General features: G+C 44.5%; 4 protein-coding genes and 2 long non-coding RNA genes across 9 annotated transcripts; 2 read left to right on the top strand and 4 right to left on the bottom strand.

The window, feature by feature from the left end:
- Positions 1-20,564: 20,564 nt before the first annotated feature.
- Positions 20,565-43,829, bottom strand: CALHM4 (calcium homeostasis modulator family member 4). Its single transcript, XM_040350277.1, has 2 exons — positions 43,201-43,829; positions 20,565-21,149 (listed from the first exon to the last, which is right to left on the bottom strand). Exons 1-2 carry the CDS (start codon positions 43,759-43,761, stop codon positions 20,712-20,714), a joined length of 999 nt encoding a protein of 332 aa, XP_040206211.1. The 5' UTR covers positions 43,762-43,829; the 3' UTR covers positions 20,565-20,711.
- Positions 43,830-76,680: 32,851 nt separating this feature from the next.
- Positions 76,681-79,045, bottom strand: LOC120937234. The gene is made up of 2 exons (XR_005748691.1): positions 79,006-79,045; positions 76,681-76,936 (listed from the first exon to the last, which is right to left on the bottom strand). It is a non-coding gene; the product is annotated as an uncharacterized LOC120937234 (long non-coding RNA).
- On the top strand, positions 76,860-190,105 carry TRAPPC3L (trafficking protein particle complex subunit 3L). Its single transcript, XM_040350276.1, has 6 exons — positions 76,860-77,105; positions 114,035-114,082; positions 115,218-115,315; positions 119,826-119,925; positions 185,003-185,188; positions 189,845-190,105. The coding sequence occupies exons 1-6, from the start codon at positions 77,064-77,066 to the stop codon at positions 189,962-189,964; spliced, it is 594 nt and encodes a 197-aa protein (XP_040206210.1). The 5' UTR covers positions 76,860-77,063; the 3' UTR covers positions 189,965-190,105.
- CALHM5 (calcium homeostasis modulator family member 5) lies at positions 133,815-184,480 on the bottom strand. Its single transcript, XM_040350275.1, is given in 3 exon segments — positions 133,815-135,302; positions 183,494-183,607; positions 183,610-184,480. Coding segments are annotated over 3 exon segments (918 nt in total). The 5' UTR covers positions 184,039-184,480; the 3' UTR covers positions 133,815-134,927.
- Positions 190,106-206,123: 16,018 nt separating the features above from the next.
- Positions 206,124-278,581, bottom strand: DSE (dermatan sulfate epimerase). Of its 4 annotated transcripts, XM_040350272.1 has the most exons (7): positions 278,260-278,392; positions 236,678-236,708; positions 228,894-229,362; positions 222,449-222,702; positions 220,390-220,629; positions 210,847-211,054; positions 206,124-208,135 (listed from the first exon to the last, which is right to left on the bottom strand). In XM_040350272.1, the coding sequence occupies exons 3-7, from the start codon at positions 229,307-229,309 to the stop codon at positions 206,386-206,388; spliced, it is 2,868 nt and encodes a 955-aa protein (XP_040206206.1). In that variant the 5' UTR covers positions 229,310-229,362; positions 236,678-236,708; positions 278,260-278,392; the 3' UTR covers positions 206,124-206,385. The 4 variants fall into 4 exon arrangements, with proteins under 4 accessions (XP_040206206.1, XP_040206205.1, XP_040206204.1 ...); XM_040350271.1 differs by lacking the exon at positions 236,678-236,708 and having other exon boundaries at positions 228,894-229,358; positions 278,260-278,581; XM_040350270.1 differs by lacking the exon at positions 236,678-236,708 and having other exon boundaries at positions 278,260-278,580.
- LOC120937231 lies at positions 226,571-227,780 on the top strand. The gene is made up of 3 exons (XR_005748690.1): positions 226,571-226,646; positions 226,964-227,345; positions 227,458-227,780. It is a non-coding gene; the product is annotated as an uncharacterized LOC120937231 (long non-coding RNA).
- Positions 278,582-279,811: the final 1,230 nt, after the last annotated feature.

The raw sequence follows: 279,811 nt of genomic DNA, 5'->3' as shown, positions 1-279,811 counted from the left end.
TCCTCTCTGAAAGTTTTAGCATTTCCATTCTAGCTAGTACCTGGGGCCATGGTAGGTTATTGAATCTCCAGTTAAAAGTGATCATCCAATGGATGGAGCTACATAATGAATGGAAAAGTCTCATGCAAGGTAATGGAACATTTAGTATGTTTGCATACAATAGACATTTCTGGGAGGTGGGGATAATTTTCTGTTTGGAAGAGTTTTACATTTTTTCTACTGCATTGCGCCAAATATGATTCAGATGTTTGCAGCTCCAAAATATGTGCAAGATAGTGCCGGGTTTCGGACAACCCCTAAAGCAATTTGGGGAGACTGAGGGATAATAAGTGTGACGTTTGGAAGGTGTAAGGTACCATCTAGAGAATAATTTTATAGGGGTTTCCCTAAAAGAGATGCCTTTGTTGCTTTTGCAAAGGTTGTCTGACATGGTGTGCCACATACAGTGATGAAAATAAGTATTTGAACACCCTGCTATTTTGCAAGTTCTCCCACTTGGAAATCATGGAGGGGTCTGAAATTGTTATCGTAGGTGCATGTCCACTGTGAGAGACATAATAAAAAAAAAAAAATCCAGAAATCACAATGTATGATTTTTTTAAACTATTTATTTGTATGATACAGCTGCAAATAAGTATTTGAACACCTGAGAAAATCAATGTTAATATTTGGTACAGTAGCCTTTGTTTGCAATTACAGAGGTCAAACGTTTCTTGTAGTTTTTCACCAGGTTTGCACACACTGGAGGAGGGATTTTGGCCCACTTCTCCACACAGATCTTCTCTAGATCAGTCAGGTTTCTGGGCTGTCGCTGAGAAACACGGAGTTTGAGCTCCCTCCAAAGATTCTCTATTGGGTTTAGGTCTGGAGACTGGCTAGGCCACGCCAGAACCTCGATATGCTTCTTACAGAGCCACTCCTTGGTTATCCTGGCTGTGTGCTTCGGGTCATTGTCATTGTCATGTTGGAAGACCCAGCCTCGACCCATCTTCAAAGCTCTAACTGAGGGAAGGAGGTTGTTGCCCAAAATCTCGCAATACATGGCCCCGGTCATCCTCTCCTTAATACAGTGCAGTCTCCCTGTCCCAAAACACCCCCAAAGCATGATGCTACCACCTCCATGCTTCACAGTAGGGATGGTGTTCTTGGGATGGTACTCATCATTCTTCTTCCTCCAAACACGGTTAGTGGAATTATGACCAAAAAGTTCTATTTTGGTCTCATCTGACCACATGACTTTCTCCCATGACTCCTCTAGATCATCCAAATGGTCATTGGCAAACTTAAGACGGGCCTTGACATGTGCTGGTTTAAGCAGGGGAACCTTCCGTGCCATGCATGATTTCAAACCATGACGTCTTAGGCCCCGTACTCACGACCAAACATGTCTGCTGAAACTGGTCCGCAGACCAGTTTCAGCAGACATGTTTGGCCGTGTGTTGGCCCGAGCGGACCATTTTCGGGCGGATCGGACAGGTTTCCAGCGGACAACTGTTTCCAGGACTTGCTTTAAAACAGTCAGCTGGAAACCTGTCCGCCCGGACATGTACGGTCGTCTGTACAGACCTACCGTACATGTCCTGCCGCCCGCCATCCCTCGCATGCGTCGAATGACTTCGACACATGCGTGGAAGCATTTTAAAGGCGGGCCGCCCACGTTGCCGCGTCATTGTCGCGGCGACACCGCGTCATCGACGCGGCGACACCGCGGACACGCCCCACGTATTGTTTACGCGCGGACCTCTGTTCGATGGTGTGTATAGCCATCGAACAGAAGTCCCCGGCCAGACATGTCCGATGGAAACGGTCTGCAGACCGTTTTCATCGGACATGTCCTGCCGTGAGTACAAGGCCTTAGTGTATTACCAACAGTAACCTTGGAAACGGTGGTCCCAGCTCTTTTCAGGTCATTGACCAGCTCCTCCGGTGTAGTCCTGGGCTGATTTCTCACCTTTCTTAGGATCATTGAGACCCCACAAGGTGAGATTTTGCATGGAGCCCCAGTCCGAGGGAGATTGACAGTCATGTTTAGCTTCTTCCATTTTCTAATGATTGCTCCAACAGTGGACCTTTTTTCACCAAGCTGCTTGGCAATTTCCCCGTAGCCCTTTCCAGCCTTGTGGAGGTGTACGATTTTGTCTCTAGTGTCTTTGGACAGCTCTTTGGTCTTGGCCATGTTAGTAGTTGGATTCTTACTGATTGTATGGGGTGGACAGGTGTCTTTATGCAGCTAATGACCTCAAACAGGTGCATCTAATTTAGGATAATAAATGGAGTGGAGGTGGACATTTTAAAGGCAGACTAACAGGTCTTTGAGGGTCAGAATTCTAGCTGATAGACAGGTGTTCAAATACTTATTTGCAGCTGTATCATACAAATAAATAGTTAAAAAATCATAAATTGTGATTTCTGGAAAAAAATTTTTTGATTATGTCTCTCACAGTGGACATGCACCTACGATGACAATTTCAGACCCCTCCATGATTTCCAAGTGGGAGAACTTGCAAAATAGCAGGGTGTTCAAATACTTATTTTCCTCACTGTATCTACTGTGAAGGAGAAATCCAAATCAGATTCCCAATGTAGTCTTGGTAAAGATTTATCTGGTAAACCCGAAATTATTAAGATAGCAGTATAGACGTGATATGAGGCCTTTATCTCTAGAAGAAGAGATGCAGATTTGTTCAAAGAAAGTGTTATGCCCTGCACACACGATCGGACAAAACGGACCGATGGATTTTTTCATCAGATATCCGATGAAGCTGACTTTCATCAGTCTTGCCTACACACCATCAGTTAAAAATCCGATCGTGTCCAACGCAGTGACATAAAACACAACGACGTGCAGAGAAAAATTAAGTTCAATGCTTCCGATCATGCGTCGACTTGATTCAGAGCATGCATGGATTTTTGACCGATGGATTTCCCCACAGACGATTTTTTTTTCTATCGTTTTTTTAACCATCAGAAAATTATAAAACAGGTTCTATTTTTTTTCACCGATGGGAAAAAAAACGATGGGGCCCACACAAAATCAGGTGCATTGGATAGAAGAAGATCCTGGACTGCCGCACTCCTTAAAACGATGTCTTTATTGTAAAAATAAAATCCAAAAAACAACCAAAGCAATGCAGTCAAAACGTGGTGAACTACAGGAAAAAGGTGGCTGACATGTTTCACATCATGTGATGCTTACTCATAGCTAGTGAACAATGACAAAAAAGTAATATGTGTATACCATGAATTAATAAAGTATTAAACAATACGTGAATGATTGAATGTGAAGAAAGGAAAACATTGTGTATCGGTATGTGTATAAACACACACGGACATATAAAAATGTCACAAAATTCACACACAATATTTGTGTACTGTGATACATTCGTCATGCTGTAACAGACTGAAAAGCATGAAGACTGAAAAGCGCGAATCGTCTCTCACCAAACTTTTACTAACACAAAAGCAGCCCAAAGGGTGGCGCCATAGAAATGGAACTTCCCCTTTATAGTGCCGTTGTACGTCACCGCACTTTGCTCAAGCATTTTTTTTTTCACGATCGTGTGTATGCAAGGCAGGCTTGATAAGAATCACTTCAAGTAAAACTTTGTTTTTTTCCTTGACATTAAAAACGGTTGTGTGTACACAGCAATAGCTGATAAAAGTGTGCTACAATTGTGTTATTTTTAATAAGTTTGCTATAGGAGGTAGAATTAGACCACAGAATCCCTTGTAAGTACAATGGGGAAATTGAGGTATCTTCAAATTGTTTCCATGGAGTTACCTGGGTAGGTATGAACCATTGAGTACGTTGTGCCAGTCTGGCAGCAAGGAAATAGTGCCAGAGGTTGGGAAGTCACAATCCCCCACTAGATTGTGATCTGTACATGAGAGCATAGCTGCATCTGGGTTTTTTCTCTGTCCATATGAATTTGTTGAGTTCTCTTTGTAGAGAAGCAAGTTTAGATTTCGAGATATTAATAGGGAGGGCACGGAAATAATATAGCAGTTTATGGCACAAATTCTACCCAGGAATGAGATGTGAAAAGTCGACCAAGGGCCAATATGTATTCTGCTGCATATTTTTGATAAAAAATCAGAATAAGCGTATATTGATTGTTTTTTTCAAAAGTTATAGCGTGTATAAAATAGGGGATAGATTTATGGCATTTTTATTATTTTTTACTAGTAATGGTGGTGATCAGTGATTTTTAGTGGGATTGCGACGGACAGATCATAACTCTGAATCTACGCCGTCGTAAATTTAAGCGTATTCTGGAAACCAGATACGCTTAAATTAGGCTAAGATACGAGCGGCGTAAGTCTCCTACGCCGTCGTATCTTAGGGTGCATATTTACACTGGCCGCTAGGTGGCGCTTCCGTTGAGTTTGGCGTAGAATATGCAAATGACTAGATACGCCGATTCAGAAACGTATGTGCGCCCGTCGCAATTAGTTACACCGTTTATGTTAGAGATACGCCGGCGTAAAGATAAAGCTGCTCCCTAGGTGGCGCAGCCCATGCAAGGTATGGACGGCGGAACAGGCCTATCTTTTTACGTTGTTTGCGCAAGTCGTACGCGACTCGGGCTGGACGTAATTTACGTTCACGTCGGAACGGCGTACTTTGGAGAAATGCACACTGGGATATGTCCACGGACGGCGCATGCGCCGTTCGTAAATAACGTCAATCACGTCGGGTCACGAGTAATTTACATAAAACACGCCCCCCTCATCCTCATTTGAATTAGACACGCTTACGCTTAACCATTTACGCTACGCCGCCGTAACTTAGGAGGCAAGTGCTTTGTGAATACAGCACTTGCCTCTCTGAATACAGCACTGCGGCCGTCTCCTGGCAGGTTTGCTGATGTTCTTTCCATTTGGTTATGTTAGATTTGATGGTGCTCCTAGGGATCATCAAAGACTTATTTATTTTTTTAAACCTAACCCTGACTTGTACTTCTCAACAACATTGTCCCTTACTTGTTTGGAGAGTTCCTTGGTCTTAATGGTAGTGTTTGGTTAGTGGTGCCTCTTGCTTAGGTGTTGCAGCCTCTGGGGCCTTTCAAAAAGGTGTGTATATGTAATAACGGATCATGTGACACTTAGATTGCACACAGGTGGACATAATTTCACTAATTATGTGACTTCTGAAGGTAATTGGTTGTACCAGAGCTTTTTATGGGCTTCATAACAAAGGGGGTGAATACATGCCAATTATAATTTTTTTATTTCTGAAAAATCGTTTTATGTATATATTTTTCTAATTTTACTTCACCAACTTAGACTATTGTGTTCTGATCCATCACATATAATTCAGATTTAAAAAAAAAACATTGAACTAAAGGTTGTAATGTAACAAAATAGGTAAAAAGCCAAGGGGGGGCGAATACTTTTGGCACTGTAACCAAAGAAGCAGAATTCAAGACTGGTAGAGGAATACTCCCGCGCTATCACTGGAAGTGGAAAAAACAGTGTATAGGACAACTGCTGCAAACACCGATAGGTGGATCTGTGACCAATATGTGTATGTGTATAATAAGTGATGCTGCGCTGTTGTTTGAACTGAAGTGTAACCAATGCGTCACAAAATAATAAATGTACTAAAAATAAAACAATAATAAAGGTGTGCACAAGGTGGCACCAAGTGTAAACCAAGTATGAAAATAAACTCTTTAAATAACAGATTCCTTAATATCAAGTGTCAGGCCGCGTACACACGACCGGTCCAAACCGATGAAAACGGACCGAAGCGCAGTGTGTACGGCCCATCAGACTTTTGTCCTTCAGACCAAAGTTTTAGAACTTGCTTTAAAATCGAACCGATGGACGGCTGACCATCGGTCAAAACCGATGGTTAGTACACAAAAGCATCAGTTCAAAACCCGCGCATGCTCAGAATCAAGTCGACGCATGCTTGGAAGCATTGAACTTCTTTTTTTTCAGCACGTTGTGTATTTTACGTCACCGCGTTCTGACCCGATCGGTTTTTGAACTGATGGTGTGTACGCACATCGGACCATCAGTCAGCTTCAGCAGTGAACCGATGAAAACGGTCCGTCGGACCATTCTCATCGGATGGACCAGTCGTGTGTACGCGGCCTCAGGGGTTCACTCCAATTGTAGATCTTTAAGGACTGCAACACTCTATTTTACTCCATTTCAGGGCTGGTTTTGCCCACTTTTATTCAAAAGAAACAAAATTCAAAAACAAACATCAGATTTCCTCACAGGGTTATTCAGCATTACAGTCCTGCTTCAGAACCAGCATTCAGCGCTTCCTGGCTAAATTACAGCACTCCTGCTCAGGCCTGAGGCCCCGTACACATGTCCGAGAAACTCAACGGGCAAAACACATTGTTTTGCTCGTCGAGTTCCTTGTGAAGCCGCCGAGGATCTCGGCGAGCCAAGTTTCCCCATTGACTAACGAGGAAATAGAGAACATGTTCTCTATTTGGCTCGACGAGTTCCTCGTCGGTTTCCTTGGCCAAAAGTGTACACACGACCGTAATAATAATAATAATAAAAATATAGACAGTGTAAGCATAGTCAAAACATAGCCAGAGTTCAGGAACCAGATCGGATAGTCAGCCAAATGTCATAGAGCCAGAGAAAACTGTAGTAGAACAGCAAGCAGGATAAGGAGCCAGAAGGGATGTCAGCCAAGCAAGTCTTTAACAGGCATGCAGATGATAGTCTCTGTCATGTGCACCAAAGTGAAGGCAGAGAGCTAGTGAGCTAGAAGGCTTAAGTAGGCAGGTCCGACGAGCCGGATCATCAGCAGATGAGTCACTGTGGAGAGATAGGAGCTGGCAATTAGTCGACAGCTGAGCGGCCAGCTCTGAGAAGGAAGGGCTGAGCTCAGCCCTGACACCTGTATAACAAACGTGGGTGATTAGTCAATTGGTGCTCATCAAGCTCTATAAGTATTTATTCCAATCCAATCCAATCCAATCCAAGCTGATCGACTTAACCACTTAACCCCCGGACCATATTGCTGGTCAAAGACCAGAGCACTTTTTGCGATTTGGCACTGCGTGGCTTTAACTGACAATTGCGCGGTCGTGCGACGTGGCTCCCAAACAAAATTGGCGTCCTTTTTTTCCCACAAATAGAGCTTTCTTTTGGTGGTATTTGATCACCTCTGCGGTTTTTAGTTTTTGCGCTATAAACAAAAATAGAGTGCCAATTTAGAAAAAAATGCAATATTTTTTACTTTTTACTATAATAAATATCCCCCAAAAATATATAAAAAAAAAATTTTTTCCTCAGTTTAGGCCAATACGTATTCTTCTACATATTTTCCGTAAAAAAAAAAATCGCAATAAACGTTTATTGATTGGTTTGCGCAAAAGTTATAGCGTTTACAAAATAGGGTGTAGTTTTATGGCATTTTTATTAATATTTTTTTTTACTAGTAATGGCGGCGATCAGCGATTTTTTTTCGGTACAGCGACATTATGGCGGACACTTTTGACACATTTTTGGGACCATTGGCATTTTTATAGCTATCAGTGCTATAAAAATGCATTGGATTACTATAAAAATGCCACTGGCAGGGAAGGGGTTAACACTAGGGGGAGAGGAAGGGGTTAAAGCGGGAGTTCACCCATAAGACAATTTTTTCAAACAATCCCCTTAGATGGATGCTCGTTTTGTCTAGGGAATCGGCTAGTTGTTTTAAAATATGAGCTGTACTTACCGTTTTCGAGATGCATCTTCTCCGTCGCTTCAGGGTATGGGTCTTCGGGAGCGGGCGTTGCTTCTTGATTGACAGTCTTCCGAGAGGCTTCCGACGGTCGCATCCATCGCGTCACGAGTAGCCGAAAGAAGCCGAACGTCGGTGCGGCTCTATACTGCGCACCGACGTTTGGCTTCTTTCGGAAAATCGTGACGCGATGGATGCGACCGTCGGAAGCCTCTCGGAAGACTGTCAATCAAAATAGGAACGCCCAGTCCCGCAGCCCATACCCGGAAGCGGCAGAGAAGATGCATCTCGTAAACGGTAAGTACGGATCATATTTTAAAACAACTAGCCGATTCCCCTAGACAAAACGAGCATCCATCTAAGGCTAAAAAGTGTTCTGTACGGGTGAACCCCCGCTTTAAGTGTGTTACCTGGGTGTGTTCTAACTGTAGGGGGGGTGGCCTCACTAGGGGAAATGACTGATCGCTGTTCATACATTGTATGAACAGACGGTCAGGCATTTCTCCCCCTAACAGGACCGGGAGCTGTGTGTTTGTGAGTGTGCCCGCTCTGTAACGAGCAATCGCGGGTGCCCGGAGGCGATCGCGCCCGCCGGGCACCCGCACAGGAGTCACGGACGAGCGCGGCGCGCACTCTGCCCTAGTGCCCGCAGAGAGAGCCACGGGCTCTCGCGCAGGGGAGCCGACCTGCTGCCGTAGAACTGCGGCGGGAAGTTCGGGAAGTAGTTAAACAGAACAGTGAAGGTGTGACAAGTAACAAGTCTATGAGGCAATCTTAAGATTAAGGTGAAAAACAGTGGAGTGTAGTGCTACAGACTTAACCGTGCAAACCAGTCGCCCAAAATTTTAGAGGTGCTGCAAACAAACTGAAAAATTTGAAAACTGAAAAATAATTTCCGCCACTGTGCCCATCAAATGCAGCCACTGGGCCTATCAAACTCAACCACTGTGCCCATCAAATGCTACCACTGTGCCATCAAATGCTGCCACTGTGCCATCAAATGCTGCCACTGTGCCATCAAATGCAGTCACTGTGCCCATCAAATGCAGTCACTGTGCCCATCAAATGCTGCCACTGTGCCCATCAAATGCTGTCACTGTGCCATCAAATGCTGCCACTGTGCCCATGGAATGCCGCCACTGTGCCATGGAATGCCGCCGCTGTGACCCCCTGCTTGCTGTCTGCCCCGGGCACTTAACCTGTCTCGGTGGGTCAGAGGGTGACGGTGACAAACGGTGTCCTCCATGTGTCTCCTCCCGTCCTTTCCTCCTGATAGGCGTCCAATCACAGCACCTGTCGTTTCAGCAAATAAGGTGACGGGTAACAGACCCGAGCACCTGATTGGTGGAGAGGCGGTTCAGTGTTAGGAAAGCGAATATTCATTCGCTTTCCTAACACACCCGGGTGGACTGGGAGCACCATGCATGGTGCTCGCAGGTCACCTTTTTTTGATGCCTATTAGAGCCTATGGCTCTAAGCAGGTGCTTCAAAACACCCCCGCTGTTGTACTTCAGGTGCCCAACTTTGCTGACAGGCACACCAGAAGTGATGTAGGAATGAGCTTGGCGCTCGTATTGTGTTCCATCTTGCTAAATGTGAGTGTTTTAGTGTTTATTTTTATCGAAGAAATATTTTATTTCATACTACACTATATGAGCATTCCCCTTCTTCCCTCCACATCCCCCCTCCCCCTCTGGGTGAGAGTGAGATCACTTCACATTATAGAGGAATCACCATCCACCACCCAACATTGATTCTAGGGACAATGAGAGGAGGACCATGAAAGGAAATCAAGATTTTTTTTAAACCACCAGCCATTTATGTAAAGTCCCCCAGAAGATATTGCAACCATTGGTTTTCTAATGCTGTTACCTTACATTTTGACCTTAAAGTGGAACTTTGGTAATTTTTTTAAACTCTCTATCTATTAAATCTTCTCTCAAAAAATAGGGGGCGGGGGGATTGGGACTTTGAATGAAGCAAGTAGGTATAAAAAAATTCAGTTTAATATATAAATTAACATACAAATGCATAATCATGGGTGTATATCCAATACAATTATAAAAAAAATGGTACAATTCATAAAGATGAATATACATACAATGTAGATGAGTGGCCACATGATTATAAACGGTCAATATCAAAAATCTATACATACTAAACGATATCAATTGAATCATAGGAACACGGCATATAGTAATTCTATGCATTTCATGGATTATCCCACTCTTCAGGAGCATGCGCGTGAGTTCAATGAAAAATATAATAGAAGGAGTTGCTGTATGGTCTGATCCTACCCAAGGAAAAAAAGAAAATTCATAAAAGATATAAAATAAAGTCAAACCAAATAAAAACCCCACTTACTTCCATACTTACAATGATGACTATATAATTGCTATTTGAACTGAAAGTGTGGCACTGTAGATCGGCGACCCCCAAAGGGGGCACTCCAACGGGAGCTGAGGTGGTGTGAGTTGCCTGCTGTCCAGGAAGAGAACCATCCAGGGGAGACAGATTGCAAGAAATTGAAGTAGTCAGAGTGACCATAGGTGCTGAAACCATCAATGCAGGACTTTCTGGAAAAAAAAAAATATATATACAATGAAACCTCGGATTGCGAGTAACGCGGTTAACGAGCGTTTCGCAATACAAGCATTTTTTTTCTTTTAAATCCTGACTCAGTTTTCAAAACGAGCAGGATTCAAGCCAATGCGGTGTTCAGTACCGCATTTGGCCAGATGTGCAGGGGCGCCGGAGCCATTTGGAAATACTCTGTTCCCGAGCCTTTCCAAGAGGTTTCCGAGTTAAGCCGAGCTGTCCTCGAGTATTTCCGAGGCTCTCCGACGCCCCCCACCTCTGGCCATATGCCTTATTGCATGCCATAGAAGTCAATGCGGAACAAATTAGTTTAGTTTCCATTGACTTCTATGGGGAAACTCGCTTTGACATGCGAGTGCTTTGGATTACAAGCATTCTCCTGGAACGGATTATGCTCGTAATGCAAGGTTCCACTGTATATATATATTTGTATTTATAGTATGAAACGTGCAAGGTGTCCTGTGCTCTGTAAAGAACAGAAGAATTGGAGTACTAGAAAGTATTGGTGGTAGCCAAGGTGTTAGAAGTAAAAAGGGATGAGGATATAAACGCCTCACCAAGAGAGATTGCGTAAGGAGGTGTAAGAAGAGAAGTGATAAGGATATAAACGCATCACCAAAGAAGTAAAAAGTTGAAAAGGTGGTAAGGATATAAATGCAACACCAGGAAAGGTTGAATAAAACAGTATAACAGTGCAGTGCAACTAGAGGTGAATTCTAATTACCAATTAAACAGTTCATGGGATTCAGGGTGATGTGAACCGAAGTGAGGACGACGCAGAGTAAATCTGACATCCCTGGGTGAAGCCTGTCCCTAGGGTGACCACATTTCCAAACTACCATTTAGGGACACCCTCCCTTCCCAAAAATCAGCTTGTGGTGTAGCGAATCACAGCACAGTGATTGGACACAAGAGGCGGGATTTATGATTTTTCCAATCGCAAGCAGGGGGCAGGGTTGTGCTCCTTCAGGCATTCCTGGCCACAACAAGTACTGTCAGTGAAAATTCGGTGATGAGCGCAAACTGAAATAATGAAAGAAAACAATGTAGCAATATTACAGTGATCACAATCTATAATAAGAGGTCATATATGTGATGGGATGTCACATATAGCCACAAGAAACAAACAGTGAAAAATTGTCATAATGAAAAACCAAAAATAAGGAAAAAAGTCCAAAATTTAGTAAGTGCACAAATTGGTGTAACAACTAATTGAGAAACTTCTGCCAATAGATGATACTGCAACAATCTGGGAAGGTCTTCACAGGTATTGAGCTCACAGAGCGCTTACCTCCAAACAGTAGAAAATGCGCCTGAACGAATTCCTTAGGCCACTGGAATGGGATTTGCGGCGTCCTCTGTAAATGGAAGCAGTCCCGGTCCTCAGTACGATAAGATCAGCTCACCACGACAACCATGAGTAAATCATAAATGGAGTGAAGAAATACAAACTCTCATCGTGAAACATGTAAAACTCAAATGGTTTAATGAAGCTAAAAACTTGCTTACATGAAAAACGGTTAAAAAACACCAAACATGGGCACTTTCGGTGGGACGGTCGGGGTAACACGTCACTTCCGGTCACGTCTAGAACCTTATGCGTTGCGTCACGTGACTTGACGCAACGCGTAAGGTTCTAGACGTGACCGGCAGCATTTTGTTTGTACACCAGTCATTTTTCACTGTTGGCTAGCACTTTAGTTTATCTTTATTTGCCAAGTACTGTCAGTGAGTAAAGCGATTGGCCCGGGGGGTTGCTGTGTCAGATTCATTCCGGGACACTGTATTGTCCTGGAATGAAGGTGCCCGGGACAGACCTGCAAAATGCGGGACTGTCCCGGGCAATCCGGGACACCCTAATATGGACACGGCCAACACATGCCCACCAACGTCACGTAGACATGCACTATAGGAGGGAGGCGCCCTTGGCTGGGCGGGGACCGCCCAGCGTTGGTACCATTAACTACTCTATTGAGCTGCCAGATGGTACTACCGTAGAAAGGAGGGGCGGTGCCACAACTGTGACACCGCACCTGCGATACGCAGGTGGTGACGTCGATGCATGGATGTCCACCCACCCTAAATCGAAGGGGGGGGGGGGTCCGCGGCATGAATCGCAGCTCCCAGGAGGGATCTTCTGCCCTTGTTGTTTTAACTTTGGATAGAGACATCCCCCCCCCCCCCAGTAAATACCCTATACAGCCCACTTCCTATTTATTGTCTGGAAAAAAGGCCCAGGCTTGTGACATCATGCACAGCTCTCACCCTCGTGAGAGTTTGCCAGGAAAGGGGGGGGGGGTGAGTCATAAGAGTGCCAATGAGAGCTGCAGCTGTACCTCTGTGTGTCTGTATAAAACGAAGAAGTGAACAGGCAGCAGCTTCAGCTGCCCACAGTTAAAATGGTTGCAGCCAGACTCAGTGGAGGGAGATTTCTGCAGCATATTTGACAAGTACAGAATTACAGTATATATATATATATATATATATATATATATATATATATATATATATATATAACACAATATGCAAAGTTGTTGGAGGGAAGCCTCAGAATGGCAAAGATGTTTTTATTACAAATTATGTGAGCAGACTGCAGTTCCTCTTTAATCTCAAGAAGATTCTCAGAGACTTGTTACTTGTCACACCTTCACTTCACTTAGTCGATCAGCTTCATAAGCACCAACTGACTAATCACCCACAGCTCTGAGTAAGCACCCGACCTTGGTGTGAAACATGTAAGCTGATGCCTGTAGTTCACCTTTGTATCTGGCACTTGAAGAAAGAAATTGCATAGGAGTGCAGCCATCCAGCCTTCGTTTCTTCTAAGTATCCGTTTGCATACAGGGCTCGCATCCTCCATGTGGGATAGAGGCTTTTTGGAGCAGCAGGGTAAGAGAAACTGCCTTAGAGCGATGTACATATATGACTAATCACCCACGTTTGTTATACACGTCATCCGGTTTGTTGTGCAAATCATTTGTTATGTGCTTGATTGTAAGGAATCTGTTATTTGAAACGTTTATTTTGCGCGTTTGGTTTACACTGCCACCTTGTGCACATCTTTATTATTGCTTTTTTTATTTTTAGTATGTTTATTATTTTGTGACACATTGGTTACACTTCAATAGAGCAGTGTCACTTATTATACACGAAGAAACAGATTTGTTTTTCCGGACAAACAAGGATTTCTTGTAATAAATTATTTTGGTTTCCATGTATTTTGTAGACAAAAACAGCAAAAAAAGCCTTAACCACTTCAATACTGGCCACTTTCACCTCCTTCCTGCCCAGGCCAAATTTCAGCTTTCAGTGCTGTCCAACTTTGAGTGACAATTGCGCCATCATGAAAAACTGTACCCATATGAATTTTTTTTCCAGACAGATAGAGCTTGCTTTTGGTTTTTCATTATCACTTTTCTTTTGATAGGCTGCACTGATGGTCAGTGTTAACAATGTGCTGATAGGCTCACCAGGTAACGGCTCTCCTTTCCTTACACAGCCACAGCATGGGAGTAAAGGACTGCTGGTAACCGGTTTACACGTGATCAGCTATAATTGAAGCTGATCATATTGTAATTAGCCCTTTACCCCGAACTGTGATCAGCTGTGTCCTAAAGCGGAGTTCCACCCTGAAAAAAAATCTTTCCAGCAAAAAATAAGTAAAAATAAAATAAAAAATAAAAATTTTACTTACCCTAAATAGCTGTTGCTATGCGGAAGTGCCGAATCTGCCTCTTCATCCACCGCGTCGATTCTCTTCCTCCTCCTACACTCTGTTTCTTCTTGTGAATGGGGCGCGCTGCATTCTGGGAACTGTGTGTATCCCAGAAAGCAGCCGACCCATTCACAAAGCGCCGCGCTGCTCGCGCATGCGCAGTAGGAAATGGGCAGTGAAGCCGCAACGGCTTCACTGCATGTTTCCCTTACTATGGATGACTGCGCCTGGAGCTGCCAGGATCGAGGATTGGCCTCGGCGGGGGGCTGACATCGCTGGCAACTAGGACGCGCAAGTGTCCTTATTTAAAGTCAGCAGCTACAGTGTTAGTAGCTGCTGACTTTTAATTTTTTATTTTTTGACCGGAGCTCCGCTTAAGGACACAGCGGTCATCAAACACGCTGGATGCACGCCTCAGGGGGGTGCGTGGGAGGCGACATTCTGGGAGGACATCCAAGGCCGCTCTCTTAGAACTGGAAGACCGCACTGTAACCATCTTTTGGCTATAATAGCACGGTCAGGAAGTAGTTAAAATCTATACTTTTAGAAAAAGTGTTTCATTTTGAAATTTGTAGGGAATGACTTATACATTACTGTACAGGACCTGTATTCTTAAATCATGGGTTATACGCAGCTTCCTTAAGTTGATTGGACACCGGCAAAAAAACAAAAAAATGTCTAGGGCTGCCCACAAAGTACATCATGTAACCTCGACCAGGGCTTGACAAACCCCAGGTGCCAAAAATATAGGGTACTGACATGTTTAAGGTTTGACATATTGGGTATCTATTTACTGCAACTTCGGCTTTTATATTTTACCAAAAAATTGGGTAATTTGTTGCATTTTTGTGCCCCTAAAATGTACTTTTAATGTGTTATTTTACTGAAACTTTGAGGTAATATTGTGAGACATAAAAACTACCACTTCTTCACCGATTCCTTTGCATTGGAACTCCCCAGGGGTCCCTTCCATCTCAGAATGGCTGAATAGGGTCAAAGACATCTGTGAAATGGAAGACACCTTGGCGCAAGACAAAGGGAATGTGGAGAGGTTCCATAAGACCTGGAGACCTTGGTTTGCCTTTACATATTCCCAGGATTTTGGGGACGCCCTGTCCCATCGTTCCTTCTAGTATCTTAATGTTGTCCAGTAGAGGTCCCTATCAAAGAAATTCACTGGTTAATTGAGACTGGCAGCTTACACTGTACCTAACCTCCCCTTTCCCTTCTTTCCTCTCCACCTACTGCTATAATTGTGACAGCAGATGACAACAAGCAGGCTAGAATATTATTGTAAATGTTTTTTTCTTTTCTACATACTTGACATTGTTGGACTGATGTTATCAGCAAATTTGTATTCTTCTATATTTGGATTTGATAAAACAGGTTTGGTTAAGATGACAGAATCCTCTCATGGAAAAAATACAATCACTGAAAGTTGCCAGACAACATCCCCAGAGGAACACACGCTTTATTAAGATGTATATGGGGGGGGGGGTGTATGGGAACTTGTGCAGTTGCATATTGTGCACTCTTATCTTCCTTTCAATAAAAATTTGAATGTTAAAAAAGTGGTAGTGTTTTTTTTATTCTCTAGGGTGTTTGCTTTCAGAAAAAGCATAATGTTTAGGGGGTTTTATGTAATCTTCAGGCCCAATTTTATTTATTTTTTTCAGAACAATTATAATTCAGATTGATCGAAAAATGATCAACCAATTTGAATTCTGTGTAAAGAAATTTATGGTTGTTAGGCAGTGGGTCAGGAAGTCTGCTGCCACGTCCCTAACAACTGATGACTCAGCTGTCAGCAGGCTTCCCCACTGAAATGTTAACAAAACCATGCGGGCAATACAAAAATCTTAAAACACTTTTTTTCGGGGGTGGATGGTCTTCAGTTCTAGTATGGATTTTAAGGGGGACCGCAGACCAATATAGATCCATTGTCAATCAAGCTGCCCGCCGCACTCAGAAAAAGAAAAAAAAAAAAAAGCGCTCTAACCGCGAGGAATGTTGACCGCAAAATGCCTGCTCCACCATTTGACAGTTCTTAAATAGGTAAGAGGCAGGGTCACCTTGTGACCCCCCCACCCCGTTGTGACATCACTGACCGATGCGTGCCGAGTGTGAATTTGATAAATATTATGGGCCAATTATAACGGAGTGATCTAAAAAAAAAAAAGAAGGAGTAGAGGCTTTTCACTTTGCATAAGTGAACTAATGTGAAGCGATGTTCATCTCAAACAACCAATAACATGCTAGCAAACATCCTGTTTTTTTTTTTATTTCACATGGGATATTAAAAAAGGAACACAGCTTTTCCTTGTTTACTTACCTTTAGCCCAGGTTCACACTGGGTTGCGGGAGTGAAGCCGTGCAAGTTCAGCTGAACTCGCACGATTTCACTCCCGCTGGCAGACCCGATTTCGGCCGCGATTTAAGAGACAACTGTGCAGGTTTCTGCACAGATGTCAATATAAATCGCAAAAAAGTAGTGCAGGAACTACTTTTTGAAATCGGCGTCGCACCGATTAGGACGGTGTCATTGCCAGCAAATGCAGCCGATTTGACATGTGAAATCGCATCTCAAATCGTACCCAGTGTGAACCTGAGCTTAGGCTCCTTTCACACTGACACGTTTTTCCAGGTGGTTTAGCGCTAAAAATAAAGCTGCTATACTGCTTGAAAAAATTGTGCCCTGAAGGCTTTCACACGGCTTCCAAAAGGCCTGCTAGCCACATCTTTGGAGCGGGATGTTTACCGCTCCTTCCCATTGAAAGGAATGAGAACCCGTGGTAATGCGCCTCTACAGAGGCGCATTGCGGGTGGTACCAAGCCTTTTTTGGCCGCTAGTGGGGGTTAAAACCGCACCGCTAGCAGCCGACTATCACTGTAAATACGACGGTATAGCGGCGCTAAAAATAACGCCGCTATACCGCCACCGCACCTCCCCTGCTTGAAAGGGGCCTTACTTTGCAAAGTAAACATTCATTAGGTGAACAGCCTCAGCTCCTTTGGTGAATCAACCCTGTCAATCATCTGGTATCATGCGTACTGTTTGCACTGAAATTGTCATCCATTCACACATCATACTCCATAATGGCGGACTATAAGGCACACATTCCAACTGACTTTAATGTGTTCTATGTGTATATATTTTACAGATATTGTGAAGGTCAGAACCGGTCTATAAAAAGGAACACAACATGCCCATTTTCTTTCCAGTAGCTTAAAGTGAAAAGTCCATGCAAAAAATAAAATCCCTGCATCTATAAACACCACCGATCCAACACTAATCTCTCTAGCCCTATAAATTAAACGGACACAGCCGACAAAGGTTGTGAAATGAATGGGAAGTGACGTCACCCATTAACTTACGATGAGGCTTCCGTTGTCATCTGTATCCTCTGCACCCACCTCCACAGCAAAGCATACGGTAGACAGCTCAGCACGGGATCCGGTTGGATCCGAGCGGCTTCAAAAAAGGTATGGATACTCCTTCCCCCCGCCCCCTTTACAGGGCTTGAGAGGTTAGTGTTAGATTGGTGGTGGCTATAGATGCAAAGATTTAAGTTTTTGCATGGAGTTCCACTTTAACGTTACATTGCTTGGACAAAAACGACTTCCTTTACTAATATATGTGCCAGCTGTTAGCCAACAGTAGCTGACTGTATGTAGCAAACAGATAATACCATGCTATGTACAGTATACAGCACTATGTTCTTGCAGTGGCGCAAGGAGTGTCCATCCCATTCCCATGGAGTGTCCATCCCATTCCCAACAGGACAGGAAGTCTCTGTACCACAGTCGGAACACATAGCTCTACACTGTATGTAACTTAGTAGTTTATACAGTGCTGACAGCTGGGGCATTCACTATTTAAGGGAATTATAACATTATATTAAAACAGGCTGTGTTCATCTAGTTCCTAATAAAAAGTACTCATGCCTTTGAATGTTTTCATGTTTTGTCAAAAAACATTTATGAATGCATTTTGACACTGATCAACAAAAATTATTTCATGTCAAGCTGGTTCTGCATGGCTTAAAAAACATGCTTTTATGAGTGGAGAAAAAAAAAATGCATACACAACCTTTTATAAATAAAACTTCCAGTGTTTATTAAATTCACATACTATAGAAGTAGAAAAACAGGTTAATACACTAAATGAATAGACAACTTTTACTTGGCAAGGTGAATAGATTTTTTTTAACAGTATTACTCAAAAGTTTAAGTGTTTATGGTCCATACAACAGGTGGGTTTTTAAAAACTAATAGCGCTTTACAAACTTACTTGGCATGTCACTGTATAAACTACTGAGATAAGAAAGGGGCAAGAGACTACCCGTAGTGCATTAAAAAAAACAAAAATTTGAATCGTAAAGTATGTGTATATATATATATATATATATATATATATATATATATATATATATATATATTTTTTTTTTAATAGAATGAAAATGTACCATTTAGTTTTGGAATCCCAAAACTAAATGGGATTATTTTATTCCAATACAATAACAGGTTTGTTTTCATGAACTAATAGCATTTTACAAAGTTACTTGACATGTCACTGTATAAAATGATGAGATAGGGGTAAAAGACTAGATTTAATAGAATGAACATATACCATTTCATTTTAGAATTCAAAACTGGTTATATCTTCAGCTCTTAAAAGTGGTTGCAAAGGCTTGTGGTTTTTTATTAAAATAAACATGTCATCTGTACCTGCTTTGTGCAATACCTGGCCCCGAAACCTCCTCTTCTGGGGTCCCCAGTCTTCGCTCTCAGCACCTAATCTTCTTGGTGCCCCCCATAGAAAACCACTTCCTATGGGGGCGCACCTATGGCTCAGCCCGCTCCCCACAGGCTTTGACAGCAGGAGTGAATGGCTCTTGTTGTCACTTCTGTGCCTGTGAATGCAGGGAGAGAGAACTGCTGCCGGGCACAGCACTGGGATTGATCCAGGAGTCAGGAAAGTATTTAGAGGAGGGGGGGGGGGGGGGGTGGAACAAGTGGAAAAACTTTTTTACTTTAATGCAGAGAAGGCATTAAGGAAAATAAGGTTTTAACTTTAGAACCACTTATAATATAATTTGTTTGCAGGCATTGCACTGGATTTAATAGATTTCCAAATATTTTCAGGATTTAGCAGCTGACAATCTTTGTTTTTCAAGCTTTGGTATGTATTGGTCAGTCCACCCAAAAGAGATATTTTGGTTTGTTGAAATTTGGAGTGGTATCTCTATTGCCAAGTTTGGGGTTCTGTTGCTACCCACCTTAGGGTAGCGATGTGCTCACTTTACTCTCCCTCTAATACTGTATAATGAGAATTCTTGCAGAAGAGCTGGCCCCTTATGTTCATGAAAGATGTGCAAATCTCAAAACTGTTTTGACCATGTAGGAAAAACACTAGATTGCCTTTAATCCTCTTTTCTGGCTGCACACTTGCATATAGTCACTCCCCTGCAAAAATCAGAAAAGAAAGGTTGGCCTGTGTAAAACAGGTTGCTCCAGACAGATCTCAGAGGGCTGGGGATATTTTCTCCCCCATGTGCCAATTAGCAAGCACCAGTATTGTGAGTCACAAGCTCCACCATACCTAAACACTACTGATGGCTAAAGAGAGCAGCAGCAGGGGAGCAAAAATTATTCTGGAATTCTGTGCTAGTGGCAAGGAGGGATTAACCACTTAAGACCCGGACCTTTAGGCAGGTAAAGGACCCAGACCCAGACAGTTTTTGCGATTCGGCACTGCGTCGCTGACAATTGCGCAGTCGTGCGAAGTGGCTCCCAAACAAAATTGGCGTCTTTTTTCCCCACAAATAGAGCTTTCTTTTGGTGGCATTTGATCACCTCTGCGGTTTTTATTTTTTGCGCTATAAACAAAAATAGACCAACAATTTTGAAAAAAAAGCAATATTAAATATCCCCCCAAAAATATATATATATAAAAAAAAAAAAAATGTTCCTCTCAGTTTAGGCCGATACGTATTCTTCTACCTATTTTTGGTAAAAATCGCAATAAGCGTTTATCGATTGGTTTGTGCAAAATTTATAGCGTTTACAAAATAGGGGATAGTTTTATTAAAAAAAAATGTATTACCAATTGCGGTGATCAGCGATTTTTTTCGTGACTGCGACATTATGGCAGACACATCGGACAATTTTGACACATTTTTAGGACCATTGTCATTTTCACAGCAAAAAATGCATTAAAAATGCATTGTTTACTGTGAAAATGACAATTGTAGTTTGGGAGTTAACCACTAGTGGGCGCTGAAGGGGATAAGTGTGACCTCATCTGTGTTTCTAACTGTAGGGGGCGGGGCTGGACATGTGACGTCATTGATCGTGTTTCCCTATAACAGGGAACACACGATCAATGACAGTGCCACAGTGAAGAACAGGGAAACTGTTTACACACAGCTCTCCCCGCTCTTCAGCTCCTGGGACCGATCGCGGGACTCCAGCGGCGATCGGGTCCGTGGGTCCCACGGCGCTTCGGACCGGGTCGTGGGCACGTACCTGTACGTGCCCAGCCGTGCCATTCTGCCAATGTATATATGCAGGAGGCGGTCCTTAAGTAAACCTGTTGCTTTGCCCTGTTGGGTGGTTTTGTATCATTAGTATCTACAAAACACAGCAGTATGCATTTTGGGTGGACTGGAAGAAGACGGAACTACATGTTTATGAAGTTATAGATATAGGCGGAACTTGAACTGGAGGAACCTCAATAGTGGTTTGTTCTAAATCAATAGGAATCATTTTTCCATCGTCTATATCTTCATCTGCCCATGCCTGAAGAAGACTGTAATGGCAATAGTCCTGATTGACTACTTTAAGGAGATCAAGTCCAGAAATGGCTTTCCAATCCAATCGTGATGGGATACGAATTTCAGAAATCTTTTTACTCCCAGGTGAAAAACCAAAAAACTTCTTGATATTTTCCAGAGCAAAAATCCTTGAATGCTGGTCCATTGCTTGCTCAAATAAAACCTGTTCGTTATTAATGTAGCTGGTCCAATACCTCAGATGAAGGTAGGTGAGCGGCGAACAACACCTGCCTACACACAGGACTATGAAGAATAAGAGCGTTACACATGCCACCAAAAGCCATCCGCTAACCTGAAAGAAAACGATAGAGAATGAGTAAAGCATAAAAAATTCTGAAAAAAATAAAAATCCTTATATTAATGATTTTTAAATATAGCCTTTGCACAAACATTTTAGTGCAAATGTACACAAAACGTAGAATGAGTAATTCCCCTTTTGGGTGATGAACGTAAATTGTGATTTTGCACAAACTTTGTTGCAGATTCCTACCCATCTCTGCTCTGAAAAAAATAGCAGTTTGAGCCTAGGTTCACACTGCTGCGAATTCAAAATCGCGGTAAAATGCGCGATTTTACCGAGATTTCGCGGCTGCGATTTTGGCCGCAATTTAATGTAAATCGCGGCCCGAAATCGCAAAAAGTAGTACAGGAACTACTTTTTGAAATCGCAGACGCGGCGTCGCACTGATTAGGACAGTGCCATTGCCGACAATTGCCGCAGATTTGAGATGCGATTTGACATGTCAAATCGCATCTCAAATCGTTCCAAATCGTACCCAGTGTGAACCAGGGCTCACAATGTTTTGGATACGGATTGTGAATGGGAACGACCAATTCATTTTAATCATATGATGCACACTCTACGTTCTGATGAGAAAAGGTGCAATGTCTGCATCCCTTTAGAAGTGATTAACTATTAGGGAGTATCTCACAAAAAAATAAAAAATTCTGTTGCAGGGGATGCCCAAGACCTGACTTTTGTGCAGAGTTCCTCACACAAGCAGGAAATGACATTTTTGGGGACGTTCTGTACACAGAACTCCTCCAGGTTGCCATCTGGCATTGGATGTTTTAAAATTTACAGTGCTGCAGTTTGAAAATCAAATCTTTATTTTTCTAACAACATTATGGGTCTATCCTGATCAGATGTGGTAGGACTGTGTTAGGCGGCCATTCCAGGGCAGTCCCATCCCAAGACAATGCAAAATGCCTGGTCTCCTACGTGCCTTGTTCATAGCACTGCATTCTCTGGGGAATGCAATATTCACCTCCCATTACAAAGTGAACAGACAATTTTCCTTTAGTGAAAGGAAAAACCTAAAAGCCGCGCACCCTGGACAATAATCAACGTAAATTAAAAAGTGTTAGATAACCATTTTTGGAGCAGCTGGTAGCAAGACCAAAAGTCTAATAATGTGTGAAACCAAATACATTTCCAAGCGCAGATACCAATGGAAGTGTGCCTATCGGGCTGTGGACCAGTCTCCTTTCAGAAGGCACATTTCCACTGGTATCTGCGCTTGGTTTGCCTGGTTCTCACCCAGATCGCAGGGATTGTCATCACTCACATTGATAGAAGATCCATGGTGGTGGTTCACAGCCATTTAGATTGTCCATATAATTTCCGAAGAAAGTTAAATCATTTTAGTGCTTCAGCATATGCGTTTCTTATGAATTTCAGTTAGGTTTTTTTTTGCTTTTCTTTGTATGTATATGTGAATAGAGCGCGGTATGAAATTTGGTTTCTTTAACAAATTTTCCTTTAGTAAATAAACCCCAATGGGTGTGCTCATACCGTTTGACCACTGTATGCCAACATGAGGAATGGTCAGGAAAGGAAAAGTATCTTCCAACAATTATCTTTATTCCTGGCCCTCCTCTTGTCAATATACAATGGTCAAGGGGGTGGTGCAGACCTATTGTATGCCGACTAGAGGTCGACCGATATGGGTTTCTCTGGCCGATGCCGATATTTAGATATGCTGCCGATTTTCTTTTCCTTCATCTCAGCAAATCTAGGGTGGAGAGGTGGTTATTGTTTAGGGTGGAGAGGTGGTGTTCAGCCTATTAGTGCCCACCAGTTCAGCCCGTCAGTGTCCATCAGTGCCCACCGGTGCAGCCCACCAGTGCCACCTCATTATTTCCCACCAGTGGAGCCTATCAGTGTCCATCTGTGCATCTCACTAGTGCCCACCAGTACAGCTCCTCAGTGCCCCACCAGTACAGCTCCTCAGTGCCCCACCAGTACAGCTCCTCAGTGCCCCACCAGTACAGCCCAATAATGTTATTAATGTCAGTGCCCACCAGCAGAGAGCTCTGCTCTGTTCCGTCCCCTCGCCTAGCCAAGGAGAGCTCCATTTGTCCCCCGACGTGCTGCGCGCCCCGCCTCTGCCTCCACACTACAGACCCCAGAATGCAGTGCGGCCAGTAACAGACAATCGGCGGCCACAGCTGCAGACTTCCTTCAATGGGGAAAAAATAAATACACAAACAGCGGCCGTGATAGCCGTTTAGAATAGACAGTGGGCGGCCGATTTCCACCCAGAACGCCCCTGCTTCTGATCCCTCACAAATCAGCCTGTTTTCACACAATAATCGGCCGATGACGATTTCTTTAAAAAAGCAAAATATTGGCCGATATATCGGCCGACCCCTAATGCTGACTTTTCACAAGTTGTTCAAAGTGTAGCGATCTTCACAGTGTAGCCCTGCAAACAAGCGGAGCTTCCCCTTTTGGGTGATGCTTCACTGTAAATAGTTTGTTACCATAAAACTTAATTTGCCTGCTGTACCATGTACGTGTATGAGAAAGTGTCCTGTATTGCTTCCTTTGTGTGAAATCCCTGGTGTTCCTGCCAGTCACTTTGCTTTCCTATTAAAACAACTGACCACACCAAGTAGGAGAGAACAGTGTGGTCAGTTTTCTAGCTATGTTCTCCTCCAATAAACAGACTTGTCCTGACATAGTTCCTGCTGCACAACCATTCAATGGGAAGCTCAGTGTACTGCTGCTTCTCCTCCCCCCAGCTCTTATGCAGTTGAGAACAGAGAAAATGCGATCACTTACTGTATCTTGCCTTCAGCCAACAACCAAATCTTTTACTCCTCCCATCAGCTCATCCCTCAAAAGGTATTACCTTTTGTTCCACCCCTCCCATTTAGATTGTAGGCTCTCAGGAGCATGGTTCTAACACTTTTATTAAATGTTATAGTCGCTGTACGGTCTCCATTCATAATGTAAAGTACTGTACAAACTGTTGGCACTATATAAATCCATTTTTTTTTTTTTTTTTTTTTTTTTTTTATTATTCAGAACAGGTACAGATGCAAATCAGCTAGAGGACAAAATTCTGCTTTTCCATTCCACCAGAGATCTTCTTCAAAGTGAACCTGCGCCCAAACTAATGCACACTGGTTTTACATATTCTTAAAAATGACAAGTACACCTTTTGTAACAGGTTAGACCTATATTCAGAGTGTTATATGTAACAAATGTACAAGGCTCTGTACCCCCTGATCCCCTGTTTTGGTGTTGAGCGGGGGGGAATCTTCTCCCCCGCTCACTGTCAAAATCTACAGAAAATGCAACCATGCAGGGCTCTGCCTGCCCAGCGCGTCATTCATTCAATGTTCTGCCTTTGGGGCTGTCTGCTTGTCATTTTACTACCATGGCACTGTGATAGTTCGCCTACTCTTCCTTTCAGTGTGAAAAGGCCTGTCGAGCTTAGGGTGAAAGTCTGCAGGAGACCTGGATGGCACCAACAATCTGATTGCGGGTGCAGTGCTTTCCAGGCTCCAAGAAAAAAAGTGAACGCTATCCTTTAACCACTTCCGGACCTTCTACAGCAGTACTTTGAGGAGGAATATCGTTTTTATGGCAGCAGCTAGCTACCATAACCCCGTTATCCTTCAGCTGGCGGTCCGCTTTCAGATAAAAATGGTCTCTGCAGCGGCAAAAAAAAAAACCCCACAACACCTCTAGCAATACACAGCAAACTGCGCATGTTCACAGTGCCCCCAAGGCTCTGTTCTATTAGCAGATGGATTGGGGACAGTAAAAGGGGAGGATCAGAGAAGACAGCCTTTTTCCACAGTGCAAAGGATTAATCCTTTAGGTTCCACAGCAAGTATAACAAGCATGCTTTACTGTATATACAGGCTGATTTTGTTGTTGTGGGTTTAGTAACACTTTAAGGTGATACTGGCGTTATTTTACACTTTTAGCCCGGGTTCACATTGGTGCGCTTGACATGTCAAATCGGCGTCAATATCACTGTCCTCATCAGTGTGATGCTGCATTTGCAGCGCCGCACCAATTTTAAAATGTACAAATTTTTGCGATTTCCATCGACATCTGTGCAGAAGTCTGTGAAATTGTCGCTGAAAGTGGGACTGACATACGGGAGTGAAATTGTGCGAGTTCAGCTGAACTCGCATGGCTTCATTCCTGCAACTGTATTTACCTGGGCTAAGGTGCACTTGGAGCTCCCATTCAATTAATGGTGCATGTTATGCACTGCTTTGACAGACAAATGGACTATGAATGTTTTGTGTTTTTGTATGTTTTAAGTGAGTCATTGTACCATACCACTTCCTTTGTTTTTTGTATGTAGTCAGCTCTGCCTTGCTGTAGTCACATAGGGCCGGATATTTCAAAGTCTCAACATAAATAACTTGTCACTGTTACAGTCAGACAGCTTAACCATTTGACGTTAAATAGCATACTGGTACGTCATGGTAGTTTGAGTGGTTATACCGGGCCATGGCTGCAGCTGTCCTGTACATTAAGGCTCCATTCACACCTTGGCGACAAAACGCCCGACGCCGGACGCTCGTGCCGCTGGAGGGGAGAATTCCCATTGCTGTCTATGAGATGGTTCACATCTCAGATGCCTGCCGCCTGAAAACAAGTCCCGGACCCTTTTTTTCAGGCGGCTTTGGCGTTCGGCCATAGAAAGCAATGGGAAAGATTTGTTAAAAAAAAAAAAAAGATACACGAATCGCGGCAAAATACGCCGCGTACGCGGCGTTACTTGTCGCGGAGGTGTGAATGCAGCCTTAAAGTGGTATTAAACCCACCAATTTAACTGTTCCAAAAACGGTTGCATTAAAGACATGCTGTAAAATTATAAAACGGTTAGGCTCCCATGTACACTGCTGCTGCTGAACGGACGTTCAGAGGCAGTTGTATACTTTTTTCAACTGCCCCTGAACTCCTTCAATGTTATGTTATGTGTACATGTACACAGGTCCGTTTACTGTCGTTTTTAGGCAGTTGCGTTTATAGGCCTTTTTTTTTTTTTTAAAGGAAGTTCATAGGCCGAAGTTTGCGACGTCAAACGTGGGTAAACGTGGTAACCCACGTTTAGGCACATTTCATTTATAGGCATAGAGGGGTGGGTGCTGTGTCCGTCCATGGACGACAGAGAAAAGGATTTTACGGCGAGTACAAAAAAAAATTCTCTTTTCGTCCATAGACGGACACAGCCTTCACATATGGGACATCCCCAATCAGTGTGAAAAAACAAAAAAAAACAAAAACAAAGCAGGAGGAGGTGCAACTTTAAACAGCCGTCTGCAAAACCTTGCTACCGAAGGAAGCATCTGAAGATGCACTCATATCAACCTTGTAAAATTTGGAAAAGTGAACGGACGACCAAGTTGCCGCTTTGCACACCTGTGAGGAAGACGGTTTATGTCAGGAAGCACCAATTGCCCTGGTTGAACGTGCCGTGACCGGAAAGGGGGGCGCCCGCCCCCTTAAGAACATAAGCCTGTATGACGTCTGCCTGATCCACCGAGAAATAGTGGCCGAAGAATCTCAAAAATAAAAAAAAATAATGTCTTCAGGGCACTGGGCCCAAAAGGGAGCCACGTCCTCTTCTAGGCAGGAAAAAAAAAAAAAAAAAAAAAAAAAAAAACACTGAGGCTGCTTGCTGCAGGGCGGAGGGTTATGTCCAGAGGGACCGCCCCCTGGGTGGGGCTGTTCAATTCTGTTAAAGTAACATGTATTTAAATATCCAACATGTTCTGCCTAGTCCTCTCCCATGAACAGGAACATAACCCATATGTCAAGACTTGTAAAGGCTGTGTCTGTCCATGGACAAAAAGAGAATAATATTTTTTTTGTAACTCTTCTAAAAAGGCAAACGCGGCAAAATAGACGTTTTAAACATGGATTACCATCTGTCAAGTTAAGTCGTTCAGGAGAGGTTATAAAAACGTCCTAAGTACATGAAGCCTTAGTTACTAGTGTGCTTATGTTAGCTCCCAATCGAACTGTCAAGCCATCCAATATCTAAATGCATGTGCAGAATCACAGCAACTGCAGATCAGAGGCCAAGATGACAGCTTCCATGGCTGTAAAGGACAGGAGGGTTTCATCCTGCTTTAAATCTGATAGGTGGCTTTTCCCAGGTTCACACTGGGCTGTGGGAGTAAAGCTGTGCGAGTTCAGCTGAAATCACACAATTTCACTCCTGCATGTCAGTCCCGATTACAGAGACATCTGTGCAGGTTTTTGCACAGATGCCAATGTAAATCAGGGCCCTGAAATCGCAAAAAGTAGTACAGAAACTACTTTTTGAAATCGGTGCGGCGTTGCATCGATTAGGATGGTGCCATTGCCGGCAAATGCCGCAGTTTTGACATGTCAAATCGCATGTCAAAACGCACTAGTGTGAACCAGGGCTTTGAGAAATACCTTACCTAATTTCAGTACAATGGCTCTCCCAATTTGCAACAGAAAAGTATGAAACTTGGTTTCATGCTCAATTTGAAACAGTTTCCTTCTATGCAATAATAGATATCAGCTGAGGGCTGAATGTCATACTACAAACTTTTTTTTTTTAACCACACAAAATCAATTAGTCATGTCTTTGTAATGGCCGTTAACAGCCACTGATTGAAAACTACCCTGAAAATCACATGCGTTTCAAACCACATTAAGGCTTAATGTGCACGGGACGTTTTACAAGCTCTCCTGAACAATTTACCTTGATAGATAGTAATGAACGTTTAAAAACTTCTGTTTAGCCACGTTTTTTCTTCTTCAAATAGTTAAAAAATGAAAATAAAAAAATGAAAAAAAAAAAAGAAGCGCCTGTAAACGAAATGCGAGTTACTGTGTTTATAAGCCGTTACAGGCACTTGGCCTCTGAACATCCATCCTGAACAAATTTTTTTTTGCTGCAAGCTTGACACTACCCATACGTCTTGGAGCTGTACCCATCAGAGCAGCCCAGTATTCAAGCTTGAACAGGAGGGTATGGGAGGATGCTGCAGGTAGAGGAGAAGGCACGTTATCTGTAGCAGTTTTCTTTCCATGACAACATCCCTTAAAAAGTACCTACAGACATCAGAAATGTTGATCATACATTTTTTATTTATACTGTATCTGAGAACATTTGTATACATGTAGGCCTATTCAAACTGTAACACACATCTGCTACATTATCTTCTTGCATATCACTAATGTTGTACACCAGTGGTCATCAACCTTGTTCTCAGGGCCCACTAACAGGGCAGGTTTGCAAGATACATGACAGGTGATATCATTTGCTGCTCAGTGATTGCAGTATTCTAGTCTGCATCTCCCCATGGTAATACATAAAACCTGGCCTGTTAGTGGGCCCTGAGGACAGGGTTGATGACCACTGTTGTACACCATGAAAGGATGATGCTGAATAAGCTGTATGCTCCCACTCTCTTCTACATAAGCATACAGTATATGCATATTAGTCAACATGCATGTTCTTACAAAGATCTTTTGTTAAGAATGGTGACTGCCCGACTCTAAAATGTCTGCGGGTAGATTAAAGTGGACCTTGCATAAAAATGCAAGGTCTACTTATCCTGCAACCTCCCTCCGTAAAAATATTTACACGCCACCTTCCAGTGAGCGTGACATTACAAGGCTTTCTTTCAGGATCTTGGGCAAGCTGGCAATTCACTCACAATCCTGGGGGCATCTTAAAGCGGAGGTTCACCCTAAAACATCTATGTACCATTACATGCAGCATACTTGCGTCAGCTACAGTATGCTGGTATTTTTATTTATCTTTTATCGCTGTACATACAGTTATATAGTTCATTTTCTTTTCTTCCTCCTGCGGGGAATAGGCAGGCGTTCCTATGAAGAGGCGTAGATGATTGACGTGCGGAAAAGGCGCGTCACACGTTCCGAAAATAGCCGATCTGAGACTCGGCTATATACGGCGCCTGCGCAGTCAGCTCCTAGTCTGTGCGCAGGCGCCCGTATAGCGCCGCGTCCCAGATCGGCTATTTTCGCGTGACGTGCCTTTTCCGCACGTCAATCATCTACGCCTCTTCCCCACGGGAGAACGAAAAGAAAATGAACTATATAACAGTATGTACAGCGATTAAAAAAAAACAGCATACTGTAGCCGACGCAAGTATGCTGCATAGAATGTTTTTTAGGGTGAACCTCCGCTTTAACAAGATTTAGTATCTTAATTATCCCAGAAGGCCCAGGGACATCAGCAGGTCCTGCCATCGGAATACAATGTCCTAGCAGAGGTGGATTCCTTCATTCACCCCATTTTTGTGGATGGACGAATCTCTAATTTTTTTGTTCAGTCTTCTGGCTGAATAATAAGGGGAGGGGGTATATGCCAGCTTTAGGGTCCCAACTTTCCCACAATCCAGCAGAGGTGGCCAGGAACATCCCTAGCACTTATGGGAATGGTTAACGGAGCGCCACGACTTTTATACAAGAAAATTATAATAAAATATAAGCTAGATGGTATAGATTAGGGTGACCAGACAGCCCCGGTTTTCGGAGACAGTCCCTGGAGCTAGTCTGTCCCCGGATTTCAGTGGCATGGGAAGGGCATCTGGTACTCTCGCCCAGGGTGCAACATTTGGGGGGGGGGGGGGAGATTCTATGTGCTATAAGTGGAATCTGTGTGTAAACACACACGGTTAACAAGCGTTTCGCAATAGGAACATTGTTTTGTTTTTTTAAATCCTAACTCTGTTTGAGAGTGTTGTCTGCAAAACTAGCAGGATTCAAGCCACAGCGGTGTGCAGTACCGCGTTTGGCCTGAGGTGGGGGGGGGGGCGTCGGAGCCATTTGGAAATGCTCGGAAAGACTCCATTCCCGAGGTCAGCCGAGCTGTCCTCTGGCCTTTTTGTGCGTTTCCGAGGATCTCCGGCGCCCCCCCCCCCCCAACCTCTGGCCACATGCGGTATTGCATGCCATTGAAGTCAATGCAGAACAAATTATTTCCGTTTCCATTGACTTCAATGGGGGAAACTCGCTTTGATATGCAAGTACTTTGGATTACGAGCATTCTCCTGGAACAGATTATGCTTGTAATCCGAGATTCTACTGTATTTGAAATCAAATCTTTATTATTTTGTCTAAATAACAGGGTGTGGGTGGATTTCCACCAGTCACAGGCTGTGACACGCTCCCCCCCCCCCACCTGTGTCTTAGAATAAGAGAGGTGAAGCCTCCAATAATCTGCATGCAATATTGTGTTTAGCTGGTTAGTAGGCATTACATTCTTTTTCTAGGTCTCAAATGTCTAACAAAGATCCATTTAAAATATAAATTTATACTAAACCTGTCACAAACCAGGGTAATCAAAACAGAGAATGTAATGAGACAATAAATAAGCAGAGGATGGCTTTAGTGAAAACCACATAACCAAATAACCATTAGATGCAGGAAAAACTCAAACTTCTCTTCCTGCTCCTGACATCTATTATTTCTTTACCCAGTTAGGTAGCCTCACCGGCCCATGAGGAGGCTTGAGAGGTGAAAAGTGGCTGAGCCAATCTCAACCCTTATGTCACGTACACACGACCGTTATTCATGTCGTGCAAAGAAAAAAAAAAAAAAAAAAAAAGTTTCATTAGTGATTTCTCTCAAGCCTGCCTTGCATACACACATTCATGAAAAAAAAAAAAAAAAAAAAAAAAAAAAAAACGCTCAAGCAAAGCGCGTGACGTACAGCACTATAAAGGGGAAGTTCCATTCGAATGGCACCACCCTTTGGGCTGCATTTGCTGAACCTCGTGTTAATAAAGTTTGGCGAGAGACGATTCGCGCTTTTCAGTCTTCATGCTTTTCAGTCTGTTACAGGGTGATGAATGTGCCATCTCCATTACGAACGCTAGTTTTACCAGAAAGGGCGCTTCCGTCTCATACTTGATTCTGAGCATGTGCGTTCCCCCCCCCCCCTCGTAAAAAGAACGACGTGACAAAAAAAAAAAAAACACACACCACAGGAGCAGGTTCTAAAAATGTTATGCCTATTTTTCACGTCGAGAAAAATGCTCTGGAGCATACACGACCAATTTAAAAAAATTTAATTTTTCGTCATGAAAAACGGTCGTGTGTACATAGCATTACAGACACAGTTGGGAACAAATAACTTTTGCCGAGTACACTTCAGGAACCAAAAATTGTTTTAACAAGCAATTTTCACTGAAGGTAGCAGGTATTTATTTTAGGTACTTATATAGTACCATCAATTTACATATACATTGTACACTCACACCGTTCCCTACCCTCAAGGAGCTTACAATCTAATGTCCCCAACACATTCATACATATACTAGGGCCAATTTAGACAGGAGCCAATTAACTTACCAGCATGTCTTTTATTGCCTCGTTTCCACTGAGCGGATCGGTTAGGTTCGCTATTTTGGGTGTTTCCATTATGAAAGCGTGCCATAAAAAGGGAACCGTACCGGACCATTCTGGGTCCTGCTTCAGATGTGGGGCCATAGAAATGGAACTGCTCCATTAGGGCGGACCTACAAATACATCTCACTGATTGGTGGACGCGCTAGGCATTTTTTCTAAATCCTGTATGGTCCCGACGTTTCGATTTGCAGTGGAAACACTCACGAGAATAGACCGGTCCATTCTAAACCGTTCCAAACATACTGACCCGAACCGTTCAGTGGAAACAAGGCATTAGAGTGTTGGAGGAAACCGGAGTAAACCCATGCAAGGCACAGGGAGAACATGCAAACTCCAGGCAGATGGTGTCGTGGTCGGGATTGTTGCATCATTTTTATCAGATGTTCAGTTTGAATTGTCCGGACTTGTGACAGGACTAGTTTTAAGACTGTTGTAGGATAGTGTCCAACTATCCCATTATTAACAAATTTTAGGCAAAAAAAAAAAAAAAAAATGTTATTTAGTAAAGTTATTTGCAAATGATTAAAGTGTGAAAAACGAAAAAAAAAAAAAAAATTGCTTGCCTTCACCCGTTCCAGTGGTGTCACCCTTATTTTTTTCCCGTATACTTTCCAGTGTCTATACATCCTGTACTAGGGTAACACTCCCTGAGCAGCTACCCAAGCAGAATTAGCTTTGTCACCCTATAATTCATGCTTCCTGGTGGACTGTCGAAGTACAGTGTACCAGCAAGTACAGTTTGGATGTCATGTCAGGGAGATATGCATCCATGTATACTGTGCAGGTGCACAAAGCAAAAAAAAAAAACCCACACACTCCCATGTTCATGGGAGGATTTATTTTGTACTACAACGGTTAATTTTGACCTTCTCATAGAACAAGAAAAGATAAAAACTAAAGTTACCATTGAAATAAAAATGGCAGAAAATTCCATTAGCCTATAGGATTGTTCAAGTGCATCTATGGTCAAAATGTAAAATCATATATATCAAAGTTGAAGTTTTTTTCTAGCCCATTCCTATCAGTCTCCGTTTACACTGATGCGTTGCGGGATTCACAGTAATTACTGTGCATTTTCCACATCATATCAGTCTTACTACGTTCATACGGAGTGCTGTGAGTGTCAATGTTAAGTCAGCGACACCCCAAAAGCAGGTCGCAAAACGCAGTGCGATTGGCTAAAGCAGATCGCATGGGTGTTCACACAACTGCTTCCACAGCAAGAGGCTTGCTATAGGGGCACTCAGTAAGTAGAGGAGGATCGGGGGTTGCTTTGTGCAAAACTATTGCACACAGCAGGTAAGTAAGACATGTTTGGGTCATTTTACAATCACTAATAAAAAGGTCTTTCATTTCAATAATTTGGCAAACATCCTAAATATAGTTAAACACAAACAAGACTTTACATGATGTACAAACCTGAAAAACAGCTACTAGTGACATGAAGAGATAAATGCAGTGCACATTAGTCACTCTTCTTACTGCCAAACCCAGCGTCCCCTATACAATGTGTACTGCCTAAAACTAACCATATATTGGACCGATATGTTCATAAAGTTTAACATGCAAGTTCAAAAAGCTGTAAACCTTCCTAAATCACTGTGCTTGGTTTTCTAAGCATTATGAAATTTATGAGAATCCTACCCAATACAACAGATCTGTCATGTAGAGAGACTTGTTCTTATTACTAGGAATGTATGTACTGAAAATGAAAAGCTACATTTACCCAAAATGTTAATGTTTGTTAAGTTTACATTTAGTAATGGATGTACAAGGATTATTTTGGAGAAAAGGTATTAAGTATATGGTTTGGTGTCACTATAATAGATCCTCTAAGGCTGCCCCTCTTTACCATGAAGCTTAAGTGCTTGTTCATACCAGCCCGCAAACTAGGGCCCAGTGCACACTGCCACGACCCGAAAGTCGTGTGCCTTACATTGTGACTTTGCCAGGCAACTTGAGTACTACTTTGATGCTACTTTAGAATGGGCTTTCGGGAATGCCTGGGTAATCTTCCTGTATTTTTCAGATCCAAATCACATCAATCTAGATGAGGATCCGACTTGAAGGTTACTGCCATTAGGCCCTGGTTCACACTGGAGCGATTGGACATGTCAAATTGGTGGCATTTGCCGGCAATGGCACGGTCCTAATCGTTGCGAAGCCGCAACTGGGGCGCTGCACCGATTTCAAAAAGTAGTTTCTGTACTACTTTTTGCGATTTCCCACAATGTACAGAAACCTGCACAGATGTCTCTAATCACGGCTGAAATCTGGACTGACAAGTGGGAGTGAAGCCGTGCGAGTTAAAGTGGAGGTTCACCCAAAAAATACATTTTTAACATTGCATTCAGCCAATCGGCAGTTTTTTTTTTTTTCCCCCCTACATACCGCCGCTTCCGGGTAGGTCTTCTGCAGGACTGGGCATTCCTATCTGATTGACAGGCTTCCGACCGTCGCATACTAGGCGTCACCCGTTGCCGAAAGAAGCCGAAAGTCGGTGCGCAGGCGCCGTATAGAGTCATACCGACGTTCGGCTTCTGTCGGCAACTCGTGACGCGCTGTATGCGATGGTCGGAAGCCAATCAGATAGGAACGCCCAGTCCCGCAGAAGACCCGGAAGCGGCGGTGAAAATACGGTATGTAAGAAAAAAAAAAGCCGATTGTCATTAGGACAACAACTCGGCTGAATGTAATGTTAACCACTTGCCGCCCGCCAATGACAAATTGACGTCAGCAAAGTGGTTGTAGAATCCTGAGTGGACGTCATATGACGTCCTCAGGATTTTGAGCCGCTGCACGTCCCCGGGGGGTCGCGCATCACGGCGATCATTGTTGCAGGGTGTCAGTCTGACACCCCGCAACACCGATCAAGGTAAAGAGTCTCTCACGGAGACTCTTTACCACGTGATCAGCCGTGTCCAATCACGGCTGATCACGATGTAAACAGGAAAAGCGGGTAATCGGCTTTCCTCACTCGCGTCTGTCAGACGCGAGTAGAGGAGAGACGATCGGCTGCTCCTGTGACAGGGGGGGTTGTGCTGATCGATTATCAGCACAGCCCCCCCAGACCACCAGGGATGACAATGACACAAAAAATTGATGCCAATCAGTGCCGCAATGGATGCCAATCAGTGCCCACAATGGGCATCACTGATTGGCAGGCATTGTTTGGCACCCATTAGTACAACGCATACGATAGTGCCCATCTATGCCCATCCGTGCCGCCTATCTGTGCCCATCCGTGCTGCCACATCAGTGAAGGAGAAAACATACTCATTTACAATGTTCTATAACAAACAAAAACAAACTTTTTTTCTAAATTTTCTGAATTTTTTTTTGCAGAAAATAAATATCCCAGAGGTGATCAAATACCACCAAAAGAAAGCTCTATTTGTGGGTACAAAATGATAAAAATTTAGTTTGGGTACAGTGTAGCATGACCGCGCAATTGTCATTCAAAGTGCAACAGCGCTGAAAGCTAAAAATTGGTCTGGGCGGGAAGGTGTATAAGTGCCCTGTATGGAAGTGGTTAAAAATGTATTTTTGGGTGAACCCCCGCTTTAAGCTGAACTCGCACGGCATCACTCCCGCAGCCCATTATGAACCTGGGCTTAGGCTGGATTCACACCTATGCAGTTTTAGTGCTTTTTGCACTATAGAACATTTTCCATAGGAAACAATGTTAAATGGACTGTAGTGCAAAACGCAAAAAAGCACTAAAACTGCATAGGTGCGAATCCAGCCCAAGCACGTTTGGCTGGGCGTCTCCTATGGGTCCCAGAAGTGCAATTCGTTTTGCACTCCTGTGACTCGTTTTGAGTAGTGTGGTCTGAAGTCCGCTCTCTGTTGACATCACACAGATCAGTCCAGGCACCGCGACAATAAAGTCTGGATTTGCCAGGTGCCTGGGCTGATACCCGTCTCGGCACAGATCAGCGCTCCAGTGAGCGTGGAGGAAGCAGAGCTGATAGCTGTGACTGTCAGTCTGCAGCTCTCTGCGAGAACCAAGCCATTGGCAGTATTAGATCACTTGGTTCTCAGTTTAGAGGCCCCAGGGGACGAATGCTGCATCCACCTAGGCAAGTATGATGGGGGGGGGACCCAAACCCATAATTCTCTTTTAAAGTCTATGGGCACAAGTTGATAGAAGTCACCTTGAAGTAGTACAGTACAGGAACCTTTTCTAAAGTTGGAGAGCGACTTCAGTAGTGGCAATTAAGACAGCTCTCATGCGACTTGGGGTCTCACAAGTCATATCCCAAGTTGCGACAGTGTGAAGTGAGCATTAATCAGTTGTATAGGGGCGGTTCTTAGCGTATTTAGACCACCCAGTATGTTTACCTTTTTATTTTTGCTTTTGAAGTGTCACAACAAATGACACTTCATTCATATCTATGGAGCACAGTGTGTTGTGTCACACTGCAGTGCCATGCAGTGGGCGAGTTGCTCTGCTATCCACATTTTTGCACACCACAGCCTACCTCAATTCAACACTATGGTTGTTACAGGAAAATAATTGCTTTCCATGTCTATTCTCTTGTGTTGAGCCTGTAGAAGGTGTCCTAACTATTCTTGCTGCAGCATAGCGTCTCGCCATAACAAACAATATTCAAAAATCAATGGGCAGATCTGGGAATGTAGGTGTAAACAATTACAAGAGGGACACTAGAAAGTGTGGTTTTGCTAGCTTGGCAATGTCATTTGATTGTCTGTTTGGCTGAGCAATGTCTTGTTATGCAACTTCTGCATTCTAGAACCAGACATTTCTTCATCAGAACCGCTGGCTGTCATAATCATTTCCAACTTGCATGCCATGATTGTTAGGCGCTTCTCCCTAATAAATATTTGTATGTATTATTGTGTAGCACAGATACAATACACAATGGAGTAGGGTCAAGTAGGGTCACATTCACACTCGTAGATGTAAATGGGCCTGTAAAGTTTCTAAACTGCAGCACACAAACGCAAACCAGACACATGGGAAAGAATCAGGTGTCTGCTTGGAATATATTTTCATGCAGCAAAATGCAAGAGTTTTACTGCATTAAAGAGGATAGAGATATTTTCTTTCCCTGCAAAGTAAAGGCATAATGTGCTGGTATGCATCACATACTAGCACATTATGTGACACTTACCTGCAAACGAAGCCCACGTCGTCCCTAATGGGGGCCGCATCCATCTTCACCCATCTTCCTTCTGGGGCCACGAACTCCGAAAATGTGACTGGCTGGAGCCGCATGACGTCATTCGTGTGGGAGCCACCTGTCACCGCACGGGTGGCCGTTCCTTCAGACTGCATGCGCCGACGACATCAAATCGGCACAGTATACAATATTTCCTAAGCGACATTCTAAGCTTACCTATAGGTACAAATAATATAGGGAGGTTTAGGCTGCATGCACACCTATGCAGTTTTAGTGCTTTTTGCACATTTGCACTACAGTCCATTTAACATAGTTTCCTATGGAACACGTTCTGTATTGCAAATCTGCAAAACACACTAAAAAATGTATGGTGTGAATCCAGCCTTACAACCTTTTTTTTTTAAAGTAAAACTAAAGACAAAACTTATTTTTTTTGTTGATTTGAATGGAGAGGAGCGAGATATGAATGATTGTCAGTTTTTATTATGGTCTGTGCCCCATTAGGGCAGTGTTTCTCAATTCCAGTCCTCAGGCCCCCCCCAACAGGTCAGGTTTTCAGGATTTCCCTCAGATGAAAAGGCTGTGGTGATTACTAAGGCAGTGAAACTGATGAAATCACCTGTGCAAAATAATGGAAATCCTGAAAACCTGACCTGTTGGGGGGGCCTGAGGACTGGAATTGAGAAACACTGCATTAGGGAGATTCATCCTCTAATTGTCCTGTTTATCATTAAAAATTTAAGTAAAAAGAATCTCAAAATTTTGGGTTGTCCCCGGAAATGTAATAGAAGTGAAGTCTTCCAATGGGGACCTGGGGGTCCCCACGAGATTTCCTTAATTCGCAGGGGTTTCCTCCTACTTCGTGTTTGGCTATAGGACAGGAAGTGAGGGGAAATCTCCCCAATGGGACACAGATAGTGTGAAAAAAAAAAAAAAAAAGTTTTGCCTATAGTTCTACTTTAAAATTTAAACAAGTGTGAATAGGCCCCTAAAATGCAGTCGAATACAATCTGAAACAATATAAAGCATCCCATCATCCCCACACCCCATATAAAAAGCACAGCATAGGGCGAGTACACGTATGAAAACATTTATCGCTGCACACATATGAGGTATTGTCATAAATGTCGGAGTGAGAGCAATAATTCTAGGGCCATAGTTCAGTTGATTCTAAACCAGGGGTCTCCAAACTTTTCAACAGGAGGCCACATTGTAGATTTTACATGTATTCGGGGGCCGAAAAAAAAAAAATCAGTTATGTATTAAATGTATATATTTTACATGGATCGTTTTTGTAATCAGCATATGACTGAGAACAAAAAGAAAAAAAAAAAAAAATTAGCAAAACAACGCAAAGACATTCAAAATAAACTTGGGCCTTTAATATGAGTCGAAGAAAAATAAAATCAGTCTGCAACTTTCAACACAGATCTGGCAATTTTGTGTAAACAGCAAAACAGGGCTGACCGCAGTGTCCCCAGCAATATCCCCATCACCACAGCCGTGTCCCCATCAGCAGTGTCCACAGCAATGTCCCCATCATCGCTGATGGGGAAGCCACTGTGCTAATGGGGACACCTATGTCACCGTCAGCAATGTCCCCATCAGAACAGCCATGTCCCCATCAGCAGTGTCCACAGCAATGTCCCCATCAAAACAGCAATGTCCCCATAATCGCTGATGGGGAAGCCACTGTGCTAATGGGGACACCCATGTCACCATCAGCAATGTCCCCATCAGAACAGCCATGTCCCCATCAGCAGTGTCCACAGCAATGTCCCCATCAAAACAGCAATGTCCCCATAATCGCTGATGGGGACATTGCTGTGCTGATGGGGACACTCGTGTCCATCAGAAAAACAGCGTCCCCATCATCGCTGATGGGGACACCACTGTTGAGGATGCCGCAGATGGGGACATTGCTGTGCTGATAGGGACACCGCTGATGGGGGTCACCCGTGTCCCCATCAGCGGTGTCCCATCAGAACAGCAATGTCCCCATCAGCAGTGTCCCCAGCAGCACAGCACAGCAATGTCCCCATCAGCGTTGTGCAACACTTGCCGCTGCTGTAGCCGGCTTCTGCTCTTCTACTTTTCTTCTTCTGCAGCTCTCTGCAACTCCTGAGTCCCGACTCCCGCCCCCTGCTACACACGTGGAAGGATCGTACTTTCAAACAGTGGGCGGGAAGAGGGGAGGTGCCATGCCTGTGACGTCACTGGTTGCCGGTGACTTGTCCTCAATGTTCTCATATGGGGGAAGTTCCTCCACTGACTGCGCAGGAGCAAACTTCCCGACGGAAATCCCCGAACCTCGCCCGGCATCCAGGCTCATTCTTTAACATCCCCTTGGATTGTAGGATGTTAAAAAAAAGAGCCAGGAGGCCGAGCGAGCGAAGCGAGCCGTCCGAGCGCAGCGAGGACGTGAGGCCGACTGGCCACTTTCCTCTAAGTCCACGTCGCCCTGGATGCCGGCCGCCGTTCAGGGATTTCCGTCAGCAAGTTTGCACCTGCGCAGTGCTTGAAGGAACTTTCCCGATGGCTGGAACCATCTCAGCGCATCAGTTCGCGCATGCGCTGGAACTTCCGTGATACCTGGAACCAGCACGGCAGATCACCGGGACATCGGCGGTCCCAGCAGCCAATCGGTGTGACAGCATGGGCGGGTGTGCGGCTTTGGTTGCAGGACCTGCCAGCTGCGGGCACCGGGCTGGATAAAACACACAAGCGGGCCAGATGTGGCCCGCGGGCTGGGGACCCCTGTTCTAAACTGACGACTGTAAGGCACCATGCACACTGGAAGCTAAATATATATATAAAAAAAACACGCTGGGAGCTTTTCAACGTTTAGCGTTTTTGCAATAGCTTTTATTAGCTTTTTTCAGTGTAGCCCCCCCCCCCCCCCTCCAATGGCTTTTTCTGCGTTTTGCGTTTTTTTTCACCGAAAAACAGCACTTTGAATGCAAATTTCTGGCGTCCAAAAAAAAGTCCACTGCTCATTAACACTAAAAAACTTCCATGTGTGCATGGACACAGGCTAACAGAGTGCAGTTTATGGGCTTTAAAAAAAATAAAAAAAAAGCCAAAATTGCCAATAAACTGCAGTTTATCAGCTTCTGTGTGCATGGAGCCCAATAGACCTTTCACACGGGGGGGGGGGGTCAGTAATGATCCGCTCCGTGTGTCCGCAAAAGCTCAGCGGGGATCCTCCGTAAAATCCCCACTGAGCTGGCAGCTGACAGGGCGATCCCCGCACACTGTGCAGGGACCGCCCTGTCTTTCCTCCACTCTCCCCTATGGGGGGGGATCGGATGAACACGGACCGTATGTCCGTGTTCATCCGATAGACAGAAGAAATAGGGTTTTCTCCCGTCCGCAAATGCGGATCTTTGGAGGCGGACAATTACAGGTGTCAGCGGATGGTCATCCGCTGACACCCGTAATCACATAGGGACCCATGTATGTTCCGTTTTCATCCGCAACGGACAGATGAAAATGCAGACATACGGTCCGTACGTGTGAAAGGGCCCTTAAACAGTGGTCATCAACCCTGTCCTGCAGGGCCCACTAACAGGCCAGATTTTATGTATTACCTTGGGGAGATGCAGACTAGAATACTGAAATCACTGAGCAGCAAATGATATCACCTGTGATGTATTTCAGTTATCTTGCAAACCTGGCCTGTCAGTGGGCCCTGAGGACAGGGTGGATGACCACTGCTGTAAAAGTATATGGTAGAGGGTAAAGGTATAGTATTTAAATTAAGACTACAAGGATTTGTATTACTTTTTAATCGGAAAAAGCTCCATAATCCTCTTTATTAACCTCTCTAATGGTCTGTCGCATTATGGAATTTGCTAGTTTATGCAAGCGTTAATCTCTGAAGAACAATCCGTGCTTAGACCACTCTTCAGAGAGCATTTAACAGGCTGTGAAGAGGCTTTGCATCATTAGCACGCTGCAACTGTGTGCATCACACATTGTTGCAAAGGGTTCCCTCTCAGTTGCATTTCTTGCATTTAGCAGGCGATCTTACCTGCTGAACGCAACAGCAGTAAAAATTTAGCCGTGGCATTTGTCTTCCCCCTTCCTTTACCGCATTATGCAGGATTTATAGAACGCCAACAGTTTGCGCAGGACTTTAAAATATGACAGACAGTACAGTTACAATGCAATTCAATATGGGAGGAATCCAGTGGCGTCCATAAGGGGTGAACAGTGGGCGCCATGCTGGGTGCTCGCAGTTCACTCAGCGTTCTGTTAGGAAAGCGAATGAATATTCGCTTTCCTAACACTGAACCGCCTCTCTGCCAATCAGGTTCTCGGGTCTGTTACCTGTTTGGCTGAAACGACAGGTGCTGTTGAACGCCTATCAGGCATCCAATCATAGCAGAGGACGCAAAGATAAGACATCGAGGAGCGTGGAGGACACCGCTGCCCTGACCCACCGAGACAGGTAAGTGCCGGGCGGGCGATGCACACTGGCAGCAGAGAGCCCTTCTCGTTAGAGCTTACAATCTAGAGGGAGGGTCGAGTGATAAAAATTGTGATTCACATTTTAGCCAAAAATCGTGCAGGTGGGGGCAGGATAGGCTTCTCCGGAGATAAGGGTTTTAAAGCGGGGGTTCACCCGTACAATATACTTTTTTCCCTTAGATGGATGCTCGTTTTGTCTAGGGGAATCGGCTAGTTGTTTTAAAATATGAGCTGTACTTACCGTTTACGAGATGCATCTTCTCCGTCGCTTCCGGGTATGGGTCTTCGGGAGCGGGCGTTCCTTCTTGATTGACGGGCTTCCGACGGTCGCATCCATCGCGTCACTAGTAGCCGAAAGTCGGTGCGGCTCTATACTGCGCACCGACGTTCGGCTTCTTTCGGAAAATCGTTACGCGATGGATGCGACCGTCGGAAGCATCTCGGAAGACTGTCAATCAAAATAGGAACGCCCAGTCCCGCAGCCCATACCCGGAAGCGGCGGAGAAGATGCATCTCGTAAACGGTAAGTACAGCTCATATTTTAAAACAACTAGCCGATTCCCCTAGACAAAACGAGCATCCATCTAAGGGAAAAAAGTATATTGTACGGGTGAACCCCCGCTTTAAAACCCTTATCTCCGGAGAAGCCTATCCTGCCCCCACCTGCACGATTTTTGGCTAAAATGTGAATCACAATTTTTATCACTCGACCCTCCCTCTAGATTGTAAGCTCTAACGAGAAGGGCTCTCTGCTGCCAGTGTGCATCGCCCGCCCGGCACTTACCTGTCTCGGTGGGTCAGGGCAGCGGTGTCCTCCACGCTCCTCGATGTCTTATCTTTGCGTCCTCTGCTATGATTGGATGCCTGATAGGCGTTTACGAGATGCATCTTCTCCGCCGCTTCTGGGTATGGGCGTTCCTATTTTGATTGACAGTCTTCCGAGATGCTTCCGACGGTCGCATCCATCGCGTCACGATTTTCCGAAAGAAGCCAAACGTCGGTGCGCAGGCGCAGTATAGAGCCGCACCGACGTTCGGCTTCTTTCGGCTACTAGTGACGCGATGGATGCGACCGTCGGAAGCCTGTCAATCAAGAAGGAACGCCCGCTCCCGAAGACCCATACCCGGAAGCGACGGAGAAGATGCATCTCGTAAACGGTAAGTACTGCTCATATTTTAAAACAACTAGCCGATTCCCCTAGACAAAAACGAGCATCCATCTAAGGGGAAACATTGTTTATGGGTGAACTCCCGCTTTAAGGGATCACCTAAAAGCAAGCAGAGTAGGAGATAGACAGATTGGCGTAAGGAGTACCAGAGGTTCGAGGGGGAAAGTCCTGGGAGGCGAGCATTGGAGGTGGTGGCAAGGGAGCTACGAAGCAAGAGGTCTAGGGAGAAATGAAAAGAACAATTAGGTTGGCATCTTGAGACTGGGTTAGTGATGTAGCTGGGGGGCAGTGTCCTGATCACAATAAAACACCAGAGCCAGCAATCAGTGGCCACTAGTCCCACACATCAGTGAAGGAGAAATGTGTATATATATATATATATATATATACACACACACATATACACATATATACACACACACACACACACACACACACACACACACACAGAAAAAAAAAAAAACACACACACACCCCACCAGCGATTAAATACCACCAAAAAGAAAGCTATAGTTGTGTGAAGAAAATTCTAAAAATGTCAGTGTAGCACGACCGCGCAATTGTCTTTTAAAGTGTGACAGCGCTGAAAGCTGAAAATTGGCCTGGGCAGGAAGGGGGGTGAATGTGCCTTGTGCTTAAATGAATGGGAAAAACGCATCAAAAACATGGCAAAAATGCATCAGAAACGCACCCGTGTTACGTTTTTGGTTCATTTTTTTGTTTGGATACACAAAAAAAAAAAGTTTTATCTTTCCAATGGCCTTAGTAGGATGGGGGAAAGGGGAAGTAATTGGCATGCACTTATCACTATACTGGATTGGATGCCATGGGCAGCAGCCATCCTTTCCCTAGATAGAGAGGTTTGATGAGGGAATACCTGAGACTGGTACTTGAGCTCCAGCACTATCTCCTCCCGGACTCTGGTGAAGTTGCTGAGTACTAGTTGCGGACACGGGAACTGAGCCAGGGTCCTCCTCCTGTCCTCCACACTCATGGCTTTGAGGATGTCGTATCTCTGTACATTGGCATACTCGCTGGCCGCACACGTATAGTAGACACCGTTCAGTAGGGTCACCGCCAGCCATGTGATTGGAGCCACCAGAGACCTGCCCAGGATGTTCCCCAGCACGAAGCACAGGAGCTTGTACTTTATCAGGAGGCTCTGGCGGCTGATCTCCTGGATGGACACGTCGTACGTGGTCCCCATGAACAACCTCCATGTATTGTCATTAAACACAATACCCACGATGAACAGGAGCAGAGCGGGCACCCCCAGGAATGCCAGTCCATACCTCAGGTTATCAGTGGGGCTGCACGGGCAGCTAAAGGCGAAGAAGGAGAACAATTGCTGGCCGCCCACTGTCAGCAGAGCTATTACAGCATTGAAGACGATGGACTCCTTACTTTTCAGGAAAGAAATGATAGAAGCTAGAGTCATGCTTCCTGCTTTCCTGTCCTCTCCTCCTTTGTGTCTCTCTTACAGGAAAGCTCCTAATGTTTTGTGAACTTTCTAGGTGTGCCCAATCAGCGCTGTCTTCCAAGCCACGCCCCCTCCCTGTACCCATCGTGAGAGGAATTCCTCCGTCGTCAATCAGAGGATGTTCCTCTATAATAGGACTCCGTGCGTGTAGTGGCTTATAAACAATGGCCTTCCTAATCTACACATAGGTGTGAGGGCTTTATATCCAGAGCTACATACACGAGAGCCCTGGGCAGGAGGAAGGCTCGGTTAGTCAGACAAGGGAGTCAGTGAAATACACTATATTACCAAAAGCATTAGGACACCTGCCTTTACACATGAACTTTAACCAATCGAGGACCAAGACTCTTTCTGAGATTTGGTGTTTACAAGTTAAAGCGGTTCTCCACCCTAAAGTGAAGTCCCGCTGATCGGAACCCTCCCCCCCTCCGGTGTCACAATTGACACCTTTCAGGAGGGTGCAGATACCTGTCTAAAGACAGGTATTTTCACCCACTTCCGGCCCGGCATTCATGGGCAAAAGACAGGCATTGCGTCACATCCCGTCGCCCCCCCCGTTGTGTGCTGGGAACACTCGGCTCCCAGCACACAGCGGGAGCCGATTGGCGGGCGCGGCACGACTCGCGCATGCACCGTAGGGAACCGGGCAGTGAAGCCGCAGCGCTTCACTTCCTGGTTCCCTCAGCGTGGATGGAGGGGGGAGCAGCAGGGTGACGAGCGATCGCTCGTCATCTGCTGTGGACGCCGCTGGACTCCAGGACAGGTAAGTGTCCTAATATTAAAAGTCAGCAGCTGCAGTATTTGTAATTGCTGGCTTTTAATATTTTTTTTGGGCGGAACATCCGCTTTAAAAACATTTTTTTTTTTTTTGCTAGAAGCCTCTTTCTGAAATTTGGTGTTTACAAGTTAAATCGGAGTTCCACCCAAATGTGGAACTTCTGCTTAATCCACTCCTTGCCCCCTTACATGCCACATTTGACATGTCATTTTTTTTGGGGGGGGGGTGGGGGCTTCAGGAGGAGTGGGACTTCCTCTCCCCCCTCCATTCCTGTCCCACTTCCTCCTTCCGCCCAGGGACCGCTTAGGCGATACGTCATATCGCCTACAGCGGCCTCTCCCTGTAGACGATCACCTGGGACACGTGACAGGTCCCAGGCGATCGTCTGACCAATCACAGTGCGCGGCCGGGTGCCCACACTAAGAATGAAGACGCCGGCCGGAGAGGAGCGGAGCTCCAGTCGGCGCGTCGCTGGACCGTGGAGCAGATAAGTGTCTGTTTATTAAAAGCCAGCAGCTACACTTTTTGTAGCTACTGACTTTTAATAAACATAAAAAAAGCCTGGAACTCCCTTTTAAAAACTGTTTTTTTTTTTGCTAGAAGCCTCTTTCTGAGATTTGGTGTTTACAAGTTAAAAAACGGTTCACAGACAAGATTTATATGTTTACGATATGATATCTACACTACAGGGTATATTAAAAACTACCCTTTTGACCACATTATGCGCAATTATACAACAGTTATGCTACGATTTATATTCTTTGTTAATGACTTTGTACTGTTATTACTACTTTAAAATATTGTATGCTGTTATGTTCTACAATTAAATGTATGGAACAAAAAAAAAAAGTTTTTTTTTTGCTAGAAGCCTCTTTCTGAGATTTGGTGTTTACAAGTTAGGCCCCTTTCAGACGTCCGCTCCGCCTGTCCGTTATTACAAGTCCGTTAACGGACTTGTAATACATCCCTATGGGATCGCGTCCGTTAGCGGATGGAGCATCCGCTAACGTCCGCGTCCGTCGGGATACGGTTTTCGGACGGAAGAAAACCCTATTTTTCTTCCGTCCGGCGGAACGGAACTGATGCAGACGGACAGACGGTTCGTCTGCATCCGGTTCCCCATAGGGCAGAGCGGAGCTGAGACAGGGCGTTCTCACCACTGTGTGCGGGGACCGCCCTATCCGCCGACAGCTCAGCGGGGATCCCTGCTGAGCCGACGGAGACACACGGAGCGGACCCAGAAACGGTCCGCTCCGTGTGAAAGAGCCCTAAAAAAAATTTTTTTTTTTTTTGCTAGAAAATTACTTAGAACCCCCAAACATTATATATATTTTGTAACACCCTAGAGAATAAAATGGCGGTCATTTCAATACTTTCTATCACACCGTATTTGCGCAACGGTCTTACAAGCGCACTTTTTTGGGAAAAAGAAATTTTTTTTTAATTAAAAAATAAGACAACAGTAAAGTTTGCCCATTTTTTTTTTATATATATTGTGAAAGATAATGTTACGCCGAGTAAATTGAAACCCAACATGTCACGCTTCAAAATTGCGCCCGCTCGTGGAATGGCGACAAACTTTTACCCTTAAAAATCCCCATAGGCGACATTTAAAACAATTCTACAGGTTGCATGTTTTGAGTTACAGAGGAGGGCTAGAATTATTGTTTTCGTTCTACTGATCACAGCGATATCTCACACGTGTTGTTTGAACACCGTTTTCATATGCGGGCGCTGCTCACGTGTGCGTTCATTCTGCACGCGAGCTCGGCAGGACGGGGCTCGTTTAATTTTATTTTTTTATTTTACCCTTTTATTTTTACATTGTTCTTCTTTAAAAAAAATGGTGCCACTTTTATTCCTATTACAAGCATGTAATACATGTAAACATCCATTGTAATAGAAAAAAAGCATGACAGGACCTCTTAAATATGAGATCTGGGGTCAAAAAGACCTCAGATCTCATATTTACACAAAAATTTCAACAAAAAAAAAATGTAATTTAAAAACAAAAGTCTCTTTAAAAGCTTCCGCCCTGCAATGGTATGGAGACGGGTGGGGGCCATCTTCCACTCACTCGTCTCCATACCAAGCCATTACCGACGGCTCCGTTAAGTGGTGGAGGGCACCGGAGCATGGCGGGAAAGGGGGCCCCCCTCTCCTGACAGCGATAAAAGTAATCTTGCAGCGAATCCGCCACAGAGACCACTTTTATCTGAATGCAGAACGCCTGCTGAAGAAGAGGATACCAGGGTTATGGCAGCTAGCTGTTGCCATCACAATGATTTTCCTCTTCAAAGTACCACCGTATAATGACGGTGGGCGGTTCATAAGTGGTTAATGGCATCCCAGTCTTAGTCCGAAGGGTTCAATATTGAGTTGGCCCACCCTTTGCAGCTATAACAGCTTCAACTCCTCTCGGAAGGCTGTCCACAAGGTTTAGGAATGTGTCTATGGGAATGTTTGACCCAATGGCGGCTGGTGGGGGGCGGCAAACAAACCACACCTCCCCGGTGGTGTGACACAGCACTGAAACAGCACCCCCCCCCCACTTACCTGCTCATGTGTAGCGGGGCTGTGGTGTCCTCTCCTTGAGCGCAGGCAGCAACGGCTCCAGGGTCTGCTCTTTCAGCTTCCTCCACCGTGTGTCCCCTCTTCCACCAAAGCGCTAGGCATCCAATAGGATCGCCCGACGCTTTGGCTAAGTGGGAAACAGGTGTACAGACCTGCCTCCCGATTGGCGGGGTGGCCCCATTGTGGAATTTTCCCCTCACACTATGGCTTAGTTACAACATGTCACCAGCATGGGAGGTGGGCAAGAACTCCTAAAGAAGGACAAAGACAGCAATAAAGTCAAGGGACATGTGGTGCCCCCCAGGACTGGTGCAAGTATTTTTGTCTTTTCAGGTGCATTTTACAGACCCCTCCATCCTAGCACTCTAAGGTGGCTGCCTTATATTGACATGTGTCAGTCTATCTATCTATAGTCGCTTACTTTTCGATCAGTTTTGTCTTCTTTTTCCTTGGTTTCTCTAAAGCGATACATCTAGATATGTTGAATAGTCAGTTCACAAAGTCAATATCCCAAGGGTAATACTTAGCTACTTTTAATGATGACTATAAAGAACATTTAGTCTATGTAAGGGTCCTGCTTAATAGAATCCATCCATTAGTCATAAGTTTCATGTTTTCTTTCCTCTCTTTTTCTGAAAACTTTTTAGTTTCACTAATCGATATATTTGAACTTGAAAGGAGCTCTTTAGTCCGGTTGTTTTTATATGGGACATTTTTTATACTATACAAAGCTTTTATAATACAACCAAGAGACTACACATGAGACGATGGATGTTTCTGAACACTTTTTTCTTTTATGTATGATGTATTTTATGTTTTATGTTATTGCAAGGTGGAACATGCTTTTATTAATATAAATATCGAACTAGATTGAATAACTCCACTACGAGGTTTTAGGAGTCTACGGGGGTTTTCCAGACATTATTATGCTACATCTACATATATAGGTGTGTGTCCTCGTCGCATGATTCCGATGTGGAGGGCCATATGTGTGTGTTCGACAACTTAAAATGAACACACATACACCAATGGATTACACCAATCATTGATAAAGGCCCCCATCCGTGATTATGTTAGGTGGACACATACCACTACAATAGGATACCCCGATTTGACTCTTTACCCACGGCACTAACATCAGAGTTACTCCGATTTACCATGTCGGTCTATTTTCTGATGCAGGATGACATATAGTTAATTGTGTCAATCATGGATATGAGGTCTAACTCTGGTTCATATATATTCACTATATATCATATAACATCCATCGGACTAGATTTGTATCCATACCTTCACAATTTATTAACATATATATACACACATGCTTCACTAATATATATTCATTTTAATTATAATATATATAGAATTATCTCTTTTCTTCTCTTGGTTTACTATTTACTACATTAGTTTATATATTGTTGCAGCTTGATCCTGCTATGTATGGATATACATTGTGTAGTTCCAGCAACTGCAGCAATTATATATATTGATCACTGCATTTTCATGCACATTTTTATACATATCCACCAACTTAAGTAAGGAGTTAATTTAATACATATATTTTTTGTTTATATTTTATGTTCATATTTTTGGTGTGTTTTTTGAGTGAGAGTATTGTCTTTAAGATACCCTCATGTGCACATGTGATAACAATCATTGACTGACTTCTGGGAGTTCCTTTCATTTATTGGTTCTCATTTGTTAGTGGTCTATATTGATCACATGTCTTTTGCATAGATCACATATATTTGAAGTGTTTTTACTTACATGTTAGCCATGATTAAGCACTAAGCGATAGTGTGAAACGCGTAGGCTGCCATCCCTATTTTTGCTGTGCTTTGTAGTGCATTTTCCATTTGTTTTACAATAAAGACAACCTTCAAGGTTTTTTGGAGTGCGGCTGTCCATTTCATAGCCTCTACCATTAGCAGCCTTAAGCCTCCTAAATATATCCCTGACCGGTGCAAACTGTCCCCACTTCAAAGAAAAGTCTGTGGTCTGGCGTGAGTTTGAGGCCCCTCGGACAATCCCCACGGCCGTATCCCTCCTGTAAAAAATAAAAAACTCTTCCACCTTCCTTTTGACTTGTGTTAAAGTTCCTATTGTGTAGGAATCTACTCCCTTGGGTCCAGAGTGGGGTTAGAAGAGGAGGGAGGAGCACTGGTGAGCCCCTCTCTGCTGCAATCCAGTAAAGTAATCTGTAAGGTCCCTTTCACTCGGGCAGAATCCTCTTGCTCAGCAGGTGATCTATTTGCTGATCCCCCGGAGAGCTGAGCAGAGCCGGTGGATGACCATTCACAGCCCGTTTTGCTCTATGGGCAGTTGGATGTGAATGAACTCCGCTGTCCATTTACACCCAACTGCCCTCCAATCTAATCCACCCAAATAGATGTAAACGGATCCCCTTCTGTTTGCTTTTAGTGGATCGGATAAGATTGAAAATAGGTGGATGTAAACGGACACATGTCTGTTTACATGCGCTACCCCATAGGAAAATGGAGGGTCAGATCGAGTCTGCCTGAAAAATGGAGAGGCGGACCAGATCACACCATATGTGTGAAAGGGGCCTAATGGGTTATTGATCATATATTGGTTATATATTTGATCTGCAGATGAATAAACAGAAAGATACAAAGGTAACAACATGTTACCTTTGTATCTTTGTATAATCTTCTGGAGCAATATTGTTTATAAACACTGATTTAAACTGGGTTGTTTTAACAGCAAGAGTCAACAAAACAAGTTTGGCGCCTAATGACTGGAAAAGTAATTATAAAAATAAAAGATTTAAAATAAATCAATGATTGGCTGCAATGAATAGAAGATTCTGCCAGACATAGATGAGCATCTGAATGGTGTGGCACATCAGGAGGGATGTGAAAAATGGTGAGCAGAACAAAAATCCATGTATAAAGCGCTAGATCAGTGAAACATTATTAGTCCAAGCAATGATGAATAAAAGTAATATTTATTGCCATGAACACTTAAAAAATTCCAGCAATCCTCCGTATAATAAGTGGTATAATGGCCAAACAAGATCTATGTGAGGATGGATTTAACATAGTCAATCAGCCTTGCAGTGTACAGCACATCTAACTCACAGGCACGGCTCCACTGGCAAAAAGAGGGGGCGTGTGGAACCCAGGAGCAGCACGTCTGTGCTGTGACTGTCTTACCCAGTCCAAGGGAGGCGGATGGCCAAGCGGTGACGGTGGAGTGCAAACACTGGAGCTGAAGAGGGCTCGGACTTCTCTGAGTATACAGTAATTCTGTGTACAATGATGACGTTTTTTGGGGCTTGATACTACAGTTATTTCAAGTGGTTGTAAACCCCAATTTAATAAAAAAAAAACTGTAAGACAAAGGCATAATGAGCTAGTGTGCATCGCATACTAGCTTGTTATGAAATACAGGGGGTCCCCTAGTTACAAACATCCGACTTACAAACGACTCCTACTTACAAACGGAGGGAGACAACAGGAAGTGATAGGAAATCTTCCCCTAGGAAGGGAAATTCTCTCCTGTAAGAGTTATTTTGGGAAAAAGGTGTCTCTACTGATGCTTTATCACCATGGCTTGTTTCTGCAAAACAAATGTTACAGGGGTGTTAACCCTTCCCTATGCTATCCAAAAAGGTTAAAAATATTTTTTTGGGCTGGAGCTACACTTTTAAAAGTGTACCTGTTCCGACTTACAAACCGATTCAAATTAAGAACAAACCTACAGACCCTACCTTGTTTGTAACCCAGGGACCCCCTGTACTTATCTTAGCATGAAGCCCTGCGGCAGTGACCGCACACCGTTGACACAGCCGATTTCTTTCCCGGTGTTTCTTCCGGGATCGCAGGTGATTGGCGCTGTGAGCCACAATGACATCACTCCTACACATGCACGCGGGAGCCGCCGGTCACGGCACGGGCCCTGAAGAGACAGTACGGGCGGCCGTTTCTTCAGAGTGCATGTGCCGATGATCTAATAGCCGGCGTATACAGTAAATGTCTCCTAAACGGTGCAAGTTTAGGAGATATTTACAGTACCTATAGGTAACCCTTATTTTAGGCTTACTTATAGGTAAAAATAAAATATGGGAGTTTACTTCCTCTTAAGTCATTGTCCCAGCATTGCAAGAAAGTCTTACCTGCCCTCAGTTGCAGGGGCCACAACCTGGATACCGTCTGCAGCACAATATCTCCACCACTGAAAGCTCTGGTGAAGACCAGGCAGTATCTTAGATTCTGCGCCTGAGCCCTTGTCAGGGCTTTCACCGCCATTCGCCCAGCTGCCAAGTTCTTACCAGTCACTCTGCCTATGGGGAGAGCACACCTCTCTGGTTTGAAAATGTGCAGTAGTGTTATTATTTTTTTATAACTAGTCAATCGACAATGTGGCTGTGATACTGCTACTTTTAAAATGAACCCCTTAGAGCAGCCTTTCTTTTTACCGCAGAGAAACCGCTAAAATAATTTTCAGGTCTCAGGGATCCCTTACTAAAATATAGTCATTGGTGGTCAGTGGGATAAAACACCACTTACATTAGTTATTAGTAGTGTTGCTCATGAATATTCGTATTGCAAATATTCGGCTCGAATATGGCATATTCGAGTATTCGCGATATATTTCGAATTTCGCGGTGAATATTCGCTATTGCGAATATTCGCATTTTTTCAATTTTATTTTTAAAACAGATCACATCCTATCGACGTCTAAAAGCATTGCTGGTATGATTAGAGACCCTGGGCCGAGTAGCTAAGCTGAGGCGATCCTTTTATGTTGCCGAATATAAAAAAAAAAAATTGCGAATTTTCGCTAATGCGAATGCGAAAATGATTGCGAATTTTCGATAACTGTGGTAGGAGAACTCTGATTGTCTCTGATGCAAAAGGGGGGGGCTTTGTGTATGTTTCTGTTATGAATATTTGTATGTTTGATATTATTTTTTTTTTGTAAGAAGGAAAAAATTGCGCATACCTTAAAAAAAGGGGAGAATACAGCAGCAACTCAAAAATGTTATACAACATAAATTAATACAAGACAGAAAATGGAGTCGCTCTACAAGAATAAAAAATATGTCTAGTGACAAGACATGTGGGCAAATTATAAAATAAGCAAGCGCAAATAACTTGTGAAATACACAGTGAAACAAATATATAAAGAAATATAGTCCCAATAATAGAAAAATAATCTTTCATAAAAATGTCTTTGATATGTGAAGTGAAAAAAAGTCCAAAGCATGCAGCATGAACGTGTTCAATCTTCAAGGTGTTTGATTGACAAATGGCTGTGACAGATGGATAGAGTAAAGAATCACCACCGGAGGCGCATGCGCGGAGGCACCCGTGATGGCTGCTTAAGCCGGGAGCTCCGCACTGACCCGGTCATCTAGCCGCCCTAGCCCGGAACGAGTGGCAGCCGACGGCCCGAATTTTGGCTACACACCTGGGGGAACCTAAGTACAGCTTGCCCATGTACAGCAGTGCGGTCCGGAGGGACCCGAAGACCCGTTATTCGCCGGTGGAGACACCGAGCGATTCCAAGATGGCGACCGCGCCTCAGGTAACAGACGCCAGCGCTGGGGGAAAGCAGGAGGACAAACAAAGTATGGCACAAAAACCCATCTCCTATGCAGACATGACTGCTCATGGCGCCCCCGCTCTCCTGTCTATCCCACCTACAGCCATAACTCCTAATATGGAGAACTCCTCACAGCAGCACTCAGCCTCTCCTGTCTCCCTCATAGGAGCTGCACTATCCCCCTCAGGCGCCATTTTCCCCTCAGGCATCCCTGACCCCATTATGCCTCAAAATGCAGGGGAACTTTTTCTAAAACTCTCTGAATTACTGGAGAAAGGCCTAGCCAACACTGCCAACAAAATAACTAATGACATTAGAAACGATTTCCAAAACCTTGGCTCCAGAATGGAGGTGATAGAACAGAAATTGGATATCACTGTTTCTAGGGCTAATCAGAACACTGACCATATACATGATTTGCAAGAACAACTTGACAATGCTTTGAACAGAATTGACGACCTCGAAAATCGTTCAAGGAGAGAGAATTTTAGGGTCAGGGGGATCCCAGAATCCATTTTGGACGTTTCTACAGCTGTGCAGGACCTTATAAAGCACCTGTTACCGTCAATAAACGCTCATAAATTAGAATTGGACAGGGCACACAGATCTCTTGGCCCTCTCAGAAAGGACGGTTCACCTAGAGACATTGTGGTAAAGCCACATTACTACACAGTTAAAGAGGAAGTAATGAAAGCCTCTCGTCAACATCCCTCCATCCTGTTCCAAGGAGTCAATGTACAAATATTTGCGGACATTTCACCTCTAACTATCCAAAGGCGCAGGGCCCTGAAACCTTTGCTATCCATTCTGATGCAGAAAGAAATTCGATACTGGTGGGCCTTCCCATTTGCCCTGAAGTTTTCACTTAAGGGAAAAACTTATTCCTTCACATCTCTACATGAGGGGGAAAAAATTCTACTTTCCCTGAAGCTTATTGCGCTGGATCCAGCAATGGACACCTCCACCCCACAAGCAGGATCATCCAAACGACCCACTCCTACCAGCCCTATCTCACCGCCATGGAAATCCAATAAGAGCAGACGTCTTAAGGACTCAGTCACAACCTGATTTTTTTTTTTTTTTTTTTTTTTCTTTTTGTGTTATTAGATAGGTTTTCTCTTTAGGGTTCCTGTAATGCCCGTGACGGGGCATTTTTTTCCCGGGGTTTTCCAACAACTTTGGGAGATCCCTGGTCCATTTGGTTCCCTACTTTTTCAACCACCTTGAGTTGTCCTTTTCTCCTTCATAGGATTGACTTTTGCGAGACTTATATTATATTTTATATGCTACTGATGCCACCGGTTTTGATCCGGGATCCTTCTCAGTTAGGCGGGAGGGACCGGGATCAAAGCTTCTTTGGGGTTTTATTACTGACACCCAAATTTATTTTTGAACCACTCAGGCTTCCATACATATAGCCAATGACTCACGGTCACTTGACCTAGTCTTAACCTTAGTAGTATTTTTGTTCTGTTACATTGCATTCTGATAGATATTAATCAGATCCCTTATTCTTTGATCTATGGGCGTCGGCTGCCCTTGTTCTACTTGTTCTAAAATGTTACAGTTTTTGGTATTATATATTACTAATAATTTTATGTGCCTTATTTCTCTCAGGGATGGCTATGACCGGGGCAGATGCCTTGTGCCCCCGTCCAACCCTCGACTGTGGATCACCCGCTGTCGGGAGTTGGACTGGTAACCCTTGACTTGGGTTACATGTATGTTTTGTTTGGCGGGAGGGGGGTGGGACTTCTTCCCCCCCACTCTTGCCGGTTTCATTTATTTAGCTTAATTTTATGCTCCTTTCTTCTTTTCTCCTGCTTTTCTAGTCTTTTCTCTAAGGTTGCCAAGCTACGGACAGAGCTCCTCATTAGCCCTTCTTCGGGTCCAGGCTCCACATATGCCGTCTGCTCTCGGATCCCACGCCTCCTATCCTCTGGGGTAAGTACACATAGCTACCATATGCTCCTACTATTTATTGGTCATGTCACGTAACTCCACTCCATCTCCAATTCTTCGAATGGTATCCCACAATGTCCAAGGTCTAAATTCCCCTGTCAAGAGGAGGAAAGTGTTCCAATCCTATCGCTCCCAAAAACTAGAGGTACTCCTCCTTCAAGAAACCCACTTTCCTACAAGTTATTCCCCTTCATTCATCCATACTCACTATCCTCAATTCTTCCTGGCAAATGCAGAGGACAAGACAAGAGGGGTTGCAGTGCTCTTCGCCAGATCTTGCAAATTTAAATCTTTATTAGTGCACAGGGACCCTGAAGGGAGATTTATTTTAGTGAAAGGGTGGATAGATGAGCAACTTTTTTCTTTTGTGTCTTATTACGCTCCTAATAGAGGGCAACTCAAATTTTTTCAATCAATGTTCAATGCCTTAGAAACACTCTTGGAAGGGATTGTCATATTGGGGGGGGATTCCAATGTGGCGTTCGACCAGAGCCTTGATAAATCCAGACCTTTGTCTTCACAATTGACCCGTCCTACTAGGACTAGTTCACAAATAGCTAAACTGATTTTTCAGCGAAATTTAGTGGATGTTTGGAGGGAATTTAACCCCTCCAAAAGGGATTATACCCATTTCTCCAACCCTCACCGCTCTTACTCGAGAATAGACCACATCCTTGTCTCCTCGAGACATGTCCCTCTGATCACAAAAGCACGCATAAAAGAGACAGCTCTTTCTGATCACTCAATGGTGATCTGTTCCCTTAAAGGAAGGACAGGTGTCTTCCGTCAGTTTCACTGGAAGCTTAACGAGACCCTCCTTAAAGACCCTATGGTTGTCTTGGAAATCGAGAAAGCACTGCAGGAATACTTTAGCTTAAACGATGTGGAAGGGATCTCGGCTGAAACTTTGTGGGCTGCGCATAAGGCTACGATCCGTGGTAAGATCATACAAATTGCTGCTAAAATAAAAAAGGACAAAGCTTTGGAAATTGAAAAATTAGATAGGGAATTTACAGATTTGTGCAAACAGCACAAGAAAGATCAAGCTATGATCCGGACCTCTCAGTTGGATGCCGCTAGACTAGCTCTTAACTTAGCACTTACTGTTAGGGCTGAGAGGTCTCTGGGATGGAGCGGAGCAAAATTTTACCAACATAAGGATCGAATGAGTACTATGCTTGCCACCAAACTTTCACCGACTTACCGCACATTCTCTCTCCCAAAAATCAAAACTCGCGAGGGGACTGCTACCCTTAACCCCGAAATCATTCTCAAAACTTTCCAAGGATTTTATTCTGAACTTTACCAAGCCGGCGACTCAGCTGAGATTCCTGAGATTCAATCCTATTTGGACAAACTGCCTATCCCTAACCTTCACACTGATCATGTGGAGCTTATGGAGGCCCCTATATCTGTGACGGAAACCTTTGAGGTGATTAAAAATTTGAAGGGAGGCTCAGCTCCGGGGCCAGATGGCTTTTCGACCCCTTATTATAAAAACTTTGCGGATATTCTTGCCCCTCACCTTACAAAATTTTTCAACTCTAAAAGAACGGGGGAGGACCTGCATCCCCAGCTGAATGAGGCATATATATCTGTTATCCCCAAACCTGATAAGGATCCGGAACAGGTAGAAAATTATAGGCCCATCTCGTTGATCAATAACGACATGAAAATTCTCACGAAAATCTTAGCTAACAGAATAAACTCATTTATTACTCATTATATACATAAAGATCAAGTAGGTTTCATACCAGGGAGACAGGGTCCGGACCAGATCAGGCGGGCGATAGATATTGTTTCGTTACTACAGTCGGGGTGGGATGGAGGTCCTCCCCAGGAAGGATTGCTTCTGTCTTTGGACCTTCAGAAGGCCTTCGATTCCATATCATGGCCTTACCTATTTGAGGTCCTGAAACGGTGGGGGTTTGGGGATAATTTCCTGGGAACATTGCGTTCCTTGTATTCAGGACCGCAGGCAAGGGTCAAATTGCAGGGATATTTCTCAGATCCTATACTGATCAAAAGAGGGACCAGACAGGGATGTCCCTTGTCTCCTATCATTTTTGCTGTGGCAATAGAAACCTTAGCTATTGTCATCAGGTCCAATCAAGATATTACTGGAGTTTCCTGTGGTCAGCAAACTCACAAATGCGCTTTGTTTGCGGACGACTGCCTCTTATTTGTTACCTCCCCGGGAACCTCATTGGCTGCTATCTGTGAAGTGCTTGATTCTTTTGGACATGTCTCAGGATTAAGGGTCAACATGAAAAAATCAATGGCATTGAACATTAATATTCAACCTGCTCTAGTAGAGCGACTGAAGACTTTGTTTAGATTTCAGTGGGGTGACTCCTCTATTCGTTACTTGGGGATAAATCTGACTAATAAGTTTGAAAACCTTTATCAGGCTAACTTCCCGCCTATGTTCCGTAAACTCGAAACTGATCTACAAACATGGGCCACTCACAAAATATCCTGGCTAGGAAGGATCAATTCGGTCAAAATGACTCTCCTACCTAGATTGCTATATTTATTCAGATCTCTCCCAATCGCAATTAGGAAAGATCAACTTAAAAAATTCCAGGGCAAAGTGTTGAAGTTTATTTGGAATGGTAGAGGATATAGGCTGCCCCAAAATGTCTTATATGGTCCCATGACTAAGGGAGGGTTGGGTTTACCACTCCTTTATCGTTACTATCAGGCAGCTAGATTGTCCCAACTGTCTTCCATCTACTCCAACCGAGAGAAACCAGATTGGATTGAGATGGAGGGTCAGGCAGTTCCTAATGATCCTCTGGACGATCTGCTCTGGTGCTCCCAAAAACTAAGACCGGCCTTAATGGCCCCAACTCTCTCTCAGGCATTTAAGCTTTGGGATGACTTAAGGAAATCTCCTGCGCTAATCTCCGATATGCGACCTTTAGCTAATCTGTTCCAGATTTCTCACTTTAACCCGAATAGAGACTCTACGATTTTTCGATGGTGGATGGATAAGGGACTTTATAGGATTGGACACTTTCTTTCCCCAGTGGGCTTAATCTCATTGGCACACTGTGTGGGATCCTTGGGTATGCCCGACTCTGAAAATGATAGATATTCCAGGATATCCCATTTTCTTACATCAATTTGGAAAAATAAACCAAATCCCCCTGAGTTCACCCTTTACGAAAGATGGTGCATTAGCAATAATGAACAGAGAGGTGGCATTTCTATTGTATATAACTCACTTTCGGAACCTACTTCCAAATTCTCTTACATGGAGGCGTGGGAGAAAGATCTACGGATATCCTGGACTCTGGAGAAGTGGCATGAGGTAGGATCGAGATCTTCTAAAGGTCTTATTAATATCTCTTTGATTGAAGCTAACCTTAAAGTATTAATGAGGTGGTACTTGGTCCCTTCCAGACTAGCAGCTATGTTTCCAACCACTTCTTCACTGTGTTTCCGAGGTTGTCAAGCCCAGGGTTCCATGTTGCACATCTGGTGGGATTGCCCTAAAATTAGGGGATTCTGGAACAAAATGTTTTATCTCATCAGGAAGGTAACCGGTATACCGGTTGAAAAATCTCCCCTAATAGCATTACTAGGGGTCGGCGTGCCCCAAACATCTAAATATACTCAAAGATTAGTAGCCTTCATGCTCACAGGTGCCAAAATTACGTTAGCGGGTGCTTGGAAACAACCTTCTGTCTCTGTCATGTTGGCCAAGAGGAAAATCTCTTGGATCATGCACCAGGAGAAGATGGTAAGTTCAATACTCAATTCTTCCAAAACCTTTGAGGCGGTTTGGGAACCCTGGGCTAGATATATAGGTTTACCTATGATATAAGGATAAGAGAGGGTGGAGATCCTCCATTTTATCCTTGGTCTTCCTACCTTATTATTTCCAGGGTCTGTGGCCCGGTCAGCATAGTCCGTAGCTGGCAACATCAATCTATTCTCTCTCTTTCTTTTTCTTTCTAGGTCTCTTTGACCCTTTATCTTTCTTTCCTTTTTCCTCCTTGCAGGTACATCTTCATATAGAGTTGAAGATAGAGTAGTCAGTTTAACTTTAATGATTACATCAGAGTGTTTTTGGCCTCCTTATGTACATTTTTTCTCTTTTTTCCTTTTTATTGCCATAAAGTACCACTGGAGATTATTACTCATTTACTATGCTTCCTTTTGTAATCTCCAGCCCTCACTGAAAAAGTGATTACACGATAGCATATTCCTTACTCTGGGATTTGCCCACGACTCCGGAAACTTCAGTTATTCCGGGACTGGGGGTTCCTTTTTACTTTTATTTAGTATATCTAATGTGTTTGACGTATTAACTGATTCTTAGGCACAGTGTGAACCCATTGAGGGTGCCAGGAATACAGTCATTCTCAGGAGCTATTTTCTTTTTATTTTATATATATTAACTTATTTCCTTATTTATTTATTGTCGTTTCCCGTTTCCCCTTTTTTCTTCCCTTTGAACATTGCAAGTTCGGGGGTGGGGGAAAGAGGAAAAAAGGAAAGGAGAAGATATGGGGTGGGGGAAAAGTCACTTTGCTCTACACATAGTGATGCCTTTGCTCTAAAATGTTTTGTAAATTTTACCTCTGTATTGTATGTATACCAATCGGCCCCAGGCTATTCTGGCGGCTCTTGCAATGTACTGCACTGCTTTCCAATAAATATCTTAAACTTGAAAAAAAAAAAAAAAAAAAAAAAAAAAAGAATCACCACCAATGCAAAACACCTTTTTTTTTCTATTGTAAAATATCAAGAATATTCTGAGCCAATCAGAGTGCTCCTTCCGCATTTGCCGAATATTCGCAATTATTTTGTATTGTAAAATATCACGAATATTCTGAGCCAATCAGAGTGCTCCTACAGCATTTGTCGAAATTGCGCAGTAAATATCACATTCGCATTTTGCGAAATTTCGAAAAAATATCAAGAATATTCTGAGCCAATCAGAGTGCTCCTACCGCAGTTATCGAAATTTCGCAATTATTTTCGCATTCGCAATAGCGAAAATTCGCAATCATTTCATTTTGATAAAATATCACGAATATTCGAATTTAGCAAATATATCTCGAATATTCGACTATATATTCGAGATATATCGCAAAATCGAATATGGCGTATTCTGCTCAACACTAGTTATTAGTAGAAAGAATGTAACCATAAAGCTGGCCATAGATAGGTAGAATTTTGCACGAAAATATGTGGGAAAAGAAGGTTCTAAGAAAGTTTGATAATTTTTCTAATCACTAGTGGGTCAAATCATTGTTTGTTTTCGACCACAGTGATGAGAGAATTTGAAGGAGCAAGATGGAAATTTTTTCTTCAATGAACAAATTTCTGTATGTGATTTTATTTCAGTAAAGTCAATTCATTACAAAACCACATGGTAAAAGCAAACAAAATCTTTTCAACGAAATTTGAATCTTAATCTTCTGACTTTTCTGTTCAAACTTCTAGCTATCTACGGCCAGCTTTACAGTGGTGGTCACAATACCACTCTTACAGACCGCTAAAAAAAATCATTGGTGTCATGTTGCTGGCTTTGTCAAGTGATGTTGGTTCTGGAGCAATGCAGGCACCATCAAACGGAACATCAATGATCCACAGCTCAAAGAACCCCTAGGTATCTCTAACCAAACCCTGATTGAGAATGGCCACCTTAAAGGGTCATTTATTTAGCAGTGGTAGCACTGAAGTGTGCTTTACAAATGTACTTATCCCCATTTATATAGAAGTAGAACCCTGATGTTTAGGCAGGGTTGCTCCTAAATTTACCTGCCAGATGTATTTGCGTTGGCCAATTGTTAGGGATCAATTGAGTTTATTCTAAGTTTGGAATTGCTGCACTTCTCTCTTCTGCCGCTGGGTACCCAGTGGCATTAGATAAGACAAGGGCAAAGCAAGGACAGATTGTCTCAGCCAATGGGCAGAGGTTTTCTTAACTACCTTGGCCTGCTGGGAGAACATATATATTTGGGTGGAGTCAGGTTATCTGGGTATTGTGCCACCTGGATAGCTGTCTGGGTGGACGTGTGTTGTGCTGCCCAGGCTGCTAGGTTGGAGTTTTGGCCTATCCCTGGCACATCTGTCTGCTAGGCTGTCTGAGGGCCTATCAGGAAGCAAGAGAACAGCGTAGGGTTCGGATTGCGGCTTGCAGTCCAACCAGAAGTGATGGTTCTGCTGGCCGGAGAACCTGTCATGGTCAGAGGTAGAGGGGAAGCTGTTGCCGCTAAGGAACCATCCACCTCATTACCAGGGACCACAGTGATTAGCTGAATCAAGTACCGGAGCAGTATTCTCACCAATCGGGGATGGTGAAGATTCGGGAAACTTCAGCAGGTGCCAAGCCAGGGACCCAGCCAGTGGGGTGACGCTTAAAGGAGTCTCTGGAGTGCCAAGCCATGGACCCAGCAGGGAAGCGGGGGTGGCACTTGAGGAAGATACTAAAGTAAGAAGATTAGAGAGCTCACGGGATTCATTGGCAGTGAATCAGCAAGTCTAGTGAGAGAGGTTGGGAGCTCAGTGGGCTGAGAATCTGCAAGAAGTGATTGTATAACACTAAAGGAGTTTGTTACAATGCGTGTTAGAAACTGTTCTAAGACTGTTGCCATAAGAGACAGTGCTTCTACACATGTAGATGTGGTGCCCTTTTGGGTGCCTTTCCCTGCATTTCTGTCCACTTGTAGAAGTCTCTGAGTCTGCCAATTGACATTGCAACTACCTAAGGGTGTTCTGGTCCTAAACCCTCTCTCCCACAGTTCTGTTCAAGAGAAAATAAATCTCTTTGCATTCAAGAAGTGTCTGGCGCCCATCAATCTACCTTATATCACACCCACTATGCCTTGCAACCCACTCTATACAGAAGGATGTCAGCTATTCTTGGCTCTGGAGGTTCTCATTAGACTGAAGGAGGCCTGGGACCTTGCTACATGAATAAAATACAAAACAAACAGGAGCATGGTATTGTCACGTGACCTTTCAAAGTCAAATGGCCTGCTTATTTTACAGTCCCATAGTGTTATGCAAAGAACGCTTTATGGGACATCCTAGATGACACACCGCAGCCTACATTTAAATATCAAGCTTAAAATGCATAAACTGTGCTTTGTCTGGGGGAGAGTGGTATTTCCATTAGTCATTTGATCCTTGCCCCACAGTACTAGTATTCCTATTTCCATCTCCATTCATCTGTATGGATTTTGTATATTCGGCTGTCTTTGCATAGATACTTGCCCTACTCTGTTTTTTATGATAGAAACTTTACACAGTAAGCTATTTTGGTGGCAGGGACAAACATTAACCACTTAAGCCCCGGACCAAAATGCTGCCTAAAGACCCAAGGGGTTTTTACAGTTCGGGACTGCGTCGCTTTAACAGACAATTGCGCGGTCGTGCGACGTGGCTCCCAAACAAAATTGGCGTCTTTTTTCCCCCCACAAATAGAGCTTTCTTTTGGTGGTATTTGATTACCTCTGCGGTTTTTATTTTTTGCGCTATAAACAAAAATAGAGCGACAATTTTGAAAAAAATGCAATATTTTTTACTTTTTGCTATAATAAATATCCCCCAAAAACATATATAAACATTTTTTTTCCTCAGTTTAGGCCGATACGTATTCTTCTACCTATTTTTGGTAAAAAAAATCGCAATAATCGTTTATCGGTTGGTTTGCGCAAAATTTATATTGTTTACAAAATAGGGGATAGTTTTTTTTTTTTTTTTTTTACTACTAATGGCGGCGATCAGCGATTTTTTTCGTGACTGCGACATTATGGCGGACACTTCGGACAATTTTGACACATTTTTGGGACAATTGTCATTTTCACAGCAAAAAATTTAAATTGCATTCTTTATTGTGAAAATGACAGTTGCAGTTTGGGAGTTAAACACAGGGGGAGCTGTAACATTTAGGGATCACTGTGTATGTGTTTACTAGTGTAGGGGGGTGTGGCTGTAGGAATGACGTCATCGATCGTGTCTTCCCTATAAAGGGAATGACGCGATCGATGCGCCGACACAGTGAAGCACGGGGAAGCCGTGTTTACACACGCTCTCCCCGTTCTTCAGCTCCGGGGAGCGATCGCGACGGAGCGGCTATAAACGAATAGCCGCGCCGCCGTCCCGGATTGCTCCTAAAACCACGGGGACCGCCGCATGTACCGGGGGGGGGGGTCCCGATCGGACCCCCGACCCACGTCAAGCAGAGGACGTATATATACGTTGATGTGCCTGCCTGTGCCATTCTGCTGACGTATATGTACATGAGGCGGTCCTTAAGTGGTTAAAGGTACACTGTTAGTGGGTGAGTGAGTGAGTGAGAAACGTATATAGCGCAGCACATGCAAACTGAATCGCCTCTGGGCGCTTAGTAACCTTTTGCCCTCAGAAGAGATAGGTTTTGATTTTTCTTCTGAAGGCCAGGTAGTTCACCTCCAATCCGATGGATGTTGGTAGCGCGTTTCAAAGTCTAGGTCCTTGGCCTACTAATCTCCATTCTCCTTTGGACTTGCATCTGGCTTTGGGTATCTGGAGTAGGTTTTGGTTGGTGTATCGCAGAATGCGATTGGGGTTGTGAGCTTTTAGTTTTTCGCATAGATATTGGGGGGAATTTCCTTGCACACACTTATGTGTTAGACAGAGTGCCTTGAAAGTGATTCTGTATTTTACTGGCAACCAATGAAGGGATCTCGGTGAAGGTAAGATTGATTCCCTTGTTTTTTTCCCAGTCACAAGTCGAGCGCCCGTTGATTTGGTATTTAGGGAGTCCGAGATAGAAGGCATTTGCATAGTCAAGTCTGGAGTTGATAATTGTTCCCACCACGACTGCTATGTCTTCTTTTTGAATAAAGGGAGTGAGTCTGCATAGTAGGCGCAGATGATGGTGCGATCCGCTGACTACTGACCCTATTAGTGCATCCATTGTCATATAGGAGTCAAGGATGACTCCGAGACTTTTGACTTTTGTCCTAGGGGTGATGGTTTTACCCAGAATGGGCGGGGGTGTCCATGTTGTTGCGGGATGATTCTTTCCGTTGGCGTGAAACAGGAGAAGTTCTGTTTTTGAGCCATTGAGTTTAAGGTAACTTTGTCATCCAATTTTCTATCAAAGTAAGGAATTTTTCTAGTCCGAGATAATGATCCTTTTTGTTGCAGATGCGAAAATACAGCTGTGTGTCATCTGCATAAGAATGGTAAAGTAAGTTCTGGTTACTGATGATTTCAAAAAGAGGGCGGAGATAGATATTGAACAGCACAGGCGACAAAGAGGAACCCCCCCTGAGGGACTCCGCATGACACCGTGCATTTTTCAGAAGTGAAAGGACCGAGTTTCACTGTTTGTGATCGGTTTTCCAAAAAGGAGGAGAACAAAGATAAATCACATTCCGTGACTCTGGCTACTTTAGCTAGCCGAGTCAGTAATAATTTGTGGTCAACAGTATCAAATGCTGCGCTTAGATCCAGCAGTACCAGAAGACAATATTCTCCTTCGTCTGCTGCCTCGAGGGTGTCATCCCATACTTTGACCAGTTCTGTTTCTGTCCCGTGACCAGGACGGAAACCCGATTGAAACGGGTCGAGTAATTTATGGGTGTCTAAATGATGTTGTAGCTGTTGTACAACTTCTTTCTCCATTAACTTGGAGAAGACATTTGTCAGGGAACCAACCGTGGAAGAACTGTCAGACCTGTCTTGTACGGACCAACGAGCACAGTGCGCATGCGTGCGCAAATGCGCGCAACACGCATGCGCGCGCATACGGGCAACAACACCGTAAGTTCTTTGTTCTTTACTACGCACGCGCCAGTATGCACGCCATGCGGGCGGGACTCCTGGCGTCAATGCCCTATTTAAAGACTTGCTGCAGCAGTTACCAACTGCTGCATTAACTTCAGCCTTTGTGTGATCCTGAGCTCTTGTTCCTTTTTTCCTGTGTACCTGTTGACAACCCGGCTTGCCTGACCAGACTTCTCCGTGCATGACCCCCGGCTTGTCTCTCGGCTTACCCTTTATCCTGTTCCTGTATGCTTGTTCCAGTGTATGACCTTGGCTTGCCTTCTGACCTGCTCCAATTACTTCCTGCTTCCTGTGTATGACTACCGGCTTGGCTCCTGACTCCGCCCCTGGGTTTCCCTGCCAGTCTACCTCATCTGGTACTTCCGTGGTACCCCTGCCTGACTACGTATCCTGGTATACAGCTGATCTCCAATATCTACTCAGCAAGTCGCAGCTGGCAACCCCTGCATCTCTGGGCATAGCACCCCCTGTGTCACCTCCAGGGGGCGTTCTGCACTTAGTCGCAAGGGAAGCCCTCTCAGCACTTCGGCCTCTGGTAAAGTACGTGACAGTATCATGTAGCCAGAAGTGTCAGAGGCTGACAGAGGTGCTTCCCCGCTCGAGACTTTGTGCCAGCAGGTCGCAGCCCTTACGCAAGCGGTGACGAGCCTACAGGATAGCTACTCTCAGCTAGGAAGCTACATTGCGAATCAGATGATGTTCCCTCCTCCGGAGCCCCGTGTACCCACTCCTGAACGTTTCTCAGGTGACCGAAAGAAAATCCGAGGGTTCAAAGTCTCCTGTATCCTGTACCAGACCCTGCAGCCAAGAACTTTTTCCTTAGAAACTGTTAAAGTGGGGTTCGTTATCACTCTGCTGTCTGGGGGACCTCAATACTGGGCCCATCAGTTGGACTTTGGACTCCTTTTTTGAAGCTATGGCCACCTTATACGATGATCCTCTACGTCCGGCCACCGCGGAGGCAGCCCTCCATGCCCTACGACAAGGACCACGCCCTGTAGAGGACTATACGGTGGACTTTTGTAATTGGGCTGCAGACATGGGATGGAACGAGACTGCCCTCAGGCATCAATTCCGCCTGGGCCTGTCTGAACCTATTAAGGATGAACTAGCACAAGTAGAGGCCCCTGCCACCTTGGAGGGGCTCATTCAACTGGCCATTCAACTTGACAGGCGCCTGCAGGAGCAACTGTCTGAACGTGCCTGCCGGCCTTCTCACTTTGTCTCACTTTCAGTCTATGGCTCCAGACGCTCACACGCCCTCCTCTTCGGTCACGTTCAACAGGTTGGCATGGTTCGCCCTGCCCTGACCCCCAATGAAAGACTTAATCGCCGGCAAGCGAACCTTTGTTTTTACTGCGGAGAGGCCGGACATCTTCGTTCCAACTGTCCAATCCGACCCTGAAGATCGTCTCCCCGCAACCTCGTGCATCTCCGAATCCCGAACCCCTCCTCAACTCACCTGGTTCTCCATGTCGCATTACAGTTGGCAAGAGGGGAGGTCAGATTCCCAGCAATCATTGATTCCGGAGCTTGTAGTTGCTTTTTGGACATTTCCATTGCTAAAGACTACCGAATTCCTCTGCGGATCAAGGAACATAAACTTGAGATTCATTTAGTTGATGGATCCACACCTTGTTCAGGGCCTGTTACCCAAGAGACTTTACCTATATTCACCTCAACTGATTCTGGTCATCAAGAGTTCCTCTGTCTTGATGTTATCTGTTCACCGATGTTTCCTGTGATCCTGGGACTCCCTTGGCTACGGGCACATAGCCCACAGATAGACTGGAGCACAGGGAGCATCTCCTTCAAATCAAGTTACTGCCGCCAGCACTGCATGAGTTTCTCCCAGTTGCCTCACCGTCCAGCCAGCCTCCACTTCCAACCCAGATGTTCCGTCAGTCTATCATGATTTTCTAGACGTCTTGGACAAAAAGAAGGCCGATACGTTGCCACCCCATCGGCCTTTACGACTGTCCTATTGAGTTGTTGCCTGGTGCAGAAATCCCCTTTGGGCGAATATTCTCACTTTCAGAGACTGAGCTCGAGACCTTGCGTCAATAAATTGACGAAAACCTAGAAAAGAAGTTCATCCGCCCATCTTCCTCTCCAGCCGGTGCCGGAATCTTCTTTGTGGAGAAAAAATATCACACCCTCAGGCCCTGTGTGGATTACAGGGAACTCAATAAGCAGGGCAGCCATCAGAAATTATGGGGCCCCTTACACAGCTTCAGGCATGGGGGGGGGGGTGCCGCCTGAAATTGAGAAGCGGGGGGGGGGGGGCTGCCACCTGGGCCCTGGGACCTCTGGGCCCTTTAATAATATATATATATATATATATATATATATATATATATATATATACACACATATTTTTTTTTTTTTTTTATAAAAATTAATTACAAAAAGGGGGGTTGCCATCCGGGACCTCTGGGCCCTTTAATAATAATAATAAAAAAGGAAACCTCTGGGCCCTTTAATAAAAAAATAAAAAAATTAAAAATAAACATTTTATAAAAAAAAAGGATGTTTGCCATCCAGGGGCCCTGAGGACCTCTGGGCCCTTTAATAAAATTTTTTAAAATAAATAAATATATATAAACAAAAAAAATAAAATAAACATTTATAAAAGAAAAGGGGGGTTTGCCACATGGGGCCCTGGGGACCTCTGAGCCCTTTAATAAATAAATATATAAAAAATAATAATATTTTTTTTTATAAAAAAAAGGGGGGTTGCCATCCGGGCCCCGGGGACCTCTGGGCCCTTTAATAATAATAAATATATATATATATATATATATATATATATATATATATATATATATATATATATATTAGGGTTGTCCAGATACCGATACTAGTATCGGTATCGGGACCGATACCGAGTATTTGCGGGAGTACTCGTACTCGCGCAAATGCTCCCGATACCTAAATAGAATACTTTTTTTGTATTTATCAACATGTTCTATGAAAATTCTTTGAGTTTTTTACTACTGCGTGACAAGCAAATAAAACATTTTTATTCATTTTTACTCATTTTTATTCTTTTATAATGTCTTGAGTTAGAGTTCTTCATAATTCTAAAGAAAATATCCTTAGTCTGTATTGTGGTTTGAAAACTGTCACATGACATTTAAAAAAAGTATCGGTATTCGGTATCGGCGACTACATGAAAAAAAGTATCGGTACTTGTACTCGGTCCTAAAAAAGTGGTATCGGGACAACCCTAATATATATATATATATATATATATATATATATATATATATATATATATATATACAAAATATATATAATAAAAAATATATATATATATATAATAAAAAATAAAAAATATATAATAAAAAATAAAATAAAAATATATTACATTTTTTTTTAATAAAAAATAAATAAAAAAAAGGGGAGTTGCCATCTGGGGCCCTGTGGGCCTCCGGGCCCCTGGGGACCTCCGGACCCCTAAAAAAAAAAAAAAAATCTTTAAAGGGGGTTGCCATCCGGGCCCCTGGGGACCTCCGGGCCCCTTACAGGTGTACTGCCTGTACCCCCCTGATGGTGGCCCTGTCAATAAGATCACCATCAAGAATCGTTACCCTCTCCCTGTCATTCCCAAACTTTTTCAAAAATTCCGTACTGCACGAGTCTTTACGAAACTGGATCTACGAGGTGCCTACAACCTCATGCGTATTTGGGAGGGGGACGAATGGAAGACTGCCTTTAGAACCCGTTTCGGACATTTCGAATATCTCGTTATGCCTTTCGGTCTATGCAACGCTCCGGCGACCTTCCAGCATTTTGTGAATAACATCTTCAGAGAGTTCCTGGATTACTTTGTAATCGTTTACTTAGATGACATTCTTATATTTTCTGCTACCTTGGAATTACACAGAACCCATGTCCGGAAGATACTAGCCACATTAAGGCTGCACGGGCTCTACGCAAAAGCGGAAAAGTGCGAATTTGAAAAATCTTGCATACAGTTCCTGGGTCTAATCATTTCCACGTCCGGAGTCTCCATGGATCCTCAAAAAGTGTCCGCTATTTTGGAATGGTCAGTCCCTACTGATAAGAAGGGCATCCAAAGGTTCATCGGGTTTGCAAACTTCTACAGGAGATTCATTAAAGACTTTTCTGGCATCATTGCCCCCATTACCCAGCAGACCCGCCAGCATACCCGTTTTCAGTGGACCCAGGAGGCCCAGGAGGCCTTTAGTAAACTAAAGACTCTGTTCACCTCAGCCCCCATTCTACGGCACCCGGATGCAACGTTACCTTATGTCCTCGAGGTCGACGCATCAGAAGTTGCCGTAGGGGCCATCTTGTCTCAACGACAAGGCCCTAAAGCTCTGTTACACCCAATAGCCTTTTTCTCCCGAAAATTGAGCCAGCCGGAAAAGAACTATGACGTGGGGGATCGGGAGTTACTGGCAATAAAAACTGCTTTAGAGGAATGGCGGTATCTCCTTGAAGGTGCTGCTCATCCCATCATGGTATTCACAGACCATAAGAATCTTGAATATCTCAGGTCTGCCAAAAGACTAAGACCACGGCAAGCCAGATGGGCTTTATTCTTTTCAAGATTTAATTTTCATCTTACCTACCGCCCAGGGTCCAAGAATGATATATAAGATGCCCTTTCACGCATGTTCTCAGAAACCCCAGAGACTGTCGTTCCCAGTACCATCCTGTCCCCCCAGAATTTTTTGTTGATTCAGCCCGACCTAAAGTCAGCCCTGGAACAAGCCTCTGCTCAATGTCCTGAATCCGAGAGGTCTGCATTCAGAAAACAAGAAGGGCTCCTGTGGCACGGAGATAAGATTTTTGTTCCAGAGGGAGCCAGACTTCAGCTTCTCAAGACCCTTCATGAACACCAGCTTGCCGGTCATTTTGGGGTCCATAAGACTTCTGAGCTGATTCAGCGATCCTACTGGTGGCCTGACCTAAGGAAGGATTGCAAGGACTTTGTGAGTTCCTGTACAGTTTGTGCCAGAAGTAAAGGAAGCCGCACACAAGCCTGGGGCCTGTTAAGACCATTACCTGTCCCGGACCACCCATGGAAAGCGATATCTATGGATTTCATAGTGGAATTACCCCCCTCTGAAGGGTTTACCACGATCCTGGTGGTGGTCGACCGGCTAACGAAGATGGCCCATTTTTTGCCTTTATTAGGGACCCCCTCGGCCATGGATATGGCACATACATTTATCAAGGAGATTGTGAGATTGCATGACCTGCCCAGTAGTATTGTATCCGACAGAGGGGTGCAATTTACTTCTAGATTTTGGAAAGCCCTCTGTAAAGCCTTGAACATCGAAATGGCCAAACGGAGAGAACCAATCAAACACTGGAGCAATATCTCCGCTGCTTTTCCACCTCCTCTCAGGACAATTGGGTAGCCCTACTTTCATGTGCCAAATTTGCATACAATAATTCAGTACACTTCACCACTAATCAGTCTCCGTTTTGGGCAAATTACGTTTGTCATCCGTCCTTCTTGCCCAATACCGTTCCTGAAGCAACGGTGCCTGCTGTACAAGACAGATTAACCTTTCTCCAAGAAAATTTACAGGTTCTTCAGGAAACTATGGAAAAATCCCAGGAGGACTATAAGAAATACTATGACAGGAGAAAGAAGGAGAGTCCGACTCTGGAAGTAGGAGAAAAGGTTTGGCTTTCTACTTTGAACCTTAAACTGTCCTGCCTGTCCCGGAAACTGGGTCCTAGGTTCGTTGGTCCTTTCTAAATTAAGAAAAAAATGAATCCTGTGGCCTTCGAATTATCCCTGCCGAACTCCTACAAGATTCATCCAGTCTTTCACGTCTCACTTCTCAAACCAGCCATTACCGGCCCCTTTCCTGGAAGAGAAGACCCACCTCCGCCTCCAGTTACAGTGGGGGAGGACACGTAATTTGAAGTGGAAGCCATTTTGGATAGTCGGAAGAGAGGTAGACAAATCCAATACCTAGTAAAATGGAAGGGCTACTCTCTCGAAGAAAGCTCTTGGGAACCTGCAAAAGATGTTCATGCCCCTAAACTGTTGGCTGAATTCTTCAGAAAGTATCCTGAGAAGCAAGTACGTTTGGGCATCCGGAGGCTGCCCCTGAGGGGGGGGCACTCTCAGGGAACCAACCGTGGAAGAACTGTCAGACCTGTCTTGCATGGACCAACGAGCACAGTGCGCATGCGCGGGCATACGGGCAACAACACGTAAGTTCTTTGTTCTTTACTGCGCACGCGTGTGCGCCAGTACGAACGCAATGCGGGCGGGACTCCTGGCGTCAGTGCCCTATTTAAAGACTTGCTGCAGCAGTTACCAACTGCTGCATTAACTTCAGCCTTTGTGTGATCCTGAGCTCTTGTTCCTGTTTTCCTGTGTACCTGTTGACGACCCGGCTTGCCTGACCAGACTTCTCTGTGCATGACCCCCGGCTTGTCTCTCGGCTTACCCTTTATCCTGTTCCTGTCTGCTTGTTCCAGTGTATGACCTCGGCTTGCCTTCTGACCTGCTCCAGTTACTTCCTGCTTCCTGTGTATGACTACCGGCTTGGCTCCTGACTCCGCCCCTGGGTTTCCCTGCCAGTCTACCTCATCTGGTACTTCTGTGGTACCCCTGCCTGACTACGTATCCTGGTATACAGCTGATCTCCAACATCTACTCAGCAAGTCACAGCTGGCAACCCCTGCATCTCTGGGCGTAGCACCCCCTGTGTCACCTCCAGGGGGCGTTCTGCACTTAGTTGCAAGGGAAGCCCTCTCAGCACTTCGGCCTCTGGTAAGGTACGTGACAACATTTAGGCCTGTTATGGGTTGATGGTGGTTTGGGTCTTTGGTGTCGAGGGTGTTTTTTTTTAAATTGGTTTGATTATGCCTTGTTTCAGCAGGGTTGGCACCATGCCCTCCTTGAATGACTGGTTAGGAGATGGGGAAGACATGTTAGCCTGATTTAGGTGAGATAAATACAGTTAATTGCCGAACAAAGCACAATGTAAATGAATAGCTGCTCGTGTGCTGGGAGAGAGGGTTGGGGCCAGGACACCCGTAAGTAGATGTTAATTGGCAGACTCTGATACTTCTATGGGCAGACAGCCATGCAGGGAACAGTCTTGTAACAGTTTTTAAAAAAGGTTGCAATGAATTCCTTCACTTCTCCTACAATCTCCTATTGTAGAACTTCTCTCCGCTGAGCTCCCAGTCTTTCACTAGACTTACCACTGGATCTTCTGAGCTCTTCCAATCTTCTTACTCTTCCTCAAGTGTCACCCCGTGTCCCTGCTTGGTCCCTAGCTTGGCACTCACAGATACTCCTCAAGCGTCACTCCACTGGCCTGCTTGGCCCCTGGCTTGGCGCACAATAATGCTCTGCAAGCATCATCTCCACTGGCTGGGTCCCTGGCTTGGCACCTGCTGAAGTTTTCCAACTCTTCACCGTCCCCGGCTGGTGAGAATACTGCTCAGGTACTTCAGCTACTCACAGTGTTCTCCGGTATCAAGGTAGATGGTCCCTTAGTGGCGATCTCCACTTCTCAAGAGGGAATAGATTCCTCTAATCTTTCCTCATTGTTGAGCTCCTCCATTCCGCTTATCGGCTTGATTGCCCTTCCCTGCACTCTCTCCAGTTCCCCGATATCCTTTTTGAGAACTGGTGCCCAAATCTGAACTGCATATTCCAGATGAGATCTTAATAATGATTTGAACCAGGGGCGTACCTAGAGCATTTGGCACCCGGGGCGGATCCAATATCTGGCACCCCCCCCACGTTAAAATGTAAAAACACCCCACTGTGCCCCCTGCATACCTCTGCATCCTTAAATATCTTTTTGTTACTACTGTGTACCCCTCTCCACAACTGCACCTCTGGACCACTTTACATTGCACAGCACCCCGCATTACTGGACCCCTTTACATTACACAGCACCCTGCACCTCTGGACCTCTTTACATTACACAGCCCCCTGCATCACTGGACCCCTTTAAAATTACACAGTACCCTGCATCACTGGACCCCTTTAAAATTACACAGCACCCTGCATCACTGGACCCCTTTACATCTCACAGCCCCCTCCACCTCTGGACCCTTTTACATTACACAGCACCATGCACCTCTGGGCCCCTTTACATTACACAACACCCTGCACCTCTTTACATTACACAACCCCTGCACCACTGGATCCCTTTACATCACATAGCCCCCTGCACCTCTGGACCCCTTTACATTACACAGCACCCTGCACCTCTGGACCCCTTTACATTACACAGCACCCTGCATCACTGGACCCCTTTACATTACACAGCACCCTGCATCACTGGACCCCTTTACATTACACAGCACCCTGCATCACTGGACCCCTTTACATCTCATAGCACCCTGCATCTCTGGACCCTTTTACATTACACAGCCGCCTGCACCTCTGCACCCCTTTACATCACATAGCCCCCTGCACCTCTGGACCCTTTTACACTACACAGCCCTCTGCACCCCTTTACATTACACAACACCCTGCATCACTGGACCCCTTTACATTACACAGCACCCTGCATCACTGGACCCCTTTACATCTCATAACACCCTGCATCTCTGAACCCTTTTACATTGCACAGCACCCTGCATCACTGCACCCCTTTTACATTACACAGCCGCCTGCACCTCTGCACCCCTTTACATCACATAGCCCCCTGCACCTCTGGACCCTTTTACACTACACAGCCCTCTGCACCCCTTTACATTACACAGCACCCTGCATCACTGGACCCCTTTACATTGCACAGCACCCTGCATCACTGCACCCCTTTTACATTACACAGCCGCCTGCACCTCTGCACCCCTTTACATCACATAGCCCCCTGCACCTCTGGACCCTTTTACACTACACAGCCCTCTGCACCCCTTTACATTACACAGCACCTTGCATCACTGCACCTCTTTTACATTACACAGCCACCTGCACCTCTGCCGCCCCCCCCCCCCCCCACATGTCAGCTAAAAAAAAATATATATATATATTTTTTTAAATCGGGATGGTGTCACCCCTCTAGCGGGTGTCACCCGGGGTGGACCGCACCCCCCGCACCCCCCTAGGAACGCCTCTGATTTGAACAGTGTCATATTTTTATCTCTCTGTGGAGTCCATACCTCTCTTAATACAAGAAAGGACTCGCTTTGGAAACCGCAGCTTGGCATTGCATGCTGTTATTGAGCTTATGATCTACCAAAACCCTCGATCCTTCTCCACTACAGATTCCCCCAGTTGTTATCCTCCTAGTATATATGATGCATGCATATTCATTAAACCTAATTTTCCACTTAGTTGCCAAATTAGACAGTGCATTGCTGTCAGCTTGTACATTGGAGACATCCTGTAAAGATGGTTTTCCACTGCATAGCTTGGTGTCATCTGTCATGCTGTCAAACGCTTTTGCAAAATCCAAGCACACAACGTCCACAGCCAACGCTCTGTTCAAGTTTTTATTTACCTCCTTTGTAAAAAGAAATCGGGTTTGTCTGACAACTTCTGTCTTTCATGAATCCATGCTGTCTGTTGCTTAATTTTTTTTTTTTTCCAGCAAAAACTTGTCTATGTGGTCTTTTATTAAACTCTCCAGTATCTTCACGACTATAGAAGTTAAACTAACAGGTCTATATTTACTTGGTAAAGACTTTAATCCCTTTTTAAATATGGACACCACATTGGCCCTACGCCAATCCAGTGGTACCATTCTAGTCATTAACGAGTCCCTAAAAATTAGAAACAATGGCTTTGAAATGACAGAGCTCCATTCTTTTAGGATCTGTGGTTGGATGCCATCTGGTCCAGGTGCTTTATCCACCTATATTCTGTTTAAAAAGTCAGTGCTGCATTTCAGTACCCATCAGTGCCGCCTGGAACAAAAGGTGTTTCTGGACAGCCGCACTCTGAACAAATTGTAGCCTTTATTAAAATAAGGAGAGCACTACAAGTCACAGCAAAAATGAAAATAAAACCTTATTTTCATTTTTGCTGTAACTTGTAGTGTTGTCCTTATTTTAATAAAGGCTGCCACTTGTTCAGAATGTGGCTGTCCAGAAACACCTTTTGTTCCTGCCTTGCTGAGTGCATTGCCTGCACCTGAGTTATCTGCCACGGTGGATTTTCATTTGGGTTCCCACCTGGAGCGGCTACTCCCTTTCTCATCAGTGCCGCCTGTCATTGCCCAAAAGTGCTACTTATCAGTGCCCATCAGCAGGGCCGGTGCTACCACTAGGCAAGCCAGGCAGCCGCCTAGGGCGCACCTCGCACCTAGGGCGCCCAGCCACTGGTGTTCCTACTCTCTTTTCTCTGCAGAAAACAACTAAGTCTCAGCATCAGCAGGCAGAGGACTGTGTCGGTATCCTGACTCCCCAATGAATGGAAGCAAGTTAACATTCATTGATGGACACTGGTAGGCTGCAGTTAATGGGTGCTGGTAGGCTGCAGTTGATGAGCGCTGGTAGGCTGCAGTTGATGGGCGCTGGTGAGCCTGCTTTTGATGGGCGCTGGAGAGGCTGCATTGATGGGTGCTGGTGAGGCTGCATTGATGGGCGCTGGTAGGCTGCATTGATGGGTTCTGGTGAGGCTGCATTTGATGGGCACTTCATTAACCACTTCCTTACTGGGCCATAGTAATATGACGCCGGCAGGAACCCTCCCTCCGGGTGGACGTCATATGACGTCCTTTTTCCCGGCTTCGCTCGTGACCCGATGCGCGTGCCTGGTGGCCGCAATGTCTGCCGGGCACCCGCGATCACGGCAGGAGTGTGAATCTGTATCTGTAAACACACAGATCCACCTCCTGTCAGAGGTGAGGAGACCGATGTATTTTCCCAGTGCAGAGGAACACAGATCGGTCTCCTCCCCTTGTGTGTCCCCTCCCCCTACAGTTAGAATCACTCAATAGAGAACATATTAACCCCTTCAGCGCCACTAGTGTTAACCCCTTCTCTGCCAGGCACATTTACACAGAAAACAGTGCAGTTTTATAGCACTAATCGCTGTATAAATGTGAATGGTCCCAAAAACGTGTCTGATATGTCCGCCGCAATGTTACGGTCACAATAAAATCACAGATCACCGCCATTACTAGTAAAAAAAAAATGCCATAAATCTATCCCCTATTTTGTAGACGCTATAACTTTTGCGCAAATCAATCAATATACGCTTATTGCGATTTTATTTTTTTTACCAAAAATATGTAGAAGAATACGTATCGGTCTAAACTGAGGAAATTTTTTTTTTTAAATTGGGATATTTATTAAATCAAAAAGTAAAAAATATTGCGTGTTATTCAAAATTGTCGATCTTCTTTTGTTTATAGCGCAAAAAATTAAAACCGCAGAGATGATCAAATACCACCAAAATAAATCTATTTTTGTGTAGGAAAAAAACATTTCAAAGATTTCATTTGGGTACAGTGTTGCAAGACCGCACAATTGTCATTCGAAGTGCAACAGCGCTGAAAACTAAAAATTGGTCTGGGCAGGAAGGGGGTGAAAATGCCCTGTATTGAAGTGGTTAAAAAGGTGGAGAATACATGGGCAGGGCAAAGAGGGTGGAGTCAGGGGTGGAGCCAAGGTGGGGTGGCAGCAAAATGAGGGTTTGTCTAGGGTGTCAAAAACCCTTGCACCAGCCCTGCCCATCAGTGACACCTATCAGTGCTCATCAGTGCCACATATCAGTGGCATCTATCAGTGCCCATCAGTGTGGCATATTAGTGCCTTCAGTGCCACCTCATCAGTGCCTTCTCATCAGTGCCCATCAGTGCCGCTTCATCAGTGCCCATCAGTGCATATCAGTGAAGGAGAAAAATTACTTATTTACAAAATTTTCGGACAGAAACTAGGAAAAACTTTTTTTTTTTTCAAAATTTCCGGTAATTTTTTTTTTTTTTTTTAGCAAAAAATAAAAAGCCCAGCGGTGATTAAATACCACAAAAAGAAAGCTATCTTTATATGGAAGAAATTATAAAAATGTAATTTGAGTACAGTGTTGCATGACTGTGCAATTGTCATTTAAAGTGTCACAGCGCTGAAAGCTGAAAATTGGCCTGGGCAGTAAGGGGGTAAGAGTGCCCAGTATTGAAGCGGTTAAGGAGATGCAGAAACAGGTCAGTGGTTCCATGGAACAATTTACAAGTAAAAGTGAGTAAACCATCTTTAACAAAGATATTTACAAAAATGATACATTTCTTGTATTTCAGCATTTATTCAATTGCCCTTGAGATTACAATAATAACATATCAGAAAACAACAACAGGAAACAAGAAGAAGCACAGAGGTAATTTAGATGTTCTTTTTCTTCCATTTGCGTAAATGGAACAGCCACATTATTTAATCTGAGTCAGGTTATTGTGCTTTCAAACGGTCCTGCTGGCAATCAATTTGCTTTCCGCTGCTAAATGCGTGCACATTGTGGGAGGAGCAGCCAAGAGTTCACCATCACTAGAGACAGAAGGAAACATAAGATCAATGCAATGTACAACAAACAAGCAAAGCCTCCAGACAAACAAAGTACCACTGGGACAAGCTGGGATAGCAGGAGTTATTTGCAGATTCCAGTATCTCTGAGATGGCAAGGTCATCAAACCGAAAGCAAGAAATCTTCAAAATTGTAAGTCCATTTATTTGTATAGCTTTAATGCTGAATGCTTAGGAAGGTGCAGATATGCTTTTACTATTAATGTCTAATAAGAAGGACGTGCAATTTATAAAACAGCTTTCCCATCATGAAACACAAACCAAATACATTTTGTTGTACTATTACAGGCTATGTGTTATATACAATTAATTATATTTCTGATAATTCAATATTAAGACAATATTACTTTGAGAATCTATTTGCTTTCATACTGAGTTTTTTACTGCCAGGTTTACACAGAGAAATGGAACATGACAGTTAAATTCAAACTGCAATGTCTATAAATTCCTTTTAATAAATAGGGGCAGTAGTTTTAATGCACAGCTTCATTTTAGTTAAGGTGGTATTAAACCCACAACCTAAAATGTAATCTATTGCATCCTACCAATTATTAGATGTGATAACAAAATTTGTGTTCTTTTGTGTTTCCTTTGTTTATGGGGGCACTTCTGCGGGCTCGATACTGAGCCAGGCTGTGTGCATCTATTGACACACACAGCACAACCCAGTCCCGCCCCCGACTCCCTCCTCACAAGATTTGATTGACAGCAGCAGGCACTAATGACTCACGCTGCTGCCTTCATGTCCTGTGAGGAGAGAGAGCAGTGCCACTGGATAGAGATCAGGCTCTGGTAAGTATTTAGAGGGGCTGGGGGAGCTGACCATGGAATGTTTTTTACCTTAATGCAGAGAAAAACCCTAAGCCTTTACAACCACTTTAAGGCCTTAAATTGAACCTGTGCTTTGATCTTGAATTTTAAAGCCCCAAACCCCAGCAGCCCATACACACATTTTTACTCCCCCACTGCCCTTGCAGCCATGAGGGAAGAAAGCTCAGTCTGAATGCTAGTTTGGCAAGGATTTCCTCCCTGCCCTATAAGACTGCAGGCAAAAGAAACAGGTCAAATATATATATATATATATATATATATTGTGACAGGAAGTCAGGTAAATCTGTGGGTGTTGTCACAGACGGAACATTCCTTTTTGCCTTGTTTAGACAATACACCAATCGTTATTAGGCGTGGGCTGGAAAATGTAGCCAGGAAGGCTAAGGGCCGTTGGAAGACTCCAGCTGTTTAGAGTGAGGCAATTAAGGCCTCTATAAAAAGTCCAAAGGATTACCACTAATTGGCTGCATCACTCCTAAGGCTGTGTGAGTAGGAGAGCAGTGCCAGAAGGTCTTCTGTGGAGGTGAGGAGAGGATTGATTTTTTCTGTGTGAAACAAAATCAAGACTATTGTTTTGTGCTGTATGACCAGCACTGTCTACCCAGCAGTAGGCTGTGTTAGACTTCATAGATAGGTTCATGTGTGGAAGGTAGACGCCCAAAGTGGCTAGGAGTTATTTTATGTTTGATTTTGTTTATGCTGTTTGGATGCTTGCAATTGTTTTCCAGCAAGATGGAAAAATAAACCAAAAACTTTGTTTTCAACCGTCTTCGACTGCCAGTCTGTATAAATTCAGTGTGTGGTGAACCCATCCAAGGGGTCACACACCCTGCTACTGAGCTAACCCCTCACAATATATATATATATTTGTTTGCACAGTTACCTGCTCCTACTTCCAACCGGATCGCCTGGGCGGTCCAAGTGGAAGCTTGGCCCACCTTTCTGCCCGCAGCATCTTGGGACACAGGTTCCAGAAGGCTGTGGTAGCATTTTTAATTTTATTGTAAAACCTTTTTTAGTATAGGATGACAAATGCAAACAAATGTAAAAATAAATAAATAAAAAGGACCATGATTTTATGTAAATATATATTGGAATTGCCTGATTTTGAACTTGAATCAATTTTTTTTCCAACTGATGTTTTATTCAACTTTTCAAGTGGTACAATTGAAAATCACTTTTCCTATTTTACAAATATTTACCAATGTAACAAGACCCTTGCTCGCTCGGTTCCACTCTCCCGACACTCCTCTGCTGCTATTGAATCAGATTGCAGATCGCAACGTCTGATGGTTCGGTCATCCAAGGCTCCGGGACTCGAACCACAGCTATGTGCCATTCGAAATCCATCAGAACAAACACCAGGCAGGCTGTATGTAAGTTCAAACAGGAAAACTCTTTTATTGGATGCACACAACACACTTTTATACAGCAGTTTGAACACCCCGCCCCCAACAACCGCTTTCCTATTGGTCAATTGTAAAGTACATTGCAGTTCTCAATTAGGTCCTCTTAGCCATGCAAATGAGGGCTTGAAACAGGGTCAGCAGGGATTGGTCTGATAGCTTGAATAGAAGGACTGCTATGTGTAATGAGACAGAAGCACCAGGGCGCAATAAATGTACACAAACAGCCAGACACAGAACAATGCTTTTCCTCCAGACCATGGAGATGTCTAGAGGGGGGGGGGGGTTAGCCTTAAGACAGGGCAGAAGACCCCCCACTGTGTAACAGATTTCAAGTAGAAACACTTCAGCATTCCAAGGTCCATGGCAACCAATATGTTCACAAGTGATTCACTGCTCACCTTAGGGCTTGTTCATACTTGACTAAATTTCTAACGCTCAACAAACGCTCCTATAGCATTAGTATGGGTATTTGACTGTCGTCAATGCGCTTTAGTATAACCTTTTTACAAGCGCTAATGACGAGTTAAAAGAGCCCCCCAAATGCCCTATGTGCAGTTTTGAAGCATTTTATGAGCGTTAAGGCACGTTAAAACTGCTCCACAATCGCCTATTCCATTACAGAAAATAAACTACTCTTAAAGCCCCACAACTGCGCCACAAACGCCTGCCAGAGCAGAACATTTAAATAATTTAGACCTTCCAGGCAGGTGTATTTTAATATTGTATAATTGGTAAATAGTTTTCCACATAGCTGTTGCAAAATGGCTAGGCACACTGTAGGATTGTGCCTTTTTCTCATCAATGGACTGGGCAAAGTGAATGACTGCATTGGTGAAAAAGCTTGGGCCTAGCATAGAGATTTTAGAAGATTTGCTTTAGGTAAGGTATCCAGTTAGTGTATCCATCTAACTGGTTTAAAACCCACTGTCTGGTTCTTGGTTCTCGCTCAACGATATTGTGAGCAAGTCCAAGTTTACATCACTGTCTGGGTTATACAGTTGGGAGTAAATCTGGGCCATAGAGTTAGAAGGGATTGGAGCTAATCACACTACATTGCACTATACCACAAAGCATTTGGTTTATTGAGGTGCATTGCAGCATTTTTCATGTCAACGTGCATTGTGTTGTGCTGTGGTGGGTTGAAACGTAAGTGCATTGCCGAGGTTCATTGGGGTGCCATTCAAGATAAATGGCACATCAACATACCAATGTATACATATAAAGCCTGAGGTTAATCTTGGCTGTGCACTGAAAGAGATGAGGTAAATCTGGGCTGCATAGTGGCAGGGGTGAGGTACATTTGGTACACATTGAATGGAGGGGTAAATACAGAATGTGAGTGGAGGAAGTGGGGTAACGCTAGGTCAGGTTCTAGGCAGGTGCAGTCTGCTTCCTCCACTCTAGGTGAAGCATGACCGGAGCAGCATCATAAGCTTGAAGAGGAAGTCAGGGGGAATCTTTGTTTCTCTGTGGTTTCCTAGTTCCTAAAGGCAGCTTTTTGGTTGGTTGCACTGCATCCAGGTGACCTGCAGAGTCTTTTTTGGTCCCTGCACCTCAGGTTTTGGTGCGCATTCACATGTGGGTAGTGTAGGGACAGGTCCGACATCTGTCAGGGACAGAATTGGCAGCAGGGAAAGGTTCCAGGTGAGAAGAGGAAGTTTAGAGCTTTCAAGTTCCTTGGACATTTTCCCGCTTGGGTACGAGATGGCCAGGCCGCTTTCTGCCCCTCCAGACAGACGTTGTCAGTTTGGCTGATACCTGCTCCACTACATGCTGTTGGCATTGGTAAGTGCTCCTGGTTGGGACCTCTCCCATCGGGGTAGTTGTAGACTGTTTTGCCTTTACTACAATATAAGTTCTGCCTTTACTGTGTAGCACTACCCCCTCAGGAGCCGCTGGTTAGATTTGGGATCGGCATAATTATGTTACCTCTGTGTTGTGTCTAGGGATGATGATGATGCGAAGCAGTAACAGAATATCCAGATAGCAGGGTGACGGTTTCAATGCTTTATTACTGGTCCAACATGACCAACAATTAACTTGAGGTAGATAGAATAGATTGGTGAAAAGGAGAGAACTTTGCAGATTCAGGCTATGGATAGAAGAAGCAGTCCTGCCTCCAACAATTAATCTTACTTCGTCGCCACTCTAGCCGGAGTGGGTGTAGTGCCCCTGGACAGGTCCCTCTCACAGGCCTGGCAGCCAGAGTGTCACTCGAAACTGCTGGGAAGGAACAAGTCTCTGCCACAGACTTGGCTCTAATAAGACTTAGATTTTGTAGTGAGACCTCTGCCACAGGCCCAATACTTGTGAATATGGATGATGGAGCGAATCCTCCCAGTAAACACAGTTTTACCTGAATCCTCCTCAGGTAGACTTGATAGCTTGGGGTCACCGACTAACAGTTTGCAGCATACAACCTGTCAGTGTCCGGTCACCCAGATCCCCGATGGATGGTCTAAGCCCTATTGGATCACCTGCCTCCGGGTTCTCCTCAGACCGACTCCCCACCGAACAGCACAACTCGCTTGGGATCTTCTTGATAAAGTTGGGGGACCCAGTAAGTCACTGGGGCCCCTTGGTAGCATCAGTTGCTCCGGGCCATGAGGGCCCAGAGTCAGGAACTCCGCGTAGCATGTGCGCCTCGGCCTGGTAGGCCATATCGCCGGGACCCGTGATATGCGCATACCCTAAAGGTGGGTGCCGCACCTGGAACCAAGAACCCGCGAAGACACCACAAAATGGCGTCAGCCACAGAAATACCCCTCCCCAGCATGCCCCGTGAGGGAAACACTCCTCTCATTGGCTGCTGGAGAAAGGCTCCTCCGCCTGGACCCCTCTGGTGCCACCTGCCATCCAGAGATGGAACTACATCTCTGGAGCACAGAATGACCCACAGGACAGTCCAGAACTGGCAATAGCTGAATTAAACAATCAATATGAATGAGAGCAAATAACTCTCTCATCCCCCAACTAAATTTGACTGAAAAGTACACAGGCGCTACAACTGCAACACAAGTTCTGCCTTTGCCACAATACAAGTTCTACTCATTGAACCCGGACAGTGTGTGAGTTACTATCACCAGACCCACCCACAAGGCTGTCCCTTATTTTATATAACTATAAATAAATATATTATTTGAGGCAAAGAGAACTGTGTGGACACAAGGATTTGTGGTTGGCCTGACAGATACGTTTTTCTAAGACGTGTCTTGCATACAAACGGCAAAGAATTGTCAGCCAACAAACACCAAACTATGTGGTTTTTCAGCTCTTTAGCAGACGTTGCCCAATGGGTGGCGCTAATGTTGTGTTATGGTTAGCATTGCTTTTGATCATGCATGTTTGTACTTTGGAGTTTTGTCCGATGGACTTGTGTACACACGATCAGATAATCTGACAACACACATTTGTTGTCAGAAAATTTTAAAGCATGCTATCCAATGGTTTGTTGGCGGAAAATGCCACAACAATTGTCCGATGGAGAATACAAATGGTCGGATTTTGCGACAAAAGCCTGCCATCACATAATTCCCGTCGAAAAATCCGATCGTGTGTATGAGGCTTAAGACACACCACACATGCAACATCTCTCTGAAGAGAAAAACAATTTATATATATATATATATATATATATATATATATATATATATATATATATATATATATATATATATATATATATATATATATATATATATATCTCTCTCTCTCTCTCTCTCTATAGATATATATAGATATACACACACCGGTCACTTTATTAGGTACACTTGTTCAATTGCTTGGTAACACAAATTACTAATCAGCCAATCTAATGGCAGCAACTCAATGCATTTTGGCACCTAGATGGTGAAGACAACGTGATAAAGTTCAAACCAAGCATCAGAATGGGGAAGAAAGGGGATGTAAGTTACTTTGAACGTGACGTGGTTGTTGGTGGCAGACTGACTGATCTAGTTATTTAAAAAACTGCTCATCTACTGGGATTTTCAAGCACAACCATCTCTAGGGTTTATGGAGAATGTTACGAAAAAGAGTAAATATCCAGTGATCGGCAGTTGTGTGGAGAAAAATGCCTTGTTAATGTCAGAGGTTAGAGGAGAATGAGAAGACTGGTTCCAGATGAAAGAAAGACAACCGTAACTCAAATAACCACTGGTTACCAAGGTATGCAGAATACCATCTCTGAATGCACAACACATTGAAACCTTAAGCAAATGGGCTACAGCAGCAGAAGACTTCACCGGGTGCCACTCCTGTCAGCTAAGAACAGGAAACTGAGGCTACAATTTGCACATGCTGACCAAAATTGGCCATTAGAATATTGGAAAAAACATTGCTTGGTCTCATGAGTCTCGATTTTCAGCTGGTAGGGTCACAATTTGGCATAAACAACATGAAAGCATGTATCCATCCTGCCTTGTATCAACGGTTCAAGCTGGTGGTGGAGGTGTAATGGTGTGTGGGATATTTTCTTGGCACACTGTGAGCCCCTTAGTACCAATTGAGCATTGTTTAAACTCCACAGCCTACCCAAGTATTGTTGCTGACCATGTCCATCCCTTTATGACTACAGTGTACCCATCTTCTGATGGCTTCTTCCAGCAGGATAATGCACCATATCACAAAGCTCTAATCACCTCAAACTGGTTTCTTAACCATGACAATGCGTTCACTGTACTTCAATGGACTCCACAGTCACCAGATATTGATCCATTAGAGCAATTTTTTGAGATGTGGTGGAATGGCAAATTCACATCATGGATGTGCAGCTGACAAATCTGCAGCAACTGTGTGATGCTATCATGTCAATATGGACCAATATCTCTGAGGAATGGTTCCAACACTTTGTTAAATCTAAGCCATGAAGAATTATGGCAGTTCTGAAGGCAAAAGGGGGTCCAATCCAGTACTAGCAAGGTGTACCTAATAAACTGGCCATTTGTGTGTGTATATATATATATATATATATATTGTGACAGGAAGTCAGGTAAATCTGTGGGTGTTGTCACAGACGGGACATGCATTTATGCCTTGTTTAGACAATACACAAATCGTTATTAGGCGTCGGCTGCAAAACTAGCCAGACAAGGTCTAAGGGCATTGAAAGACTCCAGCTGTTCAGAATGAGGCAATTAAGGCCTCTATAAGTAGCCCAGAGGATTACCACTTTGTTGCTGCATCATTCCTAAGGCTTTGTGAGTAGGAGAGCAGCGTACTGAAAGTCTCCTGAGGAGGTGAGGAGACCATTGATTTTTCTGTGTGATAAAAATCAAAAGACTATTGTGTTGTGCTGTATGACCAGCACTGTCTACCCAGCAGTAGGCTGTGTTAGACTTCATAGATAGGTTCCTGTGTGGAAGGTAGACGCCCAGAGTGGCTAGGGTTTATTTTATGTTTGATTTTGTTTATGCTGTTTGGATGCTTGCAATTGTTTTCCAGCAAGATGGAAAAATAAACCAAAAACGTTGTTTTCAACCGTCTTCGACTGCCAGTCTGTATAAATTCAGTGTGTGGTGAACTCATCCAAGGGGTCACACACCCCGCTACCGAGCTAACCCCTTACAATATATATATATAAATATACTCTGAAATATACTCTGATGGACTGGTAAATGGATGTAAATGTGAAGCATCTTCCAGCTGTACCTGCAGAAAAAAGCTAGCATGACAACAATAAATTTATGACTAGATTCCTTAATAGCCTTTTACAAAGGAAGTAAATTATATTCTGCTTAGCTGTTATTGTGTTTTGATTTTATAGTACCGTGGTGTTTTACATACTTAGCAAAAAATGCAGATTTATGTGTTTCTAATGATGTCAATAAAGGTGTAATTACAAGCTGATGTTTTGTTCGAAGACAAGCCTTTTATGTATTTCATAAGTGCAGTAATGTATGATCTTACAAATAAAATTACATTTTGATGATGATTTTTTTGAATGATGAATGATACAGATGCATTACTAATTTACAGAACGTTAAAAAAGTAGATGGGCAGTCTTATGCCGCGTACACACGATCATTTTTCGGCATGAAAAAAAACGTTGTTTTTAAAAAATGTCATTTAAAATGATCGTGTGTGGGCTTCACATCATTTTTCAGGCTCTGAAAAACGACAAAAAAAAAATCGAACATGCTGCATTTTTTTAACGTCATTTAAACAATTTCGTTTTTCGGGTTGTAAAAAATGATCGTGTGTGGGCTAAAACGACGTAAAAAACCCACGCATGCTCAGAAGCAAATTATGAGACGGGAGCGCTCGTTCTGGTAAAACTACCGTTCATAATGGAGTAAGCACATTCATCACGCTGTAACAGACAAAAAAGCGCAAATCGACTTTTACTAACACGGAATCAGGCGAATGGAACATCTCCTTTAAAGTGCCGTTGTACATGTTGTACGTCACCGCGCTTTGCTAGATCATTTTTTTTAACACGATGGTGTGTAGGCAACATCGTTTTAATGATGAAGTTGGGAAAACGTCGGTTTTTCGACATGCTGAAAAACAAAGTTTTTTTTTTATGCTCAAAAATGATTGTGTGTAAGCGGCATTACTCTCAAAACGTTCCCATGAAATGTGTAATATTGTTTCATTCGTTTTTAAAAAAGTCAGTTTTACTGTACCATGTTCTTTATTTTTAATGTGCAGTCATGTGATTGCATGTACTCAATTTTTGTCCCCTCTCTGTTGGCAGTGGGCATAGATTACACCCAAGCTGATGTCATGGCTGGGGCATTCCAAACTGAGCTCTCTGCTCAGTGTACTATAGATTTATAGCCCATCAGAGAAGAATTCCAACATGACCTATCAGTTCCTGGCATTAATAGATTATTAAAGTGGTATTCAACTCAAAACCAAAATTGAAATTTATTGCACCTTACCAATCATTAGATGTGGTGGCTGCAGTGGTTTTCTTTTGTTTGCAGTAACACGCCTCCTGCATTAAAATGCCTACACTTTAGTTGAATGAGCAACAGGGACAACTCTGGACAGCAGCATTGTTAATCTGAGGTGAGAGGAGTGTTAATTTAGATGCACTAGCAGATTTAAATACACAAAATAAATTGAAACCAAACTAACAATTTATAAGCAGTAACGGCTACAGTATGTTCCTTTTGAGATAAAGGTTTTACAAGAAAAGTAAAAGCTGACTGTTGTAACCCCTGTTAGTCATAAATTGTATGTCTCATCCCTCTAACTGCTACATCTGCAGCTTGTCCTATTAAAAAACAGACTTGCTGGCAGAATCAGCTTTTAAAAATAAAGGGAAAAAAAGAAAACAAATACAGCCATGTACTGTAGGTATTGCTAAGCTGCAAAATAATAAATGTTTGGTTCTGAGTTTAATACAGCTTTAAACCTCAGGGTGCCAACAACCCTAATACTGTTTACCCTCATGAACTTACTGTATTTATCGGCGTATAACACAATGCGTGCTTGTTATACGCCAATATTTGTTCCTTACCAACAGGTGGTGGGAATGGTAGGTCCGCCCTGGGTGCCACACATTGGGGGTAGTCAAGCTCCCTCCATCCTTGCCCTTGGACAGCACTGCCAGTAAAGTCTAAAATTAGGAAAAAATCATTGCCAGCCCCTTCTCCTACACCACTCCTCCTCCTGTATCACTCTCATTGTAAGCTGAAGCTTCTAACCTCAATAACTTTGTTCTCGTTGGCCACGTGAAAACCGGTCGTGTGTACAAAGCATCACGCCTCGTACACACGACCAGATTTCACAACGATAAAACTGCCATTTTATATATTGGTCGAGAAAACCAGTCGTGTGTATGCACCCTAGCAGTTTTCTCGATGAAAAAACTGCCTGCAAAAAAATTGAAACCAGCTCTATTTTTTCTCGTCATGTTTCACGTCAGTCGTTTTCTTGTATGCTTTTCCGAGGGGAAAAATAAACGCACTTGCTCAGAATCAAGTATGAGACAGAAGCGCTCGTTCTGGTAAAACTAGCGTTCACAATGGAGATAGCACATCCGCCCCGCTGTAACTGATTGAAAAGCACGAAGACTGAACAGCGCGAATCCTCTTTTACCAAACTTTTACTAACATGAGGATCAGCAAAAGCAGCCCAAAGGATGGCGCCATTTAAAAGAAACTTCCCCTTTATAGTCCCGTCGTACGTGTTGTATGTCACCGTGCTTTGGTGAAGTTTTTTTTGCATGAATGTGTGTATGCAAGTCAGGCTGGAGAGGAATCACGTCATGAAAAATGACCGGTTAATGAATGTCAGGAAAAACGATGGTGTGTACGCGGCATAAGACTAAAACTAAATCAAAATTTGCTGCTAAAATTAACACAATCTGAGAGGCAGAATTTGCTCATTGCTCAACCTTTGGAGGAACCCAGTGCTTTAACTGGGCCGGAACGCGGCGGTACTCAGTACCGCCACTTCCAAAAATGGCCCTGGAGAGTACCAGCACCTCTCCGTGCGCCCAGTACGTGGGTTTACAGTACCGGAACGCAGCCGGTGGGCTTGTCGAGTTGCGGGCCGGTAATGTGTGTCAGACAGGCAGCGCAGTCACAATAGAAACTGTATGCCGCCCCGCCGAAGCCGACTCACTGCTGCCGAGTGCGCTCCTGGCTCCCTTTCCTCTGTCCTGTCACTCCTGTCCTGTGCGTTTCCTCGACCCCCCCCCCATGAAGGAGAGTTGGTTCATTCCCCGGCGTGCGCCGCGTGACGTCACGCCGGAGGCGAGGTGAGAGGTGAGAGGACGACTCGCGCAGGGAGCTGTGTCGACGGCAAGGAAAGAAGCCCAAGTCACGAGGAGCCTCAGCTCAGCCTGCGTCTACAGTTCCTAGTGCTGCTACTGTCTGGATCCTGGACTCAGGACTGCAACAGAAGAAAGTAAGAAAATAATTGACTGTATTGGAGGGAGGGGGGGTTGGACTGAGGTGACCATCAGTTTTTTAATAAAAAAATGGCAGAATTTTTTTTTTTTAGTTATTTTGAGCTTGCCTTCTCTAACTAAAAAAAACCCCCATTAATTGCAGCCTCACTGTGCCACCAAACGCAGCCACTGTGCCCATCAAACGCAGCCACTGTGCCCATCAAACGCAGCCACTGTGCCATCAATTGTCACCACTCTGCCCATCACACGCAGCCACTGTGCCACCAAACGCAGCCACTGTGCCATCACATGCAGCCACTGTGCGAACACACGCAGCCACAGTGCCATCAATTGTCGCCACTGTGCCATCACATGCAGCCACTGTGCCAACTCACACTGCCACTGTGCCATCAATTGTCGCCACTGTGCCATCACATGCAGCCACTGTGCTCATCAAACGCAGCCACTGTGCCATCACACGCAGCCACTGTGCCATCACACGCAGCCACTGTGCCACCACACGCAGCCACTGTGCCACCATCAATTGTCGCCACTGTGCCCATCTAATGCAGCCACTGTGACCATCAAATGCAGCCACTGTGTCCATCACACGCAGCCAAGGGTATTTTCATGTTCAGTATTGGGGGGAGGGGGGAGCACCGGCGCCTAATAGAGTACCGGCACCTCTTTTGGCCCACTTAAAGCACTGGAGGAACCCAAGGGTTCCATGGAACCCTGGTTGAGAAACCTTCACCTAGAGTTTCCTCTGAACTTGGCTGTCAGGTCACCTGGTCACTCACATACAAATTGACTTTGTAGATTGTGCAAAAGTAGAAATAGTTGGACATTTTTGCAGACATAATTTGTGTTGACCAGGAGCTGATTCTGAAATGCTGCAGGGGTCAGGGCAGGTTCATGCTACACCTGCTCCCAAACTTTCATGGGCGAAGAGGTCCCAGGCCTCCTGCAAGCCTCAGTTCAGAGGTGACCCCTAGGGTCGGCCGTCGCACTAGGAGCCCCAGACAGGATCCTTCAGCCCCCAAAGCGAAGAAAATCCCACCTCATCATGCTGGCGGGGCTGGGAGAAATCCTCTACACAGGCGGGACCTGCCACCTACTCCCTGTCCCCTTCTCTGGGATGTCAGATGTCAGCCAGCTCTGTGGGGCCTTCTCCTGCTGTGAGCGTGGCCCAGGGGGGGAGCCAGTGGCCTGCGGGTACTGGCCTATCCCCAGGAGCGTCCAGGACTCCGTCTAGAAGAAGCGGAGGTCGCCGGCATCCCGTAGCTTTGTTGTCGCCCCCGGTTCCACAAAGGCGGGCGGCAGCTGTGGCCAGTGCTGCCAGGGAGCATGCTCAGCTTGGGTGGAATGCCCAGACGTGTGGCAGCGGCTGACGACGTCACCAGCGGGCACCTGTCGGGAGCCCGCACCATTACCCTTCCCTGGCTGCCGAGGCTCGTGGTGAGGAAAAGCGATCTGAGGGTGAGCTCTCCACTTTTGACGCTGGTGAGATGTCCCAGTGGGAGGAAGAGGCTGCTGTTGGATTGGGTGCTCAGCAGGGATCCGGATCACACCCCGGGTGAGCCTGGTAAGTCTGCTAGTCCGTCTGTCCCTTCTACTGTCCTTTCCTCTGTGGTGGGATCTGTGTTGCCCTCTGTTTCTGCCTCTGCGGGTGGTGGTTCGGGTGTTTGCTCTGTGTCTGTCTCTGTGGGTGGTGGTTTGGGTGTTGCTTCGGCAGCCGCAGCTACTGCGGGGCTGGCGGGACAGGAGGGGTTAATGGTGCAGGTGCTTCATACCTGGTTGGCGGGGTTCAGGGACCTATTGGTGTGTGGGGTTGCGGGGGTGTTCTCTCCTCAGGTAGGGTCGACTGTGTCGGCCTGGACTACTTCAGGGGACCAGAATACATCTGTCACGGAATTTCAGGGCCCACCCTGGGTCCTCCCGCCATGGTGTCAGGGGGCGCGGGCTTGGGCGTTGAAGCCCCTGCTGTGGCCTCGGATGGGGGACAAAGGACTGCGTTGGAATCTAAGAAGGCAGACAGGGCCTCTGATGGAGTGCGTTTGTCAGATACGGCAAAATGTGAAATTTACGTCTGTTACTGCTTGATTCCCAGGACTTTTGGTAACTGGCTTCAGGCATTCAATATCTTGGCCAGTGTGGTAGGGGAGAAGGCCCACGGAACATTGCTCAGCTCTTTTTGGTTACCTGGACGCTATTGGTGAGATCCAGCGCGTGTACGGGGGGTTGGCTGGCTGTGCGTGATGAGCAGTTTCGGCAGCACATGGTGGCTAGGCCTTCACTAAGGTGGAACCACAAGGACATAAGCTTGTGGATGAAACTGATGACCCAGGCCAGGGCTGTTAGCCATCCCTTTCAGGGGGGTGCCGGGGGTGCTTCTACCTCAGCAGCATTGGCCACACTCAAAAAGGGGTACTGCTGGCAGTTCAATGATGGGACCTGCAGATTCGGGGGATCCACGCTTGCTACGGATGCGGGGTCTCTCACCGCCTGTCCAAATGTTTTAAGCAAAGAAAGATTAAGTTGACCGACACTAGAAAGTGGGAGAACCCCCGGTGCGGGCAGAAAAAATGGCTCCCTTTCACTGTAGGTATCCAGACAGGGCCGCTGCACAGTTTTTGTTGCAGGGGTTTACTGCCGGTTTTACGATTCCCTGTGCGTTGTCTTGTGTCAACCCGATGGTGGATAATTTGCGGTCGGCTCGCTTGCATGCTGATGTGGTTTCTGCAAAATTGGCTAAGGAAGTGTCCGCGGTTCCACCCCTGGCTGACTTGGTGGTTTGCCCTCTCGGAGTGGTCCCCAAGATGGACCCTAATCAATTTAGCCTCATCCACCATTTATTTCACCCTCAGGGCGGGTCTGTTAATGAAGCGATTGATCCCACCCTGTGCGCAGTGTCCTATGCCTCTTTTGACGATGCCATTGCTTGGGTGCGCAGATTTGGCATGGACGCGCTGCTTGTCAAAACTGACATTGAATCGGCCTTCAGGTTACTGCCTGTTCACCCACAGAGTTTCCCCCTGTTGGGCTGCTAGTGGCAGTGTCAATATTTTGTTGACCGCTGTCTGCCAATGGGGTGTGCAATTTCTTGTTCATTTTTCTTTCAGTTCCTTTCTTGAATGGGTGGTGCAGGATTTGTCAGGTCTTCAGTCCGTGATCCATTATTTGGAAGACTTCTTGATCGGCCCTCTGGGGGCTTGGATTTGTCAGATCTTGTTGGCCACGATTCAGCACGTGTTTGAAGTTTTTGGGTACCCCTGGCACCCGATAAAATTGAAAGCCCTACTGAATAGCTGAAATTTTTGGGCATAATCATCGATACCTTGCAGATGGAATGTTGGCTTCCTATGGATAAGTTGGAGGATCTTCGGGAGTCAGTTGTTGGGGCACGTTGTGGCAGGAAACTGACCTTGCGCTCCCTTCAGTCTCTTCTGGGCAATGACGGCTGCCACTGCTGGGGTGCGCTCACCTCATCATTTTGTGAGACTGAACAAGCAACATCGGGAAGATCTGCTTGTCTGGGAGATGTTCCTTGATGACTATAATAGGCAGTCCTTGTGGATGGAGGTGGCGGTGTCCAAATCTGATTTGGATCTGTATATGGACACGGCAGGTTCGGTGGGCTATGCGGCATACTTTCAGGGTCAGTGGAGCGCGGGTCGATGGCCGGAGGCTTGGAGTGATTCTGAATTCATCCACAACCTGGTGCTATTGGAATTGTTTCCGATAGTGGTGGCTGTCGAGATATGGGGTGGGGCGTTCCGGAACAAGCGTGTTCAGTTTAACTGCGATAACATGGGGGTAGTCAATGCCAACACCATTTCCGCTCCTTCACCGCCTGTTGTGTGGTTGCTGAGGCATTTAGTGCTGCAATGTTTGAGTTTAAATGCTTTTGTGTATGCTGTTCATGTGCCAGGGGTGTGTAATACAGTGGCTGATGCCCTTTATCAAATACAGTGGGAAAGATTCCGTCAGTTGGCACCGGAGCCGGAAGCTGATTTGATCAGGCAGTCGGTTTGCCCTTCCATATGATTGGGTCTGGCGGGAATGGCATGAGTTGTTAAGTTCAGTGGGTGGGTACTTTCGGGAGGAAGACCGGGTGCACGTTCTGTTGTATTTCATTGGCAAGAATTTTGAGGAAGGTATCTCTGTTTCTTCTTTGAACTGCAAGCTGTCAGGCCTGGCATTTCTGTTTCATCTCTTGGGGTTGCCTGATGCCACAAAATCCTTTTTGGTTAGGAAGGCCCTGCAGGGTTACCAGAAGGGCAGGCATCTGCCAGATTCTCGTTGGCCTGTTTCATTCGAAATGCTGGGTGTGCTCTTGGAGCATTTGCCCAAGGTTTGCTCTTCTCCTTTCGAAGCGGTTCTTTTCTGGACCACTTTTGTCCTGGCCTTCTTCGGGGCCCTCCGCGTGGGTGAATTGGTTAGTCCTGCCGGGGGAGTCTTGGGGGCCTCAGATGTCACTGTTCATGGTGATAGAGTTTCCTTGTATATTCGGAGGTCAAAGACTGATCAACTGGACAGGGGGTCGAGAGTTGAGCTTGGCCGGGTTCCTCATTCCTCTTCCTGTCCGGTTAATGCGGTGAATAATTGGCTGAGGCCCCGGGGGCCTGAGCCTTTTCTAAATCATTCTGATGGTTCGGCGTTGTCAAGGTTTTAGTTTGTTTTTTAGTTTGTTTTTTGGAAGTGCTTATCGTCCACAGGGTTTACCCCTACGGACTTCGCTTTCCATTCCTTCAGGATTGGGGCTGCCATGGAAGCTGCCAGGTGGGGACTAGGTGACCGGGTTTTGCAGCGCATTGGGTGCTGGGAATCCTGGAATTTCCGTTTTATATGTTCTTCCTCATCTCTTGTAAGTTTTGTTTGATCCGTTTTTCCCCGTGCTATTGTCTGCTGTTATTCTGGTTGAGTATTTGTTTGTCTCTGTCTGTTGTGTTCTGGTTGTTATGATGCTTGTGAGCTGTACAATTTTATGTTTTTCAGGGGGAGAGTTTTTGGTGTGGATTCTCGGGCACTCCTGCGTTTTTGGGGGTGCCAAGAGGGCTGCAGTCAGACCAGAGGGCAGGCAGTTGGAGTTTCCTCTGAGTTCAGCCAATGTCAGGTGGATCGGTATCCCAGGTATGCTGTGGTCCCGAGTGCTGCCTGAAGTCCATTATTATGCCAGACTGTATCGGCCCCCGGATGTGTTGCTTTTGCATGTTAGGGGTACTGATCTCGGCCTACGGGCTACCCGTGAACTGATACGGGGCATTAAACTGGATTTCCTGCACCCTAGATCATTTTTTCCAGACACTACTTTGGTCTGGTCCGACATTGTGGCCAGATCTACATGGCGCCTGGCCCGCTCTGTTGAGAGGATCAATAAGGCCCATGTTAACCACATGCCGACCAGCCGGCGTCGTTTTACGGCGGCAGGTCGGCTCCCCTGCAAGAGAGCACGTAATAAACACACAGCTCCCGGTCCTGTCAGGGGGAGAAATGCTGATCTTCTGTTCATACAATGTATGAACAGAAGATCGGTCATTTCCCCTAGTGAGGCCACCCCCCCTACAGTTAGAACACACCCAGGGAACATACTTAACCCCTTCACTGCCAGTGGCATTTTTATAGTAATCTAATGCATTTATTTTTTTTTATTTTTTTTTTTACTCATCTTTTATTTTTATTTTCTCCAACGTATACCATACAGTTAACTTAAATTACTTCTTCCAATAATATTACATTTTCAAATACATAATTCACATAAACTATCCTACTCAAGATCCTTATCTATACAGTATTCATTCCTATTACTCCCTATCTCCCCACCCCCCCCCCTTCCCCCCAAAAAAAAAAAAAAGGGGGAAAAAGAAAGAGAGAAAACCCCCTCCCTCCTTCCCTCCCATCCTCTATGAATCCCCTCCATTCCCCTCCATAAGCCTCCTTCCCTCTTCAGATCTCGTGAACATATTCCATCCTGACCAAGTATCGTTATACTGTGTCCTCCTATTCTGCGCTGAAAGCACCAAATCTTCCATTGCTCCTACCTCTTGGATCCTATTGAGCCACCCTGAAATACAGGGTGTCCTTGTATCTCTCCACCTCAACGTGACTTCTGCCCTTGCTGCATTTATCATGTGGCACACCACTGATTTTCTATACTTTTTCCAAGATATTTGTGAACTATGCAGTAAAAAGAAAGCGGGATCATCTGGTATCGAATCTTCAATAAATTTTTGACTTATTCTTCGTACCTCCTCCCAATAATGCCTCATTTTATTACAGGACCAAAAAATATGTAAAAGTGTACCCTGTTCTCTACCACATCTCCAACAATTTCCATCTACCTGTTTGTCAAATTGGTGTAACCTTTCTGGAGTGTAGTACCATTGTGTTAAGAGCTTATAGTTCGCTTCTTGCGTCTTTGAACACACCAAGGAATTTACTGCCATAAAGATTATCTGCTTATATTGGGTTGGGGTGAAAATTCTCCCCAGATCCCTCTCCCATTTTCGAATACTTGGCATCACAAAATCTTCTGGAGGTGCGTTCAAAAACCCATACATTTTCGACAACACTCCAGATAATGGTTCCACTTCATTACAACATCTCTCCAGTAATGTCAATTGTCTTTGAAATTCCCCTATCCGTCCCAAAGATCTTAAGAAATGGCTTACCTGCAGTGCCTGCCACAGTGCAAGTTCATATGCACCTCCTATTTCTGTTAAGTCTCTAATTGAGGGCCACTCACTTGATTTTGTAAAGTCTAACACCTGACTAAGGCCCTTTCTTCTGAACTTTTCACCTATAGCCTGCTCCAACCCTGGAGTAAAATTAGGGTTTCCTATTACCGGTATCAATGGTGATTTGCCTGGTGTGTATTTCTTATCTCCACATATTTTAGCTGAGATTTGCAGTGTTGGACCTATTATAGGATGTCTCTTTAGATATCTAGGGAGTGCCGGATAGCACCATGCTGCTCTAGATAACGGGATCGGGCTTACATCTTGCTCTATATTTACCCACTTTTTGGACTCTCCATGTCTACACCAGTCTATCAATCTGGTCAGGTGAGATGCTCTGTAGTAATTTATTATATTTGGGATTGCCATCCCTCCCACCTTTTTAGGCATTCTCAATAGTTCCCTTTTAATTCTAGGTTTTTTCCCTGCCCATATAAAACTCATAAACAAAGTATTTACCTGTCTTAAGAAAGTTATCGGTATGGAAATTGGCAAGGCCTGGATCATGTACAGCATTTTTGGTAGAATGCACATCTTTACTATGCTTCCTCTCCCAAACCATGAATGCATTCCTTGTCCCCATTTATCTAACAGTAATTTCATTGCATTATATAGTGGAGAGAAATTCAGAGCAAAGATGTTCTTGATATTTGATGTTATATATGTGCCTAAGTATTTTAGTACTGACACCCATTTAAACCTAAAGTTCTGTTTTATTGTATCTCCTATTACTCCCCGACTCTCTACACTCATCGCTTCTGATTTGGTATTGTTAATCTTCATATTTGAGACTTTCCCATACTGCTCAATTTCTCGTAGAAGGTTGGGGAGTGACATATGGGGGTTAGTTACTGAGAAAAGCAGGTCATCCGCATATGCTGCGATTTTATGTACCTGTTTTCCCGTCTGTATTCCCTGAATGTCTACATTTTGTCGAATTCTGTTTAGTAAAGGCTCTACTGTGAGTACGAACAACAGGGGTGACAGTGGACATCCCTGTCTTGTACCATTTTTAATTTTAAAGGGAGATGAAAGTACTCCATTAACCCTTACTGAGGCCCGTGGGTTTGTATATACACTCATAATCCATCTGATCATGCAATTTCCCAGACCCACCTGTCTCAGTACTTCTTCCAAAAACCGCCAGCTCACCCGGTCAAAAGCTTTTTCTGCGTCGGTATTCAAAAATACACATGGAATTTTCTTTTCTCCTACATAATGTACCAGGTTAAGGATTTTGATCGTATTGTCTTTGGCCTCCCTCCCCAGCACAAATCCCACCTGATCCATATCTACCAGCTGCGCTATCCATGGTTGAAGCCTAGATGCTATTATTTTTGAAAAAAACTTTAAGTCTGCGTTTAACAGTGAAATAGGTCTGTAACTACCGCAGTCCGCCGGGTCCTTCCCCTCTTTTGGAATCACGGTAATAAGTGCCAGAAGGGCTTCCGGAGGGAATGCCGCCGTACCCCCCAGTGCATTAAAAAACTTTGCCATCTGTCCATTCAATAGCCCGGAGAATTCTCTGTAGTAACTCACCAAGAATCCATCCGGGCCTGGGGATTTCCCTAACTTAATTTTTTTTAAGATTTCCCCTACTTCTTGCGTAGATATAGGTAACTCTAATTTCTTTCGGGCCAGTGAAGGTAATCTGGGCATACCTGCTCCCTGCAGATATTCCTCTATCCCCGACTGTGTGTCCCCTTCTAATGACAGGTTATATAGGGCTGAATAATATTCCTCAAACGTCTGCGCTATTTCTCTTGTTTTTTTTAACAGTTTCCCCTCTTTCCCTTTAATTTGAGGGACATAAATTGTTCTACTCTTCTCTTTCAATTTCCCTGCCAACAACTTACTGCATTTGTCCCCCATCTCATATTTAGCCTTCCTCCCTCTCTGTATACTTGCTTTAGCTTTAAATCGCATAATCTCTGATATCTGCCTCCTCAATTGTCCCAATTCCCTCCCTACCTCCGCTGATAGTTTTTCCTTATGTTGAGTTTCTAATCTCTGAATTTCTTCCAGTATCTCCTTAATCTGTTTCTCGCGTTTTTTCTTCAGGTAGGACCCATGTTTTATCAGGATCCCCCTGATCACAGTTTTATGTGCTTCCCACACTATTCCTGGGTCACTACCTGGTATATCGTTGACCTGGAAGTATGCCGCAATCTCCCTAGTTACATCCTCCTTAACTTCTGGGTTTTGCAGCAAGCTCTCATTCAGCCTCCATCTTCTATCTTGAGCAAATACCATGTTAGATAGGGAGAGACTCATACTAATCGGGGCGTGGTCTGACCAAGTTATATTTCCAATTGTAATTTCAGATACTGAAGTAATCAGATAATGAGGGACAATAAACATGTCTATGCGTGTATATACCTGATGTGGAACCGAAAAAAAAGTATAGTCCTTTTCATCTGCATGAAAAGTCCTCCACACATCCACTAATTGTACCTCGCATAGTTTCTTTATTATCCCCCTTCTGACTCTTCCTGGAATCGACGAGACCCCTGAGGATGCGTCCATTTTGGGCTCTAAAGTAATATTGAAATCTCCTCCCAAAATTAATTTCCCCTCTGAAAATTCTACCAGATCTGTGAGCACTTTCTTAATGAATACGTCTTGTTTAATATTTGGTGCGTACAGCGTAGCCAGGGTTACCTTGACCCCTCCTATACTCCCCTTTAGGAAAAGGAACCTGCCATTAGGGTCTAAACGTTTTTCTTGTAGAGTCCACGCTATTCGATTTGAGATCAAAACTGATACTCCCTTAGACTTCGCCTCTTGATTCATCGCATGATATACGCATGGGAAGAATCTGTTCTGTAGGAATGGCAGGCTCCCTCCCCTAAAATGGGTTTCATGTACAAAAGCCACATCTGTCCCCCATCTACTTAGGTCCTTTAACATCATTTTCAGTTTTTCTGGAATATTAAGTCCCTTAGCATTCAGGGAGGTTACCTTTATTGTCCCCATCTCAATATTACTTTAGGAGACAGAATAGAGGCCAGGGAGGGAAGAGAGGGAGACCGCGAGGAAAGGAGAGAGAGGAAAAAGAAGAGAAAAAATAAATAAATAAATACATTTCCCCACTAAAAAAGGGGGAATAAAATTTAGCCCAAAAAAAAAAAAGAAAGAAAGGGGGGGAAAAAACTACCCTGGTACCTCTGTACCTGCCTCCACCCCCTTTTCTATGCCCCTAAGGGAAAAACCACCCAAGGCTGGATCCTTCTCCAGCGATCACCGTGGGTGTGTACTACTATAGGGGGACTTGACAGAATGGTCAAGTGGCTCCCACCCAGCTCCCCTCCGCCCCCCCCGACCTTCTTCGTCCTGTTTTTCTATCCCTTTTTCTTTCTTTCTTCCCCATTCCATTCTCCCCTTCCCTTTCCTTCCCTCCCCCGTCTCTCCCACCAGTTATTCTTCTTTTGCCTTATCTCTTACTTCATTACTTTCTTACTCAGTCGTTCACACTTTCCGGTCCATTTAACACCAAATTATCTTTATTTATTTATTTATTTTAGTACTACTACCCTCCAAAGGTCCTATGCCCTCTTCCTCGAGGGGATCCCCCCTCCATTCCTTACCTCCTTGACCAATAAAGCTGACCACTAAAACGTATTCCTACTGGTAAGGTGAGGCGGGGGCTCCCTTCAGGGAAAGCGGAAAAAAAAAAAAAAAAACCTGTACACATAAACGGCAATGGGGAAGAAAAATAAAAAATAAAAACCACCCTCCTCCTGCCGTCCTATCAACCGCTACGGCCTAGCTATCTTCACTATCTTCACTCCCCTACCCCTCACCCTGGTCACTTCTCCCTTTTTTTATTATCTTTGTTACCATGTACCCAACACATATCCAGCCTATATCAAACCGGGAACCCAGAAAAACCGCCTATCCCCCGGGCGTTGCCCCTCCCCTCTGTTCTCTCTCCACCCCCCTCCCTCCCTCGGCCCTCCATGTTTAGTGAGAGAGAAAAAAAAATTGTGCTTATCAATCTCTACTGTCCAATTTCCTATACACAAGTTCTCTTAACTCAAACCTATGCATTCCTGTGTTTACTGTGACTCAGTGGCATTTTGTGACATTTTGTGCAAAAAGAAAAAAAAAAACATAAACATACAAAAACAAAAAAACCTACTACATTTTACCCCATGGTTCTATTTCCCATGGGGCCTAAGAAAAACACTGCAACCTTTCCCCCAGAGGATCCCCGCTGCTCCCTCCCAAAGGGGCGCAGGGGGGAAAATATATACCCCCAAAATCTACTACCCCATAATATACACCCCTCCCCCCCAAAAAAAAAAAAAATATATAAATTTAAAAATTCAGTGTTCGTCTCGTGTCTCGTGTCTCGGACCCCTAGTTCTAATCTTCTTCTTATCTCAAATTTTGGCTTCATTTCTAGTCCTGTGACTTGTGCTATTGTGTCCCAAAAAAAAAAAAAAAACCTCCCTCCAGTGAGAGAGAGAATAATTAAAAATAAAAAAAAGCAATTTGGTGGGCCAACCGGTGGGTAGGGGACGCAACAACTTCCAAAACCTTGGAAAAAAAAAGGAGGTGTATTTCCTCCCTTCCCCTCCTCTCTTCTCCTTTGCAGGGGGCCCGCAAAAAAAAAAAAAAGCGCGGGGGTCTCTTCTTCTGATACTCCTCAGTCTTTATCTTCCCTTATTTTCTTAGTCTGGGTAACCCCGGTATTTGCTGTAGCCAATCTGGTACCTCCATAGGTTCCATTCCCAAAAACTTAAACAGGGCTGGGAGGTCCTTATGCTGCTGTAGAGGGAAAGACTCCGTCCCCTTTCTAATTGATACCGATATTGGGTACCCCCATCTGTAACTCCCCCCCAACCCTTTCACTTTGTCCAATAAAGGGCGCAACATGGCCCTTCGTTGCAACGTTGCCTTAGATAGATCAGGGAGGATTTTTATTTGCACCCCTTCACACACAATCTCGCCGGCTTCCCATGCTGCTCTGCTGACCATCTCTTTATGAGCGTATCTATGGAAGCACCCAATTATGTCCCTAGGCCTGTCCAGGTTCGCTGAACGAGGACCCAGTGCTCTATGGAGTCTTTCAAATTCAAACCCCTGGGGGGGAGGGGATCGCACCAACTGGTTACATAGGCCATTTATCATTGTCTGCAAAGTCTCCTTCTCCACCGTCTCAGGGACCCCTCTAAATCTTAAATTCCTTCGTCTGCTCCGGTCCTCCATTTCCTCCAACTTCAGCTGCATGTCGTCAACTTTTGACCTATATGTCTGTTCTATAACTGAGACCCGTGCATCTATGTTTGCCAACAACTGTTCATCTCTATCCAATTTATCTGATAACTGCATTACTTCCTCTCGGACCACCTCCATATCCTTTGGGTGGGCTTCCTCCATTCGCTTCACCAGGGTCTCCATATCTATCTTAGTCGGCATAGCCAATAACATAGCTTTCAGCTCTTTCAGCTCTGACCCCTGGTCTCCTAGTGATGAATTTGTGTTAACTGTCCCGCCCAGGTCTCTCTGAGCCTGCAGGTTTTCACCTCCTCCTCCGCTCCCCCTTACCTCTCCTCCTCCGGTCTGCAGCATCACCGTCCCCCCTGTCGGCTTCGTAGAAAGAACCGCCGCGGGCTTGAGCGTCTCCTCGCACGTCACGACTACACGTGACCCGGTCTCGCGATGTCTGTTTGCAGCCGACCTTGTCAGCGGGAAGTAGCGCTGGATCTCCGGCTGAGACAGGGGGATCTGCTTAGGCTGTCTACCCGATACGGACGGCTCAAGTGTCTGCGGCTCCAGGGACAGCTCCTTATGCCGCTCCTCTCCAGGTAATTCAATAGCCTCCTTTTTCCTCCTCATTACCCGATCGGAGGGTTTTGTGAGGTGCGATATTCACTGTCCGTACCGCCGTAGCATGCAGCAAATTTTCGAATATTTTTCAGGATTTCCAGGTGTTGTGGGATAGATACTTCATCTAGTCCTGGTCAGGGGTGGAGGAGCGTGGCTGTAGCTGTGGAGCGTGTCTGTCTCTACTCCACCATCTTCCGGTCACACCCCCACTGATCTCTATAAAAATGCCAATGGTCCCAAAAATGTGTCAAAAGTGTCCGAAGTGTCCGCCATAATGTCGCAGTACCGAAAAAAAAAAAAATCGCTGATCGCCGCCATTACTAGTAAAAAAAAAATATTAATAAAAATGCCATAAAAATACCCCCTATTTTGTAAACGCTATAACTTTTGCGAAAAATATGTAGAAGAATACGTATCGGCCTAAACTGAGGGAAAAAAAATGTTTTTTTATATATTTTTGGGGGATATTTATTCCAGCAAAAAGTAAAAAGTATTATTTTTTTTCAAAATTGTCGCTCTATTTTTGTTTATAGTGCAAAAACTAAAAACAGCAGAGGTGATCAAATACCACCAAAATAAAGCTCTATTTGTGGGGGAAAAAAGGACGCCAATTTTGTTTGGGAGCCACGTCGCATGACCGCGCAATTGTCAGTTAAAGCGACGCAGTGCCAAATCGCAAAATGTGCTCTGGTCTTTGACCAGCAATATGGTCCGGGGGTTAAGTGGTTAAAGTGAACAAAGAAGTGGCAAAAAAAATTGACAGGAACGGTGGCTTACCGGTTCGCCATGTTAAATTGGAGGGGATAACTGGATCTATTTGTGGGGGGATGGAGTTCACCTGAATACCATCGGTATAGATATGTGGTTCCTGGGTTTACAGGAGGGTGTTCAGAGGGCTTTTCGTCTGTGGCGGCCTTCCCAAGTGTGAGGTTTCAGGATTTTTTCCTTTGTCTGATGTTCTGCTTTGCAGACACAAGATGGCGCTAGTTAATTAGGCCCATGTTGGTGCTGCTATGGTAACCGCATGGTATATATTGTGCTGCGGGACGTTCACGTTGATCCCCGCCCCACGCTGATGAAGTCCCGCCCACACTGGGACGTAACGCGTACGAGGGGGAGGAGCTACGTTGACGTCACCCGCGTTTGCCTCACAGAGACCTCACACGCTGTTTATATCGATCCGGACGCTGAGCACCGGTATTTGCTGTTATCCCTGCACTCGGTTGTAGAGTGCAGGACAATGTGAGTTTTTTACCTTATGTTTTATTATCATTAACCACTTCCCGCCCGGCCTATGGCCGATTTACGTCCGGGAAGTGGTTATGAAATCCTGACAGGACGTTCTCGAACGTCCTGCAGGATTTCATGCCGCGCGCGCCCGTGGGGGCGGGCATCGCGGCGATCGGTGGTGCGGGGTGTCAGTCTGACACCCTGCATCTCCGATCTCGGTAAAGAGCCTCCGGCGGAGACTCTTTACCACGTGATCAGCCGTGTCCAACCACGGCTGATCACGATGTAAACAGGAAGAGCCGTCGATGGCTCTTCCTCACTCGCGTCTGACAGACGCGAGTAGAGGATAGCCGATCGGCGGCTCTCCTGACAGGGGGGGTTAGCGCTGATTGTTTATCAGCGCAGCCCCCCCTCGGATCGCCACACTGGACCACCAGGGATGCCCACCCTGGAGCACCAGGGTGGGCAAAAAAAAAAAAAATGTCAAAAAAAAAAAAAAAAGCATAAAGAAAAAAGATGCCAGTCAGTGCCCACAAATGGGCACTGACTGGCAACCTGGCAAAAATAAGTGCTGCCACCCCAGTGTCCATCAGCGCCACCCCAGTGTCCATCAGCGCCACCCCAGTGTCCATCAGTGCCACCCCACAGTGCCCATCCATGCCCAGTGCCCACCTATCAGTGCCCATCTGTGCCACCCATAAGTATCCATCAGTGCCGCCCATCTGTGCCGCTTATGAGTGCCCATCTGTGCCGCCCATGAGTGCCCAGTGCCGCCTATGTGTGCCCATCAGTGCCGCCTATGTGTGCCCATCAGTGCCGCCTATGTGTGCCCATCAGTGCCGCCTATGTGTGCCCATCAGTGCCGCCTATGTGTGCCCATCAGTGTCGCATACCAGCGCCGCCAATCAGTGCCACCTCATCTGTGCCCGTCAGTACTACCTCATCGATGTCCATCAGTGCCATCTCATCGGTGCCCATTAGTGCCGCCATATCAGTGCCCGTAATTGAAAGAGAAAACTTATTTACAAAAAAATTAACAGAAAAAAATAAAAACGTAATTTTTTTTCCAAATTTTCAGCCTTTTTTTAGTTGTTGCGCAAAAAAAAAAAATCGCAGAGGTGATCAAATACCACCAAAAGAAAGCTCTATTTGTGGGGAAAAAAGGACGCCAATTTTGTTTGGGTACAGTGTAGCATGACCGCGCAATTGCCATTCAAAGTGCGACAGTGCTGAAAGCTGAAAATTGGCTTGGGCGGGAAGCTGCGTAAGTACCTGGTATGGAAGTGGTTAAACGTTTTAAGCAGAGAGCACTTAGATTGTTTTCTTACTCCTTTCCGGTCCATTGAATGTTGTATGGGAGAGTGTTGCCTTGCTTACTGCTCGCTGGTTCCATCTGGTGGACGTTTTGGAGTTGAGCCCATTTAAGCTGATTACTATTCTTTGGAGGATTTGCTTTTTGCCCTTTGACCTAGCCACAGGTCGAAGTGTTGAGGTGAGAGGCCACCCATTAGCCTTGGTGGAGGATAATCCTGTCCTATGGGTCACAGATCTGATGAAGATTTCTGCACCATTTATCACTATTGTGTTTTTCGGAGCACCTTTATCACTTTGCACTTTATGGACTTTATTTAAATAGTTTGAACTATTGTGTTATATTTTGTATGTTTAGATTTATTCACTTGCGCTGCACTAATTATTTACCTATTCAAAATGAGCAACCTGGCAGAATGTACAACCCACGTCACATCCTGTGACGTGGAATCAGCTGGAGCTCCAAACCGTGTGCACTGTGCAGGTGCAACGCATCATACATCCCTTCAGTGGCTGATGTCAGTGCACGGAGGAATTTGCCCGACAAAATGCTTGACCGACTACTGCCCACAGCGGAAATCAACTAACACTTATGAAATTTACGTAGTTAAGACCATCTTGGTACACCTTACACTCGATTTCATTACACCTAAAGTAAGTAGGCGGGGCAGCGGACATCTTGCTACACCAAACCCTGTTTTGAATTAGCAAACTTTTTTCAGCAATCCTGCATTTTGACTTGCGTGATACCTCAATTGCTACATTTTCTTGTGACCCCTTGCTCTGTTAAAAACCCTCACAGTTAATTTTGTCTAAAACTGGATATTAGTAAGTAATCAGTACAAACCTGGGGCGATCTTAATTTCCATTAAATATCTAAGTATATAACCTCTCGAAATGAAAATTCCATTGTGACTCTTTAAAACTCCATGCAATGTATGTAGAAATACATAGAAAAAAAAACTTGCTAGGAACAGGGGTACATTTTTTAATCTGCTTTAAAACAACCTAGTACATCCGACTCTAAATGTGATTTATATTTAAACGTAATGTAATGCTTGGCAATATAACCGTCAGCTATACACGTAAAAATCTGATGGTGGTACACAACTATACAGGAATGGTACAATGGAAATCGGAATATATGTGGGCACTGGGCAGCTTTAAAACAAACTGATTGTCATATGTACTCTGCCAATACTTAGACATTACATCCATGTAATTGTAATTTGTAGTAAAAACCAGGAGATGTAAGTCACAGAATAATATAGCTCTGTAATGTGTTTTTTCAAGGTACAGTTGACATGCATTATTTATTAAGTGGCAGACCTCAAGTGCATTTATATTTAGATTTACACTCCGAACACTGCTTCACCATATTGTAACCTACTGTTAATAACTATTATAACAAGTTTAAAATGAACAGCTGACAATGGTCACAGACTGCTTGTCTTTTTATAATTGTAAATTAATGTAAAAAACAATTATTCAGGTTGATCAATAGCATACTGTATAAAACTGCAAATAAAAAATTATGAAAAAAAAAAGGAAAAAATAAAGCAGCGTTTGCTATAAAACTTACCTTGAATAGAGAGAGCTGCTCTGTTAAAGCAATGTGAGACGGCACCCTGTTCAAGCAATGTGAGAGAGCACCCTCTAAGAGCAGTGTAAAACAAAACCCCATTAGGCCCCTTTCACAAGGGTGGACTTGCTTTTTCATCCATCCGTATACGGATATAAAAGGGACATACATTGATCCCAATGAGATTGCAGGTGTCAGCGGATAAACACACTAATCTAATGGGGTGCTCTTTCACATTGCTCGTTCTAACAAGTAGCTCTCTTACACTAGTTTAATGGGGTGCTCTCTTACACTGCTCTGACAGGTTGCTCTCTCATATTGTTTAAACAGGGTGCTCTCTTGCACTACTCTCCCTAACAAAGTGCTGTCTTATGCCGCGTACACACCATCACTTTATGTGATGAAAACAAATGACGTTTTTAAAAACGTCACTTTAATTGACTGTGTGTGGGGGAAAACATCGTTTTATGTCTTGTAAAAAACGACCAAAAAAAATTGAAGCATGCTTCAATTTTATGTGTCGTTTTTCAAAAGTGCACTTTTTACTTCACAGAAATTGACCGTGTGTAGCAAAAAACGTCGTTTTCTAAGACGTTTTTTCATCCACGCATGCCCAGAAGCAAGCTTCAATGGTAAAACGTGGTGGAACGTAACCTCACTTTGCAAGATCATTGTGAGAAAACGATGGTGTGTAGGCAACTTCGTCTTTGAAAATTTAAGTTTCAAAAACTTCATTTTTTACTTCACAGAAAGTGTCGTTTTTTTTCATCACATAAAGTGATGGTGTGTAAGCGGCATAACATTGCTTTAGGCCGGGTTTCCACATATGCAAATTAAATGTGGGTTTCCCCGCATCCAATTCGCATGACAGGCAAGTGTGACCAGCTCTCAATGGAGCCAAAAAAGGGTCAGATGCGTGTTTGGGTCCGGTTCAGGTGCGAAATCAGGCAAGAATTCAGACCTGCATTGCACCTGAACCGGTGAACAGACACGCACCGGACCCCAGGCACGAACCTGCGTCCGCACATGTGTGAACCCAGCCTTAAAGGGGTTGTAAATCTTTGTGTTTTTTCACCTTAATGCATCCTATGCATTAAGGTGAAAAAACACCTTGGGGCGACTTCAAGTCGGATTCCCAAGTCGCCCCTGTGTGAATGGGCTCTAAAGGGACTACAATTAAAAGTAAATTGCTTACAATAAGGTGTTTTTTCACCTTAATGCATAGGATGCATTAAGGTGAAAAAACACAAAGATTTACAACCCCTTTAAGACTGGGTTCACACATGTGCGGTTATGTGCGGGTTATGCTTCTTCCTACCAGGAGATTTAGGCAGAATTCTACAGAACTTAAGGTGTTAAAACCTTTCCTTCATGCCGCTCCTCCCAGGGGGCGTGGCTCCCCAGGCATAACCCACACCCTGCTCTAGCAGCCTCAGTTCGTAACAAGCAGTACAAACAAAGGAGGGGTGGGTGCTGTGTCCGTCTATGAACTCAGAGAAGTGGATTTTACGGTGAGTACAAAAATCCTATTTTCTCTTTTGTTCATAGACAGACACAGCCTTCATTGACCTTAGGGACATCCCCAAGCAGTGTCAAAAAATTCGAGGGGTGGGAAAGTAACACAGCAAAAACAGGTTACACCCCAAACAAAAACCGGAGTTACTCAACGGAGGAACTCCAACCTTAAACTGCCGCTTGTAACACCCTGCGGCCGAAGGAGGCATAAGAAGATGCACTTACATCCACCTTATAAAACTTTGAAAAAGTGTGGACCGACGACCAGGTCGCAGCCTTACACACCTGTAACACAGAGGCTTGGTGTCGGAAAACCCAAGAGGCCCCGATCGCCCTGGTCGAATGCGCTGTGACCCGAAAAGGGGGCGCCCGCCCCGTCAGGGCATAGGCCTGAAGCACAACCTGTCGGATCCACCTGGAAATGGTGGCCGACGAGACTGCCAGGCCCTTACTGGGACCGGACACAGACACGAACAGCGAGTCCGACTTCCGGAACGGAGCTGTCGCCGACAAGTAAACTCGAAGGGCCCGAACCACATCCAGAGAATGTAAAGTGGCCTCCTTCTGGTTTTTCGGCTGAGGACATAAGGATGGAAGAACAAGAATGTCCTCGTTAATGTGAAAGGCCGAAACGACCTTCGGAAGAAAAGAGGGCTGCGGGCGCAGCACCGCCTTATCCTGATGGATGACCAAGTAGGGGGCCTTGCAAGACAAGGCCGCCAGTTCAGACACTCGTCTGATAGAGGTAATAGCTACCAGAAAGACCACCTTCTGCGACAGAGTCAGCAAAGGGATCTCCCGAATGTTCTCAAAGGGGGCATGCTGAAGCGCCGAGAGGACCAAATTCAAGTCCCATGAAGGCAGCGGAGGGTGCACCGGAGGGGCCACATGGCGGACCCCCTGCACAAACGTGCGAATCAAGGAGTGCGCCGCCAAGGGACGCTGAAAGTAAACAGCTAGAGCAGAAATCTGACTCTTGATAGTGCTCAAGGCAAGAGCCTGGTCCACTCCCCGTTGCAGGAACAGTAGGATCCGGGACACCACGTAAGTACGGGGGTGCCACTTCATCTCCTCACACATAGAGATGTATGCTTTCCATGTACGATGGTAAATTTTCCGAGAAGTGGACTTCCGTGCACGCAGCATGGTAGAGATCACCAGGCCCGACAGGCCCCGGTCCTTCAGCACCTGGCTCACAACAGCCACACCGTTAAAGCCAGTGACCGTAAAGCAGGATGGAAGATCGGACCCTGAGACAGGAGATCTTCCCTCAGGGGTAGACGCCAGGGAACGTCTGCCACCAGACGTACAAGGTCCGCGTACCAAGAGCGACGTGGCCAGTCTGGGGCGACCAGGATTGTTGGAATCCCTTCGGCATCCACCCTGCGCAGCAGGCGAGGGAGGAGCCTTAGAGGAGGGAAGGCGTAAATCAGGTGATAATGACCCCAGGGAGCCACCAACGCGTCTGACGCGTCCGCCCACGGGTCTTTTGACCTGGCCACGAACCGTGGCACCTTCCGATTGAGACGGGATGCCAGAAGGTCCACGTCTGGAGTGCCCCATTTTAGGCACAGGTTCTGAAACACCTCCGGGTGGAGAGACCACTCCCCCGGATCCAGAGTCGTGCGACTTAGGAAGTCGGCTTGCCAATTCTGAACCCCCGGAATGTATACGGCCGACAGAGCCGGAACGGACCCTTCGGCCCACCGAAAGGATGTGCGCGACCCCCGTCGCTGCAACAGAACTCTGTGTGCCTCCCTGATGATCAACCTACGGCCGTGGCGTCATCGGACAGGATCCTGACCTGTCGGCCCCGTAGATCCAGGAACCACCTGGCAAGGCAAAGCTTGAATGCTCGGAGCTCCAGAACGTTGATCAGTAGGCAGGACTCCACCTGAGTCCAGTGCCCCTGGGCTGGCTGGGTGTCCCAAGCGCCCCTCCCCCAACCGGAGAGGCTGGCATCCGTCGTGACCACTGTCCAGTGGCCTGCAGAAAAAAACGACTTCCCGGCCCGAAGCACCGGAAACGCCAGCCACCACACCAGGGGAGACATGATCAGATGACTCAATTGAATCTGGTAATCCATAGATGATGGAAGCCAGTCCCATCGTGACAGCAATTACCTCCAAAGTACTATGGCGTGGAATTGGACATACGGAACCGCCTCGAAAGAGGCCACCAACAGACCCAGAACATTCCCAAACAGTTTGCACAAGTCCGCCATCACCTTTGACATAAAAGGGGTACCCTGATCCGTCAGTATCTCTTTGGGGAACCCAGTTCATGAGAACATTTGAAACAATTCCCTGGCAATGGCCTTAGAGGAGACTTTCCTCAAAGGGATGGCTTCTGGATACCTAGTTGCATAATCTAGGATTACCAATATGTATTGGTGCCCCCGGGCCGACTTTACCAGGGGTCCTACCAGATCCATAGCGATCCGCTCAAACAGGACCTCAATAATTGGCAAGGGTACCAGAGGGTTTCTATAGTGGGACACTGGGGCGGTTAACTGGCAAATGGGACAAGACGCACAATACCTTTTAACCTCGGCCTTCAGCCCTGGCCAGTAAAACCGGTCGGTTATCCTGGCCTCTGTTTTCTCCGCCCCCAGGTGTCCTCCCAGTGCATCGTTGTGGGCCAGATCAAGGAGCATCCGCCTATACGGTTGGGGAACCAGCAACTGCTCTACAGTTTCCCCTCGGCTCTCAGCCACTCGATACACCAAGTCCCCCTTCAATGCAAAGTGAGGAAACCTCTGATCTGCACCTGGCATTTGTGAGACCCCATCAATAACAGAAACCTGCTCTCGAGCATTGACCAAGGTAGGGTCCTGTAATTGGGCGGTGCCAAACGCACCCCTGGATACATCCAGGTCTGGATGTACTGGCCTTGAGGATGTTTCCCCTTCCCCCTCCTCAACCTGGGAGAGCTCCTCATCATCCTCCCCCAGCATAACTTGCAATGGGAAGACTTCCCCCCCTCAGAGATCAACTCGGTTTCTAGACCTGGGACAGGGGCATTATCCTCCACATTAGCATTCTCTGCAGTTTCATTATTGGTGACAGGTATCTCCATATCAGAGGGGTGTGTTGGGGAGGTTTCAGGTTCGGACCCCTCAGACCCTGTCCCTTCCAGGTCCAGTGTCCCCAGTTCTCCTGGCAGCCCCATCTGTACCTGGGTCCATAGTTCCAGAAATAGTGGACAGTCCCGCCCCACTATGATGTCATGGATTAAACTTTTTACCACCCCAACCTCCTGTGTAACTGAGGCATGGCCATAGGAAACAGTCACCGGGACCAAGGGGTACTCCTTGGTGTCCCCATGGATGCATACTACCCGTAGCGTCTTGGTTACTGGCTCAAGCCTCCCAAGTACCCTGGCATGTACTAGTGTTACCATGCTACCGGAGTCCAGTAGAGCCCTGGCAGGAAGGTGGTTCACCCACACTTCACACTCAAACCGTCCTGCAGCCAGATCAAGATGAGTGGCACACACACTTTGCACATAGAAGGAGCTTCTCAGACCAGTCCCGCAGTCCATAGGCTCCTCCTGCAGTGGGCATTGTGCCCGGGTATGCCCCCAGGACCGACACCGCCAACACTGTAGGTCCCCTGTCCTTGGGGCTGGCGCCAACCTTCGTGCTTCTGCGGAAGCTGATGCAGGTCTGCGAGTTCCCATGTCTGGTAGGGCTTCTCTCCTAGGTGTTGTGGTCGGTCTGGTTGGCCTTAGCGTGGGTTCCTCTACAACGGTATACCTTTCAACCAACTCAACCAGCTGGTCAGCAGTTGCAGGGTCTCCATGGCTTACCCAGCGCTGTAGGTCCTCTGGCAGGGACTGCAGGTACCAGTCCATCACCACCCGGTCCACCATTTGTGAACCGGACAACTTTTCGGGCTGCAGCCATTTTTTGACCAACTGTATCAGTTCATGCATTTTGTGACCTGGGTTGTCTGTCAGGTTTGTACCGCCAGCGATGCACCCTCTGAGCCCGGACGGCTGTGGTTACCCCCAGGTGGGCCAGGATCTCTGCCTTCATTTGCTCATAGTCGCTGATGTGCTCAGACGGGAGATCAAAGTAGGCCTTTTGCGGGTCACCGGTGAGGAAAGGGGAGATAATGCCAGCCCATTGGTTACAGGGCCACCCCTCTCTCTCTGCTATCCTTTCGAAGGTGGTAAGAAAGGCCTCTACATCATCGCTGGGTGTTAACTTTTGTAAAAAATGACTGGCTCTCACAGACACTGGGTTGCTAGCGGCAACGACCGCTTGCTCTCGTCCCTGAACCAGCCGCTGTACTGCCTCCTGCAAGGCAGCCACCTGAGCTTGAGAGGACTCCTGCTGAGCCGTAAACTGGGCGACTAGCAGTCGTGTGTTTTCTTGCTGCTGAGCTATCGCTTCCTCATGGCGATGGTTTGCCTCTGCCAACGCTTGCTGCTGGGTCACAGTAGCTTGGTGCTGGGTCACGGTGGCTTGTGCCAGAGCCTTGATGACCTCCTCCATGCCTTTTCCTGTTGTTTGCAATTTCTGGGCTGACTTCACCCAAGACACGCCATACGCATACTGTCTCTTTAAATGTCGTTTTTTGCGCCTGCAAATGCACTTTGCCCGCATTCGACACCAGTTGTAACGTTCGGGGGCTATTGCTCGGTGGGATTAAGTGCACAAACCGTTTGGGGGAACATAAAAAGGCTTTTATTCATAGATCAACCAAAAATAAGGCTTTTCTCAGCACACAAGGAAAAACTTATAACAGAAAAGTCCGCTTAGCTTTAGCATCAAATAAAGTCTGCTCATCTTCAGCACCAAAAATGAGTCAAAACAAAACACATACAGTTCGTTGGTAGACGGGTCTTCACCCCCTGTATTCCAAACAGTCCTCACTGTATTCTGAACAGCAGCTATCAGACTCCCAGCTTGTCTTCACAGGTGCAATCTCCACACTCCTTCACACACCTCCAGCACCACTTCCTGTCTTATGGGTGGTTCTCTGGGAGTGTTAACACCTTGTGTGCTGGCTCCCAGTGTTTAGGAGTGGAGGCTCTTTCCCACCAAAATAGCACTTTAGAGCCTCCAGAATTCCAAGCCCCAAATTACTCTATCAAGACAGAGAGAACTGTGAGCCAGTCCTCTCTGGATTAACTCTTACCTGGAATCCTTCACCCACTTTGGGTGATCCCCTGAACACTCTTCCCGCTACTTAAAGGGACCATATCCCAAATAGTGGTGCTGTATAGCACCCGTCCAGGACCCAACCCTGGCGTCCTGTACAGCACTAATGGCCTAAGGAGCCTACTGGTAATTCTGTTTACTATAGGATCCCAGGGGATTGTAATCCAGTGGAAAGGAAAAACAAGAAGAGCACAAATAATTTATTTTAATGCATACAACTTAAAGGGGTTGTATGTTTTTTTTTTTTAAATAACAAACATGTTATACTTACCTCCACTGTGCAGCTCGTTTTGCACAGAGTGGCCCCAATCCTCGTCTTCTGGGGTCCCTCGGAGCCTGTCTCTGCCTATGTGGAGGGAGGGTCTGTGACTTTCCTCCAAACAGCTTTCTTGGCTGTATGCCCAGACTTTCCTTTCAGTGGTGAAGAGGAAGAGAAAATCTCCTAACATGATCTGAACATTCTAAAGAATATATAAAGATGAAGACAGCAGATATACATGTAAAACTTATGTAGGGAGATTTGTTTCACTCTGTGTATCATCTGAGGCTGTTCACTTCACTGGGTACATGTGAGGGTTTACAACCACTTTAAAGTGTATATGCAATGAGAAAAGATTTAGGCTGCCATTGACAAACCTTAATTTTGAAAATGGTAGCTGTCTCGCTGTTAATTGGCTCCAGAATCTGTAATGCTTTGCTTTACTGACCCAGAACAAGTACGGTATGTATTTCAGGAATTACACATTTTCTACTGACTTCTAACTGCATGCTGGTTTAGGCCAGGGACAATCAGACTTCTAGCATTTTTAGTTGGACATTGGAAGTGGCAGCCTCATATTTATTTTATTGCAGATTTCCATAATAGTTAAAAAACATATAATTGGATTAATGGGTGTTTTTTGGAATTCAACTTTAAATGATCAAGTCACTACAGGCCACTTTCAAACAAAGTCCAGTATGCATACCTTTTCAATAGCCTATGCCTTCAGACTCCGTTGCTTTGCTTCTCCCCAGCCACTGCACATTTTCCACACTTCCTGCTGTGTGCTTAATTTACTTATCCAGCTCATATGTCACTATGGGATACAAGCCAACGTAAAGAACAACAGCCCACAAAGAGGGGGCAGGTATTCAACTCATCCAATAGTGTGGTATACCCACAGCAGCTGAGAACAGCAAAGCGGTGGCATTTGAAGTAATGGGGTACCGGAAAGGTAAGTATGGATGTTCTTCTCTTACAGACTGGTCTTAGGTTAGAAGTGATCTCATGGTGACAGGGCTACTTTAACCACTCCAGCCCCGGAAGATTTGGCTGCCCAATGACCGCGCCATTTTTTGCGATTCGACACTGCAACGCTTTAACTGACAATTGTGCGGTCGTACAACGCTGTACCCAAACAAAATTGACATCCTTTTTTTCCCACAAGTAGCGCTTTCTTTTGGTGGTATTTGATCATCTCTGCGATTTTAATTTTTTGCACTATAAACAAAAAAAAAAGCGACAATTTTGAAAAACACATTATTTTGTACTTTTCTCTATAATAAATATCCCCAATTTTTTTTAAAAAGGTTAATTTCTTCTCAGGTTAGGCCGATATGTATTCTTATAGATTTATAGCATTCTTCTTCTTATTTTTTTACTAGTAATGGATCAGCTATTTTTATCAGGACTGCGACATTATGGCGGACACTTTTGACACATTTTTGGGACCATTTATACAGTGATCAGTGCTATAAAAATGCACTGATTACTGTAAAAATGTCACTGGCAGGAAAGGGGTCAACACTAGGGGACGATCAAGGGGTAATTGTGTTCCCTAATGTGTGTTCTAACTGAAGGGGAGTGGACTGACCTAGAGGAAATATCATGGTTCCTAGCTATTAGGAACTCACAATCTGCATTTCCTCAGCTCAAACAACAGGAACGTGTGTGTTTACACACACACGTCCCTGTTCTGCCTCTTGTGCCCGCGATCGCTTGTGGCTGGCGGTGCCTGCTAACACCGCTTAAAGCGACCGACGTACAGCTACGACGGTTCGCCCAGCAGAGCCAACCTGCCGCAAAACCAGCCGAGATTCGACCCATGTATGGCCGGCCTAATAATGATTGAAGACGTGCAGTCAAGGAAATATTGTTCTGGCTCTATAGTGGTTAATCTTGTACATTTTTATGGTCCTGTAAGTATGTAGCTATTTAGATACGCTTAATGATAAACAAAGGAAGACTCACAACTCAAACACACAGACCAACATCCTCACTCTGAGCCTAAAAAGGTCTTTAAAGCATGCATTTTAAAATAATTAAACCATAGACATCTCACGCCAGTCATGTGAGACCTCTGTTTTATTACTAATACAGCATGCACACATGAATTCCAATACAAGTATATATAACTCTAAAACTGGTTTATTCAACAACCTTTACAGAAGGGTAGAGAACTGCAATATCAACAATATTTGAGAGATACTTCATGAGAGTAAAATTTGTTAGAAAGTTTTAGTTAGTGGTCATCATAAAATCTACATAATGGAGAATGCAAAACATTTGTATGAAGCCAGATTCCCCTTGCTAACTGTGGTTTATTTAATTATTTTAGGACTGGCAATTACCAGCTGTCTCTTCCTCTGCCTCAGCACATCATATAGTAAGTATGATGCTAACAGCCAGAACATATGAAGTAAATAAAGGCAATGAGTGGTATTTAATACAGCTTACTTTACTACAAAGTGCCAGGACAGTGCTAAGAGTCAGTATGTGTGTAATGTCTAGTACACATGATAAATAATACTGCTTTCGGAGTGATTGTCTGATAATCTGTTATCAAGCTTTCAAGAGCCAATCATGACAGTTCATGCAAAAATATCCGAAGGCACAAGCACGAAAATGTTTCTCATAAGATACCAGAACAAACGATGTTCATGTAATTAATATAGTATTTGTAAAAAAAAAAAAAAATTGTGTGACCAAGACCACGCATGCTCAGAAACTAAAGATTACATTACAATAAAATACAATACATTACATAACATCCGAAGTTGTATTCTGTCATATGAGAATTTTCACAATGAAACTAGCATACAAAAAAAAGCCGTAAATAATTGAAAGAACTGATTGATCAACTTGACTGACAGAATAATATAAATAAAAAATCCATAAAAGTAGATGTATTTTTTATATATATATATATATATATATATATATATATATATATATATATATATATCTGTATATTAGTGGTTACAATTTTTATTATGGCAGTTTGAAAGTTTAAAGCCACCCTAAGGGCCCTTTCACACGGGCGGATCAGTAATGATCCGCTCTGTGTGTCCGCAAAAGCTCAGCGGGGATCCTCCGTAAAATCCCCGCTGAGCTGGCAGCTGACAGGGCGGTCCCCGCACACTGTGCAGGGACCGCCCTGTCTTTCCTCCGCTCTCCCCTATGGGGGATCGGATGAACACGGACCGTATGTCCGTGTTCATCCGATCCGATCCGGCAGACGGAAGAAAAAAAGGATTACTGCGGACGGATTTTCTTCCGTCTGCAAATGCGGATCTTTGCGGAGGCGGATGATTACGGGTGTCAGCGGATGGTCATCCGCTGACACCCGTAATCACATAGGGACCAATGTATGTCCCCTTTTCATCCGCAACGGATGAATGAAAATGCGGACATACGGTGCGCACCTGTGAAAGGGCCCTAATTCTTGTAAGTGTTTTTTTACGTGTTTGGCTAAGTTAAAATCCATAAATTGTAACATTGTTATATTTTTCTATTTACAGAGCAGAGATCTTTTTGTTCTCACATATGGTGCACTAGTGGCACAGATGTGTAAAGATCATGAAAATGATGAGGAAATTAACAAATATTTGGATACAATGTAAGTATTTTTTCCACAATCCTTTTTTTGCCTGATGCAACAATTTAAAATGTAAAAGTAAATATATATTGAAAATAGTAAAATATTATTTATTGCGTTTCTCTGCATAGAGACAAAACAATTTAGATGTGTTTCACACAGCACAAACGTATTCATTGAGCATAGTTGAGCTTTTATGCCCTGTACATACGATCGGTTCGTTTGATGAAAACGGTCCGATGGACCGTTTTCATCGGACGAACCGATCGTGTGGGGGCCCCATCGTTTTTTTTCCCATCGGTGAAAAAAAATAGAACCTGTTTTAAAAATTTGTGATGGTTAAAAAACTGATAGAAAAAAACGATCGTCTGTGGGGAAATCCATCGGTCAAAAATCCACGCATGCTCAGAATCATGCTCGGAAGCATTGAACTTCATTTTTCTCTGCACGTCGTTGTGTTTCACGTCACCGCGTTGGACACGATCAGATTTTTAACTGATGGTGTGTAGGCAAGACTGATGAAAGTCAGCTTCATCGGATATCTGATGAAAAAATCCATCGGTCCGTTTTCATCGGATGAACCAATCGTGTGTACGTGGCATTAGACAGTGCTGATCATCTGCTACTATTAGCTGCTGGTTGTCCCAAACCTGATGGAATACTCAAGTTGCTATAAGTGAATGATGGCACCATCTTTTACAGTTTTCACCAGATTTGTTTCATATGTAGAAATATAATTAATCTTCAAAGTTTATCAAGCATGGTTGTACATTGCAGACATGTGCAATTCGTTTCAGCCCGAATATAACTTCAGACAAATGTTTGGTTATTCGGAGATTCGGATGTATCCAAATCCACACATAAAATTGTTGAAATTGAAAATAATAATTTTTATTTTGTATATTAGTTTTCAAACTAATTCCAAATATTCAGAACAATTTGAATTCGGAACGGTCAAAAAATGATCGACCGATTTGAATTCTGTGTGGAGAATAGCTGGTTGTTAAAAAGCGGGCCAGGAAGCAGGCCACCACATCCTTACCAAGCGATGACCCATCAGTTGTCAGCGGGCTTCCCCCGCTGTTAGTTATTTAAAAACTGTTAGGTGGCGGAGCTGACGGGAGCCTTCATCAGTGCAGTGTTTTTTTTTTTGGGGGGGGGGGGTTGGCAGTAGCAGCGGACATTGTGATTGAGGATCTACAGTGCCTTGAAAATGTATTCATACCCCTTGAAGTTATCCACATTTTTTCATGTTACAATCAAAAACGTAAATGTATTTTATTGGGATTTTATGTGATAGACCAACACAAAATGGCATATAATTGTGAAGTGGAAGGAAAATGATAAAAGGTTTTCAATTTTTTTTACCAATAAATATCTGAAAAGTTTGGTGTGCGTTTGTATCCAGCCCCCTTTACTCTGATACCCCTAACTAAAAATCTAGTGGAACCAATTACTTTTAGAAGTCACCTAATTAGTAAATAGAGTTCACCTGTGTGTAATTTAATCTCAGTATAAATACAGCTGTTCTGTGAAGCCCTCAGAGATTTGTTAGAGAACATTAGTGAACAAACAGCATTATGAAGGCCAAGGAACACACCAGAGAGGTGAGGGATAAAGTTGTGGAAAAGTTTAAATCAAGGTTAGGTTATAAGAAAATATCCCAAGCTTTAAACATTTCACGGAGCACTGTTCAATCCATCATCCAAAAATGGAAAGAGTGTAGCACAACTGCAAACCTACCAAGACATGGCCATCCACCTAAACTGACAGGCCGGGCAAGGAAAGCATTAATCACAGGAGCACCCAAGAGGCCCAAGGTCACTCTGGAGGAGCTGCAGAGATCCACAGCTCAGGTGGGAGAATCTGTCCACAGGACAACTATTAGTCGTGCACTCCACAAATCTGGCCTTTATGGAAGAGTGGCAAGAAGAAAGCTATTGTTGAAAGAAAGCCATAATAAGTCCCATTAGCAGTTTGCGAGAAGCCATGTGGGGGACACAGCAAACATGTGGAAGAAGGTGCTCTGGTCAGATGAGGCCAAAATTAAACTTTTTGGCTTAAAAGCAAAACGCTATGTGTGGCAGAACACTAAAGCCTCGTACACACGCACGGTTTGCTCGGCAAGAACCAGCAAGAAAACTGCTGGCAGAGATTTCTTGCCAAGTACACCGTGCGTGTGTACGAGGCTTTGAGGTTTCGTGTCAAGAAAACTGCCCAGAATCTCGACGAGAAAAATAGAGAACCTGCTCTCTCTTTTCTCGTCATGAGATTGTCGGCAGTGTTTTCCTGCCAAGAAACCCGAGCGTGTGTATACTTACCTCTCCATGGAAATCCGAGAATGCTTGAAATGACTTTGACGCATGCGCGGTAGCTTCCAAGGTATAGGTAGGGTGAAGCAAGATGGCGGCGACGGCATCGAATGAGACAAGCGCATTCTCGTCATAGTCAATGACATCACCGCGTTCGTGCTATTCAAAAGAACAGCGGTTCTTTTGAATGGAGTGTGTGTACACTTGGCCCGACTAGAGATTCTTGCCAAGAATCTCGTCCGGAAAAACAACGTTTTTTTACTGATGAGATTCTGGGCCGTGTGTACAGGGCTTAACACTGCACATCACCCTGAACACATCCTCCTCACCGTGAAACATGGTGGTGGCAGCATTATGTTGTGGGGATGCCTTTCTTCAGCAGGGACAGGGAAGCCGGTCAGAGTTAATGGTAAGATGGATGGAGCCAAATACAGGGCAACCTTATGCCTAGTACACACATACAGGATTCCCGGAGGTAAAAAGTCTGCCGGGAATCCTGAGGGGAAAACCGAGAACCTGCTTGGTAAGTTTTTCCCCCCTACACACAAGAGGTTTTCCCGACAGGAAAACTGCGATGGAGCTTTGGTCAGGAATTCTTCTTTTCACATAGGAAAACTGCCAGGAAAAAGACCGCCGGAAATCCTGGCGGGAAAAAAGAGAGCTGATTCTCTTTTTTTCCTGGCAGTTTTCCTGTCGGGAAAACTGCGGTGGAGCATACACATGGCCGGTTTTCCCAGCCAAAAGTTCTCATGGCAGTTTTCCAGATGTGAAAACCGGTCGTGTGTACGAGGCAAAAGCCTTGAGACTGGGGCGGAGGTTCACCTTCCAGTAGGACAATGACCCTAAACACACAGCCAGAGCTACAATGGAATGGTTTAGATAAAAGCATATTCATTAGGGATGGGCTCCACCCAATCCCCTCCCCCCCCCCTGTTTCGGTTTGCACCAGAACATGCAATCAGGCAAAAAAGTTGTGCCAACATGCAAACCCTAGTAAAGCCTTTGGGACACGAACATGAAAAATCAAAAGTGCTAATTTTTAAGGCTTATATGCAAGTTATTGCCATAAAATGTGTATGGGGACCCGGGTACTGCCCCAGGGGACATGCATCAATGCAAAAATACGTTTTTAAAACAGGAGCAGTGATTACATGAGTTTTTTTCAGGAGCAGTGATTTTAATAATGCTTAAAGTGAAACAATAAAAATGAAATATTCCTTTAAATATTGTGCCTGGGGGTCCCTTACTTTTCCTGTAAATTGGCGCATCTGTGTGATGTGTTTTACAGTGCCACAGCAAAATTATATTTCTAAAGGAAATAATTTAATGTATTGCAGACTCCTGGCAATATAGATAAATAGAAAAAAAACAGCGCCAGTTTATTTTTTAAATCGCCATGGGGTCCCTCCAAAAACCGTAAAAGAAAACAAAGTGTTGGTATATGATGTCAGAAGGGGCAGGGTCACTCGGTTACGCCTTTGCCTATATAACAGCTGTCACAGCCAAGAGACAGCAGACAGTGGGATGCCTCCCATCGGGGCCGAGCTGTTTTTTTTAATTATTATTATGGATGGACATCGCAGGCCGAAAGGCCTGGTATATATTGGTGGGGGGTGGGGGGCACACTGTTTTTTTTGTTTGTTTACATTTCGGCTGTCAGCGGGGATGCCCTACTATGACAGCTGATAAATCATGTTAAGGACGTGGCAACCGGTCTCCCGCTCTTCAACAGCCAGCAATTCTTCACACAGAATTCAAATCGATCAAATAAATTTCAACTGAAAATGTGGAAGTCGTTCGAAAATTAATAAACAAATCACAATTAAACTAAACTAAAGGAATTTTAAAACGAATCAACAAAGCAAAATTAGTAATTGGTAATGTATCTATTCAAAACTAAACAAAACACATTTTTCTGTTCTGCACATGTCTAATACATTGCCTCGTTTACAAGGGAGCATTGTGACTCTTTTTATTTAATAGCCCCTAAAGCTATATGCTGCTGAGAAATTATCTAAAAAGGCCAATATGTGGCTGGACAATGAAAAAGAGTAAGAAAGAAGTACTATAATATGTCAATTGAGTATCTTGTAGCTGCTTTGCAATACAAGGTTTTAGTACAAATGTGCCTAATGATAAAGGTATCCTAGATCCAGTATTCCATTTTACAGATCCCATAACTAAATTTAATATCTTTAAATTTGTTTTGCCATTTACAGGGGATACAGCATTGGAGTTAGGCTAATTGAAGACTTTTTGGCCAACTCTGGTATAAAGAAATGTCGAAGTTACAGTGAAACAGTGGACATTATAGCAAAGGTACTACAAACTGATTCTGATACCATACCACACATAACCTCAGTTAGATGTTTTTAATCAATTTTTCTCCTGTACAATACACATGTTTTTAAAAGATAAGTGCACTGTTCCCTTCTCTGTTCTGAGATTTAGGCATAGAATATGCCCAACTATATTATGTGCTTCTGGTGATTCTGATTTTCTCATAGTTACTCGTGGTTAAAATGTTCTGCTTGCACGCAATCACTATGTCATAGCTAACATAGTGATCAGATGATCAGAAACCACTCAAATTAGCAGGGACATAATCTGTCAGTTATGGCTGGCAGGGTTTAATAGAAGAGCGTTGAATTATGTATCCTCAGAGACAGGCATCATGCTGAGGAATGTTAAAGTTTATGTCCAGCTAAAATAATATAGAGATAGAGTAGGAAAATGTATTTATTTGCTGTGTCCCATTCATGATATTTCCCTCAACTTCCTCTCTCAGAGATGCAACAGGACATTAGAGGAGTTCCCCTTTTACACAGGTAAACCCATTGGAAGATTTCCCATTGCCTCTTATTCTGGGGACAGCTCTATAATTTTGGATGTCCCCTCACCTTCACTTTCTGTGACAATGGTCAACAGTAAAACTAAATGAGTGAATCTTCTTAACTGAGACATAGACTAAAATAACAACTTGACACAGGGTCTACCCTTCAGGCCTCAAGTCCTGCGGGAACGCGTGGGAACGGAGTTCCTTCACTTTTTTCACAGCAGGAACGCAGTTCCCTTTGCAGGACGAGAGCAGCCGAGCCGCCCGAGCCAATCCTTCACTAAGCGGCGATGCCCAGCTCAAGTCACTGTCAGGGGCAGGCGAACCTTAGTAATCCTTTATGTTACTGGCCGCTTCCTGTATATGGATTCATCGGGTAGTGTGCGGGTATTCCGTCACTTGCTCGATGCCGCAATGTCTCCTGGGAGCAAGTTCTTTCTAAATCCTGCGATAACTCACAGCAGACCTCCGCAATGTCTCCTGGGAACAATGACAAAAGCTCCCAGGAGACATTGCGGCATTGAGGAAGTGAGGGAATACCCGCACACTACCCGATGAATCCATATACAGGAAGCGGGCAGTTACCTAAAGGATTACTAAGGTACAGTGGATCGAAAAAACATAAAACAAATGCGGTTTAGTAATTAGGCATATGAGCGTATAATTTTTTATTTTTTTTGGTGGGGGAGTGGATCTTGGGTGGGAGTTCCCACACTTTTTCCCTCAGGACTTGACCCCTGCTACCCTTCCCTATTCTGTCGGAAACTAAAGCAAAACGTTTTGCCTAGAGATATACTTTAATTTAGGGATCATGTGTGTGTGTAAAGGGATCTATTGTCTTTGTCTTATGTGGGGTGCTATTCACACTCTAATGCCGCGTAAACACACCTGTTTTTCATGACTCGAAAAATGCAATTTTTTAAATTGGTCGTGAAAAACGGTTGTGTGTATGCTCCAGAGCATTTTTCTCGACGAGAAAAATTGACGCTTTTTTTTTAGAACCTGCTCTATGTTTTCGCATCATTTTTCACATCGTTCTTTTTCACGTTGTGAAAAACAGTTGTGTGTACGCGCCATTACACTTGTTTACTTTTGGCAGATGTGGGGTATTCGGTCTTGTATGGTATTTTTATGGCTATTTGCTAATTTCTCGGTTGTTGCTATGTTTGTTGTCCTAGTACATCACTTGTTTTTTACTAATATTTCATGTAACTATATTAATGGTGGTTCCTGTGGCTGCCTGGTGCTTGCCAAGTTCAATGACAACCATCTTGTGAGTGTTTATAATATGCTTTGTTTTACCTTATTTTTCGGCATTTTGACAGTTTTATGCAGGAGCTATTTCTGGATAGTCTTAGTTAAGCTAGGATTTTGTATATTTTGCTTTTTTGATGGACTGCTGTGATTTGTTCTTTGTGTGATGTCATCAATAGGGGGTGTTGTTGGTGTGTGGGACTTTTGGTATATCGGTCTGTTCACTTCCATTTGATAGTGTCTTGAGAAAGATGGACTGAGGATCATCAAAATGTTGAAAAAAAACAAACTATTCTGTTTTGATCTACCTCCTCTGCAAGACCCATTAGTGTCTCTATACTAGCTTTGCATAACTAACTATATATATATATATATATATATATATATATATATATATATATATATATATATATATATATATATATATATACACTCAGCTCTCATAATATACAACTTCTAATGACACTTACAGGACCCTCTGGGCATACCAAGGTATTGTGTAAAGATGTGGGTCTGACATCTGAGCAGGTGGGGGTTAAGCAGTGGGAGGTAAGTGGGTTGGATATTTGCAGTTCTTCTAGGGAAGGAGATGGAGATGGAGGAACCATCGTCATTTCACAGTTTCCCAATATGTTTATGTCTGATGCCGAAATGCAGTTTACCCTTTAAACAAAGATGCATGTTAGGTTATTCTTGGGTATATCTGGCTACTTTATGAAATTTGTGTGCGCCTACAGTACCCTGGTTAAACCCTGACTGACCTAACCAAGAAGAAACTGCCTAAGGTGATGTCTTGGATACCATTGTGTAAGAAGACTAGGTCTTGAAGGAGGAGGCTACAAGCTCCAGATTTTAGCCATCTGGTGCAATCTGATGTCTTTGCAGTCCTAAGCCAGGTGCATCAGTCAGGGAAGGAATCTCAATCCATACTTCATAATTCCTGTTGTTATGGATTAACCTTCATAACAATGACATGATATGAATGTGTAAGAAAATACCAATCACTGAGACACCACACATGCTTACACTACAACAGGGGTTCTCAACCACACCAGTGCCGTGACCCCTTGATAAAATTTCCCAAGTTGTGGGGACCCCTAACAGTAAAGGTATTTTCGTAGCCTGGGTTGTTAGCACCCAAGGCAAGACAAGTAATTTGAACCCTTAACCCATGGACATTTAGCGCTCCCTGAGTCCCTTCCACTCGTACAGTATTAAAACCCCTTATGGTTTATTTTAGGATGTACCACTCTTTCTCTTGGTTCTCCTTTCTATTCCTTTTATCTCTCTCTATCCTAATTTCTTCCCCCCCCCCTATCTCTCTAGCCGTCTTTCTTATGCTTTCTCTTATTCTTTCCCTCCCTTTTTATTTGTTCATCCCCCTCTTTTTCTCTCCCTTCCACGTATTCTCAATTTTTATTCCTTCTCTTACTCCTTGGTGGGGGGAATGGGATGAGTGGCAGGGCCTGGGGTGAGTTTTGATTAGCCAACTTAGGTGCTCTGATTAAGATCATCTGCTGATCCGAGAACTGTAGTGGGGACATTCAATGGCAACTATAATCACAAGTAATGTTACTCACTGTGTCTCTGGCTTCACTGTGTCTCCGACTTTGTGGTGTCTCGCAGCAGTGACACCTATGCCAAAATCAGGAGATAGGGTCTCCTCTAGCCCCTCCCACTTCACATTTCTCACCTGTCAGCTGACCTCTAGTATCTGCCCCCCAGCCATGATGTGAACTGAATGGGCAGCTGCAAAGAGGCTGAGTGGGTGGCCGCGGGCTCCAGGAACAGCCCAGGATTTGGTGACCCCTGGCAAATTGTCATTTGACCCCCGAGGGGGTCCCGACCCCCAGGATGAGAACCACTGCTCTACAAGGTCATGCAGGCTAATAAAACACCTTAAACTAGAGACATACATAAGGTCATGTTTGGTCTCGAATAGAGTTCAGCGGACACCTGGATGTTCGTGTTCGGACCCGAACCCGGACTTTGAAAAAAAAGTTCGGGTTCGGGACCGAACCCGACCCGAACTTTGACCTGAACCCGAACCCCATTGAAGTCAATAGAGACCCGGACTTTTGACTACTAAAATGTCTCTAAAAAACTAAGGGAAAGGGCTGGAGGGCTGCAAATGGCAGCAAAATGTCGGGAAGAGCATGGCAAGTACTCTGGAAATAAATGTGGATAGGGAAATAACTTAAAATAACATAAAAAAAATAAAAATAAAATCATTTTGACCTAGAAGGACGAGGTCCATATGTAGTAGGAGGTTGAGGTGGATGTGGCGGTGTAGGTGGAAGCGGCGGTGGAGGTAGCCAACACAGCAGGTTTTGGTTTTTAATTGATTTATTTTTTAAATTAGGGTAAACCCCAAAAGAGTGAGAAAGATCTAGGGTTGCTACCTCATCCCTTTAAACCTGAACACAGAGTATTTACACAGGTTCGGGGGCTAATTTAATGTCGATAAGGCACCAAGTGTGTTTAATTAGCAGCACCTTAATCAGCCAGAGAACCTGTGTAATTAATATGTTTTTGCTTTTAAAGGGATGAGATGGCAACCCTAGAAAGATCAGAAAAAAAACAATGGCTGGGTAAGGCCGGCCCGGTGTCTATTCTGCACAAGGTACGGACAAGTTCTCTGGGATCCATGCCTGGTTCATTTTAATGAACCACATTGGCTCTGGACAGGCGGCTGCGCTTGTCTGTGATAACGCCCCCTGCCTTGCTAAATACACGTTCAGACAATACACTGGCCGCAGGGCAGGCCAGCACCTCCAAGGTGTAAAGGGCAAGCTCAGGCCATGTGCCCAATTTGGAGACCCAGAAGTTTAAGGGGGCATAGTCGTCATTCAGTACGTGTAGGCGTGTGCACACATACTGCTCCACCATGTTGCTGAAATGCTGCCTCCTGCTAAAACATTCCATATCAGCTGGTAGTGCTGTTTGTTGTGGCGTGCTGACAAAGCTTTTCCACATTTCGGCCATGCTAACCCTGCCTTCTGAGGTGCTGGCGGTGCCCCTGCTGCGTTGGCGACCTCTACCTCCTCCTCTGCCTTCTGCTTCCACTGCGCCCCCGCTGCCAGGTGGGAATTGCACCAGCAGCACGTCTAACAGCGTGCGCTTGTACTCGCGCATCTTGCGTTCACGCTCCAGTGAGGGAATTAAGGATGGTACATTGTCCTTGTAACGGGGATCCAGCAGCGTGGCCACCCAGTAATCAGCACCTGTTAAAATGTGCGAAACACACCGGTCGTTGCGGAGACACTGCAGCATGTAATCGCTCATGTGTGCCAGGCTGCCCAGAGGCAACGAAAAGCTGTCCTCTGTGGGAGGTGTATCTGTGTCCTCTGTATCCCCCCAGCCACGCACCAGTGTTGGCCATGAGCTGGTCTGGATGCCATCCTGCTGTGAACATGGTTCCTCCTCCTCCTCCTCCATGTCTTCCTCCTCCTCATCCTCCACCGTGTCATTCTCCAGAACTGTGCCCTTGCTGGACAATTGTGTACCTGGCCTTTGTTGGTGCACGAACCCACCCTCTGAGCCACTTGTGAATGACTGCCCTGAAAGCCTTGGAAATGATCCCGATTCCTCCTCCTCCTCCTCCTGTGCCACATCCTCTTCCATCATCGCCCGTAGCGTTTTTCAAGGAGGCATAGAACTGGGATAGTCACGCTGAGAGCGGCGTCATCGGCACTGGCCATGTTGGTGGAGTACTCGAAACAGCGCAACAAGGCACACAGGTCTCGCATGGAGGCCCAGTTATTGGTGGTGAAGTGGTTCTGTTCCGCAGAGCGACTCATGCGTGCATGCTGCAGCTGAAACTCCACTATCGCCTGCTGCTGCTCGCACAGTCTGGCCAGCATGTGCAAGGTGGAGTTCCACCTTGTGGGCACATCACATATGAGGCGGTGAGCGGGAAGGCCGAAGTTACGCTGCAGCGCTGACAGGCGAGCAGTAGCAGGGTGAGAATGCCAAAAATGCGCACAGACGGCCCGCACTTTCTGCAGCAGCTGTGGCATATCGGGGTAAGTTTTCAGGAAACTCTGCACCACCATATTCAGCACATGTGCCAGGCAAGGGATTGCGTCAAGCCGGCTAGGCCCAGAGCTGCTACGAGATTTCGCCCATTGTCACACACCACCAGGCCCGGCTTGAGGCTCACTGACGCCAACCACTCATCAGTCTGTTGTTCCATGTCCCTCCACAACTCCTGCGCGGTGTGTGGTTTTTCCCCCAAACAGGAAAGTTTTAAAACTGTCTGCTGGCGTTTACCCATGGCTGTTCTGAAGTTGGTGGTGAATTTGTTACGCTGACTGGATGAGGAGGCGGTAGAGGATGAGGAAGCTGAGTAGGAGGAGTTAGGAACAGAAGGCAAACTGAAGCGCCCTGCAATCCTCGGTGGTGGAAGGACATGCGCCAAACTGCTATCCGCCTCAGGCCCAGTCGCCACTGCATTTACCCAGTGCGCTGTTAGGGAGATATAGCGTCCCTGACCGTGCTTACTGGTCCACGTATCCGTAGTTAGGTGGACCTTGGCACAGATGGCGTTGCGCAGTGCACACCTGATTCTGTCCCCCACTTGGTTGTGCAGGGAAGGGATGGCTCGCCTGGAAAAGTAGTGGCGGCTGGGCATGACGTACTGTGGGACAGCCAATGCCATCAGGCTTTTAAAACTCTGCGTCTCCACAAGACGGAATGACAGCATTTCAAAGGCCAGTAATTTTGAAATGCTGGCATTCAGGGCCAGGGGTGGGTAGGGGGGTACTTCCTCTTCCGCTCCAGTGTTTGGGAGATAGAGAGCTGAATGCTTCCATGGGACATTGTGGAGATGTTTGGGGACCCAGGTGGTAGTGTTGCTTGCCGGTCCTCTAATTGAGGGGTGGCTGGTGGCACTGTCACTACAGAGGTGGATGAAGAGGCTGAGAGGCCCGAGACTGATGCAGAAGAGGAAGCAGGAGGAGCCAGAGACCTTTCTTGGTTTTTGAGGTGTCTACTCCACTGCAGCTCGTGCTTTGCACTTGGATGCCTGGTCATGCAGGTTGTGCTCAGGTTGAGAACGTTTATGCCTCGCTTCAGGCTCTGATTGCACAACGTGCAAACCACTCGTGTCTTGTCATCAGCACATTGTGTGAAGAACTGCCACGCTAGGGAACTCCTTGGACCTGGCTTTGGTGTGCTCAGTCCCTTGCTGCGTTGGGCAGTAGCAGGTGTACTGTCTAGGGGACGGACGCTCTGCTTTGGCACCCTGCTCCCTCTTCTGCTGTGCTTGTGGCTCTGTGCGACCACCGCCTCTTCCTCTGAACTACATGGGTCACCTGCATGAGGTTGATTCCATGTCGGGTCGAGGACCTCATCGTCCTCCACATCATCTTCCACCCAGTCTTCACCACTTCCCTCCTTGTCGGTCTGCACAATTGCAAAAGCACCATGTTTCATCATCATCCAAGACGTGCTGTGATGGTCCCCCCATGTACTAATCTTGAAATATAAGTGGTTGGGCATCGGTGCACTCAATCTCTTCCACTTCTGGGGCTGGGCTAGGTGGATGGCCCTGGGAACACATGCTAACAGACTTATCAAAAAGAAGACAAGACTGCTGCATGATTTGGGGCTCAGACTGCTTGGCTGATTTGCAAGGGGGTGAGGTGAAAGACTGATGGTGGACATCGGCTGCAGGCGCCAACTCTGAACTTTCAGCACAAGACTGGTTGGAAAACAATGTGAAGGAACTGGAGGCACTGTCAGTAACCCAATCTACTACCGCCTGTTCTGCTCCTGGCCTCAAAATTCGTAGAGCTGGATTAGGCCAGACCAAATACCGCTGCAGGCTCTGTCGGCTACTCGCACCTGAGAAAGGTGTTTCACTTGTGCGTGTAGTTGGCACAGATCGACTACGTCCTCTCCCTGTAACAGGAGCTCCACCAGCAGCACCACGACCGCGGCCACGTCCCTTATTTTCCTCATATTTCTCAAATGTAGGATCGTGCCCTAAATGGTTTTTTTTTAAATACAACAATAGTGTAATATGGTGTAATATGCAGAGATTCACCTATATATTTATTTCCCTATAGCAAGAAGCAGGAACCTAGCCCTAAACAATGTACTGCACAGACAGTATATCACAGGGGACAGGTGGAGTGCTGGTGAAATAGGCAGAGATTCACCTATATATTTCTCTCCCTATAGCAAGATGCAGGAACCTAGCCCTAAACAATGTACTGCACAGACAGTATATCACAGGAGACAGGTGGAGTGCTGGAGAAATATGCAGAGATTCACCTATATATTTCTCTCCCTATAGCAAGAAGCAGGAACCTAGCCCTAAACAATGTACTGCACAGACAGTATATCACAGGGGACAGGTGGAGTTCTGGTGAAATATGCAGAGATTCACCTATATATTTCTCTCCCTATAGCAAGAAGCAGGAACCTAGCCCTAAACAATGTACTGCACAGACAGTATATCACAGGGGACAGGTGCAGTGCTGATGAAATATGCAGAGAGTCACCTATATATTTCTGTCCCTATAGCAAATAGCTGGAACCTCTCCCTAAACTATGTACTGGACACACACAGTATATCACAGGTGACAGGTGCAGTGCTGGTGAAATATACAAAGAGTCACCTATATATTTCTGTCCCTATAGGAAATAGCTGGAACCTCTCCCTAAACTATGTACTGGACACACACAGTATATCACAGGTGACAGGTGCAGTGCTGGTGAAATATACAGAGAGTCACCTATATATTGCTGTCCCTATAAGAAATAGCTGGAACCTCTCCCTAAACTATGTACTGGACACACACAGTATATCACAGGTGACAGATGCAGTGCTGGTGAAATATACAGAGAGTCACCTATATATTTCTGTCCCTATAGGAAATAGCTGGAACCTCTCCCTAAACTATGTACTGGACACACACAGTATATCAAAGGTGACAGGTGCAGTGCTGGTGAAATATACAGAGAGTCACCTATATATTTCTGTCCCTATAGCAAATAGCTGGAACCTCTCCCTAAACTATGTACTGGACACACACAGTATATCACAGGTGACAGGTGCAGTGCTGGTGAAATATACAGAGAGTCACCTATATATTTATGTCCCTATAGGAAATAGCTGGAACCTCTCCCTAAACTATGTACTGGACACACACAGTATATCACAGGTGACAGGTGCAGTACTGGTGAAATATACAGAGAGTCACCTATATATTGCTGTCCCTATAGGAAATAGCAGGAACCTCTCCATAAACTATGTACTGGACACACACAATATATCACAGGTGACAGGTGCAGTGCTGGTGAAATATACAGAGAGTCACCTATATATTGCTGTCCCTATAGGAAATAGCTGGAACCTCTCCCTAAACTATGTACTGGACACACACACAGTATATCACAGGTGACAGGTGCAGTGCTGGTGAAATATACAGAAAGTCACATATATATTTCTGTCCCTATAGGAAATAGCTGGAACCTCTCCCTAAACTATGTACTGGACACACAAACAGTATATCACAGGTGACAGGTGCAGTGCTGGTGAAATATACAGAGAGTCACCTATATATTTCTGTCCCTATAGGAAATAGCTGGAACCTCTCCCTAAACTATGTACTGGACACACGCAGTATATCACAGGTGACAGGTGCAGTGCTGGTGAAATATACAGAGAGTCACCTATATATTGCTGTCCCTATAGCAAATAGCTGGAACCTCTCCCTAAACTATAAGATGCAGATCTCACAGAAATAAACAGTGCTTGTGTAGACTTTTTCCAATTATTCGGGTTCGGGAGCAAAAAAAAAACAAAGTCCGTACCGAACCCGAACTTTACAGTTCGGGTTCGCACAACCCTAGTCTCGAATAAATTGTAATTTCATTATGCACAGTAATATGTTGGTTGCTGGACTGTAATGCCTTGTCAGATAGAAATATAGGTGTATTTAAAAAAGTTGCAACTAAGGCTGTGTCTGATAACTAATAGATAAGAACGATAATAAAATACTCCAGGACTCCAGCAATGGTGATCTAGGTCGGTATGCAGCAGCCCTGGCATTCTGGTCTCTAGTTGAGGGATCTCAGAGATAAATTGTCATACCTATCACTGTCATTTTTGCCTTTTATTTATAGCCCCCTTTTTCGGATGTCATCAGGCCAGTCAAGTGACACACAGGGCCCTCTTCTTCCTCATATCTTTTCCCTTATAGCTCAAAACTGCCCCCCAGATATGCTTAAAGTGGCACCAACATGGTGATGTAACTGCTCCTGTCTGTGCTATTTCACTGTGAGTGCTAGGAGCCATGGTTATTTCCTGGTCTCACAGTATGTTCCTGGTAGTCCCAGTTAAATAATGTCCAACAAGTGAGAACTGAGGCACCACCACCCTTCCCAGAATCCAATGGAGTGGGAAGCTTATGGAATAGAGCCTCCAAGGAAAGGGGATAGGTTAACCCACAGTGCAGACAGTTTGCAGCTACATGTTAATATTATATTATGTTACACCAATACACAATACAGTAATATGCTTAACATAAAGAAGGCCTACAGTCAGTGCTGGGACAAGATTATCCAGTTCTCAGGGCAAAGCCTGGCCACCTCACCCAGGTGGTGTAGGGTACAGGGCTAATAGCGGTGTTCACAGCTCTGATCTGAAACATATGTAATGGTTGTGGCATTTGTTAAAACAGTGTTCCTGTGTTGGTGGTGTCTCTGGAAGGAAAAAATGCCCCTGCATCAGTGGTGTCATCGAAAGGAAAAAATGCCACTCCGTCAGTGTCATAGGGAAAAATACTGCTGCATCAGCATTGTCTCTCCCACCCCGCCTTGTCCCGACCTTGTCTCCAATTATCTGTTACACATGACAGAAAAGGATTAATAAAGCCTGCACTATTTTAAAAGGGAGCATTTACCAAGATAGTAGACTAAATTTACATAACTTTACACAGGATCTCTTTCAGTCATGTGACTGTACTGTTCAAATTTTATTCTACTTAAAAACATCTGTCACTTTTTTTGAGAATAAAGTTCATTGTCCTGGTGATTTAGCTTTGTGAATTGAGTCTGTGGTGTTTGAAAAAAATTGTTGGGAAGAGTAAAGAATAAAACAGTGTTAATACAAAATGATAATGCAATTAATAAAACAGACGCTAAAAAGTAATTTGGTTTAAAGAATTCACACACCTGTACATCTGATCTCGCCTAGTAAATGTGAATGTTACTGTAATCCAAAATGTAATCCATAATGAGCTTCAATGTTTGTACCCACTGTAATTATTGTTTTCATTTTGTCATTCATTTTTGTTACACCTAACCCATAAACTGCACTCCGCCAGTTTGCAGCTGCCCTGTCTATACGTTTCTTTCATCTTAATTGTAATGTGGGATATTCCCCTTTGATATGGTACAATGTCGTTTTCAGCTAAATACTCTTAATTGCATAATAAAATGTTTATAAGCTGCTCACTCATATTTAGAGTAATTAGTATGATTTTGTATGATAACAGAACACCTTTCTGTTTGATGCCGAAATGAATAGATTAAACAAAGTTAAAATTACATGCACATTTTTTTTTATATATAAACAAGGGTATGCTATAATACTTACCGGTAATTAACTCTTACTGTGGTTGGGTTTAGGGTACTCTTACATTGCTCATGAATAGACAGAACTAAATATACTTACTCATATGATGATTTTTGCCTAGTTCCACTTATTCCAGTATGGTTGGTCTGGCATATGATTGAATATTAGAAGGCATCTTGTGACCTCTACATACTATGCATACATAGCTTAACTAATTTTAACATGTGACCTTATCCCGTTTGTAACTTTACTTAACACCCCCTCTAGCACTACTGTCATACTAACAACTACTAACTGAAACGTTCTTTTCTGTTATTCAAACCTGACTTTTCCTTTCATGAATGAGGTCTCCTTTGCTAGATTAAATAGTACTTATTTACATTCTGGACAAGGTTAGATTGGCATGTACATATGGTCTAATTTATTTATTTATTATTGGTACCTATAAAGCACCGTCAATTTATACAGCGCTTTACAAAAATATTGTACATTCACATCAGTCCCTGCCCTCAAGGAGCTTACATTCTAAGGTCCCCAACTCACATTAATACATATGCATACTAGGGCCAATTTAGACAGGAGCCAATTAACCTTCCAGTATGACTTTGAAGGGTTGGAGGAAACCGGAGTTCCCAGAGGAAATCCATGTAGTAATTGTAATATGTAATTGTCACTGCTATATAAATAATAATAATAATCATCATTATCATATAGCAGACAGTGGCATCACTAGGGTTGGTGTCATCCTGTGCGGAAAAAAATGGTGTCACCCCCCTCCACCAACTATAGTCCCCCCTCAGTACAGACCCCCCTCCCTCAGTACAGATCCCCCTCCACTAACTACAGACCCCCGCTCTCTCAGTATAGACCCCCCCACTAAGTACAGACCCCCCTTCCGCAGTATAGATCCCCCTCCCTCAGTACAGACCTCCCTCAAACAGTATAGACCCCTTTCAGTGCAGACTCTGCCTCAGTGCAGACCCCCTCCATCAGTGCAGATCCCCATCAGTGCAGACCCCCATCCATCAGTGCAGACCCCCCTCAGTGCAGACCGCTATCAGTACAGACCTCCCTCAGTGCAGACCCCCCTTCATCAGTGCAGATTCCCCCCTCTCCATCAGTGCAGACCCCCTCTCCCCTCCCCCCTCCCGTAGCACCCCCCCAGGGCATGACCATTTGCATTACATTAAACTTTACAGACCTCAGAACAGTGCAGGATACAGCAGTGTGTCTCTTGGACTCCCTTCTCCCTCTCATGCAGCGGAGCGGACCGAAGTTGCCTCCCCCTCCTGTAGATGTACACAGAGAGGAGGGGAGGCGGCTTCACTCTGCTCCGCTGTGTGAGATAGCCGGTAGAGACGCGAGAGATCAGTGTAGGGGTGAGGACCGTGCGGCGTTAACAGTACCGCTGCTCACAGGTGTCACCCCTCTGGCGGGTGTCAGCCGGTGTGACCCGCACCCCCCCTAGTGATTCCCCTGATAGCATAAGTACTCTAAAGCTACGTACACACGATCAGTCCATCCAATGAGAACAGTCGGATGGACCGTTGTTATCGGTTAACCGATGAAGCTGACTGATGGTCAGTCATGCCTACACACCATCGGTTAAAAAAACGATCGTGTCAGAACGCTGTGACGTAAAACACAACAACGTGCTGAAAAAAACGAAGTTCAATGCTTCCAAGCATGCGTCGACTTGATTCTGAGCATGCGTGGATTTTTAACCGATGGACGTGCCTACAAACGATCGTTTTTTTTTCTATCGGTTAGGTATCCATCGGTTAAATTTAAAACAAGATTGCTTTTTTTTAACCTATGGATAAATAACCGATGGGGCCCACACACGATCGGTTTTGACCGATGAAAACGGTCCATCAGACGGTTGTCCTCTGTTTAACCTATCGTGTGTACGAGGCCTTAAATTACTTGATAAACATTGTCTGTGATAGCCCCAAAAATCAATGTGACGTGCAGTAATCTTAATTCCTGCTCCAGGATCCTACATTTTCTAACTACACAGTATTATCATCAGTACATTTCAAAATTTGACCATGAAACTTAAAGGGTCACTAAAGGAATTTTTTTTTTTTGCTAAATAGCTTCCTTTACCTTACTGCAGTCCTGGTTTCATGTCCTCATTGTTCGTTTTTGCTTTCATGTTGCTGTAAATCTCTCTCTGTTCTGGACACTTCCTGGTTGCCTGTTTCCTGATAACCACAGTACTGGGAGATTTCTCACGGTGGTCACTAATCAAGGAGCTGTGTGTAAAACGAAACTGGATTGGTGCTGAGGAGTTTTAGACAAAGTATCACTGCTCTCTATTGGCTGACTGCCCTCTAGTGGCTCTCTGTACATCAGAGAACCAGCAAACAACAGCAAAAACGAAACTACACTGCAGGCACATTATATGATTGTTTTTTTATCTATTTTTAATCATTTTTAAAAGGAATCAGTTAACTATTATGTCTCTATGTCCTGTAAACAGTCATTTCAGCTAAAAAAATGTTTTCCTTTAGTGACCCTTTAATAAAGTGTTCCATCTCACAAGTAATACAATTCTACCTTACACCATTATTGAGTACCAGTTAGATATAATCTCAGTAGGTGATATCCTTTAGCAGTGTTTCAAAGCAAATGTATAATTTTGCTTTGAAAAATTCACCATGCATCATTTTTTTTAATTTTGCAGATCAGGACGACATCAAATATTTATGTTACTTGTCTTACAAAGCAGTCATTGTGAAGTTTACTTACCGAATAGATTTTGAGACAGCCTTGAAGGTCAGATTCATAGACCACACAACATTTGGCAAAGCACAATACAGATGGTTTATAAACATCAGCTGGCATTATTTATACATTTTCTGGATTTCCTAGTTCATAATTAATGTACAAAATCAAATTAATTACAAGTGGAATATATATTGCATATATACAGCACATTGCACAATTATTATGCAGATTAGGCAGATTTAGGTATAATTTCCTATTATTCAGGCTAAGTATAGAATGCATCTGAATTCAGCAGCTGATCAATATCAATTCAGATAATGAATAGGCAGAACAGTGGAAGTAGCTGGATGATGTATGTGTTTATATATGTAGTCATTTGTCCTCTGTACATTATTAAAGTTTGGCGTTATATTTTACTCTATACAGATGCATGGTCAAATTTATTTTAGATGAGGTCAATCATATTCAAGCTGGGCCACCATTTGCTTAATAATGTAGTACAGGGTTTCTCGACAAGAGGTTCATGGAACCCAAGGGTTCCTTCAGCGGTTGCCAGGGATTCTCTTAGCAAGTCCCCATGACTGAGACCATTGATCCTTTTGGCTATCTGTAAGGGGGTAATTCTTCCCAATGACCACAAGTGTAAGGATAATTCTTTCTACTGAACATCTCACTAATGTATCATGAGTTGTGTATATATAATAATTTTTAGCAGGGGTTCTCTGAAGCCAAAAAGTTATTTCAAGGGTTCCTCTGTGTTGAAAAGGTTGAGAAAGGCTGATGTAGTACATAAGCTCTTGTAGAGGAGAATGAAGCTGTATATAATGCTGCTAGCTCAATTTGTGGAAATTAAATAACAATTTATTCATCTTTCACTCTTCATAAAAAAAAAAAAAAAAAATTGCTTAATTATGTTTGTCCATCTGCAAAATCCATTATGACTTCTTTTACTTCATTGTCTTCGTGCTCAACAAATCTGTGAAGAGTGCTATAGTACTGGTAGTCTGGATGGAATGTATACAATGCTGAAATCTTCTCCCAAGCTTTGTTATTTGGCAGTTTAAAGTCACCTGGATCTTTGTTTTCAAAGAAACTTCTCAGATTCCTTTCAGCAAGTTTGGTGGCATATTCCTGAGCCAGTTCATCAAATTTCTCTTTTTCCTTGTTAACATACATTTTCCAGAAAACTGTCTGAACAGAACTTACATTTGATCGACACCTAGACCAACAAGCACATAGAAGTGCTAGTGAAGAAAGCATAGCTATAAGGCACCATCCAATAACCTGTAAATATAAAGGATATAAAACATAGTCATAGGTCCAAAGATAAACATTTTATAGCCTTATGTCTCTTCACTGGCACTTAATTTTTTTTTCATAGCATACTTTAAAGAGACCTTTAGCTGGATTCAGGTAGGCGGGTGCATCCTTGCGGCGGCGTAGCGTATCGTATTTACACTACGCCGCCGTAAGTTAGCAAGGCAAGTACTGTATTCACAAAGGGCCAGATTCACAAAAGAGATACGACGGCGTATCTCCTGATACGCCGTCGTATCTCTGTTTTAGGGCCGTTCTAACTATGCGACTGATTCATAGAATCAGTTACGCATAGCTAGCCCTAAGATTCGACAAGTGTAATTGAATTACACCGTCGGATCCTAGGATGCAATACTTTGGCCGCCGCTGGGGGGAGTTTGCGTCGTAAACCAGCGTCGGGTATGCAAATTAGCAGTTACGGCGATCCACAAAGGTTTTTCCCGTTGTTACGTCGGCGCAAGTCTTAGTTTCCCGTCGCAAAGTTAGGGGTACTTTAACATGGTGTAAAATTACTCCACCATGTTAAAGTATGCCCGTCTTTCCCGCGTTGCTTTTGAATTTTTTTGTTTTCCCGGAGTAAGTACGTTACGCACGTCGCGATTCTCAACACGCCGGCGCGTCGTAATTTCGCGCAAAGCACATAGGGAAATTTGCGAACGAAGCATGCGCAATACGTCCGGCGCGGGAGCGCGCCTAATTTAAATGGTACCCGCCCCATTTGAATTGGGCCGCCTTGCGCCGAACGTGTTTACGATACACCGCCGCAAGTTTACAGGTAAGTGCTTTGTGGATCGGGCACTTAGACTGAAAACTTGCGGCGGTGTAACGTAAACGGGTTACGTTACGCTGCGCCGCAGGTACGAGAATCTGGCCCCTAGTACTTGCCTGCTAAGTTACGGCGGCGTAGTGTAAATGGGGCCGGCGTAAGCGCGCCTAATTCAAATGAGGATGTGGGGGGCGTGTTGTATGTAAATTAACTGTGACCTGACGTGATTGATGTTTTTTACGAACAGCGCATGAGGGGATGATGATGATGTAATGATGATGGTGAGGTGGGGGGGGGGCTTGCAATGATCATGATCGGTTTGCAATTAATGATTGTGAGGGAGGGCTTGCAATGAGGGGCTTATAATGATGAAGGGGGAGGGTTGCAATGATCGTGAGGGGCTTGCAATGGTGAGGGGGGGGGCTTAAAAATGATGGCTTGAATTCGAAATGGTGGTGAGAGGGGGGCTTGCAATGATGGTCTGAAATGACGGTGAGGGTGGGCTTGCAATGATGGTCTGAAATGACGGTGAGGTGGGGCTTGCAATGATGGTCTGAAATGACGGTGAGGTGGGGCTTGCAATGATGGTCTGAAATGACGGTGAGGGTGGGCTTGCAGTGATGGCTTGTTCTTCATTTTAAATATTGTATTTGTTCCCATTTTGTTTTTTCACTTCAAAATAACATATGTGCAGTGTGCATAGGAAATTGTTCATAGTTTTTTTTATAGTCCGGCCCTCTAACGGTTTGAGGGACAGTGAACCGGTCCCCTGTTTAAAAAATTTTGAGGACCCCTGCTACAGGGTGTCACATGAGTGGCACCTCTGAGTCTGCTGGGGCTGCTGACATCACATCCAAAATGGTGGCACAGCTTCAGGGCTTTTGGATGTCCACACAAGAGAGGATTTTAGAAGAAAAAGAACATAAATAAAATGCATTATATGAACATAAAATCTTTTTGAATTTTTGCTAAAATGAATGGCCTGGTGGCTTTAAACATTAGGAAGAGTTGAGAAATATCCTTGGTTTAATACAAATACGGGGCCGGATTCAGAAAGAGATACGTCGTATCTCTGAGTTCCGATGGTCGTATCTATGCGACAGATTCAGAGAATAAGTTACGCATAGATATCCCTAAGATCCGCCAGGTGTAAGTGTTTTACACCGTCGGATCTTAGGCTGCAATTCCAGGCTGGCCGCTAGGTGGCGCTTCCGTATATTTATACGCAAGGAATATGCAAATGAGGATTTACGCCGATTTAGAAAAGAACGACCGCCCGGCGCTTCTTTTTTACGTCGTTTGCGTTCGGCTTTTTCCGGCGTATAGTTATCCCTGCTATATGAGGGGTAGCTAATGTTAAGTATGGTCGTCGTTCCCGCGCCGAGTTTTGAAATTTTACGTTGTTTGCGTAAGTCGTTCACGAATACGGCTGGACGTAATTTACGTTCACGTAGAAACCAATGACGTCCTTGCGACGTCATTTAGAGCAATGCACACTGGTATGTGTACACGGACGGCGCATGCGCCGTCCGTAAAAAACGTCAATCACATCAGGTCAACACACATTAACATTAATTGAATGAATTACGCGGCCTTACGCCACAACACATACGTTACGCTGCCGTAACTAAGGGCGCAAGTTATTTCTGAATAAAGAACTTGCGCCCAAAGTTAGAGCGCCGTAACTTATCGGAGATACGTTACGCGGGCCGGACAGATACGCCATTGTATCTGAATCCGGCCCACAGTTTATAACTTTGATAATTATAAACAATTAGCTTAGAACTATCATGAACATCACTGTACTGTTAAAACCATAACATTAATGTATTCATTAGTATAGTCTTTAGGTAATTTGTAGTATACTAATGTTACTGAGCTTCAGGCTAAAAAAGAAAGAAAAGTCTTTGCAACTTTCACTGTAGCATGTGTATTTAAGCCTGTTTCACACTGGTTTCCGTTTGTAGAAGAATAATGTGAAAAGCACCATTGACAAAGCATTTGCAGAGAGCTTTCAGCAAACTTTGTTGACGCTTCTGAAGTACCATTTAGCTCCAGTTTGTCAATGTTGAACACAGAACCTAATGGGAGTGTTAATTGTCACTTTAAACAAGCTGCTAGTAGGCTTTAGCACTTGTTGAAGTTTGTTGAAAGCCTGCTGAAGCCTGCTAGCAGCTTGTTTAAAGTGGCCATCAAAACTCCCATTAGAATCTATGTTCAATATTTACGAACTGGAGTTGAATGGCACTTTAAAAGCTTTAACAAAGCTTGTTGAAAGCTCTACAAATGCTTTATAAAAAGCTTTTTGTTCACCTTGCTCTCATACAAGCTGAAGCCCATGTTAAACAGGCCTAAATGTAGAAAATGTAAACAGAGAAAAAAAAAGTTGTTCTCAGTAAGCTTTTTGAAGCAAGTCATTCTAGGACAATAGAGTTGGTTGGGAGTGTGTCAGTAGTACTGTGGTCAACAAAACTTCATACATATTCCCTGCAACCTTCATAGAGGTGGTCTGCAGACTGTGAATGTGGTATTTCCACTGAACCAAAGTCCATAGAGGAGACTTATATTTGGCATAGTACACCAAATAAAAGTGTGGGATTATACCAACTGCACTGGAGAATGGGTGCTGAGCGGCAATGCGCATGGAATTGGCATGGAAGGGTAACTACACATGTGCTGGGTCCTGGCAACTGAGCACATAAGCACATAAGCAGAAGAATTTGCTGTGAGAGTTTAAAATCCATACATTGGGTACTGTGATGGGTTAAACTACATAAGCTGGCACTGGGTGCTGAGGAGTTAACATGTGTGGGTGTGTGTGTTCATGTCCAAAATCATATCCCATATCCCTGTATATTGTGCTCTCTAAGATGCCTATCTAAGAGATTTTTTTTAAACTATCAATACTTCCCGCTGACACTACGGATTGTGGAAGTGAGTTCGATAGCCTTACCGCCTTACAGTGAAAACCCCCTACGCAGTTTAAGGTTAAACCACATCTCCTCCAAATTAAAGTGGATGTAAACCCTCACATATACCCAGTGAAGTGAACAGCCTCAGATGATACACAGAGATGAACCAAATCTCCCTACATAAGTTTTATATGTATATCTCCTGTCTTCACCTTTATATACTGTTAAAGTGCACATCGTGTTAGAATGTTCTCTTCCTCATTCACCTGTGGGTGTGGATACATAGGCCCATAGTCACAGAGAGCAAGGCACACATTACGCCACCGTACGCCACGCCAAGGTAGCGCGGAGAGGCAAGCATTGCATTCAGCAAGCCAGTGCTCCAAACGTTGCGCCAGCGTGGCGTGGGTTTCAAAGGCGCACGCCAGCGTAGGTGGAAGTGGGCGTGACCCCGTGCAAATGATGTGCCGAGCGCCAGACTGGTATGTCGGCGTGGCGCAGTGTTTTACACCCGGCGTATCACGAACTGCGCATGCGCCGTGACGTGGACGCATGTACAGCACCCCCCTGCGCCTGCTCACAACCACACCGGCACAACCGCCTAAGCTACGCCGGATCACCGCGTACATAACATACGCCCAGCCAGACGCACATCCAACGCAAAAGTATGCCAGCTTGTGTTCCCTGGTGCAGACGTGTTCCCTGGTGCAGACGTGCTTTTTGAATCTGGGCCGACATGTCAGACAGTGACATTGACAAGGAGAAGCGTAAGAAGAACTTCTCCGTGGATGAGAGGGCGATCCTGACCACGGCTATTGCCAAGTATGACACCTACCTCCACGGAGCACAGAGCGGGAGGACGAGCAAGGCCAGGAAACTGGAAATGTTGCAGAAGGTGACCCTCGAGCTGAACACCCTCGGCCACGAAACCAGGACATGGAAGGAGGTCCAGAAAAAAATAAATGACGTGTCGGGGTGTCAGGGAAAAGTTGGCAAAGATGAAGAGGCACCTCAGGGCCACGGGAGGCGGATCAGCTAGTACTTTCAAGCTGACTGATGAAGAGGAGGTCATAGCCTGCTGCCTGGAGCAGGAGCAGGTGGAGAGCCTGGAGGGATTTGACTCCAGCGAACAGGACTTGAGGAGAGGTAAGTATGTTTCATCCCCCATCCGGTGTGGAGAATGTGAGAGGGTGCAAGGGAACATGTGACAAGTGTGTGGGTCCACCAACATGTGAATGCTGTGTGTCATCCACAGATGTGCTGGAGGGAGCTGGGTCATCATCTGCCTCTGGACGACCCACGCCAGGCAAGCAACATGTTCCTCGGTCTGACCCCCTGGGAAGCCACAAAGCTGGTCAACATGCTTTAGCTGCAGCAATGGTGGAGAGGAGTGCACACACATGTGCATTGGAGGTCGTTGTGGAGGAGCCTGTGGACATCCAACAGGAGGACTGGCTGTACCTCGATGATGAGGATACCATCTGCGCCGGACCCTCCGAGACGGTGGAAGTCGCAGACCTCCTAACAACATCGACGCACATCAGGGGAACCCCCCAAGGGCCACCCCGGCCAGAGGAACGCCTTCAAGGGCCACCCCGGCCAGAGGAACGCCTTCAAGGGCCACCCCGGCCAGAGGAACGCCTTCAAGGGCCACCCCGGCCAGAGGAACGCAACCGACTGCAACTCCCAGGAAGGCCCTGAGCAAGACCAGGGGTGCAGCTGGATCCATCCAAGAAGGGCTCGAGAGGGAACAGGCCCGCCAGACACGGCACATGGCAGACATTCCCATCAACCTCCACCGTGTGGCTAACAGTATAGCCTCCTTCGTCGGGTGCTCGGCGAAGGCACAGGCTGAGTGCACACTGGCTGTGCAGGGCACCACAGCCACAATGCAGCAGTGCCTCAACCAGCAGGCAGAACACACCAAGGCCATCTGTGACTGCATGCAGGAGGTCAATGCCAATTGTGCAGCCATGGCCACATGCCTGTGTGACCAGTCACAGACCCTGGATGGCCAGAGGCGTATCTAGTGAAAATGGCGCCTATGGCAAGCACTGAAACTGCACCCCTGTCAAAACATTTGAAACCTGTCTTTCAGATAATACTGTCAGTATATACAGGTATATAGAGAGAACAGTAGGGTAGTTGTTGGGGCCTCTCTTGGTTTGAATCTGGGCCAGGAAGCTATCTGTATGTTCTCTTGGTGTGGGCACACTCCAAAGCCATGTTGGTAGGTGATGGTCCCCTGTCTGTATGAAGTGGCAATGTACATGGGTGATCACATTCTGCATGCCACCCCCCCATGCCTGAAAAATGATCCAAAATGAGCGCTGGCCCAAAATCTGGCAAGAGCTGGCTGGACAGGACTGAATGGAAGTATACATAGATATGTGTAGGGTCCTCTATGATTGTAGGGTCAGTGTAGAATATGATTAGCCATGTACACTGCCAGTCTGTACACAGGGTACAATTCACCTAGCTGCATGTGTTTGGAGTGGAAGAGGAACCCAACTGGGAGAACATGCTAACTCCATGTAGCTAGTGTCCTGGGCAAGAGTGGAGCCCAGTATATATATATATATATATATATATATATATATATATATATATATATATATATATATATATATATATATATATATATATATATATATATATAATGAGGTAGACATTGGAGGGGTACCTGCCAGGTTAGGTGATATAGTGCCAGGTTAGGTGGTATAGTGCCAGGTTAGGTGGTATGGTGCCAGGTTAGGTTACAGTGCCAGGTTATGGTATAGTGCCAGGTTAGGTGGTATAGTGCCAGGCTAACCTGGCATAGTGCCAGGTTAGGGGGTATAGTGCCAGGTTAGGTGTTATAGTGCCAGATTAGATGGTATAATGCCAGGTTAGGTGGTATGGTGCTAGGTTAGGTGGTATAGTGCCATGTTAGGGCATATTATGCCAGGTTAGGTGGTATATTATGCCAGGTTAGGGGGTGTAGTTGCCAGGTTAGGTGGTATATTATGTCAGTTTAGGGGGTGTAGTTGCCAGGTTAGGTGGGATATTATGCCAGGTTAGGGGGTGTAGTTGCCAGGTTAGGTGGTATATTATGCCATAGGAGAGGTAACTGTCAGCGCAGATACAAAGTACATATATGGGTAGGAGTATGGTGATTAGTCCATTGGAAATAGTAGTAACAGGCAGTTCAATGGTTAAAAATGCAGGTGATGTGGCTTTGTTCAGCCTTTGTTCTCCCTGTTTGACCCTCCTCCCGGAAGTGTTCCTGGGAAGTAATCACGTGACCTGTCACGTGACCTGTGAGGCTGGAACAGACTACATCCTGAAGGCCACAGGACAGGCCTGAAGACTCCACACAATCTGCTTTCTTCACTTCTAAAGCAGCCCATGGATCCGGGACGAGGACTACAGGATGTTACAGATGAGCCTTCTTTCCTTACCTTCTTGTAAGTGTGTTTTTTACAATGTGTCATTAAAAGAACCTCTTTAATACTGCACTTAGGTGGCACTTCCTTTCTCTACCCCTTTTTTGGTATATTATGCCAGGTTAGGTGGTATAATGCCAGGTTAGGGTATATTATGCCAGGTTAGTTGGTATATTATGCCAGGTTAGGGAGTGTAGTTGCCAGGTTAGGTGGTATATTATACCAGGTTAGGTGGTATAGTGCCTGGTTAGGTGGTATATTATGCCAGGTTAGGTGGTATAGTGCCAGGTTAGGTTATATTATGCCAGGTTAGTTGGTATATTATGCCAGGTTAGGGAGTGTAGTTGCCAGGTTAGGTGGTATATTATACCAGGTTAGGTGGTATAGTGCCAGGTTAGGTGGTATATTATGCCAGGTTAGGGGGTGTAGTTGCCAGGTTAGGTGGTATATTATGCCAGGTTAGGGGGTGTAGTTGCCAGGTTAGGTGGTATTTTATGCCAGGTTAGGTGGTATAGTGCCAGGTTAGGGTATATTATGCCAGGTTAGGTGGTATAATGCCAGAGTAAATACATGACAACATAAATAGATAAGAGAATGCTGGTCCTGGTCCCCTCTTCCTCTGTCACCTGCACTAAAAGTCTAAATGAACACATGGCTATCTCTGCTGCTGCAGAACCTCCTTCTCCCCCCTCTCTGAAGTAAACAAAGAAAGAAAAAAAACTCACATGGGTGCTGACATGCTGAGGTCTGATTATGGCTTCCTCTTCTTCCTGGAACTGAAGTCAAAATGTGGCGGGTGGAATGGGAAGAGGGAGAGGCTGCAACATGGGCAAAGTATTATTGGCTAACAGTGAGATGAGATGCAAATATCTCCCTGCCTCCCTGTGATGGTCGGCAGTCGGGACACTGAAATTATAATCATGCAGCTCTGAATCTTACTGGTGTGCTGTGAGTCCTTCTCCACACAGTACATGTTGGAGATCTTCTGCTGGACCTGGCTCTGCCTTTTGTCATTATGACAAGCAGGAGCCCGGACACTGAGGAATGGATGATCGGCAATTGTAGAGAGATTCTCTGTGTTTCTATCCCTCTATCAGCTTGAGAGCTTACAGGAGGGAGGAAGGGAGATAAAACGAGTGATTCTCTGTAATTTTTTTTTGGGGGGGGGGGCACAGCTGTTCAGCAACTCCGCTCTTTCTCCTACATGCAGCCACTTCCTCCCACTCACCTGTATACACTGCACGGCCGCGGACTGAATAGTGAGCGCCCACCCTGCAGGGAAAACATTGTGGTGTGCCGAAGGGGGGAGTCACCTCACCCACACACTAAACACACTTTACCAGCCTTTCCCGAGAGAGGAGCTTGCCGACTGTGTGTTCTGCTGGGAGTCATCTGAGCAGCGTGTAGCCTGACCGCTACTCACCAGCGCCCCCTTCATGTGTGCACCCATGGCACTAGCCATGTCTGCCATACCGTGGATACGCCACTGTGGATGGCATGTACCAGCACAGGTAGCAGGGGGTCCGGCAACATCTGGGGACCAGGGATTGGACATGCAGGCGACCCAGGAACGTAACAACACGACGATAGAAAAACTGCAAGCAACAGCAGCAGGGATCGTGGCGGAGGTTAGGAGCCTGGGTGGGATCGTGCAGGCCAACACTGTCGCCATACAGTTCGAGGGATGCCAGAACAGGCGCCTGCAGCGCCAACACAATGCCAGTCAGAGGCAGTTGCAGGTAGAAACAAATGGCATGCTGACCCGCATTGCCATTGCCTTGGAGGGGATGCAGGCAATATCTCAATCCATCTCCAGGAGCATCAGCCCAGGGGATGAACCGCCACGAGATGCCCCACCCGAGGCATCGCCACAACACCTGCGGAGCAGAACCCTGGGCACGAGGCATGGACCGCGGAAGGGCAAGTGACTGTCCTGAGGACAATGGCACCACGAGTGCAGCTCAGAGTCTGTTTTTTTTGGGGTGATGTGCCGTGCACCTGTAAGGGCTTGCCATGGCGGACAATGGCATGGTCCAAATTTTTATTTTCCTTTTCACGGACCCAGACCGTGGGACATGTGAGTCACCCTCACTGATGTCACAGCACCATCGGACTGCACACGGTCAGGAGTGCAGAATTGTCTATGGTGACTGGACACCGGTTTGCAGGGTTTGCCCGGTGATGTCAGTGCTACGGTGTGACTACGGAGTGACTGGTGTGTGAGTGTGTGTGCGTGTATGTATGTGTGTGTGGCCAATGTGTCCAGACAGGCACAAGGACATTTCTGCCAGCACTGCATGTCAACTGGCAGGGGTCACCTTGGATTGTTGGGGAGAGGTTATCCCCACGACCGTGTGGATGTGGTATGAATGGACAGCAACATCATTGGTGCCTTGGCGTGGCGTTGCTGCTCCCAAGTCCTGCACAGTGGACTTGGGACAAACCAATGTGGGGTGGATGTGGTGTGTGTGAGTTAAAGACCACAGTGGTGTGCATGCGTGCATTGTCCGTGTGCCATGATGAATGTGTGTGTTTAACGTGCAAAGATGCGTTCCATGAGGCAACTCCTGACTGCTGTTCCTTCAGCAGACGGGGTGGCCTCGGGCAGGGGTGGACTGTGTGGCTCGGGGGTCAGTTCATCACATATGTCAATCTCCAGGCCCTTTCTCATGGCGTAGTTGTGCAGCACGCAACATGCACCGATGATCTGGCACACAAAGTTTGGGGAATACAAATAGGCCCCCCCGGACTTATCCAGGCATCGGAAACGGGACTTCAGGATGCCAAATGTGCGCTCCACCACTGCACGGGTATGTGTGCAGCATTGTATCTTCTCTCGCCTCTGGTTTGGGGATTCCGGTATGGAGTCAGGAGATGGGGCCCAAGTGCATATGCCGAGTCACCTGGAAGGGAAAAGACAGGAGGATGTTAGCCGTGCATGTGCCCCTCGTGATGTCTGCATCATGGGGTCGGACAGTCATGCCTGACACCCATGTCACTCACCAAGCAGCCAGCTGTCCCTGTACATGTTCTGTTCGAATTCCGTTGGGATGGTGCTTTGACGGTATATGTAGCTGTCGTGGCTGGCCCCGGGGTGTTTGGCACGGACGTACCATATGAGGCATTGGGCATCAGCTATCACCTGTATGTTGATGGAATGCCACTGCTTACGATTGCTTATATGTGCTCGGTGGCACGGGGGGGCCGTAGTGCCACATGTGTGCAATCAATGGCCCCAACGGGGCGTGGGAATCCGGCAATGCTGTAGAAATCCTGCATTGCCTTCTACCGCAGGTGCTCATGGGTGGGTTTGATGATGTGGTGGGACATGCGTGTGAGGATTGCGGGGACAACCTGGTGCACGCATTTGCTCATGGTGGATTGTGACATCCCAGACACGACTCCACTTGTATGTTGGAAAGATCCACTGGCGAGGAAATGGAGTGTTGCCAGTACCTTGACCAGTGGCTCCACTGCATGTGAGCGTCCCGTCTGGCTGGTGATTTCATCATGCAGGGCTGTGGCTAATTCCAGGATGGCATCAGGGCTGAATCTGAAGATGCGGTACACCTCCGATTCCCCCATGCCGAAGACGTTCATGCTCGTTCGGTATATCCTCTCCTGTGCCCTCCTCCGTGCCTGTTGACGCAGTAGTGCTATGACCATGGCTGCCCCAGGCATGTTGGCATACGGATGTGTTGTCCTGCATGTGTGGTTGCTCTGCTCGTCCATAACGGTGCTGCTGCAGCTGCTCTCCAGCTGACCGGTGCATGTCTGTTGCCAGGTTGCACCTCATTTATGGGGAATAACTTTACGCCGGACGTACAACTTACGCGCATCTCACATAGCATGCGCCGGGCGCACGCACGTTCATGAATCGCCGTATTTCCCTCATTTGAATGTTCGAATGGCTAATCAATGGGAGCAGCCCCATGCGTCCAGCCCATATGTGTGCCCACCCTACGCCGGCGTGTGCAAGCTACGTCGGCGGGGTGTAGCCTGTTTTTAGGCGCATGTTGGTTCGTGGGTCTGCTGCACACATACGCCGGCGCACATTTGCACTTACGTTGGCGCAATGTGCTATATGTCGGCGTAAGTGCTTGGTGAATCTGGGCCTTACTATACACTGTGAGAGACTGTGAGACAGCTGAATGGAGGAAAGGCACACATGCGGAACTTGCCTGTGAATAGGTAAGCTTTGCGCTAATCTATTTATTGCAACCTCCCTAACCCCAACCCTTAGGCTCCCGTCTTGGAGAACTTATTAGAAGTTATCATGCTCCTAACAGAAGAACCTAGCAGGAAAAAGCCACAGGACTTAGTGCTTTGAAGAGAGATAACAAAACACTGCTCAGCTCAAATTTCATGAATCGGGTTTACATCCATTTTAATTGAGTGACCACGTGTCTTCTTATACTCCTTTCAGAGTGAATAGATTATTCCCTATGCTAGAATGACCATGAAGTATTTCTATATTGCAATCATATCTCATCTCAAGCATCTCTTCTCCATATTACTTTGTTGTCCTTCTCTGGACTCGCTCTCCAGCTCCTTTCTGAGGACTGGTGACCAGAACTGGATAGAATACCCCAGATGTGGCCCAAGTAGAGTTTTATAAAGTGGCAGAATTATAGTTTTATCTTCTGAGTAAATAATCTTTGTTATGCATGCTAATATTCTGCTAGCTTGTTGTCATCTACTAGGACCAGGGCCGATCCTAGGCAGGGTGCACAGGGTGCATTGCACCCAGGCGCCTGCAGAGGTGGGGGCGCCAAACATCTAACAGACTCTCTCACAGAAGCCCTCTCTGTGTCCTCTTCCTGTATTTTTGTTTATTGTTAAGAGATCATGTAAGGACCCCAGGTTAATGAAGACTTTGTGGGGGAGCATCTTTGCGGTTGAGTCGTTGCCATAGAAACATTTGTAAAGGGGAGGAATTAGTAACATAACGACGCCCATGTGGCGGCGCCAGAAATATTTATGCACCCAGGTGCCAGTGACCCTAGGATCGGCCCTGACTAGGACCCCAGATCTTTTTCCATCCTGGATTCCCCCCTAGCGAGTAACTTGCGTTCATACTTTTAGCCCCCAAGTGCATTACTTTACCTTTTTCAACATTAACCACTTGCCTAGTGGCCACTTTTACCCCCTTCCTGCCCAGGCCAATTTTCAGCTTTCAACGCTGTCACACTTTGAATGACACTGTGCCCATATGAATTTTTTTTTTTTACACAAATAGAGCTTTATTTTGGTAGTATTTAATCACTACTGTTTTTTTTTTTTGCTAAAGACTGAACATTTTGAAAAAAAAAAAACGTTTTCATAGTTCGCAAACAGGTCAATCTTCTTCAGTAATGTGCACTGATGAGGCTGCACTGATGAGGATGTACTGATAGGCGGCACTTATGGGCATTGATAGGCAGGACTGATGGGCACTAATAGGTGGCACTGATAGGTGACACTGATGAGGAGGCACTGATGGGCACTGATCAGGCGACACTGGTGGGCACTGACGAGGAGGCACTGATGAGGCTGTACTGATAGGTGGCACTGGGCATTGATAGATGGCACTGATTGGCACTGATAGGTGGCACTGATAAGTGACACTGATGGGCACTGATGGGCAGCACTGATAGGCACTGATTGACAGCACTGGTGGGCACTGATTGGCAGCAGTAGTGGGCACCGATTGGCAACACCAGTGGTCACTGTTGGAACTGCACTGATAATCAGTACACTGATAATTAGTGCCCTGATTATCAGTGTACATTTTACACAAATAAAATATTGGCCAGCGGAAGAGGCGGGGTGCACTGTAACGTGTAGAGGTGACTCGCAGGAGTGACAGGAGTCAGGCTAAGTGCGATCTGCGGACATGGCCTTCTGTATCCCGCGCCCGGCGCTGAGCGGTAATGTGAACATAAAGGGGAAAGCTAGATTGCTAACTAAGAAGTGAGGACCCTTTGCTTGCTGGATCGATTGATTGCCATCTGGGCTGTAAAGCCACAAGCGCATTTGATTCCTCATTATAGGGATCCATCCCATCCGGTAAGCAGGATATAGATAGGAGGTGGTGGCTTTCTCATCTATCCTGCTACTTGGACACTACTTTCAGCACCTTTCTTTCTGGCATTCATGTCCGCACAGAATTTGGAGTTTTGTTGAAATTTCTTTGGGACTTTTGTTCAATACTGATTGCACTTTATTGTGTGCACTAAGTCACTTTATTTTCATTGTTTGTATATATATACGGTTATATCTCTAATTTTGTGTTACAATTGGGATAGAAACTGTATTTAAGTCATACTACAGCAGCGCAGCATAATTTTATTTTATTTGCACTTGATGTTTATCCAACATTTTTTTGCTGCAGCAGCAATTATATTTATTCGTTTATTTACATTGTGTTACTATTTAAATCAATTTAATTTCCACAACATTTTTTAGACCAGCGCAGTATCACTTGAACACAAATTTACATTTTACACAAGCCCGTTATCGGCTCTCCTCTCCTCAAGCTATTAGCGTGAGGAAAGGAATGCCGATAACCGGCTTCTGTTTACATCGTGATCAGCTGTGATTGGACATAGCTGATCACCTGGTAAAGACATGGCGATCACAGAGCATGCCACCCGCACGCTGCAGCGGGTGCAATCACAGGGGATCCCAGAACTGGACGACCGCGCTGTAGCCGTCATTCAGCTTTAGCACGGTTGGAAAGTGGTTAATCCTCATTTGCCATGTAATTACAGAGGTGATGATCAAATACCACCAAAAGAAAGCTCTATTTGTGGGAATAAAAGGACATCAATTTTGTTTAGGTACAACGTTGCAAAAATGGCCTGGTCATTAAGAGGGTAAATCCTTCCAGGCTAAAATTATTTTTAAAATTATATTGACACAAGTTTATATAATATTTTAGTGATTGGGTTTAGATCTTCTGTAAAGTTAAACATGCTGGGGTAGATTCAGATAGATTAGCGGATCTTTAGATCCGCGTAATCTATCTGATTTACGATCCGCCGGCGCAATTTTGCGAGGCTAGTGCAGTATTCAGAAAGCACTTACCTCCAAACTTGCGCCGGCCGATCGTAACTCCCCCGGCGGAATTCAAATTCCGCAGCTAGGGGGAGTGTACAATTTAAATCAGGCGCGTCCCCGCGCCAATTTAACTGTGCATGCGCTGCCGGCGAAATTTCCCAGTGCGCATGCTCCAAATGACGTCGCTAGGACGTCATTGGTTTCGGCGTCAACGTAAATTATGGCCATCCGTATTCGCGACCGACTTACGCAAACGTCGTAAAAATTCAAAACTTGGCGCGGGAACGACGGCCATACTTAACATTGGACACGCCGCATATAGCAGGGGTAAATATACGCCGGAAAAAGCCGAACGCAAACGACGTAAAAAAAAGCGACGGGCGGGCGTTCGTTTCTGAATCGGCGGAAATAGGAATTTGCATATTCGTCGCGTAAAAAACCGAAGCGCCACCTAGCGGCCGGCGGGATATTGCAGCCTAAGATCCGACGGTGTAAGTCACTTAAGCCCCATACACACTATCAGTTTTCCTGCTGGTTTTCTCTTCAGGTTTACCAAAACCATCTAATATGAGGTCAAACCTTAAGCGTTTCAATTTGAATGCAATCAGGCAGGTCCTTGTACTACATGGTTTTGGTAAACCTGAAGAGAAAACCAGCAGGAAAACTGATAGTGTGTATGGGGCTTTACACCTGTCGGATCGAAGGGAGATCTATGCGTAACTGATTCTTATGAATCAGTCGCATAGATCCAACCGTCGGATCTCAGAGATACGACGGCGTATCAGGAGATACGCCGTCGTATCTCTTTCTGAATCTCCCCCACAGTATGTTAGAAGAAAACATGTAGTAAGACTTTATAACAAAGGTCAAGCGTTGATGACTTTTAAAAATGATTGCAGTGACCCCTTGTGGTAAGAGCACATTTCAATACCAGACACAAGCTTAGTGCTTTTACTGTTTTGACTACTCAATGCTTTATGCCCTGAAAATCACACAGATGTCCTTTTTTCATCTGTCATTATGGGGATCTGTCATTATGCTAAATTCTTGTCTGCTGCTAGCTGCCATTGTCTGATATATATCTGTTTAGCTGTATACTAGTTTTCACAGTAATCCTTCTTCCAGCGTTGCGTTGCCCTAGATTTGGCATTTTGATAACCTCCAATAGAATTTTTATAGCTCAACATCTAATTTTAAGGGGATAACACAGTATATCCATTTTTTCTGTTAACATTCGTTTCTTGTTATGTATTTAAAGTGAACCTGTAACCAAGATAAGGACATCTAATAATTGACATATTTGTAACAAGCAGTAAATGAGCTTTAGCCCCCGGTCACCCCAATTGCGACATTGAAATCGTGCTACTTCACTTGCTACTTGGAAGACATCTGTGACTTCATGCACAGATGTCAATGCAAGTCGCACCGGAACTTGCAAAAAGTAGCGCAGGAACTACTTTCAAAATCTGTGCCACTCCCACAGAATTGGAGTCGCGCTCATTTGACCGCTTTCAATGCAGACAATAGGGTGTGACTTGTCATGCGATTTAAAACTGTCAAATCGCATGACAAGTCACTGTTAAAATGTATTTTAACGGAATACAACGTATTTACCTTCTTGCATGTAGATCAGGTACAGTACACACCAAAAGTTTGGACACACCTTCTCATTCAAAGAGTTTTCTTTATTTTCATGACTATGAAAATTGTAGATTCACACTGAAGGCATCAAAACTATGAATTAACACATATGGAATTATACATAACAAAAAGTGTGAAACAACTGAAAATATATTTCATATTCTAGGTTCTTCAAAGAAGCCACCATTTGCAGCAGACACATCTCTAGAACTGTTAAGAGGAGACTGTGTAAATCAGGCCTTCATGGTAGAATATCTGCTAGGAAACCACTGCTAAAGAAAGGCAACAAGCAGAAGAGACTTGTTTTGGGCTAAAGAACACAAGGAATGGACATTAGACCAGTGGAAATCTGTGCTTTGGTCTGATGAGTCCAAACTTGAGATCTTTGGTTCCAACCCCCATGTCTTTGTGCGACGCAGAAAAGGTGAACGGATGGACTCTACATGCCTGGTTCCCACCGTGAAGCATGGAGGAGGAGGTGTGATGGTGTGGGGGTGCTTTGCTGGTGACACTGTTGGGGATTTAATCAAAATTGAAGGCATACTCAACCAGCATGGCTACCACAGCATCTTGCAGCGGCATTCTATTCCATCCGGTTTGCGTTTAGTTGGACCATCATTTATTTTTCAACAGGACAATGACCCCAAACACACCTCCAGGCTGTGTAAGGGCTATTTGACCAAGAGGGAGAGTGATGGGGTGCTGCGCCAGGTGACTACCTCTTGAAGCTCATCAAGAGAATGCCAAGAGTGTGCAAAGCAGTAATCAAAGCAAAAGGTGGCTACTTTGAAGAACCTAGAATATGAAATATATTTTCAGTTGTTTCACACTTATTTGTTATGTATAATTCCACATGTGTTAATTCATAGTTTTGATGCCTTCAGTGTGAATCTACAATTTTCATAGTCATGAATAGGGATGAGCTTTGTGTTCGACTTGAACGTATGTTCGACTCGAACATCGTCTGTTCGTACGGGCCGTTCGCGCCAAATTCGAGTGATGCGCGTCGGCCCATAATTCACTGCGGCATTGCGCGCTGATGATTGGTTAAGCATGCACCATGACCCTGCATGCTTGGCCAATCACAGCGCGCAAAAAACGAAGAACCATAATTGGCCAAAGCCAGGGTGGGGTCGTAAATCAGATAGATTACGCGGATCTAAAGATCCGCTAATCTATCTGAATCCCCCCCACAGTGTCTTTTCTACCAGATAGATAAATAGATAGATAGATAGATAGAGCAGGAAGGCTAGTCAGTTTAGTTAAATTTACAGTGTGTAGAGGAAATATATACATCCTAGCGTTGTACATATATTTATACACTGTATAGCTTAGCTAGATCAGCTATTCCTATTGTTAGGCAGTAGGTTGTGCTAGATGCAGTGCTCTAACTTGTTGTATTGCCTCCATAGTGTTTAGTTTACACCTAAACATAGTACTCAGTGTTAGTGGACGTGTGCTATTTAATTGCACATACACGCAGTTGCTGTTACTGCACGTGTGCTATATAATTGCACATAAATGCATTAGCTGTTACTGCACGTGTGCTATTTATTTGCACATAAACGCAGTCACTGTTAATGCACGTGGGCTATTTAATTGCACATAAACGCAGTCGCTCTTACTGCACGTGTGCTGTTTTTTAGCCCATAAACGCAGTTGCTGTCAGTGCACGTTTGCTGTGTTTTTGCCCATAAACGCAGTCGATCTTACTGCACGTTTGCTGTGTTTTTGCCCATAAACGCAGTCGATCTTACTGCACGTTTGCTGTGTTTTAGCCCATAATCGCAGTCGATCTTACTGCACGTTTGCTGTGTTTTTGCCCATAAACGCAGTCGATCTTGCACAGTACGCAATTGAGCTACTGGCTTGCCCTGCATCCAGCGTTCTTTCAGAACGCACATTCAGTGCTGCTGGAGGCTTTGTGACCGATCACAGGGTGCGCCTCTCCACCGACTCCGTCGATCGACTGACCTTCATAAAAATGAATCAGGCTTGGATCAACACCAGCTACCAAGCACCTGATGCAGATGTAACTGAATAATTTTTTTTAAATGACAGATCCCTTGGAGACTGCCTATGCTGATGCTGAGTGACTGTCCTGTTATGCTGCTGACTGAATATCCTTTTCCTCCTCACTGATCTTGCTGATAGCTAGTAAGAAAGTTTTTGTTTCTGGGCTCCGCCACCAGTGCCTAAGGCCCAATTTTTCTGCCCCTGTTTAACAGGGGCATCTAATAACAATTTTTGATGCAATACTTTGCATGTGGCTCTTTGCTGCGCTCCAATTACAGTATCTGTGAGGGGTTGCAGTGTTGTGTTGTGCCTAAGGCCCAAGTTTTCTGCCCCTGTTTAACAGGGACGTCTAATAACAATTATTGATGCAATACTTTGCATGTGGCTCTTTGCTGCGCTCCAATTACAGTATCTGAGGGGATGCAGTGTTGTGTTGTGCCTAAGGCCCAATTTTTATGTCCCTGTTTAACCACTTAAGCCCCGGACCAAAATGCTGCCTAAAGACCCAAGGGGTTTTTACAGTTCGGGACTGCGTCGCTTTAACAGACAATTGCGCGGTCGTGCGATGTGGCTCCCAAACAAAATTGGCGTCTTTTTTTCCCCACAAATAGAGCTTTCTTTTGGTGGTATTTGATCACCTCTGCAGTTTTTATTTTTTGCGCTATAAACAAAAATAGAGCGACAATTTTGAAAAAAATGCAATATTTTTTACTTTTTGCTGTAATAAATATCCCCAAAAAACATATATAAAAAATGTTTTTTTCCTCAGTTTAGGCCGATACGTATTCTTCTACCTATTTTTGGTAAAAAAAATCGCAATAATCGTTTATCGGTTGGTTTGCGCAAAATTTATAGCGTTTACAAAATAGGGGATAGTTTTTTTGCATTTTTATTTATTATTTTTTTTTTACTACTAATGGCGGCGATCAGCGATTTTTTTCGTGACTGCGACATTATGGCGGACACTTCGGACAATTTTGACACATTTTTGGGACAATTGTCATTTTTACAGCAAAAAATGCATTTAAATTGCATTGTTTATTGTGAAAATGACAGTTGCAGTTTGGGAGTTAAACACAGGGGGCGCTGTAGGAGTTAAGGATCACTGTGTATGTGTTTACTAGTGTAGGGGGGTGTGGCTGTCATCGTCATCGATCGTGTCTCCCCTATAAAGGGGATGACGCGATCGATGCGCCGCCACAGTGAAGCACGGGGAAGCCGTGTTTACACACGGCTCTCCCCGTTCTTCAGCTCCGGGGAGCGATCGCGACGGAGCGGCTATAAACAAATAGCCGCGCCGTCGTCCCGGATCGCTCCCCGAGCGGACCCGACCTCCGCATGTACCGGGGGGGTCCCGATCGGACCCCCCACCCACGTCTAGCAGAGGACGTACAGGTACGTGATTGTGCCTGTCCGTGCCATTCTGCCGACGTAAATGTACATGAGGAGGTCGGGAAGTGGTTAACAGGGGCGTCTAAAACCAATTTTTGATGCAATACTTTGCATGTGGCTCTTTGCTGCGCTTCAATTACAGTATTTGAGGGGTTGCATTGTTGTGTTGTGCCTAAGGCCCAAGTTTTCTGCCCCTGTTTAAAAGGGGCGTCTAATAACAATTTTTGATGCAATACTTTGCATGTGGCTTTTTGCTGCGCTTCAATTACAGTATCTGTGAGGGGTTGCAGTGTTGTGTTGTGCCTAAGGCCCAAGTTTTCTGCCCCTGTTTAAAAGGGGCGTCTAATAACAATTTTTGATGCAATACTTTGCATGTGGCTCTTTGCTGCGCTCCAATTACAGTATCTGAGGGGTTGCAGTGTTGTGTTGTGCCTAAGGCCCAAGTTTTCTGCCCCTGTTCTAGTACTTTTCTTTGATTCTTTTCTAATTTGAGTTCATTCTAGCTTTCTCCTACGTTATCATAGTGTCATGTTTATTTTCCTGTACTAAATAGTCATCATTGTCAATGTAAACACCACAAATCTAGATTTGTTCTTTTAGGCAGCATTGATATAATAAGAAGACACACATTGTTGAGTATCCAAAAATATTTATTGTATCACACTTAAAATGTGTAATTTTCATTTTTCAAAAAATTCTTAATAGAATTTGTTTAATTTTTTTTGTCAATAAATATATTTTTGCTTTTAAATACTTGTCTACATCTATATTTTTTTTAATTTTTTTTTAATTTTTTTTTAAACCCTCCCCAGCACATCAATAAGATTCTTGAGGTTTTGGTCCACCTTTCGGTTGTTCTTTATGATCTTCTCGAGGGCGATGTTTGTGTCCTCTATTTCTGCCCTGCAGGACATGATCTCCCCAATTAGCACCTGGGCACTGTAGGTGTCTAATCCGCCCCCACTAGCTCGAACACCTCCTGAAATTTGGGAAAAAAATGTATTAAAATTATGCAGGCCTACATGTATTACTTGAAGCTGTGCTGTATGACACTGACCTGATGTGGTGGCATTTTCCACTTCCTGCACATCCGGCGAGGGTGGGGCTTGGCTTTGTGTGGGGTTGGTCGGCTCCACTGCTGCAGCTTGATTGCGGCCTATGAGATTGTAAAAAAAGGGATAGATGAATCAAAAAGATTAGAGGCCTGAAAGATGAATATCAATCATTCTTTTTAACCACTAGCCGACCAGCCACCGTCATTATACAGCGGCAGGCCGGCTCTCCTGGGCGAGAGCCCGTAGCTACACATCCTCTCTTCGAGCGGGCTCTAGGGGCGCGTGTGCGCCGCCGGAGGCGCGTGCGCGCGCCCCCCGCTCGCCCCCGACTCCCGTGCGTGTGCCCGGCGGGCTCGATTGCCGCAGGGCACCCGCGATTGCTCGTTACAGAGCGGGGATCGGGAGCTGTGTGTGTAAACACACAGCTCTCGGTCCTGTTAGCAGGGGAAATGCTGATCTTCTGTTCATACAATGTATGAACAGAGGATCAGTGTTTCCCCTAGTGAGGCCACCCCCCCCCACAGTAAGATAACACACAGGGACATACTTAACCCCTTCCCCGCCCCCTAGTGTTAACCCCTTCACTGCCAGTGGCATTTTTATAGTAATCCAATGCATTTTTATAGCACTGATCGCTATAAAAATGCCAATGGTCCCAAAAATGTGTCAAAAGTGTCCGCCATAATGTCACAGTACCGAAAAAAAAACGCTGATCACCGCCATTACTAGTAAAAAAAATATATTAATAAAAATGCCATAAAAATACCCCCTATTTTGTAAACGCTATAACTTTTGCGCAAACCAATCAATAAACGCTTATTGCGATTTTTTTTTTACGAAAAATATGTAGAAGAATACCGAGCGGTCTTGTTGAATTTAAAGGAATCCTCAATTGGGTCGATTACAATCTCAGACCATGCCCCAGTCAGTTGTCTTATTGACTGGGGAGTAGCAGGACCTAGAGAATGGAATTGGAAGCTCGACAAGACCCTAATTAAGGACCCAGAATATGAGGAGAAGATAGGGCAGGAAATAGAGATATTTTTTGATACGAACAGGGACGATGGAACATCCCCACTTTGTAAGTGGGAAGCACATAAGTGCTACCTAAGGGGAATACTGATTTCATTGGGGGCCCAGAGGAAGAGAAAACTAGGAGTAAAGATAGATACCTTACTAAGAGAAATTAAAACAGTGCACATAAGAAAGTGCAGAAAATAGGAAAGGAGGAAAGACTGATGTCCCTTCGGGAGAAACTAAATTTATTATTGATGGACAATGCGAAAGCTCAGTTGAATAGATGTAGAAGGGCTTACTATGAATTCGGCAACAAACCTAGCAAGATGCTTGCGAATGCACTGAGAGAGTCTAGAGCTAGAAAACATATAGAGAAAATAAAAACACAGGGAGATAACTTAGTGTGCCCTTCACATTTAATAGCAAATGCATTCAGAGAGTACTACGGAGATCTGTACCAACTGACTAATCAACCTCAGGTAGAGAAAGTACACAACAGAGAAGTGAGAGTAAAAGAATATCTAATGAAGTCAGAAATGCCTAAAATACCAGATGAAAAGATAGAGAGCATGGAAGGTCCGATCACAGCAAAGGAATGTCAGGAAGTAATAAAGGAAATGAAACCAGGTAAATCACCAGGGCCAGATGGTTATACGCTCCGGTACTACAAAACTTTTCAAGATAAACTAATACCGAAATTCTTAGAGGCCTTTAATTCATTGAAAGAAGGATACCCGATGAGAAGAGAAACATTAGGGGCACACATAGCTGTCATCCCCAAGGAAGGGAAAGATCCAACAGTCTGTGCGAGCTATCGACCGATATCATTGTTGAACATAGACTTAAAAATATTCTCAAAGATAATTGCCAACAGACTAGCACCCAATATCCCATCCCTCGTACATCCAGATCAGGTGGGCTTTGTACCTGGAAGAGAAGGAAGGGAGAATACTCAAAGAGTGTTAATTACCATTCACTTGGCCCAAGTCCACCATAAACCAATAGCATTTATTTCGACTGACGCGGAGAAAGCCTTCGATAGGGTGGACTGGGGCTTCCTGAATGCTACACTAAAGTACATAGGGTTGGGTGTAGGCATGCAGAATTGGATTGCAAGCCTCTACTCTTGCCCGTCGGCAAGGGTAAAGGTAAATGAAGTACTATCTGACCCATTTCCAATCCAGAACGGGACTAGACAAGGCTGCCCGCTCTCCCCGATTATATTTATTTTAACACTGGAGCCACTATTGAGGACAATTCGATCAAATGCAGACATAAGGGGATATCAGGTTAAAGGAGCGGAATATAAAGTTGCTGCTTTCGCAGACGATCTCTTGTTCTCAATAGTGGCCCCAGAATTATCACTGCCACCTTTGATGAGAGAGATAAGGGAATACGGAGCCCTCTCTAATTTCAAAGTAAACTACACCAAGTCAGAGGCAATGGGGATAGAAGTAAACAAACAAGCAAAGGACCAGTTAACAGCAAACTTTCCCTTTAAATGGTCGGAATCGCACATACTCTATCTAGGGACAAAAATATAAAAAAATTTAAATAGAATCTTTAAATTGAATTTTGCCCCGCTGACGAGGCAAATCAAATCTGACTTCATTAGATGGGAAAAAGAGACGTACTCATGGTTCGGGAGAATCAGTATCTTAAAAATGAATGTGCTACCAAGACTACTCTATCTATTCCAAACCCTACCGGTAAAGATTCCCCCGAGTTACTTAAGGGATTTAAGATCTAGGTTCGTGCAGTTTGTATGGGCAGGGAAAAAGGCGAGAATACGTAGGGAAATATTAACGTTACCCAAGGAGAGGGGAGGAGTGGGCTTCCCTGACCCAGTGGGATACCACGAAGCAGCACATATGGCAAGAGTGGTCGAGTGGTGTACACGGGAGAAGCATAAACCCTGGATTCATATAGAGCAAATGATTACAAATAACCTATTGGAAGGTATGGTGTGGATACAAGAAGTAGATATACCAGGGGAAGTAAAGAAACATCCAACAATAGGGGCCACCTTGCGAGTAATGAAAAAATTATTCAGGAAAACGAAATTCTCAGTCCTCCCAAGTCCACTTACTCCGGTTTTGGGGAACCCGAAATTTCAGCTAGGGATAGAAGATACATACTTTAAGACGCTAAAACGGTTAGGCTGGAGTAGAGTAATACACTTTGAGGGGGAGACCCAAAGGGCTGGAAGGGATGAAAGGGAGGAACCACCAACAAATGAACTCGACCCGATGAGACAAAATCAACTAAAAACGGCTATCAGAGCAATGAACCCAAAAGGGAAACCGCTTAGAGATCTCTCAGGTTATGAGGAAATATGTGTATGTGAAAATATTGCGCAAGCTTGTAATGAAAAAAGGTGAAAAGGTGGGCAGCCAACACACAAAAAGTATTTGTAAAGATAATATGTAAAGAAAAGTGTAGCGCCAATATAACTCAGCTCCACTTAGGTAGGAACCCAAAAGGAGAGAGAAAATGTAAAATTGGAAATGATCCAAATGTGTACTTAACACCGTGAGGTGTGGTGACAATTATGTGTAATTGAGAATTTTATAAAATCCCAAAAATAAATAAATAAATTTATAAGATGGGAATAAACACCTAAGAGGCAAAATATATATATATATTGGCAGTGGATGGCATAGACCTCTGTATACACCCCAGTAGAAGTCCTTATAGCGACGAAACCGGTAGGGTACACAGGTCATACCGCCATCACCTGCATTATCTGTGGATATATTTTCTGTCTGTTCATTGGATTGGAAAGTTTTTTGGTTTGCTGCATGGTTTCTTTGGATTTTTGGATTTATTTGATTTTTTGTTGGATTTTTGATTTTTATTGCTGAACATTGTTTGAAAATCTTGTTCAAAGTGTTGTTTTTATCCAGAGTGCTCACCTTTTAAGTGACACAAGTTTGAAGTTTTCATTAAAACTGTAACTTTTTTACACTATGTGGAGCCCTTTTTTTGTTTTTTCACATACTCTGTTGTGATCAACTACTGATTCCATCACCTGCCTTTTTTGGAGAACACCTGCGTCCTTTTGTCTGTGAGTATAATCTTGCACCAACCACTATCCGGAGACTACATAAGGCTAGAGAGGCCTTGAGAGAACAACATCGCAAGGGTAACCAGAGAGGGCAATCGGCCCGTACAAGCTTTGGAGACCCACCCATCGTAAGATGAGCAGTGGGTCATCGTGTTCTGGTAAGAGTACCCAGTTATTTCTTCTCTCGCAAAAGTCTGATTGAAGTGTGTTGCTGAGGATATACATCGCATTTATACAATCAAAAGGACCATATATATGTATTATTCCCAACAGGGGATCGGACTATATATAATTTATGTGGATTTAATATCATCCCAAATGATTTAAGATGTTTCCCCAAAAGGACTTGTTTTGAACCTATAGCTCACCTGCCTTTGCAGGTTAATTGCTTTAGTGTGTGTTTATTTGAGTGTATTGATACCTCTCTCCAAAGTTCCTAACAGGACTTAACTGGCAACAGGTGTATGTTGATCCTCTGGGGTTCACACTAATATTCACACAGGAATACTTGTCTCACAGACATTTTTGCCTCTTAGGTGTTTATTCCCATCTTATAAGTTTATTTATTTATTTTTGGGATTTTATAAAATTCTCAATTACACATAATTGTCACCACACCTCACGGTGTTAAGTACACATTTGGATCATTTCCAATTTTACATTTTCTCTCTCCTTTTGGGTTCCTACCTAAGTGGAGCTGAGTTATATTGGCGGTACACTTTTCTTTACATATGAGGAAATCTGCCTAAAGGGGGAAGAGATAAGACATGGCCTCTCATTGATGTATAGCCTATGGGTGGACGAGGCAGCACCGAGTGACTTACCGTTCATAAGAGCTTGGGAAAGAGAGTTGGAGGTTGTCTTCTCGGAGAATCAGAGAACAAATTTTTTTAATTTCACACATAAAGCATCTCTGGCCACCAGATACCAAGAGGGAGGTTACAAAATCTTAATCAGATGGTACAAAACCCCAGTAGTGTTAAACCGGATATTCCCGGATGTGTCAGATAGATGTTGGCGATGCGGTAGGGAAAAGGGAAATATGTTACATATTTTCTGGACATGTGCAAAGTTGGGGGACTTCTGGAAAATGGTTAGAGACACGTTCAAGGATATTGTGGAGGTGGACTTGGGAGGCAATCCCGCCACGTATCTACTGTTGGACTTAACAGTCTCCGTGGTCAGGTTCAAAAAGTCTCTGTTAAGACATTTATTAGTTGCAGCTAGGGCGTGTATCCCAATCCTGTGGAAAAGTACAAATATCCCAAATAAACAGCAATGGCTAGGTAGAATCTCGGAAATTCAACAAATGGAAAAGCTCACCATGGGCATAAGAGAACAAGAAGATGGGTACAGATTGATATGGAATCCCTACATAAGATACAGAGAAGGAGAGCCTTGAGGGGGAGGAGTAGAGGGAGGAGACGGCGGAGATGGCGGGAGACCGCGGGAGTGACATGGATGTTTTTTTTTTTTTTTTGGGGTTCTGTTTTTTTTGGGGGGGGAGGTGAGGGAAGGGTGGAAGGGGGGTGTATAAGGGAAGATCTGGAAATGGGTAGGTGAGGTATAGGTTGGGGTTATCCATAACAGGTAGTGGTTAAGTGTAACAGTATAAAAATAGAAATTCTGTTGTAGTTATGAAGTCTGTATAAGCAGTGGTACGAGTATATGGATACCCGAAATGTATTTTTGTGTTGTAATAATAACAAGATAATGCTCATGGATTATTATGGAAAATGAAAAAACTTTAAAATAAAGAATTAAAAAAAAAAGAATACGTATCGGCCTAAACTAAGGAAAAAAATGTTTTTTTATATATTTTTGGGGGATATTTATTACAGCAAAAAGTAAAAAATATTCATTTTTTTCAAAATTGTCGCTCTATTTTTGTTTATAGCGCAAGAAATTAAAACCGCAGAGGTGATCAAATACCACCAAAAGAAAGCTCTATTTGTGGGAAAAAAAGGACGCCAATTTTGTTTTGGAGCCACGTCGCACGACCGCGCAATTGTCAGTTAAAGCGTCGCAGTCCCGAATCGCAAAAAGTGCTCTGGTCTTTGACCAGCAATATGGTCCGGGGGTTAAGTGGTTAAAAAGCGTTTTTTACAATCCTTCTAAGCTTAACACAGGATTTAATCCATTACCAAAGCTGCTGCATTTCTCTATCTTTGGCCAAGTTTCCTACATGGAAAAACAACAAGTATACACTGGATCACCTCTGTGTGACACCCTAACTAGGTTGTTCTTGTGACCAACACTCGGTGCCGATCCTGACCTCCCTGGGGCCGAAGCAAAATGACATGGCACATTAAAAATGAGAAGCGGGGGGCGCTGACGACAGTGACATGTCACATTAAAGAAAGTTGAGAAGTGGGGGGAAGGGGTGTTCTGCTGTCGGAAATGACATCTTACATTAAATTAAGAAGCAAGGGGTGCTGACTTCTTGCCTCTTCTCCCATGCAGCCAGCGAGTTGAGAAGCGGGGTGAGGGGGCAAAAATTACTTCTTACCAGACGGGCCTCTAGTTATTTGGGGGGCCCTTCGCAGCTTTGCGGGGCCCTAAGCAAATTGCATAGTGAGCCTATAGGGCGGATCGGCCATGCAAACCATTGTGCTACCGAGTCCATATGTGTAATCAACTGCTGTGCTGAGCATACTCTCCTTTTACTGTATATTGACTTAAGTTGGATTATTTAAATCTAGTTAATAACACATCTACATTAAATAAAAAAATGGTCTCACATAAAAAGATCTTAAATAGAATGACCAACCAATTATTATGCCCACAAACATGAACCTTGAGACATCTATTCTTGAACTGTATATATACACAACCTGCAATAAAAAGCACAAATGCCGCAAAATAATAAAAACAAATATTCAGAGTACACATGAAAATTACTTACGTCTTCTGAGGACTCTTCGAATTCTCTCCAGCTGCTCTGGCTCTCGGATTTTTAAATCGGACCATCTCTTGCGCAACTGCTCCCTGGACCTCTGCACCCCGAATTTTGCATGGATAGTCCTCCGTACCTTATCCATGATCTGGGCCTTGAGTTTATTGGGGTTCTTGTAAGGCCCTTTTTTGCCGTTGTAGTCCTCCTTTTTTAGAAAAGCCACCATCTTAACCATCTCGTCGAAGCTCATGTTGGTGGCTTTGTACCTCCTGCTCCTCCTGGTGTGTGCCTGGCCTCTCTCCTGCCTGGTTGCAGCTTGCTGTGTCTCCTCCATCATGTCTTCAGACTCTTCACCATCTTGCATTGACCAACTAAAAAGGGGTGTGGCAATCACTAGAACGATCGTCATGCAGAGCTTCTCACATGCGCAGTGTATAAAGGGATATTGCGTGAATGAGAACGTCGTTCACAGGTGGTAGAAAACGTCGGAAAACTGATCGTGCAATACGACGATACGAAACTTGATTTTTGGACTTTATGATCAGTGGATGAGTTTGTGGGTTAGATATGGGGAGAAAGCTAAAGCTTGGCTGACATTAGTTTTTTTTGCTAAATTTTTACTTGCAGAAATAATGGAGGCCTTCAGAGAACAGGAGTTCTTGACAGAATTTGTTCAAAGGGGGCCCCGGATGACATGGTTCAGATTCTACGTAACAAACCTACAGTCCTTGTCTTGTTTGCACTGCCTGTATACTGCTGTTCAAAGAATATAGGGCCAAAGGGTCTTGTCAGGGCCGATCCTCCCTATAGGCGCACTATGCAAGCCGCTTAGGGCCGCGCAAAGCTGCAACGGGCCCCCCAAATTACTAGAGGCCCCGCCTGGTGAGAAGTCATTTTCGCACCCTCACCCTGCTTCTAAACTCGCTGGCTGGCCTGAGTCATTTACGACAGCAGAACACCCCCTCCCCCCGCTTCTCAACTTTCTTTAATGTGACATGTCACTGTCATCAGAGCCCCCCCCCGATTCTCATTTTTAATGTGCCATGTCATTTTGCTTAGGGCCCCAGGGAGGTCAGGGTCGGCACTGGGTCTTGTAATGACCTGGGGGGAGTGGTGGCGGGGAAATTCATGCTATTTTTATACATATTGCAGGGACCAAACATTACATTAAAGCCGCAAGCAGTATTAAATTACTTTTTTCTGAGAGTAATCTCATGTTGTGCAGGGATATTTCTAAACACGTGCCACTACTATAGACACCCAGCAGGTACCATATTTAAAGGAATTTTTGATTTTTTTTCACTTTAAGTATCAATAAAATCGCTGCTCCAGAAAAAACTACAGTTTTTAAAAAAAATTTTTTCCATTGATACATGTTCTCTGGGGCAAGACCCGGGTTCTCAAAGACGTTTTCCAACAATAACTTGAATATTGGGCTTTAAACTGAGCACTTTTGAATTCGAACGTTCGAGTCCCATAGACTTCAATGGGGTTCTAAATGTTCGCGCGAACGGTCGGTCTGTTCGAACGTTCTGGTGCGAACCGAACGCGGGTATGTTCGGCTCATCCCTAGTCATGAAAATAAAGAAAACTCTTTGAATGAGAAGGTATGTCCAAACTTTTGGTCTGTACTGTATATTGAGTTTATTACAACTGCTAGTCCACTGCCATCAAATATTTCAAGTAATCATAAATAAAAGCAAATCTTGATGCATACTTTTATCATTGACATGCATATAACAAGAAATTGTAAGATGGCATTCACACGTGAGCGTCACATTTTTGACAGTTTTTTTCTGGCGTTTTTTCAGGTGTTTGTTTGGGAGTTTTTTAACCCTTTATGTACAGAGTTTTTAAAGCGGTTTTTAGCTTTGGTGTTTTTTTAGCCAATGGAAAAATATATTATCTGTTTCATAATTGGCTTTCAGCTTTTCATCCACTCTTATTTATTGTTTATTATTATTTATTTATTTATAATTTTTTAACTTTTTCTGTAAGGTTATGGTTGGGGGTTAATTTTTTTATTTTGTTAGGTTAGGATTAGGGGTTAATATTAGTGTTAGGGTTTAGTATTAGGATTAGGGGTTAATGTTAGGGATTATATTAGGGTTAGGAGTTAAAGTGGATTTCCACCCAAAAGTGGAAGCTCCGCTTATCTGCCTCCTCCCCCCTCTCCGTTTTCAAATCTGGCAGGTACCCATCCCTACTTCCGAGAGCGAGATCACTGGGATGTTCGCCCCTCTCTTCCGTCCCCCGCCACTGGGCCATTCATGAAGCGCAGTGCTATTCGCGCATGCGCAGCAGTGAACTATGAATGGCAGCAGCAGCACCCGAGAGTCAATGGAAACATCAGCTGGGGTGCCAAATTGCTGGTTTCCAGGACAGGTGTCCTAATATTAAAAATCAGCAGCTACAGTATGTGTAGCTGCTGACTTTTAATTCTTTGCTGGGGGGGGGGGGGGTGGGCAGAACTCTGCTTTAATATTAGGAGTCAATATTAGGTTTAGGGTTTGTTTTTTATTTATTTTTATTATTATTTTTATTTATTTATTTAATAATTGTTTTTAAGAAAAAAAACTATTGGAAACACGACAAAACACGTTTACAAGCGTTTACATCAAGGTCCATTGAGGTTGCACGGGCGCCACCCCCTCTCCACAGCCACCCCCTCTATGAATAATGAATAGATTCATGCATTGCATAAATCTATCCATGGCCGCCACCACCCCCTGTTCAGACATCCAGCCCCTTTTCTTATGCCAGCGCCTGAATTAGAGCGGCGGGGGTATATTTTTGAAGTACCTGATTAGAGCCATAGGCTCTAATAGTCTTCAAAAAAATTAAACTCTGAGCCTAAAGCATTGCGCTCGAAGTCCACCCAGGTGTGTTAGAAAAGCAAATGAATATTCGCTTTTCTAGCACTGAACCACCTCTCCACCAATCAGGAAGTGCGAGTCTGTTACCCATCACCTGATTGGCTGAAAGGACAGGCGCTGCTATTGGATGCCTATCAGGAGGAGAGGAGGAGACACAGGGAGGACACAGCTCGCCACTGTCTGACCCACTGCACGGTTCCACAGCTCACTGCCATCACCTTCTGCCTAACCCATCACCGAGATAGGGTAAGTGCCAGGCAGATGGCGAGCGGATGGGGGGGTCACAGTGGCAACTTTTTATGGGCACATTGGCGGCATTTGATGGGCACAGTGACAGCATTTGATGGCACAGTGGCTGCAATTGATGGGCACAGTGGCTGCATTTGATGGGCACAGTGAGGCTGCAATTGATGGGCACAGTGAGGCTGCAATTGATGGATTTTTTTTTCAGTATTTTTAAGAATTTTTCAGTTTGTTTTGTGTCCCCCAAAATTTTGAGCACCAGCCACCATTGGTTTACATGCATTTCTATGGAACAAAAAACACACCGATCTCCCGATTTGAGCTACAAAAAAAAGCTCCAGAACTTTTTTGAGCTTCATATCAGTTGTAGTGGAGATGTAAACCATCTCCATAGAGAATAATTGATTTTTTTTCTCCCCCAGCATTTTGGAGCTTTGAGCTTCAAGCTTCAAACCTCTGAGGTCTCAATAGGGCCTGACTCTTCCAGCACAAATACATACTGGATTCATTATAACAAGTCAGAAACCAGTTTATCAAGCTTTCTTCTATGAGGATCTCATGTCACTTTCTTGTAAACCCAATTTTAATATGTATCAAAACCATTTCACAGAATATATACTGTTCTTTATTGGTTGCGGTATTGTCATTCGTCACTAATTAGGCTGTATAATTTATTATGGCATAATTTTACAGTTGTTGGGACAGTGTTTCCAGATTCATGGAAATATCATACATATATGATTTTTAGGACACAGCATCTGATGATGTTGCTAATTTGACATTTATTATTGGATAATCCCATAATATCCTAACTGTTGAGACATCTCTGCCTTGTAACTGCATTGTTACCTGAAAGTTGATCTTAGATTTCCTGACTGGGGTGTGGGTTGTGTATCATTGGTTTTACACTCCCTTTCTTTGGGTGGGACACTTTAGGGCTCAGGATTTTTAAGCAGAACTGCCTTGTGGGAGAGAATAAACATACCGTATTTATCGGCGTATACCGCGCACTTTTTTGCCCTGAAAATCAGGGCAAAATCGTGGGTGCGCGGTATACGCCGATACCAGCTTTCCCACACCGAGTTTGAATACTGCGCCGACATATACTGAGCGCAGTACACTCGGGTATAGTTGGGCAGTCTCGGCTCCTTCCGCGCTCACGTCCTGGACGTACAGGACGTCAGCGCGAGAGTTGCCGAGCTTGCCCGACAATACACGAGTGTACTGCGCTCTGTATATGTCGGCGCAGTATTCAAACTCGGCGCGGGAAACGAGCGGGGAGTACGCGAGGACGCCGGACCCGACGAAGAGGACACCCGAAGTCGCAGACGGACGCCGGACCCGACGAAGAGGACACCCGAAGCCGCAGACGGACGCCGGACCCGATGAAGTGGACACCCGAAGCCGCAGAAGGACGCCGACCCAACGAGGCCGCCGATGGACGCCGCGCAAGACACCAAAACTGTAAGTACAAAAAAAAATTTTTCCACAGGATTCGGGGCAACTTTAGTGGTGCGCGGTATACACGGGAGCGCGCTATACCGCGATAAATACGGTAAGTCTAGTGGCAGATAACATGAAACACGATGAAAGAGTTTAGGTGTTCCATTAGTCATTGTGTAAAGATCAAACTCCTAACTAAATGCTATGATGGTAATTGGGTTGGTCATTTTAATAGTATATCTGACAGCATAGGCGTGCACACTGGGTGTGCCGGATGTGCCTGGGCACATCTTAATCACCCCATACTTTGTGCGCAAGGAAAATAAAAAACAGCATTTTAGCTTGCACATGATTGGATAATAAAATCATCAGAGCTTCCCCTCATTTCAGATCTACCCTTCGGATTTACAGCGACTGCACTTCCAAGTGCACTTTCAGTGCAATTTCAAGTGCACTTTGCACTTGTAGTTTGCACTTGTAGTGCAAAGTGGATTTGCCTTTTCGTAAATATTTATTCTTCTCTCCCTCTACTGAGATACTGATGTTATGCTGCACCATTCTCCTCCAGCCAGCATGGGTGGAGCCAAGTCTATAGACTTCTATATAGAGCACTGAGAATCCTGGGAGTTGCAGTTTGAGACGGTAGCCACATTAAGCAGCTTGTGGGTGTGGCAAAATTGTGTTAACAGTGGGAGCTGCTTAAAGCTTATCATAAGGGATCAGAAGTATTTTTTTATAGAGTGCCATATGTATGTAATGTACAGAATAAAGGGCTCATGAGTGGGTAATGCACAGAGCGCAGGGGAAAGAAATGTGTAATGTACAAAGTGCAGAGGCCAGGATTGCACAATGCACACGTGCAGATGTCAGGAATACACAATGTACGACATTTTGATATAGATGGATAGAAGATTCAACGTGACAGATACAATAGTGATCTGTGTCTATCGAACCTGCGGTTGAATGTGCCTAACCTAACTCTTTTAGTCCAAGATTATTCGACATTATAGAGAAATGAAGATTCGACGAAGCAGCTAAAAACATTTGATTGCAGCAAGCGGAAATTATGGTCAAATGCTCCGCCCATAGGCTATAGAAGAATTCTAATATTGTTTGACTAGTAATAATAATTAAAGCGTAGTGAAAAAAATTTATATATAATAATATATTAATGGGGGCTCTCAAAAAATTAATAATACAAAAACATTTGATTATTTAGTGATAAACACCAGCCTGCCCACACCATCTGAATTGCTAAAAATGGTGTGTGAACCTATAGAATTTTTTTTTTTTGAACGAATAGAATAAATGAATGAATGATAGAGTGCACTAATAACATGTAAACCACGGGTAATTGTTGTGAAACAAATGTGAACACAACTGTGTAAACCCAATTATTATATTGACTCTATACCCAACTGAATGGGACTAGAACCATAAAGTGATGCTGCTTGGAAAGCAATAGCCAAAACAAAACAGAACAGAACCAGTCCTAATAAAGTCCTTAAAAGGAAATTTGTGCATAAACACAATAATAGTGACAATCTTGGTGGTGGTTTTCTTGAAAAACATCCATTGAGGGAACCAATCCAAAACTTAAAGCGGGAGTTCACCCATTTGGAAAAAAAAAAAATTTCTCCCTTTAGCTTCCTGCTCTAGGGGAATCGGCTATTTGTATTAAAATATGATCCGTACTTACCCGTTTTCGAGATGCATCTTCTTCCGTCGCTTCCAGGTATGGGTCTTCGGGAGCGGGCGTTCCTTCTTGGTTGACAGTCTTCCGAGAGGCTTCCGACGGTCTCATCCATCGCGTCACTCGTAGCCGAAAGAAGCCGAACGTCGGTGCGGCTCTATACTGCGCCTGCGCACCGACGTTCGGCTTCTTTCGGAAAATCGTGACGCGATGGATGCGACCGTCGGAAGCCTGTCAATCAAGAAGGAACGCCCATTCCCGAAGCCCATACCCGGAAGCAACGGAGAGGATGCATCTCGTAAACGGGTAAGTACTGCACATATTTTAAAATAAATAGCCGATTCCCCTAGTAAAAACGAGCAGGAATCTAAGGGGGAAAAGTGCCCTCTAAGGGTGAACCCCCGCTTTAAAGTGACTTGCTACATTCACCTTCACCACAGTTGCAAACAATAAACGACACCCAAAAAGTGCTCAAGGTAAGGATGGCAGCTTACCAGAACACATTGACCCTTTTAATTAAAAAAAGAGGTGTAATGTGCTTGTTGTTATAATGGATGATGGCAGATAGAGGGAATTGATGCAGACGAGATCAGAAATTCTCATACACTGGCCTCTTTTTTAATTAAAAGGGTCAATGTGTTCTGGTAAGCTGCCATCCTTACCTTGAGCACTTTTTGGGTGTCGTTTATTGTTTGCAACTGTGGTGAAGGTGAATGTAGCAAGTCACTTTAAGTTTTGGATTGGTTCCCTCAATGGATGTTTTTCAAGAAAACCACCACCAAGATTGTCACTATTATTGTGTTTATGCACAAATTTCCTTTTAAGGACTTTATTAGGACTGGTTCAGTTCTGTTTTGTTTTGGCTAGCGTAGCTTCACCCTAAAGTGGAACTTCTGCTCATCAGAACCCTCCCCCCCTCCGGTGTCACATTTGGCACCTTTCAGGGGGGGAGGGGGGTGCAGATACCTGTCTAAGACAGGTATTTGCACCCACTTCCGGGAACACTCTGCGGGGACATGCGGGTAGTGCGTCACTCCCCCCCCCCCCCCCATTGTGTTCTGGGAAACACACAGCTCCCAGAACACAGCAGGGGACCAGTCAGAATGGCGCAGCGTGTCTTACGCATGCGCAGTAGGGGATCAGGCAGTGAAGTCGCAATGCTTCACTTCCTGATTCCCTCACCAAGGATGGTGGTGGGGGGCAGCAGAGAGACGAGTAATTGCTCGTCTTCTGCTGCCGACATCGCTGGACTCCAGGACAAGTAAGCGTCCATTTATTAAAAGTCAGCAGCTGCAGTATTTGTAGCTGCTGGCTTTTAATATTTTTTTTATGGTGGAGCTCCGCTTTAAATATTATTATTAGTCAAACAACATTAGAATTATACTATAGATTGTACGATCATGGCATCGTACAGTTTAGCTGCTTCGTCAAAACTTTTTAGAACACCTGACATACACCTTAAGCCTTCAATTGACAGATTCAATCTTAATTAATTCGGATTTTAGGACGAATTAATTTTTAATAAAACAAAATAATTAAAAATGAATTTCGGGAGTAACTAAATTAATAAATTTTTCGGACGAAACCAAAATTCCGAAACAAAATATTTCATTGTGCACATGTCTAGTTAGGTGCACCAATGCTCTTAAAGGGCCCCAACAATAGCCCTCGGAAGAACACCTCAAATTGTCTAGAACGAGCATTACCACCATAAATGTACTCTAGCAATAAAGCTCCAGCTCTCAGCAGATTAAACTTCAATACTGCTCACTGCTGCACTTGAGGTGGCCTTTCTACTGTATATGCTGATCTGGATGCCAAATGTCAACTTATGCCTAGTCCTAATGCTGGGTACACATGGAATTTTTTTTGTCAACCCAGCGGGATGAACGAAAAGAAACGTACAGGGCACCGTACTAACACATCCAATGTTAGTGCTGCCATCTCTGAGTATTTGTGTTCTGACAGGGAAACTGCCCAGAACACAGTGATCAGCGTTTGGCTGCGAGTGCTGATTGAATGCTGGAATTTAAGCATGCTCGTTCGACAGAAGCAGGTCATGAGACTGACTTCTGTCAGATGAGGAGGAGCTGTACACTGCCAAACCAACCGTTTTCGGCCTGTGAGTACCCAGCATTACTGATAATCACTTTGTATGCTAAATTGTGTTATTATCATTTTTAATCCATTATGCTTGTCTAGTTACCAACCATACTGGTTGACAATATATTGAATTTGCCTTTACTGCCTGGTTTGGTGCCTGTTGATATAGCACTACTACTGTGTACTATTGCTTTCAGTAATTTCCTGTGTTAATGTATGTTTGTACACTCAGCCTGGTGTGTCAGAGGGGCTGAGGTTCTTTAGAAGGTGGAGGCAAAGAACAGAGGACCCATCCTATGGCTTTAGACATCTAGATATTTACTCAATTGTCCAATCAAAACAAATATATATATATAATGGTGGTAGGTAAATATCTGCTAAAAGTTCATAGTAGAGAACCTCAAAACATGCATTTTCCTCTGGAAAATCTGAAGACCTTTCTAGATATGAGTTCAGGGCAAAACTGGGTGGGATGTGTGCGGGAAGTAAATAGGGGGTCATTCTTTCCTAACACAAACTTATTTTAAAACATTTACACCTAAAAAGCAAAGTTTTGTTGTGGTTTTGGAAGTCCAACAACATTAGAGTTAATGAGATTTTGCAAAAAGACAAAACAATAGTATTTATTTGTTACCATGAAAATAATGTTAGTTTTTTTTTAATGCTTTATTTTTTATTGAGTGACATTATTAATGCAGGCTGTAAAGCAATATAACCTCTAGACACTGTCATAGCTATGACTATTCTAAAGTATTTTCCCTTAGGCCATTGAAAGATAAGAGCAGCTACGGTACTCCATAACTCAGGTGTAATCATAATAAAATATTAGCATCTCTAATTATAGTTTAATAATTGGTCTATTACATGTTTAACCCTTTTGCTGCAACTGACGTAATGACAATATGTTGGTAGCAGGGTTTTACACACACTCCCAGTGGCCAGTGTGTGTATACAGAGCTTTTTTTCTCAGAAAATAGGTGCAGGAACTCAACCACGACCCCATTCAGACTTCCCAAACAGTAGAAGGGTCTTAAAGGGGCATTAAATACCAGGATTACATTACATACACAGTGCAGAGTTCAGGGGGTTACACACAGAGTGCAGAGCTGTCACTTGTAAACACAGAAACCAGACTTCTGTGTTTACAAGTGATTGTGGTGAGCAGGCACCAAAGGGTCTGAGCCAGAGGTGGTGGAACTCAGTTCCACCAAGTTCCCCCTGAAAAAAAGCCCTGTGTGTATATCTGGCAAACCGATTGCTAACTGGATGGAAGTTTCTACACAACCCCTGTAACCCCCATCCCAAAAGCCATGGGTGTGTTTTGGACTGCTGTGGCAGGTTCTGCCAGGTAAAAGGTAGGGAGCCCAAAGAATGTCCGTCCGCTCTCCTCCCCTTCTTGCTGATTCAAAAGCAATATGCAAAACGTTAATCTTTCGGGTCTCCCTTTCTTTGGCTTGGAAATAATCAAATGCACTGTGATCTGCACTGCATTAGATTCATTGGAGGGCAATGACCCCTGGTGTATCATTAAAGTGAGCATGTCACCAAAACATTATCACACTTTTTGTCCTTTATGTGATGAAAAGAAAAGAAAGCATAGTTAAAAAAAGCTAAAAAATAATTACAATTCAAAAGCACTTAAAATCCCCCCCCCCCCCCAAAAAAAAATCCACCTCCACCCCCACATACTGTACATGCACATACATATGATACATATGTAAGTTCATGCATCAGGGGTGCCTATGCACAAAAACTTCCACTGCGCTACACGTTACATATCACCACGCAAGCAAAAGTGAGAGCCTTTACAACAATACAATACAATAATACAACACAATAATACAATACAACAATATTAATGCAATGGTTTAGGAAATCCTAAACCATTGCATTAATATTGTTTTATTGTATTGTATTGTTGTATTGTATTATTGCATTGTTTTGAAATACCACTGTTTTATTCTCTAGGGCAGCCTTTCTCAACTAGGGTGCCACGTACTGTGGCATCCTGGTAGAGAAAAGCTATCAGATGAGACCAAACTCCCGATTCCCAGCCAAACTGTATTTCATCAGTGAAGGAGCTTGGTCAGCCAGCGAATGCACTCAGCAAAGTGAAAGCAAAGGGAGAAGTGTGTGCTATGCTCTCTGCCTCCCCCTACAGTACCCAGCTGTGAGTGAAGGTACTGTACTGCAACTTTTTAAGTGTATACAGTAAAACCTTGGTTTGCGAGCATAGTTTGTTTCAGAAACATGCTTGTAATCCAAAGCACTTGTATATCAAAGCATTTTTTTACAGGGTATAAAAGAGGCACCTCTAAGTGTAGCAATAAGTTGCTAAATGTTGTACCTTCATTAAATGTAACCATATTGCTACACTTAGAGGCTCCTCTCTTCTTTTTTATACTCAGTTATAACATTACACTACTCTTATATCAAGACATCGCTTGTATAGCAAGGCAAAAATGTATTAAAACATTTTGCTTGTCTTGCAAAACGCTCTTAAACCAAGTTACTTTTAAACCAAGGTTTTACTGTATATAGTTTAGGCTGTGTATATTCGTGTGTGTACATGTACATGTGTTTGCATGTGTATGTTTGTGTGTATACATGTGTTTGTATGTGTGTGTGTGTACATGTGTTTGTGTGTGCTTTATTTTGTGTATATGTGTGTGTGTTTGTTTTTATATGTTTCTATGTGTGTGTTTTTTATGTCTGTGTGTATGCATGTATGTATATTACATTAAATACTGACCCCTATTCCTGTACTATCAGAACTGCTTTTTTTAGGGCTTGTTCGTAATAGTAGAAATGACTGCCATTCCTCTGAAAAGCAATCCAGGCTCGGATCGCTTTTTCAGAGGCATAAAGAGGCAATATGTTGCTTCCTCACCACCTGTTTTAACTCTCTAAATGCAGCATCACCACACTGCAACCTCATGCAATACACAGTTGGGGGGGTGGTTGCAGTGCAGCCCCATTCATCTGGGGGTATATTTCCAGCCGTGGCCACTGCATGTGTACACCCCCAGTTGTTGCCTCTGCAGCTAAAGGTGGAGCAGTTGGGGGTGGTAAAAAACGGCTCAACCACCCCCCTCCCCCCCAAAACCTCACATGTGACCAAACCCTTGGTAAAAAAAAACAAAAAAACAACAGCTCAATCACATGCTTTTACCGCCCTTGGATCACATGTGTACGGCTGCGTGTAGAGCAGTCCATTTATTTTAATGCAGGTAAAGAAGTCCCCATCCGTTTTTTTAAAAATTGTGCCACACCAAAAACACCCTGAGTTTACCAATGTGTGGGGTACCATTAAGAATTAATGGCACCCCTAATGAATGAATGAATGGATGAAAAATGTATATAGCGCAACAAATGCGAACCGAATCGCCTCAGGGTGCTTGGTATCCATTTCCTCCTATACGTTGCCTTCAGAATAGATGGGTTTTGATTTTTTTTCTGAAGGCCTGGTGATTCACTTCCGTTCGGATGCTGGTTGGTAAAGCGTTCCATAGTCTAGGTCCTTGCACGGCAAATCTTCGTTCTCTTTTGGACTTGTATCAGGCCTTAGGTATCTGGAGTAGATTTTGGTTGGTAGAACGGAGAACGCAATCGGGGTTGTGGGATTTTAATTTTTCACATAGATATTGGGGGGCACTGCCTTGTACACATTTGTGTGTTAGGCATAGTGCCTTAAACGTGATTCTGTCTTTTACTGGTAACCAGTGAAGGGATCTCAGGGAGGGAGATATTGATTCCCAGGTTTTTTTTACCTGTACAAGACGTGCCGCCATATTCTGGACAACTTGTAGACGAGCGATTTGGTACTTTGGGAGACCTAGGTAAAGTGCGTTTGCATAGTCGGGTCTGGAGTTGATTATTGTTCCCACCACGACTGCTATGTCTTTTTTTGGGATGAAGGGAGTGAGTCTGCGTAGAAGGCGCAGCAGATGGTGGGATCCGCTGACTACTGAACTTATTTGTGCATCCATTGTCATTTGGGAGTCAAAAGTGACTCTACTAAAGAGTAGAGCATTTGACTGCATGTCAGGAAAGAGCAAAATTTTCCGTGCGCTCTGGGAGGCGCAGTAATGTGAATCAGGCCTTAGACTGGAGTGCCTCAAGACTGATAATACTTTTCAAGTTGCTTATATAGCTGAGCGGAGAGCATCTCAAGTGATTGGGCGGCACTCTACCCCAAATTAAATTACTATGGGCCAAATTCTCAAAAGAGATACGCAGACTTAACTCCATTTTTCTAAATTTACACGGCGCGTATATTTGCGCACGATCGTCAAAACGACTTAAGCAAACATTTCCGTATTTTCAGCCGTACTTAAATTAGTTACACCTGCGCATTCCCGGGCGCAAATTACGCTAGGCTCGCCGCTGTTTTTGATAGGCAAAGATGCAAATGAGGGAGTTAGGGCGATTCTCAGAATTAAGTGTGTGTGCCGTATTTTCCGCCCTGTGCGCACCTGTTAGTTTTTCTGACTAAATTTCCACATTATAAAACCAGCCCTAATTTTACACATGCTGTGGAAGGGTTTGCTGAAGGTAGTGACTAGAGGTTAGAGCTCTAGTTGTGAAGGTTATTTGTTTAAAAATGCCAGGACCAGCGATGATTTTGACGGCACTTGCTGCCTTACAGGCACAAAGGAGGAGGAGGGCACAGAGGAGGAGGATGAGGGCACAGGCGCGAGTTTATCGTCCACGGCGTGATATTTGGCAAATGCCAGCTTATGAGGTGATTGGCAACTACCGTTTTGATAGGGAGGCCATCCTGGAGATCACCCAACTCCTTCATGAGGATCTAATCGCCCCAACCCTACGCCCTGACACCTCTTGAAAAAGTGATGGCAACCCTCCATTTTTTAGCGAGTGGCTCATTCCAGCGAGCATCTGGAGGTGTGGCTGGGATGGTGCAGTCAACCATGAGCAAATGTCTCCATCAGGTGGTCCCTGCCATACTGCGGCGCATGAGCAACCAGTTTGTCATGCCCACCCAGGAGGACCAGCGTGTGCAAGCCATGACAGACTTTTATAATATTGCTGGCTTTCCTAAGACCATCGGGGCGATAGACTGCACCCATGTGGCACTACAGCCCCCCCATGATACTGAGCACCTGTTCAGAAATAGGAAAGGCTGGCATTCGATAAATGTACAGGTTATCGTAGATGCACATGGCCTCATCTGGCACGTTTGTGCCAAGTTTCCCGGCTCGTGCCATGATAGTTACATCCTAAGGCAGACCAAGATCTACAGAGACTTTGAGATGAACGTTTATGGAGACAGCTGGCTGATTGGTGAGTGACATTGGTGTCAGGTATGCCCCCCCCATGATGCAGACATCACAAGGGGCACATGCATGACTAATATCCTCCTGTCTTTTCCCTTACAGGTGACTCAGGATATGCGTTGGGACCCCACCTGATGACCCCCTTTAGGAACCCCCAAACACCCGGAGAACGGAAATTCAATGAGGTGCACATCCAGACCCGGGCTATAGTAGAGCGGACTTTTGGCCTTCTAAAGTCAAGATTTAGATGCCTTGACAAGACTGGGGGTACACTATTGTATTCCCCAGACTTTGTATGCCAAATTATTGGGGCATGTTGCATCCTGCACAATTTTGCTTTAAGAAGGGGCATGCATGTGGAGATATGTCCTGACCTAACCCCCCACCCAGGCAATCCCCCCCCCCCCCCAAACCCCTCTACCCGGTCTGCTGAGGGCCAGGCAATAAGGAGACAACTGTCTGAAGGCATCTTTGCCCAGTAAATGGATCCTAATTATCTTTTTGTTTTTGCTTTGCCCAGAACAAATCACAGAGATTATGTGACCTTTAAATCTTTACTTTGCAAAATAAATGCACATTACTTATATGCCAATGAGAATGTTTTTTTTTTTGTTACAAAACGCACATTAATTATCTCACAATGAGAATGCATGAATGCACGTCACTGTGGTCCCTAGCACAGACACATCACATGCACATCGAATTGGATTAGATCCAAGTACCCCCCCCCCCCTTTGGTACTTGGGAGCAGTAACGCCCCGCCACGGCTCCAATTATGTCACTGTGCATTCATACACCATTCAGGAACCTAGGATGACTTCTCCCTGGTCCTGGGGATCCCTACTCCACCAAAACTGAGGGTGACACCCTTATGTTTTCAGGAATGCCACCCCCCACATTCACACATCATTCACACACATAAACCAAATCATAAGTACAGTGTAAAAAAAAATTAAAACAAAAAAAAAAAAGTACCCCTGCAAATTAAGGATGTTGCCGAGTGCTCCTTCTGGGCTGCCCACGGCCACGGGCACGGGCACGGGCACGGCCACGGCCGACTGGGGGATCTTCACGGGGGGGGGGGTCTGTGCAGGGGAGGGAGTATTTTCAGGGGGGGACTGTGCAGGGGAGGGAGTATTTTCAGGGGTGGGGGACTGTACAGGGGAGGAAGCAGCCTCCCCTGGTGTCTGTCCTCCTGCTGGCCTTCCCTCCAAGGCAACGGCTATCCTTGTCAGACAGGAAGTAATGTCAGCCGTATTGGCCTGCACAGCCCGGGTATTGGCCTGCACAGCCTGGGTGAGGGCAGTCACCTCCTGGGCCACACCTGTTGTGGCGTTCCTCAGGTCCCACAAACAGGTGATGACCCCCACGGAGTTGGTGGCCACGTCACCCAGTGACTCCCTCATTGCACCCAGGCTGCGCTCCACCTTGGTCATTGTTTTTTGTATTGCAGACAGACTGCGGGTCTGCCGGACATTGTCCCTCAACAGACTGACCGGCAGACGCACCAACCCCCCCCTGTTTTCCGGGGTCGGCCTCCTACTTGCCCCTGAGGCTTGTGGCCTTGGAGGAGGAGTTGGAGTGAGCCATGGGTGCTGCTGCATGTTGGAGGAAGGTTGGAAGGGGCGACCCATGATGGTGGCCTGACTGCTGGGCGCCTGTGGGGTTCCCTCAGGGGATGATTCAAAGGTCATATCTTGGCCCATCATTATTTCCTGCCCAATCAGAATATTGTCATCTTCCTCCCCCTCATCCTCCTCCCACTCAACATCCAAATTAGGGGAGTTGTGGGCACTCCCCTCCCATGGCGAATCCTGCCCTTCTTGGGACTCTGCATGAGCCTGTCTTGGGGGTGGTGCAGCAGCCTGCCCTGATGGGCCAGCAACCTCCTGACCTGATGGGCCAGCAACCTCCTGACCTGATGGGCCAGCCACCTCCTGGGCTGATTGGGCTGGCACCTCCTGGGCTGATGGGGCTGCCACCTCCTGGGCTGATGGGGCTGCCACCTCCTGGGCTGATGGGGCTGCCACCTCCTGGGCTGATGGGGCTGCCACCTCCTGGGCTGATGGGGCTGCAACCTCCTGGCCATCTGGGGAGGACACAAAACAATCACAGGTTGTTGGATCCACACACTTGGCACATCTTCCCTTCCCCCACCCACACATGCTAATCACCAGATAGAAATTCTAAAAAATTACCTGTCCTCATAAGAGGATCATTGTCAAAGCCAGGCAGGCCCACCACCTGCTGTGGGTGGAAACACTGGGCCACTGCCCATTCCTCCTCACTCATCCTGACTGGGCAGGGTCCCCCTCCTCCAGTGCCCCTGGTATGGGCATGCAGCGTTGCCAGCTTGTTCCGGGACACGCTCCTCAAGTCATTAATTTTTTTTTGAACTCCAGCGATGGTCCTGGTCTCCCCCCCCCCCGCCGCATTGATCCGATCGGTGATCTTTTGAAGGATCTCCTTCCTCCTGGCCGGGGTGGTGTTGTGGCTCTCAGGGCCATGGAGAAATCGCCCAAATTTAATGACGCCCTGAGCAAGTATATGCTTCTCTGCCGGTGTAAAATTTAGCTTCCTGCGCTTGGGAGCCATGACAGACAACACCCAGCAACAGGGAACTCACCCAAAAAACAAACAACAATACACACACACACCAAAGAAAATACAAACAAGCCAAAATAAAAAATAGACAGACAGCTACTATTAATTCGAAAACAAAAAGGAAAACAAAAAATATAAACACACCAAAAAAAAAACACTTATCAAAAACAAACAGGCAAACAATCAAAACAAAGAACAAATTAGCAAAAACAAACACCAACTATACCCTCCAACTCCACAAACACTTTTCTCACAAACAAATCTTACCAACAAACACTGACAAACGTTCAAAGCAGAAGCAACTTGCTTTAGGAAGGGAACACAGGGAAATACTTTTGCAATTGAAGTCTGTTTGACTGGCGCTATTTAGACACAGGGCGATCTTCAAACTAAGTACGCTTGGCCTTTTACCTATCTCACTGATTGCGCTGACCAAAGTTCTGCACATGCGCAGGGGGTCACGGCTCATTACAATGAAGCACGCCCACTTCATTCCCACTTGCCATAACCACGCCTTACGCATTGAAACTTAAGTTAAGGATGGCGCAGTTTTGTGCGCAAATGCACTGAGAATACGGTACTTACGACACCAACTTAGGGCGCCGTAACTTAAATGACATAAGTTAGATAATCCTAAATTTACACATGTTTTTGAGAATTTGGCCCTATATGTATTGCTCTACTATATGTATTTATTTTTTTATAAAATACATTCATAGAAATGTAATTTATTGCTCTCTAATTTTGGGGAAGTAAAGGGCTAGAAATGAGTCTAAAGGCAGTGAACAATATGGTATGTGCATGATAACATCATACTGGCCAGTGGCCACAATAACACAGGGCCTGTGTCAATGGAATTTTGTTCTTATCAGAACTTGCTTTTCACTCCATGTAAGTCAATAGGAATGCAAAATTGACTTGACGCACGTTGATGTTGATGAATTTGGATTCAGAAGAGACATGCTTTGTCTCTTCTGCATTAAAATTACCTACATGCCTGTTCGCCTCCGTACAATGAACTGTGCAGCTCGTTGTAGAAATTCGGCAAAGCTGAAAGCGAGAGAACTCCTGCGCATGCACTGAAGTAACATCGTTCCCAATTAACTAATGAAACTGGCTGGTGAACGATATTTTGGCCGCTTGAAGATATCAGCGCCCGGCGGGGAGCTCCAAGACATCACATCACTGGAACCAAGGTGAGTAGTATAGTTCTGATTTAAACAGAGGTCAAATGCGGTTCAGAAGTAGGTCAAATGCATGTCAATGCACCGGTCAATGAGCTCTAAATGATCTCAGAGGCATCTCAAACTGCTCTAAAACTCCAACAAAATTCCTGCATCTAGTGACTCTGAAAGGCATTTTACTGTGTGACACAACAAGCCTATCACAACTATCTCAGTGGATATAATATGGATAACAGATTGGCCTTCTAGGCTATGTAACACTGGACAATGTTACTGAATTGCAGAACTTTATTTGTCCAGATGGCACTGCCAATTAATATTGCCTAACTGTCACTGGATTACAGTTGCCAGGAGCAGTTTGGGAGATGTAGTCTTGAAGAAGGATCCTAACTACAGCCATTCATGTGCCCCAACTATAAGGCCCATAAGCACCTGGGAGTAGGAGAGAAGCTCAGGAAGGAGCCAGGCAGTTGGGAGAAGCACACCAACCTGGAAGTAGTGAGAGAGCCGAGCTGTGTCAAACTGAGCTGTGCCAGGCTAAACTGTGCTAAGCTGTGTCACGCTGTGTAGTGCCAGAGAGAAACTGCTGTGTCAGATTCTGGAACCAGGAGCCTCATCTGAAAGCTGGCATGTGCAATAAAGATTTGCTGTCCAAGCCACCATCACATCTGCTGTGCCACTGCTTGAAGCTGCCCCACCATACAGACCACTTGCTGTCATTGGAGGACTGCAGCAGAAGAATCCAGTAAGAGGGTCTCTGACCTGCATTACATTTGTCACTAGCTGTTAACACTTCCTTCAGTCTAGACTGAGCCACTTCAACCCATTGACACTTGCTACAAGAGGTCTGTCTCACTTACTACTGCATCCATCAGTAAGCAGCTGTCATCAAAGCCAAATACAGAGCTTCAAGCCATAAGTATCCCAGAACGCTAAATTTGCTTTGCTTTCCATTTGCCCCCCCTTGCTACATTATATACTGGTCCTTATACCCCATCTACCCTTTGTACATGCCCTACCTTCTGCATTGTTGCACTAAGGGGTTTACATACTTACTGGGCCTAAATGTTCACTAGACTGCTGTTGAACGCCACCTCCTTGAAACATTTTCACCTTTTTGCGCGCCAATGTTTTAAAGGGCCCCAACTTTGCCAGAAGAAGCTCGCCATAAAGACTGTCTAGGTCAGGGGTCTCAAACTGGTGGCCCTCCAGCTGTTGCAAAACTACAAGTCCCATCATGCCTCTGCCTGTGGGAGTCATGCTTGTAACTGTCAGCCTTGCAATGCCTCATGGGACTTGTAGTTATGCAACAACAGGAGGGCCGCCAGTTTGAGACCCCTGGTCTAGGTCAGTGTTTCTCAACTCCAGTCCTCAAGGCACCCCAACAGGTCATGTTTTCAGGATTTCCCTCAAATTAAACAGCTGTGGTAATTACTAAGGCAGTGAAACTGATCAAATCACCTGTACAAAATAATGGAAATCCTGAAAACATGACCTGTTGGGGCGCCTTGAGGACTGGAGTTGAGAAACCCTGGTCTAGGTCATTACATTTCCTGAGGGTAGAACTAGGTTGCTAATATTGAGTTCAAATTTCAAGGCCTAAGCTTAACCCCTTTGTTTAAAGGGGTTGTAAAGATTTGTTTTTTATTTTCTAAATAGGTTCCTTTAAGCTAGTACATTGTTGGTTCACCTGCCTTTTCCTTTGATTTCCCTTCTAAATGTTTGTTTTCTTTGTCTGAATTTCTCACTTTCTGTTCCTCCTCAGTAAGCTGTTCAGTAAGCTGTTCTGGCTGACTAACCCCCATGGATGATGGTGGCAAGCTTACTGAGGAGAAACAGGAAGTGAAAAATTCAGACAAAGAAGAAAAAACATTTAGAAGGGAAATCAACAATTCACTAGCTTACAGAAACCTATTTAGAAAATAAAAAACAAACCTTTACCACCACTTTTAGAGCCCTCAAGTCACATCTCTTTATACAACTTTTTGGGAGCTTGAGAGGTATTGTTTTACACTCCTAGTACTGCAGTATATGCTGGGTTTGACTTTAGAGGTACCTCTGTTGGGTGCATTGTACTGTATCTGTTTTGTTGTGTTTATGTACATTGATTTTGATGTACAAATCTACCTTTTTATATTTGTGATTTTAATCTGTCAGTCTGCTTATCTTTTTAACCACTTCCCGACTGGCTCCAGTACATATATACAGCGGCAGGTTAGCTCTCATGCTCGAATCGCCGTATATGTACAGCGGCTCCTTTTTTATGTATGGCGGGGGATCTGACAGGGGAGGAGAAACAGATCGTCTGTTCCTACTAAGCAGGAACAACGATTTAACTCCTCCTCTAGTCAGTCACATCCCCTCACAGTTAGAAAAGTTATAAACACACCTAGGGAACACATTTAACCCCTTGATCGCCCCTAGTGTTAAACCCTTGCCTGCCAGTGATATTTATACAGTAATCGATGCATTTTGATAGCACTGATCGCTGTATGGTCCCAAAAAAGTGTCCGATCTGTCCAGGCACTGCAATGTCGCAGGCCCGATAAAAATCGCAAATCGCTGCCATTACTAGTAAAAAAAATGATGAAAATGCCATAAATCTATCCCCTATTTTGTAGACGCTATAAATATTGCGCAAACCAATCAATATACATTTATTGCGATTTTTTTTTTTTTTTAACTGATGATGATGCATGCACATGGGAACCCCCAGCACGGAGATTTGAAGGTACGGCAATGGTATGCCATCCCTTCAGAATGCATGCGCCGGTGACGTCACTGGCTGCATCCCGTGTGAATATCTCCTAAAAAGTGCAAGTTAAGGAGATATTCACTGTACCTACAGTTAAAGCGGAGGTTCACCGCTAAAATGCTGTTTTTACCCTTAGAGTGATGCTCGTTGTGTCTAGGGGAATCAGCTAGTTGTTTTAAAATCGAACCTGTACTTACCTTTTTAGAGAGCGATCTTCTCCGCCACTTCAGGGTATGGGCTGCGGGACTGGGCGTTCCCTCTTGAGTGACAGTCTTCCGACAAGCTTCCGACGGTCACATCCATCACGTCACGATTTTCCGAAAGTAGCCGAACGTCGGTGCGCAGGCGCAGTATAGAGCCGCACCAACGTTCGGCTTCTTTCGGCTACTCGTGACGAGATGGATGCGACCGTCGGAAGCCTGTCGGAAGACTGTCAATCAAGAAGGAACGCCCAGTCCCGAAGACCCATACCCGGGAAGTGGCGGAGAAGATCGCCCTCTACTACGGTAAGTACTGCTCGAGTTTTAAAACAACTAGCCGATTCCCCTAGACACAACGAGCATCAATCTAAGGGAATCGAAGTTAAAAAAACATTTATGGGAGAACTCCCGCTTTAAGCGCTATTATATGCTTACCTGTAGGTACAAGTTAAAAAAGTGGACTTTACCTCCACTTTAAAAAGTAATTAATAAATGCAATTTTAATAGAGACCTAGATTTTTGTTGTACATACCTGAGATTGAGCTTGAAGAAGCAGAACAACCTCTTGTGTTTCATTGCCAGGCATCGCTGTTTTGTTACAGGTCACTTTGTAGAGCTGCTTCTGGCAGTGTTCAGATTTGTACAGTACTTACACAGATACTGGATATAGTTTGGGTTCTGCCAGCCACTCATGGCACATGCATAGAAAGATCCATGTAGTAAGGCCATAGAAATCCACATGCCAGGAACTATGAGAGCATTCCGTGTCAGCTGTACAAAGACATGAAGACCTTGACATCGGTTTCCATTGGGGCACATCTTCACTGGGTTAAGACAGCAGCCTGTAAAAAATTTCCAAGTCCTGCTACTCAAGAAGTAACCTATGATGGTGAGTATAATTGCTGGAGCTAAGAGAAAAATAAAACCATACATAAGATTGTGCTCATTGCATGGACACTGGAACACAATCGGTGAAAACAACTGCTGGCTGCCCACTGTTAGAAGTGTCAGAAAGCCACAACCGATAGCAGATTTCTTTTCTGCACATAGTTTTAGGAGTTTGTGCAAGGCTTCCATGATAGAGATGTTAGAGACGTGAATGCAGTCAGACAAAAGTCAATCTCAACACACAAATATATGCTTGAGTTACCATGAAAATTTCAAAGGAACAAACCAGTTTGTCAGGTTTTTCCCATACGGATCTGATGTCACTTTCTAATAAAGCTGTTTTTAAAGCATCTAACTAAAGCCTTTGCAGAATATGAATATTGTACTTCATTTTGTTTAAGGTATTGTCATCAATTACTAATTAAGCCATTTAATTCTTTATGGATAGCTTTGCAGCCATGTGGATAATAATTGTAACATTACGGGATTCATGGAGCACATCATGGACAAATTACACTGGTGCAAGAGGCACATAGATCACAATGTCTAATGAGGACACTTATTGGTTTATCCCTGTTATACTCTTATCCAGCCTTAAAAAGTAAGGTAAAACATCACTAGGAAGACCACACAGTGACCACCTGGTATGTCATCCTTATATACATACTTTACATTCATAGAAACCCCCTCCACCTTTTATCTCCCCTAGGATAAAATAATCTTTAGCACTGGCTGCGCCTGCAGAGTAAGCACTCTTAGACATTAATGGGGCTATATTATAAAACTGGTGACACTTATTTTGTATGACAGTATGTTTTTAGCAGTTATGCCTCAAGGTCTAATACTTCACACTTTAAATTTTACTTTTAGCGGCCAGTACCATTTACAATAAATGTATTCTTTAAATTAAACAGATCCTTCACCACAGCTAGTAGTGTAAGTTTAAAAGTTAATCCAATACAGAAATGCTTATGGTTACCAAAGTAACTTTTGAGCAATGATTTTTTTATTATCTGCAAAATTTTATGCAGCAGTAAAAATTTTGAAGAATCTGACACATTCATGTGTGTCAGATTCTTCTCTTTTCTGGCATCCTACTTCTGCAATATTCACCTTTTCAGCAGGTATTAACTGACAATTTTTCTAATTATAGGTGGCCTTTAAAATGTACCTTGGGATCACCCCTTCTACGATAGGCGGTAATGATGGTGGAAATGAATTCTCTCTCATACTGGATAAAAATCCACTTGTAGACTTTGTGGAAGAGCTTCCATCTGGCAGACCAACACTCAGCTACTGCAACCTCCTCTCTGGGGTATTGAGAGGAGCTCTGGAAATGGTAGGTTGTGCTGTTACTATTATTATTAATATTATTATTCAAGACGGGTGCTGGAACCCCTGTAGTAGTCACACAAAATCCCCTGCATCCCTATGTTCAGGATACTACCCTGTTTCCTCTCCTGTACAGTATTGTGTTATTGAGGCTTAAATGAACACTATTAGGTGGATTCAGAAAGAGTTAGGCCGGCGTATCTACAGATACGCGGCGTAGGTGTAAATATGCGCCGGGGCATTTATGTTCCGTACCCACAGAACAAGATACGCCTGAAAATAGGCTTCCTCCGACCAACGTAACTTTTCTGCACCGGCGTATCGTGGGCGCATATTTACACTCGACGCATCTTGCGCTTACATTGATTTCCTATTCAAATAGCACTACTAATGGATCCACCGACTCGTAGGAGGGCACGGGAGAGGATATACCGCACGCGCATGAACATCTTTGGCATGGGTGCTTCCGAGGTGTATCGCATCTTCAGATTCAGCCCTGAAGCCATCCTGGAATTAGCCAGAACCCTGCATGATGACATCACCAGCAAGACACACCGTGCACATGCAGTGCAGCCACTGGTCAAGGTACTGGCAACACTGCATTTTCTTGCCAGTGGATCTTTTCAGCGTACAAGTGGAGTCGTGGCTGGGATGTCACAATCCTCCATGAGCAGATGTGTGCACTAGGTTGTCCCCGCAATCCTCAAACGCATGTCCCACCACTTCATCAGACCCACCCAGGAGCATCTGCAGCAGAAGGCAATGGCGGATTTCTACAGTATTGCAAGATTCCCACGCACCGTGGGGGCCATTGATTGCACCCATGTGGCACTACAGCCCCCCTGTGACACAGAGCACATATACCGTAATCGTAAGCATTGGCATTCCATCAACGTACAGGTGATAGCCGATGCCCAATGCCTCATATGGCACGTCCGTGCCAAACACCCAGGGTCCAGCCACGACAGCTACATATACCGTCAAAGCACCATCCCAATGGAATTTGAACAGAACGTGTACGGGGACAGCTGGCTGGTTAGTGAGTGACATGGGAGTCAGGCATGTCTGTCCGACCCCATGATGCAGACATCACAAGGGGCACATGCACGACTAACATCCTCCTGTCTTTTCCCTTCCAGGTGACTCGGCATATGCACTTGAGGCCCCATCTCATGACTCCATTCCGGACTCCCCAAACCCCAGGAGAACAAAACTACAATGCTGCACACATACGTACCCGTGGAGTTGTGGAACGCACATTTGGCCTCCTGAAGTCCCGTTTCCGATGCCTGGATATGTCCGGGGGGACCCTGTTGTATTCCCCAAACTTTGTGTGCCAGATCATCGGTGCATGTTGCATTCTGCACAACTACGCCATGAGAAAGGGCCTGGAGATTGACCTACGTGATGACCTGACCCCCGAACCACACAATCCCCCCCTAACCGAGGCTACCCCGTCTGCTGAGGGAGCAGCAGTCAGAAGACGCCTCACAGAAGACATGTTTGCACGTTAAACACACACATTCATCATGACACAAGGAGAATGCACGCATGCACACCACTGTGGTCCCTAGCACACACCCCACATCCACATCACATTGGATTACCCAAGTCCACCAATCAGGACTTTGGAGCAGCAACGCCGCGCCAAGGCCCCAATTATGTTGCTGTACATTCATACACCATTCACACAGGTCGTGGGGATAACTTCTCCCCAAAGACTGAGGGTGACACCCCTTTGCTGGCAGGAGTGTCACCCCCCACATTCACACACCAGTCACACTGTAGCAGCACTCCTCACTGTGTCCTTTCCAAAAAAAAAAACTCATGACCTGAGCATATAAAAAAAAAAAAAACTCATGACCTGAGCATATAAAAATAAAAACACTCATCACCTGAGCATATAAATAAAAGTCCGGGAAAAAAAAGGCAGTTATTTTGCCTGACGGCGCCTGCACCTGCTGGCACCTCTCTGGCTCCTCAGCTGCCTGGGGGGAGCCTGGGGTGGGGGGTGGGACATCTGGAGGTGGCTCATCCCCGGGTGGGCCACTCCTGGCAGGTGATGGCTGCCTGCCCTCCAAGGCCACCGCAATCCGCCTCAGAAATCGGTTGGTCGGGGCCTGCATCCTCAGCTGCCGGGTCATGTTATGCCGCTGAGTGCGTTGCTGCCGTCTCCCCTCCTCCTGGATGGCAGCCGTGTTGGCGTTTACGGCCTCAATAAGGTTATCTACCTTGTCCACCAGGTTGACAGTGGTGGCCTGCAGGTCCACCACACAGGTGGCCACTGCAGAGCTGTTACAACTGCCATCCAGCACTGCCTTATGGATTTGGCCAGCCTTATGAGCCATCTGCTGCAGGTGCCCGGCTATCTCCCCCATATGCCGGGTCTGCTGGCTCTGGTCCAGGGCTATTTGGTCCTGGACACTAATGGGTACACCCCTCGTCTTCCGCGTCGCCTTTCTTGGGGCAGAAGACTCAAAGGAGCGGGTGTATGGGGAGCCCCTTGAGGTGGTTCCCCTGCTGGTGGGAGACGCAGAGGGGCTTCCCCTGATGGGGGTGGAGGTATGAGAGGGCCCAGCCATAAAACTGGACTCCTCTATAATGAGCCTGATCTGCCCAAGGTCCACGACTCCTCCACCACCTCCTCGAGAGGAGAAGTGTGGACACTCCCCCACCACCGCAGCATCTTGGGGGTCTTCCTAAGGCTGCTCCGGGAGAGATGTGGTGGGACGGCCACCGCCACCAGATGGGCCCGCTCCCTCCTGCACATCTGTGGATGACACAAAGCAGTCACATGTTGGGGGACCCACACACTTGTTACATGTTCCCTTCCACCCCCTCACATGCTACACACCAAATAGGGGATATTACCTTGCTCAGGGGGGAAAAGCAGGATGTAATTTTGCGTCGGACGGACGCATGTCTGAGCGTATTTATGTGCTCGGCGCAAGCCGGTAGGCCGGCGTACAACGGGAAGTTTGGCCGGCCTAGTTGTGAGCATGCGCACAAGGAAGCGATCATACTTCGACATCACTGCGCATGCTCCGTTGAAGATAGGCCGGGCATAATCCACTGCACCACGCTCAGACAATCATTTGCATAAGTTCACACCCACTTACACTTACACCGGCTTACGCCTTTAAATTTAGGTTCGGCCGGCGCAAATTGGAGAGCAAGTGCTTTGTAAATCATCTATTTTGCTCTCTGACTTATGCCGGCGTAGCGCATATACGTTACGTTACGCCGGCACAAAGATGCGCCCATCTACCTGAATCTAGCTATATGGGTCAATTTTATTTCAGTTATTTTATTTAAGTTTATAAGTCATTAAACTGTTGACTAACATCTATAGATTATTTTCAGTGGAACTTTGGGAAAAATAAATACATATTGGTAGCCCCTCTTTTTAAGTAAAGAAATATATTGCTTGTTTGTTCTATGAAATCCTAATAGATTACAATGTTAACTCCACAGAGCCATAGCCCCCCTCCTTGCTAAAATCCCGGTTCCACCTGTGGTGCTCTATTTGACCAAGAAAAAAGAAAACAGGGCCCACCGGCCTAGTGTGTTACCGTTTAGAAAGGATTTATTAGATATATTAAAACAATGGTTATGCTCACAAAATTAGTTATAAAAAGCACTTAACAGATGAAATATCAGGTACACAGCATCACCACCGAACACGATAACAGCATGGATCAGATGGTATTAGACCGGCGTATGGCTGACGCGTTTCAGAGGCGAACCCCTTTCATCAGAGCCTTGGTGGTCAGTAGTAGCTCCCTCCTTAAAAATCCTTAAGAATCCTAAACGATAACACACTAGGTTGGTGCGCCCTCTTTTCTCTTTTCTTTTTCTAGTTTTATGAATTCCCATGATTTTGATGAGGGCTGCAAGACTATAGAATTTACCTTGGAATCGGATTACGCTACCCTATAGCAAGAGACACCAGAGCGCAGGAGAATTTTTTGTGTGCTATTGCTCTATTTGACCATTCACACCCTTCAATTGGGTTAGTTACCTAATGCTTAGCTTTTTGACGATCTGGAGAACTGGTCATTGCTTATCTCTTTCCAAAGGTTCACAACACTGCATAGGCCTTCATGGAGCTGTATTATATCAGATTACGATTTTTGGCTGTACGCAACTTTCATTCTATTTTAGTGTCTCCACATGGTGAACCAGGAATCCTAGTTTGACTAGCCTTTTATTCTACAATGGATAGTTTTGTTTTTGACCCAACAGGGTTTTATGGGAATGGATCATTTGCTCTTGCTGCATATTGTCTTTTTTTCCTACCGTGTTGTATTTTGATATCTGTTGTACTATTATTGATCTGCCCAAGATCAGTTTGTACTTATAACTATCTTTGTAAAACTTTAATAAAAAAGATTAAAACTAAAATTTGATACAAATTCTAACACTTACTTACTATATTCAAAACTACATTGGGATTTTGGATGAAATTTGGCCTTCACTTCCTTAATAAATAAGTAGGAAGAGAGACTGGGTTATCCTTGAACTGGGATTAAAGTCTTTGTTAGAAAATCAGTAAACTTTTTTTTTATTATTATTATTTATTTCTTGCTTCCTTTTCTCTTGTCATGTTGTCTATCTATAGATACATAATATTGTATCATCCTGGTATTTTGTTTCTTTACAGATTCATTTACCTGCTGAAGTCACTTTTGTTCAAGACAAACTAAAAGGAGATGATGTCACTGAAATAGGAATCACATTCCTCAAAAAGAACGATGAAAAGAAATCTAAAAGAAATAAATGACCAAACCACATACAGTAGACCACTGTAGAATATACATTACTTCTGAGGTATCTAGGACAATAGTACCCATTCCAGTAAAAATAAAGGGGAAAAAGATTGGGGTGTGAGCAATAAAATATAATGTATAGGTATATACACTAATTGCCTGTGTGTTGTTTTTTTTTCTTCAAATAAATGTATAAGAGCCGGTTCACACTGGGGCGATCTGCTATCCGACTTCAGGTCGCCTCAAGTCTCCCCAAGTCGCGCTGTCCAGAAAAGCAATGGAAGTGAATGGAGCCGTCTTAATACACACTACTGAAGTCACTCCGATTTCAGAAAAAGGTTTCTAGGCGACTTGTACCCATTGATTTCAATGCAAGTCGTCTCCAAGTCTGATCCCTGTACATAATGAGGCAACTTAGAGGCAACTTTGCAGGAAGCAGAGAGGAATTTACCCAGAAGCACCCAGGTATTCCCCTGTCCCCAGGCAGCCCCCACCTTCCTAGACACTGATTACTTTCAGTTTAGACGTTGTCTCTCTAACCTCTATACACCATGTCTACCAGAGCCAGGGAAGGGAATAGAAGGGAGGCTGTGGATAATGAGTCCCTTATAACGTTCATCAAGGAGAGACCATGTCTGTATGACAAGACAGACAAACATTACAGGGACAATGCCTGGCTGGATATCTGTCGCCTGTCCTTTAAGGATTTTGATGTATTGTCCCAGACCGACCGCACTGCCAAATGTAAGTTTAACCTTTATTATATGTCTGTTTTCCTTGGCTAGGCACGATGGTTGTAGTTCCATACAGGCCACTTGTTTTCACAGAGAATGGGTGCATGAACTCCCCCTTGTCTACATCCCTACCCAGCTCTGAGCGCTCACCTCCAAATACAAAGGGGGGAACTGAAGCGCTAGCCAATACTCCAAAGTGAGGGGTGGAAAATTAAACAATAAAATTAAAGTGAAATAATAATGCTGCTCAAATCTAGATTGCAATAACAACAAACAAATGATATGAATAAAGTGAATGATGAGCGCAAAAAATTTGATGAATGGTGCACATAGAAAGAATAAGAATGTGAAACGTCCACTGTGAAAAAGATCTCTTATATAAAGAGAAAAATACACCAAGGTGATACATTCATCGGTGCCACTGTGGTAAGAATACAGTGGGTGATGAGCGCAATTAATAAATGGTGCACATAGTGCAATAAATTATGAAAACGTGTTATATATAAAGAATATATACAAATAAATCCAATATGAAACAAGCAATGCTCTATAGTGAGAGGAAATAAATAAACCAATGTGATAAATTCATAAAGGAAAACCACTGTGCTTTAAATATAAAACAATATAGCAGTCCAGTGCATGAGCAAAATCTGAAAATAAAACAATAAATACAAAACAGTTGTGACAAAAGTTCATATATGACAATTCCTATGTCAATGGAAAAGGAGTGATGGAATATCCCAAATGGTGACTAAGTGTCCGTGTATAAGTGATGGGACAATCCTCATATGCAGCTGAGCTCACAGAGCGCTTACCTCACCAACATGTAAAAACAGCATGGTATCTCCTTAGATGGGGTACGTCCCGGGAAACAATTCCTCCTCAACTTTCTCCCTGCTGTGTCAACAGCTGCGGTCCTGTAGATTTCAGAAACAGCGTCCTTCTCACTGTATGTGCGGCTACGGTCTTCACAAAAATGGAGGCTCCGTGTGCAAAAAGCACTCGAGATGACTGGAAGTAGAGGCACAGAGGGGACGGGAAGGCTCGGGACTGCCAGCTACCCTCTTCCGCTATGAGTTCCTTCACAACAGTAAATCCCTAACAGGAACACCAGTTCCCCTGACAACAATAAATCCCCTTAAAACAACAGTAAATCCCTAGCAGGAACACTAGATCCCCTGACAACAACAATAGATCCCTGACAGGAACAATAGTTCCCGTGACAACAACAATAGATCCCTGACAACAGTAGATCCCTGACAGGAACAATAGTTCATGTGACAACAACAATAGATTTCTCACAACAGTAGATCTCTAACAGGAGCACCAGTTACCCTGACAACAATAGATCCCCTTAAAACAACAGTAGATCTCTAACAGAAACAATAGTTCCCCAGACAACAACAATACATCCCTGATAAGAGTAGATACCTGACAGGAACAATAGATCCATTACATGAAGAATAGATCCACTTACAACAACAGTAGATACCTAATAGGAACACTAGTTCCCCTGACAACAACAGTAGATCTCTGACAGGAACAATAGATCCCCTGACAACAGTAGATACCCAACAGGAACACTAGTTCCCCTGACAACAATAGATCCCTGACAACAGTAGATCCCTAACAGAAACAATAGTTCCTGTGACAACAACAATAGATCCCTGACAACAGTAGATCCCTGACAGGAACACTAGTTCCCCTGACAACAATAGATCCCTAACAACAGTATATCCCTGGCAGGATCAATAGATCCTTATTGATCAATACTGCCAAACCAGCTGCTATGACAGCTGACATTACTTAACGCAAAGAAATGAAACAGGAAGAAGAATGATGTCAAAAGAGCTTAGAAGCTCTGATTGATCACTTCTAAGATTCCCTGTCCTGGAGGCAACTTCAAGTCGTGTTGTAGATCGCCCCAAGTCGCCTGGTGGTTCATGCTGAAGTTGTGTTGGAGTTGCCTCTGAAAGTTGTGCTGGAAATCGTGTCGCCCCAGTGTGAACCGACTCTCAGGCCTCGTACACACGACGGGACATGTCCGCTGCCGGATTTTGGTCTGATGGCTGTACACACCAAATTTCCCGCGGACAGCGAACGCGGTGACGTGGCCGTGCCATCGCGGCGACGTGCGCGACCCTGGAAGGTCAATGCTTCCACGCATGCGTCGAATCACTTCGACGCATTCGAGGGCTTTCGGCCGATCGGACATGTCCGGTGAGTCGTACAGACGACCGAACATGTCCGACGGACAGGCTTCCAGCGGACATGTTTCTTAGCATGCTAAGAAACAGTTGTCCGCTGGAAACCTGTCCGATCCGCCGGAAAATTGTCCGGTTGGCCGTACACACGACCGAACATGTCCGCGGAAACTGGTCCGCGGACCAGTTTCAGCAGACATGTTCGGTCGTGTGTACGAGGCCTTATAGTAAAATATATATTTGTTTATAAATTCTGTGTTATTTCCTCATGTGGCAATCAGTCATGAGACTGCACATGTTTACTGTTGTCTTGATCTTTCTGAGGGGTGTGGATGGCCATCTATCGTAAATGAATTCTAGTAGCCATCAGTTTTGAGATGGCGTGAGAGATTGTCAGTTCGGTGGGTGGTATTATAAAGATGACTTAGTCAGACAATGGAATGTGGACATTCATTACTCTGGGTGCATCTGGTCATTCAGTGCTGTACAGGGTTCATATGATAATTTTTCAGTTCAAAAGTGTTTCTGAGATTTAGGTGCCTGTTTTTGGTCATTTGTTGTCTGTTGTATGTTTTTGGTTATTTGGTTCATAGAAAGGAGCACATGCAGGTGTCTTTTAATTTGGATGAGGATAGGAGATTTCAGGAGATTTTTGTCAAAGATAATTGTGGACACGACGTGGGTTTCAGTCTAGGGGAATTAAGGATACATATGTTTTTGGTTGTCTTAGGGGTCCCGCGGGACAACAATATTTTTAAGCTGGGAGCTTGTTGTGGCGTTTTTGTTTTTAAAGAGGGGCTTTCTGGGCATGTTTTTGTTTATTGGTCACTGTTTGCATATTGGAGGTGCAGATTCTTTAAACCATAATGGGTTGACATAAACACGATACTGCACATACAGTAAAAGGGTGACAAAAATAACACATAAAAGGGGACTATAGAGAATGTGACAAACATCAGAAGACGTTGAATCAGGAAAATGTAGGCGTTGGAAAGGTCCAAAGTTTGTGAGGGGGTTTTGACATAATGGAGATCACCAAAACATATGTGGAGCCATTTATTGCAAACCATCATAGTATCATGAGGGCATCATCCCAATTCAAGCAAATACCAAAAAAAATGAAAATATTATATATTATAACTTATTTTTATTTATTTTTTACACAATATAATTGGTATAAGCAACCATTTTACTGGTTCATTTAGTGTCTTTTGCTGTGATGAGCCAAAGCTAATCACATAGTACAGATGGATTGTTATTGGCCCTGTCTGTACCATGTGATCACTGTGACCAATCACATCTAGCAACACGTTTGTATACAATGCATGGCATGAAAGGAAGCCATCCATTGTTTATAACTGTCATGTAACCTAAGGTTTCTTAGTTTTAAGGAATTGTATACAGTTGTAAATAAACTGTGCATTCCTCAATATATCAATTATAATTTTTGAGAGAATGAAGACCTCACTAATGAAATATATAGCATGTTGGAACTGCCTTTCTGTGATTTGTTTCTATAAGAAAAAAATTTAGTTAGTTACTGTATATAAAGATGGAAAGAGAACAAAGCCGTGCCACAAACTCTATACGGTATTGGTTATGAAAATATAATATGAATCAAGTCCATAACAGAGGTAAATCAGCATGGAAAAAACAGCATGGATCTCCTGTTAGGTATAGTTCATGCAAATGAGATCCTGGGAATTCACACCACCATAGTGACAGAAAAAAACATTTGAAGTGATCCCTTCACTGGTAATATAAGGCCGCTTACCAGAGGGCAAGCAAACTGTGCAATCGGCTATAGCCCAGCCACGGCCTTTTAAAACTCACAGGATCCAGGGGGGAACAGGTCTCAGGAAAAAAAACACGACAGGAACAATCTCCAGTTCACCAAAGTTGGGTGTTTTGGGACTTCAGCCTGGATGTGGCATAAATCGGTTTTGGTAGATCCCATCGGTTTTTGGGCTATAACTCTCGAACGGAACGTGCTACCGACTTCAAACTTGGGGAGCATTATGCTCCCCAAGTTTGAAGTCGGTAGCACGTTTGGTTCAAAAGTTATAGCCCAAAAACCGATTTATGCCACATCCAGGCTGAAGTCCCAAAACACCCAACTTTGAACGGCCAGTTCTCCCGAACCGTAACCGGTAGAGACTTACTGTCTTCCCCATATTGTAGCCCCATATGTCCTGAACCGAGAAAGCCATGTTTGGGGTCCAGCGGATCGATGGCCGTGGAGATATCGCGTTTTAAGCTGACCCTGTTTCCCCATAGACTCCCATGTTAAACGGTCCATCTTTGGAGGCACGGTACCGGCCAGCCTTAGGTGGCAGTGACCCCACCTTTGGTAGACATGTAGCCGAGAGTCTTTGTAGCCCCATATGTCCTGAACCGAGCAAGTCATGTTTGGGGTCAAGCGGATCGATGGCCGTGGAGATATCGTGTTTCAAGCTGACCTTGTTTCCCCATAGACTCCCATGTTAAACGGTCCATCTTTGGAGGCACAGTACCGGCCAGCCTTAGATGCCAGTGACCCCACCTTTGGTAGACATGTAGCCGAGAGTCTTCCCTTCAAATGTGGATAGTTTGGAGGTCCTAGCACCAAAGGCCGGAGGGTACCTAGTGTGACCGGTAACTTCCTGGTAAAAGGTCCCAGAAACTCCAAATTCTCGATACGCTCCGGTTGCTATTTAGGAAGATGCTCCCCAAGTTTGAAGTCGATAGCACGTTCCATTCGAAGGATATAGCCCAAAAACCGATATCGAGAAGTCGCTACCGGTTACGGTTCGGGAGAACTGGCTGTCCAAAGTTGGGTGTTTTGGGACTTCAGCCTGGATGTGGCATAAATCGGTTTTGGTAGACCCCATCGGTTTTTGGGCTATAACTCTCGAACGGAACGTGCTACCGACTTCAAACTTGGGGAGCATGATGCTCCCCAAGTTTGAAGTCGGTAGCACGTTTGGTTCAAAAGTCGGTTTTTGGGCTATAACTCTCGAACGGAACGTGCTACCGACTTCAAACTTGGGGAGCATGATGCTCCCCAAGTTTGAAGTCGGTAGCACGTTTGGTTCAAAAGTTATAGCCCAAAAACCGATTTATGCCACATCCAGGCTGAAGTCCCAAAACACCCAACTTTGGACGGCCAGTTCTCCTGAAACGTAACCGGTAGCGACTTACTTTCTTTGCCACATTGTAGCCACATATGTTCTGAACCGAGCAAGCAATGTTTGGGGTCCAGCGGACCAATGGGCATGGAGATATCGCGTCTCAAGCTGACCCTGTTTCCCCATAGACTCCCATGTTAAACGGTCCATCTTTGGAGGCACGGTACCGGCCAGCCTTGGGTGCCAGTGACCCCACCTTGGTAGACATGTAGCCGAGAGTCTCCCCTTCAAATGTGGGTAGTTTGGAGGTCCTAGCACCAAAGGCCGGAGGGTACCTAGTGTGCCCGGTAACTTCCTGGTAAAAGGTCCCATAAACTCCAAAATTTCGATACGTCCGGTTGCTATTCAGGAAGATGCTCCCCAAGTTTGAAGTCGGTAGCACATTCCGTTCGAGAGTTATAGCCCAAAAACCGATGGTGTCTACCAAAACCGATTTATGCCACATCCAGGCTGAAGTCCCAAAACACCCAACTTTGGACGGCCAGTTCTGAACCGCAACCGGTAGCGACTTACTTTTCGAGATCGGTTTTTGGGCTATAACTTTCGAATGGAACGTGCTACCAACTTCAAACTTGGGGAGCATCTTCCTGAATAGCAACCGGACGTATCGAGAATTTGGAGTTTATGGGACCTTTTACCGGGAAGTTACCGGGCACACTAGGTAACCTCCGGCCTTTGGTGCTAGGACCTCCAAACTACCCACATTTGAAGGGGAGACTCTCGGCTACATGTCTACCAGTTTGGAGGTCCTAGCACCAAAGGCCGGAGGGTACCTAGTGTGCCCGGTAACTTCCCGGTAAAAGGTCCCATAAACTCCAAATTCTCGATACGTCCGGTTGCTATTCAGGAAGATGCTCCCCAAGTTTGAAGTCGGTAGCACGTTCCGTTCGAAAGTTATAGCCCAAAAACCGATATCAAGAAGTAAGTCACTACCGGTTACGGTTCGGGAGAACTGGCCGTCCAAAGTTGGGTGTTTTGGGACTTCAGCCTGGATGTGGCATAAATCGGTTTTGGTAGACCCCATCGGTTTTTGGGCTATAACTCTCGAACAGAACGTGCTACCGACTTCAAACTTGGGGAGTATCATGCTCCCCAAGTTTGAAGTCGGTAGCACGCTTGGTTCAAAAGTTATAGCCCAAAAAACGATTTATGCCACACACAGGCTGAAGTCCCAAAACACCCAACTTTGGACGGCCAGTTCTCCCGAATCGTAACAGGTAGCGACTTACTTTCTTCGCCACATTGTAGCCCCATATGTCCTGAACTGAGCAAGCCATGTTTGGGGTCCAGCGGACCAATGGCCATGGAGATATCGCGTCTCAAGCTGACCCAGTTTCCATATAGACTCCCATGTTAAACGGTCCATCTTTGGAGGCACGGTACCGGCCAGCCTTGGGTGCCAGTAGACATGTAGCCGACAGTCTCCCCTTCAAATGTGGGTAGTTTGGAGGTCCTAGCACCAAAGGCCGGAGGGTACCTAGTGTGCCCGGTAACTTCCCGGTAAAAGGTCCCATAAACTCCAAATTCTCGATATGTCCGGTTGCTATTCAGGAAGATGCTCCCAAGTTTGAAGTCGGTAGCACGTTTGGTTCAAAAGTTATAGCCCAAAAACCGATTTATGCCACATCCAGGCTGAAGTCCCAAAACACCCAACTTTGGACGGCCAGTTCTTCCGAACCGTAACCGGTAGCGACTTACTTTCTTCGCCACATTGTAGCCCCATATGTCCTGAATCGAGCGGCTGAGTGGCTTCCTGTTCACAAATTGAAGTGCAGTAAACTTTGTTCGCAATGCTTCAGTTAAGAATGAACAAAGGAGTGGTCACTGAACAGATCACTCACTGTGTCTATTAATTAGTCCATTGCAGCAGCTGGCAGAAGAGGATGGAAACTGGCAGCACTGCAGGAGGGAGACAGGGAATGCCAGGAAGCAGGGCAAATAGGCACCGCACAGGGAGATTAGGGTGTGCCCAGGCATACCCAGCACACCCTGTGCGCACGTCTATGCTTACAGGCTTATAAAAAATGCATTTTTTTTTTACCTGCAAAAAAAAATGTTTATTTTTTAGAGTGAACTTATCCTTTAACACTGTATTTGACAACCAAATCGAGAAAATAAAGGATGTTTATTAGAAACTGTGGTTCAATAGAAGATTAGTTTCTTAGATTTTCTATATTACTGGCATTATATCATGAACTAAGCTTTACATCTGTAATACATATTGGTATGAGCTATAGTGCCCTCTTGTGTTTGTTTTGAAATTGACTGGTAAACAGACAAATGTGAAAATTTGAAACATCCAGGCTGAAGTCCCAAAACACCCAACTTTGGACGGCCAATTCTCCCGAACCGTAACCGGTAGCGACTTACTTCTCGATATCGTTTTTTTTACCCGTCCTGCGACCACCGGCTGGAGGCATCCCGGACAGAACCAACATCCGCACAGTTATGGCTTGACTGTCGGCCTGGCACACTGTGACCGGTCATATGTGTGCCCTGGAGCCCTAAGCTCACCGGCCACCCCTGGAGCTACGGGGCATGTCGGACAGCCCAGCGTGTAGCTAAAGGCCGGAACACGCTTGATGGCCGAACTTGGGGGGACTACAAGGATCAAGGATCCAGCCTGTCACCCAGTCGGCGGTTGATTGTAGATCTCAAAATGCAGGAAAACAAAAAAAGAAAAAAGCAAGAAAATTGCAAACAATCCCCAGAGCACATGGGCCCAGAGGAGCCATGTCATTCTCCTTTTCTAGGCAGAAAAAAAACTGAGGCTACAGAGCAGAGAGTGGGGGGGCCCCTGGGAGGTACTGTACTGTGTGGAGTGTTTAACACTTAACATGCTGTTTTTCTGCCTAGAAAGGATAATACCCAAAGGTCAAGATGCTGCTGTGTCCGTCAATGAACGGAAGAGAAATATTTATTTTTTCCCAAACTTTACCGCTTTTTTTATTTGTTTAGCAAAAAATAAAAAACCCAGTGGTGAATAAAATACCACCAAAAGAAAGCTCCATCGGTCTCAAAAAAATTATACAAGATTTCATATAAGTACAGTGTTGCATGACCACGCAATTGTCCAAGTGAGACAGCACTAAAAGCCGAGAATTGACCTGGGCAGGAGGGGGGTTTGAGGCTGGGTTCACATCTATGTGAATTGAGTGCGGCTTAAACCGCATGCAATACGCAGAACATTTCTAAATACATTGTTTTCAATGAGGGTGGTTCACATATGTGCGATGCATTCGCACTGCGCATTGCTGAAAAAACTTGTGCGTATTTTAGGCATTGCGGTGCGGCTCAGGTGCGAATTCAGGCCCATTATCTTCTATGGGTACGCAGCTGATTCGCAGATGTGTTCATTTCTCTTCAGGATTTGTCTCATTTAGCTCAATACACTCCCCCCCCTCCCCCTCCCAGGTCTCCAAATTCACAGCTAATCGGCAGCTAAAACGCAGTGGATCTGCTCAACAGTTCTTTTATCTCTCTGCAGAGATTAGAGAGCTGAAATTTGCACCGCACTAGTGTGAATCCGGCCTAAGTGCCCAGTAGACAAGTGGCTAAAGTGCCAGATAGCCCTGAATTCTCTTTCAAGTGTTGGTACACACTGGTGTTTGCACTTTGTATCTCAGCTGTATTTGTGAATCATTTTTGAAAGTATTTGAAATTTATTGTTTGAATTTTGTTTTTATCTTTTAAAATAGAAAAATGTTCCATACGAAATGCGTTGTTATGCAAAAAAAGGCACCATTTTAATTTCCCTATGAAGTCAATGAGAATGTAGTGTGAGCGAATGATAAATCATCTGAAGTGCGTCTAAAATGCACGCCATTTTTCTTGCTGTGCTTGACTTGCTTCTGAGTCTACGTATGCATACCAACACGCAAGCATTTCACCAGCATGACACATATTTGAGTATTTCCTACCTAGTTCGACTAACCTGTTGGCAAATGCAGTAAAGAAAACTTTCAAATTTTCACATTTGTCTGTTTACCAGTCAATTTCAAAACAAACACAAGAGGGCACTATAGCTCATACCAATATGTATTACAGATGTAAAGCTTAGTTCTTGATATAATGCCAGTAATATAGAAAGTCTAAGAAACTAATATTCTATTGAACCACAGTTTCTAATAAACTTCCTTTATTTTCTCTATTTGGTTGACAAATACAGTGTTAAAGCATAAGTTCACTCTAAAAATAATTTTTTTTTTTTTGCAGGTAAAATAAAAAAAAATGCATTTTTTTTATAAGCCTGTAAGCATGGGTGTGCTGGGTATGCCTGGGCACACCCTAATCACCCTGTGCGGTGCCCATTTCCCCTGCTTCCTGGCATCCCCTGTCTCCCTCCTGCAGTGCTGCCAGTTTCCATCCTCTTCTGCCAGCTGCTGCAATGGACTAATTAATGGACACAGTGAGTGATCTGTTCAGTGACCACTCCTTTGTTCATTCTTAACTGAAGCATGGCGAACAATGTTTACTGCACTTCAATTTGTGAACAGGAAGCCACTCAGCAATGAGCACTTTCCATTTGTTCACTGTCCAGTGCAGCCGAGGCTGCAGAGAAAAGGACTGGGGAACTGCTTTTCTCTAGGTTCACACCCCTGATATTTCACCAAAGCCCCTCAATGAGGCTCCCAAAGAAATTGTAAAAAAACAATTGTAAAAAATAAGGGAAAAAAAAAAAGCCTCACATCGTCCACTGCCCTACTGACACCAATCCCTTCTGTGACACCGTCCACTGCTCTGCTGATATACATGTATGTGTGTTTGTACTCTGGGGTGCACACCCTAATGCAATAGGCTGTGTACACCAATGCCTGCAAGCATTGCACCAGCGATGAGCAGATTGCTGGTGCCATGCAGGTCTCCAGCAGATCTGCTTGCACATACATCCCATATGGGTAAGCAGATACAATCTGACAGGAAGCATGAATAAACTACCACGGAAACGCCATAGCACTGTGGTAGTTCATTGAAAACTATAAGCCAACAACCACAAAGGCTGCTGGACCTTGGAGTTTTCCATGCACAGAGCCCTATCAATCAGTGACTCGGCCAGAGTCCCGCTCAGCCACGTTTATTTTTTTTTAAATTGCGACAGCTAGTGGGAAGGGAGAAGAACCCCGCTAGCTGTCACAGCAAGGATCGGAACGGTGCAGGGGACGCTCTGTTCGTAACATGTTACACCCTGAATGTGGGTGTGACATGTTACGAAAGGTGAACTCATCCTTTAACAATATCCTGAGAACATCAAGGCTGCATTCACACTGCAGCGGTTCAGTTTTCCTGCAGCTTACCCACATGTAAGCGCTGCTTCCCCATAGTGTTACTGTATATTGTATCCCATGGTTTTGGCACACTTCCTGACTGCTCTTGCATGTTGCAGGTTTGGTGCACTTACAGAAAAACGCACCAAGCACGTGGAACATAATAAAACTCTACGGGAAAGCTAACCCGCTCCAAACTCTTGCAGTCAAACTGCACAGCATCAGTGTGAAAGCAGCTTTAGCATCTCAAATCTCACAATAAAATTCTCCAGCAAATTGCAGATGTGTCTTCTGCAGGGCACTGCAGGCTGTAGACAGCCGAATAAAACAGAAAATACCCATGCCCAATGCAACTTTTTCATATCTATTGCTAAAAAATACTTATTTGTATGATACAAGGAGCGATAGGATGGCTCTTTTGAATATGTAGCACCCCAATATTGTTTATTAGTTATGAATAGTGCACACCATGCAGACTAGCTTTCTCTGCATGCAGTAGGCAGGCGTAAAGCTGGCCATACACTATACAATCTGTCTGTACAATTCTGTATAACCCCCCTTAAATTTACCAAAACTATGCAACATAAGAAAAAAAAAATCCAGTTAGAAGCTAATCAGGCACACCCATGGGGTGCCCCCCACCACAAAAAAATAAAAGTCAGCAGCTACAAATCATGCAGCTGCTGACTTTTAATATATGGACACTTACCTGTTCAGGGAGCGCGCAATGTTGGCACCGCAGTCACTGCCATTCCCGGTAAGGGAACAGACGCATGCGTCAAGCGCACTGCACTTTTTAATTGGTCCAATGGCGGAGGTGGGGGCCAAATTTCCGGGAGAGGGGCAACGGCCTCTTCTTCCGGAAGTGGGGAATGGTACTTGTCAAAAAAAAAATAAGTACCTGTTCCCCCTTGAAAGTTGCCAAATATGGCACCAGTAGGGATAAGCTTCGTTTGAGTCTAACTCATGTTCGACTCGAATATCGTATGTTCGATCGTTCGGCGAATTACGAACGTTTTGGGCCGTTTGCGCCAAATTCGAGTGGCGTGTCCCGGCCCATAATTCACTGCGGCAGTGCATTGTTGGCTGATGATTGGCCAAGCATGCACTATGACCCGCATGCTTGGCCAATCACAGCTTCCAAAAAACGGAGAGCCATAATTGGCCAAAGCCAGGGTGGCTTTGGCCAATTATGGCTCAGGGGGTTTAGTACACGCCCCACACTATAAAAGGCCGCCTGCAGGTCGGCCTTATGTAGTGTGTTGGGGTGAGAGAGAGCGCAAGCTTTGTCCGTGTCCGCACTGCATAAGCCAAGTGGACAGAGACCCGTCATCTTCCCACTTCGGTCAGCGGACAGATTCCCCGTTGAACCCCCCCCCCCCGTTCGTGCAAACATTTAGAACCACATTGACGTCTATGGGACTCGAACGGTCGAATTCAAAAGTGCTCATTTTAAAGTCTAATATGCAAGTTATTGTCGTAAAACGTGTTTGAGAACCCGGGTCTTGCCCCAGGGAACATGTATCAATGGAAAAAAGTTTCCAAAACTGTAATTTTTTCTGGAACGGTGATTTTAATGATGCTTAAAGTGAAAAAAAAAAAAGAAAAATTCCTTTAAATATCGTACCTGCTGGGTGTCTATAGTATGCCTGTGAAGTGGCACGTGTTTAGAACTGTCCCTGCACAAAATGAGATTACTATAAGAAAAAAGTAATTTAAAACTGCTTGCGGCTTTAATGTAATGTCTTGTCCCTGCAATATGAATGAAAATCATTAAGAAAAATAGCACAGACACAGACAGTACACACACCACGTAGCTTTAGGTGCACACTGCAGAGGACACAGGCAGTACACGCACCACGTAGCTTTAGGTGCACACTGCAGAGGACACGGGCAGTACACACCACGTAGCTTTAGGTGCACACTGCAGAGGACACGGGCAGTACACGGGAGTGGGTGTGGGAATTAAAAAATGCCTGTCTCAGGCTAGTGCATGAGATATATAAATAACCTGTCATTCACAGCAAGGGGGAAGAACGGACAAAGTTTTCTCCTGTTTGTCCGTTTATCTCACTGAAAAAAGAAAAGAGGATTGCTGAGAGCTGGATTAACCCTTTGTGGCAAGACTGGACACAGATAATAGGAAATCTTATACTCTACATCGTGACAGCAAAAAAAAAAATAAAAAAAAAAAAAATTTACATCCACTTTAAACCTCGTACACACAATCCAATTGTTGGCCAACCAAGTGTCAGATTTTTGTCTTAAGGACGTGTGCCTGGATCTCGTCTTGTATATGAATGTTGCACAAAAATTGTGTACCAAACAAACACAAATGTAGTGACAAATTTCAGCTCGAGTGCCACCCTTTGGGCCCCTTCTAATTTCATGTTTTGTGAGCATCGATTCCGAGCATGTGTGTTTGTACTTTCAACTTTTGTGTGATGGACTTGTGTACTGACCATCAGAAAATCTGACAACCAACCGTTGTCCGCTGAAGATTTACTAGCATGTCATCCAACATTTGTTTGCAGAAAGTTACACAATTGTCAAAAAGAAGCGTACCAACGGTCAGATTTCAGGACAACAGTCTGTCAACAGATAATCCCCTGCCAACAATTGGCTTGTGTGTACGAGGCTTTAGTGTGAAGCAGTTAAACATGATCATAGACAGGGCCGCCATCAGGAATTATGGCGTCCCTTACACAGCTAGAAAATGATATTCAGCGCTGGGAAAATAAAACTAACAACCTAATAAATGCAAGCCAGCACTAAGGACAAATTCATAAAAAATTCCCAAATATAGCTAAATAATGTAAACAGTGCAGCGCAATTAGACAACATTAAAATAAATAAAGTGAAAGAATACACAATAAAAGAAAAACAGTGTCCATGTGAAAAAATCCATGAATGAATGAATGAATGAATAAATAAATAAATCCTCTGTCAATCCAACGAAAAGAAATTCCAGAGTGAAAGTGAAGAGATGACACCATATACTATCCACCACCAGTGAAAGATGGCCTCTCACCTCATAGCTTAGACCCTTGCGGATCACATAGCATATCTGTTTAAATCAACAGCTGACAGCCTCTATAGGAAACGGATGGATGAGATTAGCACCACGGATCCAGACCCAAAGACTTTCCAACAGGGACACCACCATATAATTGAAAAGAAAGGGAAAAATCTAGTGCTCTCCGATTGGATTTATTTTATTTAAAACGAGCAAATAAAAAGTTGCACTCACATGTAAGGACACTCAGTGTGCCGAGTGTCAGCGTAACAGCATATAACAGCATGTAAAACCGTCTGTCTGTAATCTGCGGCGGTTGTGGGTGACTTTCTGCGTGGCTCCTCCCCTCTGAAAGGAGCCACGCAGAACGTCACCCACGACCGCCGTAGATTACAGACAGACGGTTTTACATGCTGTTATGCTGACACTCGGCACACTGAGTGTCCTTACATGTGAGTGCAACTTTTTATTTGCTCGTTTTAAATAAAAGAAATCCAATCGGAGAGCACTAGATTTTTCCCTTTCTTTTCAATTATATGGTGGTATCCCTGTTGGAAAGTCTTTGGGTCTGGATCCGCGGTGCCAATCTCATCCATCCGTTTCCTATGGAGGCTGTCAGCTGTTGATTTAAACAGATATGCTTTGTGATCCGCAAGGGTCTAAGCTATGAGGTGAGAGGCCATCTTTCACTGGTGGTGGATAGTATATGGCAGAGGTCTCCAAACTGCGGCCCTTTGCTAGCTTCTATCCGGCCCTTGGGACACTATTTCATCCACTGATATGAGGCACTATTACTCCCACTGACACCAACAATGAGGCACAGTTTCTTCCACTGATACCAATGATGGAATACTATAGGGGCACTACCCCTCCTATTGACCGCCAATCCTAAGACCATATTTATTCTTACTGATGCCAACATTTTTTTGCCCCTGCTGGCCACAATCCGGCCCTCCTAAAGTCTAAAGGACAATAAACTGGCCCTTTGTTTAAAAAGTTTGGAGACCCCTGGTATATGGTGTCATCTCTTCACTTTCACTCTGGAATTTCTTTTCGTCGGATTGACCGAGGATTTATTTATTTATTTATTCATTCATTCATTCATTCATTCATTCATTCATTTTTTCACATGGACACGGTTTTTCTTTTATTATATACACTAGTTATTGTGTATTCTTTCACTTTATTTATTTTAATGATGTCTAATTGTGCTGCACTGTTTACATTATATAGTCCCTTACACAGCTTCAGGGCCCACTCTTACCTCTAATTGAGAAGCAGGGGGGCTGCAGAGAATTGAGAAGCGGGGGGTGCCGCCGCTAATTGAGAATATTGGGAAGCAGGGGGCCGTGAATTGAGAAGTGGGGGGCACAAATTGAGGTGGGGGGGCTTGAGCTTATGCCCTGGGGAACTCTGGGTCCCTTAAAAAAAAAAAAAAAAAAAAAAAGGAGGGTAGCCATCCAGGGCCTTGGGGGACCTCTGGGCCCTTTAATAAAAACAAAAACAACAAAAAAAAAAAAAAACGTATTTTTAACAGTGGGGTTGCCATCCGGGGCCTTGGGGACTTCTGAGCCACTTACAGGTGTACTGCCGGTCCCCCCTGATGGCGGCCCTGGTCATAGAGCTACTATTACCACCTGCGCAGTTACCATTACTCAAACAGCAGCTGTGGACATGGGGAAAAAAATAAAATAAAAAAGGTCTAAGCACTGTTGGTCATCTAGTAAATTGAAAACGAAATATATAAAAAGATAACGTGAAGCTTACTCATGCAATATCAACCAAATATACTTTGCAACATAATTTCATATATTTATTTAGGGAACTTGAAAAAATAAAAAATAAAACACTTTAATCCTCCATTAATTATTTCCAGTCTCAATTGTACAATATTATAAACGTCTTTGTCCTTAGTGCTTTTCCCTTTGAGAAACATACATTAAATGATGAACCAGTCAGTCATACATAGATTAGGACTTTCCACTTTCACATGACAGCAGATAACTTTAGTTTTGGCATAGGGTAAAGACAGTTGAGAGTATGTCCGACGTTAACACTGCGATCGATAACATGATGAGTACAACCAAAGTAAAATGCAACAATCAATAGAGAGTATGGCATAAAGACATCTTTTCCTGTGCATGTTCTTAGTCTTTAGAAATCGGGATAACTGTAATGCCAAAAGAACAATAAAAATTGCAATGTTTAAGATTAAAAATAATCTAGTATAGGAAGCAGATATGGATGCAGCCCTATTATGTGTAGTCAACGTGTGATGAGGACCATATCTGCTGTAAGAACCAGACTTTTGTCTAACTGAAGGTTTATCCACAAAGTCTAAAAGATCTTTCATTTCTTCATCTTCATTGACTGGAACTTCACTTTGAGCCAATGCCATTGCTTTTAGCCGTGTTTGCTTTTCATTTACCTCTATTTGGGCAAATAAATCTGGAACAGCATTAATAAACTTATAGTTCCTGGCTCCCTTTCTTGTTCTTGTGATCTTGCCCTGTTGTTTCTGCTGTTGAGATATGGCAAATAACTGTTCAATTGCCTCCTCTGTATTCCTTTTATCTGAAAACCTCAGTAACCTTTCAGCAGTCTTCCTAAAACTGGCAGTATTTTTTACATGTGACAAGATCTCCTTTTCCATTTGTTGAAAAACAGGTTTGAAGTGCTGAAGGTTTTGCTCCAGGACTTTAACATAATCCTTAACCTCAGGGGGAGAAAAACTTTTGATGGCTGAGGTTTTATCAAATACAATCTTTTGTCTGTCTGCAACTATTTTAGCATAGACCGATTGACTTGGAGTATCTCCTGTAAAGAGGTAGACAGCATAAGCATGTTCACTAGTTGCAAGGAACACGTCCACTTGCTGATAATCTCCGTGAACACTAAAGCTTTCAACGTCAATAGAAGGTCCAATAAAAAGATATATTGAACGTGTGATTGGTTTCCTGAGATGGGTTGTGACATTCACATAATTAGTTCCATTATACGGGTAACCCTGGGGGTAGTTTATTGATGTGATGACAGCTTTTTCACTCAAGCCAGTGTCATCCATCCAGTACATTTTATAAATATTTTCCCTGTGCCTAAGTATTGCCCCATGGACACCATCAATAGAGGTTTCCTCAAAAGGAAAGTCTACATTGTGGAAAAAAGTAGTTGTTGCATCTACTGGGCTACTATGATCCAAGTGTATATGGTCAACAAGTAGCAGAAGCTGTGGATGGAGTAAAACTAGATTTCTTTGAACACTTTTTAATTTCAGTTTAGGGCTGTAGGCCGACACACCTTCACCCCTGATGAAAACAACTCCATTCTTCTCCATTGCTGCCATCACTGTTCCATGAGAGTCAGCTGCCTCCCCTTGCTTATATTTTAGCCACTTTGAAGTGCAGTCCTCTGTCACCTGTCCTTCCCAAGGAGCAAAGCAGCTTTCTGACTCAGATGGTGAAAACATAAGGACGTTATTTAAAAACGTATATTTTGGTCCATATAGAGCCTCAGTTATAAATGGAAATCCATTAGGAGCAAATGTAAATGAATTTTGGTCTGGGTGCTCATGGCCAGCATTGAAGTTCCTCCATCCCTTCACCCAATCTTGGTATTTGTTTTTGTGAACAATGTCAAATATTGCACGTCCTCCAAGTTTTCCTGATTTAAAGGAAATAAATGGCCTGTTGATCTCTGCAGGCAAAGAGCTCCCATAGGTCACTACTCCCCAGTCTTCAAATACATGCAATTGTGGAGTCCCAAAGTCTGGTGGGGGTGTAGGTGTCAATGAAGCATCATACCTAAGGATAAATAGATAAGGGACATTTTACTACATTTAAATACTCTCAGCCAAATCAAGTTTTGGCAATTTAATAGCATATCATTTTTGCATAACATTTTACACAATTTGGTTGCTACTGGTTTACCTTTTCCTTGTATTACTTATACTGCAGACAGGTGGCCTGTACAGGCACTAGAATGTACCTGTACATCGCTGCTTCCTTCTAGGTTCAGGGCCTGTGAGCACACGCCTGCCCACTGGTGCTGCTGTGATTGAACACAGTGGGACTTAAAGCAGAGTTCCACACATAAGTGGAACTTCCACTCGTTTCACTCCTTCCCCCCTCCGGTGCCACATTTGGCACCTTTCAGGAGGAAGGGACAGGATACCCACCTTTCACAAGTATCCTGTCCCCACTTCCGGGAGCCTCAGCCGCAGGTATTTTCCCATCACTGGGACTCCCTCTTCCTTCCCCAGCCACCGGGCCAGTATGAGAGAGGCGCTGAGCCTTGCGCATGCGGGTTTTCAGCATGAAGCCGTAAGGCTACACTGCCGGGTTCCCCTACTCGCAATGGAGGCGGCATGCACCCGACAGCTGATGGAAACATCAGCTGAAGTGCAGACTTTGCTGGACTCAAGGACAAAAGTCTGTGCAGCTGCTGGCTTTTGATTTTTGCAGTGGTGGGTAGACCTCTGCTTTAAGCCTAGTACACACCAGTAGTTTTATTTTTGTCCAAACCCAGCAGGGCCTAACAAAAAAAAAAAACCTGACAGCTCAGGAGGAGCCGTTGTACCAACTATTCGATGTTGGTACCGCAATCTCCTCTGCTGTTCCATTGTGTTCCGACAGGGGGACAGCCCAGAACACTCCAGTCAGTGCTCTTATGCCTTGTACAAACGATCGGAATTTCTGATGAAAAGTCAGATGGAATTTTTTCATCAGATATTCCAACCGTGTATGGGCCCCATCGGACTATATTTCTGTCCGAGTTAAGAAATAAGATTTTTTTTCCCCATCGCAAAAACATGTTCTATCGGAAATTCCAAACGTCTTTGTTGAGCTCCGACTGAGAAAAAAAACATGCATTCTCGGAAGCTTTGAACTTAATTTTTCTCGGCTCCTCGTAGTGTTTTACGTCACCGCGTTTTGGATGGTCGGAATTTGGTCTGACAGCGTGTATGCAAGACAGCTTGAATGGAATTCCGACGAAAAATTCCATCAGATTTTATCCCATCGGAAAATCTGATCGTGTGTACAGGGCATTAGGCTCTCGGCAGACCTTTTTTGGTCATGCTCCTTCAACAACTGGACCGACTCCATTACAGTACGAATGTCAGATAGTTTCTATTGAACCTGCTGATGCCGGCCGACATTCAGTCCTTGTGTGCTAGGCTTTTATTCAGAAGGTCGCCGGCCAATGATTCATGGCTGTGACCTGCTGATCAGCTGTGTCAAATTGCAGCCCAGAGCCCTGTATTGACAACAGGGCTCTGTGCAGAAGGAATGATCTCCCATTCTTATTCCTGCAGGAGCTTCCTCTGGATCAACTGTGGGTATAGAATTGGGTATATGGGATTGTACGAAATTTTATAAAAAAATAAAAAATATGGTTGAACTAGATGGATGCGTGTTTTTTTTTTTTCCAACCCAACTATGCAAGAAACAAAAGATTTCTTTAGTAAAAATTAGCACACATTACACATTGTTAGGCATTCATTTAACCCCTTATCACCCTAGATGTTAACCCCTTCCCAGCCAGTGTTATTGGTACAGTGACAGTGTAGAATAGCACTGATCACTGTATTAGTTATGTCAGTTTCCACAAAGTGTCAGATTACCTTTTTTTTTTTTTTAAATAAACCACTTTGAAGCAAAATAATGGTCCGTGTCCATCTGCAGCCTCAAAGCAGCCTGTGTGCCCATCTGCAGCCTATGTGTCTACCTGCAGCCTGATGCCAATTTGCAGACTCGCCGCCATCTCATACAGCCGCCATCCCCTGTTCACTCGGCACCGGCAGTCACATACACAGTCCTGCCTCCGCCATCAGCATTGGACCAGCTCCTGTGATTGACAGAACACTGGTCCAATGTTGGTGGCGGAGGCAGGACTGTGCGTGTGTGACGTCAGAGCCGAGTAAACAGGAGATGACGGCTCTGAATTCCGGCAGCACTCCTTCCCCTCCGAGGTACACTATCGGTGTATAACATGCACCCGTGATTTTCCCCCCTATTTTCAGGCGGAAAAGTGCGCGTTATGCGCCGATAAATATGGTACATATTATAAATCTATATCATACATGTATACACACACACACACTGTGTGTATGTATATATATATATATATATATATATATATATATATATATATATATATATATATACATACATACACACATACACACACACACACACACACACACACACACACACATACATACATACATACATACATACATACATACATACATACATACATATATATATATATATATATATATATATATAGTGGTAACAAATACACAGTACAAAAACAGTCATGATCATAAGTCTAGCAAGCTCTGTAAAGGATACTGAATAAAACATAAAACAGAGCAGAAACAATAGGGTAAAAACAAGCCTTCTGTTGATAAGATGTACATCAGTATAATATAGTACTGTATATATATTTCTTAGCGCCCAACAACAATGTAGAAGGCTGAGGGCACAGCTCTTGTGATTGGTCTTCTTACCAAAGAAACTCTGTGTGCAAAGTGCACCAACGCTGTCCTTTGGCAGGTGTTCCTGGTCCTTCTTGCACCCTGTTGGCCTGGATTTGTTCTGCCAACCAATTTCCACTTCCATTTCTCAGAATAAATGTATCCAAAAACACCAACTGACTCTCTGGACCATAGAACCAGTTATAGTTTGAATCTGCTATGGCAACTGTTCTCTGAAAACCTAAAACACAGCACACGGTATAAAATCAATAGATACTATATTGTAAAAAGTGAAGCCATTATATTGCATAGAGTATTTTGCAGATTGGAAAATATATATGCATTAAATAATTCACCAGATGGTCCAGCTGCACCACAAAATGTATTATGTATAATGAGCAGTAAATTACAACAATGGGTACAATTCTGAAACATTAGGTGAAAACTAATGTTATTGAAAATATAACAAGCATACAGGGCCTTTCATAACAAAGTCTAAAATGCACAGTAATGTCAATAGAACAAAACGCTGATTAAACTTTATATTTTTAGCAAGGACAGAGGATTGATTTAATAAAAAAAAAAAAAACCCGGTTGGGGTGTCTTAAATTGGTCATGAACCTGAAGATCTTTTTAATGAGCCTGACTATCAGAGGAACAGGTCATAATAAAAGTAGCAATTTCCTAATGTTTGAACGGTATTTCAAGTTCTGAATATAAGCAATTAAAGCATATCTAAACCCATCAGCAAAAAAAAAAAATATTTTGCAGCTCAGTCTTTTGAAGTGGTGGCTTCTGTTTATTTTTCTATGATTTTTCAGTTTCTAGAAAAAATGTTCTGCTAGTACATAAAATTCTATTTCTTACCTTTGTACTTGTGATTCTTAATATTTATGAAATATTGTCCGATTTACGCTATGGTGAGTTCCTTTTGTTTTGGGAAACACCGGGTCTTTATCCATGACACTGAATGACCAAGTCTTTCTAGCCACCTTCTGTGTACCTCTTCTCCATTATATCGTGTGTCTTGGAGCTGCTGCCTAAGATCCCTTTGAATAAAGGTCCTGGCTGGGTTGATAGCCGCAAGCCTACATAGCTTGCCCTCCAGTAAGAATGCATTTTATGTGGTGGTGGTGCACAAGTATGTGGTGGTGGAGAAAATATCGATCCCAAGAATAAGATTGCATTTATTTGTGACATATGGACTGTTCTTTTATTTGAGGTTTTTAATCACAACTTTGACACATTTTTTCTGTAGCGCGGCTTCTTTACTATTATTTCTGTTTATGTGTGATATCTCACTTTTTGAGCTGCCACTTGTATATATTTTTATTAGCGCGGTAGGTTAGAAATGCAGTGTTCTTGTGATATGTGAACTGAACTGTCCCCCATGTAATGGAAAGAAAAAGAGCAAGGTATTTGTAATCATAAGAGCAACCTAGAGTGACAACTAAAAGAACGCCCCCCCCCCCCAGATACAATGGAGTGAGCGTAGCCAACGTAGAACAGGAATTTATTAACCCATTACCATTTATGCAGCAGCAGAAAAGGCCTTAAAGCGTTTAAGCCTAAAAAAAAAAAAAAAAAAAAAAAAAAAATGCAGTCCGGTTTTTTAAAAGCATGAATAACGGTGATTGTGCTGTGTAATTTGGCACCTTCTACCACCTAAAATACCTGGCTGATCCTGCCTGGTTATGCTCTCCCCCCTGTAAACTGACAATGGTTCATCATAGCTGCTGAGCCCTGACACCGTGGTTATTTTATGTGCCTCCGTCATCTGCAGCTCTCCTCTCTGCTGTGTGTGAGCCTTCATGCACCGTTCTGAGCAGTATAAAAAATACTGCTCACAATCACTGCCAGCCCCTGTGCTAGGACAACATGTAGTAGTATACAGTGCATGCCGTTTTCTTTTTCCAAATACCTTATTGATCCTCCACAATCATGTGACCGCCCATCGCCGTCTTCCTCTGATGTATGCACTACAGGCGGAGGGGCATGTGACCACTGGGCAGACGTCAAAGGGAGATCTTGGGCCCCTCCTTCTGTAGTACATATAGCGGCGGACGAGAGCGATGGGAAGTCACATGACCGCTGATCAGTGAGGAGCAATGGAGGTATCTAGAATAAAAAATAGGCATACACTGTATACTACATGTTATCCTAGCAGAAGGGCTGGCAGTGATTGCGAGCATTGCCTTTTCAAACCCTTTAACATCCAGCTGCTGCACATACTGTACGAGTCTATGGAGAACTGCCATTTTGTGAGGAGGGCACCATTCACACCCACATATGACAACTGACAGCCAATCACATCAGTCACATGATTGGGAAGCCAACCTTTATCATTTACCATATCACCGTTTTGGGGTTTTAATGCGCTTTAAATTACAGATGCAGCCTTGCACCAGAATCAGATGCCACAGATACTGTACATCCAAATGACCTCCGATTGCCATAACTGCTCTATGCACACCTTTGAGACAATTCATATTTTTTTATAACATTTTAAACCATACTTTTTTATAGCTATATTTAACATAGTAACCCTTTTGGTGACCTGCCCTACGCTCCATTTTTAACCTCAAGTGGCCAGATCAAATTTTTCTATTTTTTCACTTACAGCGACCATAAAAAGACCCACCCAAACTGGCATTAGCCAATGCATCCCAATGGGAAATACATTTAAAAGAGCCAAAAGAGTCCTGGGTGGCTTAACTATGTAAAAATGCATAAAAAAAGCAGAGAAGGCCTGCAAAAAAATAAATACAAGGCTGAGGGAGCAACATTACAAAGAATGCAGCAAGAAATGTAAGGGTGCAATCAGGGCGGCTGAGATAGAACACGAAAGTCACATAGCGGGAGGAGAGTAAAAAAATCCCAATACATTCTTAGAGAGAGGTCAGATCATATTGGTCCCATAAAGAATGACGAAGGCAATGTGGTTACTAAGGATGGAGAGATGAAGAAGGTATTGAATTTATTCTTCTCCCAAGTCTTCACAAGGGAAACGGAGGGGGCTTCAGTAACCAAAACGGCAATGTTTATCCTCATGACATGTCACAGGAAGCACCCTCATGGCTAAAAAGAGAGAATTAGAACTAGACTTGAAAAAACTTAACATTAATAAGTCACCGGCACCCGATGGCTTGCACTCGAGGGTCCTTAAGGAACTCAGTCAAGTAATTGCTAGACCATTGTTCCTAATTTCTACAAACAGTCTGACTGGAATGGTACCAGCTGATTGGAGAAATCCCAATGTAGCACCGATACTTAAATAAGGGCCAAGATACATCCCTGGGAATTACAGACCAGTTAGCCTAACAAATTGTATGCAAGATCTTGGAAGGGATAAGGGACTATATACAAGATTTTAGTAATGACAACGGTATCATAGCAGTAATCAGCATGGATTCATGAAGAATCTTTCTTGCCAAACCAACCTATTAACCTTCTATGAGGAGGTTAGCTGCCATATAGATAAAGGAAGGCCCGTAGATGTGGTGTATCTGGATTTTGCAAAAGCATTTGATACAGTTCCCTATAAATGTTTACTGTACAAATTAAGGTCCGTATGTATGGACCATAGGGTGAGTACATGGATTGAAATGGCTACAGGGGCGAGTTCAGAGGGTAGTACTCAGAATGCTCTGGGATGCAAAGTGGGGTCCCCCAGGGTTCTTTCCTGGGACCAATCCTATTTATTCATAAACAAACAACCTGGAGGATGGGCTAAACGGCTCAAGCAATGTATTTGCGGACGATACTAAGCTAAGCAGGGCAATAACTTCTCCGCAGGATGTGGAAACCTTGCAAGAATATCTGAAAAAGTTAATGGGGTGGGCAACTACATGGCAAATGAGGTTTAATGTAGAAAAATGTAAAAATAATGCATTTGGGTGGCAAAAATATAAATGCAATCTACTCACTGAGGGGATGGGCGAACAAACTTTGGGGGAATCTAGGATGGAAAAGGACCTGGGTGTCCTAGTAGATGACAGGCTCTGCAATGGCATGCAATGCCAAGCAAACAATATTGGCATGCATTAAAAAAGGGATTGACTCCAGAAATAAAACAATTCTCCCACTCTACAAGACTCTAGTCCAGCTGCACTTAAAGTATGCTGTCCAGTTCTGGGCACCAGTCCTCAGGAAGGATGTGCTGGAACTGGAGAGAGAGAGAGTCTAGCAAGGGCAACAAAACTAATGAAAAAAAGGACTTCGTTATGAGGAAAGGTTACGAGCACTGAACAGTGCAATGTAATACGGACATAAAATCACACACATAGGTTGGTCTATTTTTCAACATCGCCTACTATGCAACTATACATTTTCAGAACAGGAATCATAGAATAAAAAGATGGCGCTACTGATTTTTTTTCAGGTCTCATGATATTTACACAAAATGTTAATCAAATACTGTATTTATGAAAATATACTAAAAATGATTAATACTACACACGAAAACACAATTTCCAAATTCCTACAAAAAAGAAAAAAAAAAAAAATATATATATATATATATATATATATATATATATATATATATATATATATATATATATATATATATATATATATATATATATATATATATATATATATATATATATATATATATATATATATATATATATATATATATATATATATATATATATATATATATATATATATATATATATATATATATAATTACACACACACACACACACACACACACACACATACACACACACACACATACACACATACACACATACACACATACACACATACACACATACACACATACACACATACACACATACACACATAATTATTTGTACATTTTAAACAGTGAAAATTTAATGTTACCCCGAAACTTTAAATTAGCAACTTAGGGTAAAAATCTGGGGGCTGGCTTTGCACCAATGTGTTGTGGTATTATCTGATCCACAATGCGTTGGTGTACATTGTGATAAAATGACGAAGATCTACAGCACACCTTGCACCACACAGAGCTGAATGAATGGAATTTAAATAAAAAAAGGTGCAAGGCACTGCAGCACATGTGCACAACACAAACCAGTTTGCATGGGTTTGACAAAGCAAAGCCCGCTTACTGTGTTGCTGCACAGAACAGGTGCTTTAGGCCTCATTTACATAGCCACAGAAGGACTGTACATCAGGGATTTAAATATGTCCGGTACAGCAGGGACCATCTGAATTTTAATCTATGTGTAGCCCTCCCTGTTTCACAGACACAGATTGTTAGATCTACTTCTGTCAAATATGACTGCTGGAAAATCTACTTCGATCAGTGGCTTACAGTCGATCTGCTTCAGCACTGATCAGTGTATTCTGAGAGTGGAGAGTTGCTGCTGTCAGAACACAATGGCCCGGCAGGAGGGATACCTGCATCCATCTGGCTTGATGTGGTGGCTGCATTGGTTTTTCTTTTGGGATACCGATTTTCCTATAAATTCAAATTTTGGTAATAAAGGGTTTTGGCACCACACTTACTGTGTGGATGGATAGTTTTGTAAGGGTTAACATGATGGATGAGGGCACACTGGTATCTTTTTATACCTGCATATGATACAGAAAGTTGTATTTTCATTTGAGATCAGTCAGTGCGTTTGGAAACTTTGTGCCAATCTCCTTTCCTGGATCCCATTTATTCATTAATGACCGTTTAATAAGCAGCTGTACATACGTAATCCCCCTTCCATGCCATCCCCACCTCTATGACTAAGCTCAACAGGAATGAAACACATCGGGTTGGAGTGGCCAAATGCAGAAACTTCCAGTAGCTAGTTAGCAGAACAAACATAATTGGAGTGGTATCATTAGAGTGCAGCCTTTTCTTCAGAGGATTACAATTTTATTTATTACAGGTATTTATATAGCGTCGTCATTTTTTGCAGCACTTCACATATATATTGTACATCCACACCAGTCTCTGCCCTCAAGGAGATTACAATATAAGACACATACTGGGGGCAATTTAGACAGGAGCTAATTAACTTACCAGCATGTCTTTTGAAGCGTTGGAGGAAACCCATGCAGGCACAGGGAGAACATGCAAACTCCAAGTAGGTAGTGCCGTGTTTGGGATTCAAACCGCCAACCCTAGTGCTGCTAGTTCTAACCACTTATCCCTTTAAGGCCTCGTACACACCACCCAACATGTCCGATGAAAACGGTCCGCGGACCGTTTTCATTGGCCATGTCCGCTGGGATCATTTGGTCTGATGTGTGTACACACCATCAGACCAAATTCCCCGCGGACAGAATACGCGGTGACGTGGCGGCGACGATGACGCCGCGATGTGCGCGCACCAGGAAGTTCAATGCTTCCACGCATGCGTCAAATCACTTTGACGCATGCGTGGGATTTCGGGCCAGCGGACATGTCCGATGAGTCGTAGTGACCATCGGACATGTCCGACGGACAGGCTTCCAGCGGACAAGCTTCTTAGCATGCTAAGAAACTTTTGTCCGCTGGAAACCTGTCCGCTAGGCCGGGAAACTGTCCGGTCGGCCCTACACACGACCGAACATGTCCGCGGAAACTGGTCCATACATACTGGTCAGTTTCAGCGGACATGTTCGGTCGTGTGTACAAGGCCTAAGAATTTTAATCAGCACAGGGGTCAAGTTCACCTTTAGGAGCATATTACACATATTTAGGGTATTACGTGCTCTATCCATCCACCTCCTGCGAACAGTGCTCCTCTCTGTAAAGAGGGTGGGGGATTCTCTCTTCACACTGCTGTCACAATTTGAAAAACAGTTGTCGCAAAATGTGAATTTATTCAATTTCTTTTACAAAAAGGGGAGCTTATCCCTTAGCTGCACTCTAGTCTTACCTTCAGTCTTTGACAGCTGAATGGTTTAAATATTTAGCCTTATTTCACTGCACACTCTGAGCTTCTCACGGTGTGCATTAGAACCTGCAGAAAGTGAGATAGAATCCCACCTCATTCCCTGTCCAGAGGATAGCCAGCATAATCTAGAACAGAGGTTCTTAACCTCAGTCCTCAAATACCCCCAAAAGGGCCAAGTTTTGGGACCTTCCCTTAATAAAATAGCTGTAATACATGCCAAGCAATAAACCCAGATATAAGCACCTGTGCAAATGCGACAGTAATCATGAAAATATGACCTGTTAGGGATACTTAAGGACCAAGGTTAGGAACTACTCATCTAAAAACGTTCCTCCCCAGCCACTTCATTGGAACACAATTCTTTTAATCTTGGAGGCTCATGTGAAGTTCTGCATGCAAATGCAATCTGCTTATGTGACACCTAGAGGCAGTTTGATACTTGAATAACACCTTCAAAGAGACAGTCTACTGCTTGTATCAGGGCTTAGGGTTCTTTGTGAGGGGTACTATAATGGCTTTAGGGAACAATGTACAGCACCAGTGGCTGCATATTTTTCTTTTTTTTGAGAGAGTGAGGGGGGGTCGTTTAGTTCACCCGCATCTGCCCAATTTTGGTGGGGGTGGAAAAATATAAGAAGAAACTTCAGTTTTAATAAATGAGAAACACAGATGCCAGAGCAGATCAATGTTTGCTCTGGCAGGTAAACAATTCTAATCTCAGAAATATAATTTCATATTTCACACAAGTTGCAATATTTGTTAAAATCTGTTTAATTACATTCACAAAGGTCCACTTTGCCAAAGTGGTAAACTGAAAGTGAGGATGAAATTGTAATCTTTTCTTCCTATGATCAACCTCAAGTACTCAAGACTTGCAATTACAGTGCCGACTCATGTTTTGTGTGGTTGTAGTGGCATATGGTGCTTTGTAAACAAGCCAGAACAGCTAACTCTTCAAAGAATACTTGGACAGAAAGGACAACTTTGTTCAGAAAAAGCCAGACACAGCTATGCAAGCACTTTCCTAAATGCCCCAAGTAAATACAAAAATTAAAATAAAAAGTCAATAAGAAAAGGGCAAAGTTACACCATGAAAATACACAGCCATTCAAGAGAAGGGAATGGTTTAAAGATTAAATCAGACGCAAGGGGGGGGGGGGGGGGATGTTAGATGTACTAGCAAATTTAAAAACACTAATAAATTGAAGCCAAACTCCAACTCACACTTTAAAAGCAGTTACAGCAAACAGGTCTTTCCTTCGGGGATAAATGTTTTACTTAAATAAAAGCTGACCATTGACAGCACCACTGTCGGTGTTAAATGCTGTGTTTCAACCCTGTAACTGTTACACCTGCAAAAGAGCCTGCTCTTTGTAAAAACAGACTTACTGGCTGGATCATCAGGTGAAAGCAAGCGAAAGAAAGACCAAAAAAAAAAAAAAAATGCAGCAAACACATCTACGAGTTGGTAAGCTGCGATATAATAAAAGGTTTGCTTTTAATATGTCTGCGCTGTTAGGCTCTATAAAAGTCCATGATTAAGTAGTAATTACCTAGTGATCCTGCAAGTTCCCTATAAACATTGGAAACCCCATTGTGGGCAATTTACCCTCTTCTGCATTGCCACTTGATGTGCACTTGCTTCAAATTCTGGGTGTAAAAGCTGAAAACGTCCTCAGCAATCTACCCCATGTGACACCTCTGAAAGTCCTGCAGGGTGACTCAAGGATCACGAACGACAGCAGAACATTTCCTTATTGCTCCACTGTTTATCATTGCTATATTGCTATCTTTTTGATTAAATGGGAGGTGCTTTGGTGGTCACATGATTTAAATAAACAAAAATGTATGTAAACCTTTTCTAAATATTATGTGAACAATATCCCTTCCAATAGCATGGGCTGTGAACGGTCCTTTTTATGGAGAGATTTGGGGTCCATGAGACCCATTTCATTCCTCTGGTTTGATCGCTTGCTGTTCAAGCCGTTAATGCTCATCAACCAATAAACCACAGACCCGAAGTGATCAAATCTTTGTCGATTCCGGTTTCTGATGTCAAACGGTTTGAGGAACAATATATAAGTTCCTCTCACTGTGTGCAGGGAAGCCAATGCCACTGCTTGGATCAGTCCCAGGCTCCTGATGAGACAGGAGAGTCTTGGAAAGACGGCGGCAGAAGTGGGGGGACCCCTGCCTGAATCCCTTTTATATGAAGAAAAAAAAAAAAAAACACACACCACACGGTACTAACTTCAACCATGATCCCGGTATAACCACCTCCATACTAGATATCTTGATCCATACATACAGCAGTAATCCCTATACCTCCTTAACCATGCAGGAGGCTTAAGGGGATGAGCACTGGATAGTTGATAGAAAAAAAAAAAAAAAGTCACCCATTTGCAGGAATGTCTGTACGGTCATATTGGAAGATTCAGGGTGTGAAAAAACTGAACTTTCACACAGCACTCATTGAGGGAAGTATCCACTTATTAACCTTGGTCAGTGCTGCAAGCAAAGATGTTTACATAAACATCTTCATGTACCATGATGTGTGGCATGTGGTTGCTGGGGCCACCGCAGTTCTCCAAAATATCAAACCAAATCCTGTAGTCCATAAGACATTAGGCTAAACACCACAGACAGTGACATTTTCATATGAAAGGAAAGTTATTTAAAATACACCACTTTATCTAATGTCTCTTACCTGGCAGGATAGTTCTGTACATAAAAGCAAAATGCTCTTTTAACCAAGGATGGTTGAAGTGGTTGATATCAAAATGCCTTTGGACAAGAAACATATACTGAAAAAGTGATCTGGTGGTGTAGCTGCCATAGGCCACCCCTTCATAAAGTGACCCATCCGTCACATCATTTAACAGGACTATGGACTTCTCCATTATGGTGAGAACTTGTTTTGTCCAGAAGTAAGCTTCTTGCAAGTACCCTGTAAAAAAAATGAAAATTTGATTATATAATAATAACAACCATTAATATCACAGCCTGGAGTACATGTTAGCCATAGGCAATCACTCTGGGCGGTGACAACTCCCCCTACTTCTGTGATGACCCCCCCCCCCCCCCGCCCCCACAGTGCTGCTAGCTTCTCTTCCCTTCTCTCCTCTGCCCTTGGCCGCGGGGGATGTTTTTAGGCTAGAGAGCAGGAGAAAGGGATAGTCAGCATGTCATTTACTGGCCCCTTCCTTTTCTAAATGAACACACTCACTTTGTTCATTTACGAACTGAAGCATAGTAAACCGCGTTTACTATGTTTCAGTGTGTTTGTGCTTTGGTGTGCACATCCTAATGCAATAGGCTGCGTACACCTATGATGTTAGCGGCCTACATCTCTCCATGACATCTAAAAACAAGGGGTGTAAAAAAGCAACCCTTCCATCCCTGCAAAAGACGACTTGCTATACTGACTTCTTTGGTGGCCTGTCCTACCGATTATTGCTCTGTTAAAGGGCTACAGCCTCTAAAAATGTTTTGCTTTCAGGAGTAAGCAGTGCCTGCGTACCCCATGAACAAGTCGTTTCATCCTCTGAGCCCAACATTACTGCTGTGTTGGGAGGTACGGGAGTTGGATAATGGAAGTACAAAAACATTTTTAAAAAAGATTGGCAGCAAAAGCCAGCTGAGAGAACTATACCTCTTTTGCATGGAACTGTTGAAGATTTTTTGGTAGTCGTTTCGGAAATCATTGCTTTCTGTACACTGTTCTTAAATAGGCAATATATTTAGAACTAAAAGTATATTCTGCCTTTATTTTGTCTTCCCTGGTCCCCCCTCTCCATCAGCATGCGAATGACATTTTTAAATCTAACCTACTGTGAAAAGCTCACAGTGTGCAGTAAAATCAGAGTGAGCAGTTTTATTACAGGACTGTACAACTAAATGAGCTATAAAACCAAATTTTCCTTTTTGCATTCTTAAGTGAAGAAATGTAAATATCTTCCACTTTAAAGGCACCACTGTGCTTCAGTGGATTAGTGGAGAGTTTTTTTATTTACAGAAAAGCCCACCTCAACACAACCTCTTTGGTTCTACTTTCTCAGGGAAAACCTTTTTAAGTTATACTTCTCTCGTGGGTCACAGGAGTGCTGCTACTTTTGCTTTCTTGTGACCCAGAGTCATCCTATAGCGGAGCTGTTGCTCTGAAAGGATACCGGCCATATTGTCAGAATCCACCCAGCTGCCTAAATGACAGCTAACCCCGTCTCTCAGCATATGGCTGATAGTCGAAGCCAACTGCACCCATCTTTCCCCCCACCCCCTTCTCCAGCAAATGCTGGAGGGCAGAGGGGAGAAAAGTGACTTGCAGAAGACTGAGAGCTTATATGATCATTGGCCATGTGATCACTCAGTTCTCGGTCTTAGCCTCAGTTCACATATATGCCAAACCGGCTTTCTATAGAGCCAGTTTACATATCTTATCAGTATATTTTCCAAGAGAGTCCTGTACGACTTTTGGTCCGGTTCAGGTGTGATACACCTAACAAAATCGCATCTAAAATTGGAGAAAGGAAAAACACACTGGACCCCTTTGAAAAAAAAAAAAATCACAATGTAACCATGCCCAGACATATGTGTACACAAAGCCTTCGATGTAGGATTGATGCTGCAGCATAGAGGCGAGTATGTACGTTTTTGAACATACTCTCATTCGTATGCACAGGTTTTTGCATATATTAAAATAAAAGAATAGGATCTGAGAAAACAATTATCCCATACGTGTAAGAATTGTTATTGCCACATCTTCTTACCTTGATTCATCATGACTAAACTTCCTGTTAACAGTGCGACACAGTTGGTAGGTTGATGATTGTGGAGATACTGAAACCCCCATCCTCTCCTGTATGACGTTTCATACATATATCCTGAAGCATTGGCAATGACCTCAAGAAACCTCTCTTTTTGGTGCTTAGTAAAAGAGTCATACAAAAAGTCATAAGCAGTGGCAAAGGCCACAAGAGAATGTGCCAGGGGCACCTCATCCCAGGGAGCATCTTTCACTAACCTAACGTAAGAAAAGAAAAAACAGGATAAATGTACAGTGTTTGGGTTCTTTCAAACTGTTAGCCTACAAATTAACACAAATGACTAAAAACAGTTTAACCAAGGTGAACTACAGTTTCAATTATGTGTGTCAATCAGGGCTGTATCCTGGCATAGGCCAACAAGGCTCAGGGCAGCACATTGCAGGGGGGCAGCATGGAAGAGTCCCCGCCGGCTTGCATTACACTGTTAGTGTAGCGCCAGTCTTATGGGGCGTACTGGACAGAGAGGCAAATTCGTCTAGTGCCCACATAAAGCAGCCGCACTGCTTCCGGCCAGCATTCCGCAACTGTGGGGGGGGGGGGGCGGAGCTTCTAATTTTGACTGTCCTGTTATCCTGAACCACAAACCTTCCTCACTGTGCTATGTATTTTCTGCTGCACCATTGGCATGGTTATATCTTCTTAGTCCTCTCCATAAAATTTGCAGAATTTTGTGCCTAAAGTAGAACTATAGGCAACACTTTTTTTTTTAGGGAAGGGCGGGTCTTAAACAGCAAGGGGTGTGGCCTTGACATGAAGGGGTGGGTCATATTTAAATTAGGGGGTGCACGAGTTTAGTCAGGCCTAGGGCAGCACAAAACCTAAATACACCACTGGTGTTGTCAATACCAACAGTAAAATTATTCTTCAAGCCATCTGCTTAAGGAATGTGTGATTTATTAGAAAAAAAAAAAAAAAAAAAAAAGTCCATAAATTCCTTATTTTGTAGACGCTATAACTTTTGCACGACCCAATACATATACACGTATTACGGGGAAAAAAAATGTGAGTACAGCATCGCACAATTGTCAAAGTAACAGTGCCGTATTGCCAAAAAATGGCCTGGTCATTAAGGGGGAAAATCCATCCAGGGCTTTAGTGGTTAAACCCAAATATGTAGCATAGATGTGGTTGTAGCATTAGTTTTCTTTTAGGCTTTTTACCTTCTGCTTCCCCCCTGGTGATCTGGTCAGTAGCACACCTCTTATTATAGTGCCTACACTCTGAACGAAGGAGCACGGGGCATCTTTGGACAGTAGCATTGTCAGTCTGGGGGAGGGGAGTGTTAGATGTACTAGTAGACTTAAATACAGTAATACATTTGAAGCCAAACACTTCATAAGCAGTTACACCAACTGCCCCCCCCCCCCTTTTGGGATAATGTTTTTTTTCCAAAAATAAAGGACGGTAATTCTAAGCAACTCTCAGTGGTAAAGGTTTTGTCTCATCCCTGTAACTGTTACATCTGCAGGACACAACTATTGAAAAACAATTGGAAAGTAAGGGATAGGATCTGGCTGGTCTAGACTGAAAAATAGTATCTTTAACAAAAGCACCTCATCCCAAATTTATATATGGGAATGTCGAACAATGGCGGGACTGTAGCGGTGCATGCAAAAACAGTAAAGGAAAATAGAACAAATAATGTAAATTTTAATAATTTATTAAAAGACAGCGTAGTGTCAGGTTGAAGGACATATCATAGACTCTACAGGAGCCCACTACATAAATCAATAACCTGAACAAATGTAACAAAGTTAAAAGGTTTCCATAACAGACATAGGTACTGTAACAGAGATCACAACCCGGTTGGTAAACCCTATATATTTCGCCTGGTTAGGCTTCTTCAGGGGTGGTTGAGATCAGAGTTTGGATTCTGATAATGACATACAGAGAAAAAGAAAGTTAATCATTTGTACATAGATACATTAGATATACATAAACAATAAATAAAGTCGCTCTGTCAGTGTATATTTCATAATGCCCACCTGCTGGTCCGTAGTGGAAGTAAGAAGACAACAGGGTGTGTAATACCCTGATACCATCACATGCCTGAAAGATCAGGCCGGATGAACACGAGTTGACAGCCACAAGGGTATCCTAGGCAGGAAAAAGTAAGAAACCGCTGCAGATGGGATTCACACAGTCCCCAACCATCGGAGAGGGAAGGGGCAGCACCCAGAAACAAAGTGGCCAACTGTGGAGAAGAGTAGTAATGTAAGTATCTATTGTAGAATACTTAAAAGAAATATTTATTTATAAAAAGTAATAAGATATACTATACACTCACAGTGCTTAGGTATACAGGTATAGCATCTGTGGAGGTTAGCGCCTAGCTTGAGACCGGAGGCTAGTCAGATTTGTGACAAGCTGATCCAAATATTATGTCAAAGAGTAAAAAAGAGAAAACCATTAGGAATCAGGCAGACAAAATGAATAAAGGAAAAGAGAAGGAAGAAAAAACGAGAGACAAGAAAAGTTAAGTAAAATATATAATTTACTTTAATTCTGTATTATATATTTAAATAATACAGTTGTCATAATTATCAGCAGAAAGGCTGTTCCATAGTAGGGTAAGAAGATCCACTAAAGAAGAAAAAGTATAGTGAAGAATAATAGCAAGCCAAGAGATTGCATAGGAAACATATTTATCTAGTAAGCAACTGTTAAGTATGGTAGGGAAAGTACCTGGTTAGTCTGTCTTAGCAGCACGAGTTAGCTCCACAGGAGTGCACAACACACTGACGCTCCACAGCAAGACAGAGTCCAGATATACCCCTCAGCCCCTCCCACACGTCCGTGCGTCATAGGGGGCGCGGTCGGGCGTGGGCGGACACAGAGTGTCAGTGCACCGACACCCAAACTGGTGCTGGACAAACGGCCTACAATCCCCAGCAACCCCTGGGTTGGAAGGCGTGGACGGCCGGGTAATTGGCCAATCACAGCGCGCCGGGGGAGGGGCACCGCCGTGCAACGGAGCGGCCCCTAGGCAAGGAGATAACCCAAGTCCAAGAGCCGGGAGTGGCCGAATCGCCGATGGAGAGGGAGGAGAGTCAGCAAACAGGAGGGGGAAAGAAAAGCACTGGCAAAAACGGGCTCACAAAGTAAAGCCCTTAAGTGTCCAAATGGAAGGGGACAGAAGGTGAAAAATCAACCGCAGCAGCATCATAAATCCTGCGGAGTGATATAGGATAATCCAATGGGCAAAGAAATAGCAACTCGGTAGATCAAAAGGATATGTCAATGCCCGTACCTTAAAAAAAGCAGGGTCATTGAAAAAAACCAGCATGGATGTAGGCAGGTCGGCAGAGGCATATATACAATAGCAGAGCGATTCACAACGAAGTTTAAACAAATAGACAGTATTCATAGATCAAAAGAAGAATTATATAATTAAGATCCAACATATAATATTTATACATATAATATGTTGGATCTTAATTATATAATTCTTCTTTTGATCTATGAATACTGTCTATTTGTTTAAACTTCGTTGTGAATCGCTCTGCTATTGTATATATGCCTCTGCCGACCTGCCTACATCCATGCTGGTTTTTTTCAATGACCCTGCTTTTTTTAAGGTACGGGCATTGACATATCCTTTTGATCTACCGAGTTGCTATTTCTTTGCCCATTGGATTATCCTATATCACTCCGCAGGATTTATGATGCTGCTGCGGTTGATTTTTCACCTTCTGTCCCCTTCCATTTGGACACTTAAGGGCTTTACTTTGTGAGCCCGTTTTTGCCAGTGCTTTTCTTTCCCCCTCCTGTTTGCTGACTCTCCTCCCTCTCCATCGGCGATTCGGCCACTCCCGGCTCTTGGACTTGGGTTATCTCCTTGCCTAGGGGCCGCTCCGTTGCACGGCGGTGCCCCTCCCCCGGCGCGCTGTGATTGGCCAATTACCCGGCCGTCCACGCCTTCCAACCCAGGGGTTGCTGGGGATTGTAGGCCGTTTGTCCAGCACCAGTTTGGGTGTCGGTGCACTGACACTGTGTCCGCCCACGCCCGACCACGCCCCCTATGACGCACGGACGTGTGGGAGGGGCTGAGGGGTATATCTGGACTCTGTCTTGCTGTGGAGCGTCAGTGTGTTGTGCACTCCTGTGGAGCTAACTCGTGCTGCTAAGACAGACTAACCAGGTACTTTCCCTACCATACTTAACAGTTGCTTACTAGATAAATATGTTTCCTATGCAATCTCTTGGCTTGCTATTATTCTTCACTATACTTTTTCTTCTTTAGTGGATCTTCTTACCCTACTATGGAACAGCCTTTCTGCTGATAATTATGACAACTGTATTATTTAAATATATAATACAGAATTAAAGTAAATTATATATTTTACTTAACTTTTCTTGTCTCTCGTTTTTCTTCCTTCTCTTTTCCTTTATTCATTTTGTCTGCCTGATTCCTAATGGTTTTCTCTTTTTTACTCTTTGACATAATATTTGGATCAGCTTGTCACAAATCTGACTAGCCTCCGGTCTCAAGCTAGGCGCTAACCTCCACAGATGCTATACCTGTATACCTAAGCACTGTGAGTGTATAGTATATCTTATTACTTTTTATAAATAAATATTTCTTTTAAGTATTCTACAATAGATACTTACATTACTACTCTTCTCCACAGTTGGCCACTTTGTTTCTGGGTGCTGCCCCTTCCCTCTCCGATGGTTGGGGACTGTGTGAATCCCATCTGCAGCGGTTTCTTACTTTTTCCTGCCTAGGATACCCTTGTGGCTGTCAACTCGTGTTCATCCGGCCTGATCTTTCAGGCATGTGATGGTATCAGGGTATTACACACCCTGTTGTCTTCTTACTTCCACTACGGACCAGCAGGTGGGCATTATGAAATATACACTGACAGAGCGACTTTATTTATTGTTTATGTATATCTAATGTATCTATGTACAAATGATTAACTTTCTTTTTCTCTGTATGTCATTATCAGAATCCAAACTCTGATCTCAACCACCCCTGAAGAAGCCTAACCAGGCGAAATATATAGGGTTTACCAACCGGGTTGTGATCTCTGTTACAGTACCTATGTCTGTTATGGAAACCTTTTAACTTTGTTACATTTGTTCAGGTTATTGATTTATGTAGTGGGCTCCTGTAGAGTCTATGATATGTCCTTCAACCTGACACTACGCTGTCTTTTAATAAATTATTAAAATTTACATTATTTGTTCTATTTTCCTTTACTGTTTTTGCATGCACCGCTACAGTCCCGCCATTGTTCGACATTCCCATATTGAAAAACAAGCCGACATACTGGCTAGATCACCAAGTGAATAAAAAAAAAAATTAAAATAAAAGAAAGCCAATACAGTTATCACATCTAAGAACTGGTAAGCTTCAAAACAAATAAAGGTTTGCTTTTGGAGTTTAAAGTGGTTGTAAACCCTGGTTAAAAATAAAAAATTAAAACCTGTAAGACAAAAGGCATAATGAGCTAGTATGCATAGCATACTAGCTCATTATGAATTACCTTAGATCTAAGCCTCTGCAGCTGTCCTCATCTCCCCCTCTGGCCAGCGACATCTATGCCGGGGGGTTACTTCTGGGTATCGCGGCTCCGGCGCTGCGATTTGTGGAGCCGCAATGACGTCACTCTCGAGCATGCGCGCGGGAGCCGCCTTTAACAGGACGCTGACTGAAGCAACGGCACATAGGTGCCATTGCTTCAGTTTGCTCTAGAGCGCATGTGCTGATGACATCGGCACATGCAGGGGACAGGGGATATCTCCTAAACTGTTCAGGTTTAGGAGATATCCTGGGTAGCTACACAAAAGCCTAATTATTGGGTTACCTGTAGCATAAAGTTGTTGTAAAGGGTGAAGAGAAAACTGCAGTACAACTTGCCTCAAGTTGACCACGTAGCATAACCCTTGTTTATTTCTTTGTTGTAGCACACCAATATAGCTTTGAGCCAACTTGGCAAATTTCCAGCGGTCTATAAAAAAAAAAAAAAGTTGTCGGTCCTGCCCATAGACATGAGATGACATCACTAGGCTGATCAGACTAGGTGATAATACTGTAAATATTGTATCTTTGGGCCTGGGATGTTGGCTGGTTGCTCTTGGGAGGTAAATCAGGCAGATCAGACCCACCTTACAATCTATAGACATAAACATTGGTCTCTAGACCCTGTTAGAAAGCATCTCATAACTAGGGGTAACCCAAGAATTAGTTTGGCTTTATGTTTGGTTACCGTTTAAAAAAAAAAAAAAAAAAAAAAAAAAAAAAAAAAAACACATTCAATAAACACTTTATAAAACGAAATGAGCAATACCAGGGGAGGACACTAGTTGTCAAGATGTGCTCATTCGAACAGTACACAACAGTAAAGTGCATAAAAAATAAACATTTAAAAAAAAAATCTACCAACTAGGCTGTGCTGCCATTCTTTCCATATAATCTCTTGCAAAGCCAATTGCTTCAGTGTTGTCAGGATTCAAGACGCAGTACATTGCCAGTGCTCCCAAATTGTTGCCGTATATTTCATTCCATCTGGCCGAAAAGTCCTTTGGTTCCCAAGGTGGTAGGTATTCGGTGGGGTTAGTCAGCATTGTATGAACTGCCTCATTAATACGTGATGCAATGTGCTGATGGCTACCTGCTGCTTGAGCACGCAGTTTCGCCACTTCGCCTTTGGAAAAGTACAACATGGGATAGCCGTCATATTTCGCATTTAAAAATGGGATTTTAGAATTTGTGTTTTCCTCTGTACCACACACAATTATACAAGAAAGCAGGTATATGAAGAACACACTGGGGGCCACCCGTGTGAGTGTCCTCATTGTAGCATAAGATCTCCAGGCCACACACTCTGCCAGATCATCTTTGATACTGCCTGGGGAAGAGAAGAACATGAAAAATAAAGTAAAAAAGTTTAATAGAAACAATAGCAAAGATAAAACAAAAGTTCTCACAATTCTTCTTGCAGAGGGAGAGTGTTTGAAGTTTAGTTCTACTTAAACCACCTCCTTCCTGCCGTATTGTCAATTGGGACGACGTCATATGATTTTGCACAGCGATCGGTGGTGTGTTCTGTCCCTTGGGATGTAGCGCATCACTGATCTTGGTAAAGAGCAGATGACGAGGTTCTTTACCCATGTGATCAGCTGCATCCAATCACAGTGGATCACATGTAAAACAAGGAAATGCCAGTTATCAGCATTCATTTCCTCACACTGACGGAGTGTGAGGAGAGCCGATCAGTGGCATTTCCTCACAGGGAAGATCTGCACAGATAATTAGGGCATCAGTGCAGCCCCAGCAGTGCCGCCTATTGGTGCCCATTAGTTTCTGAGACACTCACAATGAAGCTTAGCGTTATCACCAGTATTAAAGATTTCAAGTACAATTGCCAATAACTGTAAAGTAATAAACAAAAACAAAAAGCCCTAGATGCAGATGCTGTCTGAACAAAATTAAAGCGAGTGTCAATCATGTCACTACACCCACACCATATTATTGCACAAAAACAAACATTTGATGTTCAATAAAGATTTAAAAGAAAGTATAATTTTTTTTTTTTTTTTTTTTTTTTAATTTAAATTGCTGTTCGGAATTTTTTTTTTGTCATGTAACTGACACAGCACCAATCAAGGCTCACCAAACACATGCTGTTGAGAGCTTACATCAGCAGAGCCCCTTCCAAGGATCTTTCCCGGCAGATGTCAAAGAACATGTGACTATACAACAGCTCTGCAGGAATAAGGCATGATACTACGTCCGTTTAGTATCACTTTGATGTGTTTGGAAGAGAGAAAAAAAAAACACACAAACACACACACACACACACACACACACACACACACACCATAATGAGCTAGTATGCATTCTTCAGGAGCCACCGGTCATGGCACAGCTCCTGAAGAAATGGCACGAGCGAGCTGTTTCTTCAGTGACATCGGCACATGCGGATACAGTGAATATCTCCTAAACAGTGCAAGTTTAGGAGATATTCACGGTACCTACAGGCAAGATTTATTATAGGCTTACCTGTAGGGCAGGGGTGTCAAACTGGCGGCCCTCCAGCTGTTGCAAAACTACAAGTCCCATGAGGCATTGCAAGGCTAACAGTTACAAGCATGACTCCCACAGGCAGAGGCATGATGGGACTTGTAGTTTCGGAACAGCTGGAGGGCCACCAGTTCGACACCCTTGCTGTAGGGTAAAGTGGTGCAACAGTGTTTATAACAATTTTAAGGAGCAAGATGCAGCCCATTATTGGAAACTCAGTGCTTTTCCTTGCTGGCCAAGATGTACCGGAACATTTGAAATCCAGCGAGTTAGCATAGCTGAAGAAAGCTTAAAGCCCTGTACACACGATCAGATATCTGATGGAATCTAATCCGATGAATTTTTTCATCGGATATCCGATGAAGCTGACTTTCATCAGTCTTGCCTACACACCATCGGTCAAAAATCCGACCGTGTCCAAACGCAGTGACGTAGAACACTACGACGTGCTGAGAAAAATGAAGTTCAATGCTTCCGAGCATGCGTCGACTTGATTCTGAGCATGCGTGTATTTTTGACCGATGGACTTCCACACAGACGATCGTTTTTTTATCCATAGGAAAATTTTAAAACAGGTTCTATTTTTTTTCACCGATGGGACCCACACACGATCGGTTTGTCCGATGAAAACAGTCCGTTTTCATCAGACAAACCGATCGTGTGTACACGGCTTTATGGTTTGCAATAATGCTATCCTTTAAAACTGCTCAGCAGTGGTTAAAGAAAAAAAAAATGGTTAAAATGTGCTTTGACTCATTATGTGGGCCAACGGTGGGAGACTGTATAAAAGCAGTCCTAGGAAAATGAGGCCACGAGCCAAGTTTATTGTGAATGTGCACACTCACTCAAGCAATAAGGAAGAAATACGGCAGATTCCATTTTCACTTTTGGCTAGTATATTTAACGCAATTCTGTCTTATGATTTTCCTTCTGCTCTGACCTTTACCCTCTGAAGAATGTAAAGAATTCCTTTTCTTTCCTCTAGGGATTTTTGGCTTGCATTAACCCAGACAAGAAGTTGAAAGTAATACTTAATGGCTAAAACACACAAGAAAGTTGCCTGCAGATTTTTTTTTTGCATTACTTTAAACCAATGGCGTTTGTAGCTGCATTAATGCACTTGGAATTACTACCGTTGGAGCTTTCAATAAAAAAAATTAAATAAAAAAATATGATATGTCTGGACTAGTGAAAGCATTCAGTATAGCAAATCGTAATGCAGCTACCTCCTGTAATGGGGGAAAAAAAAAAAAAACACACACACACACACACTTTTGCCTATTATGCAAAAGCACGTCAAGGTTGTGCATATCAGCCTCACGTTGGATGATTTGTAGCAAGTAATGGCTTTTTCAGCTGCCAATTCACCCATATGTTAAGCCCATTTTTTGCATAGTCAAAAAAAAAAAAAAAAAAAAAAAAAAAAAAAGGCAAATTTGCTGTAACCAAGGGAGAAATGGCAGGCTTGGCATTATATGGTGGTTAACCTTCAGTTATACTGGCACTCTTGACACAGCCTTTGGTTCCCAGTGTGCATATTAACCAGCGAATTACACATAGCTCACAACTCTCCCTCATTTGGAGGCACTGCCTTTCTCTCGAGTCCAAATCCCCTGTCCCTTGTGCAGCCTCAAATATCCTATTTGTGGCCTGAGGTGTACATCTCTATGAGCCCTATATCTAGAAGGAGGGATACGACCTGACGCTTTGTATGCTTCACAAATAGCTTCCCTAATCCACCTAGCAATAGAGCTTTTAGACGCTTTGGACCCCTTCTTGGGGCCACTGAACAACACCAACAGCTGGGAGGAACTCCTGAAACCACTGGATTTCTCTAGGTAAAGCAGAAGACATCTCTATGTCTAAAAGACTAAATCTTTCCTCCTCCGCATTCTTGGGAGAGGTACAGAAACTAGGCAGGACTACCTCATGGGACCTATGAAAGTTTGAAGATACTTTGGACAAATAGAAAGGATCAGACCTAATCACTAGCCTGCCCTCTAGAATCGCCAGGAAGGGGTCTTTACAGGAAAGAGACTGCAGATCAGAAATTCTTCTTCCTGACCTAATAGCCAAAAGGAAGGAAATCTTTAAGGAAATTAATTTCAGGGAAGCCTCATGCAAAGGTTTAATAGGAGCTAGAGCTGCACGGTTAATCGTAAATGAATCGCGATCTCGATTCACCCCCCCCCCCCCCCCCCCGACGCTCTCCAGGCCGGATGACCACCCGCGATTTTCGGGTGCGGCCATAGGAAAGTCCCTGGCTTTGGCCTAGCTCCGGAGCGTGGCCATCTTGGTACACCCGGCGGCGGCTGTCTCGTCAGGAAGTGACGTTTCGTCGCCGCCATCTTGCTCCACCCCACACTCCTGTACAGTAATGTTAGTTAGAAGGGGGGCAAGCGGACATCTTGTTACACCCAACAGAGTAATAACTTTCACAGTTATTTTTCAACACAAAACAGCTTATGTGCTTAAATAAAGTATATGAAAATCTGTTTCCATGTTAAATTTTTAAAGCAGCAGCAAACCTCACATGCTTGCTAATGTGACAGAATACCTCCGATTTTCACATTAAGTTAAATGTGAAAATCAGAGTTGTTCTTTCACATTAGCAAGCATGTGAGGTCAGCAGGTTTGCTGCGGCTTTTAAAATGTAACATGGAAACAGTCTGTCAGATTTACATATACTTTATGTAAGCATACAAGCTCTGTTTTGTGTTGAAAATAACTTTAAAGTGGTAGTTTACTCTGTACTACCACTTTTACCTACAGGTAAGCCTATAATAAGGCTGACCTGTAGGTATAAAGAATATCTCCTAAACCTGAACGGTTTAGGAGATATTCCCTTCGCAATGCGCTGCTGACTGCATCGGCGCATGCGCAGCGGGGATCCTCGGCTAAAGGCCCGGCAGCCGCCAGACCTTGCCGACAAGAAATCTCCCGCGCGTGACGACATCGACACTCCAGCCACTCACAGCGATGGAGAGGCGATACCCGGAAGACACGCCGAGGCAAGAAGACATCTCCCTCGGCGTGAACCAGGTAAGTTCCCTACGGCTCGTTCCAGGGTAAGTATTTCATAATGAGCTAGTATGCGGTGCATACTAGCTCATTATGGCTTTCAGGTAGGTTTAAAAAAAACAAAAACAAGAACGGGGCTTACTACCACTTTAAATAAAAAAAAATTGAGAATCGTGATCTTCATTCCATGCAAAAGAATCGCGATTCTCATTTTTCCCAGAATCGTGCAGCCCTAATAGGAGCCCTTGTTAAATGCTCCAACACTAACGACAGATCCCAGGGAGGAATATGTTTGATGACCTTGGGCACCTGTCTAGATCTAGCTGAAATGAACCTCCTGACTAAGGGATCTTCCGCTAGTCTCTTAAAACAAAGACATGGCCGTAACCTGAACCCTAAGGGTGCTGACAGAGTCCTTTCTCTACTCCCCTGTGCAAAAAGTCCAATATACAGGGTGTGGAAAAAGAATCTAAACCGGAATTCCTTTGCCAGGAAATAAACGTTTTCCAAACTTTCCCATAGATTCTTCTTGTGACCAATGTACAGGATAGTTTAAATAACCTTCTCTGAACTCCCCCTCAACTGTAAGATGCGCCGCTCAGCCTCCAGGCCATCAAATGGAAGGTCTGAGGGTTTGGATGCAACACTGGTCCCTGATGGAGTAGATCCTTCAGATCTGGAAGGGGCCAGGGAAGATCCACAGAGAGGGTCTTCAGGAGAGGAAAACCCAACTCCTCCTGGGTCAGCAGGGGGCAATCAGAATAACTTCTGCCTGGTCTTGAATAATCTTCCGAATTACCAGAGGCAAGAGGGGAAACGGAGGGAAGGTGTAGGCCAGAGTGAAATCCCATGGGAAGGAGAGAGCATCCGTCCAAGGACTCTGTCTTTCCCTCCAGAGAGAAGAACGTCCGCAGTTTTCTGTCGAGACTGGAGGCAAAAAGATCCACTGTGGGAAGACCCCATCTTAGAACAATTTCCCAGAACGTGCCTTGATGTAGCTCCCAACAGCTGGAACTGATGCTCACTCTTCTCAGGTAGTGCATTCTCTGACACCCTGATGTGGACTGCCCTGATTGAAGTGACATTGATCTCTGCCCAGGACAGAATCTGTTGCATTAGGAGAGACTTCGAACGAGTGCCCCCATTGTCTGAGAAAATTAATAGGTCCGAGAAAATTAATAGGTCTCTTAATAGACCCTCTCTTGCAGAGCAACAAGAGCTTTCCCCACAGCTAGTAACCAGGCTCCCTGGGCCTGACAGCTCAGAGAGTGTGCACCCCAGGCCCACAAACTGGCGTCTGTGGTAACTCACTGGAGCATGTTGTGCCCAGTTATTTCCTCCCTGCAGGTGTTCCTGCTGTTCCCACTAGGAGATCTTGAGAAAATCCTCTTGGTAGCTGCACCAGTTGATCTAGAGCATTCTTCCTGCGATCCCAATGGCGCAAGAGGTACGTCTGAAGGGGTCTGGCGTGTAACTGGGCCCACGGCACCCCTGGGATGGCTGCAGACATTAACCCCAATAACTGCCTGATACGCCGAAGGGAGGACTGCGGGAGCAACTTGAAGGCCTGTATGGAAAGAAGAAGTTTAAAAAAAAAATCCTCTCGGGAAGAAAAATTGTTTGGGCAACAGAGTGATAACCCAGGAAGAGTATGCTTTTGGGAGGGCACCAGACAGGACTTCTGCTGGTTGACTTTCTACCCCAACTTCTGAAATGTCCGCAAAACCAACTGCAGATACCGAAAAAAGGATTCTGTCTCGAGCAAAGATCAAAAAATCATCTAGAACCGAATAAGAGCTTGCCTTCAAATGGGATGCTGCAGAGTTTGTTTTTGGAGGCAAGATCACCCTCTCCCTCCCAAGATTCGAGCCAGATAGCTCGTCTGGTTGAATTATTGAGAGCAGAGGATCTGGCTGCAGCATTTACGGAATCTGCAGCTAAATCAGCCAAGAAGGCAACTGACTTGGGAGAGACTCCCTAATCTCCTCGTTGGTGTCAGATGAAAGAAGATCGTCCAGAACCTGAGCCCATACGTCCAAATTCCTAGCCACACAGGTGGATGCTACAGCTGGACCCAAAGGAGAAAGCTGAAGCATCCCAGGCCTTAGGCAGCAAGGAATCGGCCTTCCTGTCCATTTGATCTTTCAGGATCCCTGAGTCTTCAAAAGACAGGTCTGACCTTTTGGACACCTGTGACATAGGGGCATCCAGTCTAGGACATTTAGACCTCTTTCACATTGAGGCATGGAGCCGTGGTGACGGTATAGCCGCGCTATTTGTAGCGCGGCTATACCGTCGTATTTACCGCGATATTCGGGCACTAGCGGTGAGGTTTTAACCCCCGCTAGCGGCTGAAAATTGATTTCAATGGGAAGGCGCGGTATAGGAGCGGTGAAGACACCGCTCCTATACCGCGGTAAAGATGCGGCTAGCAGGACTTTTGGAACGTTCCTGCTAGCGCACCGCTTCAATGTGAAAGCCTTGGGGCTTTCACATTGAACACTACAGCACAACACTACAACACTACACCTCAATGTGAAAGGGGCCTTAAAGAAACTCTTCTTGAATTCAGACGGAAACGGAAATCTGCTTTTGTGCCCTTTATATTCCTTCCACTCTGCAAGAATCATATCCTTAAGTGACTGGTGCACCAAAAAAGCTCTTGATTTCCGCCCCTGTAGACCCCTATACATTTTATCTTGTACAGATTGGACCAGCTGTGGCATCTTAATCTGTTCCGAGGTATATATTGACTTTAAAAGTTTGTCAATATCTTCCACTGGAAAAAGATACCCGTATCTTCCTGATGCGGAATCCCCATCAGATGAAGAACTGGGGTTCTCCCCTTCTTCCAGATCAGAAGCATTGTGAGAACTAATGGTCTCGGACACTAACAGAGGAAGGGGTCTAGCCGAGGCTGAAGGCTCTTGAGCTATGGAACTAGATGAGGAAGGTCCCAGCCCTGCTACCTATTAAAGGACCAGAAGGAGGCCACAACCTCCTTCATGGAAGACATTAACTCTTTTAAAGAGTCAGTCTCAGAAGTAGCTCTGGATGGAATACAGTCCTCACAAAATAGTTAGTTAGTTATAAAAAAAACGATGAGAGCCTGGCCCTACCGTTCCCGCATTTCTTCTTCACTGGTTTGGCCTAGAAAAAAGCAGAAACAGGAACCATAAACAAAAAACGGTCCATACAAAAAAAGGTCCCTTTTCTATATTTATATATTTGTGGAAATATCACCAACGCTCCCTAACAGCCACATCCAGAAAAAGCAGGGTTACATTCAAGAAAGGCATGTGCAGAATTGAAAAAGCCAACATATCAAATTCATTGATTCATTGAAGCGAGTTTCCAAATAGCAAAAATATTGTCCATGTATCATAACCAGGCCTGAACATAATTTCAAAACATCGATGAAGAAAAATATGCATTTGCCTTGTAGACCTACAAGTTGGCAAAAGCGGAAATTATAAAAAGAAAAAAAAAAACTTTTCATCTCTGTGCCCCAAATTGGTTTGTATATAATTAACCAGTGTCCACAATGGTAAAGGCATAATTTGGGGATTATTTAAAGAAAGTAATTTGTTCTGGATCCAATGGAATCTGTTTACTTGTTAGACTTCTCTACCTATCAACAATGTCTACAAATTTGCATAGTCCAAAAGGTCTACTGCACCTCATATTCCCTCAGGTTTGAAAAGTGTGCTTTTATTCTTCCTGGGGAATCAGGGGAAGCACGTAGAAGTATCCAAATTGGTATATGGCTTCTTGTGGCTTGCAAGCGATAAGGTTATCTCTGCAAACGGTTTTGATTAAATTATATAAAAGTTTCTTGTTGGAACCTGTTTGTAGCCAGACAAAAGAGACAAAGCAAATATTTTAACTTAAGTTGTCTCTCAAATTCGAATCATTCCACAGCCAGTTAAAATATATACACACAAATTACGGTTTGTTGGACAGGAGAGTCAACAGTTTAGGAGTTTTCATTCTCCCACTGAATTGGCAGCTGGAGAGGTTAAAACCTGCAATGTATTTGTTGGATTTTGCTGGTTTCTTGAAAACCTCAGGATTGTTTGTCCCTTTTACTTTTTTTTTTCTTGCAACCCCTCCTGGACATCCCACAGTTACATGAAAAGATCTCTAGCATAACTGATAAATGTAGCCAAAACAGAGGACATTGCAGGGGCGCGCTTTCTCCAACCAACCAGATCTGGCTCATTTCCAAGAGGAAAAGATTAAAAGCGCAGGAAGCTCTTTGCCTAGCTATTCAGATTGGATCCCAGTCATGGGATGGACCTTGCACAAAGTAGGTTACCTCCCATTCAATCCTACACAATTGAGACCTTCAATCACTTGGTAGACAGCTATATTAAAAAGTATTAATTGGTCCCATAGATGATTTTGGCACAAACCACCTAAACGCGACATGACAGAATGGGATGCACTAAGGGTCACTTTATGAAAAATCCCTGGTTATTAAACCATCAGATAAGGGCGGTACTATTGTCATTATAAACAGAATTGACTATCATTCTGAAGATATGCTCCAAATTTCAGACCCTATTGTCTAATGCCGCGTACACACGATCATTTTTCAGCATGAAAAAAAAAAAAAAAAAAAAAAAAAAAGTTTTTCAGCATGTTTAAAAAACAAAGTTTTTCCAACTTCATCATTAAAACGACGTAACCCACACACCATCGTTTTTAAAAAATGCTCTAGCAAAGCGCGGTGACGTACAACGCGTACGACGGCACTTTAAAGGGGAAGTTCTATTCGCCTTTGGGCTGCTTTAGCTGATTCCGTGTTAGTAAAAGACGATTTGCGCTTTTTTGTCTGTTACAGCGTGATGAATGTGCTTACTCCATTATGAACGGTAGTTTTACCAGAAGGAGCTCTCCCGTCTCATAACTTGTTTCTGAGCATGCACGGGTTTTAAACGTTGTTTTAGCCCACACACTATCATTTTTTACAACCCGAAAAACGACATTGTTTAAAACGACGTTAACAAATGCAGCATGTTCAAATTTTTTGTCGTTTTTCAGAACCTGAAAAATGATGTGGAGCCCACACACGATCATTTTAAATGACGTTTTTTTAAAAAAAAAGTTTTTTTCATGCTGAAAAATGATCGTGTGTACACGGCATTATAGATTCTGATCCTCTGCCCTCTGTTCAACTTTATTTGCCTAAAATGCACAAGAATGAATGCCCCATTGTTGCCAAAACTAATACAGCGTTTCAGCGCACCTTGAAATTTTTCTTGATTAAAATTCTTCAACCGACTGTGAAGACAATTCAGGAAGGTTTTTGGGTCTGGATGAAGAGGGCATGGCATGCCGTCTCATACTCAGGGCCGCCATCAGGGGGTTAAAGAGAGTTCTGACAGGTATGTATTGCATGTTACATTATAGGCAGGGCTTTGTAATGCACATGAGCCTATAGAAGGGCTCGGACACACCCCCTTTACCAGACTGTAGGTGGGGCTCCAACATTACACCCTGCAATTCATGCCAAACTATAGGCAGGACTAACCCTTGCCATCCAATACAGGTCCCCTTTGTAATGCATGCTTCCCTATAGTCAAGACTCAGATACACATCCTCTATCATTCATTCTCCCCACTGTAATGCATATTACACTATAGGCAGTACTGTAATGGGGCCCCTTTGTAATGCATGCCAAGCATCATCCATCCCTCTCCACACTGTATCCAAGTCCAGCATCATCCATCCATCCCTCCAATGACTGCTGGACGTGGATTTGGATACATTGTAGAAACTGGAGGGATGGATGGATGGATGATGCTGGACGTGGATACATTGTGGAGACTGGACTCCAGTCTCCACAATGTATCCACGTCCAGCATCATCCATCCGTCCAGTATCCACATCCACGCCCTGCATCAGCCATTCATTCCTCCAGTCTCCACAATGTGGGCATGCAGACTGTTGGACAGGTTAATTAGGTTGGTAAGCAGGCTAGTTGGCGATTTGAGCTGGGAGTTTTGCCTTTCACGTGCTCCTTGCTGGGAAAGACAGTTATAGGTAGGGGCAGGGGCCATCTCTTTGTTACTGGTGTTAAATTGGTCACGTGACACACTGGGCACCTTTACGGGCATTATGTGTTAGTTGTCCAATGTGCCCCTGTGCCTTTAAGGACTGGGCTACCTCCAGGCCCACCTGCCCCTTATTCATCCATTAGAATGCATGTGCTCCCACTGTGGATAAACTCATAAAATGTATAAGTGTTATAAAACTCTCATACACCTGGTGCATCATTCTAGAACAGCAGGAATCCAGTCTTCCTTTGCCACAACCCAAATCTCTATACAGCCGTCGCAACCAGCAGAAGCAATATGACTGACACCTGCAACCTCTAACCCATGGATGGGCCTTCCACATGTAAACCTTTCTCTTCCCGGTTCATGGCTTATAGCTCTTATTGCTTTGTTAAACAAATGGGCTTAATCATCCTGCCATGCGCCACGCCCTATGGAAAACTGACATTCTGCCTAGGTTCACACTGCTGCGAATTCAAAATCGATTTCGCGGCCGCGATTTCGGCCGTAATTTAATGTAAATCGCGGGCCGAAATCGCAAAAAGTAGTACAGGAACTACTTTTGGAAATCGCAGATGCGGCGTCGCACTGATTAGGACAGTGCCATTGTCGACAATTGCCGGCAAATGCCGCCGATTTGAGATGCGATTTGACATGTCAAATCGCATCTCAAATCGTTCCAAATCGTACCCAGTGTGAACCAGGGCTCAATGTGTCCAAAAGACTCATTTATCATCCGCAACACTTACATGCTCCAACAAGTGCTTCCCACACATCTTCCATGCCTTCTTTTCCTCCAAAAAAAAAAAAAAAAAAAAAAAGAAGAAAAGAGGAGTCCTAATTGCTTTCAAAGACACAGTGACCTTCCAGCCCAATCAGGTGACCCTAGACCCGAACGGTTGGTACATTATACTAACATGCACTATTAATAATGTCACCTATAAACTTGATAAACATAAAATCACCTAATGTCCCCTAAATGCGCTTCCTCAAAAACCTCATGCAATCCATCAAACCCATCAAAAGAGGCCATGTGATTATGTGTGGTGACTTCACATTCTGCCAACTTCTATCGCCAAGGCAAGAGCTCAGAACCCTCCTCTTGCACTCCTTTAAAAAAAAAAAAAAAAAATCACAATGTAAATTGAAGGCTACATCTTAATCCACCTCAAATAAAGCAGGGAAAGCTCTAGCTAGACGCCTAAATGGATATCAAGCAAAAACCAAGATAGCCTACCTAATTCACCCTCACATGAAATAAAAAATTGCTAAATCCCCAACATTGCTGATGCCTTCAGTGCATATTACAGTGATACAGAAATGGCACCACCTTTACAAACCATATCGCCCCCCATTCCAATAGGCGTGCTCACACAACGCCAGACCTCTTGCTATCCCAGTGGACAAGCAAAGGTATCCTACATATTCAAGCACTGTTCAACTCAAACTTAAAAACCTTCTCCCAGCTGCCAAAAGAGTTAGCGCTCCCAGTCTCATAATATTTCACTCACTTAGGTGTAACCCATTGCTTATCTACCCTACCCAATATACTCCCTACTTTTTACCACATGGTTCTTTTTAACCCACTCACCGCCTAAACAAAAAGGTCTCATTATTCTACAACACTTTACACTGGAAGAAAGACTTTATTAAATCTACCTCACATCTACACTGGGAATCGGACTTGGGAAACCTCTTTACTGAGGAACAATGGCAAAAAGCATTCTAATCTATATATGAATCTACTTGTTGCTCAGCCCTAAGGGAACCATCACAAAAGATCTCTCAAAGATGGTACCCAACTCCTACCAGACTTGCCTCTTTTGGTCTCCAAGCAACTGACTCCTGCTGAAAATGCCAAAAAGCAAGAGGTGACCTAATCCATGTCCTAACATACAGCCTTACTGGTCCAATATATTCCAGATCTTATAGGAACGTCTCCAATTGCCACACCCCCTTTTCCCCTGCACTGGTGCTCTTAAATCTAACAATAGAAGACATCCCTACCCTCCCTAAGACTAATAACAAATATCCTTTTAGAAACCAGACTCTGCATCACGCGCTTGTGGAAATCCGTTACAACTCCCACTATTGAGAAGACTCTTGAAATGGTAAACACACACTGCAGATACGAACTCATGATGGTCTCTAGTAGAGAAAGCTACCACAAAACTTTATCCTTGTGGCAACCATGGCTACAATGGTCAGGTACAGCAATACACCTACAAAGAACACCACTTGATTTATTTCCAATACTGACAGTCATGGCAAACTTACCTGCTGTCTGACCATTACCACGTAACCCTGGTTACGACACAAAAGTTCTCTTCATGCGCCACATCATCAGAAAGCTAAACTTGCATGCAATTCTGTTTCACCCTTGACCCTATCCCTACTCTTGCATACCCTATAATGTTCCTTCCATAAACAGAGAAGGCTCCTGGTGGGGGGGGGGTTTGCTCCCAGAGGCATGACGGGACGGATGTGGCTGCCAATCCCCCCCTAGCACCCATTAATTGGAAGTGACATACCCTAATGCAAGTCCAAACAATAAGACTACTACAGTAGAACACATTCCATCTCACCCTTCGCTCTGTTAAGCTGTTACTGTTTGGTTATTGTTCTAATAATGTTACTTCTAATCTCATAAATTACTTATACTATTGATTATTTTATTGCACACCCTGACTACCTAACTGAACATTGTATTTTACTATGTACAACTTTTTGATATCCAATACTTTTGTATCTCTTTGCAAAATTTCAAATATATGGTTTTAAAGAAAAAAATAAATAAATAAAAACTGCCTTGTGGCTGTAATGCATTGTCGGGTCCTGGCAATATAGAAAAAAAATCATTGGAAAAAAAAAAAAAAAGGGGGTTCTCCCCCAGTCCATTAACCAGCCGTCTGGTATAAATATTAAGGGGAACCCCACGCCCCCCAAAAAAAGCCATGGGGGCCCCCCCAAAATCCAAGCATGCAACCTGGCAGGCTACAGGAAAAAGGGGGGCAAGAGAGCACCCCACCTCCTGAACCATACCAGGCCACACGGGGAGGGCATTTTGCCCCCCCCCAAAACACCTTGTTTCCATGTTGATGGGGACAAGAGCCTCATCCCCGCAAACCCTTGGCCAATGGTTTTGAGGGTCTGTGTACTTCACATCCTCCCTCCTTTCTTCTCCAGCTAGCTCTCCCAGGATTAGCTGATCCACACCTAAGCATGATTGGGCATGTTGAAGTCATGTGGTGCCTTTCCTGGGTTTTGACTGGATGTTAGTGATCATGGGGCATAATCCACAAGACAAGCAGAAGTTCAGTGTAAGAAATACACAGGAGAAAATATGTTTCCAAGGGGAGTGTGCAGAGGTGGGTGGGGAGTCTACTGAAGTTACAGCTCTACAAACAGAAAAAGGGGAGATATTTGACAGGTAAGGATACATGCAAGAGGCATGTATATCCTTAGAGATGAGCACTATGGCAGTAGCTTAGCAATAATGAGAGTGGGTTTACATTCACTTTAAAAGTAAAAAATGGCCAGCATAGAAGCAGTTACTACGGTGGTACTAAATCTCAGTTTGTATACCTCCTTTTATTCCCTTGTTCTATATAGTATTACAACTGTGCTTAGATATAGATAGAGATCATATATACATACACACACACACACACATTTTACTATATGGAAATCGGCATTGCATTTCTATCTATTTAGCGGTCCAAAGTACAATACTCCTTGACCATCGCCCACTCCCTCCTTCAGGACTATGCCTTTTTCTTTGCCTGTTTATGGCTGCTGCAACCCGTTTAATGCTGGTCAGAATGCTGCATTCCAGCATTGTGAGAAGGGGGTTACCCCATAAAGGCAATTTCCCAGAGACCTCACTCCCTCCTACCTTGGCAGGGTGCCAAGGCAATTTGCTTGATACTATTGCATTTCATTTCTTGATATTGTACTTTATACCAAGCTGTGTATTTTGCCGCATTGCCTCATACTGTATATTCTACCTTTGCTACTAGGGCTCTGTTCGGTATTTATTATATACTTTTTCAAATTAAATGCACACAAACATTAATAGTGCATTTAATTAGTCTTGCTTTTAGTGGTTTCTCTCCTGGATCTTCACTTGTACACTACCCAACTAAATTCAATTTTCAACAGGACAGAACATTTGTTCTGTATCACCATCAGAGGATTTATCTACCATAAGCAGGTTATGGTCCATGGGAAAGTGTTTTTTTGGAATTGCTTTTACTGCTACGTGTAAGCTGGAAGTGCAGTGAATTCACACATTCCTTATTGTAGCCCTGGCACACATTTTTTTTCTCTCTGTTTCACTTTATTGGTACAGAAGAACTAAATTTCTATGCATCGCAACCCTGTAGTATGAGGATTCAAAATTAGACTTCTCTGGAAGTGAAAGGCCCCTTTCACATTGGTGCACTTTTGCACGCTTTTCCAGGCCAACAAAAGCGCATGAAAACTATTGCTCATTTAATTCTATGTAACTGTTCACATTGCAGGTGAACTGTAAAAGTTCTGCATCTGCCAAAATAGCACCTTCCATTGTAAGTCAATAGGAAGGCACCAAAAACCCATCAGTGTGAAAAGGCCTTAAATTTAGATGTTGTGATTTTACAGTTAAAGCTGAGGGATGTTTGGTTTGCAACTACGACCCACCTTTGGAAAAATGTACAGAAGAAACGCCACCAATATTTCAAGGGTACGTAGACTGCCTTGACAACCATATATGGTGACAAACCGAGATAAATAAATCACAATCTTGTGGTAATCTGAACAAGAAATGCGCTTCTGGAGTATTCGCAGTAGCTTTTTCCAGTGTGTCGAACGCACATTGCTGCAGCGTCCTCCCATCCATTCGTCGATTTGTTTTGCTTTTTTAAGTTGGCGTGTTGGCTCTGTTCTGCATTTAGCAATAGAAACCCTTCCATTCCATCGAAAAAAAAAAAAAAAAAGAGAGAAGGCGGCTTCGGTGGAATTTGTGCTTAAAATTATGAGATCACCACATTTTTAAGGAGCAAGTGCAGCAGAAATGCAGCCAGCTTAGCAAACATGTTCTCAAAAATTCATGTATCAAACAGCAATTTAATTTCTTTAAGTTTATAAAGAACTTGGCAAAAACAGGAACTATGAGGCTGGATGAAACCAGTATGCAAATTTTTCAGTTCCCCCAAGATGGCACTTTTTGAAATCTTATTTTTATCCGTTTAATTTACAGTTATATTTACTACGGCTAGCTTATATAGGGGAGTGCTTAAAGGAAACCGGTATGTGGGCTGCCTTCGTCACTCCTTTGATAAAAATGCTGTGCATCTCATGATGCGTACACACGACCATGTTTCATGATGTGAAAAATGAAATTTTTTTAAATGTCATTTAAAAAACGATTGTGAGTAAGCTCCAGAGCATTTTTCATGACGTGAAAAATAGGCAATAAAAATTTAGAACATGCTCTATTTTTTAGCGTCGTTTTTCACGTCGTGAAAAACGGTCGTGTGTAGGCTTTAATGACGTGAACAAAAATGTGCATGCTCGGAAGTTATGAGACGGGAGTGCTCGTTCTGGTAAAACTAGCGTTCGTAATGAGATAGCACATTCGTCACGCTGTAACAAACTGAAAAGCATGAAGACTGAAAAGAGCGAATCGTCTCTCAAACTTTTACTAACACGAAATCAGCAAAAGCAGCCCCAAGGGTGGCATCATCCAAATGGAACTTCCCCTTTATAGTGCCGTCGTACGAGTTGTATGTCACCGTGCCCCCCCCCCCCCCCCCAAGAAAAATGGCATGAGGCAATATAGCGGCACTGCACCAAAACTGTGGGTGTGGTCAGATTGCATAAACAGTGGGAGAGGCCGAAAGAAGCCGAACGTCGGTGCGCATGCGCCGTATAGAGCCGCATCGACGTTCGGCTTCTTTCGGCATCTCGTGACGCGATGTATGCGTCGGTCGGATGCATGTCCATCAATTAGGAACGCCCATCCTGACCATCATACCCGGAAGCGGTGGTGAGAACGCATATAGCAAACGGTACGTACGGACGTTTTTTTTTAAATAAAACCAGCCGATTCTAATTGTCATTAATGTGGGAAATGCAATGTTAACCAGTTCCCGACCCCCGCATGTACATATACGTCCACAATATGGCACGTACAGGCACATGGGCGTACACGTACGTCCTTGCCTATTAGCGGGTGGGGGGTCCGATCGGGACCCCCCCCGCTACATGCGGAGGTCGGGTCCGCTCGGGGAGCGATCCGGGACCACGGCGCGGCTATTTGTTTATAGCCGCTCCGTCGCGATCGCTCCCCGGAGCTGAAGAACGGGGAGAGCCGTGTGTAAACACGGCTTCCCCGTCCTTCACTATGGCGGCGCATCGATCGCGTCATTCCCTTTATAGGGAAGACACGATCGATGACGTCATTCCTACAGCCACACCCCCAAACAGTTGTAAACACCCTAACTCCTACAGCGCCACCTGTGGTTAACTCCCAAACTGCAACTGTCATTTTCACAATAAAGAATGCAATTTAAATGCATTTTTTGCTGTGAAAATGACAATGGTCCCAAAAATGTGTCCAAATTGTCCGAAGTGTCCGCCATAATGTCGCAGTCACGAAAAAAATTGCTGATCGCCGCCATTAGTAGTAAAAAAAAAAAAAATTAATAAAAATGCAATAAAACTATCCCCTATTTTGTAAACACTATAAATTTTGCGCAAACCAATCGATAAACGCTTATTGCGATTTTTTTTACCAAAAATAGGTAGAAGAATACGTATCGGCCTAAACTGAGTAAAAAAAATGTTTTTATATATGTTTTTGGGGGATATTTATTACAGCAAAAAGTAAAAAATATTGCATTTTTTTCAAAATTGTCGCTCTATTTTTGTTTATAGCGCAAAAACTAAAAACCGCAGATGTGATCAAATACCACCAAAAGAAAGCTCTATTTGTGGGGAAAAAAGGACGCCAATTTTGTTTGGGAGCCACGTCGCACGACCGCGCAATTGTCTGTTAAAGCGACGCAGTCCCGAACTGTAAAAACACCTTGGGTCTTTAGGCTGCATATTGGTCCGGGGCTTAAGTGGTTAAAAGTTTATTTTTAGGGGAACCTCCACTTTAAGCTTTAAGAGCCGGTTTACACAGGGGCGACCTGGGATCCGACCCTAAGTTGTCCCAAGTCGTGTGGTTGAGAAAATCAATGGAAGTGAATGGAGCCGTCTTAATACACACTACTGAAGTCGCTCCAACTTCAGAAAAGGTTCCTGTACTACTTCAATGCAACTTGTCTGCAACTTGTCTGCAACTTGTCTGCAACTTGTCTGCAACTTGTCTGCAACTTGTCTGCAACTTGTCTGCAACTTGTCTGCAACTTGTCTGCAACTTGTCTGCAACTTGTCTGCAACTTGTCTGCAACTTGTCTGCAACTTGTCTGCAACTTGTCTGCAACTTGTCTGCAACTTGTCTGCAACTTGTCTGCAACTTGTCTGCAACTTGTCTGCAACTTGTCTGCAACTTGTCTGCAACTTGTCTGCAACTTGTACTCATTGATTTCAATGGAAGTCGGCCTCAGAAGTCTGATCACTGTCTTAACTGAAGCAATACAGGAAGATAACATACATTTCTCAGGCAAACCCCTCCCTCCCACAGAGCTGATTGTTGTTTGATTGGCCACTGGAAAGCCTCCTGTCCTGGAGGCAACTTGAAGTTGCCTTGTAAGTTGCCTGATGATTCATTCTCAAGTCGTGTCCAAGTTGCCTCCCAAAGTCGTGCTGGAAGTCGTGTTGCCCCAGTGTGAACCAGCTCTTAAAGTCCCATGGTTTGAGGAAATTTGTTTTGGTTATTAAAAATTAACTAAATACTGCTTTTGGTTTGTGGTGCTCCACTGCTGATAACACAACAAAAAAAAAATCCATGTGCTTTATTGAAAACGCCCATTAAACATTTACAGTGCTGGAGGGAAAAGTGAATGAAAGCTAATTGGAGTCAGTTGGACCTGAAGTCTAATTAATGAAATGAGTTTGGAGGAATGGTTTAGACTGAGCTACGTTGTAAACCCACTTTTTTGACTTTTGCCTACAGGTAAGCCTATAATAAGGGTTACCTGTAGGTATAAAGAATATCTCCTAAACCTGTACGGTTTAGGAGATATTCCCCTCGCAATGCGCCGCTGATTGCAGCGGCGCATGCACAGGGGGGATCCTCGGCTGAAGGGCCGTCCCCGCCGACCCATGCCGGAATGAAATCTCCCGCGCGCATGTGTGGGAGTGACGTCACCGCCGCTCCAGCCAATCACAGCGCTGGCGCGGCGATACCCGGAAGACACGCTCGGCTCGGCGTGGACCAGGTAAGTTCCCTACCTCGTTCCGAGGTAAGTATTTCATAATGAGCTAATATGCGGTGCATACTAGCTCATTATGGCTTTTGCCTTGCAGGTGTAAAAAAGAAAAAAAAAATTTATATGCGGGTTTACAAACGCTTTAAAGAGGAAGTAAACCCTCCCCCTCCAATGCTACTTTTTAAACAAGCCAGTAGCAAAAAGGTATTCTAATACATTCTGCATCATATCTCAGCCCCAAATGCATATTCCTTACTTTATTCCAGTTTTTTAAAAGTGTGTTCTTCCTGTGATAAGACAGGGCCATCTTAACTGCAGTCTTCCGAGTCCTTAGTGTAATATACCGTATTTATCGGTGTATAACACGCACAGACATATAACACGCACCCCAACATTAAAAAGGGAAGTTTCAGGAAAAAAAAAAAAAACTTTCCACTGCCCCCTGCGTATAACACACAGGCACAGTGTACCCTCTATTTTCAGGGTAAAAAAGTGAGTGTTATACGCCAATAAATACAGAACTTCCTCCCTTTCAGGTGAAATCTCGTGCATGGGCATTGGGTAAATGAGGAGAGAATGAATAGGACTGTAGTCTCACGATATCTCGGGCTGAAATCTCGTGCATGGAAATTGAGTATGAATGACACTGTAGTCTCGCGATATCTCGGCGCAGTGCCGAGGGGAGCTGATATGACAGACGCGGCTTCTAATGCCACACTTCTTAATGGGAGAAGCGTGCTGTGAATTGGGGGAGAGATGAGAATGCGGGGCCGACGTCACTGCCAATAATAATACAGATTACATGGCAACGGAGCAAGTAAGATGACATTTACATACAACATCAAGCAGTGCTTTTAATGACGAATTGGATGAGCAAAAGTTATGGGGGAGGGTTTACAACCACTTTAAGGGATAAGACACTTAAACATTTCATGATTTCTGTTCATAGGCAGCATCAGCTGATGTAAACCATGCCACGCAAAAGGAGTCCGAAGGTATACGATCAAGTAGTTGATTTTGATTAGGATGGAAAGGGATGCCAAAGTGTTTAGGCATCCATCAGTCAGACAAACGGTCTATAAAGTGATATAGTTTAGTAGTGTGGCTTCTCTTCCTTTAATCCTTATGAGGTAAAAAAAGAACCCTCGAGTAACAGCTAAGGCTTGAAGACATCACTGGAACTGACAAATATCCCTGTTTGTGAGTCTACCATACGCAAGTCTTTGAACAGGCAGGGTGTCCATGGCAGAACACCATGGAGGAAGCTGCTGCTCTCCAAAAAAACATTGCTTCATGCCTGAAGTTTGCCAAAGTGCACCTTGGCAAGTCGCAACACTAGTGGGAAAAGGTTTTGTGGATGGATGAAACAAAAGTTGAATTGGGCGGGAAGAATACTCAGCACAGTGAGAAAAGCATAAGCTTACCGACATCAAAACATCACCCCAACGGTGAACTATGGTGGAGGGAACATCATTAATTTTGAGCTTGCATCATTGCCTTAGGGTCTGGGCCATTTGCCATCGAGTGGAAAATTAATTCCCAAGTTTTCCAAAATATCCTACAAGATAATGTTAGGATGGCTGTCCAACAGCTGAAGCTTTGTAGAATTTGGGTAATGCAGCAGGACAATAATCCTAAGCATTGAAGTAAATCCACCACAGACTGGCTTCAGAAAAAAAAAAAAAGTGCTTTTTTGAGCGGCCCAATCTAGAACCTAACCCCATAGAGATGCTGTGTAATGACTCCACCTAGGCAAGTATGATACTAGTAAATGCCAAGAGGTTCACATACCTTCATATTGAATTTTTTAACATACTAAATGACAGCATGCTACTGTAAATTCATATAAAAATCTTATTATTATTATTATTTAATGTAGCCAAAACGATGAGACAATTTCTGAGAGGTGCTTTGTAACTTTGCTATAGTAGTTCTAACTGGCGTGTTGCTAGGAAAAGCTAAATTCCATCTTAAAATAGGTGACAAATTCCTCTTGTGTAAAATAGTTTGCATCCTTAATAGTGTTGCTCACGAATATTCGCATTGCGAATATTCGACTCGAATATAGCATATTCGAGAAATCGCGCTATATTTCGAAATTCGCGGTGAATATTCGCAATTCCGAATATTCGATTTTTTACAATTTTTTTTTTGAATCAGATCACATCCTAGATATCTCCATCGACGTCTAAAAGCATTGCTGGTATAATTAGAGACCCTGGGCCGAGTAGCTGAAGCGTTCATTGAATTTTCCAGAAAGATCGCAATGCGATTATTCGGCAAACGCAATATCGCGCGATTATTTTCCTCGCCCCGATCTTCCGCATCAGAGCGATTTTTACAGTTTCATTTTTAAAACAGATCACATCCTAGTGATCTCCATAGACGTCTGAAAGCATTGCTGGTATGATTAGAGCCATTGGGCCGAGTAGCTGAAGCGATCATTTTATATTGCCGAATATTCGCAATGCGAATATTCGGCAATAGGAATATTGCGCGATTATTTGCTCCGCCCTTTTGCATCAGAGCCAATCAGAGTTCTCCTTCCACACTCGTCACAGGTTAGCAACCAATAGGAACCTGCCTGCATGGACATTATATAAGCTCACTCCCAGCACCATTTCATTGCAGATTCAGAAGCTTGCTATAGAGTGTGGAGGCTGTTTCTGTGTTCCTGGTTTCCTGGTTTCCTGTGTCTTTGTTCTTGATTGATTTAGATCATCACCAGCATTGCTATTTAGTGATTCCAGTGGATCTTTTCCAGTATATCAACTGCTTTTTTCAAAGCAATAGACCCAAGAGCTTTTTTCAAAGCTACGTTTTGTGCTGTTTTGTGCTGTTTTTTTCATTTGTGTTACTGTTTGATCCTGCAATCCTCCCTGTTCAGTTATATTTGCAAGAGATTTCAGAACACATATTGATCTGAGCTTTATAAAAGAGCTTTTCTAAAAGCTAAGTTTTGTTCATCTTGTGTTACTGTCAGATCTTGCAGGTTCACTGTTCAGTGATATTTGATAGGCATCTCAGTTCAAATTTTGTTTAGTTTTCCCTAAAGAGCTTTTATAAAAGCTAAGTTTTGTGTTCAGTTTAGTTAAATTTTGTGTAGTAAGTGTACACACTGTTAGTGTACATTTATTTCATCTAGCTTAGCTTAGTGTGTGTTTAGTGTCTGTGTTTTGTGTTTAAAAAAAAAAAAAAAAAAAAAGTTAGTGTTTGTTTAGTGCTTTTTTTTTTTTTCTTTAATTTTGTAGTCCTTGTCTGGTGTACTACTTTTCTTATAGTTTAGTAGCTGTCTGTGTACGTCTTTGTCTGCGTGCCTGTCTTGTAAAAAAAAACACAAAAACACATTTTGTTCACATTTTCCCCCCCAATAAAGTTTAACCCCCCCACACACATATCAGCAATTATGAGCGGCATCCGTGGCCGTGGCAGTAGGGGTAGGGGAGTTACTCCCAGTGCTGGATCGCTGCCAGCACGGGGTACCTCTCGTGCCCCTACTAGTGGTAGAGGATCGGGTGCAAGGGGAGTACGCCTGATCCGGGAGTTCTTCCCATCGGGCAGCCGCCCGATATTGCCATCTCAGGCTCAAGTAGTGGTGGACTACATGGGGCACAGCAGTGCCACTGAGTCGTCGGTCCCGACTCACAGTAGTACCACCATTACACCGTTGCCTGTACTACCCCCCCCCAGCCCCCAAGAGTCCAGCATCTTACTGTTCGACAGCGACAGTGATAGGGATCTCTTGGGGGAGGCCATGCATCAGGCAGACCTCCAGCTCTGTCCTGATGGTCAGGACCTTTTTGAAGGGATGGATGAGGAGGATGGGATACCTGCTGGCAGTATCCCAGAGACATCCCTTCAAACTGGTGCTGCTGTTTTGGTGCAGGAAACAGCAGCACCTAGTCAGACCCAGGCGTGGGTGAGGGGACAGCGGAGCCAGGCTAGAGGCTCCATGTCACGTGGTTCCCTCAGACCAACACATCTCAGCCCTTGGTCTGACATCTCTGGGGGCGAAGAGGGTGACCCATCATGGTTGCCATCTGACGCGTCGGCTCACTACGTCAGTGACGACGGGGAAGGTAGGCACCCTGGTGAAACGGTGCGCCAGGTCACCACCAGGGAGACCATCGTCAGGGTCTCCACTGGTGATGGCAGCAGGAGGTGTCAGGAGGAGGAGCAGCAGCAGCAGCAGCAGCAGCAGGCAGCTCCACCTGTGCGCACCGAATCCCAGCAGGTGCAAGTAAGCGTCACCCCATCTGACAGGAGGGCGGTGCTGAAGTCACCTGTCTGGAATTTCTTTACCCTGGTGGCAGACAACCCTACCGTGGCCATCTGCCGGATTTGTAAAGTGAGGGTGAAGAGAGGGAAGTGTTTGGCTCGGATGGGTACCACAGCCCTGAACCAGCACCTCAGGATAAACCACTGGGCGTTGTATGAGGAGATGAAGCGTGGTGGTGGTAGCAGCGCCACCACCACAAGTGAGCAGGGTACAGCAGCCCCTGCCACATCTTCATCTGTTTCCAGCAGGTCATGCCCCCCCGCTCCCTCTAGTAGAGGTACTGGTACCGGCAGCCAGACCTCTACTTCCACAGCACCCTCCACGTCTGTGTCCCGCACTGCCGTCCGGCGCCAGGCGTCGATTTCAGACGCCTTTGACCGCACCACTCCCTTCCCCCCTGGAGACCGACGTGTGCGTTCCCTCAATGGGCTCCTGGCAAGGGTTATTGCCCAACATCTGCTGCCCTTCAACATAGTTGACAGCAACCCCTTCAGGCAGATGTTGGAGCAGGCCCAACCCCAATGGCGTGTCCCCAGCCGCCATTTCTTTGCCAGGACTGGTGTCCCTGCCCTACACCAGCACATTGTTCAGAATGTAACCCTGTCGCTGGATCACGCTGTCAGCGACAGGGTTCATCTGACAATGGATGGCTGGACCAGCAGGCATGGGCAGGGACGCTACATCAGCTTCACGGCCCATTGGGTTTCCCTCCGAGGCGTCGGTGAGGGATCGTCGGCAACCGATCTTGTGGTGCCGCCCCGGGGTGTCCAGGGGAGAACTGCTGGTCTCCCTCAAGCCACTGTCTCCGCAGCTGCTGAGCCTCCCAGCAAGCGCCCCCGTAGCTACTCAAGTGTGGGGCACGTGCGCTGTCAGGCCGTGCTCCAGCTTGTTAGTTTAGGGGACCGGAGACACACTGCAGAAGAAGTGCTGAAAGCACTTCAAGCTCAGGTCCAGAAGTGGCTGACACCCCGAAGGCTCCAGCCAGGTATGGTTGTCTGCGATAACGGCAGCAACCTACTCGCCGCCCTCCATGCTGGCAGTCTGACGCACGTGCCCTGTCTGGCACATGTCCTCAACCTGGTGGTGCAGAAGTTCCTGCGCACTTATCCAGGGTTGAGTGACATTGTGGCAAAGGCGCGTAGGATTGCCAGCCACTTCAGGCGCTCCCCAACCGCTACCGCGTCCCTGTCCAAATTGCAGCGGAAGTACAATCTGCCCCTTCACAGGCTGATTGTGGACAGTGTGACGCGGTGGAACTCCACCCTCCACATGCTGAAGAGGTTGTGGGAGCAGCAAAGGGCGGTGAGGGAGTACCTGATGGAACTAGGCACTCAGAGGGCTTCACCACAACTCCCTTTCATCGCCTGTGCGCAGTGGGGGCAGATAAACCAGGTCTGCCAAGTGTTGTCCTCCTTCGAGCAGGCGACCAAGATGGTCAGCAGTGAGCAAATTGGCCTCAATAGCGTGCTGCCAATACTGTTCATGCTGGAGAGGACACTAGATCGCCTGCTCGAGGCTGGGGAGAGTGCCTTGGTGGAGCAGGAGGAGTCAGCAATGCTCCACCGAGACCAGGGCCAGGACCAGGAGGAGGAGGAGGAGGAGGAGGATGATGATGAAGAGGAGGAGGAGGTGGTTGCTGGTGTCGTCCCGGAGTCAGGGCCTGGTCAGGAGGGAGAGCCGGTGTTGGGGGCACCGATAGTCCGGGGGTTGGGCATGTCTGAGTTTGACCAGCAGCGCCTCAGGGAAGAAGAGTCGCACCTCATTAACCTGGCCAGCATTGAGGAGTCACAGCGGGCTGTGCTCTTCCCCATGGCTGCCCACATGCTCAGATGCCTCAGGAGGGACCCCCGGGTTAAGACCATCAAGACGAGGGATGATTTCTGGATGGCCACCCTTTTGGATCCCAGGTGCAAGGGGAAACTGGAGCAGTTCATCCCAGCCAGCCGGAGGCAGCACCGGATGGAGGAACTGCAGGCAGCCATTGTCAGACGGTTGGAGCAGGCAACTCCCCGGCCTCCAGTTGTCCCCCCTCATCTCACCCAGCAGGTGGCTGCACCCAGCTGCAGCCGAGCAGGGGACCTAATGGAAGAGATGAGGATGTTCTTCCAAACCGAGCGACCCAGTACCACCACCAGCAGCAGCAGCAGCAGTCACCACCAGCGGCTGGCCCACATGGTGGCAGACTACATGGCGTCCGTCGGTGCTTCTGACAGTATGAGCACCGACGACCCCATGGAGTACTGGGTTGCCAGATTGGACACCTGCCGCGAGCTCGCTCAGTATGCGCTGGAGTTATTGTCTTGCCCCCCCTCCAGCGTACTATCTGAGCGGACATTCAGCGCGGCAGGTGGGGTGGTCACGGACAAGAGGACCCGTCTGTCCACAGAGTCCGTGGACAGACTCACATTCATAAAGATGAATGAGTCCTGGATCGGCGGTGACTTTCTGGCACCCGTCGTCGGTTCAGGGCGCTGAAGGGTCCCTTGCCATGCATTCCCTGATGAAGCCCCGGACCTGATGTATTTACAGTGCTGAATATAACTATTTCAACATCAGAGAAAATCAATGTTAATATTTGGTACAGTAGGCTTTCTTTGCAATTACAGCGGTCAAAAATTTCTTGTAGTTTTACACCAGCTTTGCACACACTGGAGGAGGGATTTTGGCCCACTCCTCCACACAGATCTTCTCTACATCAGTCATGTTTCTGGGCTATCGCTGAGAAACACGGAGTTTGAGCTCCCTCCAAAGATTCTCTATTGGGTTTAGGTCTGGAGACTGGCTAGGCCACGCCAGAACCTTGATATGCTCCTTACAGAGCCAATCCTTGGTTATCCTGGCTGTGTGCTTTGGGTCATTCTCATGTTGGAAGACCCAGCCTCGACCCATCTTCAAAGCTCTAACTCAGGGAAGCAGGTTGTTGCCCAAAATCTTGCAATACATGGCCCCGGTCATCCTCTCCTTAATACAGTGCAGTCACCCTGTCCCATGTGCAGAAAAACACCACCAAAGCATGATGCTACCACCCCCATGCTTCACATTAGGGATGGCGTTCTTGGCATGGTACTCATCATTATTCTTCCTCCGAACACGGTTAGTGAAATTATGATCAAAAAATTATATTATAGTCTCATCTGACCACATGATTTTCTCCCATGACTCCTTTGGATCAGTCAAGACAATTATGTCAGCAGTTATTTCACACCCTATATACTCTTATTAAGACTGCTGTACATCATGGCAACTCCTGCCCATGTGATATGACTCTGTATCAACTACTACTGTTAATACTACTACTGCTGCTTCTGCTGCTGCTGCCCAGTCAAGACACCTATGTCAGCAGTTATTTGACACTCTATATACTCCTATTCCTACTGCTGTTCATCATGGCACCTCCTGCCCATGTGATATGACTCTGTATCAACTACTACTGTTAATACTACTGCTGCTTCTGCTGCTGCTGCCCAGTCAAGACACCTATGTCAGCAGTTATTTGACACTCTATATACTCCTATTCCTACTGCTGTTCATCATGGCACCTCCTGCCCATGTGATATGACTCTGTATCAACTACTACTGTTAATACTACTGCTGCTTCTGCTGCTGCTGCCCAGTCAAGACACCTATGTCAGCAGTTATTTGACACTCTATATACTCCTATTCCTACTGCTGTTCATGATGGCACCTCCTGCCCAAGTGATATGACTCTGTATCAACTACTACTGCTAATACTACTACTGCTGCTGCTCAGTCAAGACACCTATGTCAGCAGTTATTTCACACCCTATATACTCTTATTACCACTGCTGTTCATCATGGCACCTCCTGCCCAAGTGATATGACTCTGTATCAACTACTACTGCTAATACTACTACTGCTGCTGCTCAGTCAAGACACCTATGTCAGCAGTTATTTCACACCCTATATACTCTTATTACCACTGCTGTTCATCATGGCACCTCCTGCCCATGTGATATGACTCTGTATCAACTACTACTGTTAATACTACTGCTGCTTCTGCTGCTGCTGCCCAGTCAAGACACCTATGTCAGCAGTTATTTGACACTCTATATACTCCTATTCCTACTGCTGTTCATCATGGCACCTCCTGCCCATGTGATATGACTCTGTATCAACTACTACTGTTAATACTACTGCTGCTTCTGCTGCTGCTGCCCAGTCAATACACCTATGTCAGCAGTTATTTGACACTCTATATACTCCTATTCCTACTGCTGTTCATCATGGCACCTCCTGCCCATGTGATATGACTCTGTATCAACTACTACTGTTAATACTACTGCTGCTTCTGCTGCTGCTGCCCAGTCAAGACACCTATGTCAGCAGTTATTTGACACTCTATATACTCCTATTCCTACTGCTGTTCATGATGGCACCTCCTGCCCAAGTGATATGACTCTGTATCAACTACTACTGCTAATACTACTACTGCTGCTGCTCAGTCAAGACACCTATGTCAGCAGTTATTTCACACCCTATATACTCTTATTACCACTGCTGTTCATCATGGCACCTCCTGCCCAAGTGATATGACTCTGTATCAACTACTACTGCTAATACTACTACTGCTGCTGCTCAGTCAAGACACCTATGTCAGCAGTTATTTCACACCCTATATACTCTTATTACCACTGCTGTTCATCATGGCACCTCCTGCCCATGTGATATGACTCTGTATCAACTACTACTGTTAATACTACTGCTGCTTCTGCTGCCCAGTCAAGACACCTATGTCAGCAGTTATTTGACACTCTATATACTCCTATTCCTACTGCTGTTCATCATGGCACCTCCTGCCCATGTGATATGACTCTGTATCAACTACTACTGTTAATACTACTGCTGCTTCTGCTGCTGCTGCCCAGTCAAGACACCTATGTCAGCAGTTATTTGACACTCTATATACTCCTATTCCTACTGCTGTTCATCATGGCACCTCCTGCCCATGTGATATGACTCTGTATCAACTACTACTGTTAATACTACTGCTGCTTCTGCTGCTGCTGCCCAGTCAAGACACCTATGTCAGCAGTTATTTGACACTCTATATACTCCTATTCCTACTGCTGTTCATGATGGCACCTCCTGCCCAAGTGATATGACTCTGTATCAACTACTACTGCTAATACTACTACTGCTGCTGCTCAGTCAAGACACCTATGTCAGCAGTTATTTCACACCCTATATACTCTTATTACCACTGCTGTTCATCATGGCACCTCCTGCCCAAGTGATATGACTCTGTATCAACTACTACTGCTAATACTACTACTGCTGCTGCTCAGTCAAGACACCTATGTCAGCAGTTATTTCACACCCTATATACTCTTATTACCACTGCTGTTCATCATGGCACCTCCTGCCCAAGTGATATGACTCTGTATCAACTACTACTGCTAATACTACTACTGCTGCTGCTCAGTCAAGACACCTATGTCAGCAGTTATTTCACACCCTATATACTCTTATTACCACTGCTGTTCATCATGGCACCTCCTGCCCAAGTGATATGACTCTGTATCAACTACTACTGCTAATACTACTACTGCTGCTGCTCAGTCAAGACACCTATGTCAGCAGTTATTTCACACCCTATATACTCTTATTACCACTGCTGTTCATCATGGCACCTCCTGCCCAAGTGATATGACTCTGTATCAACTACTACTGCTAATACTACTACTGCTGCTTCTGCTGCTGCTGCTGCCCAGTCAAGACACCTATGTCAGCAGTTATTTCACACCCTATATCTGACTCTGTATCAACTACTACTGCTAATACTACTACTGCTGCTCAGTCAATACACCTATGTCACATTTTTAAGTTTATCAACATAAATTTCATATCGATGCGTTCACAAGGGCCGTGTATTTCAAACGGTGTAGTCGTTGTATCGATCGCATGTACGGTTGAGGATTTATTAAGCTTTGTTTGGAGGCTTAAATCATGTATTTGATCTGTGAATTAAAAGCGTTTGTAATGTTATTTCTTTCCATAAATAACTTTCCTGACCTCAGTGCAATATTCCTCCTCACTGACCTGGGGGGGAGGGGAAACCTCTTGAGGGGGGAGGGGCGACCAGGAAGTCAGCATACTCTATACTTTGCAGATAGAGAAAGAAGCTGTGTGTCCTAAAGATAGTGTAGTGGTTATGGTGAATGTCTTTGGCAAGGGGCTCAGCAATTAAGCTATTCAGCATTCCCACTCGCATTTTCCTCAGGAAATGCATTGTCTAGTTACATTATATTTTAATACTACTGCTGCTGCCTCCATGCTGAGTAAAGCTTCATGACCTCTCTGGCACAGCGGATCCACCAACAGCCTCCGCTACAAGCTACCAGACCGGATCTAAACAGCAAGTGTAACTATAACAATGAACCTTATGTTAAACCCTGTTTTGCGGCATTTATACTGCAACCATTGGGCTGTCTGCAAGAGCTCATCTGCATTCTCTCTCTCTTTCTTGCTCTCTCTCTCTCTCGGTATATATATATATATATATATATATATATATATATATTGTTGCTTTTGTTATGTTCATTTTTCAACAGTTTATTTTGTGTTCGTCGTGTCTGTGTCCGTGTGCTTTAGTTTGTCCTAGGTTTGTGTTAAATAAATTAATAGTATAAAATGTTGTTGCTTATTATGAAGTTAGATGTGTTGATGTTGATTTGTTCGATGTGAAGTTAGATGTGTTGAAAAACCTAAAAATCTATCTCAAAAAGAAATGAAACATTTCCAAAAAATAATATTTTTTATTATAAAAAAAAAATCAAAGTGATTGGCTCATGCGCTTTTGCAATTTTTCCAATTCACGCATTTCTCTCATTTGTTGCTCCTCCAGTTGCTTGTTTTGATTGGCTAAATAGCACATTTTCCTCTGGTTAGCAATAATTAATTCTTGCCTTTTCGTTATTGCTGCTTGTCTCTGCATAATCTCTTTTACAGCTGTTATGATATAAGAAAAAACAATTTGATTACAAAGACCGTTAACAAATACATAAAATATTTTTTTTGCTTATTAATCAATCATTATCATGTCTATACATTTGTTGTGTGTCTAACACATACAGGGAGTGCAGAATTATTAGGCAAATGAGTAATTGGACCACATCATGCTCTTTATGCATGTTGTCTCACTCCAAGCTGTATAGGCTCGAAAGCCTACTACCAATTAGGCATATTAGGTAATGTACATCTCTGTAATGAGAAGGTGTGTGGTCTAATGACATCAACACCCTATATAAGGTGTGCATAATTATTAGTCAACTTCCTTTCCTTTGGCAAAATGGTCTAAAAGAAGGACTTGAGAGACTCTGAAAAGTCCAAAATAGAGAGATATCTAGCAGAGGGATGCAGCACTCTTAAAATTGCAAATCTTCTGAAGCGTGATCATCGAAAAATCAAGCGTTTCATTCAAAATAGTCAACAGGGTCAAAAGAAGTGTGTGGAAAAAAAAAGGCGCAAAATAACTGACCATGAACTGAGAAAAGTCAAGCGTGCAGCTGCCAAGATGCCACTTGCCACCAGATTGGCCATATTTCAGAGCTGCAACATCACTGGGGTACACAAAAGCACAAGGTGTGCAATACCCAGAGACATGGCCAAGGTAAGAAAGGCTGAAAGACGACGACCACTGAACAAGACACACAAGCTGCAACGTCAAGACTGTGCCAATAAATATCTCAAGAAAGATTTTTCTAAGGTTTTATGGACTGCTGAAATGAGAGTGAGTCTTGATGGGCCAGATGGAAGAGCCCGTGGCTGGATTGGTAAAGTGCAGGGAGCTCCAGTCCGACTCAGACGCCAGCAAGGTGGTGGTGGAGTACTGGTTTGGGGTGGTATCATCAAAGATGAGCTTGTGGGGCCTTTTCGGATTGAGGATGGAGTCAAGCTGAACTCCCAGTCCTACTGCCAGATTATGGAAGAGACCTTCTTCAAGCAGTGGTACAGGAAAAAGTCACCATCCTTCAAGAAAAACATGATTTTCATGCAGGACAATGCTCCATCACACGTGTCAAAGTACTCCACAGCGTGGCTGGCAAGAAAGGGTATTAAATAAAAAAAAGTAATGACATGGCCTCCTTGTTCACCTGATCTGAACCCCATTGAGAACCTGTGGTCCATCATCAAATGTGGGATTTACAAGGAGGGAAAACAGTACACCTCTCTGAACAGTGTCTGGGAGGCTGTGGTTGCTGCTGCACGCAATGTTGATGGTGAACAGATCAAAACACTGACAGAATCCATGGATGTCAGGCTTTCGAGTGTCCTTGCAAATAAAGGTGGCTATATTGGTCACTGATTTGTTTTTGTTTTGTTTTTAAATGTCAGAAATGTGTATTTGTGAATGTTGAGATGTTATATTGGTTTCACTGTTAAAAATAAATCATTGAAAAGGGTATCTATTTATTTTTTGGTTAAGTTGCCTAATAATTCTGCACAGTAATAGTAGTCACCTGCACACACAGATATCCCCCGAAAATAACTAACACTAAAAACAAACTAAAAACTACTTCCAAAAAAATTCAGCTTTGATATTAATGAGTTTTTGGGGTTCATTGAGAACATGGTTGTTGTTCAATAATAAAATGAATCCTCAAAAAATACAACTTGCCTAATAATTATGCACTACCTGTATACTTCTAGCATCAATACCATATTATGGTTCTACAATCTGACAGGTGCGCTTTATATGTTGTCCATTTTTATATCTACATTTTGTTGTTGAAATGTTATTAATCATTGTGCACATATTTACCTTCCTGAGCGAGGCTCACAGGAACGCTCTCTTCCTCCTGCTCTTCCGCTTGAGAAGTTGGGGTGGTGGGGGGGGGAATCTCCTCAGCTTGCTCCTCAACAGGAGCTGGGGTTGGGGAGTGGGAGGGCCCTGGCTGCTCCTCCTCATCCATGTCCTCCTCTGCCGCATCCTCCTCTGCCGCATCCTCCTCCTCCTCCTCATCGGCCTGGCGCCTTCTGCGCTTGGCGCGGACAACTGGCATTGGAGCTCCTATAATAACACAATGTTCATATATTATAAAAATGTTTTCTAATGACGTATGCAAATTCTGTGTACTGTGCTGTATTGTATATGAATACAAATTGATTTATATAGACAGTTAACCAATGGGACAATGTTATATTAAAGGGTCTTGTGGGCACTACAGGGGACTGAGCGTGAGCTGGGATGCAACCATGTTAAAATGAGCTGTTTTTGTCTCCTTTGTTTTGTTCAGACCATCTCATGTTAAAAAAAGGGCCTGATGGAGCACACGGGATTACTATAACAACCCCACTCCTAACACAGGAATTTAGTGGTAATCTATATATATAAAACTCAACGTGTGTGTGTGCATAAATGTATGTATGTATGTATGTATGTATGTATGTATGTTCCAGCATCACGTACAAACGGCTAAAGATATTTATATGAAACTTGGCACACAGGTTACTTATATGTCAGCCACAAACATAGGATAGGTGGTTTAAACCTTACCCACCCCCACTTGCCATGGTCGGGGTTTTTCTTTAAAGTCCCATGCAAAGCAATGGGAAAATTATGTTCCCACATAACTTCTGTGTTCCTGTCTGCTGCCCCATGTCTTTTTTCAACAGTACTATGAATACCTTGGCCGGTGGTGATATATGTTAGCACAACATGGCATCTTGGTTAACAACATCTGACCTTACATGAATTACATATGACCTTACATAACTGTCACCAAAGGAGCTGCGGTGGCTCCACGCGATTGCCACTGCACTGACAACTGATTCACCTCTGCAGCTAGGGGTTCGGATCCCGCTCTCGGCTACCTGTGAATTGAGTTTGGTGGTCTCAGCCCCGCCACTGGTGGGTGTGCTATGCGAGGTTGGGTTGGGAGGACCCCCTCACACCCGCCATTGCCAACCGGGGCATGGAGAAAGGTGGCAGATTGCCTCTGGGGGAGGCCTCCCAACTCCTGCAGGCCGGCTCCTCTCTCTTTCGAGTTCACGCACAAAATACACTTTTTTTAAAAAAAACATAACTGTCAACAATAACTTACCTGGATGATATTTAGCCCGAAGACGTCTGACATTACCCATTTGGCGCCTCTTGAGGTCAGACCACTTCTTAACAATGGCCTTGTGGTCATGTTGGCCGCCAAAGTCAGCGATTAGGGCGCTGACCACAGCCCTTTTCTGTGGCTGCCGCCGCAGGTCATCATATCCTGTTTCCAGGAACTTCTGCAAGATGAAGAACAAAGTAAATTGTAATACTTCTGTTGACAGCCTTATGGATATATGACGTAAATGTATGCTATTCAACAATTGGAAGCATTCTCGCCTTATTAATCAATGACAGGGGTAACATGAAAGATTTTATATCCTGCCATTTCGGTCGCCACCTTTTTTGCATAAATATAGCAGCCATTATCATTTGCATAATTATGAATATATTATTAACAACACAGGATACACGTATAGGGGAGATATGCGTTGCTAACTCTTTTCCCTGTCAGGAGCCTAACGCCCCGGGGGGTCAGAGACGGGACCTTTTTCGGAGGACCACTGACGTATGTACCAGTCGCAGTTTTTTGTGATGTCACTCTTTAGGTGTGTGCACATTTTTCACTGCATCCGGGTGGAGTTTTTGGGTTGTGTTTTGCACGCCACAGGCTTTTCAACAGGAAAAATACAGCTGGAGGCAGAATGGTTGCAAAACACTACGTGTTTGTTACTTAACTCTGGGTTTCAAGACCAGTCCACCTCCAGCTGTTGCAAAACTACTACTCCCATCAGCCACGGTCTGTCAGTGCATGCTAAGAATTTTACTTTTGCTGCATTTAGGGTGCCACAGTTTAGAGACCCGTGCATAAAGGCCTGAAAAATGGGGGCCTGCAGAACTTACAATACTAGAAGTGCCAGCATTCCCAGGCATGCTGGAAGTTGTAGTTCTGCAACATCTAAAGGGCAATATGTATTCGAACGTCCTTGGGCCTTGAGGACACTGAAGTCAGGACGTTCGCATACGTCCTATGTCCAAAAAATTTTTAAATTCATTATGCTAAATAACAAGGAAAAGTGCCTAAATACACATTTGCCAACCAGGGTGTCTGCAGCTGTCCAGGCATGCTGGGACTTGTAGTTTTGTAAAAGCAGGAGACACATTTTTTGTGAAATACTAATATATGATCATATATACTAACTTTTAAACTAGACTAAAATGCTGGGCTGGGCTGGGACTTGTAGTTTTGTAAAAGCAGGAGACACATTTTTGGTTAAATACTAATATCTGATCATATATACTAACTTTTAAACTAGACTTAAATGCAGTTGAAGATGATGAAATAACAGTGGTCAAAATACTTACACAAATCAGCAACTTTTCCTCAGACTTAGTGAAATTGCTTCCAACCATGTTGCTGTGTGATTGCGCTGCGATCATAAGTTGGAAACTGGCAAGGCTCCAGGAAATGGTCGCGTGTTGTTCGCGTGTTGATTGCGCTGCTTGGACCGAGATGGGTCCATATGGCTTCGGCTGTATGGACCACAGTAACTCTTTTCCCTGTCAGGAGCCTAGGAGCCTAACGCCCCGGGGGGTCAGAGACGGGACCTTTTCGGAGGACCACTGACGTATGCAACCGTCGCAGTTTTTTGTGATGTCACTCTTTAGGTGTGTGCAAATTTTTCCTTGCACCGGGTGGAGTTTTTGGGTTGTGTTTTGCACGCCACAGGCTTTTCAACAGAAAATAACCAGCTGGAGGCAGAATGGTTGCAAAACACTACGGGTTTGTTACCTAACTCTGGGTTTCAAGACCAGTCCACCTCCAGCTGTTGCAAAACTACTACTCCCATCAGCCACGGTCTGTCAGTGCATGCTAAGAATTTTACTTTTGCTGCATCTAGGGTGCCACAGTTTAGAGACCCGTGCATAAAGGCCTGAAAAATGTGGGCCTGCAGAACTTACAATACTAGAAGTGCCAGCATTCCCAGGCATGCTGGAAGTTGTAGTTCTGCAACATCTAAAGGGCAATATGTATTCGAACGTCCTTGGGCCTTGAGGACACTGAAGTCAGGACGTTCGCATACGTCCTATGTCCAAAAAAATTTTAAATTCATTATGCTAAATAACAAGGAAAAGTGCCTAAATACACATTTGCCAACCAGGGTGTCTGCAGCTGTCCAGGCATGCTGGGACTTGTAGTTTTGTAAAAACAGGAGACACATTTTTGGTTAAATACTAATATCTGATCATATATACTAACTTTTAAACTAGACTTAAATGCAGTTGAAGATGATGAAATAACAGTGGTCAAAATACTTACACAAATCAGCAACTTTTCCTCAGACTTTGAGAAATTGCTTCCCACCATGTTGCTGTAATATTGGGAAACTGGCAAGGCTCCAGGAAATGGTCGCGTGTTGTTCGCGCAATTGCGCATGCGCGATCGAAAAATCGCAATCGCAATATGTTTTTTGGTTAAAATATCATACATATTCGATTTCAGAGTGCTGCTACAGCAGTTTTCGAAATATCTGCAATAAATTTCGCATTCGCATGTTGCGATATTTCGATAAAATATCAGGAATATTCTGAGCCAATCAGAGCGCTCCTCCAGCATATCTCGAAATTGCGCAATAAATATCGCATTCGCATGTTGCGATATTTCGATAAAATATCAGGAATATTCTGAGCCAATCAGAGCGCTCCTCCAGCATATCTCGAAATTGCGCAATAAATATCGCAATCGCATGTTGCGATATTTCGATAAAATATCACGAATATTCTGAGCCAATCAGAGCGCTCCTCCAGCATATCTCGAAATTGCGCAATAAATATCGCATTCGCATGTTGCGATATTTCGATAAAATATCACGAATATTCTGAGCCAATCAGAGCGCTCCTCCAGCATATCTCGAAATTGCGCAATAAATATCGCATTCGCATGTTGCGATATTTCGATAAAATATCACGAATATTCTAAGCCAATCAGAGCGCTCCTACCGCAGTTATTAAAAAAATCGCAATTATTTTCGCATTCGCAATAGCGAAAAATCGCATTCAATTAATTTCGATAAAATATCACGAATATTCGAATTTAGCGAATATATCTCGAATATTCGAATATATATTCGAGATATATCGCGAAATCGAATATGGCATATTCTGCTCAACACTAATCCTTAAACCACAATACCACAGAGTGCAAAAAGGTGAACACTCCCACAGGGCACATGAAGAGATAACAGATTTTCAAGAAAAAAGGTATCCATTCACTAAGCAATTTGTAATTAAAGCAGGTTTATGTAAAAATGCCACCATGAATACTATGGAGCTTGTCTAGAGCTGAATGCAGCATTTGTACACGGTGGGTGTACAAGTAAGTATGCAGGAAGATTTGACTTCAACGATGTATCCGCTATACTGTCCCAGGTGCATGTACTTTTATACTATTCAAACTATACACATTTTCCTGCTTTGTTTTACTAACATGTTTTCCATAGAGAGATTTTTCCCAAAAAACACATTGCCAATCAAGCTATAAATAAGAACTACATTACACTAAATAATTTTGGTAGTTCATGTGGTTTCCCTCTATCTGTTTCAGACCACAGAAGTACAGTGCTGGGACACTAAGCATAAGATCAGCTATTCTGTGCAGGCTGACCATCCCAATGGCAGTGTACCAACCAATTACCACCCTTATGGCCCGTACACACGATCCGAATATCCGATGAAGAATCGTACGATTTTCGGATCGTGTGTACACTACTTTCGAGAGCCGATCATGACAGTACATCCGATATTATTCGATCGGACATGCACGAAAATTTTCCTCGCATGATGTCAGATCATACGATTTTCATTTAGTCAGTACAGTTGTCGTCCGAAAATACAATACAAATACATTACAACACATGACATCACTTCCGATGATTTTTTTCGGTCGTACGAGAATTTGTGACTTTAATAACCTATTTCATTTTACTTGCGACTATTAAGCGAAAAAAGTCGTACGATCCGTCGTACGATATTCGGATCGCGTGTACGGGCCATTAGGATATTTGGACTAATTCTGACTATAAGGCCTCATGCACACAGGGCGTTTTTCAAGCTGCTTTTAGCAGTGTCAGACTTTGTTTTGCAGCTTAAAAACACCTCTCCATGTTATTCTATGGCCTCATGCGCACACACAGGCTTTTAGAAGCTTTAAGTGGCATATGCGTTTCAAGCTGCAAAAAAAAAAAAAACAACAGGGCCAGTGTGTTCTGAGGACTGGCGTTACAGCTGTAAAAACGTCTGACACTGCTAAAAGCAGCTTAGTGCTGGATTAAAAAAAAAAAGGGACCGACTGGTGTCTCATGTGCATGCAGCAGTAGACTTGTTGTAAATGTTCATTTCCAGAACATTTGTTCGATTTTCTAATGGTTAACCACTTAACGACCCCTTCACGCCGATATACGTCGGCAGAATGGCACGGCTGGGCACATCAAACGTATAGGTACGTTGTCCTTTAAGCCCAGCCGTAGGGTCGTGGGCGCGCTCCCGCGACCCGGACCAAAGCTCAGTGACCACGGGACTCGCGGACCCGATCACCGCTGGAGTCCCGCGATCGGTCCCTGGAGCTGAAGAACTGTGTGTAAACACGGCTTCCCCGTTCTTCACTGTGGTGGCTGCATCGATCGTGTCATCCCTTTTATAGGGGGTCACAATCGATGATGTCACACCTACAGCCACACCCCCCTACAGTTGTAAACACTTCAGGTCACACATAACCCCATCAGCGCCCCCTGTGGTTAACTCCCAAACTGCAATTGTAATTTTCACAATAAACAATGCATTTTAAATGCATTTTTTGCTGTGAAAATGACAATGGTACCAAAAATGTGCCAAAATTGTCCGAAGTGTCCGCCATAATGTCGCAGTCACGAAAAAAAACGCTGATCGCTGCCATTAGTAGTAGTAAAAAAAAAAAAAAAAAATTAATAAAAATGCAATAAAACTATCCCCTATTTTGTAAACGCTATACATTTTGCGCAAACCAACCGATAAACGCTTATTGCGATTTTTTTTTTACCAAAAATAGGAAGAAGAATACGTATCGGCCTAAACTGAGGAAAACATTTGTTTATATTTTTGGGGGATATTATAGCAAAAAGTTAAAAATATTGAATTTTTTTCAAAATTGTCACTCTATTTTTGTTTATAGCGCAAAAAATAGGATTTTTTGTACTCACCGTAAAATCCTTTTCTCTGAAGTCCATGGACGGACACAGCTCCTTAAATCTTGACAAGTGGGTTATGTTCCCTGTTTACAGGAGAGGACTAGGCAGAAACATGTTAAATAGTTAAATACATGTTACATTAACAGAGTTGAACAGCCCCGCCCAGGGGGCGGTCCCTCCAGACATAACCCTCCTCACTGCAGCTTGCAGCCTCAGTTCGTAACAAGCAGTACAAACCTAAAAAGGAGGGGTGGGAGCTGTGTCCGTCCATGGACTTCAGAGAAAAGGATTTTACGGTGAGTACAAAAAATCCTATTTTCTCTTATCGTCCATGGACGGACACAGCTCCTTAAATCTTGACAAGTGGGACGTCCCCAAGCAGTGTCAAAAAACGAGGGGTGGGAAATATATCAGTAAAAACAATTTTAACTTCACCCCAAAACAAGCAGAGCTCCTCAACGGAGGAGGTGCAACTTTAAACAGCCGCCGGCAAAAACTAGCGGCTGAAAAAAACATCATAAGATGCACTCACAGCAACCATGTAAATTCTGGAAAAAGCGTGAACGGACGAGCAAATCGCCGCCTCGCACACCTGTGAGACCGACGCATGATGTCGGGAAAAAAAAAAAAAAAAAAACCCAGGAAGCACCAATTGCCCTGGTCGAAAGTGCCGTGACCGGAAAAGGGGGGCCCGCCCTTAGGAGCATAGGCCTGTATGACGGCCTGCCCGTTCCACCGAGAAATGGTGGTCGACGAGACCGCCAGGCCCTTTTGTGGACCAGACACCGACACAAAAGAGAGTCAGAAGCTCCGAAATGGAGCCGTAGTAGGCTGGTATACCCGCAAAGCGCGTACCACGCCTAAAGTATGAAAGGCCGAAACCTCCTTCGGAAGAAGGGAAGGTCGCGGGCGCACCATCACCTAATCCTTATGGGGGATCAAGCATGGCGGCTTGCAAGACAAGACCGCCAACTCAGAAACCCCTCTAACAGAGGTAAAGGCCACTAAAGGGGCCACCTTCTGAGATAGTGTCAAGAGAAAATCTCTCTGATGTTTCCAAAAGGAAGGTTCCTGAAGAACCGAGAGCACCAGAGTCAAAACTCATGGGGGAAGAGATGGGCCAAGAGGGGAAAGTATATGACAAACCCCTTGCACACAAAAAAAGGGGACCCACCAGGGAACGGGCCGCAAAAAGGCCACTAAAAACACAGCCAAGGCTGAAATCTGCCCCCAAACGGTGCTTTAAGCAATTTTTAGATCCAATCCAAGCTTTAAAAACGTCACTCCATCCCTTCGCACCAAGAGAGGTGCGACGGTAGATCCTCCGGAAGAAGACTACGGTGCCCTGTTGAGATGACCGAGTCAGACAGACCCTGGTCACCTAAAGTCTGGCTTCCAATAACCATGTTAAGCAAGTCAGTGACTGTACAACAGGAGGAAGTATGGGACCTTGAGACAGGAACCTCCTGCCCTGGCAATCGCCAGGGTGCCTCCGCTACCAGGCGCCCGATATCAGCGTACCAAGGACGCCGAGATTAATCTGGAGCGATTAGAATCATCGGGATCTCCTCAGCATCCACTCTGTGGAGCGGCCGAGGAAGCAACTACCATGGAGGAATGGCAAAAAATCACCGATACAGACAACACAGGGCCACCAGCGCGACTGACGCGTCTGTACAAGATCACTAGACCTGGCCACTAACTGACACCCTTGCGGCGGAGACAAGCTGCCAGGAGATCCATGCCATGTGAGGCTCACCTCCTGCAAGGGAGCCGAAACACCCCAAAGCACAAAGACCAGTCGCCCTGGTCCAGCATCTGGCGACTCCAGTAGTCTGCCTGCCGGCATACCTGATGGTAGACTGAAGCCACGGCCGTGGCGTTGTCCGGCTGAAACCAGATTGGTCGACCACAAGGAGAAGCATAGCCTGATCGCCTAAAATAGTAGGACAATGAACAGTAGACAGCACCTGGTATTCCCAGGCGGTCTTCCACCAGGCACTAGCCAGGCCCGACCCTGGGTAGCTACCGAGACCAGACACATTCAAGGAGGTGTGGTCATAGGTCCACGCAAGTCCAGCGACTCAGGGCCGACTGGACCCCCCAGTTTTGTGAACCTCCAGGTTCACAACCCGTGAGCTGGCATTCGTCGTAAACACCGACCACTGGAAGGAAGGAACAACTTCCCGGACCGAAGAGTCGGGAATCTCTGTCACCAACTCAGAGAGACTCTGACTAGGTGGCGCACAGGAATCTAATGATTTCAGAGACAAGAGATTTTTACCACCTGGACAGTAGTTCCACTGGAAAACCAGGGTGTGGAACTGGGCATACAGTACCACCTTGAAGGAGGCTACCCACAGACCCTGAACCAGCAGGCGCCCGGAGAGAAGACCGATTGCGTGATGCCAATACCTTCTCCGCAGACTGAAGAGTCTGCAATTTCTCCAGGGGAAGAAGGACCTTTGCCACTGAGGAGTCTGGATCAACACTAGATACTCCAACGCTGAGTCGGAACCTAGCATGCCCATAATTTGAACCCTGGGTCGCACACATGTAGGGCAGGCTTGCTGCCACTGAGCTACACTTTCTGGCCTAAACGTCTAACATCCACCCGAATCTTCGGAGGGTCTGAATGGGAATAACCCATCCACTAGGTCGGAGACAGAAGCTGCTCTCAGAAGAAAGTCGTCAAAGTAGCCAATGAGGCAAAGCCTCGCTGACCCAACAAAATTCAAATAAGTGCGAGCTCCTAGCTGAAAACCCATGGTGCTGACGCCAGATCAAAAGGGAGGGCCACAGGCTGACAGAGACCCTTCTCTCATCACGAAGCACAGAAAAAAACACTGTGACATGTGCAAAACGGGACATGCATGTATGCGTCCCTGATGTCCGAGGACGTCAGGACATCCCCCGGATGAAGCGCAGCTACCACCGAACAAATGGATTCCATGCGGAACTACCCGACGTTCACAAAGGTATTTAGGGCCTGAGGCCCATAGAAAACCCCAAAACTCTCGTCCTGCAGGAAAGGTAAAATTACCTTGCAGCTTAGCAAATCCCACACTGCCCAAGGCAGACCGACGTGCCGGGAGGGGAAGACACAAGGACAGAACTTTGTTCTGTGGATAGGAGGAAACCCTATCTAGTACTCCGAAGAGACCACCTCGCAGACCCACTAATCGGAGAGCAGGGAGGTTTCACTGAATTGTGAACCTGCAAGCCGCCCCTCCCACCTAGAGACAGGGAGGGAAGGCTATATACATTGGCAGGATTTGGGTGCCGGCGTGATCGGCTTATGCACCCAGGGACAGATTAGTCCCCCAGCTGGGCCTTTGACGGCCTGGGAGGGTTGCCCCTAAATAATACACACACATAGTGTGTATGTATATTATGTAGGTGTATGCACACATGTCTTTGGAGGAAACCGGAGTACCCGGAGGAAACCCACACAGACACAGGGAGCGACAATGCAAGCTCCAGGCAGATTGGAGATTCGAACCAATGACTCTTTTGCTGCCAAGTAATGGAGTTAAGCACTACACCACCGTGTGCATAAAACCATTCTGAAACAGACGCCCTGGATAACAAGGGCGCAGCATTCAATGAAGCATCACAGACCTATATGAGGCCCTGGACCAGCTGGTCCGCTAGGCTAATAACCTCAGGAGAGAGTCGGTGCTCCTCCACTGTCTGGTGCAAAATGCTCACTCTGTGAGTTGTATACAGCACTAGGGGTCAGGACTACTCCAAGATGGCCGCCGAGCGTTCAGAACGCGGCCACAGGAAAAAGGCCAGCACAATGTAAGCTGCGCCATAGCGTGGCTACGACAAAATGGGCGCCAATGGGAGTTTTCAATGTAATTGAAAAATCTCCCAAAAAAAAATAGCGCCAGCGACCACTGAGACCCCAGTGTAGTGGCCACAATAGGCCGCAAGCCAGACCCCAGCATGGTAAACATGGAACGGGTCAGTACTTCGGATCTTCTATCAGTCAGATCCATACAAGTAGGGGTTCCCGCCCGGCGGTGAGGGACTACAAAAGCCCTCAGTGGCTTTTCTCATTCCGCATCTCAGAAATTATCAAAGAAGGGCACAGAAGGAAAAAACCTACACAGCGGTCTGATTTGTGTGATCCAAAAAAGACCGAGCCCTCAGCGGAAACCCAGCTGCACTATGCAGCTTAGGAGAGTCCCTTGCAGCAGTAAAAAGCGCACCCATAAATGCCTTATTCTGCCTTTTTTTTTTTTTTTTTTTCAACTAGGTACCTAGTCCATGGCTCCATAACAGAGCATTCCCCAGGGGATAACGGGGGAAGGGGGCACTCTTTTACCGCCCGCCCGCAGTCCACCCCCACCCTGGCACAAACTGTGTCCAGGACTACAATAAAAACTCTGTGGGAATCACAGGTGCTAACACCTGCTGCCACCACCAGCATGTGGGGAAGGACCCAGATACTGACTCCAATATTTACATATAGTGTGTATTATAATATGCACACCTGTCCATACAAATAGACAAAAGCTCCTAGAGCCCTATTCAGGGCCTCTCACCCACTTGCTGCGCTGACCAGGGGTAACCAGGGGACTCCCTCAGGAGGAGACTGCACAGCGCTGCCTGTGAGGAAAAGAACCGTGAGGTAACTTTTGCAGGGACCTGTGTTTAAACAGGAAAAGCCTCATAGGGCTGTTTTATTTAAGGACAAGTCACAGATACAGCATAAAAAGCAAAACCGTTACAGGTGTCACCAATCAGTCAGCGTCTGCTGAAGTATAATCATAAACATCTGTGCTCATCACAGGGCTTTTTACCTCACAGGAAAGCCCAATACAAAAAAGAAAAAGCACAGGCCAGATAACACAGTCCCCTCAGGAAGGCCCCCTCCCCCCTGACAGCGGCAATGTTAGCAATGCAGCAAGGGAAAGGAGCAGGGAAGTAAGGGGAAGGGACCCCCGAACCCCAGGAATGCCCAGCCTTACCAACCCACCGAAGCAGGAGGGACTGTACTTACCCGTCCAAGCGAGGACTCGCTGACGCATTCCTGACAGAACTACAACCGCAATGGAGGTAGCCGTCGGCCCGGTCCACTGTGATTGAGACAACACCACAGCTCAGTCATATGTGAACCTCGGAGCAAAGCTCACCGGCCACCTCAGGAGTCATGAGGTATGGCGTGGCAGACCAAGCCTCTTTGCAAAGGTGTGCCCACGCTTGCTGGTCGGACTGAGTAGACTACAAGGATCTATAATATCCAGCCTGTCTCTCAGCCAACAGTTGAAAGAAGATTCTTCAAGAAAAAGTAAAGTAAAATAAAATAAAATTTCTCCTCAGGGCGCTGGGCCCAAAGGGAGCCATACGTCCTTCTCCTTTGCTAGGCAGAACGAAACTGAGGCTGCAAGCTGCAGTGAGGAGGGTTATGTCTGGAGGGACCGCCCCCTGGGCGGGGCTGTTCAACTCTGTTAATGTAACATGTATTTAACTATTTAACATGTTTCTGCCTAGTCCTCTCCTGTAAACAGGGAACATAACCCACTTGTCAAGATTTAAGGAGCTGTGTCCGTCCATGGACGATAAGAGAAAATAAAAACCGCAGAGGTGATCAATCACCACCAAAAGAAAGCTCTATTTGTGGGAAAAAAAGGACGCCAATTTTGTTTGGGAGCCACGTCGCACGACCGCGCAATTGTCAGTTAAAGCGACGCAGTGCCGAATCGCAAAAGGGGGCAAGGTCCTTTAGCTGCATTTTGGTCCGGGTCTTAAGTGGTTAAAAAGAGAAGACCAGCCTGAGCTCATACAGCTGGGCTTCTCCTATGGGTCACAGGAGTGCAATCATTTTGCAGGATGCTGGTGAGGTCGGTGGACTTATATGAACAAATGTCCATTTTGCTAATGACACCGGCCTCACCAACATCCTGCCCCTTTGTTTACAGTGTCCATATAAGAGCACTAAAGACACTAGAAGCCATTCCCTTTGTTTATGTGTGCACACAGCCAGTTAAGGCAGATCTTCACCTATAACTCCCGTTTCTCCCCACCCCTTTTACCCATGCTTACCGTGGAGGTGGGATCTGCACATTTTAGATATTCACCCATGCATTGTCCTGTCGAGATCCTCTCGTGCCCTGCCACTGCTCGGTCCTGCCCACCATATTGTTTGTCATCATTAGTCCAGACGGTTGTTCCGAGCTCTGCAGGGAAGCTTCCTATGATGCACCACTAGGCCTGCCCTCCTCCTCTGAATGAAACAGTAAGGCCCCTGGGATATGTGATGTACATATCCAAACTTGCTAAACAAAGGAGCAGTTTGCCATCTTTCAGACTCAAAGGGGTTGTAAAGGTTTGTTTTTTATTTTCTAAATTGGTTCCTTTTAGCTAGTACATTGTTGGTTCACTTACCCTTTCCTTCGATTTCCCTTCTAAATGTTTTTTCTTTGTCTGAATTTCTCACTTCCTGTTCCTCCTCAGTAAGCTGTTCTGGCTGACTAACCCCCAGCCAGAACAGCTCAGATGATGGGGGCAAGTTTACAGGAAGTGAGAAATTTAGACAAAGAAAAAAAACATTTAGAAGGGAAATAGAAGGAAAAGGTAAGTGAACCAACAATACACTAGCTTAAAGGAACCTATTTAAAAAAAAAAAAAAAAACCTTTACAACCCTTTTAGCTGGGCCAAACCGTGGCTATTGGGAGTAAACAATTTTTTATCTTTGGAGTCAGAGAGATGAATTGTGCACCATCGATGGTGTCATTGGCTGGGGGGGTCAAAGCTTGGAACTGCCACCTGGAGCAGTTTCACTTTTATGTGCTTCATTGTTGTCATTGTCCGGAATCGTGCCCAATGGGAGAAATTGCGCCCATTCGTTGAGGTTAGTGGATGAAATAGTGCAGAATATAAGCAAAGTGCCGCATCCATCCCCCAGGCATGAGTTTGAAGACCTGGCCTAGGCGAATGATGTGTATAAGAGGCGGGTTCAAACTCTTTTGCCGCCCCCCCCAAACAAAACAAAAACACACCACAATACAGCAAATCCCCTACATACGTACATTCTACTTGTGAACTTTCAAAGTTTTGCTTGTTTTTTTAGTTCAACAAAGCAAGCTGAACAAAAAAAAAACTGACAGATTGCTGTACCAACACAAGCAATGTTGCTGCAGCGATCGCCCCGCTGGGCTATTGTGTTCTACAGGGGGACTCTCCCAACCAGAACACACTGATCAGCGCTGCTCTTTGTTGGTCTTACCAACGAGCTCCCGGAATGGAACTCGTTCATAAGTAGGGGACTTATTGTACAGGGAGTGGAGGGGGGTGGGCAGAAGACACTTTCGATTTTAGACTGAAGATCCGCTTTAACCACTCGATGACCAAGCTAAAGCAAAATGACGGCTACAGCACAGTCGGCCAATTATGGGAGAATGTCAAATGATGTCCTCCCATGATCACGCCGGATGCAGCACGCCCCGAGATAGCGGTGTCCTCCGGACACATCTGATCGCAGATCGAGGTAAAGAGCCAATTAGCGTCTCTTTACCACATGATCAGCTGGGTCCATTCACAGTTGATAACAATGTAAAACACACTTGCCAGCTATCAGCATTCCTTTCCTAAGATTGTTACAGCACGAGGAGAGGAGATGGCCGATGACCGGCTAGTGTGAAAAGAGACTGCACTGATCATTAGCACCAAACATTCAGCCGCCAAAACATATCGTCCGAATATGGTGTTATCTGAATTTTGCTGATCAAAAAAAAAGTACAGATAATGGCACCAAGAACACATGCAATCTTGCCGTGATTTTAGCATGCTTATGGTAAGTCTTTTTTAATAGGTCATGTGACTCAAATTGCTTCAACGCTAGCGGCCGCAAAAATTGTTAAAGCCGCCCGCAAAGACACATTGTGACACCAACGAGTCACATGACACTGGGGAGGGAAAATGGCTAATTGGGCCCAATTTGGACATTTTCCCTTAGGGGTGTACTCACTTTTGTTGCCAGCAGTTTAGATATTAATGGCTGTGTGTTGAGTTATTTTGAGGGGACAGAAATTTTGCACTGTACTCTCACTACTTAAAATTGTAGCGAAGTGTCATTTCTTCAGTGTTGTCACATGAAAAAAAAGATATAAAAATATTTACAAAAATGTGAGGGTGTACTCACTTCTGTGAGATACTGTATATTTTTTTTAAACTGTGATTTTCGGCCAAAGGGGTACCAAAATAAATGTCCCTTCGATGCACCTCTACTTGATTATCAGTGCAGCCTCCATCAACACCAATCAGTGCAGGACACAAATTAACTGTTTGCAAAATTATAAAAGAAACTAAGAAAAAAAACATTTTTATTTTTTCAAAGTGTTCAGGTCTTTTTGTTTAGCAAAAAAAGAAAATGTGATTTTGCTGTTCGGATAGAGAGGGGTTTAGAGGATGCCCAATCTCACATGTAGTCTCAATGGAATGAGCTCCCTGTGCAGGTAGGATGTCGCTCCCATCTCTAGCAATGGGACAGACACAAGGCCTCTTTAGCGATCCTGCCGCTGGTGACTTATCTTTGGCTGGCAAGTGGCCCATCAGCCTAGGAAAAAAATTGCCAAAGCAGTATTCCTCATTAGGCTCCATTCACACTTGTATGACTCCAAAGTTGCTCCGACTTTGGGGTGCAACTTTGGATGGGTGCAACTTGCAATACGACTTTGGCTTTGACCAGTGATATTGGACAACTGTTGCACACAAGTTGCATTCAGACTTGGTTCACACCGCAGCACGAAATGGCTCACAGCAGGTGTCCGGTGCGTCCCTGTTCACCATTTCAGGTCCAATTTCAGATGAATTTTGGGCTGAACTCTGACCTGAAACGGACCAGAAGGCAATTCGCACCGGAGCCGCCCCGAAGCTGTGTGAACCAGCTCCATAGAGGGGCGATAACAGTCTCCTGACATGTGAATTGGATGGCCCGGGGAAACCCACATCCATTTCGCAGTAGTATGAATTTAGCCTCAGGTACGACTTTCATGCAACTTCTGAGGGTTAACATTGAAGTCTATGGCCCTCAAGTTGCATGAACGTCGGACCAAAGTAGTGCATGGACTACTTTAAAGTTGCTGTAACTTTACGTTGCGCATATCTGAATGAAGCATCATTGGAAAATGACTTGCCATGCAACATTTATGTCCAAGGTTGGATGACAAGTTGCACAAGTGTAAATGGATCCTTACAGTTGCAAAAACGAATATAGATCTAGATACACAAAAAGGCAGCCCTAGTAGAACACTACCTTCCCATAAGGAATGCATTAGGAACCTTCCCTGCGTTCAGCACCCACATGGGCCCCAGAAATTTCTGCGATCACAGTGCTACAAACTTTCCTACCTGTCACTCATTTTCTTCCTATTGCAATCAAATCTGATCAACAAAACCCTTGTGCCTGTGATAAGATACTCTGCACCTTATGTACAGTCTCCTAGGGGGTGAAACCACAGCTTCCCCGACCCTCCAATGCAGGGGTCTCCAAACTTTCTAAACAAAGGGCCAAAGTCATTAACCTCTAGACTTTATGGGGGCCGGACTGTGGCCATCAGGAGTACAAAATCCCCTGTCATTGGACCCCATCATTGGTCTCCATCATTGGACCCCATCATTGGTGTCACTGGACCCCATCATTGGTGTCATTGGACCCCATCATTGGTGTCATTGGACGGAATTCTGCCCGATCATTGGGAGGAATTCTGCCCGATCATTGGTGTCATTGGACGGAATTCTGCCCGATCATTGGGAGGAATTCTAACCGATCATTGGTGTCATTGGGAGGAATTCTGCCCCCCCGTCACGGGGAGGAATTCTGCCCCCCGTCACTGGGAGGTATACTGCCCCCCGTCACTGGGAGGAATTCTGCCCCCCGTCACGGGGAGGAATTCTGCCCCCCGTCACGGGGAGGAATTCTGCCCCCCGTCACTGGGAGGAATTCTGCCCCCCGTCACTGGGAGGAATTCTGCCCCCCGTCACTGGGAGGAATTCTGCCCCCCGTCACTGGGAGGAATTCTGCCCCCCGTCACTGGGAGGTATACTGCCCCCCGTCACTGGGAGGAATACTGCCCCCCGTCACTGGGAGGAATTCTGCCCCCCGTCACTGGGAGGAATTCTGCCCCCCGTCACTGGGAGGAATTCTGCCCCCCGTCACTGGGAGGAATTCTGCCCCCCGTCATTAGTGTCATTGGGAGGAATTCTGCCCTTCATTGGTGTCAATGAATAAAAAAAAGCACCCCAAGGGCTGTATAAAATCAAGCAAAAAAAAAAGTAAAAAACACAAAAGTATGCAATAAAAAATCCTGCCCGATCATTGGGAGGAATTCTGCCCGATCATTGGTGTCATTGGGAGGAATTCTGCCCGATCATTGGTGTCATTGGGAGGAATTCTGCGCCTCGTCACGCCGAGGAATTCTGCGCCCCGTCACGCCGAGGAATTCTGCCCCCCGTCACGCCGAGGAATTCTGCCCCGTCATTAGTGTCATTGGGAGGAATTCTGCCCTTCATTGGTGTCAATGAATAAAAAAAAGCACCCCAAGGGCTGTATAAAATCAACCAAAAAAAAAACCAACACAAAAGTATGCAATAAAAAAACAAAATAAATAAATAAAGTGACAAATAAAGTATGGAATAAAAACAAGTGTAAAATAAAAACAAATAAAAAGTGTGAACTAAAGTGTGCAATAAAAACAAAGTGCGAACTAAAGTGTGCAATAAAAACAAAGTGCGGATTAAGAAGTAAAGTGTGGCGCCTCACCCAGGTGTGGATTCCTGTCAGCGTTGGGCAGCTTGCGCCAGTATAGCGCCTGGAGCCCCCTGAGCCCAGCACTGCGCGCTCAGCATCCTCCTCGGGCTGCCCGGGCACTCCTCCCGGCTCATGCTCGGACCCTGAACTGAGGAGATGTCAGCCGCTACTCAGTCAGGAGCCGATGCTCCGACTACAAGTCCCGGCATCCCAGTGAGAGTAAAAGGGGGGACACAAGTTCGGAGAGCCGTCTTCCTTGAGCTGTGTTGGCAGTCAGGCCCCACCCCAAGCATGCATTAACCCTGAGAAGCCTGGGGGGGAGACTAGGAAAAAGGAGAGGGGCCGTCTCTACAAGTTTTCTGTTCTGCAACGTCAGCACGAGACGAGCTGTGTTAGTGTTCCATGAGGCAGGGGAAGTGAGGAGCACAAATCACACTGATAAACAACATGTAAAACACCAGGAGTAGCCTGAGGAGCAGACAAGCTCCATTAGCATGGTACACAGAGAGCAGCCTCAATTATCACCTCACTCTGTGGTGTGAATGGAGCTTGTGTTGTGTCAGTAAGGCTCCCACTTTGGTGGGTACACAAACATGCCTGTGGCATCCCCTTCACCCATAGAACTTTACTGCCATTCCACTAAGCAGATTGACAACATGGAGTCAAATCGGGCTGCCGGATTACAGAGGATTTACGGCCAATGCGCCTGTAATACCGAGCGCCAGATTTGCAAAGTTGTGCGATAGATTGCACACAGGACATTTTTCTAATTCTGCTAGACGCCTTTCCACCTGGCAGCAGTGTTTTGGCTGAAAAAAATGCCTGGCGCTTGTAAACAATAATAATTAGCTTGTAAGAATAATAATTTTAACTGGACATTGAAATTAAAGCGGTTGTATACCTGTAATATTTTTTTTTTTTTACTCCTGAAAGGCAAAAGGCATAATGAGCTAGTATGCACTGCATACTAGCTCATTATGAAATACTTACCTTGGAACGAGGTGTAGAGAACTTACCTGGTCCACGCCGAGCGAGATGTCTTGCCTCGGCGTGTCTTCCAGGTATTGCCGCTCCAGAGCTGTGATTGGCTGGAGTGGCGATGTCGTCACTCCCCCGCATGCGCGCAGGAGACTTCATTCCGGCCAGGTCTGCCGGCCCTTTAGCCGAGGATCCCCGCTGCGCATTCGCCGCTGCAATTAGCGGCGCATTGCGAGGGGAATATCTCCTAAACCGTACAGGTTTAGGAGATATTCTTTATACCTACAGGTAAGCCTTATTAAAGGCTTACCTTTAGGTAAAAGTGGTAGTAAAGACTTTACTACCACTTTAATCGACACTCAAGCGCTAAATGCACCTAGGGCAGGGGTGTCCAAACTTTTTTCAAAGAGGGCCAGATTTGATGAAGTGAACATGCGTGAGGGCCGACTATTTTGCCTGACATCTTTTGAACCATTAAAATTTGGTCTAAGTGTGTTCGTCCGAGCACTAATACAATGCACAACGAGAATTCTCTTGCCTTTGTGACTGTGTGTGGTGATGAGCTTGGGCGTGTTATTTGGATATA

The sequence above is a fragment of the Rana temporaria genome, chromosome 4 (genome assembly GCF_905171775.1).
Source record: "Rana temporaria chromosome 4, aRanTem1.1, whole genome shotgun sequence".
Taxonomy (NCBI): domain Eukaryota; kingdom Metazoa; phylum Chordata; class Amphibia; order Anura; family Ranidae; genus Rana; species Rana temporaria.
The sequence above is the reverse complement of the archived record's forward strand: the minus strand, read 5'-3'. Positions and strand labels throughout refer to the sequence as shown.

Excerpts from the sequence above, each read along its gene's own strand:
- CALHM4 (XM_040350277.1), bottom strand. The coding sequence starts at position 43,761 with ATGACTCTAGCTTCTATCATTTCTTTCCTGAAAAGTAAGGAGTCCATC. Across the intron at positions 21,150-43,200 it reads AGCTCAAGTACCAGTCTCAG|GTTAGCGGATGGCTTTTGGT; the intron begins GTATTCCCTCAT and ends GTTTTCTTTCAG.
- DSE (XM_040350271.1), bottom strand. The coding sequence starts at position 229,309 with ATGAGGACACTCACACGGGTGGCCCCCAGTGTGTTCTTCATATACCTG. Across the intron at positions 211,055-220,389 it reads GTACAGAACTATCCTGCCAG|GTTTTCAGAGAACAGTTGCC; the intron begins GTAAGAGACATT and ends GCTGTGTTTTAG. Across the intron at positions 208,136-210,846 it reads TTGCACACAGAGTTTCTTTG|GTATGATGCTTCATTGACAC; the intron begins GTAAGAAGACCA and ends ATTTATCCTTAG.
- TRAPPC3L (XM_040350276.1), top strand. The coding sequence starts at position 77,064 with ATGGCAAGGTCATCAAACCGAAAGCAAGAAATCTTCAAAATT. Across the intron at positions 115,316-119,825 it reads AACAAATATTTGGATACAAT|GGGATACAGCATTGGAGTTA; the intron begins GTAAGTATTTTT and ends TGCCATTTACAG. Across the intron at positions 185,189-189,844 it reads TGAGAGGAGCTCTGGAAATG|ATTCATTTACCTGCTGAAGT; the intron begins GTAGGTTGTGCT and ends GTTTCTTTACAG.